The 243,793-nt window shown below is 40.6% G+C and overlaps 1 protein-coding gene across 5 annotated transcripts; it reads right to left on the reverse strand.

Moving 5' to 3' along the window:
* Window positions 1-11,085: 11,085 nt before the first annotated feature.
* On the reverse strand, window positions 11,086-243,179 carry RFX3 (regulatory factor X3). 5 transcript variants are annotated; one of them, XM_007065591.4, is made up of 18 exons: window positions 242,825-243,177; window positions 120,908-120,969; window positions 118,619-118,743; window positions 92,538-92,635; window positions 79,017-79,275; window positions 68,921-68,995; window positions 63,601-63,782; window positions 58,060-58,179; window positions 39,849-39,970; window positions 37,822-37,934; window positions 36,847-36,962; window positions 36,193-36,347; window positions 27,393-27,490; window positions 26,916-27,065; window positions 25,710-25,918; window positions 24,101-24,254; window positions 20,952-20,994; window positions 11,086-18,399 (listed from the first exon to the last, which is right to left on the reverse strand). In XM_007065591.4, exons 2-18 carry the CDS (start codon window positions 120,912-120,914, stop codon window positions 18,161-18,163), a joined length of 2,265 nt encoding a protein of 754 aa, XP_007065653.2. In that variant the 5' UTR covers window positions 120,915-120,969; window positions 242,825-243,177; the 3' UTR covers window positions 11,086-18,160. The 5 variants fall into 5 exon arrangements, with proteins under 5 accessions (XP_007065653.2, XP_043402718.1, XP_037757805.1 ...); XM_043546783.1 differs by lacking the exon at window positions 58,060-58,179 and having other exon boundaries at window positions 242,825-243,179; XM_037901877.2 differs by lacking the exon at window positions 120,908-120,969.
* Between the last annotated feature and the right edge of the window lie 614 nt (window positions 243,180-243,793).

Below are 243,793 nucleotides of genomic sequence, written 5' to 3' on the forward strand. Positions count from 1 at the left end.
ACTATTGTAGGGTTTCCAGGATCTATTGTATTTTTCTTCTTCCTGGTTTACTGGCTTTTGCAGGTATCACAATTCCTACGGTTCTAAATGTTAATTCTTTCTACAATGCTAATTAAATGAACATACTACATGGACAATCAGGTTGCTAATTAATATAGGCAAGGGTAGCTCATTTTGCAAAAGATGGATGTTCTGGTAACAGCTGCATTCATAGTGGCAACAACTTAGGTTTAAGGGAATGGAACATAGTGGGTAAATTCCCCCTGTTGTGCAGAAGCCAGCATGAGGCCTATGCACAACCCAAGTTCCACTTATGCATATTTTCTCTTGATATAGTTCCCAATTTGTCTCGCTCAGATGTCTTTGCTTTTGTAGTTCTTTACTCTGAGGTTGCTACTAAAATTTCAAGGTGAATATCTCAGACCTGGAGGGACTTTTTTCATGGCATTACCTCCAACTGGTAGGGAATTACTCTGCAAACAGTTGCCCATTGCAGAATCCATTTTAGGGGCTTCAGACCTGAGCTTAACTTAATCAGCAGGAAATTTATGTAATTTGCCAAAATTTAGGGCTGCATAGATTACCGTATTTAATTTTTGGAGTGCTGGGTAGAGAGGTAAAACATCATCAGGCCTATTCTGCTCACAGTTAATAAGAAACACTACAGGACCGCCTGAAGGAGAAGGTGGGATAAAACTTTAGAACCGTGGTAACTTTCCTGCATAGAATCAGCAGGTCCCCCAAGGAAAAATAGCAGGGCTGATCTGGGACTTCAACTGTGGAGACAGTTGTTATCCAAGAAATCTGAATCCTTCAAATCCATTTTATTGGCGGTTACCGGAGAGAGAGAGAGAGTTAACAGACAACTTAGAGTCTAATGTTTTAATGCCCTTCTAGATTAGGTCCTTCAAGTGAGGCCCATACATGTAAGGGAACAGTGTTACTGGAAATTTCAGCAACAGTAGGTAATTTGACCTTGACTAGTAGGACACTGGAAGATTTGACTAACCCTTTTCCCCTTTACTACAATTGGAGGTAGGGCTGTAGTCTCTACAAATGCTTTGGCTAACAGGTCTGAGAGAAAGGAGGAAAGAAGGACAATAGAGAAACCCAGTAGTAACTGTCCTTATTAATAGCTTTTTCCAACTGGTCAACTGATTGTAAACCCACTGAAGATTGTCCTTCACCAGAAGATTAAGAGGCTGGTGGTTTTTTTACTATTTCAGAGACCACCACAGATGGCAAAGTTCTGGAAAGTTAGGCTACAAAATCTGGAGAGCCTGAATTAAATTGCCTGGTCATAAGAGTTACCTTGATTTATTTTTCTTTTGGCCTTTGCAGTTTAGTCAGATAGGTTGTCACCCAAGGGGGTTATTAGGAGAATTACTGGGAGAGTCTAAGAAGGAGAATGTTCCAGAATGAGACAAGGGACCTCAGAACGAGGTACAATAGGACTGGGGCATTTGGAAAACAGATAAAGGTGCTTGGATTAACCGTAAAAAAATTCAGCCATATCATAGGTAGTATGCCTGTCTGCCTTGAATGTGTGAAGGAAGTGAAAACTCATTGAGTTGTGGACTAAACTTGCAAACCCAGAGAATATAATGATGCTCCTGCATATCATACATTCTGAAACCATTTCACTGAGCCATACCTGTTTATTATTTCTATATTTGTCTGGAAGAGGAGAAATAATAACTTAGCATCTGTGGGATGTGAAATCAATCTCATTCAAGGATAAACATCTTCATCATGTGCATTTGGCTTCTTCGTCATGAATTGTGCAGTTATTACCTCCCTAGTGGGATGAATTCCATAACTAGTGATGCTCATAATTCTTTTTCCACTGATAGTAGGTAAAGAACTTTAGGGTCCCATGTCTGTTAAAGACTTTATTTTACTAAATTGGTATTTACCCCAAGTACAATAAAACTAGCTGCAGTAATTATGGGGCCATGTTCGTTTGATGAAGATGAACATATTTCTAAGGCTACTTTTGCCCTGACAAGTCCTCCCTATTACAAAATTGGTTCAAAGTATCAAACACTTTTTGTGGAAAACCAAGAAAGCTAGGACTAGCATTATCAAATACAAATGTCCACAGAAGTAGGGGGCATCATCTTTCTGAACTGGAAACTACAACTATGCAGCATCACTAAGTGTGATACAGGAATGGCTACACTTAAGTTCTAGCCGATAACAGGTACTACCATGGCAGATGGTTGAACAAGCTATCATTTCTCTTGTAAGACTGAATTCTTCAGGCTTCTGTGTAAAGCATTATCTTTTGACTACCACATCTGTTGTTGTACTGGCTAAATCTGCAAACGAAAATCAAAACCCTAGGTTGGTCCAAGGATTATAACCCTAAATGAGTGCTTCCTCAGTAAGATTCTTATGTCCCTGAATCAACTGTGGCCACAACACAATACAGAAACAAAATAATTTTACATATTCTGCAATTAAGAGAGTTTATAACAAAGGCCAGATCTAGCTCTCTATTGTCAGTGCATATAAAATACACAGGGAAACACCCACAATATGAAAACCCTCTGACATTTTATTTACACATTTTACACAATCTTATAGAATACTATAGATGAAAGACCATCAGTCCCTGTAAATTGAGCACGTGTAAGTTTTGGCAGGACTAAAGCCTTATTGTGTGACTATCACCACAGCAACTAGATGTTATTACAAAAGTTTAAAACCATGTAAATATCATTAAATTCCAGGAAATGCACTATCAAGTTAATAGGCTTCTTCATAAACTTCCTAAACAGAGATAAAGACAGAGAGTAATCTACCGCCCCTGCTATAACCAGAAATTAAAATTTTAAATAAATTAGTTAGGGCTTTTCATATGCACACATTCTACCTCACTGCAAGTAGGGAACAATGCCTTTTGCAAGGTACTGAAATTATTTTAGCACTAATATTATACAAAACTCTTTTTCATACCTGATATATTAGCTGACTAACTTCAAAGCTATTAAATATTTCCCTGCTATGAGAGGGATAGGGACTTTAAAAGCTTTGAGGGTAAATCACCAATAGCTTTGGTATATTAGAGTGTTGCAGATACACATCACAGAGCTAGCTGGTGAATATGGATAGCCACAGCATTCACTTATCGTTGAGGCGTCTGACAGCGGGGATAAGTCTGGCTATTTGGTCCCAGGCTGAGCCTTGAGGGCTGTGGGTGAACATATCTGTTCTGCATGTTCCTGAAGTTTGTCTCAAGAGCTGTGGTTGAGAGAATGGGGAGTGGGCTATGCCACACTAGTCTTTCATTGATGGAGTGTGGGCCTGCTGACTGGGGATGAAAATAGCATATTATCTTGTTAGATGCACTCATGGGTTTGGCTTTCTTGGGTGAAGCTTCAGGAAGGGAGGGGTTCAGTGAATAGTCACAGAGGAAAAAATACTTTCCTGAACTTCAGAAACAATGCTGAAAGGGAGAGAATGGTGATCACTGGTTGCTACTGACCTGCAAATATATGGTAAAATTATCATATTAGGGTGGAATTCACTTTGCCCACATAAAGCCCAAGTAACGAGAGCAGATGGGAAAGTAGAATGCGTCTCCCCATACTACAGCCAATAAGGATTCTGCAATGTATCCCCATTTCTGACCGTTACTCCAGCCCGTGGGCTGGAATAGCAGTTGCTACTGCAACCTCTCAACATCCGTGCAAGATACCAGGACTTCAGGTTGAAGCTCTTGGGGCCCTTCCCTGCACTTTGGCCTCCATGGGACCAGCTCAGGGACTTCCTCTGCAGTGTGCAAGCTGTGCAGAGATCCCTCTACACAGCTGCTCTGCTGGCAGCTCCTCCAACCCCACTCATCCCTAAATGGAAAAGGGGACCTTTCTCCAGCCCTCTGGACCAGACTGAATTTCACACTGCAGGAAAGAAGCAGGAAAGTCTGAACTCCCACACTTGTCCTGCTGCTGAAGACAACTTCCTTTGGGAAGCTAAGTGGGCTCTGGCTTGGAGTCCCAGGTACCCTATTAACTAGCTTGAACTTTCTAGGAGTCTGCCCAGATTAAGGAATCCCAACAGAACTGGAGTGCCTGGAACAGTTATGATAGCAAAAATGTCTCCAGGTTATGAATGCATAGCAATTCCACAGGAAAATGTGTTATCCAGAAGGGTTCTTACTAAAAATGGTTCTGCTCAGAAAATTGCTCAGAACAAGCTGGCAACAGCAACACTGTTGTAGTACTATTGTCAAGAAGGGTTTTATAAAAATGCCCTGCTGTTAAACTAATCCAGCCACTGGGAAAGAATGCACATGATAGGATTTAGCAAAATCTGGAATGAGATCAGCCACATCAACTTCAAGTCAGCGCACCAACTCTATCTGGCATCCCTCTGACTGTGCCAGAAATGGATCAAGGTTTCTCAATGGCCAATGTCAGGTCCGTGTGTGCACTGATGGTTGGCTTCATATATGTAATGGCAATTGGCACAGACATTGATGTGCAACGAAATGATTGCTACAATTTAGTGTGCTGTGAGCCATGTGGCATTTTACACTATAGATGTAAACTGCTGAGAGGAGGCAAGTTAAATAGAATTTTAAACATGATACAGTACATAGCTTATTTAATTGAGAGTATCAATAGTGTACAGAATATTACCCTGTAAAATAGAAGCAATAAAAATAGGACAGTTCTTGCTCATAAACTGTATTATTTTGAATGGTGTCTTCCAGAAATAACCAATTTCTCTGGATTTCTGCCATGTTTTGTGCTGTGGGATCCATATTATAGCAGAGTCAGGAAGAGCTGGAGTAAATAGCCTTGAAATATGAAGCTAATTTAAATTATTTTTCTTAATACTGATAATGGGTCAGATCTTGTAGCTTCTCTCAGATAAAACTCCCAATGAAGTTGGTGGGTATTTTACCTGAGTCAGGGCTGAATAATACGGCCTAATGACATTTATCAGGGTGGGGGAATTTATTTTACAGATTCTTTGTGAGTAGTTGTGTGTTGGAAGAAAAACACCTCAGCATCACTGCTGCATCAGTTTAGCCAGGTCATCTCAATCTCCAATTAATAAACCAACTGAGAGGATCTGTAAATGGACCCTGACTGGTCAGTGGGGTAGAAAGACTGATAGCCTTATCCGATAGGCTTCTGTGCAGGATTCAGGATTGCATCGTATCATGCCTTCAGACCTCATCTGAAATAAGCTGATGGAGGTAATTAGTAGTGACTCTGGACGATCGTGCAGTTAGCCAAAGTCACCAAACTTCAAGAGGCAACTTTTCTTTCTTTTCCTGAACCCAGTATAAAATGTGTGTTCTGCTGTGTTGATCCTGGCCTTTCAAGATCTCTTTGACAGGCTGGGGTTTTATTACTTAATGGGACTTCCCCAATTAAAAATAGCATTCCAAGTCCTGCATCTGGAATACAGTGTCCAAAACTGTGGGCAGTGGACCATTAGCAGTCCATGAAGCACTTATTGGGAGCCTTTGGAGAGATGGCTGCTGGTGTGATGCCACCTTTCCTCCTTATTTCCAGGTTAGTACAGTGCATTAAAATAAGTTGGACAACATTGAACGCTTTCCTAATATTGATAAGCAAAACTTCCAGTGGGAGGAAAGGTGCTCTGCATTATTGTGCCTGGGAGAGAGAGTCCGTGAGAAAAATTCTCTACTAAGATGTGGTCCACACTGTAAAAGAGTTTGAATACTCCTGGCTTGCAAATACAATAATCATAAATCTCTTTTTTTCTCTGCAAAATTGTATGTGTAAAAATTTGGGTGGCAGAGGGATTTCTTTTTTTACTTTTGGGCCTGGCTCTCCACTGCCTTGATCCTTGTGTAGTCATTTACACCTTTGCAAAGCAAGTATAAACCAGTACCATTTTGATTTGGTAGCATTTTTACACTCATTTTGCACAGGTGTTAATTCTTGCATTAGGGATAAAGAAGTGGAAAATCAGGGCCTCTACCTGTGGTGGTCCAAGCCTAAATATTTTCTGTATATACATTTTGCAGAATTGCATGTGCTCTCTTCAGTCCTGTAATAACTTCAACTACCTTTGCTTTTGCATTCTTGATTGGCTGTATTCTTTCTGAGAAGACCCAAGAGTAGCATTGGGCAATTGCTCATATATGCTGAGGGGGCTCATGTGGGTTATTCTATTGTCCAACTTGTCCAGCGTGTATGTGAGGCCATCAGAAAAGATAGTGTGCAGTGCCAGATGACTTTCAGCTATATATCCCTGTATTATCAGGTCAGGCTGCTGGAATCTCATTGGCTTACTCAAGTGTTTTGCCAGAATGAGCGCTGAGAGGCAAGAGAACTAGCTGCATCTCAGCTCAGACAGGATTGGAGTTATTTTGGTTCGGTGGGAAATAACTGAAATAAATGGCAGAATTGAAACTGTATCCCTCAATTTGGTGGGTTAATGTTTTCTTTTTGTGACTCATGTTCTCTTCCTCTGGGATCCCCAGCTAATTCTGGATGCATAGGCAGTGGCCAAGAAAGGTTTTTATTATTTGCAGCCAGAAGGCTGTGCCCTTCTCTTTAGGTGTAGACCTCACTACAATAATCCATGCTTTTGTCACCTTGGGACTTATAGTAATGTGCTCTACATGGAGTTAATTTTGAAAATTATTAGTAAGATTTAGCTGATGCAGAATGTAGTAGCCCAATTGTAGAAGAGTGTTTCTTGCAGGAAATACATTCACATGTGCTCTAAAGGCTGCACTGAATTTCAGCTTATTGCTGGATACCATTAGAAGTGTTGGTTTTAATACATAAATCCATAAATGAGTTGGATGCTGGTTCCCAAGAGACTGTCTCTTTGATATCCTGGCATTTGAGAACATCTTTCATATAAATCCAACAAACTTGATTTATAAAACTTGCCAGTTGAAAATTTCACTTTATTATTTGCCTCAAATGAAGGACTCTAACCTCAGGTTACATAGTGTTGAAATGGGCTGATATGTCTCCTGATAGGGTTCCAGGCTAGCAAGGCAACTTCATTGAAAGAGAGGTTTTGAATATCCAGTTGGATTTCACAAAGAAAAAATTGGAGGCACTGTGCTAAGCAGAGTAAAATAAAGCAAGTATAACAAGTTCAGTCTGAAGATGCTCTCTTTCTACGGCAGGTCACCCTAACGAAAAATAAAGCCCTAGTGCAGGGGTAGGCAACCTGCGGCACGCGAGCTGATTTTCAGTGGCACTCACACTGCCCGGGTCCTGGCCACCGGTCTGGGGGGCTCTGCATTTTAATTTAATTTTAAATGAAGCTTCTTAAACATTTTAAAAACCTTATTTACTTTACATACAACAGTTTAGTTATATATTAGAGACTTATAGAAAGAGACCTTCCAAAAATGTTAAAATGTATTACTGGCATGTGAAACCTTAAATTAGAGTGAATAAATGAAGACTTGGCACACCACTTCTGAAAGGTTGCCGACCTCTGCCCTAGTGTTACCGACTCTTGCAAATTTTATCATGAGTCTCACAATATTTAGTGTTATTCTTAAAGCCTCAGCTCTTGGAGTCATATCATTATGTGAGAAGCTCCGCTTTAATAAAAACAAAACAAGTTTCTAACCTTTTCTGTTGTGGTGAAAAGCTTGAAAATATGACCCAAGTGCACCATAAAGGCTCAGGAACCAGAAGGCAAATAAAAAGAACTCAAAATGCATAATTAAAAAACCCAGAATTCTAAAGCAAATCTCATGGGTTTTAGGGCCTGGCTAATGATTTATGAATGTGTGGTTTTGGCAGTGTTGAAGCCACTACTTTTTTGTGTTTAAGATGCAATGAAATATTTGGAGAAGACATCTGCAGAAGATTAAAATTCACACCAAGATACTCTCCACTGTGCTTCTTCTCACAACAATCCCATATTTCCACCATGTGGAAGAAAAATGTTTTTGACTGATGTAATGAATAGGAGTTTGGAAAACCAATTAAGCCCCACTAATTTCCTTTGATTAACTTTAAAAAATCATAACTTGCAAGAGTGTCTTTTCTGCCTTGCAAGTTAAGATGAGACACTTAGTATATGTGTCTAAAGAATACAGTAGTAGATAGCTACATAAAATTGAAAACATTCTTGAAGGGAGCTGAGGTGGAAAAAGGTTCACATCTGGTATTTACTCTCTCCTACCAAACCAGAACCACCTTCAACCCTCAGCACAGATAAATGTATGAGAATAATTCTTAGCTATTAACAACCTAGAAAAGTTCTCAATGAAATTTTGGATGAACAATAGTAAGACATTTATATCCACTTTACTTTTCATTATGCAATATTTGCTATTATATACAGTAGATTCTATGTATCTTAACTGAAATTAAATAAAGCAGAGGGACTGGATTATGTTGGAAAGGATTTAACACATGTGCAGACTTTAAACGTGTATGATGGGATTGCTCAAGAATGCAGATATCAGGCAGATTCATCAAAAGATTTGGTTTCAGAGTAGCAGCCGTGTTAGTCTGCATCCGCAAAAAGAAAAGACGTACTTGTGGCATCTTAGAGACTAATAAATTTATTTGAGCATAAGCTTTCATGAGCTACAGCTCACTTCATATTTTCCACTGAATGCATCCGATGAAGTGAGCTGTAGCTCACGAAAGCTTATGCTCAAATAAATTTGTTAGTCTCTAAGGTGCCACAAGTACTCCTTTTCTTTTTTCAAAAGATTTGGATAACTCATCAAATCTCTAAAGTACATTTAATGCCTGGGGCTAATAGCACGAATGAGGATGGTGAGAGTGATGTCACAGAATAATACATTCTAAGCCATCTTTAGCAAACTTTGACATTTCAATGAATTACTCAGAGTAAAAGACTTACAGAGGACTAATTAAACCTGATATCTCTGCTGAATAACCCTGCAATCAGGTTAGTGGGCACAATCAGCACAGATTTGTGGACTTAACTCAATTTTCATTTTATTCTTGCAGTTTACCTTTAAAAATGAACTGAACCAACATCTCCAAAGCGTACACAGCCAGGTGGCAGACACATTGCACAATACCAACTCCATGAGTCAACTATTCAGCAAGAATAAAAAATATGAATTTAAAATGAAGCCTCAGATGACACTGTAAATGAAATGAGTTAAAATACAAGCATTCCTGTCTCTTTCTCACTCATGTCTCTGCCTTCCCCAATGCTTGGAACCTTTGACTTGACCTGATCCACCCTTTTCTTCTTCAAGTCCTTTTTTAAAATGCATTTCTTATAAAAGGCCTAAAAATCCTACTCTTCCTCTCTGAGACAGAAGGGTTAATAAAACAGACAACAGAAAGTCTATTAAACAAATAAAAATTGAGGAACAAATAAGTCTGCTAAACTTCACTATTCAATCTTTCTGTTAGTTTTTTCCTGTGTTTTCCATGATGTATCTAAATTGTAAGCACTTTGTCTTCAATCCTGTCTGTAAGATGCAAAACATGCTGTTGGAAGTATACAAATAAATAAGTAAAAATTACAATTAATCAGTGGTCTCTGAGTATAGGTTAGCACGTAGGTAAATAGAATTGTCTTTGGATTTCCAGAGATGCTGAGCATCTATAACTGGCACTGAAGGTAGCGAAGGTGAGGGTGCTCAGCATCTCTGGAAACAGGGCTTTAATTCCATGCATCTTTCTAGACTTATGTAAGGGGTTGCACATCAAAATACTCTGAATGCATTTTCACATGCAAATCCATGCAGAAAACGTAGGTTAAATCAACACAGGGCGAACTTTCATGTTTAACCAACTTCCTTAGGTTTTAGCAGCGTAGATCACTATGGTTATGTCTACACTGCAGCTAGGAGTGAGCCTTGCACCCCGGGGTAGACAGACTTACATGAATGGGGTTCAAGCTAACACACTAAATACAGCAGTGTGGACATTGTGGCTTGGGCTGGAGCTCATGCTCTGAAGCCTAGGGGGTCAGGTGGGCTTGACAGCCCAAGGTCCAGTCCAACCTGCAATGTCCGTACCTGCTATTTTTAGTGTGGTAGCTCGAGCCCTGCTCACATGAGTCTACCCAGGCTGGGAAGCTTGCTCCAAGTTGCCGTGTAGACATACCTTATGAGGGCTACAGTGCATTTTTTCAACCCGGTTAAAATGTAGTTAGACCCACCCATGCTGGCAAGCCAAGCTGTTGTATAGTCTGGTTCAGCCTCAACCATTTTTATACCAAGTTTAAACAGTTGTCAAACACTGTTATTTGCCTTATGCAAAATTTTCCTTTCTGATCTTTCAAATCTCCACCAATAAATAGAGTTAATTCTACTTCATTCCTCCATCCTTTTGTCAGTCTTGCTTATTTAGATTGTAAAAACTCTTAAAGACAGCAACAGTAGCTATATGTTTGTACCATACCTGTTACAATGGGATCCAAATCCCAGTTGGAGGCACCAGATTCTACTGTAATAAAAGTAAATATTAATAACAACGATGTATACTGGACTTCTTATTTGCAGTGAAGATCTTCACTGTGTACTCTGGGTATGTTCCAGACAGGAAACTTTCTATTGATAGCATGGGATTCTGAGCACAGAACTAGCATAGAGATCTGCAATGCAAATTAAAGTGCAAAATTTTTCTCTTTGAGGAGAACTCAGCCGTATATATTAAACTGGGGAGCAGGAATAAAAAGGGTCAAAATAATTTTTTAAAAAAAAATCTAGGCTACATTATTATGAGCTGAGGTCCTAAATTATAAGATATTTGTATTCTAAATTTAAATAATAATTTGTAAAAGAAAATTTTAATCTGGGTTGAGAAATGGTAAGCGATATCAGTGTGAAATGAATCAAACCAGAGGAGTAATAAACCCGTTATAACCTGTTAATACTGGGATCATGGACAGCTCATTAGCAGAAGAAGCACTTGATCACTCAATTATATTTTTCTTCTATGGTCTGAGGCACACTACACAGTAGTTTTTAGATTTTATTTTCAGTATTTCTAAATATAAATATTTCTTGATTTATTATGAAGCCAGAAAGGTGATGTTATTTAATTTTTCTCCCAAATCAACAGTACTGTGAAATATTTAGCTATACAAGAAAATTAATAAAAACAGAAGCATTTAAAATTTGTTTGTAACAAGAAAACAAATTTATTGATTTTTAAAAGACAAGACACAATTTTGTTTTGAAAAACACAAGAAAGCTAGCCTGAGTTCAAGTCTGAAATATTCAGAAAAATCCTACTATCTTTAGTATGTTCCAGTCATTTGTTTAAACAACACACTAAAAGTTAATATATATTTTTATAATTATAAAAGTTCCCCAGTTATTGTACAGTACACAATACAAATTGCCCACAAACTATTATTTAGCTCCTGCCAATTTTGAGAGGACATGATATACTAAAAGATTTAGCATTTCTCACAAAAATCACATCAGGAAATACATATTTACAAAATCAAATACATTATACAAAAAACTCATCACGTTATTCTGTAAAGATGTTTTCTTTAAATAATTAAAAAGTATATTTAACTGTAATCCAAAAACTGGAAAAGAACATTACATTATCTCACACATACAATCTACAAAAAAGTTGCTTACCTCATTTACATAACATATTCAGTCAATTGGAAAATAAAAGTTCAAATATCTCCTAGTGTTACAATGTTTCTGTGCTTGTGGGACTGAATAATGTAATCTGCCACTTACTAAGTGAAATTTAAATGATGGCACTTTAAAAAAAAATAAAAATAAACACAACAAAGGAAGTTACCTAGAAGGTAAGAAAGCCCTGAGTGATAGTAGAATTTACTGATTGGTAAGCACTACAATTAACCTAATTAAAAGTTTACCATCTCAGGCACAAATTTCCAAGTTTTCTAAAGGCACTCACTTAAAGTTTCTGTAACAGTCTCGCTGGTTACTACTGTAAATCCAAATTTTTGATGGCAACAAGTGGGGATGGGACAGGGATAGGGAACTTGCTTTGGTACAAAATGATACCTTTTTTGACCAACAAATATTTAAAATCTATATACTGGGTTATTTTAATTTTATATGTAATGTATAAAAATAAGCCAAATCACCGTAATATTTTATTCAAGGAAAATTTACTTGGGCTCCTCAGCCACTTAAAAACTCACCAATGAACCCCTTGGCAGACATCATCCTCGCATTGAGGGACAGCCAAAGAAAATGGGATCCCTTTAGCACTCCTTATGAAAAAAAATCTCCTGCCAACTTCAGTAGTTAATTTTCTTGAGCCTGGAGTACTGAATCGGGTCCCTGATAATCATGAGTCAAAGGAGGTTATTCCTCCCAATTCCTATATTCTTCTGAAAATGTCTTTTATTGTTTTAGAGTGAAATTCAGCCCAGTACAACAGCCCCGGCAAGATCATCTGCACCACCTGAGCCCCATGTTAAACAAGGCCCTGATTCAGGAAAGCAATCAAGCACATGCCCAATTGTGACTTAAATGAGGCTCACCATCTTGTGCTGGGCCTTCTTCTCTGGGATGAATTTCACCCTTAACAATCGATGTAAATTAACAATTCTTACCAAATATTTCATTACTCAGGGCTTCCAATCCCATCATCATAATTTTTTTAAAAAAATTCAAACAAAACAAAAGAGTTAAAACAAATGTTTGAAAATAAGGCATATCTGACTTCAAACAAAAAATAGGCAGTCACTTTGTAAGTGGCTTTTACTATTTTTTAAGTAAAATTGGTAAATTAAACTCAGGTCTACTGGCACATAAAATCACTAGCAGCAATGATCAAGGCATGCAAACTGAGAAGCATTTACAGTAAATTATGAATAAAAAATTGTTAAATTAAAACCCTTTGAGTATTGCATTTGTTTTAATTAATTATGCATGAATTTGCATTGTTTATCTGACTAAAAAAAAGTTTACAACATATCTGCACTACACTACTGATGTAATTCCACTAAACATCTTAATATGAGACTTTTTTGCACTCAGCTAGACTAAAGCAAGCACAGCTGCAGATAATGGTGATCACTGGTTGATACTGCAGGGAACCAGTACAATATCTACAATATTCTCATATAGTAAGGTGACATTTAGAACTATTTTTTTCAGAGTCTCCACCCACTTCTAAATTTGTGCCCTTATTTTTGTATGCACAATTTATTTGTGAGAAAAAAGGTGTTTTTTCAGATGCCAAAATGCAGATGCAAATTTATAGGTTTTTTTTTTTTTTTTTTTTTAATTCTGACACTCAGTAAGGGCCATCCAAAAGTGCTTTCACAGATGAACTTGAACCAAGTGCCTCTATCTTCTTTGTTATCCATATGCCATTTCACAGTGACAAAATGTTGAAGTGGTATAAATAAAATTATGTTCTTTTTGCAATTGTTTATGCAAAAGATTGTGCAGAAAATTTAACTGCAAACACCTCAAATGTCCTGCAAAATTCATCCTTACTTATTATGACAGTTTTGTTCTGTTTTTATTCCTAAAGATTTCCATTTACAGTACTGGTGCTTTCCAATGCTACCCTAATGAGATTTTCAAAATAGTCTAAAAATAACCCTTTTTGCTAAATTCCCACCTTTTAAAGGCATTTTAAGTACTTCACAACTTGTATCTATAGGACCATATATTTGACTCCTTCATTAAATATTTATGGAATTATGAAACTAAAGGAGCTGAAGAACTGTTTTGCTGTAGACAGTACACATAGATGGCAGTATATATTTTAGCCTAAATCAATCAAGCCTTCTACAACAAATTGAAAAGTCTACATAGTATGCAAGCATTTACTTTAGAAAAAAACATTTGTTGCAACATAACCAGACACTTAGATGTATACAATATCTTCAGTAGACTAATAATTAAATTACCTGAAAAGATTTTCCCCTTATCATGTGACTTACAATGCTCAAAGGGTTAATGCAAGGCATTACATCAAATTAATTTTCTAATACTAGAAATAAGCACTGTGTTTATGCTTCTATTCCAGTTTTTTAAAATCACCAAATAAAGTATCAGAGATACTATAATTCCATTCATTGACTTATCTTAACCATGTACACAGAGGTTGTCCTGTTCCACAGAGACAAGGGCCCAATTTTCAGGAATTAGTACTGCTCTCCCAAATTAATATTTCAAATTCTAAAATTACTGTCAAAAATGAGTTCTAATATTACAGAGTTTATTGATTTCTTTTTATGGCTATAAATGATTTTTTTGTTCTGTGAAACCACTTCTCTAAATGAAACAACTGCAATCCATTTTAAACTAATATACATGTTTTCCTAAACAGTGCAGATGACATCTGGTAAGAACCACAAAGATATCAGATACGGTCTTCAAATGAAAATAATTTGAACATAGCAGTGTTTCAGACATTTAAAAATACCTCGTTTTAAATTAAACAAATTTGTATATAGACCTATACATTCCTGAATGACAATACACCAGCATTTTATTGATTTTACCCATTTGTGAAACTCAAGGCAGTAATGTTGCACATCGCTTATTTTGTAGGTAAACAATTTTAAAACTATTCTCCAGATGTTGTGTAAGGAATATTATCTAAACAAAGATGCATTAAACATGCTACAGTACAAGAGTAAGCACAAAAAGAATAGCAAGTTGGAGAGACAAAAAGTAATTTTAAATCTAGTGTACAATGAGAGACATGAAAAAGTACCAACAATTTTGCATAAATATAAGAACTTGTGAAAATTGGGCCCCATGTTTTGAGAAAGTGGATCAACAATACCCCCCACATTGCTCACTGCATTATTTGTGCTAAAGGGGGAGGGGGATATTTTTAAAATAATTATTCTGAAATCAGTGTCTGGATCAGATAAAATCCACAAATCACATAGGCACTGACCCTGCAATTTGTAGCATGTGGGCAAACTGCTGCAGCCCCACAGAGCACCAATGAAATTAGTGGGCTTAAGGGTTGGCACTTAAGTCTAGCCACATACTACATGATGCAGAACTGGGAACACGGTTTTAAATCTCTGTTTTTACCAAAAATCATTAACCCTTCCCATATATTAATAAATAGCAAAAGTGTGCAAATTGATTGATTATATATATAGTGTTTGATTTATTACAACTCCATTAAATGTAAAAAACCAAAACCAAACCCACAAACACCACCCAAACGAGTAAATATACACAGTATTTTACTTCATTAAAGGAGAGATCTTGTAAGAAAGTGATGGAAATGTTATTTAAAATTGACACTATAATCGAATTATAAACATGGGAATACAAACTATTTCATTCAATTAACTGAACATGCCATGATTCCAATTTATTTTGATAAAAAACACTCTTTTTCAGAAAGAAAAGGAGTAGATCACCTCTAGTTAATTAAGATTTCTGGCATGTTAGATTCTCAGATTCATCTAACGTTCTAGTTTTCATCTAAGGCATAAAATTATTGTTGGTTCAAACTGTGAAATACATTCCATTTTTGTATTTACTCTTATTTTTTGCACTGTGGGAACAGTGAACAACTGGGGGGAGAAGTTGAATCATGGAGGGCTTACAGGCTCCACCTCTGATAGCAATCCAAATTTGCATGTTACAATCACACTTTTCTCTCAGCATGAGCAAATCCAACATTAAAACAATACAGGACAAGGAAAAGAAAACATTTAAAGTTTGCCAACACAAAACATGAAACCAGTAAATATATCTGGTCCAATTCAGAACGTCAGTATTAAAGCATTAAAAGAAACTATGTTGAAAATGGAAAATATTTTGTTATTTTTATATTTAATTTAACCTGTAAACAGTTCATAATGCACAATGAAGGGGAATAAATATTTATCACAGCTTAGGTTTTTTTTAATGAGGGGTGCAGACATGCTCTTTTGGATGGAAAAAAAATCAGGACACGCAAATAATATCTGGGTGAACAAAATCTATGAAACTTAGAGCTTGCATAAATTTCAAATACTGTAAATGACATAAACCCTATCTTGCACTCTCTACTCAGGGAAAACACCCATTGACTGGTGCGAGCTGTAGAGCATGTAAAATCGGGCCCCAAATTCTGAAAAGTACAACTCTAAACAATTTATACTTATTTTATACATTAAAAATGTTTACTAGTGTATTAAGAAAATTTACTTGATCTGTATCAGTTCTTGGAGCATATGAAAACTCTAACAAGAAAGATGTATACTATAAATATACTGTTCATCTCACATGCTGTTCAGCCATTTGGTACAGGTAAAAAAGATCAGTCCAAAGACACACTAAATAAACCAGACTAAATAACTCGTTAGTTTTTTTTCCAACCGGCCCTCTCAATAAAACTGAAATGTTTGTGTGTGTACTTTCCTTCATTTTTGGCTTTTTTGCTTGCTTGCTTATTTCCACTATTAGAACTGAGTAGATTTGTGTGCCTGTTTTAAAAATAATGAAATGTATAAAATAATCACACATGCCTGTGAGATGTTTCATGTCAATTAAAATGGGATGTACACACATTCTCTATGATTTAGCCATTAAACATAATTGCAGACTGACACCCCACCACACATACAAATTGAAAACATGCTCTGCATTAAGTACCTGCTCATTTTGTTTACTTTCTAAAATTAAAAGTAGACAAGGGTTTAGAAAATATATAACCATGCTTGGGGCTGGGGTAACCTACTTTGTTAACATTTGAAGTTGGCATTAAAGCTAGTTTTGCTTTCCAGATCCCCAAGCATATCTCATTTGTAATAAAGTGAAATTCAGCTAGAAACAAGAAAAAATAGGTTTATTGTCACTCTAAGAGGGATATTAACACCATTTAGTAATAAAAAATTTCCTTTATTTCTTTGAAGAATATGTAACCTGCCCTTACTTCTTAGGGAATTTGAAAATGACAGGCACACCTTGCTGAATGAATTTAAGAGTTATTAATAACAAAAAGTACTAAATCTTAGCTTCAGTTCTGTTTAAGGCACCATGTAATAGCCGAGGTACAATGATCCCTGATGTACATTCTTAAATGGCAATGGTCCATCTAGCCACCTATTCAAATTCTACACAATTGGGAATAAGTACAAATGAGGTGTGCCAGTTACACTGCCTTATTTAATTTTTGTAAAAATTTAAATCCACTTACTTTAAGAACTAGGAAATATTTTTGAAGTAAATATGATGCAGGTTGCTACATTCCTTGCATTCTATAAGTTATCTTTTATAAGAGCAGCAGATTGAACTACTAGTAGGAAAAAGACCTGGAATAGAAGAAAGTCATCCAGATGGAATGGTTTCCTGTATGTCCAGTTCAGCATAAGTAGCACATACACTTAAAAAAATCAAGTCACTTCTTTTTCAACTTCAGTATCTATCTACTACAGTCCCACTTAACAGCTGAAAGCATCTGTGCAGTGGTCTCAAATATAGAATCAGTAGTCTTCAAACAGAGGAACTGGTATGCAAACAAAATGTAAAACTGATGGTTTCAATGGAAGCTTGCATTGTTTACATGATGGTCTGATAATTATGTACATTTATTATGCACACATTACCATTCTCTCATTTAGTCTGCATTCATGAATGCAGAAAACACAACTCTTCCTTAGATAAAGAAAACAATAGATCTTCTCAACCTTCCAGAATTATAATAAAAATTCCTAAAACTTTCCCACTGAATGCTCAGAAATGTGATCAAAATAGTAGTGTCTTCTAGTTCTGTCCAATGAAAAGCACCTTTTTATGACAAATTTGATGCATCTGCTGTCAAATGAATATGCCTCCAGTGTAAATCAAAGAAAATATTTCTTTTGATATTTCACAGAAGTGCATCTAATTAAAAAACTATGTATATTAAATCATCACCATAACTAACAATTAACATTAACATATTTTAAAAAACTATGAAAAAATTAAATTACTTTAATTATAAGATGACAAAAACATTAATAGTAAGCTTTGCAAAATCTTTCTTGACATGTGAAACTAAGAAAACTCTTAATATTGAGTGACCAATGTAAAATGATTTTGTTTACAAAAAAATTTTTTTTAAACAGATCTGGCAAAATACATACACCCATTCCATTTCACAACTCCAACAAAGGTAAAGTTCAGCAAAGCTAAAATTTGACAACAGTCGCCTTCAGACTTATTCTCGTTTTTTCATATTAAGCCCAACATCAACAGGGCTAATGTAATCTGGGGGGAAAAAAGCTTTAATATTTCTCAGACTGCAGTATATGTATTTCCAGTAGCACTGCATTGTCTGATAGTCTGAGTACTTGTGACAATGTGCTCATTGTGAAGTGGGGTCAGGAGGTTCTGCTGTACTCCACTCTCTAGTACTGGCTGCATGCAGCCCACCTGAAATGCCTGGGTTAGCTCAGTTTTCTCTCTCTTGGCTTGTGGCTCTCCAGATTCCTCTAGCTCTTCATCTATTTCGCTTTCAACTTCACTGCCCTCATCTGCACAAACAAACAACCATGAAACTAGCACACAGTGAAAAAAAATCTAAATACTGTGAATTACTAAGGCTTTTATTTTGCAAATAACACATAAGATATGAAAAACAGAAATCTAGCTACCTGAGAAGGTATAAACTGAAAATTGAGATTTTACTGGGAAAATGTCAGTGCATAATGTGAGATTCATGTGTTCAATGAACTCTCAGCTTCAAATATTATAGTACACATTCTTAATATTGCAATTGTTTTTGCCACTTCAAGCCTGCTCAAACAAATATAATAGTGTCACTAAAATAACAATAACTTTGTACTTATATAATGTCTTTCATCTGCAGAATTTAACACGAACGGAGATGAAGAGAAGCTAAGTGACTTGCCCAAGATCACAGAGCAAGCCAGTGGGAAAGAAGAGAACAGAGGCCAGATTTGCTGATTCCAAGGCTCTACTTAGAGGACCTAGAAATTTACCTACTCTCTATTATACTTCTCACTATTTAAAAAGCTAGTTATTTGGCAAAGTGCTTGACAAACAATGGACCCAATTTTGCAGTCCTTACTCAGAGAAAACTCTTACAGACTATCTACACACAAATGTGTATAGATTCACACACCAGCATGTAGCCAGTTTTGGGGTGGGATTTTGAATACCTACTAATGTATAAACAATCAGCCCTTTTAAAAGATTTTCTTATTAGAGGCCATATCTACAGCATCCTGTAATCATTCGATACTGAAACATACTGTAGATATTATAGACCACTCATTCAGGAGACTATCAGAATCTAGTTTTAGGTTCTGTGCTACTATATTTTAGGGCTGTCAATTAATTGCAGTTAACTCACGTGATTAACTCAAAAAAATTAATTGTGATTAATCGTACTGTTAAACAATAGAATACCAATTGAAATGTATTAAATATTTTTGGATGTTTTCTACATTTTCAAATATATTGACTTTAATTACAACACAGAATACAAAGTGTACAGTGCTCACTTTATATTTATTTTTTATTACAAATATTTGCACTGTAAAAAAACAAAAGAAATAGTATTTTTCAAATTCACCTAATACAAGTACTGAAGTGCAATCTCTTTATCATGAAAGTCGAACTTACAAATGTAGAATTATGTACAAAAAAATAACTGCATTAAAAATAAATCAGTGTAAAACTTTAGAGCCTACAAGTCCACTCTGTCCTACTTCAGCCAATCGCTCAGACAAACAAGTTTGGTTAAAATTTGCAGGAGATAATGCTGCCTGCTTCTTGTTTTCAATGTCACTTGAAAATGAGAACAAGCGTTCACATGGCACTTTTGTAGTCGGCGTTGCAAGGTATTTACGTGTCAGATATGCTAAACATTTGTATGCCCCTTCATTCTCTGGCCACCATTCCAGAGGACATGCTTCCATGCTGATGATGCTCATTAAAAAATAATGTGTTAATTACACTTATGACTAAACTCCTTGGGGGAGAATTGTATATATCCTGTTCTGTTTTTCCTGCATTCTGCTATATATTTCATGTCATAGCAGTCTCAGATGATGACCCAGCTCATGTTCATTTTAAGAAACACTTTCACAGCAGATTTGACAAAACGCAAAGAAGGTACCAATGTGAGATTTCTAAAAATAGCTACAGCACTCGACCCAAGGTTTAAGAATCTGAAGTGTCGTCCAAAACCTGAGAGGGATGAGGTGTAGAGCATGCTTTCAGAAGTCTTAAAAGAGCAACACTCAGATACGGAAACTACAGAACCTGAACACCAAAAAAGAAAATCAACCTTCTGCTGGTGGCATCTGACTCAGAGGATGAAAATGAACATGCATCATTCCACACTGCTTTGGATCGAGCAGAACCAGTCATCAGCATGGACGCATGTCCTCTGGAATGGTGGTTGAAGCATGAAGGGACATATGAATTTTAGGGCATCTGGCACGTAACTATCTTGCAGTGCTGGCTATAACAATGCCATGTGAATGCCTGTTCTCACTTTCAGGTGACATTGTAAACAAGAAGTGGACAGCAGTATCTCCTGCAAATTGTAACTAAACTTGTTTGTCTGAGTGATTGGCTGAAGTAGTACTGAGTGGACTTGCAGGCTCTAAAATTTTACATTGTTTTATTTCTGAATGCAGTTTTTTGTACATAATTCTACATTTGTAAGTTCAACTTTCATGATAAAGAGATTGCACTATAGTATTTGTATTGGGAGAACTGAAAAATACTATTTCTTTTGTTTTTTTACAGTGCAAATACTTGTAATAAAAAAAATATAAAGTGAGCACTGTACACTTTTTATTCTGTGTTGTAATTGAAATCAATATATCTGAAAATGTAGAAAACATCCAAAAGTATTTAAATAAATGGTACTATTCTATTATTGTTTAAGTGTGATTAATGGTGATTACTTTTTTTAATCGCGTAATTAATGGTGATTAATTTTTTTAATCACGTGACAGCCCTACTATATTTCCATAATATTAAGATTTGTCTTGCTCCAGATAATACTAGTTTTATAAAGAATTATATGTTCAAGAGATTAAGTACTTACCTTTATCCATATTTCCAGGGGAAGCAGCATTTAAGTCGCCAAACTGCAAAATAATAAATATTCTTGGCTAGTCTTAAAATCCATACTGCACATCCTATTTAAATATCAAATAAAATGGTGATGTAGTCCATCCTTTTTATCATGCAGTTAGAAAATTATTTGCAATTTAATTCACCAATTTTTTAAAACAGTTACAGTCAAATACCTGCTTTGCTGCCGTGGTGCAAAAACAGCAAGAAAAACCTTTGTTTTTTGACTGGTCCACCTTAATCTGAACAATTCTGATTCTATATTGCAGCGACCAGGAAACTTTTAAACCAAGTTATCAAAATTAAGATGTGTGACAGCGTATTTTAGAAAAGACACAGTGAGGCTAGACATGTACCAGTTGTGAAAAAAAAAAAAAATAGTTGCCACAATTGGTAGATGAATCACCTTGACATAAGACTGTCTGGTTTTTCTGTTTTGGTGATTTTTAAATACAGTCTTTCTACTGACCAAAAAGGAAGAATATGTAGAGGTGGGGAAGGACAGGGTGCAGAAAATCAGAGAGACTTTCACTGAGTACAGTAGTTCATTTTCCATTCCCACTAAGATGCATTTTACCATGGTTTACAATAAGGAAGTAACATCAAAGCTAAAATAAAAAGCCCCGGCAATGAAAATGGTGAAACTAATTAAAAACTGAAGTTAAAATCCTGATTAAAATAATTATCTGACATCTTTGTCAGGATCCTTGCCTGTTCTGAGTGTAAGCTCTTTGAGTAAGATATTCCTGCATCGTACAGTTTAGAAAATATTTTTGGTGCCTATGATGTGCTGCCAATATTTAAACAAAAAGCTTCCACAAAATTTCCCCTTAAGACCTTGTTTGTAATAGAGAAATTTGCACCCATGTCACTACATCAATGACACTAGTGCACACCTAATGTAAATGCATTGAACCAGTGCAAGTGTGCTCACCACAGCTGTATGTGGTGAATCCTTGTCCATCTGGCTTGAAGAAAAGGGGTTCCCCCTCCTACAGTGGACAGTAGAGGGGGAAAGTTTACACAGATAGAGCAGGGAAGAGCAGAAAGCAGCTATACCAGGTTGGGGGTGGGTGGCACATCAGAACATATACAAGCATAAGAACGGCCATACTGGGTCAGACCAAAGGTCCATCTACCTCAGTATCCTGTCTTCCAACAGTGGCCAATGCCAGGTTCCCCAGAGGGAATGAACAGAACAGGTACCTTACTGGGTACCCAAGTTATTTGGGAAGGATGAGGTACACTATCTAACAGGGGAGCAGACTATTTTTGTCCAGTATTTAGGAAGGAATCAGTAAATATCTGGGAACCCGGAGTGGGATGTGTGGGAGGCAGACAAGCTTAATTGCCTGTGCCTCCTTGTGGCAGATGGCCAGCGCAGGTACTTGTTACAGAGGGGATACAGTTATCAGATGAAATGGACTGGGAAAGGATTTGAAGGAAAGCATTCCTTAAATGAGCTGAGGAAAAGAACTGGGGGCTCCTACATCTGGTACAGGAGGGTGCTGAGTCCCCCTCCTTTTCTAGCCCTTTTTACCTCATGCAAGGGGAGGGTGGCTGGATTTCAGCAACGGGATGGCCAGGACCAGGTTGGAGATTATCTGGCAAATGATGATGACCTGCACTGTACAATTTTATTGCTGGATATTCCCAGATATTTGAGATGACAGAGTTGCAGTCTAAATAATATCAATTGTCTCGTTTTCTTCCAGTGTGGCCAAATAGTCAGGGTTTACATCAGGTGTATCTTATTCTGGTAATTATCTGATTTATGCAAACTAACTAAATGCAATGTTGTCTACCAGCCACCCACACCACCTGGAAAACAATCCTCCAGTTCCATCCCTTTTTTGAATGAGAAACTGCAGAACAAAATCTGACCTATAATTCTCAGGTAAGAACAACATATATTTATTTAATATATTTCTAACATTACTTGGCTTCATTCGGTCAAAAATACAGAAAGAATTAGCCTTCCTTTTGCTATATCATCCAAAACCAGGAATTGCACAGATACATAAATGGCATAAATAAAAAAATAGTTAACCACTTTACCCCCAAAACTCAAAACAGTTTTGGGCTGGTTCTTATTTGAGCTATAGAAGTTTGCCAGTCCTCAATTTATACCAGACCATTATTGAAACCCTCATGCTAAACACCTCACAGTTAGCAAATTCTATTTCAATTAAAAAGACAGAAATATAGCAACTCTACATTTTGACATATTCCTTACTATACATACATTATAATGGGGAAACACTGCAATTTTTAAAAAAAGTCAGTATTGGATATAAATATCTGAATGGTTAGCAGGTGACTACTCAGAATGATTTATTTTTCTAAATTGTGTGATGCCGTATTATGTTGTATTAAGACACCACAAATTAAGCTAACAGTATATGGCACTTCCCCAACCTCTATTAAAGTAAAACATTTATGGATAATATTAAATAAGTCTTGAAGAAAGAATGCTGTATGATGTCAACTTAAGTTGTGAGTTGACTTAACAATGCAATAGACATAATGTGATGATTCCATGGTATAAAAACCACCACATTTCAGTTAGATTAGCCACCTGCTAACTATATGGGTCCCAATCCAGCAACCACCTATGTATGGGCTTTACTTTATGTACATGAATAGTACCAGTGAAGCCAAAAGGACTAGTTGTGTGTAAAATCAAGGAAATGTAAGTGTTTGCACAATGGAATCTGAGACATTTATCTCTAATCCAAATTATTTATTTCAGATTTTCAGTATATTATGCAAATGTTTAAGGAAATTAATTCTTACTTTCTGCGGATAGTTCACTGAAAAGAAGAGTTTCCAACTACAGGTTTCTTCTGCAATTTTTATAGAGTCCTGAGTTATGAGTGCTCAATAACTCTGCAAATCAGGCAACTCTATTTAGTTGCCTAAACGTGAATTAAGATTACCTAACTTTGGGCACCCAAGTTTGAAAATGTTGGTCTATTTCAAACCCAGTCCAAACCTTATGCCTACAGCAGTTATATTAAACTCTTCCCACATTTAATTAGAAATTACAGACACTTTGTAAAGGTATATTCCAAATTCATCTCTAAATCAACCAGTCAAGTCTCTTGCATATTATCTTACCTCTCCCATAACTGCTATAGGTGTTTCTCCTGTTGCCTGAGCAACACGATGTTCTACTAAGTAAAACATGTACTCATCATAAAGCAGGCGGATCAGATGAAAAGAGCCAAAACTAGCAGCACTGCGCAAGGTTAAGTCTCGAATAACCATTGAGCTGTTTAAAAATGAAAAAGATATATACATAAAATAAATATTAAAATTACCCCATATTTACAATTACATGACTTATCCATATGGAGAATTAACTCAGAGAAGAATCTTCTGCAGTTCACATTATCCACAGACACAAAACTCCGGAGTTATGGGCTTTTTGGGGTGCAATGTCAAGGAAACCAATGCAGGAAAGATATTAGAAACGATTATTTGCCTGAATACTCCAGAATCTATATACCATACCTTGCTCTGCAAATATGGATTATTTTGGCACAGACCCATCCCAAACATTTCTCAAAAGTTAAATAGAGTAGGTGAATTTGCATTTTTATATTATACTATTTTCAGAGAAGTCACTTTACAGGTAAACAACCTTCCTCTTTCTCTGAAATTATCATCTTTGAGACCACACTCCTAGAATCTAGGAGCCAGATTTTCAAAAGTGTATTTCTTTATGCATGCACACCTTTCGATGCATTGGTTTTGAATCATCCCAATTTGGGGGCACACATTAAAGGTTACATGCACATCAGTTAGGCACATGCAAAAATCAGTCCTTTGAAAAACTGGCATTAAAATACAAGAAAGAGTCTTCCACTTGAATCTTAAATAAAAAACATTGTATTATAATTATTCTAGTTTAAACAAAGATCTGAAAGTACAAAAGAAAATATGCCTTTCAGCTATACCATCATTGGTGCCAAAACTGCAACACAATGGTACGGATTTCTGATTGATACAATTTTTAAAGCTGGTCACGTAAGTTGTGCCAATAAGTTAGCAGGTATACCTATTGTATGTACAAATGCAGGTTTTGTTTGAAAAACTCCACAATATTAAAGACTCATGAAACAGATACTATAATGGATCATCTTTAAAAAATTAAGAAATGTTCTGTCAATGTACTTTATACAGACAGAAAAAAAGTTACATAATGTTACCATGTATTTATATACAAACATGACACACAAAGAATATACTTTATTTATCAGCTCTTCTTTGGTAACAGAAGTAACACAGAATATGTACTTTTTGCTTGATGTTCTTCCACATATTAAAAAAGACTGTCTTCAAAACGAAATAAAAATAGAAGACATGGTATTTTAATAAATGAATATTAATAAAAATAATTTTACAGTTTTATAGTGTTTCATCCCAAAGATTTCCTGAACATGTTACAAATTTAGGACCGAATTTGGCTCTCATTGCATTTGTACAATGCTTCTGAAAGAGTTCACAAGGATCGCTCCTCAACCACTGAGTTGCATTCTGGCCTTGAATTTGAGGTTAATATAACCCTACCCTTTTGAAAAACGCTATGGGATCTTTAATAGTGAGTGCTCTGTGGTCTGATCTTATTTTTCTTCCATGTTATCAAAATCTCTGTGTGTGCGCACATTTCAACAGCAAAGTATGAAATACACTGAAAACATTTTAAAAGAATTTTAAGTACTACCTGTAGAAAGACCATTTTAGCAGAAATTGCCGTGCTGCTTTAGGAAAGCTGGGTCTTCCTTCATATGGTTTCAATGCTTGCATCATTACATTATCGAGCCAGGCAGCCCACTGCTCCAGAGTGCTCTGCTGCTGAAGAGTCATCTTGAAGTCGGTTTCTAGTCTCTGAACCATGTTGTCATCACACTGGCATACCCAGGAAGCCTGCTCCTATTACAGTACATAACATATCTTCAATGAACATCAGTATGTGAAGCATATGCATAAAAGGAAAATTATTATGAAAGATTAAATAATCAGCTGAATGAAGAGGATGAACTACTCTTTCCAGGCAAACTAATGAAGCCATTTTTATTTTTAAATCCCCCATAATCTCATTCTTACAAAAAGGTAGGCAAAAAATAAACAAAATATGAAAATGGGCTTTAAATAAAATATCTAAACTAAAAATACTGTAGAAAAAACAGAAATGAATAGAGAGCAATACTCAAATATTTTCATATGAAACTTCTTTAACTCTAGTCCTTCCTAACATTTATCATGAAAATTTTGGGAGTTGATGGGTTGTAGGGAGTGTAATGGCAGCATGTTGGGTGAGCAGAGAAGTACTAGTGCAGAGAGTAGTAAGCAGTGGGTGAGATCAAGGCCGTTTTGTTTGCCTGCAGGCAAACAAAATTAATCCAAATTAATTATGCGATTTATACTATATTTACAGAGACACTGGAATCACATTTTAAATAGAATAAATAATTTGAAACACACTGTGACCATAGCAGGTAAGTGTATTACTTTTAAATGTTTAAAAAATGTGAGTAGGACACCCTCGCTAGAAATATTGCAGTATAGTTAGCTACTGTTAGATATGCCCAGAAGACCACACCTATTGCCTTAGACCTCATCACAGGAAAGAAGCATTAGTTCTAAAAATAAGCGGACTCCTCAATTGCATCTCCACTAAATGAAAGTCAGCAGAACACTTTGGGTTAGAACAGAGGAAATAGAGAGGAAAAAGCTCTGATATCTTTCCTTCCTGGGGACAGTTGTGTAAACTGTTAGATTTGGCTAGACACACTCAGCATACACCTCAGCAAAATGTACCTGTTGCATTTTCTGGGTGGAAATATGTGAGTTAATACTAATGTTCAGAGTTATGGGGAAAACAAAAGAGAACACTTGATAAACTCTGTTTTGTAAAGCTACAGTTTACCTGGACATTGGCAAAATCAACACGGTTGAGGTCATTCAGCATCTGGTTGATTTGAGAAGTGTTCTGAAGCACAGCACGAGCTGCCTGAGCCAGGTGATTAAGAGATGTGTATCTTCGCAGAGTCTGGGCAAAGGCACTTACAGCGGCAACCTATGAAGAAATCCATTTTCTCAAATCATATTGTACCTACATTATTTTTGGATCAACTTGTCCCTTCATGATTCTTTTATATTACATTTTAATTATATATTCATTTTGTGTGAGCCATCTTACGTGTGAATCACAGCATTTAAAATTACAGATCAAATAATGTTTCCTCATATGTTTTAAAGATTTTCAGCAAACAAAACATAAACATAACAGCATTTGCTGTAGCTATCAAAATGCAAATATTTTTACTATAGTCATTAATGTCATTCAGGCTCACTGTTGAATAATGCAACTTTCATTCCAAACTAAACAGTTACTTAATTTTACCTTGGTTTGTATCATTCTCTGTGGAATATTGTTCATGGCATTGGAAAGCCAACCTTCAAGGCTTTTTGCAAAATTGCGAATGGCTTGGGTCAAGGCACCTGAACATTAAAGAATAAAAACCAAATGAAAAAGAAGTGCCTGTACTGAAACCTTCATATCCTTTATATTTTAATATTCTATATTGATGAGATCTGCTGTTTTTACATACTCAGAGGCTTATGCAGTCTAGGTTCAAAATTCTTCATTCACATATATAATATGCAAGAATTATTTTATTTTCAGCTTTTCCAAGCAGAACTGACCTCCTTATCTAAGAAGCTTTCAAAGGTCTATGGCCAAAGCAACAAAACACCAGTGGTTAGTACTGTTTCAGGTATTTCTGTAGAGGAACATCAATAACTGTAACAACTGTTTTGTATCTACTGAAACAAGCAGGATTCTCTTTACATCATTAATTTTCAACCTTCCACTGCAACTAAGTGCTTTTTCTTCTCAGGTACAGAGAGGCTGCTGAAAATCGTGATTATTACAAAAGTACAATTTCCTCAAGTTAGCCCAAATTGTGCTGCACCATCACCAACATGATGCTTATTCCAGTTTTAAAGAATAAAACACATGATAGTGCAGTGCTCAAAGGCAGTATCAATCAGCAAAATATAAAAATATACATAAGTGATAAAAAGTAGGGTTATTCTTACCGTGGAGAAGCCTCTGTTTCCCTTTCCCAGTACAGCTCCCTCAGCACTGATGAGTGGTCCACACAGGTGGTTCGAGAGAAATTTTATAGACCTGTCGATGAGCCTGTGACATCATATTCCCTTCTATAAAGGAAGAGATGGACACTAACCTGCATTTCTCAAGTGAGAAAAAGTTCTAGTTCATGAAGGGGGATGGAAGGGAAATATGTGCTGAGGGAGCTACACTTGGAAAAGAAAAAACAGGAACTCCTCCACAGTAAATAAAACCTCACTTTTCCTTACCTCTCACTTGCTCTCTCAAGTATAATACATAGATCTACCAAAACAGTGTCACATAAAAGAGAAAGGAAAACTATAAGTTTCAGTAGACTCATGATGAATAACGCAGTTGTAATAATGGTGTAAAAAAACCTTGAAAGGGGGAAACTCAATTGTCTTTAAAAGATTTTGAATGACATGTAAAAGGAAACAATGAAAATGTCTACAATTGAGTATTGATTGGATCCATTTATAAAATCATCTCTCTCCAGTAGAGTAAGAATTAGTTGTAAAAGAAAAGTTATATTCTTTAAGAAATATCCACTTACAGCTAAAATAATTAATGATTCCCTTTTTTAAAGTGTGTGTTTTTTAAAGGAATCAAAGTTATTTAGATCTATCAAAAAAGATAAAAAAGTTATTTGTCTTCTGAGCATATTATTTTGTTTTCAACTATGCAGTGGGAACTAGTGATGGGTGAACCTGGTAAGGTCTGAGCCTTGTGATGTTGCAAAACTGGGCTGGAAGTCTTATGAGAACAGGCTTTTTCATGAGTCTTCTAGGACAAAAAGAGACTTCTTTTTTCTGGTCTGTCAAATACCTAGCATACTTTTGGTGCTATGCAAATTTATTTCTGTACACTTATTAATTAGCTGTGCATTAATTCATGTGACCAATGGTTTTACAGAATTTCTTCAATACAGTGTTCCTTGAGCTGTAACCACTATGTTAATGATACTAGTTGTCTAAGGCAAAATTAGTCTTTTCATGGACAAACACTGAACAACAGATATAGTAAAACATCTCTTTCATATACTTATCTTTCAGAGCAAAGTATCTCTATTCTACTTTCAAAATAAGTGTGAAAAAAAGAAACGAACAACAACTTGATGAAGTAAATGTTGTCTTTTGTTGTGATGAAAAAGAGGAATAGATGATAGTAAGAGGCATACTAACTTCCACAGCAGGAAGTTTCTTTTATGTATATAAAATAGATTATTTAACATAAAAATTGTATAGAATAACCATGAATTTCTGAAGACCTCAGAGGGAGAAGTGTCATTTTAAACCCAAAACAAATTCTGTGCCCTCTTTGTTTCAATCAAGCGAAAGCATGCTACCTAAATGTGTGCTGGCCTTTACTTCTTTAAGCCCTATTCTAGAGAGGAAATTAAAATCTCTTGTTTTTCTTTGAAGCAGTAATTGTTTATGTGCCTGGTAACTACAAAAGATCTTAAAACGGCATTTCTTTAGACATTCTTGGTACTGATTTGGCTATCACACAAGAAAACTAATTTAGAGAGTGACAAGGTGATCTTGCATGCAGTTAACTATAAAAGTGACCTGAGCTGCTTTTGATTTGTTACAGCCTGTGAAGTGCTGCTGTCAGTAATAAAAGGTTTTGCAGGAAATGGCATTGGGAGTAGTGCTGTTTGTTTCATTAGAGTCATGCCAGCTAATGCTGGCTTCAGAACTAAAAGTGTTCATCTTCTATAAGAGTACCAGAATCGCTGAGGGGACAGCCACCGAGAAGATCATCTTCATGGAGAGGGTGGGCAATAGAGCAGGTTGCGAGGGCTTCGAACGGTCGTTTAGTGAGAACAGAGAGAGAGAGAGAGATATTCAGGTCCCAAGAAGGGGTAGGTTTTTGTACAGGTTGAAAGGCATTGAGGAAGCAAATGGTGGTTGGGTGAGTGAAGATGGAGGAACTGTCTAATGGAGGGAGGAAGGCTCTGAGAGCCACCAGGTGGACTCTGAGGGAGGAGTGGGCGAGGGCCTACAGTTCAAGTTGGAGGAAGTAGCCCAGGAGGATAGGAATGGATATGGAGTCTAGTGGGTAATGGTGGTGGTGTGTCCAAGTGGTGAAATGCTTCCATTTTGTCTGATAGCAGGTTCTAGAAGATGGCCTCCTGCTGTGCGTGAGGATGTCATGCGCTAGGGTGGAGCATGGCTCTGTCTACTTGCGAGCCCGATCCAAATACCACGCTGTGAGGTGCAGCAGGCATGTGTTGGGGTTTCAGAGTCATCCCTGCACCTGTGTGAGGAGACCTGGGTGGGTGTGGAGGCAGATTGGGGGAGGCAAGGGATGAGCAGGGAGATGGAGGAGGTCCATGAACCAGTATCAGCAAGGCCAAAAGGGGACTATCAATATGACCTTCGCTTGATCCCACTGAATCTTGTGCAGGACTTGCGGGAGTAGGGGAATGAGCGGAAAGGCATAGTGGACTTCATTGTCTAGGGCAGGAGAAGGGCATTGCCCTGTGAGTCTGGCCCCAATGCCCATCTGGAGCAGAAGAGGGGGAGTTTGCAGTTCTCACTGGTCACAAAGAGTTCCCAGCACAGGGTGCCCCACCAGCGGAAGACAGAGCATCATGTGGGATCATGTTGTTCCTACTCATGGGTCGCATAGAAAAACCTGCTGAGTGTGTTCGCTAGGGAGTTGCTGGCACCCAGAAGATACAAGGCTTGTAGTATCACTTTGTGCCTGATGCACCCTTTTCAGAGTTGGAGGCCTCTGCACATAGAGAGAGTGACTTGTCACTGCCTTGCTTGTTGATATATACAACTGTTGCCATGTTGTGGGACAGCAGTTGAATGTGATATGATCTTATGAGAGGGAGGAATGCCTGACAGGTAAGACGGGCAACTCTCAATTCCAGAATGTTGACGTGCATCTTGGCCTCTCTCGGTATCCAGAGGCCGTGGGTCATGTGACTAGACAGGTGAACGCCCCAACCAGTGAGGGAGGCCTCTCTGGTGAGAGTGGTGCAGAGAGTGGGAGGTGTAAACAGGGTGCCGACCAAGACTTTGGACAGGTCGGTCCACCACATGAAGGAGTTGAGGACAAACCAGTGGAGCAGGACAGACTTGTTCAAGCAGTCTGTCTGTGGTTTGTAGATCAACCTGAGCCACAGCTGAAGGCAGCATATATGGAGGCAGGCATGGGGTGTTATGGAGATGCAGGCTGCCATGTGGCCAAGGAGGGAAAGACATTGGTGAATACAGGTGTGCGGTCTGCGGCATAATGTTGCGATGAGAGAGGTGAGGATGGCAAACGGGTCTGCCGGGAGGAAAGCTCGGCTCACAAGAGCGTCCAGGAATGCCCCAATAAAGGTGATCCATTGAGTAGGGATGAGGACTGGCTTTTCCCTGCTGATACAAATGCCCAGGTTGGCGAGGAGATTGCAAAGGGTCTGTATACCGGAAGGGAGGTGGTTGCGTGACATCACAATGAGAAACAGTCATCAAGATAGGGAAACACGGAGTGGCCAAGGCGTCGCATGTGGGCTGTGATGATGGCAAAGACTTTTGTGAATACACAAGGAGCAGTGGCAATGCCAAAGGGGAGGACACAAAACTGAGAATGGGAATGAGCAACCCGTAAAATGGAGAAATTTCCAATGAGCCAGGTGAATGTCGATGTGGAAATATGCATTTTTCATATTGAGAGCTGCAAACCAGGCTCCGTGAGGGAGGGAAGGGATAAGGAGGGAAAATGTGACCATCCAGAACTTGAATTTTCGTATGAACCTGTTGAGTAACTGGAGGTCCAGAATGGGGCAGCAGCTGCCTCTTTTTTTCAGAATAAGGAAATACAGGGAATTAAAGCTGCAGCCCTAGTAATGGAGGCGGTTGCGCTCTCTGGCACCCTTTCGGAGAAGGGTGCCTGCTTCCTCTCTCCTGGAGATCCTTCCCACTCAGATCTCCTCTGAGTGCGATGAGGGGGGAATCAGAGGACTTCTATAGAGTATCCCTGGTGAATGATGTCAAGCATCGAGCGGTCTGTGGTGATCTTGTCCCAGTTGTGGGCAAACAGGCAAGACGGCCCCCAAGGGTGACATGGGGCAGCATGAGAGGGATAGGAGGAGGTTCAGATGGGGGAGTCAAAATGGGTGTTTTGACTGATGTTGTGGGAAGGTTGAGGGGGCAGAAGTGGTAGCAGCGGAGTAATGCAGTTGTTGAGAGCGCTGGTGATGTTGGGACGATGCCTGTTGTTGTTGGAAGTAGGGGTAGAAGGAGGTGTTGGGGCAGGGCAAAAGGACGACTTCTGCTGCCTGCAGGTCGGGGCCTAGGTGTATATGGTGAGTGACCACAGAGCGGGGTGGGAATCACTGAGAGCGCGGAGGGATTTATCCGTCTTGTCACTAAAGCTTTTGGTTATCAAAGGAGAGGTCCTCAAAAGTGGATGGTGCTTTGCCTTATGCTCCTTCTGGGGCTTCTTGGGAGCTGGGGCAGCCGGGTCGACGCACAACTCTTCACCTGATCTGGCTCAGGGAGGCAATGCTGTGTTTCAGGGCAGTGCCCATCGGGGAGCTGCCCTTATGCCCATGTCCATGCTTCTTATGTTCATGGTGTGGCTTCTGTGGCAGTACTTATGGCTCTGTTGCATAGGAGCAAGACAGAGGGGCACTTACTAGTGGTGACAGATGCCATTCCGATGGAATTGCCAGTTTCGGATCAGACTGCACACATGGGCGCATAGCCTCCTCCATTAGAAATGTACAGAGGCAAAGTTCTTTAGCTTCTCAATTTTGGAGCGGGAACGATCGGCAGAAGGAACAGCCAGTGACGACGTGGGCTTCGCCAAGGCAGTAAAGGCACAGTTGGTGCTCGTCGCTCACAGCAAAGGAGCGTGGGTTTCAAAGCTGCCTTGCCAGGGCACAATCCCCGGAAGCGCGGGGTGGGAGGGATCTGTCCAACGGGGGAAGAAATCCAACAGGGATCCTAACTAATTATGAGTCTTACAAGCTACTATATACAACTATAAACAACTATATACACTGAAAAAATGGACAAGCAGTTCTCTTAGCAAGGCTAAGAGCACTGAGGAACATGGGTTCTGACTCTAGCCATGTGGCAATAAGGGGGAACTGGAGCAGTGTTGACCTGCATGGCCTCTGATAACCCTGGATGCGAGCTCGCGGACAATGCACAACACACATGCAGGTCAATGGACGCTACTACTGCAAAACTGTTCCAGCTTTGGCGCATGTCACGGATGCGCACCCATGTTTGGAATCCATATAGGGACCACCACTCAAAGAAGAACTTGTACTTGTTGAGACAATCACTACCCCTTTTTGCTCTCACCTTCCACTCTTACTCTTGAATGATGCTTTTTCCAGAAAGCCATTAGCAAGTCAGCTTCACCCATCTCTGTTCTTATGGGGCCAGCCACATAAACCCAAATTTCCCTGAATCCTGTATTTAGCCTACTGTGGTGAGTGGAAGACATTTCCTCAACCTCTGAAGCAGGTAATAAACTACTGCTGCTCCCACTACTGCTGTTTTTGCATTGGCATTTTGTATCTTGTACTGAGACTCATTCCAGAGTGCACTGTGCTAAAGAACTAAATCTGGATTAAATTTAGGGATTTTTATTGAGCTAAATGGACTTTGTGACAGAACGGTACCTTTTAGTTGCTGAATTAAAGGGTCACTGTAAAAGGGCGAGGGGGATTTTAACTCTCACTAATGCAGAATGGCAGGGGTGGAGGATGGGGAATTTGGGGAAGTGGGCCTACTTATGTGCCATCACTCCTGCAAAAGATCAGTATGGGAGAAACAGGCTAGGTAACTACTCCTGAAGATCCAAAAAAGAAAGTGGATCAAACATCTGCCCTCTAAAGATATTTGAAGAGATGAGGGTATGGATGGGAACCCACCAGGATACCATAAAAGATAGGAAGAGGCTTGTTGGTAGGAAGTGGTCCTTGGATTAAAAGATATTTCTATCAAGCATCATCCAAACAACAGGAATCCCACATACAGCATACATAATCATCCAAATCTAACTAATGGTATGTTCATCCATTACTGCATTTCATTCCTAATGGAAATCCTTTGTCAGTAATGACAAACAGAATGAAGAGGACCCAAACATATATGGACTTATCAGCACTGGACATATATGCTTCATCAATGAAGAATTTTTTGAAATCCTGTACAGACACGGCTCCATCTAGCTCATGAAGTAAATTGAGAGTAGGCAGGAAGATGTCATAGCTAATAAGCTAATTTACAAAACTTCTCTGGGGACGACCAGCCAATGCAGAGGAAGCAAGTGAAAGGCAAGGGAAAAAGCAGGATCTGGTACATAAATCAGTAAGCATATATACACACATTAAAATATTCCATGATGACTTCACTTACGCAATACATTTTTTAAAATCAGAAACTACTTTGTGTGGATGGAATGGAAGACTATTTTAATAGCTCATTTCTCCCTCATTCAAACCTCAATTCAATTTGTGAACTTTAATTGAAATTTTTTTGAATATTTGTTTGAGCTGGACTGAATTCACTTGAAAATAAGATTCTACCTATTTACATTAAACAGAAAAATAAACTCCACCATAAACATAGGTCAAAGCCAATTAGTTTAAGTATGTAGACGAAGGTTGCTTATTTAATCTCTGTATTTAAAAAGGATAATCATTCAGCATTTCTTCTTCTCTTTTCTATTTCATTAATAAAAGGGTCAAATACAACTGCAATCCACCAATATCTTAATCTTTGCCTTTTTAACTATAAAATTTAATTAAAAAATTGTCTTAATATATGGTTGGCATTTGGACTTTTAGATTCACAAAGCTAAAATTTCTTGTACCACAAGTACTGTACTGTACTGTGTATAGTGACGTTCCACTCTGTTTCATTAATAAGTGAAGGTCAGTAGCATGTTCTTACAAAGGTGTAGGTGTAATTTTTTTCTGACCTGTCTGTAACTGGAATCATTAGTAGCAGTTATATTGACACCAACAGAAAATAGCTTTGTTAGTTACAAGGCTATCTGAGGCACCATCTCCTTTAAATATTAATCCAATTTAACTATGAAATGACTATTGTTTGGTTCATGAAGCGAACACAATGCATATGTAGTTATATGGATTTTACCTGTACAATATCATTAATTATTATTGTTAATGGAAGATATATTCATAATATTTAGCATGACATACATGACATAATAAATACTTTATAAAGGAATTCAACTTTGCTGGAAACCAAGGTGAATTAGTTTTCTGTCAAAAGCAGTCTTAAAATTCACTGCCTGAGCAATTACGGATTCCAATAATTTTAGCTTTGAAAAGAAAACTGTACTCCTGAGTAAAACAATTTGATAATGGTTGGCTGGCCAAGGTATTATACTACAATCAGTCACTGAGTCTATCAGGTCGGACATAGAACAAAAAATGTGATAGCCTGGAAAAACGAATAAGGCTAAAAATGTTTGACTTTGCACTACACCATTTTAATAGTAAAGTGTAACATTAAAATTCATAACCTACTGACTTTAGTAACCCCCTGATCAACTGTTTAGTTGTCCAGAAACGAAAGCATACAGCATATACATAATTTTTATTAGCTATTTAGAGGCTAACGTAAAGCCTTACCCAAAGCCTACTAAAATAACTGGAAAGACTCTGAATGATATCAGTGGACTTTGGCTCAGACCCATAGTGTGTTGGAGTCTATCATGTAGACTAGAGTCAGAGTACAAAGGAACAACGTTTTTGATACTAAAGTATAATAAAATAAATAATATACAATGACAAAAGCATCCTTTTTTTAGGAAAATATATCCTGAAAACTTCTGGAAGCCTGTTTTTATCCTCTTATAAATGTGGTGAAATCATCAATCCCTTTTTCTTTAAATACAATGCATACACCTATTGCTACCTTTCTACACTATAAAGCTAAGAGTGACCACATATACTGCTCCTGTAGCCTTCAAAATCACTCCCAAAGGTTTCCTGGAAGGTATTGTAGGCATAAGATCACCAGACCAAAAAAAAAAAAAAAAAAAAATCCTTACAAGACGTCATCTGTGTTCAACTTACTAGGAATAGGTCTAAGGACGTCAGGAATGAGAATCTCCACCAAAGCCTGGTACATCACATGGTCACAGTTACACATCCATTTCAGAATAGTCTCATTTTTGCACAGAGTAATCAGCTTTGCTTTCGGAAGTCGACTTTCTATTTCACTCAGATTGCTGGTGTGAACAAATGTATCAGATGAATAAATGAAAATGCAGATACATGCAGATAGGAAAACAATGGACTTTAAAATATTTTATTTAATAAAACATTATACATGTCTGAACCACACCCAACAGCACTGCTGCACCTTGTGTCATATGAGATTGAAAAATGGTCTTCAAATTTCTGCTACAGCACATAACTTATGCAGAGGTATGATAAGAATGGTCCTTTTATCTCAAAAAAGATTGAATACAATGTTATGAAAAGATACCTCTACTGTAGTGATCCAAACCAAATAAAATGGTAAATATACATATACAATCATTTCAAAAAAGCAATTTGTGGTAAACACTAGTTAGAGTGGACAAACATTTTAGACAGCATTAATTTAACCTCATAAATTAATGATAGCAAGTTAGGTTTCCAGTTAGTAGTAAAACTATACTTCTATTTGATTTTACATCTGCAATTAAATGATGATAATAACCAGTAAAAGAGACATTTACTGACCTCGGTTCACTAATAGCAGTGCCATCAGCTTGAGTGGAGGGAGAATAGCGCCAGAAAGTTTGCCACAATTTTTCTATCAGGCTAAACTGAAGGTTCACTACAACATCCAATATTGCCTGGGGGGGAAAAAAAAAAAAAAGACAAGTGCAGGTGGTCTTCTACCTAAATTTTCGTTAGCAGGGTATGTTATGACAACATTTATATACTGGCTATATTTTGCATAATTAGGAGGAATAGTGGTGAAATGTATATTTCTAATTTAACCAGTGATCAGAGTATATATCCGATATGTGCAGAGAGATACACTAATAGAAGTATAAGTGGATGTGAGGCAAAAAAGAGAAGGTCTGCCCTAAACAAACATATCTGATGAATTCACATAAGCAATACTTCTAAAATAGCTAAAAAATCAAGGGAGACAAAGTAAATTTGCCATGACTACTTCTGTACTGAAGGTTCATATATCTTTTCCATTTCACATCATTTGAAATAGTTGTAATAGCCACAGAAATATTCCAGATGAAATGTGGCTTAAAGCTCTCATCTCAGGAAACTTGTTTTTGTAATACTTGAAAAAAAATATTTGTTTCTTAATGTAAAAAATAGAAATGATTAATTGAATTAGATTTATACTCCCACAGCAAAACCAAAATATTGTATGCAAAATCTGAAATCTAATTTCTCAAATCTGACAGAACTATCAAGATCAAGAACAAACTTTTTAAAAACAAACTAATTTTCATTCTCAATATTGTATAAAATATACTAATATTGGCTATTCTTACAAAACGAGAGACTCCAGAAAAATCTTATTGTAAAATTTCCCTTAGAACTGAATAAGCAAACTGCTTTTTAGACAAGTTAGACTCTCTCAGGCTGTAATATGTTTTGTATAGTCATATTGCATTGAGAGTGTTTGACTTCTCATGAAATAATCAAAGGTAAAACAGTGTACATGAAATACATCCTTCTTACCTCACAGTGCTCTCTATAAAGACTCTGCAGTGATTTGATATCCTCAAACGTAGTACCATCTGGCAAAGAAGATATTTCAACTTCTCCAAACTCTGGAAGTACTCGAGATGCATCTGTTTCCATGACAACATAATGGAAGAAAGCTATTGTAAATAGTACCAATTACAGTTTAATTAGGAAAACCTTTAAGAATTATACAAAGAAATAAATTCTAAAAGGTATAGTACCCGAAGAACAAACACGTCCTTATTTTTATAAATAGCAATAAAAAATTATCAACACAAAATTTTAAACGAACTATTTTTTTAAGTACAAGATATACTATACGGCAGGATATATACCATGCTAAAATGAAGTTATGTATATCCTACATGTCTGTACATCAAAGGCAAGCACTAAGGTATTTCAGTCTACAAGATATTTTCAGTAAATCACAGAATAAAGTACAATATGTGAGTTTATAGCATATTCACATTGACTAGGTTTTATTTTGCACTATTGAACAGCTTTAGTACATTCAGTAGTATATTTGTCAGAGTATTCAGCGTTTACATTTGGAATTTAATGGACTTTAATGCATACCTAATGCACACTTTGAGTATGCTGCATAAAAAAAAAAAGCGTGTGACCAGTTATGTGTGTTTCAAAAACACTTACCACTGGCCTAAATATACTCCCACTGAAGTCAATGGGAGCCAAGTTAGGCCAATGGTGAGTGCTTTTAAAATCCCAGTTTATGAACCTAACGCTAAATGTGCAATTATGTAATGGCATGTTCAAATCAGGTGGTTATATATGCAAATAGTTATTAAATTACCACTGCTGTGTGCACATATATGATTTATATGTTCACCTGTGGTAAATGCCTCATGAACTGATGTATGCATAAATTGCACATTTTTGTCATGTAGACCTTGGACCAAAAGTTTTCAAATTTTGGTCCTTTCAGTCTACAGTAGTATAGATTATATCATTTAAAAATATAGCATGCATGGCCATATTTCCAAATGGTAATGGCTACATTGCAATTGCAAAGCTTGAATGTAACCCCATTTTACACACACATTCAGGAGCGAAGCATACAATGGATGTGAGCACAAATATTAAGGCATCAGTTTTAAGTCTGACTGTAAATTTGACACACAATATATACAGTAAATTGTGTTGCAGTATATGTTTACAAGTATAGTGCAAATATAGATTTTGCACAACTTTTCTTCTATACATACATGAGGTATGTGAAATATTGCATAAGCTTCATGATGTAGTGCATATAGTTTCTGTATATAACTTCTGGGCAGTGTTCCCTCTAATTTTTCCCACGCATATGCAGAATGAATTTTTGTTATTTGCAACAATATGGAGGTGATGTGTGACATGTGTGACACATCACCTCCATATTAGTGCACATAACAAAATTCATGTGATGGGGGTGGGGCCGAGGGGTTTGGAGTGTGGGATGGGGGCTCAGTGCTGGGACAGAGGATTGCGGTGCAGGGGGTGAGGGCTCCAGGGTGGGGCTGGGGCTAAGGGGCTCAGGGCTGGGGCAGAGGGTTGGGGTGAGGAGGGGGAAGGTGGGAGGCCTCCGGCTGGGGGTGCGGGCTCTGGGGTGGGGCTAGGGATGAGGGATTTGGGGTGCAGGCTGCCTGGGGGCTGCGGCGGGGAGAGAGGACTCCCCCCAGCTCTGTCTCCCTGCAGCAGCACCTGAGCTGGGGGTGGGAGGGGAGGCACCTCTCCCCCAACCATGGCAGGTCTGTGCCGGGGCTCGGTTGGGGCCAGGGCGCCTCTCCCCCAGCCACGGCAAGTCCGGGGCAGGTCCGTGCTGGGGGAGAGGCACCTCTCCCCACCGCAGCCCTAAGCCCCTGCACGGGGCTTAATAGGCAGCTGCGCAGCTTAGAGGGAATTTAGCTTCTGGGTGCCCCAATATGAATGAAAGCTTTAATGGGACACCCTAAGTCTAGAGAGAATTATGGTGATGCCAGATGTTTATTTTTATTTGTACACCAGTATAATGTGCCCTCACATACCCAAAAACTGTTGATGATGTTGACTTTGGGCAATTACAGTTTGCTCAACAGATGTGCCTGTCTGCTGACCACTTCCTGTGAAACCATCTGCAACGCCATCCACTTTCTGCATAGGCTTGTACCTAAAAAATATTGGACACAAAATTAGACAAAATTATCCTTTTATTCAACTCCTCAAAAGTCCACTGTTACACAGTATGATTCTGTCCACTTCAGTTGCTCTGTCCTTAAATAGGATTTCTCCATCTCGCAAAAATCTCAATATATAAAAGTTCTTTTCAACTAGATTCTGTGGTTGCTCTCTTCCTCTCAGGAATTAATTCAAATTTAAATTTGGCTGGGGACACTGATTCACTAAAATTATGTTCCGATTGGCCAGCTGGTTGGTCTAGCTGAATTGCGTTCACTGATCAAGGAAGTTGTTCAATATTTCTCTTAATACTTATAATTCAATATGTGGCTCTCTTACCTTATTTACTGTACCATATCCAAACCCTGCAATGAATATGGAATTAATACTTGCCTCATAAGCTTTTCTATGGCTCATCACTATACTATTTGGGCCTAACATACATTAAATAATTTATTTCCTCAATACCCCATGTGGTAGTGAGGGCTTTCTCAGACAGAGACCGAGGAAGGGAGATTAAGGCCAAAATGTGCAAAAATATCAAGGTGGGTAAGGTAATCTCTTTTATTGGGCGAGGTAATATCTGCTGGTGAGAGAGACAAGTTTTTGAGCTACACAAAGCTCTTCTTCAGGTATATTCTGAACTGAATTAATATCTTGGGACTGACATGGCTACAATTACACTACATACAAAAATATCAACTAATTCTGGGTACCTTAATGATCGCTGCCTAAACTGAGACACCTTAGGCCTGATTTTTTAGAGTCCTTAGCAATTTTATATTTAAAGGACTGTGCAGATATTAACTAATCAATCATCTGAACACCCCATGAAGTAGCTGGGTAAGCATCTTACAGATAGAGAAACAGAAACACAGTAAATCAAACTCAGGAATTTCCTGATGCCCAACCCTATGCTCAGCTCATTCCTTCTGACCATACAACTTTTCTGCAAAAGAGATTGAGCCTCAAATGCTCTGAGTGAATTCAACTGCAATTGTGAGCACTCAGCTCTTCTGAAAACAGGCTCCAGGTGTCTAAAACTGAGCACCCAGAATACGAGGAACACACAATTAATGGTCACCTGTGAAAAGTATGGTTTAAGTTAGTTGCCCTGCATCACATAGGAAGTCTATGGCAGAGTCTGGGATAGAATCCAATTCTCCAGGATGGCATTTAACTCCTTTAGCTATGATACAATCCTTTTTCTTCCTGCAATCCCCTGTCTCATTCACCACACACCTTCCAACTTCTGCAACAAATAAAGCAGGGATCCTACAAACAACAGCCTCACTCGTTGCACACCCTGGATTCATTCTCTGAACACCAAACATCTTGTGCATTGAATGAGACAGAGAGTCTGTGGAAAAAAAATAGTATGTGATCCTGTAATTAAAGCCTATATAAATAATGTACATAAACAAGGAGGTAGAATTAATATTGCATGGACAATCTTAATTTTTGCATTTCCTAATGTTCAGGCCTTTGCAATCATACCATTCTTTCAATGTAGTTTTTTTGTAGGTAATTTGCTAGGATTTTTTTTAAAAGAAAATTAATTCTGTTATGTGCAAATGTTATGACCTCCCTGTTATCAGCAGGATTTGACTTCTGGATATTCAACACTATGGCACCTATACCACTAAAGTGAAAGGATTAACTATAATAGCTGGCAGCAGAAATAGATTGTTCTCCATTGTGCACCAGCCACTAGATGATGGGTAACAAACTCAAACAGTGGATTACAAATTCATGAGTCGGTCCATTTGAAACACTGTATAGTTGAGTGCTTAGATTTGACTGATTCCTTCTAAAGCAGCCTGGCTAAATGGCTGAGAGTTGGGTTGTATTTCCAGCTTGTACCCCAGCTTCTCACTGGGGTAGAAGACCTTGCTCAAGAATAAGGGTGGCAAAGGACACAGAACTATTAACTACTAGTCAGTAAAAGAAGTGAGACTTCAATTCAGGGTCTCCTGGTTCGCAGAGGGAGGATCTGTGTTGACTGTGTCCTGTCAAGAAGTGCACTATTTGTGGCATAATGAAGTAAGGCAGTGCATACAGTGTTGGGGACGTTCAGGATTTTTACTCCAAGCCAGGAACAAGCTGTTGTGAGAAAAACACAGATGGAAAATGGTGATTTTGAAAAATTCGTAACTCAACCAAATATGTTTGGATTTATATGGACACTTTGTCTTTGTGGAGCTTAGCTGGAAGTTTTGCAACTAGAGGGAAACGGAAACAAGGTAAACCTGAATATCCTCCACGGAAGGGGAAAGGTGTTAATCTCCGCTGAGGTCTGAATTTTTCCTCTGCAGAACAACAGAAACTGTGTAGGTTTCAGAAGAGTGGCAGAATTCCAGCCTGGGTTTGCTTCATTTGAGTTAAAAACGGTTATCCTACCTTTTTGTAACTGTTGTTCTTTGAGATGTGTTGCTTATGTCTATTCCATTGTAGGTGTGCACATGCCCATGTGTGCGGTCGTCGGAGATTTTTGCTGTAGTGGTATCCAGAGGGTCAGCAGTGGCACCCCCTTGAGTGCCGCACCTATGTGTCAGTATATCAGATGCTGCTGACCCTACGCTCTCTCAGTTCCTTCTTGCTGGCAACTCTGACAAAGGGGCAAGAGGGCGGGTAATGGAATGGACATGAGGAAAACATCTCAAAGAACAACAGTTACGAAAAGATAGGTAACCGTTTTTTCTTCTTCGAGTGCTTGCTCATGTCGATTCCATTCTAGGTGTCTCACAAGCAGTGCCAATGGAGATGGGCTTGGAGTTCACAGTCTTGCAGCACTGCTCTGCCGAAGCCAGCATCGTCCTGGGCCTGCTGCGTAAGCGCATAGTGGGACATGAACGTGTGGACAGACGACCAGGTATCAGCTCTACAAATCTCTTGGATCGGCACCTGAGCCATGAGTGCACCTTGACTATCGCCAGTGGAGGCACACTTGCCAGCTTGTAGCAGTATTGGATGCAGGCTGTCATCCAGGATGAAATACTTTGAGCAGACACTACGCAACTTTTCATCCTGTCTGCCACAGCAACGAACAGCTGTGCTGACTTGCGAAACAGCCTTGTCCTGTCAATATAGAAGGCCAGCATCCTCCTGACATCCAGGGTGTGTAACCTGTGTTCTTCGGATTTATGGGGCTTTGGAAAGAAGACCAGTAAGTCTATGTCCTGGCCGGTATGAAACTGGGAAACTACCTTGGGCAGGAACACTGGGTGTGGCCACAACTGCACCTTATCTTTGTAGAATACGGTATAGGGCAGTTCTGAAGAAAGTGCCTTGATCTCAGACACCCTGCGGGCAGACATCACCACCACCAGGAACAAAAGCTTCTAGGGGAGAAGGAGAAGAGAGCAGGAAGCCAGAGGTTTGAAGAGAGGCCTCATGAACCTCAACAGCACAAGATTCAAACTGCAGGGAGGGACAGAGTCCTGGATATGAAGGTACAGACAGGTCTCCAGGTCTTTCAAGAACTGGGCTGTCATGTCATGAGCGAAGACTGACCTGCCTTGGAACAGAGGGTAGAAGGCCAAAATAGCGGACAGGTGGACCCTGACTGATGACAGGAATAAGCCCTGAAGTTTGAGGTGCAGGAGATAATCCAGGATCACCTGCAGCGAGGCCCGCTCAGCCCGGATGCATCGTTCCAAATCCCAGCACGTGAATCTTTTCCACTTGGCCAGGTAAGTCACTCTGGTGGAGGGCTTTCTGCTACCTAGCAAGACCTGTTGCACCCGGACCGAGCATTCCTGCTCTTCTGCATTCAGTCCTGCAGTAGCCATGCCGATAAGTGCAACGCATCCAGGTTCGGGTGCAGAAGCCTGCCATGGTCCTGGGACAGCAGGTCTGGCCAAAGAGGAAGCCACAGCAGGGCGGCTACCGAAAGGTCCATCAGCGTGCCGAACCAGTGCTGATGAGGCTACTCAGGGGCTATCAAGATAACCTTCACCCTGTCCTGTTTGATCTTCACGAGGAATCTGTGGATCAATGGCACTGGCGGGAAGGCATACATCTGGGCCCCCAACCATGGGAGCAGGAAAGCATCTGACAGGGAACCCCTGTCCATCACCCCTGTCCATCACCCCTGTGAACAGAACATGTGGCACTTCCTGTTCTGATGGGACGTAAACAAGTCCACGTGGAGAGTTCCCTACTTTTGGAAGATCATACTGGCCGCCTCCATATGGAGTGACCACTCATGGCGAGACACGAAGGTCTTGCTGAGGCAATCTGCTAGCACATTTCTGGTCTCGGGCAGGTGCGCGGCTACCAGATGAATGACATGCCACATACATAAGTCCCAAAGGCTAAGAGCTTCTTGGCAAAGGGCCGACGACCTGGCGCCGCCCTGCCTGTTGATGTAATACATCGCGGCGGTATTGTCCATGCGGACCTGTAGCACCTTGCCGCTCAGGTGGGGCAAGAAAGCCTGATAGGCCAGGTGAACCACTTTTAGCTCCCTGACATTATATGAAGGGCCATGAAGGGAACTCCCTCCAACTGCAGGCAGGTGTGAGCCATGGTGTGTGGGTGGCTCTTCACATGGCAGATCAGGTCCGACATGGCCTGAAAACGAACCTTTGGAAGGAAGGTTCTGGCTCGTGTGGAGTTGAGAACTGCCCTGATTAACTCTATTTGTTGGACTGGCCTTAAGATGGATTTTTGATAATTTATTAACAGGCTCAGATCGTGGCAGTTGGAACACACCAGATTGAGGCTCCTCTGTACTTGTTCCCGAGACCCGCACTTGATGAGCCAGTCATTGAGATACATGAAGACCTGGACCCCTTGACGTCTCAGGTAAGCAGCCACTGGCGCCATTCATTTTTTGAAAACCCTTGGAGCTGATGAGAGGCCAAAGAGCAGCACCATAAATTGGAAACGGAGGAAACATCTGTGACCTTGGAATATGGAAATAAGCATCCTTTAAGTCGAGGGTGGCATACCAGTCTCCCAGATCCAGGGAAGTGATGATGGAGGCCAGGGAGATCATGGGAAACTTCAACTTCTTGAGAGAGCATCACAGGTCCAAAATGGGTCTGAGGCTCCCTTTTGCTTTTGAGATTAGGAAATAATGGGAGTAGAATCCCTTTCCTGTCATGTCCAGAGGGACCTCCTCTACCACCTCCATGTGCAGGAGGTTCTCGACCTCTTGAATGAGGAGTTGCTCATGAGAAGGGTCCCTGAAGAGGGACAAGAAAGAGAGGTGGTAGGAGTGTGGTGTGGCCGAAAACTGCAGGGTTTAGCCTTGAGACACTATCTCCAGCACACAATGGTCCAAGGTGACCCATGACCAGGCCAAACAGTAGGGACGAAGACAGTTGAGGAAAGAACGGGGTGGATCCTTAGAGATGAGTGGGGCGTTGCTCTCGACCGCACCCTCAAAATGAACACTTCTGGCCCCTGAGGTGCTTTGCCAGGCTGGACTGCGCAGGTGAGCAGAAGGAGGGCGGCGGCTGAAACTAACATCTCTGTCCCTTCTTCTTGTAGACCCAGGACAAGATTGCTAAGGCCTAGGTGGCAGGAGCAGTCGGAACTGCTTTCTTGCAGACTGCAGCGTATGCATGCCCAATGAGCGAAGGGTAGCCCAAGTGTCTTTCAACCCATGCAGCCTCGCATCCGTTTGCTCTGAAAAAAGACCGATCCCATCGAATGGGAGGTCTGCATCTCGGATCAAGGTCTGCATCTCTTGGGAGAGACCAGCAGTCTGAAGCCAAGAGCTGTGCCTCATAACCACTGCCAATTCGACCACCCTACCCGCTGAGTCAGCCACGTCCCATGCCATTTGGAGGGAGCACTGAGCCGCCATGGTGCCCTCTTCCACCAGGGTGCTGAATTCCTGGGCCAAGTTCTGCAGGAGAGACTCCTTGAACTTACAGAGAGCGTCCCATAAGTTAAATTTTTCTCTTCTTAGGAGGGTTGGCAGCTGAATAAGTTTTCGTCCCAAACAGATCCAATCTTTTGGCCTCTTTATTTTTGGGGGTCGAGCTGATATGTTCTTGCTTATCCTTTTCATTGGCTGCAGAGACCACCAGCGAGCCAGGGGCAGGGTGGGTGTAAAGGTACTCAAACCCTTTGACTGGGACAAAGTATTCCTTTTCAGCCCTTTTCGAGGTGGGAGGGATGGATGAGGGAGTTTGCCAGAGGGCTGTGGCAATCTTGAGGACAATGTTATAAACTGGTAGTGCGATACGGGCTGGGGTAGACGCTTACAGGACATTAAACAAGGTGTCCACCTGCTCAGTCATTTCCTCCACCTCTAGGCCCAAATTTTCAGCCACCCTTTGAAGCAGCGCCTAGTGTTCTTTAAAATCATCTGGTGGGCTGGCCCTCAAGGGTCCTGCAACCGCCTCATCTGGGGACGAAGATGGTGACTGTACTGCCGGGGGAGGCATCTTCCCCCTTGGGGGAGGGAGACTTAGGGGTGGGTGCAGTCTCCTCTGGCTTGACCTCCAAGCATGCCTCGTGCACCGAGCCTGGTGCTGTTCGTGCTGCCAGCTGTTGCTCCGAGGCGGTGGCCGATGAGCGGTGTGAAGGGAGCATCGCTATGACTGGCACTCCCCACGTGCTCCAATAAGGCCACTGCGCTGGCCACTGGCCGTGCTGCCAAGGCGTGCCATTGACGTCAACATGGCGTCGGGTGCCCACTCATGCCAATGAAGTCTAGGCGAGGGGCTTAACTGCCCTTCCGTGACAGAGGAATCCCCTTCTGGTGACCACGGTGGAAAGTCAACACTTTAGTCTGTTTGCTGACTGTCGCCATTAGAGACCAGTGCCCAGAGCGAGTGGATCAGTGCCGGTATTGAGGGGACCGGTGCTGGTGCCAGGGAGACTGAAGATATGACAGAGAGCACTCCCACAGGGCAGGCGACTGGGACCTGCACCTACAAGATGAAAAGCGGGAGGGCGAACAGTACCAGTCGTATGGAGACCAGCATCTCCTTCTAGGCAATCTGCATCTAGACAGCAGGAACTGCAATCGCAGTGCCGATGACAAAGGCGATCCCCAGAGGATCTGGGCTGTGACTCCAGTGATCTGCGGCGTGGAGGTGGAGAGCACTTCTTTGTCTCTGGGGACTGGTGGCGCTCCACTGCCCCGAGGGGTCTTAGCAGCTGGCTTGCCCTCATGGGGAGCCTTTGCTGATTCCTACAGCATATACACTTAACAACTACTTAACCCTAACTACTATAAACAAACTATTTACAAGGCCCTAAGGCTCGAAGTCAGTAAAGACAAAAAACCGTTCAACCTTGCTATGCAAGGACAGGCGCTCCTACCAACCACAACAGGTGGTAAGAAGGAACTGAGAGGCCGTATGGTCGGTGGCGCCTGATATACTGATGTATTGGTGTGGGACTCAAGGGGGCACCTCTGCTGATCCTATGGATACCCCTAAGGCAAAAATCTGCGACGACCGCGCGCGTGGGCGTGCACACACCTAGAATGGAATCGACATGAACAAGCACTTGAAGAAGAAGATTTGTTCCACCCCCCTCTGATCCAGGTATAGTAACTCCTCACTTAACCTTGTCCTGGTTAACGGTGTTTTGTTGTTACATCACTGATCTATTAGAGAACATACTTGTTTAAAGTTGCGCAAAGTTCGGTTATAACATAATTTGGCCAGCTCCTGCTAGTACAGTACTTTGACCACTACTTGAGGGATTCTCTGGAAGAGCAACCCGTCAAAACTAATGGGTGGGGGCTTGGAATCAGGGTGGGCCAGCAGTCCCCCATCAGCTCCCCTCCACCACCCCCAGTGCCTTCCACCTGCTGGCAGGCCCCGCAGATCAGCGCCTCCCCTCTCCCTCTTTGTGCCTCCCGCCCACCGCAATCAGCTGTTTCATGGCATTCAGGAGGCTGGGGAGGAGTGAGGACACAGTGTGCTTAGGGGAGCGGGGGGGGGGGCAGAGGCAGGGGGGGTTTTGGGGGAAGGGGTGGACTGGGGGCAGGTCTGGGGCAGAGCCAGGGGTTGAGCACCCATCTGGCACTTTGGAAAGTCGGCGCTTGTGCAGCCGTACATGAGCCATCCGGAGAAGGGAGTGGTGTGCTCCAGCGGGATAGCGTGGGTTCATCATCGTGTTCAGTTTCCCCAGGGAAGTGTTTGCAGTCACTGTGTGCGTCTATTGCTCTCCTCCCTCCTGCCTCCCTCGGTGCTGTCTTGTAGAGTGTGAGGCTACATTAACAACAACGTGTTAACCCTTGAGGGCTCAGCCAAGTGCTAGTTCATCATTTAGCATTCCCTGGGAAATATCCCACCTGATAGCAACGCTTAGGAGAAGCTCAGGGAGCTCATAAGCAGGTCCCCAGACAATCACCTGATTAGAACTTGTTTAAAACTTTTTCTGTATATGTATATAATGTCTTTTGTCTGGCGAAAAATACTTCCCTGGAACCTAACCCCTCCTATTTACATTAATTCTTATGGGGAAATTGGATTCACTTAACATCGTTTCACTTAAAGTCGCATTTTTCAAGAACGTAACTATAACATTAAGTGAGGAGTTACTGCACAATCTGTGAGAGTCTGTTATTAAATGGCTGACTGTAATCATGTTCTCATTCTGATCCAATTAAATGGCAACCTGGAGAGTCTTATTTATTTACTTAGATTTTGTTCTAAAAGAAAACTCCACACCAAAGGGTGCATATACAAAGCTCTGGGGACACTAGAAATACATTTAAATGCACAATTACATAGCATAGGATATACAAAACATAAATTGTCCAAAGCAGCAGCATTTCTGTGTTGCGCAGTTCCACTTTCACAGGAGAAGGTTTCCCTCCATTTTTGTTGATGTAGATCAGAGTGGCCTGATTGTTCACTTAAAGCATGATCACCTTTAGGATATTAGGTCTCTGAAAGTACATAGATGGCCACCCTATCCCAGGACATTTATCTGAAGTTTGGCTTCACACAGAGGCCAAGAGTGAAATTCTGGCCCCATTAAAGTCTATAACAAAACTCTCATTGACTTTAATGGAGCCAGGATTTCACCCTATGTGTCATGGTTACAGAACTTTTCCGCATGGGTTCCTGATTCTAGGGTGGATGCACTTGCAATTGCTACAATTTGGAGTGGAGGCATTTGGAAATTCTTTTCTAATTATAAATGGCCATTATAAATACTGGAGAGCACATCAGGTTTTATCTGAAAATTCCTGTTAACCAAAACGGATACTGCAACACAGCGTAGCTAGTTGCTACAGAATGTGTCATTTCACAAACTTTTCAGCTTTTGGAATACAATCCAAAATGCCTAAAGGGCATAAAAAAAACAATCCTTTAAGAATTTCTAGGATTTAGAAAGAACTTAATTAAAAATATAAAAGCCAATTTAATCCTCTAGTGCTTGAAGTCAGGATTATTTTAGCATTTGCTCCAATGTGCTTTATGTGAAATATGTTGGGGAAAATTCTGACTTTTGGCATGGTGACAGAGTGACTTATCTCATGAGTTGACCAGTGTCAGTAGCACTGAGAAACAACTTGCAGGATCCAGCTGAGAAATGGAAAGAGAGAAGATTTTTTTCCCCAGAGGTTCAGTAAAGCCCGGAGCTGAGTATGGTAGGCAATCTTGGACGTACTGTCTTTTATGAGTAGTAAAAAATAAAGCCTCACCAATATGGGTGATGAGAGGCTTCCCCATTTCCTTCCGAAGTGTCTAGCCTGTCTTGGTTACCTTTTGAGCTTTAATTATGGACATGGAAAATACTTACCAGTCACTAGTGTATACAATCTCCCTTCCGGGTCTAATCATTCTTTTCTAAAATTCGCCTACTGTTTATTTTACTCAGGCTTCTTTCATTTTCCCAGGCCTCTTTATTAGTAGTGAAAGAAGAGCTATAAAGGATACAGACACATTATGGATATTACATATTTCAAAAGATTTGATTCAGAGAAAAGGGTATTCGGATCTCAGAGGAATTTTACATGGTTAACTACAAGTACTGTAAAAGTATGGAAAGTCTTCAGATAACAGTGTCAATTTTCTACATTTGTGAGGAGTTTCTATGACCATCCAGAGGGCAGGGCCAACTAAAATCTTGGCCTGTCTATCAGATATCTCCTTCTGGATGTCTAGCCATCAGTTCAAGCTCATTAACCTCAACATTGTTAGAACAAAGCTCAAGCTCCCGCCCACCCCACAAACCCTCCCTGCTCCTTCCTTTCTTGATTACTGTGGACAACACCATTATCCTATCACTCGGGCCCATAACCTGGGTGTCATCTTTGACTCCGGTCTCTCTCTAGGTCTTCACATCCAGGCTATGTCTAAATCTTGCAGATTTTTTCTGCATAACATCTCTAAGATACAGTACTTCCTATCTATCCAGCAAATTTCCCTTACTGATAGAGAGTGAATGAAAGGGGGCTTTCTTCCACCATCTCTTGGGAATCCTGGCTATAGGACATAGCTATATCATAGCTTCTTCCTTCACTTTGATAGTTTTTTAACTTCCCTCCTGGCATTGGCTACTTTTGGCTCTTTAGCCTAACGTCACTGTTCTTTAGGTACTTCATAATCCTTTGTTTCCAGCAGGGCCGGCTCCAGGCACCAGCGTCCCAAGCAGGTGCTTGGGACGGCAGTTAGAAAGGGGAGGCAGTTCCTCCGGCCGCGGCACCAGTTCTGCGGCAGCTTCTTTGTTCCGCCCGCTGTGGCGGCAATTCGACAGCAGCTTCTCCCCTTTGCTGGCCGCGGTGGCAAATCGGCGGCAACTTCTTCCTTTTGCCGTCCGTGGCAGCAGTTTTCTTCACTGCTTGGGGCAGCAAAAACTGTAGAGCCGGCCCTGGTTACCAGTCCCCACAACCCTATCAACCATAGGCACTATAACAAAGTTCACAGAATTTCCTCTCAGTGGGGTTCCACTCCCCAGGAGGTCAGAAAGAATTGGCTGGTGATTGGGTCATGCTGCCCCTTACACTCTTGGGAGGGGGAGTATGACAAATGCTTGCACAACACTTAAAGGGCACTACTAGAAAAAAAAAAGCCCAATCTTTTATGCAGGGGTGCCAGCTCACCCATGAGTAGAATTCACATGCACAGCAGCTAGAAGAAAAAGCCTGCCTTTTCGTGCATGTATTTAAGGGTAAATTTTGAAGCTGAAATGATCACATAGAAATTGGGGATGGGAGGTTTACCCCCAAAAGACTACAAAATCAGAAGGCAAGCAAAAACATATTTTAAAAAAATCTTATGATTTTATGCCAATCTCATGATTTTGGGGAGTCTGACTCATTACTTCTGAAAACTGGCATCCCAGGAAAATAATCTCTTTTATAACTCTGCCTCCTCTCCTCACATGCATTGCTGCCCAGCCTGTGATTTCTAGCATCCCTTGTGGAACTATATCTCCCAGAACACTCTTGTTCTAGGGCTGAAACTTGGAACTGGCTGTGCTGGGTCTATAACCTCCCAAAAAAGATGAGTAAACTCTGTTATATCTGGACCTTCATAAACTTCTCTCCGGCCTCCCTTTCTCTCATTTCCCCCCAGTCCATCCTACTGAACATATTGCAGGTAAAGTTACAATGGCACTATATAAATAGCCATTGACTCAAATTCTCTGCAACAAACCACATACATTTACTAAGGGAATGGAGCAGAAACTAAAGAATAGAAATGCATGGCAAGATGCCTCTTTGATGTTACATGGACACACACAAGCAAACTGGTAAGAAAGAAAACTGAATTGAAAACTGTCGTACGACTCTGAAGGAACAGAAGTCACAGTGGACTGACTAAGTGATAAAAAGTTATATAAACAGGCAACACCCCTTCTGGATAAGTTCTTAAGGCTTAAAGATTTTGCTGTGGCAATGTTGCCAACATTCATGATTTTATTGTGCGTCTCACACTATTTGGTGTTTTTCTGAAAGATCCAGGACCTGGAGTCATACTATTAAGTGAGATTCTGAGCTTTCATTGAAGAAGAAGAAAAAAAAGTTTGTATCCCTCATGGGTTTGCTGACAAAAGCTGGAAAATGTGAACCCTGAAGGCTCAACAAACAAAAAGCAAATTGAAAGACTTCAGAATGCATTATTTAAAAAAACCCTTTAAGCCAATCTCATGACTTGCAGTTCTGACTCATGATTTTTTAATAGAGGAATGTGGCATACTGATCCAGTATGTGAGAGCTGCGTGTAACATACCAAGCTATGTAATCTTATTTTAGTGTTTTTTTCCATAGAAGACCTTGCTCTTGATGCTAATGGAAAAAAAGCAGCCCCTGGTTTTAAAATTAGCAAAAAGCAAACGGTAATTTTAACAGCTTGCAGCGCCACAAGCAACCAAAAGCTAAAGCTGTTAATGATTAGGAAATCAAAGAAACCCAAATGCTTTAATAACTTACTGTATACACAAAAATCTGTAGATAATGTACAGATATCTGAAAAATATTTAGATATTTTTAGTACTCTTTGGTGTGTGGATTGGTTCAGAGGTTATGCTAGCTGTTAAATAGTATCTGAAGAGCCAGAACTGTTCTACAAGTGCACTGTTGCACATCTACAATGAACCTCGAACAAGTGACCCGGTGACCTTATTAGAAATGCATCTATTTGCAACCAAAGGCAAGAAAACATTAGACAGTCTAAAGAATGTGAACTTTCTTTGATGAAAAACAACTTTTAAAATCTCTCATCAGTTCAATGCCAAGAATGGAAAAGTTAATTATAGCTAAGATGAAAATGAGAATCAGAAGACAACAATGAACACATGAGGGTTCCAACATCTAGCAAAGCAACAACCAGTGTTGAGCCATATCTATCTGGCTGGAAGCCAAAGCAGAATTAAATCATTTTTAGATCATGATGTTACATCAGCTCTACAACTGCACAGTCCAAACACCTTGGCTGTTCAAAAAGAAACTGAAGGCTCTTTTCTTAAACACTAAATTGGGAAGCTGATTAGTATTATAATACCAGAATTTCTTTAACATTGCTCTAGATGTTGTATTATAACCAAACTATAACATAGTTCTATAGATTGCATTATACTGTTTTTTTGAGAAAAGAATAATGTTACACTTCCATACTTTTTAGTGTAGCTTATAAGGCCAAACTGTTTTAAAAGGGTCCATAAAGTTACAAGAAGAGAAGCTACAGACTGATAAAGTAGTTGTGTTAGCAATTAGGCAGTGTAATAGACTGGATACTATTTGTATAGGAATTAAAAAGAATATGGATAAGACAGAAGAGTCAAGAATGGTCTCTTTACATTTATGTCCCAGAGAATGATATGAATGAATTTCTACAAGTAGCAAACACTTTGAGTTAAGTAATCAGAAAATACAAGGAGAGAGGTGATGGAAAATACGTTATCTTTGGATCAGACAAAAACAAAACAAAAAGAAGTTTTCTCTACACTGAGACAGGGATAGAAAACACAGAGCAGGCATAATTAGTGGATACCTCCAAAAGTTCAAAGAAGTGTTTGAAATTATCCTGGGAAGGTACAGGAGATGGACAACAGCTATTTTACTTGTGGAAATGGAGTCCATACCATATTGAATCAAACTGGAAACGTGCAATGGTTATTGTACTAAGGAAGAATGCCTCCTCACCCCCATCCAGAAAGGACACCTGCTTAAATATTAGTTTTCCCTACAGTGAGACAAACCGATGACTCAAAACAGAATATATTATTGTACATTAAATTAAAAGGTTTCAACAAGCTATATGATAAGCCAAGCAGAGCTAAGGAGGAACTTGACAATAGGGGTATGTCTACACTTCAAGCTGGGAGTGTGATCCCTCACTCAAAGAGACATACTTTTGCTAGATCTCATCAAGCTAGCATATGAAAAACAGAATGTAGCTGTGGCAGTGTGTGGCAGGAGGGACTAGCCACCCTGGGTAGGTGCCTACAGTCTCAGATAAGCACATACTTGGGACAGCTTCGCCATGGCAGTATGAGCTGCAAAACAGGCTATCTTGATGGTTAGCATACTTTTAGTATGTCTCCTCTGATGTATTGACAGAGAGCAATCATATCTACCCTCAGCCTTCATTTGGTTAAGTTAAACAAGCCATGAGTCTCCTCTCCTAAGGTAGGTTTTCCATTCCTCTAATCATCCTACTAGTCTTTCTATGCACCAATTCTGCACCAAATGTGGCCCAGGAGCCCCCCATCCCCTGTCCCCATGTGCCCCTGGAGCCCCCCTACCTGCTGTCCCCAACATGGCCCTGCCCCCCTCTGCCCTCATCCCCTTGTGGTCCTGGAGCACCCCTCCCATTCAGCCCATGGCTCGATGCTGTCAACCCATTAGCTCCTAACCTGCTCCCCAGTCTGTCCCCCGCACTAGCCCTTCTGAACCCCAGTCTGTGACCCTGCAGCAGCTCCGTGTGCCCCATTCTGCCTCCTTGGGCAGGCTGCTGTGATGAGCGCAGCTGGCTGCTAGCTGTTACTGCCAGTCAGCCGGCTGTTCTGGTGCCACAGCAGCCTCTGCTGGGTGAAAGGTGGAACTGCAGCACTTCTTGGGCAGAACGTATTTTCTGCAGAAAAAAAATTCTGCGCTGGACATGAATTCTGCATGTGCGCAGAGGGGCAGAATTCCCCCAGAAGTAGAAGATGCTTCGGATTCAGGCAGGTATTTATTGTGATCTGAGAAAGACGTATTTGATTTCTGAGATGAAAGCAAAACTGGTTTTCAGAACTACTTTATCATGATGGAAAATGAAGTATTTACTCCTGGGGGAATTCTGCACCCTTGCTGATGCGCAGAATTCATGTCCCCTACAGATTTCTTTGCTTCTCCACCAACAAATTACTTTCTGATGGGGAAGCAAGAAGAGCAGTCATGCAACGCTTCCCAGCAGTATGTTTTGGGTGCCCAGGGCAGCTGGCAGAAAGGTAAATCACTGTAGGGCAGGAGGCAGGACTGGGGAAGACCTGGCTCATAGCTCTTACCCTGTGCCATGCTCAGCTGCTAGTCCCGGCTGGGCTGGGGAGGACGGGACTTCCTCTTCCCCTGCACGACATCCGGAGCCGGGTCAGACCCACCCCGAGATTTCACCCCAGGCTGCAGGAAGCTCTGCAAACTCCCCCCTTCCGCTTCCTGCGCTCATCACTCTTCAGCTGCAGGGAGAGGGATCACTGTACTAGGAGCTGCTCCCCCATCCACCTAACCCCTGTGCATCCAGACCCTGCCACCAAGCCTCATCCCCCCCGCACCCAGAATCCCCTTTGCCAAGCCCCACTTCCCCTGCACCTGGACCACCCCAACGAGCCACCTGCACCAGATCCCCACCCCACTGAGCCCCAACCAGCTGTACCTGGATCCCCACCCCACTGAGTCCCACTTCCCTAGCATCTGGGTCCCCCGCACTGGACACCCTAAACCCAGATCCCCCTGAGGAGCTCTATCACCCCCACACCCAGACCCCCCTGGTGAGCCCTAACCACCTTCACCTAGTCCGCCCCCGCAGAGTCCCAGTGTATTGAACCCAGAACCCCCCAACAAGCACTTGTGTATCCAGATTCCCCCTGCACCCAGATCCCCACTGAGCCACCCGCAGCCAGACTGCCCCACACAGAACCCTCTCTACCCACACCTCGATCCCCCCACACTAAGCCCCTCCATTCTTGAATCCTGCCAGGCTGACCCTGCTTGCCCACACCTAGTGCACCTGGCACAGAGGGGCAGGGCCCTGGGGTGTTTCTGGGACAGGCCCTGTCCTTGCGTTGTGTCAGAGTTGGGTGCAGCTTCACCGCTGAATCCATGTCCTGGGGAGAGGGGGAGGGATACAGAGTGATCTCCCACCTCGGTGCAGCCAGTGGCCTGTGCTTCCCAATGCCATGCTAGAGCCTCCACATTTATCTGACAAATAAAATTTGCAGAATTTTGCATAATTTTAAAATAAACGCTGAATTTTTTGGCACAGAATGCCCTCAGGAGTAAGTATTGTAGCTCAATGGGCAATGATCTTGTTTACAATGCTATCTGAACTGACATTATAGCAATTAGAGAAAATACCACAAGAGTGAGCAAAGTAAAGGAATACTGACCTCAGAGATAAAAGGAGAGGTATTGTAAGGGCCTGAAGCACACAATTTAAGCTCCATAGTGGGAATCTGTAAATCACTGGTCAGTTTTCCTGCTCTTAGGAATCTAGTGACATGATAATATATTGCAATCAACCTGGGTCTTTTCTGCAGATGATACTGGAAATTAATGCTTCCATTTCTTTCCTTTTCTTATTCCCTTCCTCCATATCTTTAACCCCCATTAAAAACACCACCACCAACAACAAAAGCAGGCAAACAAACAAAATACAATACATGTAACTTAAAAAAAATGCCAATTCTTCACCATACTCATTTGCTTGTATGTTATAGCTACATCTCTGACTGTTCAGCCTGTGTCTTTAGACTCTAAGCCGTTCAGAATTGGGACTCTCTCTTTTTTGTGTCTGTACAGTGCCTATCACAATGGGGCCCTAAGCAGCTGCATGCTATCATAATATAAATATTTACAACTGCCACTGCTACTACTCATGGAAATGATGAGCTTTGATTTTCAAGTGAACCTATCAAGTGCTTTGAGACTGAAGATGGCTTTTAGGTCCTGATTGTTTTTAAGACAACAAAGAATGCTGAGTACACTGTATGGGATTGCTCCTTCAATAGAACTGTTTCTATGGCCCTCTTTCTGTAGTGCTTGTGAGATGTCTTCGTTGACTTCCTGAGTTTTTCAGGATTCCTTGATTTCAAAGATATCAAATATTTCCTTTTGTGTTATCATGTCAGTCTATCAAATATATATGTATCTGTCTTGAATTGTCCCTAGAACCCACGCGTCTAAGACAGTCTTTTTCAAACATATGCAAATCTCTGCAGTCTCCCTCTGCCATCTTGGTTCCTAGTGGTTACATATGCCAAGGGAAGACAGATGGTTTTACTGCCGCCTCCCTTCCTTGGAATTTTCCAGTGAATGGAGCTGCTTTAAATTACAGCTGGGATTCCACAGAAGCACTACTAGTGGCAGCTGCTGAGAGAAAACATTTAATCAAAGCATATCTAGATGACATTGGTCATATTGGTTCCTGGTCAGGACCTCCCCTCTTTTTGGGTAGGGATGATACACTATGTTTCCTGTTGCAAAAGGGAAGTCAATCCCAGGCTAAATCTGATCCACTGTCTTATAAGGCCACACACAAGATGTAATAGTAAAATATGAACAATGGAGTTTGAAATTCAAAGTATCTTATCAGATTCAATCAATTTGGGAGAAAATAATCCAAAAGATTGTCCAGATGATAAATTTCAAGACAACTATATTATACTTTGCTTTTAGTATCAATATTTGCAACTTTACCATTGTCTTGTGGAACATTTTGGTTAACTGATATCTGGAAACTTCAGAACAAACTTAACAGAATTTCAATTCTGATCTCCTTAGAAGTGGAATTTTAGAGACTAGTAAACAAGAATACAGTGTTTTAAAAAATATATCAGGACCATCTCTTGCAGTCTTTTAAACCTTTTTTCTTTTTTTGAGGAAATTCAAAGTGTAATGAAATTATCTCTGAATCAAGAAACAATCCTAATACTTCTATAATTTTTTTAGCATAGTACTTAACACATTGTGGAAAAGAACTCACACCCAAACCTTTTTCTAACAACGAATGGTGTAAATCTAGCCTGATTTGTCCCCAATGACGGGACAAAAGTCTCCTGATGCCCAGTACACTACATCACACAGCTTCTTCCTTACAATACCTTTTTAAAATACCAATGGGGGAGAAAAAAAACCCATTTGCAACACATATCATCTCCATGCAAGAATAACAGTATCTATTTAGTGGATCAGAATGGAAAATAAGTCTTTAATACTAAGAAGCACAAATAAAAGCATCCCACACTCCTTTAAAAATACAAAAGACAACTTTACTCCCTTTTGCTACAAAATTTATGCATACTAGAGAGGTTTATTAACTACTTCATATAGACGAGTAATTTCCAAAAATGCTGAAAGGAGTTTGGTATCACACTGAAGCAATCCTCCCAGGTTTCAAGTGCTAGAAATATGAAAAAATATTTAATATAGTTACAATTTCCACACTGTACCTCTGTTTCTGCTGCATGGGTTGTTGTCTCATAGCCATATATTGCATGTCCTCTTGTAGCCGATTAAGAGGAGAATCTGGCTTGACACGAATCCCATAGTAATGATATTTGGAGTTCCCCCTTTACGAAAGAATAAGAATTAGGGGAAAAAAAGTTGATAAAACAGAAATAATTTGTCAGACTGTTTTTTTTCCCTTTAAAGTCTTACAATTTACCTCTACTGGAAAATAGAGTACAGAAATGGGACCAAATTCTCCTCTCCAATTTCTCCTCCTGATTCATCAATTTTATACTTCTATAATACCATTGGGTTCATAAGATCAACTCCTCTCCCTTACATCAGTGTAAACCAGGAGCATCAGGCCCAGTAAATGTCCCTTAAATTGACTCATATGCAGAGACAATAATCCATACTATCCAGATCCAAAAGATCCATAATAAATCTGTGGAAAAAAACCCTGACAAACTAAATTTGGTAATCTAAAGTTTCAACTAAACTTCAGTGTCAGTGATCTCAAGAAACTTGTTATAATGGTCTTTGTTTTAATCTATCTATATATATATATATATTGTGACAGGGTCGGACCAGATGGCTATAGGAGAGTAATAGAAGGCAGATATATTAGCCCCAGGCTAAGTAGGTCCCTCTTCCATCGGTAAGGCAACAGGGAAGGTTCCAGAACAATCAGGAACCTTCTGGAGACAATTAAGACAGGCTGATTAGAACACCTGCAGCCAATCAAGAAGCTGCTAGAATCAGTTAAGGCAGGCTAATCAGGGCACCTGGGTTTTAAAAAGGAGCTCACTTCAGTTTGTGGTGTGCGTGTGAGGAGCTGGGAGCAAGAGGCACTAGGAGCTGAGAGTGAGAACGCGGACTGTTGGAGGACTGAGGTGTACAAGCATTATCAGACACCAGGAGGAAGGTCCTATGATGAGGATAAAGAAGGTGTTGGGAGGAGGCCATGGGGAAGTAGCCCAGGGAATTGTAGCTGTCGCACAGCTGTTCCAGGAGGCACTCTAGACAGCTGCATTCCAGAGGGCCCTGGGCTGGAACCCGGAGTAGAGGGCAGGCCCGGGTTCCCCCCAAATCCTCCCAACTCCTGGTCAGACACAGGAGGAGTCGACCTGGACTGTGAATTCAGAAAAATGGCCAAGCTGAGGGCTGCTGTGAAGCTCTCTAAGGCGAGCAAATCCGCCAATAAGCACAAGACCCACCAAGGTAGAGCAGGAACTTTGTCACTATATGTGTGTGTGTGTGTATATATATATATATAAAATATCATGCTACGCTTAAAAGTTATACTATATATATAGTAAAACTTTTAAGCATAGCATGATATTTTTAATATAGAGACTTGAAATCACACAATTTCTGAAACAGAACAAAAATAGGAAAACATATTGTTCATGCGAATAAAACAACAGTGAAATCCTGTCATTACTGATTTTGAAAAATATTTTGTAAGCATTCTTCAACAATATATTTTTCAGATGGTAAGGCTTGAGTTATAAATCAGAACTCTGCAAAAAAACTGCCATCGATGACAGGAAGAGAAAAAAAATGTTGTGGAAATGGGGAATTTCTACCTGAGGCAAATTCACAATTTTGGACAGCAACAGAACAATTATTTAGTTATTATTAGTTTGTAAATACTGAGGAAAATATCAGTTTTTCCATATGCAAACATTAGAGAGAATATCAGTACTTGTACTTTTGCATAGCACTAAATATAATAAGTTCAGTATCAGTGTTCTTTCAGTTTTCTTCCTTCCAGAGACAAAAGCAAGGACTTTTTAAAGTTTTTGTAGACCGTTACTATATAGGGCCATTTGATATGGCTTTGAGTGCAGCCATAACACAAAGAGTGCAAGGCAGCAGATGGTGTGCTAAGATAAGTTAGAACTCCCCTTTGTACTGCCCTGATCTTGGTGTTGCTTTATAGATGGCTGTTTCAGCCTTAGGTGTCTTCTAACTTTTGTTGGCTTTCAATGGCAACTATGGATGAAAAAAATATCTGAGGATAACTGTTGTGTAGGAAATGTCCCAGTCACATCTGCGTTTCTGCAGTCATACCCTCTCATTCCTGCTATGCCAGTAATAAAGAGCTGGTGTGGCATATGCATTCCTTTTCTGGGTTTGCACCACTATAACCAAGTTTCTGTTACCCTGCCATTAGATTAGTTAGGGTTATATGCACTTTTGTTGGCTGAAAACTTTGGACATCTCCTAGGAAAATACTACAAGAATTTAGTGTCCTGAGCAAGACTCCATATACTGGATGACCTCCCTCCACTTGAAGAAGGAAACATAAGTGCTACATTAGAAGCCTTGTTTTAAAGAATTTAAGTAGTAAACTGAAGCTTTTAATGTTTTTAAAGTGATTGCCGGGGGGGTCTTCTTCTCATGGAGGATATGAAATAGCAGCTAATGAAGAGTGGTGGGCAGGATCTATGACCTCACCACCCTTCTGAAGTGATGGCATTGCGTATCTAATACTGCCAGAGCTAAGAAGTATTAGCTCTCTGCTGCTTGGTTTATATGGCTCTTTAGTTTAGTTTTATATAAGATCTATGAAATCACAAAGAGACACTTTGCTGTGCCTACAGTGGCAATTCCTGAAATTTATAAGAATTTACCAACTATTTCAGTGATGGCTTTATAGCAGTATCTATTGAACTATATACAATGGAAAAAAGAGTATGTGTATGGATTCTACAATATCCTAAAGGCTGTGTGCTGTTAAAACTGAACTGGCAGGGCTTACCTGGAGCTACTGAAAGTTACAAGTTTTCTAACAATCCTGATGAAGGCTGCAAGATGCTGTCCCTGTTTCTATGGAAACAGATTATAGACAGGCAAAAAGGGGCTTTAAAATAATCAATAAATCATCATGGACCAGGCTGTGATACCTGTACTTATGACGAATAGTACCTTATACTATGTGTAGTCCAACTGACTTCAATGGGACTATTTGTGAAGTAACGTATTACTCAGGGTGAGTAAGTGTGTCATAATCTCTCCCTGGGCATGTGTAAGCTCAATGTACTTGAATATACCCATGCACACACACACCAGTGCACATGTACACACACATATGTGTTTAAAATTAACTGATATATAGTAGCACAAACAGGAGCAACCCTTAATCAAATGTTGTTAGAATTTTTGCAGCGTTCAGTGGCTTAGGTTGAGCAAGGCCAACAATATTAAAGACACCAATGCTCCTAGAGACTTCAGGCTTTCCAGTCTGTAATAATTTTGGTCCCAGACTTCAAACTTTTTAAGCACACATGGACCCCTGCACCTGTACGGAGCCCTATTGCCTTCAGTGGGGCTGAGCACAGGGGCAGTGGTCTGCCTGTGTATAGTCAAATGCAGGATTGGGGCCTTTGAAGAAAAACATTCTAAGTATAAACAACATTTTAATGTGTTTTTAAACCTATGGAACTAGTTTTTTTCTCCTTATTTAAAAAAAAGGATAACATCTTTTGGCCCATATTGCGGTTTATTAGACTGGACACAAGCTGATGGATGAAGTAAGATTTCAGAATGCTTAAGAAAATAATGATCAACGGCTGGACACTGTCAATATCTTAGCATGACATGATGATAATCTTCTACCATAAATGACCAACACAACTGCCCCTACATATTCCCTTCTTTCACTCTGTCCAACTGCCACCTGTGACCTACAAAACAACAATGGTAGACACTAGAGCACAGAGGTGGAGAGCTCTTTCTGATACAGCTAATAGTAGACATCTCTGTTGTAACTGTGACTAAAGCTAAGAAACTCTCATCAGTTACTGGACCAACATAGATATGACCAGACAAACTGTTCTGTGCAGCAATAATGCAAATGGTCCCTCTCAGGAAACATTTTGAGCATAGCTTGACACAAGGAGTTTGCCACTTGTATTTTACAGACAAAAGTGACAATAGTGCACCAATCGGAGGCATCCACTGGATCAGTAGCAAAATATAAATGAGACAAATGGATGTGCTGGGAAGGTATAGAGTGCAACGGACAAAATGGACCAAGCTCCTCATGCCATCCTTAAATAAGTTGCAGTTATGTCTTTGCTCAAGAAACTGCCACCTGACAACAGTGCCAATTACTACCTTATCTTGAACCCTTTTAATGGTGGAGAAGATTGAAGATTATTAGAAGATTGTAGTGATATATGGATCTTTTTTTAATTTCCCAATTTATTTTCAATTTTCTTTTAGGCCTGGATATGGTGTAGAAAATACTTGATTGACAAATTCCTTTTGGTAATAGGGAAAAAAGGTCAGATGCATGTGTAAGTTTTATTAGTTCTGTCAGCAGCCTTTGATACCACTGACAACATGCTGCTGCTGTCCTGGTATCTGGAAGGACTGGACAAGGAAACAAGAAATGGAAAAAATCTTGAACTATTCAGCTCTGTGGAACTTGCCAGCAACATGTGTAAGTGTGCATCTGTATACACTTAAAAGATTTAAACACATTTTCTATCGGTCTTGCTCTATACACTATTTTCAAATTCTCATTTATTGGTTGAATCAAAATTATTTCTTTTTTCAAAGCAAATAACGGACAAGTTTCAAATTTCAAAACTCACCAATTTTGTTAGCTCCCTGTTTAAAAAAAACCTGTTATTAGAAATCTTTGTTCCCTTACTCTCCTTTAACGCAAACATGGCTAAAGGGCCCCTAAAGGCTCACATTTACAAAACATTAATAATAAATACTTTTCCTTCAGACAGAACAAGCATGGAACATTTCAGTCTAAGAGGTAAGTGTTTGGAAAAGCTGTGAATGAGTGAATGGAATCTGCTATAAGGCTTTAAGCATAGCCCACTACACTGGGTAAACATACAAGAAAAAACTCCTCTATTTTTACACTTAGTGTCCCTCATATTTACTTATCATACCACACTGAAATATCACTGCATGAAATAAAAACAGTAATGACAATTTATAAATAAGGAATTGAAGCTATTTTGTAATTAAGCTGTAGAATCATGGCAGCATTAAATAACAGTCCCTTATAACACAAACAAAAAAATCAGTTGATAAAAATATTGATCTACATTAAGATCATTCATTTATTCTTATATGGAAAGGCAGAACACCCCTATTGTCTTATATGTAATGATCAACCACCACTTTGTGCTCAGCATATACTTAAATTAAGTATTGGATGAAAAATAAAAAACAAATATAATCAGGTTTTTAACTCATAAGAAATATAGTAATTATTCTCCATCTGATGCATAGTTTCCAACCAACAGCCTATATTATATTTGTATTGCTACAAATCTGTTGTGTATGTTTCAAAATTAATAAGTGATTTCAGGACAAGGAGAAATGTAATGGATTTCTGTAACAACTTGACACAGTTTGACATTACATGAGAAATTTATAGACAAACATTTTAACATTTAAGAAATGTTTTCTTTCAGCTTGTTTAGTGTATCATGTACAAGGTTCATGATCACAATGATTCCTACACTCTCTCTATGCTATAATCTAAGATCTGATTGTTTTACACAGACCTGGTTCCTAGTCTCCTGGTCCGTAGCCCCATGAAAATTGACCTTATGAGTTTTCCAAAGGAGGCAGCATTGACTGGGTCCAACTTGTGCTCCTGACAGTGTCGTAAGTAATGATTGTAAAGCGTACTTCTGGGGAGACTGACTCCTTCTGCTGTTTCATAGTTGTCTAAAAGCCACTGGAGCTATTTCAAATAGGAGACAGTGAAGAAAAGTAAATTCAGATAATTTCACAATAAACGTTTTAGGCTATTATTAACATAGCTGTACAATACAAAGCTTCTTAGTACATTTTGAGATTGCTCTTAATGTCTATTCAATGGTGACTTTTTTCTTCAAGTGAAGGCAGTTCTCTTTAGAGGTGTTAGATATACGATGGTGTCTTTGAGTCTTTCAGAAATACATGGAAATAGCAGAACTCATAACACTTGTGACCTCAGACAGTTCCCATTTCTTAAAGTATTCAAGAGTCCAGTACCACACATTAATTTTCTGTACACTGATCTAGGCTTTGGAGACAAATTGTTAGTACTTTAGGGAATTTAACCAATCATAAATGTATTTAAACAGCCACAGAAAGGAAACTGCTTGTTGGACTCATGGAGAGTCATTTAATCCATCTGCATTATTAGACTAATGTATTGCAGAGAGTTGTTTCGCTTCCCCAGGCACTCAGATCAGTTACACTATTTAATTGAACAAGATTTATTCTTTTATTTTTTAACCATAAATAAAGAACCAAAAAACAAACACAAGGCAAGGAGCAATCTAGGTGGTGCTGAAATGAACTAATACAACTATTACAGATTATGGGCCCAATTCTGCTTCCACTGAAGCCAAATGGAATTTTGTCATTAACTTAAGTGGGAACAGGACTGAGTCCTATAAAAACTCTCTCTCCAGGTCATTTAATTTAGAACTTTGGTGGGTAATTTTGGAAGCTGGCAGAAAAACACTTACATGCTGAGTACTTCAGTGGCTCTATAGTAAGAGGCACAAATGGTATCTTTTTGGGAATACTTAAAACATATATAATATAAACTGCCACTAACAGATGAGAAAACAAACTAAGAAAAAGCACTTTAACAAGGTCGACTGCCTGTGTCAGTTTCACTCCGATCTTCCCACCAGCTTTAACTGAGTAGAAAAATGATAGCACAAAATAGGAGTATTTTTATATGATGGTTATACTTAAATTGTGTGAAAGTCTGTGGTTTCAGTTTTCTAGGGTTCTGATAATCTTTCATTTGGCTTACCATACCACAGATTTGTATCCCCCAGAATTTTCCTTTGAGTTTTGGGTTTGAATGAGCCCAAAAATGTACACAGGAAAGCAGCTGAAATTGCCAAGTTTCACCAGTTTTGATGTCAAAGCCAAGAGCATGATTTCAGTGTGAATCTTTAAATCAGTCAGGTTAATGGATTTTACAAAAAATCTGGGATCAGTTTTGAGTTTCCAATGAAACTCCAAACCAGGCATGTTTAAAATGATTTCAACCAATGCAACAAAATTTTGTTCTGATGCATTAGTTCTCAACAGAAATGTGTAACAAATTTTAATGTAAAGTATCAAGGCAAAACATGAGTAAAATATATGTTCTTAACAGCAGCAAAAAGATCAGTTTACTTGATAATACTGTAGTCTGTCGCATTCATTTACTAATAAAGAGTGGTAACACAAACTTTTCAATGATAAGGAAGAGAAAACTTTTGCTAATGTTGAACATAATTACTTAAGACACAGATCTTAAATATTTTAATGTGAAAAAATTTAATTCTGTACTCCTAAAATAGAACATTCTTAGATCCTGCCCCCACTCTACAGTCACTCTTACATTAGTACTCACTAAAATCTAGAGGTATAATTAATGTACTGGACTCTCACCTCCATTTCAATCAGAGTCATGTGCACTTTGCCAAGTGCAACGAGAACAACAATTCACCCAAGACCTTTTAGAGGCTATCTTCATGTTCTCCTTTTCCATGGAGAACAAAATAGAAAACAAAATTGTAATTCTTTAGTTTATGTTCTAAAATATGAGCTGAGATGGCTTCTATTGTTTTAACTTGCTAGCAGGTAATATGAATGACAGGTAGGCAAATACCCACAAGAAGAAATGTCTCTGTGTTTGACGTACTTAAATGGTTCCACGATGTAGAGCTGTTAGCCAGACTTTTAGACAATTTTGCACTTTAAATAGAATCTAATAAAACAGAGCAGTTTATCATCCTTATTTCAGCTGGTAGATCTAAAATCATTATTTAAAAAAATACTGAGTCATAGTGTTCACAAATGTCTTTTAAATTGGTTGTTTACCATTCTGATATAAAGCCTATGAAAAAAAATATCACTGGAAACTTTAACCTTTACCTTGGTTTATTTAAAAAAACACAACTTATTTCACTAATGAACTGACATAAGCATATCTGAGGCTAGAAACCAAGGTAATTACATCTTTCAACCTTTGCATTCAATCTCCGTTAATCAGGATAGATTAAGAAGGGTGAACTATTCTTATTTTTCCCAAAGGGAAATACTGATTGACAAACAAACAAACAAAAAATGCATTTCCCAATTAACTTCTAAATGTAACATTTGGGGGTTTTTTTCCAGATGGATTATAACCTATTAGGATTCATTTTAAGTGCACTTTACTAATGATCTGAATTCTTGACAGATATTATTTCAACTATAACTTGCATTAGCCAATGTTGGCACAGCATAATCCAAGATAAGCATAGAACAAGGATTTTTGCTCTAGGGTGGATGTATTTCAGTGGCAAAAGGCATCAAGTGATTATTTGCTAGATTGCTGGAAAGAAGAGTGCCCAAGGCTGTATGTAATTTTAAAAGGAAAATAATCTACAAACATTATACAGCTATTGTAAACATATTTCTTCAATGCAGAATAAGAATTCTACATCTGAGCTGTTCAGGATTTGAATACTAGCTTGTTGACTAATAGTATTAGTAGCATTTAAGGATGGATAAGTATGAAGTGTTTACACGGTAAAAACTGGCAAATTGACTCCGGCTTCACTAAAACTCCGATGTTTATACAACATTCAATTATAAATTGATTAGTCAAGTCAACCTCATGCACAAAGAAATCAGAAAAAGAAAAAAGTAGAGGAGAAATGAAAAATGAGCAAGCATCAATAAAGGCAACCACACTCCAGGACGGCTAACAATGGAGGTATAGTACCATAGAAAGCCAAGTCAGCAGACTATTATTTTTGAGAGTTTAAATTTTTGTCATGGATGAATAGAACATTTGTAATGTAAAAGGTAATTCTAATGAAATTCACAGCTTTTCAGGCCTGATCTAAAGCCCATTTATATCAGAAGTGTCTCTACTTTGACTTAATGCGCTTTGGCTCAGACCTCTGGAAATCAAAATGAAGGGTAGTTTGAGAAATAGGGAGAAAACAAAAAAACATATTACATTTCTTCCATGTTACACCAATTTGAGTCAGAAGTCAAAATAAATACACTTTTAAAAATAGGCAAACTATAAAATAAATTCAACCATTTTCTGTCAACTTCTTGTATGGGTGATTGGGGCTGTCAAGACTATCATGTCAAAGAAATATGTTTGTGTGTCCTATACAGAATCAAAGACAGAGCCCTATCCTGATTACATACTGATCTTTTATTAAAATTTGAAATAATGCCCAAATTAAAGAAACAAAAGAGAAAAGTTGTGACATAGTATAATGGGTACATGTAAATATTATTAGCAGAAAGGTATTTGTAAATAGTGCATATAACTATATACATGTCTATATGTAAATAATGGAATAAAGTTACCCAAGGTAAACAGCCTATCATCTAGCTCTTCTTAGATATGATGTTAAGGATTGTGTGCTTCCATATGGGATTCAAGACAAAGTAACAGCTCTCTGTATCTCCAGTTTTAACATGCTTTGGCCCTTTGCCAAGGTTATGATCTCTTCAGAATGGTATCTAATTAACCCTGATAATGCAATTTCTAGGCAGCCTTCTATCTTCAAAACAACATTTCTTTTTAACATCCAAGATAGAATTTAAAAGTCTTAATCACATTGATGCTATTCAATCTCTCTTCCCACAATTTTAGCAGTTTCTAAAGTTATTTTCTCTTTCACGTGTTTTAGAATCAATCCCTTATTGTTTCTTGCCATCATGATGGGAAACTTTCACACAAAGTTATTGGTTTTTCAGGTTCCGATTATGGGACATTTTCAGAACAAAATGTATAATTGCTTTGGTTTGATTTCTAAATTATTGTGTCTACTGTCATGAAACCAATTGATAGTACAAAAATAAACTTCTGAAATTGAGATTTAGTTTCCTATTCTCCATTTTTTTGGTAGAAGAATAAAAAAGTGTGATCAGAGAATAAGAATCAGTTTTGATTAGTAGCCTTAATATGTGATAAGGAGGGAACATATACAAATGCCAAATAATATAATTTAAATAAAGCAACTTTTACCAGCTGGAAAGATATTTCTGGAAAAACTTGGGCTGGCAATTCATTTTATAATTTATACAGTAAATTGGAGATTAAGCTTTGGGCCCTTTTCCCTCTCTATACAAAAGTTACATTTAATATCTTTACCACTATATTTTAAAATGCTGTTTTTATACGAACACCCACCTTAGGCAAAAGTTATTCTTACTGAAGATTCTTATTTTTAGGATTTGTAAATTCAGACCAAATAAAGAGGTATAAAGAGCAAAACATATCTCCAGCTTTCAGAGTAATCAATTGTTTTCATTTTTTCAGCCCATGGAGGCAACATCTTGTATAAGTCATTTAACAGAAATACCAACACCACTTTATGGACCTTCAGCATTCTTTTGTCATTTTCAATAAATTCATTATTCAGAATAAAGTAATGCCATTCTCTAAAATAATCCAAAAGATATTACATACTCATGCTGCATGCTCCACCCCCAAAAAATTATTATACAGTGCCCAGATTCTTTTTAGAGGCTAATTTTATCTCAAATACCAACCCCCTAGATAATTAAGAATTTTTCAATGATTATTTTCACAATTACATTATTGTGAAACTCAGACTGTGGTAACACCTGTGGACATAATGCAGAACCTAAGAAACTAACTCAATAATATATATGTATTTAGTGACATTTCACCTGACAAAACATAGCCATGGGAGATGCTGTATAAGATTACAAGTGCCTGAGAAAGGAAGATTAAGAGGCCAAAAAACCAAAATAAAATAAAATAGCAATAAAACCAAACAGGCATTTAGAGATAGATTAAGCATGCAGACAAAGCAGGAGATTAGTTTACATGAAGAAGAGGCAACTTACATGGCTGTTGAGAAGAGAGCTTCTGTGAGTGGACAGACCATCAGACTTTTGCAGTGTCTCAATCGCCATTTCAATCTGATAATAGATGTCATTAAAAAAAGGGCTCAAGACAAGACAGTAATAAAAGGCTGACCAGAGAAACTTTGATAGATTGCTTAAAGTTCAACAGGAATTGCTTAAACTTCAGTCCAGCTTATTGAACAAATTCTATTAACTGCCTGATTCTGGAGTTCCTGTGAAAGCAAAACTCCCAGTAACTTTGGGAGGCATTTTGCTTTTATACACACTGAAGGATCAGGCCCTCAGAAAATTCAATTCACCCTCCTCTCTGCTCAAGAAATAAAACAAGCACAAAATTTATTTCTAAGTCACAATGCAAATATAAAAACCTTCTGAACATTCAGTATCTTTAACCAAACGCAGAGGGTGGGGTGGGGAAATACAACCCACACCCGGGGTCCTGAAGAGTTTTTCCCAAGGATATGAGAAAACCCCTTGCACAGTTTGAAGACAGAGATATGAACTCGAGGCAACATTTTTTCTCTTTGTGCACCCAAACACCTAGAGTGAACTCCTACATGCTCTGAATTCAATGGGAGTTTAGCCATTAGATTCAGTGGTGGCTGGATTTTAGCCTTCTTCCCTGACATAGCATTTTTTACACATCCAAAGATCTCAGGAAAGTTGATGGAAGTTTTGGGTGTGCACATAGTGCAGGTTTCAGCTCTGAGAAAATATTCTAATTTATTCAGAATAATTTTACCTTTTAAGATGAAAATTATTATTATATATCACCCCTTAAACATACAGCAGTATTATTCCTAATGCATATGTGTAAAGACCCCCACCCAGTCTTTTTTTCATAACTTTGGATCTTAATGTCACTTTTGGCGGCTTCCGTAGTAGTGTTATTGAGTAAAATTACAGGGTAATTGTAGTTCTGTATTAAGTGTAACTGTGGCTACGGCAGAGAAAAAACATTGGAAATGACAGAGGCAATGAGATGTAAAATAGAAAAGCTTTCATGGAAACACCTTCCCACACCCACACCCTTTTTTAGAGTTCAGTAAGAGGACAGATAATCATGTTCACTCAGTGTGCAGTAAAAATAGCAAGAAATGAATTAGTCTTGTAAAATGGAAAAAACAAAAACATGGCATATTCAAAACTAACTGTAAGTTTAAAGACACTTATCTTTTTCCCGATAGACAATTTTTATTGAGTCCTCTCCCCCCCGCACATTGCCTTATTACCATACTACCCACAGATTTTCCAGTCTAATTTACAAGCATCAGTAGGGTTCATCAATACACACATGAACTGAAATAAAAAAGATTTCAGATGTCATGTATTACACTTTACTAGCACACATGCAAAATTAACTTCTCCCTTGTTACAGTAATAATTTTATTGCAACATTAATTAAAAAGGTACTTTTCTTAATCTTGAACATTACATTTCTCTTTCGGACAGTTGTTTTTGTTTTAGAAATGCAAGCCCTTTTTATTCAGGTAAAGTGTTGAAAAGAATGTCTGATTACAAAATAAATGACATAATTTTGACAAGGCTAAAGAACAATTTTTTTTTTGCTAAATTATGATAATCTAGTCTGACCTCCTACATAACACAGGTCATAGAGTTTCACCACATAATTCCTGCATCAAGCCTGTGACTTCTGGTTGAGTTAGAGTATTTCATAGATACGTAGATTCCAAGGCCAGAAGGGAACCATTGTAATCATCTAGTCTGACCTACTGTATAACAGAGGCCACAGAGCTTCCCTAAAATAATTCCTAGAGCAGATCTTTTAGAAAAACATCCACTCTTGATTTAAAACTGATCCGTCATGGAGAATCCATCATGACACTTGGTTAAATGATGATTTGCTCTCATTGTTAAACATGTACCTCTTATTTCCAGTCTGAATTTGTCTAGTTTTAACTTCCAGTCATTGGCTCTTGTTAAACTTTTCTCTGATAGACTGAAGAGCCCATTATTAAATATTTATTCCCAATGTAGGTAATCATAGATTGTAATCAAGTCACTCCTTAACCTTCTCCGTGTTAAAATAAACAGATTGAGTTCCTTGAACCTATTATTATAAAGCATATTTTCTAATCTTTTAGTCATTCTTGTAACTCTTCTCTGAACCCTCTCCTTTATCAACATACTTCTTGAATTGTGGACACCAGAACTAGACATAGTTTTCCAGCAGCAGTTGCACCAGTGCCAAATTACAGAGGTAAAATAATCTTGTTACTCCTACTCAAGATGCCCTTTGTTTATTCGGCTAAGGAGCGTATTAGCCCTTTTGGTCACAGCATCGCACTGGGAGCTCATGTTCAGCTCATTTTACAGCATGACCCCTAAATCTTTTTCAGAGTCACTGCTTCCCAGGAATAAGTCCCCCATCCTGTAAGTATGGCCTATATTCTTTGTTCCTAGATGTATACAGGTTTCAGAGTAACAGCCGTGTTAGTCTGTATTCGCAAAAAGAAAAGGAGGACTTGTGGCACCTTAGAGACTAACCAATTTATCTGAGCATGAGCTTTCGTGAGCTACAGCTCACTTCATCGGATGCATACATCCGATGAAGTGAGCTGTAGCTCACGAAAGCTCATGCTCAGATAAATTGGTTAGTCTCTAAGGTGCCACACGTCCTCCTTTTCTTTTTTAGATGTATACATTTACCCATATTAAAATGCACAGTTTGCTTGTGCGCAATGTACCAAGCCATCCAGATTTTTCTGTATCCTCTTAATTATTTATCACTCCCACTATTTTTGTGTAATCTGCAAACTTTATCAATGATGATTTTATGTTTTCTTCCAGGTCATTAATAAAAGTGTAAAACAGCGTAGGGCCAAGAATCGATCCCTGCAAGCTGCCACCAGAAACACACCCATTCGATGATTACATTGTCAGACCTATCAGTTAGCACAGCATTAGCTTTCTTCTAATACTTCCCCGGTGTTCCACGACATATTGAAAATCAATATTAACGATCCAGCAAGCTCTTCAGCTAGCTCTTTTAAAACTCTTGGATGCAAGTTATCTGAATCTGCTGAGTTTAAAATGTCTAACTTCAGTAGCTGCTATTTAACAGCCTCTTGAGATACTAGTGGAATGAATGTGACTACATCATCTGTTGTTTCCCCCAAATACAGAACAAATGTTTATTGAACACTTTTGCCTTTTCTGCATCATTATTGATATTTGGTAATTCTACCATTTCCACTAGACCAATACCATTGTTAGGATTCTTTTTGTTCCTAATATACTTTTTAAAAATTCCTTCTTACTGTCCTTAATGCTGCTGTCCATAAATTCCTCCTTCTGTCCCTTTGCTTCCCTTATCAATTTTCTATAATTCCTAGCTTCTGATTTATATTCATTACTAAGAACTTCCCCTTTCGTCCATTGGTTATATATTAAAAAAAATATATATATATAGCTGTTTTCACACCCCTTCTAAACCAGGCTAGGTTTTTGTAAGTCAATATGGCCTTCTTCCTTGATTCTGGCTTTTGGGGTATGTAGTAAAGTGTTCTTAAAGAATTACCAATCATCATTCACAGTTTCCTGATTACATTATTCCTCCCAGCTAATCTGGCTCAATTTTTTTTATCTTTGTGAAATTGTCTCCTTTAAAGCACGAAATATACATCAACTGTTCTTTGAAAAGGAAGTGGTGCTAGTGAGGTGAGTTAGGCTGACAGGCTGACCTGGGATCAAAGAGGCCTGAAGCAGCAGCGATCATCTCAAGAGAGAACAGCCCAGACTTGAACAGACAGAAAAATTAAACTTGAGAAATTCTGTCAGGATTCTCCACAGCAGTAGTGGAGCCTTTAACAGATTATAATGAATTTTGCTAAGCAGACAAAAAAGAAATGGAAGCTGGAGAGAAGGAATTATTCTAAGCATGGTATACCAAAAGCTTTTTAAATATACCCTCAAAAGAAATACAAATTATAAAAATAAATTAAAAAATCTTCTCTGAAGAAGATTGTCTCTGGAGTCTTCTCTGAGTGTCTACTTTAAAATAAAATATAAATAAGCCTTAAAAACCTATTATTTTTCTTAAAATTGATCAATTCAATTAAAAAAAATAAGCAGGATCAATCACAATCAAAAGTTTATAATTGCTACTGGACAGAAAACCTGGTGCAACTGCACATTCTTAATATGTCTGAAACCACAAAAGAATATACATATTGACCGATTAATATAAACTTTGTTATATTATCATTTTTTATATAAGGCATGTACATACTTAACATATTAAGCATGGGTGAATATCCAGAATGTTTGGGGTTTAGATAAGCATCTAAAAAGTTAAGTTTTTTTTCGAAAACTCATTCAAACTTTTAGCTTCTCCTCTCCAACCAGACAACTTTCCCCAATAGGCCTAAGCTTCCCACCTGACATAATCCAGTCTTCTGGGAAGAGGACTAGTGGCTATCTACTCTCCTTTACTGGCATCTTAAAAGGGTGGCCAGCTCATCACTCCCCCCAAATCCTCCATTAAGCAATCTATTGAGTGTGCCAGTTCTTTCTCTCCCTTCTTCTGCAGAAAGACCCTAAACTCTCCATTGGGTTTCACTGCTGTTGGCTTTTTCACAGTTTGTGGCTAATATATCCAAGAGTACACTACACTCAGAAACACAAATCTTCAAGCTCTCACATAGGGACTTGTAGATCTGGCTTTGTGTATGCCTCAATCCCAAAGGGAAATGTCATTATCTCCCAGAATTTAAGCCCTGCTGGGTTCAGTCCCATAGAGAAATCAGAAGCAAGAAAGGAAAGAAGTTCAGTTCAGGCTATAAAAACACTCCAAAAAGCTGTGACAAAATATTTTATCTGAATCAGTTTGCCTTCCCCTAGTGTGTACAGCGATAAACTGCCAACTTAAAAAAAAAAAAAAAAAGTTATTTCACCTAGGAATGGCTGAATTGTTTGGATACATTAAAACTGATCCCAAACCATCACCCAAAACACAACCATCCCAGAATAAAATAGAACTATGACACTTTATAAGTTTATATATTTTTTTAAATAATTCTAATTGTGCCATTAACATGGTGTATTACTACCATTGGGCCACCTTCTTTGTTTGTTAATACCCTTTCTCCTACCCTCAGATGCCTAGCTGGTGTGGTTTTGTTTTTTAAATAAGGAGCATAAGCTCTTTCAGATATGAACCATGCCTCCTTTTATGTTTGGAGAGTGCCTAGCACACTGTGATTCCAGAAACAATAAATAATAAGTATGGGGATTCAAAATATTTTTAGTTATTTGCTTTGTTTTAATTTTATGTACTTTCTGATTGAACTAAAGGATCTACACTACAAAAAATGTTCCAGCAGTGTGAGTGGAAGACTGCTTGCGCTTGGTGATGCCTTTTATGCATGGCACCACATTACTTGCTGATCAATCCCGAAACTTGTTAGAAGCAGCAGGACTGACAAACGGGAGCCTCTCATTGGCTAACAGGCATTGCAACACACTTACTGTTAAGTAGTTAAATAAATTGTTTTTTAAGTTTTGACATCAGAAAAATATTTGTAAAATAATTCTCTTTTATCACAGGGACAGTGCATATGTATTTGAGTATGGGGAGACTGTCTGGAGATTCAGGTTCTATAATTTAGAGGCTGTTGATATTCCTATTACTTTCTTGTCTTTACTGAACCTCTGCAGCCCTCAGCAACTCCTACCTCATTCATCCACCACCTTGGATGGAACATGCAGCCTTCTTCAATATCATTGTAAATACCAGCATAACAATCAACGAGTAACAGGAAGAGAGTTCTGCAACAATGCAACTGAAGTCTTTTCTTGACCTGTCCAAACACTCAAACCAAATGTACCAATTTTACTATGTTATTAATCTCAACTGAACTTGGCCTACCCTCATATCAGCATCACACACTACTGCTGCATCTCTGGTCTGGCTGCCATAAGTTTTTTAGTACAATAAACTATTCTTAATAACTAGGAAAATGCAAATTATTACAGCTAAACAGAATAGCTAAGTGTTTGATGGAAATAAGCAATGCCAATGGAGGAAATGTAACGAGTAACATGAATTCTAACAAACTTTCCTCATGCATGCCAATGTATCCCTCAAGTATGTTTATGAAAGAGAGATTCTGAAAAGTTCACAACTGGTAATTAACGGAATTCCTGCTGTAACCTGAGAAGGGCACTGTCAAGTATTGTGGACTCAATATTTGTTTTGTAAAAGTTTTACAAAAGCAAATATGAATATATTTTCATGATCCAAAACAAAATATGATTTTATTTTATTTAAACAGTCCTCAAACATTACAGGAGAAAACCAACAAAGTGTGTACCAAGGAATGCCACTAGACAGCTGGTGATCACACCGTTGCCAAAAGCTTTGATGGTGTGATATGATCGCCAATGATGAACATAAACTGAACATCCAGCCAGATCACCTTAATGATTTAGCTAGATCTGCAAGAAGGCTACATCCTTTGGGATTTGCCATGATGGATGATGATTATGATACATCTCAAGATTATGCTGATACATGAGAAGAAGCATAAAGTGAATGTGAAAAAAAATAAAAGAAAAACTGTCAATGATAGTCTATTTTTGTTGAAGAGCGCAATAAGTAAACAGATAGCAAATCTGAAGAAAAATAAACTGGATTTTTTTAGATTTTTCCCCCCACTTTTAATAATCTAAGGTACTGTGAGTAACACAGGTTATTTTTTTTAAAAATTGACTTTTAACTTGACAGCATCTCTTTAATGTCATATTTTGACACCAAAACCAATCTATCTAATCTTTTTTTAAAAATCAAGACTAGCTAAAATTTTATTAATAAAACTAAACTGTTAATTTCTACAGAAGCTTTGTGATTTGATGAATGGGGATGAATGACAGCAAATAAAGTTGCTTAGTGCAAGTGACAAAACAGAATTAGATACAGATATGACAAAAGTGATAGAGGTTATGATGTGCGCACACAAATGGCAGTAAACAAAATTTTAGTTGCTTACATTTCCTTTGTCTCCTTGTGAAAATTATATAAATTCATTCAAAAGGCTTGAAAAACTTTGCTGCATATTTATCACAATGACAAACAGCTTTGATACACGTTATTTAGATCACTCAAAAGAATTCTTTAGACAAGTATAGAAAAGCGTTATGATGATGCAATTAAGATGAGGGTCACAAGTGAAATGAGTTCTAGCTATCTGAGCTTGAGTCGGCAATGCATATAAAAACACTGTACTTTATTGCTAAAGATTGGCTGGTATATTATTAACTTCCAAGTAAAATTAAAACTCAGTAGGTATTTCAGATCAATTAACAGTTTGAGCTGAACCTTTTACATTTCAGTCAAACGCTTGTATGTAATCAGTTGAACCCATATATACCAAGTGCCCAATGTAATAAAAAAAATTCATATACCATTTAGCTTATCCTGCTTAACATTTTAGCAGCAAGAAATGCATCTGCAATTTATTCAGTTTCCTTAACCAGATACTCAAACAAATACAAGGTACCTTCTGAACATGGGGGAAGAGGAGAAATATTATTGTAGTGATAAAAGAGCAATTTTACAAATACAAAGTATTTTTTCTGCACTCCTAAAACAAACCTGCTACGGTAATGTACACAGGAACACACTATATGCTTAAGACAACTTTTTTAAACACAAACAGCAAGAGCAGGGGAATTGAGATAGATATTTACCTTAAAAATATATTTTATTTTGCAAGCCAATTGTTTCTGTTCAAAATGATCATAAAACATAGAAAAAATATTGCTTGTCTTATTGTGTTAAAATTATAATTGCTGGAAAAACCACATTTTAAACTGTCTATGCTCTTAAAAGACGCATTATTTCAAAGGCAATGTGTCTTATGTAAAGCAAAAATTAACCTGGCAAATACAATTGTTGAATTGTAGATTATATTATAAAATCCTTTGTAAATATAGAGACATGCTTCTCCATATTTGGGAAAAAAATCTAATTTGGTTTTCGGTTGCAAAATTTAACATGGGACTTTCAGACTAGTAAAAATTTTCAAGTATATCAGATTTCAATGCAAGTCCAGTATTCTTCACTTTTCTGAAATATTTTTTTCAATTATGTTTGCTGTTTACATTTAATCAACAGTTTGCCCCCGCTGAGCTCATCTTTTCCACTTATTTTATTCTGCTGTCACTTCAGACTGCTGAACTTATGACATATTATTTTATATGGTAACAGAACGACATCAGAATGGCATCATCCTATTAAACACAAGATTATATCTGTACTGGTAGGATCAGGTAGCTTTCTTGCTACTGGGTTATAAAGAGGGGACGTTATTATTCAAACGTAAAGCCATTAATAATAGCTAAGAGAACACAAGAAAATATTTGCCATTTAATATTTTTTTCTAGAAACATCTGTTGTGGAGATGACCCTTCCCTTCACGTTTGCCTACAGGAAACTACTCTAGTTCTGCACCTATTTTGTAATCCTAGGACGCATACTAAACTGGCTGTAAGACCAAAACTGCAGAATTTCTTCAATTTCATTGAACTGGGCTATAGAAGGAACTAATGCAAAATGTTCTATATAAAAGCCATGAAAAGGAAAAATATATCATCAGAGATTTTTTAATTAAATAAATCTGATTTATCAGTGATACTCTTTTAAGAACCACCTTTTAAAATTAAAATACTGTAAATGCTGCAACATATAATCCCTTTCCTTTAGTGATCAAAAAACATGCATATAAAAACTCCTGCTGCAGGCTGAATCTCTGTTCTCTTAATTTTCCAATATAACATGACTTAGGCTATGATTCAGAGTTCTTTACGTTTTTTCTTTTCATTCATAACAGTCCTCAATAAAAGAATTTACAATACCATATAGTGATGGCAGTTTCAATGTTAGCGGGAAATATCACCTTTTACTTTTAATAACCCAGATTGCATTTAGTCCTTGATTATATTAATGCAATTAATTGTTATTTTACAAGATCATTTGCATTATCTGATGCCACAGTAATGGGCTCATCATTTCAAATGCATGCAGCTTCAAATGTTGACATATTATTAGTTGATTTTTACAGATTTCAGCTGTCTCCAAAACTAAAATCCCTTAGTTTTTTAGTAACTTTTTGCACTAATATATAAATACTATTTAGTCATGCTCCATCTTGCTATTCTTCTCCTGAGGACATTTTTCAGTTTGCTCTTTCTACTTCACTTTCCATAATTTCACTTGTCCTTTAATTTCTAATGTCCATAATCGGGGCAGAATCTCCTCAAGGAGTAGGTAAAAAATGTACACTAAAGCTATTCAGCAAGGATACAGTAAATATAAACCAATTTTTCTTAATTAGAATCAGGACTGACTAAGTTCTTAAGGGAAAGGACTATGTTTGCCTTGTTTGTCTCTATAGGTTAAGGTCACCCATCACTGTGGTAACAGAATGCTTCTTGGTATCTATATTTAATACACCTAGTACAATGAGGCTCTGATCCTCAGAAGATTGGGGTCTTTGGGAGTTACCAGAAATATTAAATAATAATTGGGAATGACCAGAAATAATAAATAATAATTAACCACAAGCAGAACAATACTAAAAGTTAATATAGTGGAACTATTCAGAATTAGTGGTGACTATTTTGAGATATGATACAAAATAAATACCAAAACTGGATTTAGAAAATGCAATGAATGCAAAGAAGTTACATATATCTGTAGGGTTAAGATATTAGTTATAAAATTCAATTATATAAACAAAGTGTTCCTTGCAAGGTAATATTTTGTTTCTTTTTCAGAAAGCAGAAAAACATATGTCCAACAATTTAAGGCCCTGATCCTGCAAATACTCAAGCATGCACACAACTTTATCCACATGAACAGCACAATGAACTAAATGGAGTTCTTCATATGCACAAAGTTAAGCACCTTTATAAGTGTTTGCAGGATGGGGATCAAAATTACTTATTTTTTCAAACACATTATTTCGGTTACAGGAAACATATATAGTCATAAAAGAGCACAACAGGGACCAGGAAACTTGCTCTAAAAATTTATGTAGTTGTGAATACTTACTGTCGCTGGGGAGGCCCGCATTGTATGAGTCACTGAATGAGCAGAATTTTCCATTGAATTGCCAATCAGATAGGTCCCTCCAGAGCTGCTAATGAGTTGTCCTCCTGTGACACCCATTTGAATCCCTCCAGAGCCCACCATACTATGAGATGAGACCACTGTTGTCACTTGTGCAGAACCTCCTTGAGTATCAAAGTAATTCCCCCCGGTGTTTTGGCTATACATCTGGGTTTCTGTATAAGGGTAAGTTGTTGTTCGGCTTTAGGAAAAGAAAAAAAAAAAGGTATTTATTTGTCTTCTTTATTGGGTGAGTGCAATGTTAACACTGTGGAAATGAGTATACAATAGTTGCAATCAAATTAAATAAGACTGGTGCACAACCCATGTCCCCACTGACAATAGCATTTTGCAATGTCTAAGCATTGAGTAATTGACTTCCATGACTAAGTATTGAAATAAGTATTTTCCCCCAATATGGATCATCAGGTGGGCTTGAACTCTGACCTTTCAGATCCTCAGCAAAACCAGGGTCCTGTGTATTTGGCAATTTTAATTTTTGTCCATAGAATTTGCTGCAGAATTCACCCCCTTGTTTCAGGATTGCGTCCCAGAATCTGATTGATTTTCAGTTGCGTTTCTAGACATTATTATTGCAGAGAAAATCTAAAAAACGTGAACCGAGTTTAAACCCAATCCAGTGTCATCTGTCTGCATCTGCAGAGAACATGAAGCAATAGCTCTGGGAATTGTAACCTGCCCCAATCATCTTAATCAGAGGCACTTTGAAATTCTGTGGCTGAGCAATTTGGCACTTTCCCAAGTTGCCATGGAATTCAACTTTTTTGTCACAGAATTCACCATATCCCTGCAACTGTGCACCTGATATTTTACTTCCTGTCTGTGTCCCTACTAGGGTTGCCAGGCATCCAGTTTTTGACTGGAATGCCTGGTTGAAAAGGGACCCTGGCGGCTTCGGTTGGCACTGCTGACCAGGCCGTTAAAAGTCCAGTCGGTGGCGCAGTGGGGCCTGGGGTTAATGCAGGCTCCCTACCTGCCCTAGCTCCGCGCGGCTCCCAGAAGCAGCCTCCAGGTTCCTGCAGCACCACGGCGCATGGGCGGCCAGGAGAGCTCCACACGCTGCCCTGACCATCGGCTCCCATTGGTCGGGAACTGCGACCAATGGGAGCTGCGGGGGTGGTGCCTGCAGGGCTGCAGGGGGCTGGCGACCACTTCCTGGGAGCCGAGGTAAGTGCCGCTGGAACCCCGCAGCCCCTCCCCCACCCCAACCCCCTGTCCCAGCCCTGAGCCCCCTCCTGCACCTGAAACCCCTCATCCCTGGCCTGACCTCAGAGCCCACACCCCCAGCCAGAGCCCACATTCCCTTCCACATTCAAAACCCCTCGGCCCCAGCCTGGAGCCCCCTCCTGCACACCAAACACCTCATCACCAACCCCACCCCAGAGCCCGCACCTCTCCCGCACCGCAACCCTTGCCCCAGCCCGAAGCTCTGTCCCGTACCCTTAACCCCTCATTTCAGGCCCCATCCGGAGTCCATACCCCCCAATCCAGAGCCTATGCTCCCCCGCATCCCAACCCCCTGCCCCAGCCCAAAGCCCTCTCCCACACCCCAAACCCCTCATCCCTGCCCCACCCCGAGCCCTCACCCCCCTTTTGCACCCCAAACCCCAACCCCAGGCCAGTGAAAGTGAGTGAGGGTGGGAGAGAGTGAGCAAGGGAGGGAGGGGAGATGGAGCGAGTGGGGGGCGGGGCCCTGGAGAAGGAGCGGGGGAAGGGGGTGGGGCTGTTCTGTTTTGTGCGATTAGAAAGTTGGCAATTCTGGTCCCAGCTGTGCCAGAATCTGGCTGCTGCCTCCTGCCCTCCAGAAGAGTGAGTTAATTGGATGGCAGTGTATGCTGCCTACATTAAACCATGAAACCAGACAGCACAGGGTGAGGGCACCCAAAATTACAATCTTCTGGACAACAAGGCATGGGCAAGACTTTCTGTGCACTTTGTCAACACTACTCTATAATTATTCAGAAGAGTCCATGTGCATAAGGCAGACCACTCCCCTTTCCTCACAAGGGGTTGAGCATTCTGCCTTAACAAAAGAGTCTAAGAGACTGGAACAGGAAATAGATACCAGGTCAGCTGCTGAGCAGTGCCCTACTGGCCATGACAATACATTGTTCTTTTAAAAGAACAAAGACTTACACTTGATTTATTAACAAATCAGCAGAGCAAGGGCTCAGTGGTAATTTATCCTTCTCTAGATTCTGCAATCTATTAGCTTTTAAACAATGGCAGAATCACAGAATACTTGGGGCCATGATAATAGCACAGACCAGAACTTGATAGCTTAAATTACCTTTACACTCTGGCCATCATGAACTCCCTCAGGATTCTCCCTTGTCGTTCAGAGCCACTTTAGAAGCTATGAAGCTTCACTTTAAAAATTTTTAATGCTTTTAAATCCTTGTGCTATACTATTATTGTCATGAGAGGGTGGAGCTTCTAAAGTAGCTTTTAAAGTTTTTTTTTTAAAATGATTCCAACCTCCTTTGTAAAGTCTATTGAGATCTATACATGAGATCTATACATTATTATTATTATTATTATTTCAAAAGTATAAAAACAGCCGTGAGAATTCACCACCAATCTAAGAAGACTGCAGCATCATACAGAATAAAACAAACAAAAAAAACCTGTGAAAAAATATTTGGTGAGGAGGGAGTTCCTGGATGTGCGTTCTACTCTTTAGTAACACCTCTTCCTGAGAACTAGAAGCATTCAATCTTGTGCATCATAATATACCACCAGGCATGCCAGTTACTAAAGTTCTGTGCATGCCCTGTTATATTTTATTGTTTACGTACCATTTTCCTCTAGAAATTTTCCAAAAAAATTAATACTACTAGAAATAAAATTTCAGGGACAAAAAAGTTGTTTTACAGCATGAGTAGTTTGCAGCACATCAGAACAGAAACCAGCTATCCAATTGTGAATTCAGTAAATCTAGGCATTACTGTAATGCTACTACTAAAATAAATTTGAAGTTGCACAGCTGAATTTCTAACAACTGACTATGGGCACCTAAATACTGTTACTATGTTTGTTTGTTTTTTAAATTCTTCAGTTTCTACTGTCATACTTTTTGGGGAAAACGTATATAATAATCATGAATAAATGCACTGATACAGAAAGGATAAATAAGTTTAGACTGTGTGTATGCACGCACACAGAGAGTGATGTATTCCCAGCTGACTCTATTATTAGGTTTTATGTAAACGTCAAGACTCTGATCTGTTCACTTCTATAAATTAGTGCTCCTTCCAGCCATCCCATCATGCCTTAGCCAGTACCTTAACTCTACGTGACCCTGAATTTTCTTTGAACTACTAATTCGCTAGGTGATCACCATCTCTGTATTTATGTTTGTCTGTAGGGGTTGTTTTTAGTTTTAGAACCACTTTTACTTATATTGTTTTCTTCAAAAATATTTTTTCCTCGCAATGAATTTTCTTCCTGTAGTGTCATGTTTTACTTTAAAAAAAAAGCAGCCATCTAATTATACAATTTTGAAGCTGGTTAAGAATCTGAACTCAGGAATGTGCACTCAAGTTGAGCCTATAATTTTTGAGTGTTAATCATCTTTTACTTTATTTTCAGAATCATTATTCTCCAATTGTAAACTGTAAAGATTGAATTATTAATTCACATTGCTAATTATAAGCACTCTCTTCCAAATACAGTTCTTGGAAAATACATGAAATAATCAAAATTATAGATATAATATTATAATTATATATAATATTATAAATTTATATATATATAAAAAACACACACACAGATATCTAACATTAGAAATATTGGCACATATTACAGTGACTGTAAAGGGGTAGTACACAACACTTCTGTGTTTAAAATGAGGGAAATGACTTTCTTTGCAATCCTATTAATTTTTCTGTAGTTCTGGTCCACATAAGAAATAAAGGGGCATAATTATAAAACTCAGAATTACTCATCAGACTTTTTTGTGGACTAGCCAGTCTGAGCTGGTAGAAAAGTTTGTCAGAAGTTATACTTATAGTTTTGAAATGTAGATTAGCCTTACACAGGATATAACCATTTCTGAAGGGACTATTCATTGAGCTATAGAGTATGGTGGATGTAAATAAAAATATGGATAGTTCCATATAATGAATAAGGAGCTGTGGACCTAGGATTGTGCATGGAGCTGGTAACCCCATCACATAAAACAAATATAGTACAGGAATGAATGCCGGCAGCCATATTGGTGTGCCACAGGTTCCAAAAAGACACCAGCTTCATGGGAAGAATATGATAGGCATTAGTCAAACCCAGAAGGAAGCCTATGTCCTGAAAAGTACATTGGTCAAGATCAGATCAGTGATGAAAATCAGATTTTGGAATGTGAGAATAATATATGAAACTACTAAAACTGCTAAAAAAAGAAAGAAAGAAAAAGGACAGCTATCATCTTGATGTCCTTGTTATCAGTGAGTGTAGGTGGACAGGTTCAAATAAACTACATTTCAGAGAAACAAATAAGATCATAATCTACTGTAGGAAAGTAGATGATAGCCATGAAGCTGGCACAGAAATTCTAAAGTTGAAAGAAGCTGAGCAGGCACTAAGCAAGTGGGAATAGTTAAATTAAGGAATTATTGGAACTTGTTTTCAGACTAGATTCTTCAAACTAACAGTCATACAATGCTATGCACCAAACCAGGAAAAGCCTGGAAAAGAAAAAAATTGCTTTTTATGATTTGTTATAGGATGTGTTAACCAAAGTCCTCAAATATGATATCACAATGACTATGCATGATTTTAATGTAAAGGTTGGAAGTAATAATAATAATGTAATAAAGTAATAATGATTGGTTGGATATATTATGGGCAAATGCGGCAGGGATTTGGACATGAATCAAAATGGTGAACAACAAGCAGAAAGTTGAAGTGTGAATGACCTAGTGATAAGTGGAGCAACACTCCCTTCCCGCATAATGAAATCCATAAAGTGACACTGAACTCCCCAGATGGTACTGCAAAGAACCAGATACATTGCTTCTGCATTTCAAGGAAGTTTTGCAGCTTGCTGGCAGATGTATGTGCATACAGGGGAACAGACATGGGAAGTGACCATAATCTTTGTATCACTAAATTGAAGATCAAGTTAAAGAAGAAGAATGTGGTTAAAAAAAGGCCATGAAGCAAGTGTGCAAAATCAGAAGACCCAGACACAAAATGTGCTTTTCAGTTTGAACTGAAGAACAAGTTCAGTGTTCTCATGGAGTCAAAATGAAGGAAACAAAGACACTGATACTATGTGGGAAGATATCAGAGAGTGCTATCTAGAAAGTGCAAAGACAGTCTTAACAGCAATGAAATTTAAAAGGTATGGATGGTCTAGTGATGCACTTGGGAAGCAGTGGAAAAAAGAAGTGTAAAGCAAAAACTTACGAATGCTAAGACAAGAAGAAGAGACAAGCAAGTAGCAAGAAGAATACAGAGCTCTAGACAGAAAGATAAAAAGGAGTGCTAGAAAAGATAAAAAGGCATTTATTGATAGAATCTATGAAGAGGCTGAAGATGCCAGCCAAAGAGGTGAATTTACTACTTTGTGTAAGACAACCAAACAGCTAATAGGAAACTCTAGCAGTATTGGAGGCCCTATTAAAGATGCAAATGGAAAGAGACTAAGTACAGAACAAGAACAAAGGAAAAGATGAGCAGAACATTTTCAGGCTGTTTTAAATAGACCAAGTCCAAGTGAACTATTAGAAATACATGATGAAGACCTACCACCAGAGCTTGATATTAATTTAGAAGACATTACAATGGAATAAGTTAGAAAAGCCATCAGTAAACTTAAAAATGGGAAAGTAGCTGGAGAGAATAACATTACCAACGAGATGCTTAAAGAAAGTTATGAAAGAGCCCTCTATGACTTTCCTTGGGTTTTTGGATAGAATATGGAATGAAGAAAAGAACTCATTCCAATGGAAGAGGGGCCTTATTGTAAAATTGCCAAAGAAATACGACTCTACCAACTACAATAACTGGAGAGAAATTATATTACTCTCAGTGGCTGGGAAAATCACGTGCAACATCATCCTGGAACATTTTAAGAAACGTATAGATCTCCAATTTGGAGAAGAACAAGCTGGTTTTAGATCACTGAGATAACGTGCAGACCATACTGTTGTTCTCAGACATATTACAGAACAAAGTGTAGAATGGAAAGCCCCTCTTGTGATAAATTTTATAAATTTCCAGAAGGCTTCTGACAGTATACACAGAAACAGTCCTTGGAAAATTATGGCATACTAGGGAATACAAGCAAAAATGATTAAATAGCAGATCTATATCATAATGTTGAATGTGCAGTCAAAGATGGTGACAAAAATCAATCAATGCTCTGCAGTGACAACAACTGGAGTAAGGCAAAGCTGTATTATGTCCCCACTATTGTTTGCATTCGTCACTGACTATGTCATGAGGAAAGTAACCACAAAAGATAAGCAGTGAATTTTATGGATAAATTATAAAGCACAATTTGATGACTTTGTTTTTGTCAATGACATTGTCCTGATTAATCAACATATCATTTAATGGAAGAAAAGACCCAGCTTTTGGCAGACACAGCAAAACAAGTTAGCTTGTTCATCAGCAAGAGAACGACAAAAATATATGGCCATCCAACACCCCAAAAGCAACCATCAAAGTAGATGGAGAAAACAACGAAGAAACACCAGAAGAAGTAAGTCATTTTACCTGGGGGTTGAGATGTGAAATGATGGTGACACTATGCTAATATCAAACAACAAATATCAAAAGCAGCACGACTTACATAAATTTGAAAAGATTTGGAAAAGTAGCATGATTGGCACTAACACAAAACTATGAATTTTTAACACTGGCATCATGTCTGTCCTCTTTCATGAACCAGAGTCACGGAAATCTACAACAGAAATTGATAAGAAGAAGATCAACCCATTCCAAAGTTAACAACTACAAAAGATTTTCAGAATTCACTGGAAAGAGTTTCTTGCAACATCAGAAATTCTAAGAAGAGCAGACCAATCTGAAGCATTAAACATGGTATGAAGAGGAAGATGGACATTTTCAGGACACACTTTAAGGATGCCACCAACATGATTTCCAATCAAATGATAATATGGAGACAACATGAACAGAGAAAAACAGGGTGGCCTAGAGAAACATTAGGCATAATAACAGAGCAAGAAGCCAAATCTATTAACATGACACCCAGGGCTTGTCTACACTACTGTGTACTTAAATCTACCGCGGTGTCTTCACTGCAATAAGTCGACAGCTGACGCTCTCCCATCGACTCCGCTTGCGCTCCTCGTTCTGGTGGAGTACCAGAGTCTACGAGAGAGCGCTCAGAGGTCGATTTATCGCATCTATACTAGATACAATAAATCAACCCCCACTGGATTGATTGCTACCCCCCAATCCAGCGAGTAGTGTAGACAAGCCCCCAGAAGCCTGAATAGACCAGCACAAGACCGAAATAAATGGCAGAAACTAGTGGGTGCTCTTTGCACCTGAGGGTATGAGAGTATATAGAGATAAAGAAGACATATATAAATTTACATTTAAGATGTTCTAGCTGTATATTGGGGTACGCTAATTTTCTACAATTAGCGTAGACACTCTCTAATGTGTCTAATATAAATGTTATGTTAATGTGCACAGATGGTAATTCACCTGCAAAAGAGTCAAGAAATTCAAAGTTATGGCTCCCACAGCAACTGTATCATAACTTTCTTTCACATTTTGGCTTGAATCCCATGTCCCAGCATAATGACTGAATAAACAGGTTTTATGCAGGGCGCTCCTTGGGAGCTACACTGAACAGAATCCTTTATTCCCAAGATATGGAAAGGAAATATTGCAGTTTGTGGGCTGCAATAGTCTCCATAGCCCCACCATATGAAAGTATAGCCAGCAGATCCATACAGTCAGAGGTCCCCCATTCTTGCTGGTAGACAGCAACATTCTCAAACACACAAGGGGTGGCGATTTCTCCAGCACAGACTCTCTAAACCATTGGAAGAGAAACAGATCACATGGCTTGAGGCTGGATGGACTAATAGAATGTCATTGCTTCCAACGATCAAATTTCTGTTTAACTAAAGAAAACGCATAAAGTCTAAAGAAAGGTAGAAGGACGGGACGGGTAGGTCTACGTTTCTCAGAGAACAAAAATTACAGGTAAGTAATTTGCTTTTCTCCAGTAGTTACTTATAGTAAATCTACTCTATGTATATTCTATATATAGAATAATTACATAAAATATATCTGCAACAAGAATAACTGTATGGGAGAAAACTTACACTAAAACAGGGTTGCATGATAATACAACATGTAGAAATTCCATTGTGACATTAAATGAATAATGTTGACAAACCATACAGCCTACATATTATTGATTATACAGACACTTCCAAAATGTGTTAAGAAGTGAAAATAAATATGTAAGCATAAACAGCAAGACAGTTTTTGTACAAGGAGACAAACACTGCAGAATCCAGTATTTCTTGCTCATGGAAATAGAAAATGTTTTAAAGTCCACTGGACACATAGCATTTAAGAAAAGTTTGGACTCATGAAAATTGAGGAAATAAAAAAAAGTTCCCCTGTACTTTGAAGCCTATGTTCTCTGAAGACTCTTAAGGAAGGGAAGAAGGATGGGTTGGGGGATCCACACTGACTATAATATCTCAAAGAAACACAGTTTCTAGAGATTAACTAATCATTCTTTCTTTGTGTATGTGTCATCGTGGATTCCACTGTAGATGGCTGGCACAGAGCATCGTCTTCAGGATGGCAGGCATGAAGAGCACCAGATACATTAGTCAAACAATGATGGGAGTACTGCTCTTCTGAACCTGGTATTGGATCTACTAGCCAAGTGCAGTGCACAGTGCTCTACAAATGTGAGCAGACTGCTCCACCTAGCAGAGTTCAGATACTGAAACATTTCTGAAACAGGCCAAGGATGTTGCTTGACCTCTGACAGAGTAAGCCTTGATACTGGGGGAGGTATATTTGACAGCTGGCAGCACAGATCAGACTCAGTCTAAGTTCCATCTTGCTGCCACACTTGGTAAGAGGGAATTATGGGAGGGTTGTGGCTGCTGTGCTCTTTATGTTCTTGTACAGGAGCATAAGGAAGCACAGGACACATGTGCAGCCCCAATGGACATTGCTACTGAAAAAAATTCCAAAGAAGAAGGTGGAGATTGCTGGTGCAGAAGAGCTGGATACTATCTGGAAGGGGAGATTGGAGAAATACAGTGCCAATCTCTCCTAGACTCCAGTGCCCAGGTATCCATTGTACATACCACTGAGACTGAGAGGAATCATCAACCCTATAAATTAGCTGTCAGGGTGGATAACAGAATGATGCTTCAAGTTCTGGGAATGTGGCACACAGTCATCAACCTCCAGGCTTTACAACTAACCTGTGAATTCCTCTTGGTAAAAGATGGCACTCAGTATGCCTGATTGGGACGGACTTCCTGAAGAAATACCATGTTGCTGTGAATTTCACCAACTGTTCTTGTTCTCTGTTGGGAAGGTGATTTCCCCTGTTCACTACAGACGGCCATGTGGAAGTGCATGGAGAGGCGGTAGAAAAAAATCTGATGGAGCCTCTAAAATTGAGATGATTATCCCAGGCAGATCAAAGGTGGGTGCCAAGATGATGAAGGTGGTCTGATTGAGCCCTAACCTTCAAATAGGCTGGAGCTCCTCACTGGACACTCGATTGGTAGGAGCTGATGTGGCAAATCCTGGTATGGATAGCCAACATGTCAACAAAGCCATTGGTCGTGTATCAGCATATGGTGATTGGCACACTTGAAAGGGGTGTGCTGGTCCTGCAGGAAGATCACAAAACCAAGAACCCAGTTGATGTGAGGAAGTTGAAACCAGACCAGGGTCAAGGCAACAAAGGGCTGGGAAGAAAGGCTCAGAGAGATGCAGGACTTGAGTTCAAGTTTAAACAATACAGTCTGAAGCTTGAACAGATGTGAACAGTACAGGAAGTTTTGTTAGAATATGCAAATATATTTAGTCATGGTGACCCATCATCTGGGATGCACTGTGTTAATAAAGTATTGGATCAGTTCTGGGAATGCCAGACATATCAATCAAAGACTTGGAAGGATCCCCATTCATTTTCAGCAGGAGTTCAAGCAATGGCTCGCAAGAAATGGAGGAGAGTGGGCTCATTAGGCCCTCTGTGAGCCTGTAGGCTGCTCCAGTGATTTTGGTGTGGAAGATACATGGACGTGTGTGGGACTGCAGGGATTATCATAGACTGAATTATGCAACTGTTAATAATGCCTATTCCTTGTGCCACACTGACAACACATTAGATGGCCTGGTTAAAGACTGATGGTTCTCCACCCTTGACCTGGCAAGTGGGGATTGGCCAATGTAGGTGTATCCAGAAGATAACGCTAAAACAGCATTGTGCACCAAGCAGGGACTTTTTGAGCTCAACATGCTGCCATGTGGTCTGTGTAATGTGCTAGGTACATTCCAGAGGCTCATGGATATCGTGTCAGCAGACTTGCAGAAAACATCCTACCTAGTCTACCAGGATGAGATCATTGTGATAGGTTGAATTTTGGAAGAACATCTGCAGAAACTGAAATCAGCACTCAAGAAGTTGAAAGGTGTCAATCTGAAAGTTAACTACACTAAGTGTCAGCTTTTTCTTTAGCGATGTGACATACTGGGGCACATGATCTCTATGGAGGGAGCAGGCCCAGATCCAGAGAAGGTGGATATGTCAGAGCATGGCCTGTACCTTGGTATGTAACCAAGGTGCACAGTTTCCTACGTCTGGCCTCCTACTACAAAAGATCCGTAACAGAATTTGCTGTCTTGGCTAGCCCCTTACACAAAAGCCCCACCAGATTTGAAGTTCTCTGGAAATGTGGAAAACAACGGGAGAAGATTTAATTGGCACTATATCTGTGAAAAGGGAATAGCAGGTTGGACATAGCTGGATTCCATTTCGCTGCCACAGATGGTAAGAGGGAACTATGGAAAGGACGCGGCTGGTCCAGCTTTTATGCCCTCACATGGGAGCACAAGGAGGCACAGGCTGCATGAACGGTCCCAAGGGACGCTGCTATTCAAAAGATGACAATCTCATGAGCATGGGATGCATGCACAACTACACTGGGATTTACACTGACATAAAGTAGAATCTTGGGTTCCATTCCAAGCTCCAGAGGAGAATGTGCTGTAACAGGCAGACTCTTCTGTCCATTTCCCCAAGCACGATCCCTTCTGACCCATCCCCTGCAATCTGTCCCTGTCCCAGTCCTGTCTCTTCCCAACCTCTGGCTCCTTATCCAGTCCCACTATCCTTACCTAGCCAGTCCCAGTCTCCACTGCTCAGGCTTCTCATTCCAGTCCCAGTCTTCTTGCCCATCCATTTCCAGTTCCTCCCTACCCCCAACTCCTTGTCCCCAGTCTCTTTGTCCATCCAGGCCCAGACCCGCCTGTCCCCCATGGCTCCTCATCTGAACTGCCTCCATCCTGGTCTCTAGTGGTCCATCCATTCTCCCTGTGCCCACTGGCTCCAAAAGGCTCTCTCTCTCCCCAGGCTGCTAATCTAACTTTGGTGCCTCCCCCCCAAGTCTCTTGTCTCAGTCTTACTGCCCAGTCAATCCCAGTCAGGTTCCCTGGCTCTTCATCCAATCTCTTTCTCCTGGCTGTCTACTGGCTCCCAGACACTCGCTCCTCCAGCTCCAGTAGTCTTGCCCAGCTAGTCCCAGTCTCTGGCTCATTCTGTCCCAGTCTCCCCTGGACCCCAGTCCCAGCCTCCTTGCTCAGCCAGTCCCAGTTTCCCTCTCTCCCACAACCAGCTTGCAGTCCCAGTTTCCACCCCACATGCTCCTTTTCCCAATCTACTCTCACTGCCACCCCTTCTCAGGGCTGGCTTTTCTTCCCTCTGCATTCAAATCAGGCAGCTTCTTCATCCATGCTGCTTGAGCCCAGCAAGACAGTCACTGAGAGCAGAGGAGAAAGAGACTCCTTGCTCTCAGTTCTGGTCCCACACACAGCATACCCTGTAGTAGGCCAGAACAGCAATTGCAGGGGGAGTTCTGTTCAGCCCTGAGTTGCAGCATGCCCACTGTAGACAGAATCTTTGGAAAATGTAGCTACTAAAATCTAAGATGTCTCTACTGAGCATGTCTGAAATGCAATTTTTCAAAGGATTATAACTTGGCCAAATTTTGGCAGATGTTCACTGGAATGGCAAAAGACATATCCCTGAGACAAAGGCTACCTCTGCGAAATTTCAAGTCTGTGCTCCAAAGAATGGGGGCACGAGGGCATTTCGCCAGAAAGATAGCCAGAATTTTTTCAGATGGACAAAACAATGCATAATAACTGAACTGTTCTACTTGAAACTTTTCAGACTAATTTAGCCCAAGGCAGACACCCAACACACAAAATTTCAGCCCAAATGGTTAAAGTTTGGCAAAGTGATAAGAAACTGAAAACAGGGTCTTATAATTGGAAGAGTTGGGCAATCTTAATAAGAGGCAGTGCTACCAGCCTTGCCTAGAATAGGATAGTTGAGTAGTATGTGCAAGAGAGAAGGAAAACAAGCAGCAAGGCAGTATGTGCAGTGGGTCACTGGGAGAAGGCGTAGGAAGAGAGGAAAACCATGTTGTGCTGGAAGTCACTGAAAGAGTTAACTTTGGAAGAGTTGCTACACCTGGAAATAAAGTTGATTCTGCTGTGCCGCTTCTGAATTATCAATAAATAAATCTTTGCTGATACCACACATGCTTCTGTGTGCTCCTTGCTCCTAAATGCACTCACAACACAACACAACACAGATGGAAGAGGAAGATATCTGGAGAAGGGGACCATGTAGCACTAACTGAGACAAGGTTACTCTTATTTCCCTCCTGAAAGGGAAAGAACACATCTCATTAAACACAGTAAAAACACATCACTTCTTTTCCACAAGTAATTGTTGTTGTTGCCACAGGTAGTGCTATTGCAAGTAGGATTATAATTGGAAGGGGACGTGGCCAATAACATGAGTCTTTTTTTATGAAAAAACTTTATTGCAAAGTTAGATAACTCTTTCTATGGCTAGGATTTAAACTTACCCATAAAACTAAAGGTTAAAAAATATGACAGAATACTGTAGATGTAATTGTTATGTAGGTCCAATTAAAACAGTTACAGAAATACACCTGTATTAATTTCAAGGCAAAAGTTCTATCTGAAAATATTTAAACTATGTGAATTCATCTCCTATTTTCCCCCAAGAATTATTTCAAACGACACTACAAGGAACAAGCTTTTAACCACTGACAACTTCTTTCATCCACTTACAAAACTGAAGCCAGTAAGGTGTCATTAGAGATGTGTCTTTAACCACACATCCTGCCAGGTATGGAAATTCCAATTAATAAAACTTACATAGCTCCATTTGTGTAGACCGTGTCACTTCCCTCCACATACTGCACCTGTGCTGGGTAGACATGCTGTACCTGCTGCACGGTCTGCACCTGCTGTACCTGTAAAAACAAACAAAAACAAAAAACCACCAGGCACTTTATGGGACATGGTATTTTGCAAAAAGAATGTCCAGTGCTAACGTGGTTCTAATGGTTACTAAGCAATATGAAATAGTTGGGGCACATGAATGTTCTAACAGTTATTAAACAATAGAGAATGTGACAGCTGTGGGATAAGACTGCAATTACCACATTACAGTACTGACATCTCAGAGCCATACTCTTGGGAGTGCATGTACTCTCAGTGACAAAGTCAGAACCACCTGGAAAACACTCGACTACATATTTACTCCTTCACAACAGAAGCCTCCTGGAACTCACTCCAGTTCCTTTCTATTTAAATCATAATCTACCCTAAAAAGAACTGGGGAAGGTGGATGAGCATTGTGGATCGATGCTGTTCATCTATTCTAAGAATTACATTTTCTAGGTAAGTAAGTTTCCTTTAGCCTTGTCTACCCTGGATTTTTGCTCCAGTGCAGCTATACCGACGTAGCTGAGCTGGTATAAATCCCTAGTATAGATGTGATGCACTGGTGTAAAAACTGGGCTTGCATTAGTGTGATATACCGGAGTTTCTAATTGGGGTAAGCTGCATCACTTTTTAAGTGAATGCTGTGAAACTGGTGTAACTATATCAAAACCCTCAGTATAGATAAAGCCTTTCTCTGAGTATTGAAAGCAGAGTTTCCCCACTTAAACCCACCTTTGCACTCTGCTGCCCCAGGTATCACCTACTTCAGTAGGCACAGAACACAATTCCACCCTATTTCTGGAAGCCAAGTCAAAAAAGTAATGTTGCATAAATTTATGAATTGAACTTCAGATAGCAACCTTCCCTATCTCAGTGACAGAAATATTTCTTAGACATGCTGTTGTCAGGCAGCCTTGGACCTGGTAGAATATGCCTTAAGGCCTCCCAGCACTCCAATACCCCTCTAGCATGGTTCTCATTTCATTCTGTGGCTCATCAGGAATGACTCTTTGAGAACTTCTCAATTAGAACATCTCTATCATCCTGACTACCTCTGCAAAATTCTGACTATAACAGATTTTTTTCTACTCTCTCTTTTCTGGTACTGACTCATTCATTTAGAAAAGAGATTTTGTGACAGATTTATAGAAACTCTTCCCTATATTGACTATAAAGCTTAGATTCTGAGAACAATCCCACACTTTAATACTGCTGCTAAAGTTCGATAGAAAAATGGAGGTTTTTGAAATGATCCTTTTTGAAGGTTAGATTAATTAGTGTTTACCACCAGAAGTTTTGTGAAATATTTCCATTGTGAACTATTTATACAAAGACAATACTGCTCTTGCACAGCCTGTTCTTTTGGAAAGAGTACCTGACCTGTTATTTTTCAAAAAATCTTAATCAAGTGGTAAAGATGATTTCTTAACAGTACGACAGGATACGGCTGCATACGTTTCCTCTCCAACTAATCTTTGGCCTTATAAAAGGGAGACTCAGTAAAGAAGTGAAATCATGAGACCACTATTTAATCCAGAAGCTCTTCTTATTACTTGACTTCAAAGCAGATTTTGTGCATGAAAAGAGGTCATATAAATTATTGCATCACACAAAAATCTTTGTTCAAGAGTAATCAAACCTAGTGATGTTTTCATCCTCCTTGAATTCCTGTGCCCTCTATCTTATCCTAAATTGTAAGCCCAAATCATAATTGCTCTACAAGCACTGGTGGAATCTGATCCAAAGCCCACTGAAGTCTATGAGAGTAATTTCAACAAGCTTTGGGTCAGTCCTGAAAGCACACTTTTCCACCTTCAAATGTGTGTTTTGTTGTGTTTCACACGATAAGTGACAGAAGATTATAATAGTTTTCAAGAATAAAGTCTGTTTTTAAGGATTTTTTTCTCCTGTATCATATAAACAAGCTCTGCAATCTGAGATTTAAGAAGAGAACACAAGTTCCATAGTTTCATCCATATTTTAAATTAAAAAAATGATAGCAGGATAAATAGTCAGGACTTTTTAAAAAAAATTATACATTCTTGAACTCCTACAGCTTGTTTATTAATTCAATATGCTGATGCATAAAAATCCTTGCAGCAGTACAAATAAAAAGCAACTGATAATGCTCCATCCACTCTGCCACCTTGCCAGAGACCATGCTTCAGAGTAAAGGTGGGAGGATGTATGTTGACTTATTTAAAAAAAAAAAACAATGAAACCCTGTTAGGAGTTAAAAATGTTGTAACTAGAAGGTTCCATGGCAGCTGGAAATGACAGTTGAGTGACATCCTGAGTCTGAAAATCAGTTTTTCAGAGTTATAAGCTCACAATGAAGCCTTCAGAAAATAAAAGGTTACTTGCTAGGTCAATATTAGAGACTTGATGCTACTGTAGAAAAACAAACACACACGATCAATATTAGAGACTTGATGCTACTATAGAAACACATACACACACCCCCTGGTAGAACTGCATATATTCTGTATAATTCTTTGAGAAGAAAATTTAAAAGATCAGGTAACTCACAAACAGCTTTTGGTTTTGAAGTTTAAGAAAAACTTCCTTCAAAACTGAATTTAGAGCTGGGTCCAATATATTTTTAGGGAAAAACCACAACTCCCTATAACCCAGATACTAAAATGGTCTCTTTATGGTGACGAGTGAGAAATAATACAGCTAAAAAGCCCTTGTGATGGCCTTTGGTTAGGAAAATTTTGTCTTGAAGAAAACCACTTTAAAGAAGTGTTAAAACTTGTTAAATAACTAAGCTAGATCCTATTTTAAATTATATTTATAAGGAAGTATCTGACTTTTTAAGTTAGAAAAAGTTCATTCACTACCAAAGCCAAATCTGTGTTAAACCTCTTGAGAAAGGGCACATCTTCTTAAGGTTCATTTTCACTGCACGCTTCTTTCAGCTGTGTGTAGAATGCATACCTATCTAGCCCCCTTGTGTGGGTATAAACAGCAGTGTAGCCAGTGAGACACCTATTAGATGGGTGGAGTAAAGACACTCCTGAAGAGTGCGAGTATATATGCAAGTACATATCCTATATACTCACTACTTGCCCAAGCCTGTCTACACAGCTATATTTTGTAGTGTAGTGTCCTGCTGCCTCCCTGCTGCTGGAACCTTGCCCCTCTACAGGAAAAGACTCTCCCAACAGGGAAAGGCTCTGGCAGCTCCCTACTGTTGGAGCCTTCCCCCGCTAAGGAACCTCCCCTCCCCCCCGCAGTCAGAGGCTTTCCTCACCATAGTGAAAGGCTCCAGCAGTAGGGAGCTACTGAAGCTTTTCCCCTCTGCCAGAGCCTTTCACCAACACATGATGTAGTTACAGTGTGGGCACAGTAGGATTTTCATTGTGGCCTGTAGCTATATATATCCTACACACCGCCACCAGTGAGGTGTAGTGCAGACATAGCCTTAGACTGAGTAGGGCATATCTCTCTATTTAGGGATGGGAGGTGAAGGAGAACAGATATCTCCTCAAAGATATAGGGGCCCAATACATTTAGGAGAATTTGGCCTGAGGAAAAACTCATCACCATTTTCAGTGTAAGACTGTAGCACTTTGGAAATTTTTTTTCTGTCCCTTCTTCTGTTTTATATGTCATTTTTGCCTGACAACTTTTATTTAAATGTTTAACAAAAAATTTACAGTGTGGTCTGTTTGCTTGTGAAGTAGAACAGTGATTGGGAGGCTCAGAGAGAGTGTCCACCAGAGGCCCTTTAAATCTCAAACTGTCTGATTGGTCTTCCTGCCTGTGTGACAGCGTAAGAGCAACCAGCTATTAAGGCGTAAGTTACACAAGATACTGAAACATTTATGACATTCTGATGGTGTTCAAGCTCTGAAACTGGTATTATTAGGGATGGGGGAAGCATAGTCAGGGGAACTGTTGGAACTGTCTTGCCAGAAGACAGGAAATAAACTGACTGGCACAGGAAGCAAATGGGGTTAACAAGGACCTACTAGTAGATTTCTTTGACTCTTCTTGTTTGGTTGTTTCCAGCCTGGAGTAACTGGAAGAGGAGAAGGAGTAAGCAATCAGCGTGTCCCCAATAGAATGAGAGGCAGAATGAATGCTTATTTTGATGTAGCTTTTTAGTGATTATTTTTATTATTATTTGCAGAAGAAAACAATACCAAAACAAATTACATGCTTGAGTAAAATATGCTGCCCGAGAGGAACAAATGGAGCACTAATTTATACAGTATGTGGATGCAAATGTTTGTCAACAAAAATAAAGCGAATAAAAATATTCAATTCAAAAACAGAAACCATCTTGAACCACAAAAGTGAAATGTTGCACAACAGGGAACTTTAAATTTCAAATTAAATGTATTTGTATTAAAACCACTAAGAAGGAAACATTAGAAAAATAAATAGGGTAAAATAAACTGGGTGACTGGGCAACAAAATGGCAGATGAAATTCCAGGCTGATAAATGCAAAATAATGCACATTGGGAAACACAATCCATATGAAATGATGGGGTCTAAATTAGCTGTTACCACTCAAGAAAGAGATCTTGCAGCCACTGAGTCTGAAAACATCCACTCAATGTGCAGTGGCAGTCAAAAAAGCTAACAATGTTGGGAATCATTAAGAAAGGGATAGATAATAAGACAGAAAATATATTGCCTCTATATAAATCCATGGTACACCCACATCTTGAATACTGCATGTAGATGTGGTCGTCCCATCTCAGAAAAGATATACTGGAATTGGGAAAGGTTGAGAAAAGGGCAACAAAATTATTAGGGGTATGGAACGGCTGCCGGATGAGGAGAAATTAATAAAACTGGGACTTTTCAGCTTGGAAAAGAGACGACTAAGGGGGGATATGATTGGGATCCATAAAATCATGACTGGTGTGGAGAAAGTAAATAAGGAAGTGTTATTTACTCCTTCTCCTAACTCAAGAACTAGGGGTCACCTAATGAAATTAACAGGCAGCAGGTTTAAAACAAACAAAAGGAAGTATTTTTTCACACAACGTGGAACTCTTTGAGAGAGGAAGTTGTGAAGACCAAGGCTATGACAGGTTTCAAAAAAGAACTAGATAAGTTCATGGAGGATAGATTCATCAGTGGCTATTAGCCAGGAAGGGCAGGGACAGTGCCCCTAGCCTCTGTTTGCCAGAAGCTGGGAATGGGCGACAGGGGATGGATCACTTGATGATTACGTGTTTTGTTCATTCCCTCTGGGGCACCTGGCATTGGCCACTATCGGAAGACAAGGTACTGGGCTATATGGATCTTTGGTCTGACTCGGTATGGCTGCTTTTATGTTCTTATTTATAAACAGTTTAAAAAATATCAACTGCCATGCCTATAAATAATGCTGGATATACATTTTTTCCCCTTCTCAGATTTCAGATTCATTCTTAGTATCTTCATTAGTCTGGATTGCTTTTGGTAGGCATCGCAGAAACAGCACACACTGCGATCAATATTCTTTGTCCATATCAGTTCATGATTACATTTTGCACATGCTAAACATGGTTTTAAGCTAGGTTCCAATTTTGATTAATAGAAGTGTGCATCTCTGTCTCAATGATACATCCTCACAATCCTTTTTGCATGCTATGGCTGTGCTCTGAGATGAATATGAAGATTTGTTCAAATTTTGGTGGATGGATGTTTCTCTCTGGACAGATTACATGATCTATTTTAACTCAGCTCCTCTGATTGCTTGTGCAGTATGAGGCATTAAGCGTAAACTAAGTGGGGGCTAGTGCCAATCCCTTCTATATTTGCTCCCTTATGCTTAACCGTGCACAATAAAATAAAGGGAGGGATATGAGTGGAAAATGGACATGTTTGAGGAAACGTGGACTTAAGCAAATTCCTTAGCATACTTCTGTAGCACTTAGCTACATCCTCTCCTTTTTAGCCTTATTTCTGCTATTAGGCAAGAATAATTTGGTAGCCCACTGCAGCACACATTGTTGCCGGATTGAGTCCAATGTGCTCCCTGTTCTATTCATCATTTTTATCTTGCACTTATATATACACAAAACTTCACATCTCTACTGTGCAGGAACAAGCTCCTTCTCTCTCTCTAAACAGACATTTAATGACTTTTATTCCATGTGGGATCAACTGCATAATTCAATTTTGTGAATCTTTTCAAAGGAGAACCAAATAAATTATTTAAAATTTTTTTTTTAAATTTATTTAAATTATTATTAACCTTCATTTGTAGTGTTTATGTTTACTAGTTCTAAAGGCATCTCTCTGGATCCCTCATTACTATTGAGAGGTGTCCTTCAAAGACCACCTTATACTTTATTTTATCCTTCTCTATAGTACTACTGTTGTTCAAATAAAAAGTTTCCATTACATATTGGAAAACAGAAACTAAAAGTTAAAATTTATTGGAGTCTTAACACTAGGAAAGGGTTATATACAAACAGGAGAAAAATAGAAAAAGAAGATAGAATCCAGACTTGAAAAAAAACCCCATAAATTACTAAGAAAACTCAACATTTACAGGTATGTTAATAAACAAAAACACTAAGTTGTGTATAAGTTAAGGCTGTCCTATATTCAGAGAAACTACCAAACTCAGAGAACTGGTAGATAAGATCCCATGGGAAGCACATTTAAGGGAAAAACGTTCAGGAGAGTTGGCAACTTTTTAGAGAGACATTATTAGGGGCACAAGAGCAAACTATATCAATGCAGAGAAAAGATAGGAAGAATGGTAAGAGACCACCCTGGCTTGCCCAGGTGATCTTCAATGACCTGAAGCTCAAAATAGAGTCATACAAAAAGAGGAAACTAGGTCAAATTAAGAAGGATGAATATAAATGAACAACACAAGCATGTAGGGGCAAAATTAGAAAGGCCAAGGCACATGTCATTAAGCTAGCTAGGGACATGAAGGGTAACAAGAAAACATTTTAAAAATACTTTAGAAGCAAAAGGAAGTCCAAAGACAGAGTAGGACCACTACTCAATGAGGAGGGAAAGAAAATAGCAGAAAACAGAAACAGTTCCTCATGACATTGTCATAAGCAAACTAGGGTCATGTGGTCTAGATGAAATTACTATAAGATGGGTGCACAATTAGTTAAAAGACCGTACTCAAAGAGTAGTTATCAATGGTTTGTTGTCAAATTGGGAGGGCATATCTAGTGGGACCACAAAGGGATCAGTCCTGGGTCCAGTACTATTCAATATTTTCATTAATAACTGAAATAATGGAGTAGAGAGTATGCTAAAAAATCTGCTGATGACACCAAACTGGGAGACCTGCACGCACTTTGGAGGATAGGTTTAAAATTCAAAATGAGCTTGACAAATTAGAGAATTGGTCTGAATTGAACAAGATGGAATTCAATAAAGAAAAACGAAAAGTACTTCACTTAGGAAGGAAAAAATCAAATGCACAACTACAAAATGGGAAAAGAACTGTCTAGGTGGTAGTACTGCTGAAAAGGATCTGGCTCTTGAAGTGGATGACAAATGGAATATGCATCGTCAATGTGATGCAATTGCAAAAAAGGGTAATAAGATTCTGAGGTGTATTAACAGTATTGTATGTAAGACACAGGAAGTAATTGTCCCACTTTACTCAGCATTGGTGAGGCCCCTGCTAGAGTACTATGTCTAATTCTGGGCACCACAATTTAGGAAAGATGTGGACAAATTGGAAAGAGTCCAGAGGAGAGCAACAAAAATGATAAAAGGTTTAGAAAGCCTGACCTATCGGGAAGGTTAAAAAAAACTTTAAGGGCATGTTTAATCTTGAGAAAAGAAGATTGATGTGGGACCTGATAAGAACCTTCAACTATGTTAAGTGTTGTTATAAAGAGGACAGTGATCAGTTGTTCTCCATGTCCACTGAAGGTAGGACAAGAAGTAATGGGCTTAATCTGCAGCAAGGGAGATTTAGGTTAGATATTAGGAAAATCTAACTATAAAGGTAGTTAAACTCTATAATAGGCTTCCAAGGGAGATTGTGGAGTCCCCATCATGGGATGTTTTAGAAACAATTTGGACAAACACTGGTCAGGGATGGTCTAGCTTTACTTGGTCCTCCCACAGTGCAGGGGGCTGGACTTGATGACTTCTCAAGGTCCCTTCCATCCCTACATCTCTTTGATTCTATGAAAAGGCAGCCATGGCCAAAGTGTTAAATGCTTTTTTTGTTTCAGCTTTCACCAAAAAGGTTAGATGACTAACATAGTGAACATCAGTATAAATGGGGTAGGCTCTGAGGCTAAAATAGGTAAAGAACAAGTTGAGAATTACTTAGACAAATTAAATGTCTTCAAGTCAGCAAGGCCTGATGAAATACATCCTAGAATACTTAAGGAACTGGCTGAAAAGAGGTCTGAGTGATTAGCAATTATCTCAGAAAACTGGAGGATGGGAGAGACCGCAGAGGACTGGAAAAGGGAAAATATAGTACCTCTCTACAAAAAGGGGAATAAGAACAACCCAGGGAATTATAGACCAGTCAGCTGAACTTTGATACCCAGAAAGATAATGGAGCAAATAAAAAAATTGATTTGTAAGAAAGATAAGGTGATAAGTAATAATCAACATGGATTTGTCAAGAACAAATCATGTCAAACCAACCTAATATCCTTCTTTGACAGGGTAAGAAGTCTTGTGAATAGGGGAGAAGCAATAGCTGTGATATATCTGTATGTTAGAAAGGCTTTTGACACAGTCAAAAATCGTTGTAAACTCCTCAAATGCAGTTAAAGACCTAGATAGGGCCGACTCGTATCCAAATTTCACAATAAACTGTTTCACTTGTAAATATTAAAAACACGGGATTTTTATATTATTACATATCTCTTGGTAAATGTACTGGGATATACTGGCCCTTTAAGAGTAGATGGGGCCAGAAGACCCCATTTCCAGGAAGCTGAAAGAAAGACCCAGGAAATAGCCTTGAAGAGAAGAAGCAGTCCTGGGGAATTAGTAGATTGATTGGGTGGCAGAGGACAGGACACCATACCTTCAGGAGACTAGGACCAGGAGCACTGTACTGTAGGGTGGGGAAAGGCTCTCTTCTCTTCCAGCCAATTTAGAAAAGCTCTCGAGAGGAGGGAAGCATATAGATAGCCTTCTCACCAGAAGAAGGGAGAAGACAGTAGAAGGAAGCTAGAGCCTGAAGGCTGAGCTCCAGAAAGAAATAGCTTGCAGTGGTAACCCTGTGAAGAACAGATACTGGAAGGAGAAGAGCTCTGTGTGGGTGGCAGAAGAGACAGAAATAACTGTGAACTCTTGGGTTGCATTGCTGAACTTTATTTTTGAGACATTAAGTACCATGTGGAACTGTTTGTGGTCATTAAACCAGCCACAAGTGGAGAATAGTTCTATGCACAAAAGGGGCTGTGTAAAGCTCATAAAGGGCCCAGGAGTGAGAAAGCTGAGGGAGGGCACTGCAGGGGGAGCTCTGGCCATGAGGTAGCACTCAGTAAGTGGAAGCCCTATTACACTATGATTTCAAATTAGGAACAGCTCTCCCAATTGAGTAATCTCAGTTCTTAGCCACAACAAATAGTCACTTTGATCGTTACAAGGGATAAATTCCTGATTATTAATGAAAGTAGCTAAGGGAAAGGGCCTCACCAACAGGAGTTTAGAAAATTTGTTCAAAGCTGTTAAGGTAATCTGGATGAATAGGTGATTTTTTTTATTATTATTTCTGGTGACCTAAATTTCATCTTAAACCAACAATTACTATGAATAGCTATGAACATCTGGGGTTACAGTCTTGTTCAAGTTTTACCTAGTGTTTGGATGGTCTATTGTTAACCCAGTTGATCACATCTTTTAATTGTGACGCATGGTAATAAGCCAATTTTGGGAAAGCTAGTCCACCCCACTTTGTAGGCTTATACAGAACTTTAGAACTCACACTTTGCTTTTATGTATTATATGAATTTTAGCAGCCGTCCGGCCATGTTTTTAACGTCATGATTAAGACCCAGTTGCAGAATCTTATCACTGATAAAGATGTGCAACTCAGAAAAAGTGCAGACTGACTTTTAGAGCCCAGGCTGAACTTGCAGGGCTGGAAGTTAGGAGAAAAAATTGTGTTAAAATGGCAGAAATTTAATATGAAGTTATTGAGAGACAAACATGGGACTCCCACAATGCCATTTTTACAGGTTACTTTTCAGAGAAGAACTGCTCTTCAAGTGCTTTTTGTAGTGAATTGAAATGTTATCTGATTTCAACAACTTTAAATCTTTTTGGAAAATATATTCACAATAACTTTAGTGCAATGAACTTTGTCTTCTTGTCCATCACTAGCCCACTGTTGAAACTATATAAAATAACAACAACAAAGAATTATCAGAAAACAGACCAGTGATTTGGGATTTCTTTTATCACTTATTTTCTATATTAACATTTTAGATAAGGCACATTTATCTAGAATGAAAAGAAATAGCTAAATAATAATGGAATTTCACATTTTAAATTACAATTTTTTAAACCTTTGCTTATTCTTGTTTTTCCTTTGCAAAGTAGAAGGTGCTAAATTGGATTGCTAAGAATTCTAGTGGGAATGTCTGAGAAATATATTAGAAAAGGTCTTGTGCATAAATATCTTACTGGAAGACACATTTTATATTTCAGAGTTTAAATATGCTGTCCTACTAAAAAGAACTGTTACAATAGCTGTGCTGTTTCAGTAAAACTTGAACATTCTCGATGGCACTTGTCTCTAATGAGGTAACTTTTGAAGACTGGGTCCAATCAATTCCATGATTTCCGGGAATATTGTAGGCATCAGTGGGAAGAACCCTATTGATTTTGGTGACAACTGAAAAGGAACAATGGAAAAGTCTAATATGCATACTTAGTGCTGCAGGCAGAGACGCATTCTGACATCAGAGGTAACTCAGCCAAGTTATCACTCCCTCCCCCTCAAGTTTATTTGCATACTTAAGTCAAAACTGTTTTAGTTCATCTAAACAGTGCCAATTTGGTGCACTGGCAAGGGGAGAGATAGAAGTAGGCTTAAGGTTTAAGGTTAGGGTTATTGGAGGAAGTGAATGATGTCAGCACTATGCTGTAAAACTGGTAAAGGTATAGCAACAGAGACTGCATTCCCGCCTCTTCTGCCAGCTCAGCCACAAGCACCAAAATGGGTGACTTTCTAGTATCTATGAAAGCTCAAAATTTAGAATCTACTGTAAATTACCCCTTCAGTTAGGGCAGAGTGCTACCCCAGCTGAAATATATCAGAATTTAACCTATGTGTAAGGGGACTGTTGCCCCCTTACTAACAGTCAGTGGTGGTGTTTTGGTTGGCTAGCTCCCAGTACTAAAAAGGGGAAGGGTCGATGGGAAATCAGGACCCTGAGACTGATAGTCCCCAGGAACAATGGGGAGAGGCCAATGCTCCAGGTGAGCCTGAATGACAGGGTGGGCAGGCTAATCAGGGAGTCAGGAGGCCAGGGAGGTCCCGTCCTCCATGTGAGCTGGAATTGCCTGAGTCAGACAGCATGGGGCCGAGCTAAGGAGAAAGCAAGGGCCCAAGCTGAGCTGGGGAGCAGAGCTGTGCCAGATCCAGAGAGAGCAGACCCTGTCCTGGGAGCAGAGCTACAGCCCCAAAGCCAGAGGCACAGCCCAAAGAGAGCAGACTCGCCCTGGGAAGAAAGCTGCAGCAACCAGAGCCAGAGGGGCCAGAAAAGCAGCCCACAAAGCAGGTCAGTGCTGGGAGCAGAGTTACAGAAGCAGCCTGCAGAGCAGACACCTGTCCTGGGAGCAGAGCTGTAGCAACCAGAGGCAGAAGGGCCAAAGAAGCAGCCCAGGGAGCTGGAGGCAGAGCAGCGGCGCTGAGACAGAGTGGTGGAGCTGGGGCTGGAGCAGTCCGGAGCTGGATGTGGTGAGCAGCTGGAGAGAGCGAGGGGGACCCTGGGCAGCGGGCCCAGCACAGGGAGACACCTCAGCCAAGAGGCTCTGCAGGCCAGGCTTGGATTGTAACCCCAATAGGGCGGGGGCGACACTGGGAAGAAGGTTCCTACCACTTAGAGCCTGAGAGCGTGAGGCCACCACCAGAGCAAGTGTCCAACCCACAGCATCCCTGCAGCACAGCCAGGGCCTGAGAAGAAGGCCTGGGACTTACAAGGAACAGACTGTGAACTGCCCTGAAATTTCCAGAGACACTGTTTGTGATGTTCCCTGCCATAGAGCGGGTTGATGTGTTTCCTTTAACCTTTCTCATTTTCCCTTATTCTTTTTAAAATTAATTGTTGATTAAATAACTTGCATTTGCTTTAACTTGTATGTAATGGTCAGTGGATCAGAGAAGTGCCCAGTGCAGAGAGAGTACCCCAGAGTGGGGACACCCTAGCCCCTGTCCTAGGTGACCACATCAGGGTTGGGGGTCGAGCCCCCCAGGAATCCTGGGCCCAGCCTTGTTGGGGTTACGAGGACTCTGCCAGACAGGAGAGTGGAAGGGGAGTCCTCAAGGGCAGGGAGGCCACTGGGTAAAGGAAGTGGGAGCAAGGACTCAGATCCTTGCACTAGCCCACTTCACCGGGGTAATGCAGAAGCCAGGAAAGTTCCCCACAAGAGCGGGACTATTCCCCCGCTTACATATGCTTCAGAAACCAACTAGTACTTTGGAGCCATCCAATTTTGACTGTGTCTTTGATATTCCTTTAAGAAGGATGATAGAGAACTTGCTGGCTGAACAATACCCCTTGTATCAGGATAGCATGGGATATTTTCAGGGGTGAAAGTAGGCCGGTACGGTGTATTGGTAAGAAGTGGCTGCCGGTACCGGCTCATACATTAAATTAAAGCGCTTTAAGGACCCTCCATGACAGCACTTTAATGTCCCTGCCCCTTTTGCGGCCCTGCTGGTAGGGACCCTACCAGCAGGGCCGCTGATGGGGGGAGGGGAGGGGAGGGGAACGGAGCAGTGATATTAAAGCGCTACTGTGGCCATTCTTCCCCCAATTCCCTGTCAACCTCCCAGTCCTAACTTTTTTGAGAGATGGGGGGCATAAGTGTCTTGGGACAATTCTACCCCACAGCAGACTTAAAAAAAAAAAAAAAAAAAAAAGATAGGTAGAAGTGTTCTGGCTTCTTAGCCTGGCTTTCCAGGAACAGATGTTTATTCTCTCATAGATGAAAAGGGTGGTGGGGTGGAAGGAAAGCTGACAGGAAAGACACTGCTGTTTCCTATCCTGCCTCCTCATTAATGCAGGGTATAGTAGGTGCCTTCCAACTCCCATCTACTATGCTGAATCCTGGGCAGGCTTCCCCCTCCTCCATAATGCATGCAGTTTGGCTGCCTACATCACCTCTCCTGGCTGCCATGAGGGTATCCTATATTTCTGTTGGTGACAACGGGAGTTTTGTCTGACTCAGGAGCCCTGAATAGGACATTTAAAAGAGTCATGTTTATTTTGGCTCCGTGCAAAGAAAGGATATATAATATCTGAGAAAATGACAGATACTAATTTGCTATCTGCTCAATATAAAGGACAGTTTAACACAAATACAGCTCCAGGAAAAGGGCTGTCAGTTTCACCTTTTTATTTAACTATCTCCCTCTCCTTCAGAGAAATAGTATTTCTTCAGCAAAATGTATTCTACGTTTTTCCAAGGACAGCTATCACTACACTATAGAAACAAACACTGAGCAACACAAGCATGAGCTGTCATTTAAGAATGATGTAAATACTAAAGAAATGTAGGAAGAGAATAGTTTGCTAGACAAATGAAATACTGTAATCAGTTTTAATTTAAAAAACCCTAATCTAAAACAGTATCATTCACTACAAAAGAACAATTATTTATATCACCATAAATGTAAATATACAGAAGTTTGTTTACTCAAACATAGCACACGAGATGTATTACTTTATTTTCTAATAAAATTCAAAGATGCATTAGTTTTATTAGAAAATAGCAATTCTCTTTAAAAATCACCATATCATATACATACTTAATGAAGCAAATATAGATTCACTGATGTATCTTTAGCCTAATTGCCACAAAGTGAATATTCTGATTAATTTGTATATATCCAGGATTTCTGAAAATTGTTTCCATTTATCAACACAGAAAAAAAAATCCTTGTATATTTGAATTTATATTTGAAATAAAACTATGTGCAGCAAACTCTCAGTAAAGAGCATCTAGGATAACTCCATAGGGTACATCATCTCCCTGTGTCTGTGCATAGAGGGATATCTGTGTTCATGGATATGCCCATGACAGCCCACACTGTTAATCTCCATCTTTTCCCTCCTGTAGCCAGTACTGCCAACGCCAGACCTTCAAAATTAATGAGACCACCCTGTGAGCTGATGTGCTGGTGCAACAGCACCCTGTTTGGTCAGATGGAGTATTTCACTGAGTTTGCTTGATCTGGCAGGGTGGTCAGTCAGCTCCTCTTGCCTGAGTCTCTATGACATTCCCATTCTGGGCTATGAAGGGTGCTAGTTTCAGTCCCACTGGGGTGTGTGGATTTTCCTCTTATACTTGGCAAAGTCAGCTGGTCCTGGTAGTCAGAAGATCTGGAAACACCTTCAGTTTTTAAGTCTGTGAGTGGCCTGTAGGGGAACTCAAATTTCTGTAGGCTTCTCCAGCCTGTAGATCTGATTATGCCTTCTCTCGGTAATGTCTCTGGTCAGCTACTCAGCAGCTTGCTGGCATGAGTTTCCTTCTCCAGCCTGCTTGCTCCTCTGGCAGCCACCCTGCCCCTCTGCTTCTCAGCTCTTTTATTCTCCCAGCTGTTGTGAGGCTGCCAATCAGTACTGGCCGGTAGTTCCTCCCCTTAACCATTTGTTTGCCAGGCCAACATGGGGCCTATTACACCCCATGACACACACACCTCCAAAAATCACAAGAATAGCTTAAAATCATGAGATATTTAAAATTACATTTCTTTTTGCCTGTCTTCTCATTATTTTCATCTTTAGGAAGAAGATGCCAGCTCCCAAAGTGCGTGAGGTCAAATTTCAACCTTAGCCCCACTCTCGCTCTCTCTCACACACAGGCCTCTTGATTCACTGTTCAGACAGGACTCCACTTACCCTCTCAATTCATAGTATGCGGGAAGTGGCTGTTCTATCCCTCCTATCTATATTGGATATGCAGCTGCCCCACTTAGACTCTTTGTCCATGATCCTTCACAGTCTCCTGTCCACATTTACCTTCACATTTTGACTCCTCCTCCTCTGCTCACGCATCCACATAATTTCTAAATTGTGCCACTTCTTTCTCAACAGCTCCAGAATCTGTTCTTTTCTGTTTCCCAACACTGCAAAATCTCTTATTCGCATTGTCTTTACATCCTGTCTGAATTACTGCAACTTCCCAGGCTCTGGCCTCCCGAACACACACATTGCCTCCCTTCAGTCTACACAAAATGCTGCCACTAAATGCAACTTCCTTGCCAATCAAGTGAATCATGTAACTCCCCTTTTTTAATTCCTCCATTGGCTTCCCATATGATAGCATATCAAATTTAAGCTTCCTGCTATCACCTTCAAAACTCGTCATAACTCTATCTCTCATTGGTTATACTCCCTTGTCAAGGTTTGTATTGCCTATGTCCTGGGGGCTCTGTCACAGCTCCCACCCATGTCTGGTTATTTGTCACATTTCACACAATCACCTCTGTACCTTCTTTCACACAACCCCTATGTTTGGTATGACCTCCCTGGGTTAATATGCAAAGCCCTGTTTGTATGTCCGATGGATTGAAATATGAAAATACACATTCTGAGATCTAGAGCAGTGTACCAGTCTTTCAGGTGTGGGGTCAGGATGATTATTGCTAAATTCCATTCTGAACTTGCCGCTTTTGATGTAAATGGTCAGTGCCCTGAGATCGAGGACAGGCTAAAGTCCTCCCTTTTAGTTGGGGATAAGGAAATACTTCAAGTAAAATCTTTTCCTTTTCAGGTGATGTGGTTCCTCCACTACTGCACTGAGAGCGAGAAGTGATTGTACTCCCTGTTCTAACCTGCTGTTGTGAAAGAGGCTCCTGAATAGGGATGGGGAAGAAGACAGAGGGTGGAACAGGGAGTGATATTGGACTGTATAACCCACTACACAAACTCTTGTTTCTTTGGTCTGTTATTGTAATCCAGAAGTGGTGGAAGTCAGACAGTCCATCCTCAACAGGAGGAGATAGGTTAGAAATATCCGAAGTAATGGGTAAACTGCTTCCATGCATTGAGTCAATTTTGTTGCCTGGAAAATGAGGGAAGCAGAGGCAATAATATGTCAGTTGATGATGGTCTTCTTCCAGAGAATTTTTGCAGCTCCCTGAGAAGCTGTGTGAACCTGGACTGATGACACACAGGCTGCTTTTGGTACATTTGAAGTCCAAAGTGTTTGCATTTTGAGTTGGTGTGTATACTCTCAACGAGCATTGCCCTAGAACAGGGGTCGGCAACATTTGACAAATGGCATGCCAAGTCTTCAGTAATTTAAGGTTTGACGTGCCAATAATACATTTTACATTTACAGGGGCCAGCGGATGGAACCCCAGACAGGCAGCGGGCTGAGTGGGGCCAGCGGTCGGGACCCCAGCTGGCAGAAGCCAGAGGCTGGAACCCCAGACCGGCAGTGGGCTGAGCCTCTCAGCCCACTGCCAGCCTGGGGTCCCAGCTGCTGGCCCCACTCAGCCCACTGCCTGTCTGGGGTTCTGATCATCCAGGCACGCAGCAGGCTGAGTGGGGCCAGCGGACGGGACCCCGGCTGGCAGCAGAGTGCGGCCAAAAATCGGCACGCGTGCCGCAGGTTGCCAACCCCTGCCCTAGGTGGTCATGGAATAAATTACAACCCTCAACGGGCAAGTCCTCAGTAGTCATTTGTAATTCTCTAGGGATATCACAGAAGGAGAACCAAGAGGATCTGTGCATTAGTATAGCTGTTCCCATTGATTTACATGCCGTATCAACTGCTTACAGAGCAGTTTGCAATTATGTTTTCACTTCCAGCTGCCTTTTAAGATGGACCTGAACTCCTCTTTAGAGTTAATAAATAAATTTTTGCATTGTATTACAGTTTATGAAATCATACTTGGCTAATACCTCTCAGTAATTAGAAATCCACATCTGCAGCCTAGAGATGGAATAACATTTTCTGCCAAAAAGGTCTAATCTTTTAGGTTCCTTATGCTTAGAGTAGATCCTAGCTGAGTCTGGCAAGATCTCATTTGCAGCTGTAGCTACAAGAGATCCCAGTACTAAGTATAAGGTTACACAGAGCCAGTGGATAGTACCCGGTAATGTCTGTCTGCACATTTCAAAGTGCAACCCAGTGAAGCTGGTATCTGACACAATATTTTAGCAGAATCTAAAAGAGAGGTACATCCTAGTACCAAGTGTGCAAGATGTCCAATAATCTATGTGGCCTGTCCTGAACTTCAACCATCGGGATTCCGAGTGTCAAGGCTACTCTCCTCATTAACTCCTGAAAAACCCTGTAATCATCAGGAGTAGATGTTTAAGTTTCTGGAACCACTGCTTCATCTCGGGATGAAGACATTGTGCAGGGATGGACAGTTCTGTCTCCTGCAAGTCTCGTCCAGAGGAGAAACCTCCTGAGATGGTTCTGGCTGTTGTGGGGGATATAACTCCATTCTCAGTTGTTCAGGAGACAGAGATCTGAGTCTTGTACAGGTAGTTGAGACAGGTCTTCAATGCTGAGAATATCCCCAAGGCATCCAGAAATTCCAGGTATACTAGAATGTATAAGATGCTAAAGGCCAAGGAAGTGGGTACCAATGGCCAGGGTGCCTTTATGAGCTCCTTCCATAATAATAAATAAATAATAATAATGGGAGCCTCTCTTAGATGCTTTCCAGAAAGCCCAGACAACTAGGATCTTGTAGAAGGCTCTCCACTCTCCCCCAAAGCTTATGAGGTAAATGAATACCTCCCCACTGAATGGCAGTGCTGTTCCCACTGGTGTAGTGGGAATTTGTATGGGATATACTTTAGTTAGTACTAGATAGTACTAGACCTAGAACTAAAGGTGGTGCCAACGGGAATAGTTTTGTGGAAGCAAGAAGCAGAGAGTCTGGTACTGATGAAATGACAAGTTCTCTGGTAGCAAGATATGGTCTTGGTGCCAAAACAGTTTAAGATGGAAGCAATACAAAGGGAACAGGCATGAGAGCAGGTGGGGCCACAATATATAATCTTGACAGCATTAAGATACACCAGTCATCAGTACCAGTGTTGCCAGTACCAGGGTAGTCAGTGCTGGAGGATTGGTCATAGGATCCCAAAATGGCCGATATGGCACTGAGTAAAATACGAGATAAGTCCAAGTCCAAATCAGCCCAAGCAGGAACTTGATGGGTGCGCAAGGCCCTCCCCCCTCCCCCCCCCCGTTTTTTTTTTAAGTTTAGAAGCACTGTTTACATCAAAAAGCCTCAACGTTTTCTGAGGCCTAGATACCACACTTGGAGAGCGTGATCTGTGCCTCTTCTCCTTCCTATTACCTCTGTCTCCTGATAACTTTCTCAAGGCAGAAGACTTGATGGCTAGTTCAATGGTCTTAGAAGATAAAGAGGCAGGAGCAGTCCTGGAAGACCATTCAACCTTTTTAGCCTCCAAAGTTGAAAGGCCAGAGTCCAAATGTGGACATATCAACTGCTCAAAGAAATTCTGTGAGGTGAGATTCTCTAGCTCTGAGGTATCCTTGAGAATGGTCTCTAAATGTCACACCAGTAAAGGAGAAACATTCTGTCTGGCCTTCATTCAGCAGCATGACTGCTTCTCAAGACAGGTGATGTTTGAATCACATGGATTTGTGGTCAGTCATGGTGCACAGACTGCTAGCAAGTACCTCCCATAAAGAAAAAAACAAAAATAAGCTCCTGAATGGAATTTTAAACAGACACTATCAAAAAACCTAAACCAAAGCTCTTACCGCTAACTAAAAACTATCTATTTACACTAATATTACAAGACAATGGGTAGTATGCCAAAAGAAGTGATAAGCTCTGCCTCTTAACCATAGGCAGCAAGAAGTAACTGGAGTTGGTTGGTGCAGCCCACCTTTTATGCCCGTGGCTGCAGGCACAAGGGCGGGCAGGGCACATGTGCCACTCCAACAGGTACCACTGACTAAAAAAGACTCTGGCAACAGTGCAATATGTATATGGACAATTACGCAAAGAAGAAAGGTTACTTACTTGTACAGTAACTAGTGTTTTGTCCCTGTGGGTACTCCATTTTAGATGTGTGCGTATCCATATTGTGCTGGCTCTCAGGATACCCAAGGCTATGAGTCACCTTATTACCCCCCCTGCCTCCAGCATGAGGAAGACTTGTTTGTGTTTAACTGGGCATCAGTTCCCTGATATCACCAGACTGTTAGCTACCCAAGCTCTATCCTCTGAGCTATGTTAGCCCTGCCTTTGCCTGCTAGGTTAACAACAGGTGTACTCCAGTCATTAAGCCCTTTCAAAGCATTCCTCTGTAGTGTCCAGCACCTTCTCCACAGAACACTCTAAAAAATTCCAGGTCTGCTGTCCCCAGGGGAAGAGTGTACACACCAACTTGTATGATTCAGTTTGTACTATCAGGTCCTTGTTTAATACCACTGCACTGAGAGAAAGTAAGTGATAATAATGGAAACAAAAGGGTTATATATAAAACAAAATCATAATATGCTTTCTTGACACTAAACTTAACAGGCTAATCTCATGTCTAAAGAAGTTTATCTCACCCCTAATGTCTTCTTCAGCCTTTTCAAACAAGGCTGGCTGAGATCACATTTTCATGAATGTAAATGCATTCCCATTTACTTCCTAGGTACAGCATGACAGGGTGTTTTCTCTGTTCTACAGATATAGAATAGTAAACCTCTGAAATGTATCTCCAGGTAAGGTTCTCTTCCTCTGCCATGTGCTCTTCCTTGTTGACTTCATAGCTCTCCATTGATTTCATATGTAAATGTGCCTCCATTGTGTTAGCTTACAATGCTAAATCTACATGCTGACAGAGAGGCAAATAAACATCTTTTGTCTGACAAGAAACCTATTTCTCGACTTCTGCTGCGATACAGAATCTAAGATCATATTTTCAGTATACATACACATAATTCCTTATATAGTATCTGTACCTATATTTCAGAATGATATTAATGACGAGTGTGACTCTGGCTTTCATTTAAGACCGCACATGACATTCTTTGATGAGCCAGAATGTACATACCAGAATCAGGATGTTCTTACAACCCCCTTGCCAGTTGACAGAGAGTTTCATGGATCACTACTCCTCTGATCACAGGTTTTTGTTAGCAGGGGAAGGAGGGTAAGTAATAGAGCACTCATAGTGACAAAACATCTTGAAGGCCCAGCTACTGTACAAGTAAGTAACCTCCCCTTCTCCTTCAAGTAAGTGTCCTTATGTGCGCTCCACTTCAGGTGACTCCCAAGCAGTACCCACATTAAGGGGGCAGGTGCTGAGGAATCCTGCCTAATATATATTGGAGAACAGTCATCCAAAAAGCTGCATCAGAGCTGCAAATATACACCATGGGGTACTGCTGGGAAAAGGTATGAACAGATGAGTAGGTGACAGATTTACAGATGTCTTTGATGGGGACATTCTTGCCAAAAGCAACTGAGGTGGACAGTGCTCTAGTGAAATGGGCTGTCACCCTAGAGGGAGGATGCACTCTTGAGAGTTTGCTACAGGCCAAAATGCATCCCAAAGCCCATTTTGATGGTCTTTGGGTAGAAATAAGGTTCCACTAATTTTGTCTGTGAAAGATACAAAGAGCCTAGGAGAAACTCTGAAAGGTCTAGTTCTTTCTAGGTAGAATGCTATTGCCCTCCTGGATTGTCTTTGGGCAGAAACAGGGGTTCTATTCATTAAGTCTGTGAAGGACACAAAAAGCATGTTCTTTCTAGGCAGAAAACTAGTGCCCTCCTAACATCCAGGATGTGTACACTGGTTTCTTTCCTACACTTGTGCAGTTGAGAGTAGAAGATGAGTTACTGAATGTCCTGGTGAGTGTGGAAGTCCAAGGAGATCTTGGGGAGAAAAAGCAGATGAGGACTCAAGGACTTTTTGTAGAATAGATACCAGTTTGTTTAGGTAATATTTGTCAGGCATAGATGGTTCTGAGCCCATCCTGAAGGCATCGGGAATGTAATCTGGTGTAAAGTGTCACGAATATGCAGTCTGCCATGTGATCCAACAGCTGCACACAAGTTCTCACTGTTGTTTGAGGACTTAACTGAAGCTGGGAGATGAGGTTGGACATTGTGACAAATCTGTCTGACAGTACGTGTGTTCTGGTGGTCTAGGAGTTCAGGGTGGCCCCAATGAACTTGATACATTGGGTAGGTATCAAAGTGGACTTTTCTCTGTTGAATGTTAGCCCCAGTGTGTTGAAAAGAGGTAGAGCCTTTCCAGCTGCTGATTGTACCTCGTTGTTCGAGGAATCAGTAATCTAGCAGGCAAAGACGATCACTCCTAACTATTCAGCTGGACAGCCACTAATGACAGAGCCTTCATGAAGACTCTTGGGGCAGTAGAGAGCTTAAAAAGAAGTATCTATTATTGATAATGTTTGTGACTGACTGTGAACCACAGGAAGCAATTGTGAGCTGGATGCATTGCTACATGAAAACACACATCCTGGAGGTTAAGGGCCACAAAGTAATCCCCTGGATCTAGAGGTGGTATAATTGCTGCTACGGTCATCATCCTGAACCTCTGAGTCTGGACAAATATTTTCAATGTTCTGAGATCCAAGATCTGTCTCCATCCCACCTTCTTCTTGGGCACCAGAAAGTATTTGGAGTAGAGTCTTTTTCCCATGTTGGAAGATGGGATTTCACTTCTTATATTAGGAAACCTTCATGAGATGGGTCCCTGAGGAGGGGCAGTGAGGGTGGGTGGAGAGGAGGTGTAGCCTGATGTGACGACTTCTACCACTCACCGATTCAAAGGGATTCACTCCCATGAGTGCATGAAATGGGAAAGATGGTCCCCATAAAGCAGGAAATGGGAAGTAGAAAGGTGGTGGAGTGCAAGATCCAGATAATGAAGTGACTTGTGGCTCTCAACCAATATATCAAAATGGTGGTTTGATGCAGGCTGGTAGCTGGGCAACCACAGAGGTGGAACCTAGATCTTTTCTTGGGTGGTTCTATGGCCCTTTATATATTTGAAACTGCCACAGATGAGAGAGGCTAATGAGGCCTTGGCAACTAGTTGTCCTTCAGTGATGAGTGCCTGGAACTGGTCTCTTTGTTATTGTGGAAGATATTCAATAAAATGAGTGAAATTTATTATAGTTTGTGTAATTATATTGAGCAATTACGTCTTGGTAATTTGCTACCCTAAATTGTAATAAGGCTGAGGAATAATTTTTATGACTGAAAAGGTCCAGCCGCTTATACTCTTTATCATGTGGACCTGGAATCATGCTGTTTGTTTCATAAATAGTATCAACCACCAATCAGTTCAAGATAGTCAAACAGGTATTCTGTGCCACTGGAGTGAATATTTCTTGTCCTTTCTTTTCCAAGTGGGTGGGACAGAAGCAGGTATTTAACATACTGTTCTCGATGGCTCTAGCCAGGCATCATTTATTGACAAGGCCATCCTGCCCTAGGAGGTGGAATGAAGGATTTTCATCAGGCTATGCTGTGACTCCTGCACCTCTTCCAGAGGGGTTTGCAGAGACTCAAATATTCTTTACATGAAGTCTTGGAAAAGTTTGAAGTCGTCTGCATAGGAATGTGGAGGAGGTATTACAGCTTCATCAAGTGAGGAAGAGGACTGATTAGTGGGTGGTGTTGCCTTTCTATCAGCCCACAGTTCTTGGTTTCTCCTGACAAGGGTAGAGATGAGGGGGCTCCTGAAGAACAAGTCCCTCTCACTCCTGGTGGTCATTCCTGAGAGAGTGTGCTCTTATAATACTAGTCTCCATATGCAGCCCAGGAGCTGCAGAAGGGACACTGAGGTAGGGCATAGGGGAAGAGCAATGAACCCCAAAAGAGGTTATAGCAAGGAGGCTGTTGAGGAACTCGCATGTGTCTGGTTCCTGCTGACCCTCTTTTCAAAACAGACTTCTGGGGAGGGGGGTCTGAATGGGAAGATGATAGATTCCTGAATGGACATATCCAAGTCAGCAAAGGTGTCTTCGAAGGGGAGCTCATTTAGTTGGTACCAGAGGAGATCATGGGTCCACAAGGTTTCCTTCAGTACCCATCAGTAGGGGGAAAATAAGGCTCCTTGAATAGTAGGAGGTCGCTTAGAAACAGGAATCTGCTCAGTACCAGGAAGGCAGGACATAGGAGAGCTGAGTCCATCACGGTTGAAGCCATTGGTACCAAAGATGGCACAGGGGCATGAATAGAATGCCTTGTGTATTTGTACCCTAGTCGAGTGGCAGGAAGCAGGGGAGCTGGTGCCAGTACTGATCTCTTTGAGATGATGGAGCCCTTATGCATTACTGGTTCAGTGCCATATATTACCATTAGTACCAGGTGAAGCTGCACGTCAAGAGACTTTTCAGAGCAGGGAGCACTAAAGGTCTTCTTAGTCAGTGCAGGAAGCTCAGTACAGGAGGGTCTTGGAGCCTCAACTATACCCATACCAGGATTCAATGTCTTCTTGCTAACAGATTTCTGAGGCGATTTATCCCTTTTCTTCAAGGCCTCTCTATCAGGAGGCTTAGGTACCATCTTTTTTGAGGGCTCTGAGCTACTCTCTGGAGATACCCCATGGTTCTTGCCCCCTAGAGTGGAGTGATGGAAATTGAAGGGGTGTGCTAGACTAGTCAAAGCTGCTGAACAGGCCCCAAGTTGGAGGAGGGTCTCATAGAATGCTCCATCAGGAGCAGCTTAAGTCTGTCCTCCTTCAGTATCCTGGATTTGCTTCCAAATCCAATGTAGATCTTGCACTTTGATGGGATATTTATCTCCCCCAGATATTGGAGACAGCTAGAATGAATGTTGTTGAGGGGTAAATACCTTCTATGGGTCAGGCAGCATTTAAGACGAACGGTTTGGGGCATAATCAGCAAGGAAAGAGAGACACCTCAAACAAAGGAAAAGGCTCTAAGTGAGGTGGGAGGCCTGACCTCGAAAAAATGAGGGGACCCTCTGAAAAAAAAAAACGCACAAAAAAGTGTGCAGGTAAGTTCAAAAGTAAAATAAATTTAATAAAAAATGTCATAAAAATTAAAGAATTAGGCAAGGACAGCTGGCTAAGACAAGAGGTACACTAGTGCATGGATACTCCAGAGTTCCCTTTCAGGCAGTGGGCAGCTGAGAAAGAACTGGAGTAGCAGCGGGTCTGACCTGCCCTCAGATCAGAGCAGGAGGGTGTACAGAGCACAGCTAGCACAGACCATGTAGATACCACTACCAAGAATCTCTCATCCAAGGTCCACATGCACACCTAAAGTGAAGCACCCATAGGAATAATTACAAAAAGAAGAACTAAGGTTGATAGTGGCCTTACGTATTGCTACATGGCTGCAAAAAATAGACCAATGTGATTTTCAGATGCCTGCATACACTAAGGCATCACACCAGAGCAGGCAGATAAGAGTCCACTGCAACCACATCTAGATTATTGTGTTCTGTTCTGGACACCACATTAATAGAAAAAAAATTGGAATAAGTATAAGAAAGCTACACAATTGATCTACACAACTGATGATAGAGCTAGAGGGATTAATTTATGAGGAAAAATTAAAAGAACCAAATACATACTATAGATTGGCTAAGCAATAACTATGAGGAGGAAGGAGACAGAAAAACATAACTATCCACAAATAATGAAAGATCTAAACACTAAGATCCCAACTCAGCAAAACCACTTTGAGACGTTCTTAACTTTAAAGCACATGCTTAAGACCATCCCTATTTAACAAAGCATGTAAGTACACACTGACATCCTATCAACTTCAATAGGACTTAAGTATGTGCTTATGTGCTTTGCTGAATAGAGATGATTTTAAGCATGTGCCTAAAGTTAATTGTGTGCCTAAGTAGTTTTGCTGAATTAATACCCTAGAACGGAACAGAATTATTCCATGTTACACATAGAAATATAAGCAGAAGTAATAGCATGAAATTAGAAGAGAGAAAGTTTGGTCTTACTATCAAGAAAAATTGATCAACAATGAAAAATACGAGGCAAGTCAACACCTGGGATTTTAAAACTAAATTTGACAAAATACTAGAAACTGTTTACTCCTGGGAACAAAACTGCATTGGCAAGAAATCAGACTGCATGATCTAAAAGGTCCTTTCCATTTCTAATGTCTATGATTCTATAATTATTTAAAGCCAGTTCTCAGTGCAAGATAACATCACTGTCATCCATAATCCCCAAAACGCTCATGACTAAATTCTGATTTATTTACATGTATGAGAAAAAAACCCTTGAACACTATTTTAAATATAAGGCACAACTCTTGCACCCAATTACCTATTCCCCCAAATCAGTTCAATTTACACTGTAGATCTTGCACAGGTTCAGCTGCTGAAATGAATTCTAGGGTGGGGCTTTCAGGTCAATGGTGTCATCAGTGTTTAGCATACAACTTTAGAGGTGCAAAGTAATACTCGTTTTGCATTTATTTTAGACTGATTCAAGGGGGCAAAACAAAAAGGGAAAAGAATCTGGCCATTAATATTAGGAATATTTTCCTTATTAACCTTTCAAATAAATTAATTTGAATATTTAATCATTTTACATTAATGTTAAATTATGATGTTACATTATTATTATTATATTATCTATTATTACTACCACATATATATGTATATATGGTGGTTATACACCTCTGATAAATGTCTTGATGATCTTATTCAAGGAATAAATCCTAGAAGCAGTGTGTCTTTTTATGTAGCTCTTTTGGTTTTAGCAAAATAAAATGGATAAAAACAGGCAGAAGAGTTCATTTAGCAGACCTATACAAAATCAGTCCTTCATTATATTTGAGGAAAGGCACAACTGTGACTTGACTTTTCATGTTTTTTCCAAGACTAACAGCCACCTACCTGCTGCTGTACTGGTACTTGCTGTACTACCTGTGTGGGCACTGCTGCCTGGCCAGCCACAGATGTCTGTAAAGTCACTGTTGAACCTGTGTCCGACACAGTCTCTGATGTCTGCATCGTGGTCTCTGAATAAAATTAAAATGTAAAATCCAGTTTACCACATGAACTTTTTTGCTTGTTGTCACTTATCTTTATGTAAATCTTAAAAGAGTAACATTTGCCCAAATTCTAATCTGGGGATTAGCTAAAAGATTTTCCCCCCTACCATCACATGGCTATGTGCACATTTCTTCCCCCCGCCCTCAGCTGCTATATCCTAAAATATAAGAAAATCTGTATGTAGCATTATACAGGTTATTGCTCTATTTACTTATGGCTGCTGCACAGAAAGAAAACGGAGAACAGAATACTTCAAGCTTTAGATGCTAACAATAAGTAATTTTTCCTAGTTTACCTACCAGCCTGCTTTATAACAGTGTATGTTAGTTCAGTAGCAAGGTGCTTTTGAACCTATTTATTGCTGTGAAGTAAAGAACTTTTAGAGAAATTAACCTGATTCTTCTCCACTTGTCATGGGATAAATTAGCTTCAACTCCATGAAAGTCCTTGGAAGTTACGTCACGGTAAAACTCATTTGAGAGGACAATCAACCCCTATATCTTTGCATCGTAGTTAAATCTGGACACTTGAAGCTATCTGTACTGCGAACAATATAATTAGTCTTAGAAACTGCACTTATAAGTATTTCATTTTTATTGAGCCAGCACTAAACATGCCTTCTTATAAAGTCTCCAATAACCGCTGTATTGAACTGAATACTTCAAAACACAATTCATACTGACTGTCCTTAATTCTAGAGAACTATAAGTCATTTCTACAAAAAGGCATTTTTAAATTATGGTGTATCCCATATACTCAGTTTTCAGAAAGTACTGACACAGAATGAGCAAAGTATATTGAAAAAGTTCAATGAGTAAAATATGTAATACCAGAAAATACTTTTTTCTTTACTTTTTTCTTTCTGAAGAGTCACCATATGGAAGGCATTTTTTCTCCCAAAGAATGCAGGCTCAAACATTCATATATTTAAATATTTAGGGGCATCTTCTGCTCTCACTTAAGCCCCAAATATCTCTATTATTTAATAATCTTAATGAACAGAGATGTATCTGACTTATTTGTAGTCTACGACTAAGGCAGGAAATCAATGATGAAAGAATAAATCTGGAGACTTAGAAATGAGTCTGTCCTTAGTCTGTAGCTGATTCAGGTAATTTCTTAAAGCCAGCTATTTCTTGCTTCAGATAAGTTACAGTATAAACAGTCTATAGGCAAATGCAAAATGATACATCTAGGAACAAGAAATGCAGGACATACCTCCCAAATGGAGGTCCAGGAAAGTATTGACTCCAATAAAGAATTTATGGGTCAGAGTGGACAAGCAACTCAACATGAGCAGTACTGTAGAAAAAAGAGCTAATGTGATCCTTGGATGTGTAAACAGGGGAGTAGTAGGTAGCAATAGGAAGTGATTTTACTTCTGCAGATAGCATCAGTGAGACCAATACTGAAATACTGCATACAGTTCTAGTGTCCACATTTTAAAAAGGATTTTGAAAAATGTGAGAGATTGCAGAAAAAAGCTACAGAAATGATTCAGGGGCTGAAGAAATTGCTTTACAGAGTGAGACTTAAGAGCTCAATCTGTTTAGCTGATCAGAAAGAAGACTGAGAGATGACTTCATTACAGCATATAGGTACCTTCACGGGGAGAAAATACCAGATACTAAAGGGCTCTTTAATCTAGTGGATAAAGTCATAACAAGAACCAATGGCTAAAAGCTGAAGCTAGAAAAATTCAGATTAAAAATAAGGCACTTTTTAAAAAAAAATTTTTTTTAATAGTGAGTGGGATTAACCACTGGAACAAACTACCAAGGGAAGTGGCGGATTCTCCATGTCTTGACATCTTCAAATCCAGACAGGATGTCTCTCTGGAAGACATACTTGAGTCAGAACACAAGTTACTGGGCTCAATATAGGATAACTGGGCGAAATTTAATGACCTGTGATATACCAAAGGTCAGACTAGAACATCTAACAGTCTCCTCTGGCCATAAACTCTAGAAATCTATAACTAAAGTTCTCTGACTGAGAAAAAGAATACTAGCATCATCATCTATTAATAAAATACTTCCTTCACAAATCCAGACTATAGGATCTTCACATATGACTTCAAGCACTGGAACCACTTCAAGCAGTATCATTTAACGGCACACACACACTGACCTGCCATGGCCAAATGTTCTAGAGAAGGTTGCAATGGGCCTGCTTCCTCTGTTTTCTTCTGCCTGCACAAAATCATATGAACATGATGAAGTGGGGAACAAGGGAAGGCAGAAGCAGTACAATTGGAAAAGTCTACAATCTTCTCAATTATCTCCTCCAAAACTGGGATTACTCATGTAAGTATTGCTCAGTCTGAAGAAGGGCTGAAGAATCTGGACATTAGTTGGGTATTGCTACTGCTTACTAATTGCCTACATTGGGTGCTGAAGAGACAACTTTGTGAAGGAGAAAGGAAGGTTACGTAAGTGACTCATTAGATTAAGTGAGCACCACTCAACATGGCTAAGGGCCCAGTGTAGAGACAGACTGCCCTCCTGAAGCAAGGATCTAGCACTTCTCTCAAGACTTAACGTGGGCTCGGGTGGCTCCGCCCCATTGCACCCATGAGAGATGTTAGGATTGGAGGGAGGAGCTTAAGAAGGAGACACTCATGTCAATTGATGGCAGACCAGGGAGCAGAGCTGACCTTCAGTCCTCAGCTCCTGGAAGGAGGGCAAACTGCAAGCAAGAACTTCTCAGAGGACTGCTGCCCAACAGCCCCTGCCTGAAGGAAAGGAGGGCCAGAGGCTGACTCTCCTAGAGAGAGAACTATTCACCTCTACTACATGTGAACTCAGTTTAGGGCCACAGACAGATGAGTGCCCTCTGAAAGAAGAGAGCCTTAACCCAATTAAGGATAATTCATTTGTGTTAATTCCTCTTATTTCTCTTCATTAACTGCCCTTTAACATGACCTGGCCAGAGGGCCACGACACAGGAAGAGGGAGACCACCACAGCCCCAGAGCGACCATCAACAGGAGGTACCGGATAGGGAGAGAGCTACTAAGCAACACCTGACCACAAAGAGGCACTAGTGGTGAGTCAACCTCTTCATACCTACAGAGATCATATGGCTAGCCTTTTATCTCATTTCCTTTATTACACAAGGCGAAAGAGAAACAGCATACAGGAAACCTTTATCCCAACATGACAGAAATGCATTTGATACAGATCCCAATCCCTTCTTGCTTTTCTACAAAACGTCCATCACTTCAAATTTTCTGGGAAGAATGACTGTCTTCAAGTGACAGAAATCTTGTCATGTGACATTCAACTCTTAAAATAGTGGGATTTTTACAGATTTACAATTTTGTATCGCTCACTGAGCAGACAAAGTTCTCAACTGCAAAAATCTGGTAAAAACACTAATACCAAACATAAGAAGTTTTAAGAAATATTATTTAAAAAATGACAAAAAGCATCAAAGACAACGGGAAGACTATTTCTTTAACCCAGTGTTGCTGGCAGAGAGGAACTGAGGACAGAGGAATGTAGAACATTCATAACTGCAAGCTAATGTGTGTACACCACCTAACAATAACCTTATTTCTTTGTTCTCTAGCCAGGAATCACCTCTTTCCTGGCTGGTACAGAGGAATGAGATTACACTTTATATCATTTTCTTCTCCCAAACCAGTTTGGGGCACTTACTTTTCCACCCCACCTCATAAGGACCACATAATGGATTATTTTCCACATGTCTGAATCAAGCAAATTATCTCATTAAATAATTTACATAAAATAGCACACATACAGCTGTTTGGAAGCTGAAACCTTGGAATCTGAAATTTAGAGTGGAATTTAGGTAGGCAGATGTAATGGGAATTTGGAGAGACCATACAAATTAACCCCACTATTGATACAACAAGTTATGCTCAATCATTAATATCCATAAGTGGCCATGTCCTTTATTTTACAATTTGTCTGAAAGCCAATAATTCTACTAGCAAAATGGTCCTTAAAATTATGTTGGGCATTTGTTCCTTAATTACTCAGCAAAGGGTGCCACCTACTGAATTACCTGCTCTACTACCTACAGCACCTAGATTTTTCTGAACGAGAACAGTGAGATCAGACAAAATAACTATTTGAAGTGAGGCTTTAAGCCAGTATAATAAATAATAATAAACAAATAAAAGCTACAGCATTAGGAGGATACGGGATTAAAAGGGAGAATAGGAATGGAAAGAACTTGCAGCCAGAGGGAACAGGGGATAGACTGGAGAATAGCACCGTCACCAGGAAAAGGCAGGTCTATGTGATTGGGGACTCTTTATTGAGAAGAATAGACAGGCTTGTAACCAGAGCTGATCCAGAGAATAGAAGGGTGTGCTGTCTTCCAGGTGCTAAGATACGGGATGTAGACCTGAGGTTGAAAAGGATCCTAAAGGGAGGAGGAAAGAATCCCCTAATTATCCTTCATGTGGGAACAAATGATACGGCTAGATTCTCGCTGTAAAGTATTAAGGGAGACTATGCTAGGCTGGGGAAGACGCTTAAGGAAATCGAGGCTCAGGTGATCTTTAGTGGGATTCTGTCTGTTCCTAGAGAAGGGCAACAAAGGTGTGACAAGATTATGACTATCAACAGATAGCTCAGGCAGTGGTGCTATAAGGAGGGCTTTGGGATGTATGGCCACAGAGAGGCATTCATAGACAGACGACAGTTCTCTCGGGATGGACTTCATCTGAGTAGGGAAGGAAATAGACTTCTAGGATGGAGGATGGCACAACTGATTAAGAGAGCTTTAAACTAGGAATTTGGGGGAGATGGTTGGGGGATGTCCAGGTAATCTCCACGCCGGATTTTAGCATCGTGAGGGAAGAAAACCAAGTAAGAAAGGACACAGCCGTGGGTAGGAGAATGTATATAAGGAGGAAGGGCAGTGTGGATACCAGTCTAATAGGTTATACTGGCTGTAGAATGACCGTGCCTAATCGGCTACAGAATGTGAGCGAGGCCAAAGAGCAAAAATTAAGATGGTTGTACACTAATGCGAGGAGCCTAGGTAACAAAATGGAGGAACTAGAGCTACTGGTGCAGGAACTGAAACCAGATATTATAGGGATAACAGAAACACGGTGACATAGTAGTCATGACTGGACTACAGGTTTTGAAGGGTATGTGCTGTTTAAGAAAGACAGAAATAAAGGTAAAGGTGGTGGAGTAACATTGTATATCAATGATGAGGTAGAATGTAAAGAAATAAGAAGCAATGGAATGGAGACGTCAGAGTCCGTCTGGGTAAAAATTACACTGGGGAAGAAAACTACTAGAGCCTCCCCTGGGATAGTGCTCGGGGTGTGCTATAGACTGCCGGGATCTAATTTGGATATGGATAGAGCCCTCTTTAATGTTTTTAATGAAGTAAATACTAATGGAAACTGCGTGATCATGGGAGACTTTAACTTCCCAGAGATAGACTGGAGGACGAGTGCTAGTAATAAAATAGGGCTCAGATTTTCCTAGATGCGATAGCTGATGGATTCCTTCATCAAGCAGTTGCTGAAGCGACTAGAGGGGATGCCATTTTAGATTTGGTTTTGGTGAGTAGTGAGGACCCCATAGAAGAAATGGTTGTAGGGGACAATCTTGGTTCAAGTGATCATGAGCTAATTCAGTTCAAACTGAATGGAAGGATTAACAAAAATAAATCTGCAACTAGGGTTTTTGATTTCAAAAGGGCTGACTTTCAAAAATTAAGGAAATTAGTTAGGGAAGTGGATTGGACTGAAGAACTTATGGATCTAAAGGCAGAGGAGGCCTGGGATTACTTTAAATAAAAGCTACAGAAGCTATCGGAAACCTGCATCCCAAGAAAGGGGAAAAAATTCATAGACAGGAGTTGTAAACCAAGCTGGATAAGCAAGCATCTCAGAGAGGTGATTAAGAAAAAGCAGAAAGCATACAGGGAGTGGAAGATGGAAGGGATCAGCAAGGAAAGCTACCTTATTGAGGTCAGAACATGTAGGGATAAAGTGAGAAAGGCTAAAAGTCAAGTAGAGTTGGACCTTGAAAAGCGAATTAAAACCAATAGTAAAAGGTCCTATAGCCATATAAATAAGAAGAAAACAAAAAAAGAAGAAGTGGGACCGTTGAACACTGAGGATGGAGTGGAGGTTAAGGATAATCTAGGCATGGCCCAATGTCTAAACAAATACTTTGCATCAGTCTTTAATAAGGCTAAAGAGGATCTTAGGGATAATGGTAGCATGACAAATGGCAACGAGGATATGGAGGTAGATATTACCATATCTGAGGTAGAAGCGAAACTCGAACAGCTTAATGGGACTAAATCGGGGGGCCCAAATAATCTTCATCCAAGAATGTTAAAGGAATTGGCACATGAAATTGCAAGCCCATTAGCAAGAATTTTTAATGAATCTGTAAACTCAGGGGTTGTACTGTATGATTGGAGAATTGCTGACATAGTTCCTATTTTTAAGAAAGGAAAAAAAAAAAGTGATCCGGGTAAATATAGGCCTGTTAGTTTGACATCTGTAGTATGCAACGTCTTGGAAAAAATTTTGAAGGAGAAAGTATTTAAGGACATTGAGGTCAATGGTAAATGGGAAAAAATACAACATGGTTTTACAAAAGGTAGATTGTGCCAAACCAACCTGATCTCCTTCTTTGAGAAAGTAACAGATTTTTTAGACAAAGGAAACGCAGTGGATCTAATTTACCTAGATTTCAGTAAGGCGTTTGATACCGTGCCACAGGGGGAATTATTAGTTAAATTGGAAAAGATGGGGATCAATATGAAAATTGAAAGGTGGATAAGAAATTGGTTAACAGGGAGACTACAGCAGGTCCTACTGAAAGGTGAACTGTCAGGATGGAGGGAGGTTACCAGTGGAGTTCCTCAGGGATCAGTTTTGGGACCAATCTTATTTAATCTTTTTATTACTGACCTCAGCACAAAAAGTGGGTGTGCGCTAATAAAGTTTGCGAATGATACAAAGCTGGGAGGTATTGCCAATTTAGAGAAGGACCAGGAAATCATACAGGAAGATTTGGATGACCTTGTAAACTGGAGTAATAATAATAAGATGAAATTTAATAGTGAGAAGTGTAAGGTTATGCATTTAGGGATTCATAACAAGAATTTTAGTTATAAGCTAGGGACGCATCAATTAGAAGTAATGGAGGAGGAGAAGGACCTTGTAGTACTGGTTGATCACAGGATGACTATGAGCTGCCAATGTGATATGGCCGTGAAAAAAGCTAATGCGGTCTTGGGATGCATCAGGCGAGGTATTTCCAGTAGAGATAAGGAGGTTTTAGTACCGTTATACAAGGCACTGGTGAGACCTCACCTGGAATACTCTGTGCAGTTCTGGTCTCCTATGTTTAAGAAGGATGAATTCAAACTGGAACAGGTACAGAGAAGGGCTACTAGGATGATCCGAGGAATGGAAAACCTGTTTTATGAAAAGAGATTCAAGGAGCTTGACTTGTTTAGCTGAACCAAAAGAAGGTTGAGGGGAGATATGATTGCTCTCTATAAATGTATCAGAGGGATAAATACCGGAGAGGGAGAGGAATTATTTCAGCTCAGTACCAATGTGGACACAAGAACAAACGGATATAAACTGGTCATTGGGAAGTTTAGACTTGAAATTAGACAAAGGTTTCAAACCATCAGAGGAGTGAAGTTTTGGAATAGCCTTCCAAGGGAAGCAGTGGGGGCAAAAGACCTATCTGGCTTTAAGATTAAACTCGATACGTTTATGGAGGAGATGGTATGACGGGGTAACATGATTTTGGTAATTAACTGATCTTTAAATATTCCTGGTAAATAGACCCAATGGCCTGTGATGGGGTGTTAGATGGGGTGGGATCTGAGTTACTACAGAAAAGTCTTTCCTGGGTATCTGGCTGGTGAATCTTGCCCATATGCTCAGGGTTTAGCTGATCGTCATACTTGAGGTCGGGAAGGAATTTTCCTCCAGGGCAGACTGGAAGAGGCCCTGGAGGTTTTTCGCCTTCCTCTATAGCATGGGGCATGGGTCACTTGCTGGAGGATTCTCTGCTCCTTGAAGTCTTTAAACCACGATTTGAGGACTTCAATAGCTCAGACATAGATGAGAGGTTTTTCGCAGGAGTGGGTGGGTGAGATTCTGTGGCCTGCATTGTGCAGGAGGTCAGACTAGATGATCATAATGGTCCCTTCTGACCTTAGTATCTATGAATCTATGAATCAACAATCAGAGCATCAGCATGAGAAAGGCACTGGCAGATGATAATGTTTTAACTTTAATCTTCACATCATGTAGTCATGCTGTGAGCAGGGTTAGATGAAGAAGTTATTCACCTTGTGCAGTAACAATGGTTCTTCAAGATGTGTGTCTCTGTGGCTGCTCCACTTTAGGTTAGCTATATTTCTTTATTTTAAAAAAATTGTTTTTTGTAAGATAGAGATATTTTTCTTTAATTGCCAGATTTTTCCCTTTCACCATTGGGGAAACCTTTATCAGACACAATCCCTGGCTCGCCTGGATTTAAAAAATGTGACTCGTGCCGTGAGGTGATGCTTGTCTCAGACGGTCATTCATTGTGTGTCCGTTGTTGGGGGAGACCCATATCTCCCCAAAATGCTCACATTGCAGTAACCTGAAAGTCAGGGCAAGGCATGACAAAGATCACGGTGGACCCAGCCAGGGTTGCCCATACCATTGCTGTACCTCACTAGGATGGTGAGATTTGGTCTCAGCTGCTTCACATATTGGTCTTCGTCCCATCGGAGAAGAGTGCTGGGAGGAGAAACAGTTCCCATGTACTTCCTCCTCTTCATCACTGGAGAAGGGATGTGGAGCCAGAGAAGTGGGCAATTGTTCGGTTAGTTGGCCCGGAGATCCCCTCGGTACCGAGCAAGGGTGATTGTGGCACTGAGGAGATCGCTATATCCTTGTGTTGTAGAAACTGCTGTGGAGTCTGTGGCAGCGGTGCTGCTGATGTGGATATAGTCGGTGCCTTTCTCGAGATGGTTGGTGGCATGGTTGGCCTGTCTGATGGTGCTGATGACTGAATCCATGCCAGTGGGGGCGGTATTGCCTGTTGAGTCGATTTCGGTGCTGATTCCCTCACCGGGGTGGTCGGTGCCATGGACGAGGAACATCTCAACTACATTCCAGAATGGCGGGGCTTGGTAGAGGTCCGCTGAAGGACGGTGCCGGAGGTGCCTGGAGCCGCCTGGAGCCTCAAAGGTGCTCACTCTACTTGAACTCGGCACCGAAGAAGGCGACCTTGCCGGGGAGCTCTTTTTTCTTTGAGTGTCTCTATTGGGGGAGGTCGCGGCTTGCTTCCTGGACGATTGGGAAGGCTGAGCACTCCCATTAGCAAAGGTATGTTTGGGGAACCATCTGCTGATGTAGATTTTGTTCCTGGAGGAGTAGGCTGAAGGGACTTCTCCATCTAAATGATCTGAGGCAGAGATCTCTGTCACGCCTTGCCCTGGCTTTCAGGTTACTGCAACATGAACATTTTGGGGGGATATGGATCTCCCCCAAACAACGGACACACAATGAATGACCATCTGAGATGGGCATTGCCTCATGGGAAGAGTCACATTTTTTAAATCTGGGTGAACTAAGCATTGTGTCTGATAAAGATTTCCCCAACGGGGAAAAGAGGAAAATCTGGCCATGAAAAAAAAAATCTCTATTTTACTAAAACAAAATTTTTTTATAAAGAAATCTAGCTAGCCTAAAGTGGAGCACCCACAGGGACCCCACTCAAAGAAGAAACAATGATTAACTCACCTGCAGCAGCCTGGAGCCCTATTTACACAAGTGCTCCCACCATTGCTCTCACCAGTGGCTACCAATGGTAGCAACAGTAAGAAAAATGCCTAATGCAGATGCCTTCATGGGGAAGGGCCTTAAGTCTGCAAATTTAAGAATCTAGTAAATGAAAAGAACAAAAACAAAAATAATCTCTCTAGATTTAAGGATGTAACTTGCTGTCTCTCTCTCCCCAGTGGAACTACAATACATTCTAACTAGTATTTTGCCAGAGGCACTTGAATTGATTAGTTCTGTAGGTTGATTTAACAGTAGATCAATTAGAATGCTAAAGCATGTTTGGGGAACATAAATGCGGTTGCCAATTTTCGCTGAACAGATAATTTAAAGGTAACACCTTAATTCCTACCTATTCAGACGTATTTTGGTTTGTCTCCTCTATTTCTACACTGTCCAGGCTCACCCCATGAGGACAATTCTTTAACATGATTTGCTCACACATCACAGGATTTTCCTTAAACGTGAAATATGCTCTGCTTTACATCCAACATGTATAGTGTCCCTGTTCAGTGGCAGTTGTTGCTAATGCCATGTCCTGGAGCAGTTTAGTTAGTAAAATTATTTTACAGGGCTTCTTCAAGTGATGTTTATCAGTTACTCTAATTCATTCTGATAAACTAAATAAACCCCTGCAGTTTTTCAGGGATGCTCCACATATGTAAATGAGCTGTATATTGTTGAAGGAGAGAGATGCCCAATTTCAGTCTAGTCATCTTTGCCTAATGGGACTGTCAGGTGGATCACAAGCAACAGATGCTTGTTTGACAAAGGACCTTTCTATTCTGGCTAATTAAGCAGTAGGACACACCCGCCTGTTAACAGTTCTGCTTTGTACCGGCAGTATTGGCTGAATCATGAGAATCTACAGCTAAATAGGCCACATTTTGAAAGAAGGCTAATTAACCCGTAGGAGAAGGAAAAGAATATTGCACAAACCCAGCTGCTGCACGTGACAAGATTAGCATATCTTCAGCCTAATAGGCAAAACCCAGGCAAAGTAACTGTGTTAAGAATACATGTTTTACTGCAAATTTTGTGTACTCTAATGTTGTTTGTTAAGCTTCCTAAAGATTATTTAATACAACTCAGTTTCACAGTAGGGATCCTTCTGTTTTCAACACTTTACATACCAGACTGAATGGTTTAAGAGCCTGACCTTATCTACTGTCTATCAAATAGTATTGTATAAATGTGTCAGCTTAATAGTAACTATTTATTTTTTTATTGGGCTCCTTCATCCTGAACTAATTTACTTTTCTAAATACTAGTTTGTAAAGTTTTGTTCCACTACATACACGTTATTGTCTACACCAAATAACGTACCAGGTTTTAATTCAACGCTGAAACTAAAAGCCTGTACATTTTACTTTCAAGTGCAGCAGGAAATTTCTTTTTTCTCCTTTAGAAGGGTAAATAAAACATCTTAGAAGCCAAAGTAAACTAAATCTTCTAATCACACGCAATGATGACTGGCTTTTAATGGTCAGAATGAAAACATAATCTTTGATCTTACCTACTCATAGTAGTGAATGACCAACACACTCGTTAAGAATTTCAGGCAACATAATGACTTATACAACAAAGTAAAATTCTTAGAACATCTAAGTATCAACAAATAAATTAATACACTGTGCTTAGTTCTTGAACCATACTACAAATGTGAACAGATCTTAATAAATACTATGGATGCTTTTTATCTTTTGTATAAATTTAAATAAATAAATCAAATAAATAATTATTTCAAATAAGAGTTCTTACGATCATCATTAACGTTTGGTGGGCTGCATACACCTATTTCTATAATCTAGGAATTATTGTGGGGAAGTTCCATGGCTTATGTTATGCAGGAAGTCGAGTAGAAGATCACAATGATCCCTTCTGCCCGTGGAATCTGTTAATCTATTTCTAAGGTAGAAGACAACTTCGATGCACTATTCTGAGTGGGTAAAGAAGAAAGTTTTAAACATTTTTTTTTTTTAATTTTAAGGAAACTAATTTGGAGAAAATTAGTTCTGGACTGTCTGTCCCCTCTGACTCACTTAGGGATAACAAAATAGACAGGAGTAGACAGCTGGATATTTCTGAGATATGGATTGATCTGACATATTTTATTCAGCAAAATAGCTTGTTCACCATCTGGAGAGTTCTAGGGAGGAGAGAAGGAATAGCTGTGAAATTAGGGAAAGTCTGTAAATTTGATTCTGTAGCTCCATATATCACCACTAATGCACACCTAACTACGGTACCTGGACCCAAGAGGAAGAAGCATAGACAGCTACAAATTAGCACGGACCCTTTCTGATAATTCCCAATGGAAGAGTCACAAAAGGCACACTGACTGGAAATTTTGTTTACTGGTTTACTTCTAATTTCCCATACGTGTATTCACTAGTCATCATAATAGGGTTCCCCATCTCCAGTTAAGCACAGATCTTTTGGCCGAAAGGATGTGGCATAGACCTCTTGCTGTGACCTACCAAAAGGTGCTTCCAAAGCTATAGCAACATACTAATAAAACCTGTTAGAGCATCAAAATTATATTTAATCCTGCTAGGTATTACAAATATGTCGTCTTAGGAAAACTAATTCTAAAAAACAATTCTTTAACATTCGCTCATAAGGTCTCCCAAGGCAGGATCAGATTCATAAGTAGGAAAGTTAGAAGAAAGGAAATAAACATTTCAGTCAACTATTACATTTTTCTATTCTCAGATATTATTTTGTTCACTAGAGGTTTTGGTGACAGCCAAGTGGAAGAAAACAAAGGAGGGAGAATCACAGAAAAGAATAAACTATGAATAGAGAAGGTTAAGTAAGAGTGATAAATCAACAAAACACTACTGATGGCAGGATTAGTCAGCCAAAAGTGATATCTGAAAATACCTGCACTTATAGTCTCCAATATCTAGACACTGAACACAGTACAGTAACCATTTTACATACCTTCTTGTATAAAGCTTGTGCTCATTTCATCCATGAACTATCTATCTTTCTCACAGAATAGATTATAGACCTTCTTTAGAATGCCTGGTCACAAACCCGGAAATCCTGGACGCCCCATCATCTCGGGCATTGGCACTGAAGGACTGTCCGGATATGTGGACTCTCTACTCAGACCCTATCTACCAGCATTCCCAGCTATCTCCGTGACACCATTGATTTCCTGAGAAAACTACAATGCATTGGTGATCTTCCAAAAAACACCATCCTAGCCACCATGGATGTAGAGGCTCTCTACACAAACATTCCACACCCAGATGGAATACAAGCTGTCAGGAACAGTATCCCTGATGATGCCACAGCACAACTGGTTGCTGAGCTCTGTGACTTTATCCTCATGCACAATTATTTCAAATTTGGTGACAATATATACCTCCAGACCAGTGGCACCGCTATGGGCACCCACATGGTCCCACAATATGCCAACATTTTTATGGCTGACCTGGAACAACACTTCCTCAGCTCTCGTCCACTCACGCTCCTTCTCTACCTATACTACATTGAGGACATCTTCATCATCTGGACCCATGGGAAGGAAACCCTGGAAGAATTCCACCATGATTTTAATGACTTCCACCCCACCATCAACCTCAGCCTCGACCAATCTACACGGGAGGTCCACTTCCTAGACACCACAGTGCAAATAAGTGACAGTCACGTTAACACCACCCTATACCAAAAACCCACCGACCGCTATGCCTACCTTCATGTCTCCAGCTTCCATCCCAGACAAGTGCTGAGGTACAACCGCATTTGCTCCAACACCTCAGACAGAGACCAACACCTACAAGATCTTCACCAAGCATTCTCAAAATTGCGATACCCACACGTGGAAATAAGGAAACAGATCAACAGAGCCAGACGTGTACCCAGAAGCCTCCTGCTGTGAGAGAAGCCCAAGAAAGAAACCAACAGAATTCCACTGGCCATCACATACAACCCTCAGCTAAAACTTCTTCAACGCATCATCAGTGATCTACAACCCATTCTGGACAACGATCCCTCACTTTCACAGGCCTTGGGAGGCAGGCCAGTCTCGCCCACAGACAACCCGCCAACCTGAAGCATATTCTCACCAGCAACTACACACCGCACCATAATAACTCTAACTCAGGAACCAATCCATGCAACAAACCTCAATGCCAACTCTGCCCACGTATCTACACCAGCGACACCATCACAGGACCTAACCAGATCAGGCACACCATCACCGGTTCATTCACCTGCACATCCACCAGTGTAATATACGCCATCATGTACCAGCAATGCCCCTCTGCTATGTACATCAGCCAAACTGGACAGTCCCTATGTAAAAGGATAAATGGACACGAATCAGATACTAGGAATGGCAATATACAAAAACCTGTAGGAGAACACTTCAACCTCCCTGGACACACAACAGCAGATTTAAAGGTAGCCATCCTGCAGCAAAAAAACTTCAGGACCAGACTTCAAAGAGAAACTGCTGAGCTTCAGTTCATTTGCAAATCTGACACCATCAGCTCAGGATTAACCAAAGACCGTGAATGGCTAGCCAACTACAAAAACAGTTTCTCCTCCCTTGGTGTTCACACCTCAACTGCTAGAAGAGGGCCTCATCATCTCTGATTGAACTAACCTCGTTATCCCTAGCCTGATTCTTGTTTGCATATTTATACCTGCTCCGGAAATTTCCACGACATGCATCCAACGAAGTGGGTATTCACCCACAAAAGCTTATGCTCCAATACGTCTGTTAGTCTATAAGGTGCCACAGGACTCTTTGCTGCTGCAGCTATTTGGTGACAGATCTTTTTGGAGTTTTTATTCCTTTCACTGAATGATAAGTGTCTTTGATTTCTTATAAATTTTTATTTCCCTACTCGTGTCTAGCTTGCTTCAGTTCTTCTCTTTTTCACATCCATGCTTTGGACAAAAGGACTACAGTACAAACCTTAAGATCAGTAGAAGACAGAACTCACTTTTAGCGCTAAGTCAGAGCCTATTCTCAGTAATGCCTCGTCATTATGAAAACGACAGAAAAAAATGGTTACCTACCTTTCGTAACTGTTGTTTTTTGAGATAGGTTGCTCACATCCATTCCATTCTAGGTGTGTGCGCGCCCACGTGCACAGTTGTTGGAGACTTTTGCCTTAGCGGTATCCGGAGGGTGGGCTGTGATGCCCCCTTGAGAGCCATGCTCATGTGTCGGTATATTAGGCGCTGCCAACCCTACGCCCTCTCAGTTCCTTCTTGACGGCAACTCCGACAAAGGGGAAGGAGGGAGGGTAATGGAATGGACATGAGCAACCCATCTCGAAGAACAACAGTTATGAAAGGTAGGTAATTGTTTTCTCTTTGAGTGCTTGTTCATGTCGATTCCATTCTAGGTAACTCATAACGAGTATATATGGAGGTGGGCTCAGAGTTCACAGCCTCCTGGCTTGCAGTACTGCCATGCTAAAGCCGGCATCATCCCAGGCCTGCTGGGTAAGTGCATAGTGGGACGTAACCGTATGGACAGCCGATCAGGTGGCTGCCCTACAGATGTCCTGGATAGGCTCCTGTGCCAGAAAAGCGGCTGAAGAGGCCTGCACCCTGGTCAAGCGGGCAGTGACAATTGCTAGGGGTGGCAACTTCACTTGATCATAGCAGAAGAGAATGCAGGCGGTGATCCAAGAAGAAATTCTTTGAACGGATACAGAGTGACCTTTCATCCTGTCAGCCACTGCGATGAACAATTGAGTCAACTTACAGAATGGTTTGGCCCTCCTGTAAATGTAGAAGGCCAGAGCCCTCCTAACGCGCAAGGCACGCAGTCTACGATCCTCTTCCAATTTATGTGGCTTTGGAAAGAAGACTGGTAAGTAAATGTCGTGGCTTGAATGAAACAGAGAGACCACCTTGGGCAGGAAAGCCAGGTGCGGTCTCAGCTGGATCTTATCCTTGTAGAAGGCCGCATAATGTGGTTCCAAGGCGAGCGCCCAAATCTCAGAGACTTGAGGGGCCGAAGTCACCGGATTGTGACAAGAAACGCAACCTTCCAGGACAGGAGGAGAGAAAAGGAAGCCAAAGGCTCAAAAGGAGGACCCGTGAGCTGCGACAGCACCAGATTCAAGTCCCATGGGGGAACAGGGTCCTTGACATGCAGGTAGAGGAGTTCAAGGCCCTTGGGAAATCCGTCCATCATTTTTTGGGCGGAAACCGATCTGCCTTCGAGCGGCATATGGAAGGCTGAGATGGCTGCAAAGTGGAATTTGGTCAATGAAAGGAACAAGCCCTGGAGCTTGAGATGCAGAAGGTAGTCTAAAATCAGCTGCGACGAGGCTCACTCTGGCCGGAAGCCTTTATCCGAGGTCCAACAGGTGAATCGTTTCCACTTGGCCGCGTAGGTGGCTCTGGTAGCGGGCTTTCTACTTCCCAACAGGATCTGCTGGACATTGGCCGAGCACTGCTGCTCCTGCTCATTCAACTATGCAGCAGCCAAACCGTCAGGTTTGGATGCAGATTAGGTAGAACAAAGGTTTGTGAAGAACCATTAACGCTCTACGGTCGCTAAGGCAGAAGTCTCCGACAACTGTGCACGTGGGCGCACACACACTTCGATTCAAATGATGGTTTTGTCAGTGCTTGAAGGATTAGATTAAGTTTTCCATAGTATTGATCATGGCATTGTAAAAAGAAAAGGAGTACTTGTGGCACCTTAGAGACTAACCAATTTATTTGAGCATAAGCTTTCGTGAGCTACAGCTCACTTCATCGGATGCATACTGTGGGTTTGTGTGTGTGTGGGGGAAACGAGTCTCTTGGGCCAATAAAGTACTATTTATTAACTGCACTACAACTGTGTTTTTATTTTTCTGATGGTTCTTTGGAATGAGCAAAATTGGGAGGAGGATGTTTACATAAGATCAAAGCTCCAATTCTGTGAGGGAGCATCTGTACCTGCCTGCTAGATCCTTTTATTTAAAGCGGGGGGGGGGAGGGGGGGGAGATTTGCAATTCTTTGCTGAGACAAACAGTTCTAAACCACTGCAGTACCCAATATCCTGGTGATCTGTGTGAACACTCCTGGATGTAGAGTCCATCCTCCACGGTCCTCTACTAATGAAATTGGTTAGCTGGCCCAACAATCCGATTTCCCTTATATTCACAGCTATTATAGATCCCCTTTTATTTATATTAGCAATGTAAGAAAGTGGGAAATGTCTAGGTCAAACTGTGAACTCTATTCTGGATTGTAACCTCCATTTTTGGATTGTAACCTCCATTTCGGATTCAGATATCTGTTTTGTGTTAGCTGCTGTACAGGTCTAACCTTGACCATTCCCTTGATAAGCAAGCTCCCAAATTGTTAAACTCATATCTGTGTTAATCTTTGTTCTGTATAGTTCCACAAGTTTGATCATGTATCAGAATTTCCTACTTCCTCAACCTAGTTGATCTACTGCAACTGCCTCTGACTGAGGCAGAGAGAAAAATGAAGGAAGGAAGATAAGGAAAGAAGTAGAAAACTAGCCAGAGCTCCAAAATGTCTAACACATGGCTGGTTCTGCTGCCTGTAAGTAAACTGAAGGTGAAGAGGCATCCATCCTTTCTTCATAAGCTGGTGTCCAAAGATGAAGAATTGGATTTCAGAATTAAAAGGTTTACACACTGTCACATTCTGGGGTGCAATACAGACCAGTGAGGGTCTTTGTCATCACCTGTCCCACCACCTTAGGTAACCTCAAAATGCTTTGCTGTTGTAGCTCGCAACGAGGTCCACTTACAAACAACCTATCAGCATGCTAGTCACACCCTGCGTATCTGAGTATAGCTGTAGCCCTGGTCCAGCAGCTCTGACCCCAGCAGCCTATCAGCAACACTCCAGTCACATTCTAGCTTCCATCAGTCTTGGTTAATACTTGCAGGGTGATACCAACAAACTCCCAGACCCGAATTTTCCCAAAAACGTGTGTTCTGCACTGTCCAGCCATTTCCTGGACAGTTCAGATATTAAAGGTTCATTGCCCCTGTAAAGGTCAATATTCAAGGATTTTCTACTTTAACTGGAGTTACCAAACAGTTCAATTTAAACATAACACTGGATTAGTTCAGACTAAAAATAAAACAAGTTTATTTAACTACAAAGAGATAGGTTTTAAGTGAGTACAAATATAATGTATTAAAGTCAGAAATGATTATAAGAGAAATCAAGATAAAACGCTTCCTAGTAGCTAAAACTTAACAAGCTAGACTTGGCTCAAGGTAAATCCTTACCACATATGCGGTTCCCAGCAACTGCGCTGACCAAAAGTCTCAGGTCAGGATTTCCTCCCCAAAGGGCTGGTTCCTTTGTCTTCTTAGATGAAAGAGAGAGAGAACCAGGAGTGTTTTGCCTCTCACTTTTAGAGCCCAGTCACCCTTTCGAAATGCATTTTCCAGAGGGTTACCCCTTAAATAAAATTCTTTCCAACTATGAGGAAGGAGACATGGAGTCTCATGATGAAAGAGGTTCCATGTTGTTTGTTTGCTAAAATGCAGATTGATCTGTTTCTGCTCCCCTTTGCTGCTAAAGAATGGCCATTTGACAGATGATTGCCAATTAACTTTGTTAACACCTGGCTAGAGGTGTGATGAGAGAACCCCTCACTGGTCTGGACTACACCCCGGAATGTGACACATATAAACAACATACCCATCATTAACTAAGGAAGTATACAGACAGAAAATCCCTTATTGACAATACCTGAGATATATGTAATAAATATAAACTATGTATTCCTACAACAGCATTAAAAATAGTGAAATAAGCGTTCATACAACAAAATAATGAAGAATATTAGGAAGTAATGAATGATCTTCCTTTTGATCATGAACAAAAATCTCAGTTTGAAGTCAAACACTTGTGCTTACTTACAAACAGAAAAAAGTATTACACTAGCTATTTTTTGTCTCTAATACAAGAAAAATGTTTATAATGTCCATTATAAGAAAATAATTTTCTTCTCTATGAATCATTGAAGACTCTTAAATGAAAGGTTTCAAATAACATTTCTATTTTTTTGCCTATTATATTTAGATTTGATGCAATTCCCATGACTGTATTATAAAAAAAAGTTTGCACTAAACTGATTTGAAGAGAAGATGACAATGATACAGTGTAGATCAGCGTTTTTCAAAAGTTTGGGTTGCGAGGCACTGGGTCACTCTGGTCAGCGCCGCCAACCAGGACATTAGAAGTCCTGTAAGCGGTGCTACCCAGCTAAGGTGCCTACCTGTTCTGACACCGCGCTGCACCCTGGAAGTGGCCAGCAGAGAGTCCAGCTTCTAGGCAGGGGGGCCACAGGGCTCCGTGTGCTGCCCCGCCCCGAGCACTGGCTCTGCACTGTGGGGGAGGGAGGGGCAGTGCCTGCGGATGAGAGTCGTGCGCCTCCGCCTAGAAGCCAGACCTGCTCCTGGCTGCTTCCGGGGCGCAGTGCAGTCTGCGGTGCCAGGACAGGTGGGAAGCCTGCCTCTGCATCCCAGCTGCACCGCTGACCAGGAGCCGCCAGAGGTAAGTCTGCGGCCCAATCCCCTGCCCCAGCCCTGAGCCCCCCAAACTCAGAACCCCTTCCTGCACCCCAACCTCCAACCCCAGCCCAGAGCCTCCTCCCACACCCTGAACCCCTCATTCCTGGCCCCACCCCGCAGCCCTCAACCCCACATCCTAACCCTTTGCCCCAGCCCTGAACCCCTCCCACACCCCAAACCCCTCATCCCCAGCTCTGTTGGGTCACGGGCATCAACAATTTTCTTCAATTGGGTCCCCAGAATAAAAGTTTGAAAACCACTTGTGTAGATAACTAATGACAATGATTAATGCTGGCAATGATTTTTCTGTACACAGATGACATACACAAGTTGCTTAAGTACCTTTTTTACTTTTTCAAACAAAAGAGTTGTAACCATTTTTTTTTCCTATTTCAAATCAGATTCAAACTGATGCTTTTTTCATACATCATCTGAATCAAATTATTAATATCTTTCAAGTTGAAGGCCTAATTCAGGGTTTCTCAAACTTCATTGCACCACGACCCCTTCTGACAACAAAAATTACTACATGACCCCAGGAGGGGTGACCAAAGCCTGAGCCCACCTGAGACCCTGCTACCCCGGGCAGGGGGGCCAAAGCCCGAGCCCCACCATCCAGGGTTGGGGAGGCCAAAGCCCGGGGCTTAAGCCCCAAGCAGGGGAGCTGTAACCTGAGCCCCACCACCCAGGGCTGAAGGCCTCGGGTTTCAGCTTTGGCCTTGGGTGATGGGGCTTGGGCTTTGGCCCCGGGCCCCAGCAGGTGTAACGCCAGCACTGATGACCCCATTAAAATGGGATCGCGATCCACTTTGGGGTCCCGAACCAGTTTGAGTACCGCTGGCCTAATTCATAATATGACCCACTTACACATGATTCATGTAGTAATTTATTTAGATAAAGCAGTTTGGGTCCCATTGTATTAGGTTCCATATAACATGTAATAAGTCACACTTCCTGCCCCAAAGCGCTTACAGTCACTGAAACCACAATGTGATAGTTATAATATTACAGTGTCTGATAGCAAAATACGATCTCCCCTAAGCACTACTCCCAACTATTTCCTTTCCAATCACAAATAAATTGGGATAGCACTGGCACTTGGACTATCCTTCCTCAGCACAATGGACAAGTTAAATTATTGATTCCAACACCCATTATCTTAGTACCAGGAAGGAGGAGAAACAGGATAAATAATCTTGTGCAGTGAAGGTGGATCAGGTAGAGAAAAGGGAACTGGAGAGGGTAGAGGGAGATGTGGTCATATCCCACAGCCCAGAGAGGAACATGATGTAAATACACTGGTTCCATTCAGCAAAAATCTCACTACGGTACAGACCCCACTATACTGGACTGGAGATCATCCTCATTAATGAGGATGAGTGAGGTTCTACTGAATAATATTTAGCAGTAAGCTAGGATTGAAAAAGAAAAGATTTAGAAAAGATCAAAAATGCCTTCTGGGCTACAAGTAAGTATTGCTATTACAAGAATTCTAGAGCTCCTAGAAAGTTAGAAGTTGGCCTGATTTTAAGGGAATTTTTTCTAGAGACTACAGAAAGTACAAAAATGACTAACTAGTAAAAGGCACAAATTATAGGAATAAAGAACAAAAGTTATAGAACAAAAGTTTTGGGATACATAAACAAGTGTCTGGTGGGGGAAGAGGAAATGATAACAAGCTCAGGAAGAACCCTCCTATGCCTAACTAATGTCGGATGAGCAGAGATCCACATGGTGTATCAGTCACTTTCCAAAACTAGAATTCTATGGAAGCAATTGTATGAGGGAGAAGCAGTGATTTAAAAACACTGGGACTGGTGTAAGAGGGTCTTAAAAAAAGTCAAATACCCTCCAGGATAAAAAAAAGTATTGATATTACAAGAATTCTCACATTACTAGTGAGTACAAAGTTTAACAACAACTCAACACATTATGCTTCACTGGGTATCTCTATGGGTCACTTATTGTACAGGACCACTTTCAAAATAATGCAGAGTATTACATTCCATGTTGCTCTCTATGCTACTAGAAGTGGGTTAAAGCAATTTGGAAAGTTTAGGTACCCCTTAAAATGAGCTTTTACTATCCATTACCAAACAGTAAGTCAGCAGTTAGAATTATTTTCTGCCGCTAACACAAAACAAAAATCCTATCAAAAGGAGCCATTCCTTTGTGTGAAGAACTGAGATTTGCTATTATTATTATTATTATTATTTATTTTTGTTATTGTAGCGCATAGGAGCCCTAGTCATGGACTAGGACCCCACTATGCTAGACGCTGTACAAACACAGAACAAAAAGGAGCTTTCTACTCACTGTAGCCCCACCACAGTCCTGTTAATTTATTCCTCTCACAGTCTTTTAGGCTAGGTGTACACGGCACACCTTACAGTGGCACAACTGTGCCAGTGTAAGATATGCAGTGTAGCCGCTCTTTGTCAGCAGGAGAGAGTTCTTCTGCCGACAAAATAAAACCACCCCCAATGAGGGGCGATAGCTTTGTTGGCGGGAGAGTGTCTCCTACTGACAAAGCACTGTCCACACCAGCGGTTTTCATCAGTCAAACTTTTGTCAGTCAGGGGTGTCTTCTTTCACACCCCATGACAGACAAAAGTTTTACAGATGAAAGTGCAGTTTCGACATAGCCTTAGTTGTAGATACTCTCCAGGTTAAATACAGCACTATGGGTTGTCAAATGTTGCTGCTCTGTGGGACTGAATTACACCATAGTGCACCTGGAGTCACAAAAATCATACTTTCCATCTTGGATTAATTTCTTTTGAGAAATAAGATAGTGAACATTTTTTAATGCTTCAGTTCATGCTGAAAATTCATTTTGCAGGGACAGGACAGCTCAGGAGGTTGGTATTGGAGATGGAGCCTTTCAGCTCTAGGGAAGTAGTTACTGAAACTATTCCTGTCGCCATATGTTCACCACATTCCAATGGGCTGTCATGCAAAGATAGCCTTGGAGTAAGAATGGCAAATCAAAAACAATTCACAGGACTTTGACTAGGAAGATTTAAGTCCCTTCTGACAGAGCCCCACAAACTAATCTTGTTCACCACCTCAGAAACCCAACATCTCTCCAATGCCCCTGCCATACAATTCTCCTGCACAGAAAAAGGGCAGGTCTACTCTACTGCTTATGTTGATATAACGTACATCGCTCGGGGGTATGAAAAAGCCACCTCCCTGAGCGATGCAAATTACAGCGACCTAAGTGCTGTTCTCGGTGGGAGACGCTCTCCCGCCAATGTAGCTTCCGCCTCTCATGAAGATGGAGTAATTATGCCATCAGGAGAGCTCTCTCCTGTTGGCATAGAGCACCTTCACCAGATGTGCTACAGTGGCGCAGATGCTCTGATGCAGCTGCGCCGATTCATCGCTTCTACTGTAGACTAGCCCTCGCTCAGGGCATCTCCCAGCATTATTCAGTCTATCTGTAATTATCAGAAGGTCTGCAGCCCTCTGCGTCATCCCATTACCTCTCCTAACATACTGGGTGAAATTCAGCAACATTCAGAAGGCCAGCAGACTATTTACATCCTGATAAATAATAGGGTGGGGGGGACGCACAGAGATGAGTAACACCCATTGTGAGGAACCCGCTTAGTCCAGAACTTCTTCACTGCCTCTTATTTCCACTATGTCATTTTCCTGTTCCTGGCTGTACAGTATTGCGCTAAGATCTGATAATCTCAGCACCAAAACTGTGTTGACAAACTGGAGGGTATTTAGAGAAGAGTAACTGAAATGTGTAAACGTCTGGATAAGATAGAATGACAAGGAAAGATCTTGATATTTGGAAAACCTAGCCAGTCAGTCAATGACAGAGGTATATAACTGTTCTTGATGAGTATAAAGCCCAAGGAGGGAGAGGATTTCAGCAGGGTGAAATAATAAGTAGGGCCCTACCAAACTCACTGTCCACTTAGGTCAATTTCACAGTCATAGGATTTTTAAAATTGTACATTTCCTGATTTCAGCTATTTAAATCTGAAATATCACGGTGTTGTAATTGTAGGGATTCTGACCCAAAAAGGAGTTGTGAGGGGTGGAGAGTAGCAAGATTATGGTACAGGGTAAAATCACACAAAAGACCAGATTTCATGGGGGCAGACCAGATTTCACAGTACATGACACGTTTTTCATGGCCGTGAATTTGATAGGGCCCTAATAATAAGATGGAAAACATGTTATACCAATAAAATAAAAAAACAGCAGGATCTTATTAAAGGGGAAAAGGCAAAATGCCACATTTATTGTGAATACAGAAAGAATCATAGTAAGCACTTAGTTATAGCTATAACATTCCATTCAATTTCATATTTATTCACACATTCATTCATACACACACTCACAGGTTCTGCAAGGTTGTTATCACAGTTACCAGCCTTAGAGTTGCTCATGCCAAGCCACTGCCCAGGTGGCGTGGACATGAGGAGGGAGCAAGGCCTTGTCAGACGCTCATCTGATGCTCCTGGAAGTTGGTTTGCAGAATCAGACCCCAAAGTTCTCACTTTCTAGAGTTCATTTTTATAGGAATTTCTTCCTATGCCAGCCTATGGGAATTGCTTCATCATGCTGTTGCTGAATCAATCAGCAGATGGCACATTCCTGATGGCTCCGTGCTGCCAGATGTTATCTTATTCTTTGGTTCTCCCATCCTTGAGGCTGGGAGTCCTCTGGTTATTTCCAATTGACGCCTTCTTCAGTCGATGGACACTGGATTCTTAGGCTGGCACCTCCCTGATCATTCAGTTATTATCCACACCAAACATCCATCCACATACATCCTCTATCTCTATTTTAATCACAATTGTTAACAAAGCGAGATGAATACAACAAAAGGGCGGGGAGTATCTGGGTGCTGTTTCTGTGGTTACAGAGTCTTGCTTTGAGTCTCTCTCTGTGTGAGTAGTTGTTGTTACAAAGAATTGCTTTGAGAACAGACTCTGTCTTAGAATGTACTAACACAATTAGCAGCTTGCAAGTTTCACACAGAGAGAGAGAGAAACAGTACCAAAAACCAAGAGTCCTCTTAATTAGTAATATCCTGGAATTTAAACTATGGGGAATCAAACTCATTTGTGATTTTAATACAGAACTTCTTTAATATGATCCAACAATCAGCAAAGGGAAATATAGGCTGAACACAAGAAACTTTCCCTATTAGACTGTGAAAGAGACTTGCACAGGAAGTGGTGGAAGCCTTATTTTAGGGCAGTGATTCTTAAACTTTTTACTAAGACAACCCACCAACTGCATTTTGTCTTTTCTTGTGACCCATTCAGGGTCCAAACTCCAAGGATGAGAAGGACATGCCTATGATTTTGCCCCTCCCCCAATCTGAACCTTGGGTGGGTCACAAAAAAAACACAAAATGCATTTGGTGGGTCACCTTAGTAAGAACATAAGAACCACTGTGTTAGGGGACACTTAATACCTTACTGGAAATATCTACCAGGAACAATCCATTCGGGATTGATTGGGGGATGTAATCAGTCTCCATCATTCATGTATCCCTTCTCCTGGGTCTTGGTCCCTTGTCAGGCAGGGATGTCACAAGTTGAGAGGGAAGTGTGTATCACACAAATCTGGCTGAAAGTTAGTGGTTACAGAACCTCATTCTCCTGTTGACAGGTAGGTACTGGCTGCATCCGTTACTACAGCTTATTTACTTTCTCTCCTGATGGTGGCAGGGCAAAGGACACCAGCTAAGTCCCAAACCAATGGACTGCACTATGAGCACTTGGGATGCTGGGACTGAATGATGCAACTGTGCTGCAATGTAACTGAAGTCTATTTTACTTAAACCAAGATGTAAACCTAGGCTTATTAAAGTTTCCTCAGGCAGAAACCAGGATCAGCTTGCTGTGTCCAGCCACATCTTTACACTATTCACCTCTCTCTCCAATCTGACTGCATCTGGCAGCTCCCCAGCCAACAAATACAGTGTGCAGCTCCACAGCAAAGAGCTCTAAGAGCAGCAGCAGGACTTAGAAGTATTATTATCACACTTCATCAGCTGCAACAGTGCATTATACAGTTTCTATTGAGCCAGGGAATGTCTGTGTCAGCATTCCAGCCCCCCCGCCAAAAAGAATAATCATAATGCAAATTCAATGGTTAACTTTAGAAGTGAACTCTCTCCTAGCTTGAGTCAAAGTTTTGGGCCCCACACTACAAGAAGGATGTGGAAAAATTGGAAAGAGTCCAGCGGAGGGCAACAAAAATGATTAGGGGGCTGGAACACATGATTTATGAGGAGAGGCTGAGGGAACTGGGATTATTTAGTCTGCGGAAAAGAAGAATGAGGGGGGATTTGATAGCTGCTTCCAAAGAGGATGAATCTAAACTGTTCTCAGTGGTACCAGATGACAGAACAAGGAGTAATGGTCTCAAGTTGCAGTGGGGGAGGTTTAGGTTGGATATTAGGAAAACCTTTTTCACTAGGAGGGTGGAGAAGCACTGGAATGGGTTACCTAGGGAGGTGTGGAATCTTTGAGGTTTTTAAGGTCAGGCTTGACAAAGCCCTGGCTGGGATGATTTAGTTGGGGATTGGTCCTGCTTTGAGCAGGGTGTTGGACTAGATGACCTCCTGAGTCCCTTCCAACCCTGATATTCTTTGAAAGCCTCAGCTCATTGCTTCCTCCAACACAGCGCACCCTACCAATGGGGCTGACCCAGTAAAGGGTGCTCTCCCCTTTAGATCAGTGTTGAGCCTGCTGAGCCAAAGTGTTGCTGGGGGGTGCTATGTTGCAGGGAATGGTGTCAATAACTCAGTGGTTGCTCTTTCCCAGAATCGGCCTTTCAAAATGGCCACCTCTAATTTCTAATGAGCAGCCATCTTTGTTAAGAGCAATCTGTGGCCTCAGCCCCATTGAGAACAAAGGGAGATGACATCCATTTTGGAAGGAGGCCGTTATATATGGAATTCTCTGAATTAGAATATTTTTCATCTGCCTCGGATGAATGGGAACATAATTACAAAGAATAATGGGAAAAATGGCTCCTAAAAGTATCTTCAAATGCAGATATGCACAAGATTCAGGGACTTTTAGCGACCAGGAAATCATGAAACCTGTGTTTTTATTTAGTTTGTTAAGATCATTTGAGACACAGAAAAAAGTCTGGAAGTTAAATTTTTTAAAGATGCATTTTAATTAATTTTGACTAAGTACCAAAATTATCTGTAAGCTCCAAGAAAATCTATCTATCCTCAAAGAGTAAGTGATCTAATTTTGGGAAAGACATGCTGTACCCTTGGTACATGGGAAAGTGGCTGAATCCTCCTTTAAATGCAAAACTAGCTCTCCTTAAGTATGTAACTGAGAGTTGTACTGCCATAATTACATAAGAAAACAATGTTAAAAGAACGTTAGTTGCCAAGTCAAGCACACAAAACTTAGGAAATGCCAGAATGAAAGATGTCCATGCAACTTTAATTCGGTTCCTTTTTGTGTATGCACTAAGATAGTCTTTAATCATATGATCACATACTTTTTCCCTAAAGGATTATTTTCACTTGGCGCACAGGATCCCCGTGGCCTACTCTCTCCTGGTGTTGGCTCCTAATATTCCCTACCTATGTCTGTCACTCCTGTCCTGTCCCCTTTGTTTCAAAACCCCCATCTGTCCCTGGCTCCCCTCTGTTCCTTTCCTTCCCATCCTAACCTTTTGCTCCTCCGCTCCTACTCCCCATCCCAGACTGACCCTGTCATCATCCCTGTCTCCATGCCTCTTTTTCCACTCTGATTCTTAACTCTCTACATTCAAGTTAGGCTGGTTCCTCCTTCTCTTCCATGCTACCTTGGCACCAGCAAAGGAATCACTGAGAGCACAGGCAAGCATTGCAGCTCTCACTTCTAGCACCTGATGCTCAGCAGCTCCTGGAAGCGAGGAGGAACTATTGCAGTGAAAGTGCTGCTCAGCCCTTGGAGCCTTGACTGTAACATATCTGGTGCAAATAGAACCTCTGGAGAATTTGTCTGCCATCCTGCCTCTAACAAATGTCTACTGAGCATATGCTGATGGTGATTTTCAGAGGCTTAGAACTCAGCCAAATCTGGGTGGATTTTCATGGGGAAAACAAAAGCTCTACACCTGACCAACCCACTCCTGTCAAATTTCAAGTGTCTGCACCAAAGCACTGAGGCACTAAGACTTCTTAATAAAATTTGTTTTTTTTTAAATATTGGAACAATATTTATTCCTATGTTGTTAAAACAGTTGAACCATGTTTTCAGAATTAAAAAAAAACAAATCAGCCTGAGGCAGAGACCTGGCATATAAAATTCCAGCACAAATGGTTAGGGTTTGGTACAGTTACAAACAACTGAAAACTGGGTCTTGACAGTGCAGTACCGCTAGCTCCAAAGGTTCAAGAAATCATGAGATTTTTTTAAATAAAAAGTTTTGATTTTTGAACTCCCCCTCTTTACCCCCAGAGTGTATGTGTCAACTAGTGTTGCCAAAACTCCCAAATGTATTGAGTACAGTGATTCAGGCTCCCATTGCAGGAACTCTGACTCCCACCTTCCCCCACTTAGCAATTAATTCTGCCCCCAACTCTAAATCAATTCTTTCCCCCACATCAGTTTTGCCACGCAGCTTGACCTCTGCTCCTCCTACAGCCTGATTGGGTCTTCTGCCCCTTTTAACAGGCCCAGGGGCGAGCAGCTGTAGCAGGTCCCTCTTCTTCTCCTTGCAAGGCCTGGTGCTACAGGTAGGTAGACGGTCCCTCAGAGGGAAGGATCTTCCCCCTTGCTCAGGGAAGAGGGAGGAGGGAGCAAACTGCAAGACTCTACTTCCTGCTCCCCTCCTGTGAGAATGGTGCCAGCTCATGAGGGGATGGGGAGAAAGAGCTCTTTCTGCCTCCTGCAGCATCCCTGTTTGGCTTCTCTTCCCCAAGAGCCAATCAGATAGGGTCATCCCCAAGGTAGGGCTGACATTCACAAAGGGACTGGAGCATCTCATGACATCACAAGACTTGCTCCAGCCCTGGCTGAAATCACTTGACTTGTGAAAAATTTGGAGAGTTGACAACACTGATAATGGAAAGTATTAGGCAACCACAGACAGCCTCAACACCTACATTTAAGATAGACAGACAGATAGCTGGTATTGCATATGTCTTTCTGAAAAAAACATGAGGAAGATAAGAGAACAAGCCTAAATATATAAATCTTTGAAAGATGCGAAGAGTCAAAAGGAAGAGGTTTCCGGGGCTCGGGAGCACTGACTGAAAACAGAAGAAACAACAGAAATAGGGCAGAAATAAACTTAAACAAGCTTCAGCATGAGCAAGAGCTGTGCTGGTTAGAATTGTTGCTCAGTTCCCATGGAAAGCTCCTTTACTGACCCAAGTCAGAAAGGAACTGGTTGGAAGGTTCTGGAGCTCCAAAAGTACTCAAGACTAGAGCACACAGTAGTATGAAGCCCTTGAGGTGGCCTACTTAGGCATCAGAGGGTCAAAAATTTTGTGAGCTAGGGAGCTGGCCACGTGTCTCACACTGGAGGTCTGGACCCCAAAGTGGAAATCCTGCACCAATTGTGTCTTTAAAACCAATTTTATTTTAAATAAAGACTTACATTCTGCAGAAATTGGTGGTTTAGGCACCCTTATAAACCAAGCAAAGTAACTGCAGATTTTTCAAGCCATTGTCTGATGTATGTTAAATATCATTAATGGACAGCTTCCTCCTCCCTTCCACATAAGACATCACTTGCCTTTATTCTTTATAGTGTTTGTCATACTGTAACTTTTGTCTCTGAAGATACTTTAAAGGCTTATTTTGTATTGCAAATGCTTTTTTGCAGGGACTGGATGACTTAGGAGATTGGTAATGGGATGGATATTCAATACATCTGTGAAATCCTGTAAGGAGAAATTTTAAAAGGTTCAAATATAGGCATATTATATGGAGTCTAATCTATTCTAATGGAGATGCTAGAAAAATTCTTATTTCCTGTATTTCTGATGATAGATTTAACACTATGTGACATTAGCTTACTCAAGTGAAATTTATGCACTAGGGAGTCTTCCTGATTCCACTAAACAACTGTATTGTCGCATATATCAAGTTGAAGTCATTTAAGGCTCTTCCCTCCTCAGTTTTATTTTGCTGTTTTTGCGATATAAGCACCAACTCTCAAGGAAATGGAAATTAAAAAGAAATATATTCTTAGCTCTAAAGAACAAAACAAAATTATAAAACACATTTTAATGTAAAAACATTTAAAAATAAAATCACATTAAACAACAACAAAAAAAAATCCTGATCTTTGCTGAAATCTCTCTGTTTTACCAACACACAACTGCCCAGGCCACCTAATGCTAATTCAGATTTTCTCTATGGTACTATTAGAATGGAGATGTTCCAGTATATTAATCCAATCTTCTTAAAGACCATTCAGGCCATCTCAGCTTTTTCTAGACGCTCTTCCACTCACCAAGTTACAGCATACGCCATATGATGCTATCTTTACAGCTTCTAAACAGGGGTGCCAAAACTCTTTTAGTGGAAAGGAGCAATTTTTATTTTAATTTATGGTCTTTAGACTGGGAGTATATACTGAGAATTGTCCTCCCTGCAATCCATAGTGGATCCCCCACTGATGTCAATGGAAGGTCTGCACAAGACCAAGGGTAAAATAGGTCCTTTATGTAGTAATAAAACCTTAAGTTATTTATTCAGTACCATATAGGCACATTCAGTATCGCACAGACAGAAATTATGTTCCCCTTTAGTACAACCACTATTTCTGCCCTTAATTTCCCATGCTTCCTTTCACACATTCTTTTCTCCATTTCCCTCCCTCTTATCTAGCCTTTGTATCTCCTCAGTTCTTCTGTCTGTATGTCCTTCCCTGCAGTAACTCCCAGATCCCACCTCCACCCATAATGTCTCCGTGTCTTCAAATCAAGGCTAGATGCCCTTCTAGATCATAAGCTTGAGTCAAAAGTTATTAAACAACACTCAAATTCTACAGGTCAGCATCTAGCCTAATTAGTCAGTGTGGGTTGATGGCAGATGTATATGAGGGAAGAAAACCTGTCTCCAAGATGCAGAAGCTACTCCAACCCAATGACTGGAGTAGTATGCAGAGCTTTATGTGCTCTTTCTGAATGTGGGGAGCAGGGATGGACAAAAGACAAGAGGATTTGCACAGCAGTGAATCCTCTGTCCCAGCCCCTTTAACCATTCCGTAATTCCACACAGAGCTTCCGATCACGCCAGACTCCACCATACAGATTCACACCCCACTTGCGCAAAAGAATCCCAGAGGATAGAGGCACACCCTCTTCATTTTTTATGTACAACCCACAGGCAATGCCCTTTTACTCAGGTTTTGCTTATGGGACCAAATGTGACTCTAAAAAGCAGAAAGCAAATTAATATATTTTATACACCTTTCACTTCAGCTATTATAAATATTAGCAATTTATTACCAATGTTATAAGACTATAAAAATTGATAATTCAAACAAGTATTAACCATTTTTATTTAAAGGGCAAATGTCTTCTGTCAAGATCCCCGGGTAAATTGCCTCTTCTGAGACTTTTCTAGTCCCACAAGTAAACCCCTTTCAAGTGTCAGGACCATGCCTCCACATCTGTTTGAAGTGAGATCGCACGATCCAATCACACCAACTGGGTCTCGGAGTTACACCTGCTCCATCCCATTTGGCAGCAATGATGCCTAGCAGACCCAGTGAGTTTGGCAATTGCAAGGGTTTCCCATTAGGAATTTATAGACATTAACAGTATGCATGACCCAGATTCAGCTTCTTCAAAACGACGTATGATTTATTTGCCAAAAGGTACAGAGTGCTGAGAGAAATGAATTTAAAACAAAAAGACTAGTATGCAGATTGCCTCACCAACACCTAGAATTCCTCTCAAGCATGCAGGTAGACATGACTTAGCCTTGCTGCCCCCCATTCTCTTAAAAACCAACATATGCTTCAGACCCTGACTCCCAGTCAGTCTATGTCAGCCTGCAGCAGCTGACATCTTTCCCCTCCCTTTCAGCAGGTTAGCATATATAATGTTTTAGTAGCCACTTGAATCTTAGATGTATCCTGGTTTGCCAGACTGAAGGCAGCCAAGTAGGGGCATTCCCCAATTAACAGCTCCCCCAGTTGTTCTCTTAAGAAGCCATGGTATTCTCCAAGATAGTACCTTATCTTTGCCATTGTTTTGCCTTTTCTGCTTGGTCTCTGTAACTCCATAGCCAGGAACCCATCATAAACAAACACACAGAGGTATGCACACTATTTATACAAAATAATAGATATTCCCCATTTTGTCACATCCTCCTGCAGCATATTTTTCATAAATATGCAAGTATAATAAAAACATGTTGTTGAATTATAAGACATTTAGGCCAGATCCTCACTAAAAAGTTAAGTCAACCCAGTTATGTGGCTCAGGAGTGTGAAAAATCCACACTCCTAAGTGACACAGTTAAATTCAGCTAACTTCCAACATAGACAGCGCTAGGTCAATGGAAGAATTCTTCTGTCAACCTAGCTAACACGTCTCAGGTAGGTGGATTAACTACAGTGATGGTAAAACCCCGCCCATGGCTGTAGCGAGTGGCTACACTGAAACACATTTAAGTGTAGATGTAGACTAAAACTAAACAGCACTAGTTATATCCCTTCTAAAACCTTAGACCAGGGGTGGTCAACCTGTGGCTCCGGAGCCACGTGCGGCTCTTCAGAAGTTAATATGCAACTCCTTGTATAGGCACCGACTCCGGGGCTGGAGCTACAGACGCCAACTTTACAATGTGCCGAGGGATGCTCACTGCTCAACCCCTGGCTCTGCCACAAGCCCGGCCCCCACTCCACCCCTTCCCACCCCCTCCCCAGAACCTGCTATGCCTTTGCTCCTCCCCCTCCGAGCCTCCTCCACGCCATGAAACAGCTGATTGGGAGGGAGGAGGAGGTGCTGATTGGCGGGGCTGCCAGTGGGCGGGAAGGGCTGGGAGCTGGGGGGAGGGGGGAGCTGATGGGGGGCTGCTGACATATTACTGTGGCTCTTTGACAATGTACATAGGTAAATTCTGGCTCCTTCTCAGGCTCAAGTTGGCCACCCCTGCCTTAGAGTATATACCTAATGCTAAAAAACAAAAACAAACAAACAAAAACAGATATAATCATTACTCAGTTATTACATAGCAATTATAAATTGTTTCCTATCAGCTATGCTGTAGCAAACATTAAGATAATTCAGGAATTCCAATTGGAACTTTTTATCCATAAAATACGGTATGGTTAAATCCAATTTTTATATGCTCATTACTCTAAACCAAAGGTGACAAATCTATCACTAAAATAAATAAAATAAAATGAAATAAAATAATAATGGATGATGATGATGATATTAAGGTTGCAAAGTCAAGAACTCAAAAATTAGAGGTGCACAGGCAACCTTATTTCTGGCATTTTCTAATTTTGGCCTTTCTGCATGCCATATGCATTATGACAGTCTTTAATTACATGATCACAAACTTTTTTCATAGCAGTAAGCAATATGGTCATTAGTATTTGAGGATCTGGCCCAAAATAGACAACATATCAAGGACGGATGGATGGAAGAAACAAAAAACACAAAGGATTGGTGGCATTAAGCATAAGACTTGTTTGTTCCACTTTTTTTTAAATAGACTTTTTATTTGTTCTTGTCTATGTCACTATTTGTTAACACTTCTCTAAGGAGAGAACTAGGCTTTATAGGCCCCAAGGAGTTTTAAAGACGAACTTTGGCAGAGAGGATGATTACATGGCAAATTAGGTCAAGTAGATACAGATCACAGATGTAGGAAGGTGCATGAGAACTCCATCATGTTTTCTTTAATAAAAATCACACATAAAGCAACCATTATTTCACAGGAAGCAATTTAAAATTTCAACTATAAATATTTAGTTGTTTTGTGACAAATTAACGAAACAGCAATATTGCACTCTGAATTGGTTAAGTACCATTAACCTTTTCCAAGGCTCCCAACTTGCAGATTTGATCCGGCTTAGTTGGCATGCTGCCTTAATTATCCTGGGGACTGGAATACAAGCTTCACTATACTCAAGACATACTACTTTGTTTTTTTCACTATTTGTCAGCCTAACCAAAAATCACAACTAAAGTCCTCATATATTGAAACTCTACTTTGGGGCTAGGGTGCAAATGCATTTCAAGGGAAGTGAAATTTCAAAGGGATGATGCGGCCGTGAACATGGCTGAATATCTTGATAGTCACAGTAATACTCGTGACCTGTTCATAATTGAACAAAAAGTGCCAAAGAATACATGGGAAGAAATTGGCCTAGTTCATAGTAATAAAATAATAACATATTGTAATATGAGAGTCATTTTACTTGATATAACAACTACCCAAGCAGCTAGACTTTTAAAACTCAGTAATAAAAGCATATAATTAATCTTAAGACACTGAACAGACCACCCGTAACAGATCCTTATTCAGTTTTCTCTGTAATATTAATACCAATGTGTAAACTGTCTATAGCTACAATATTACAATAGTATACCTTCCAGGATATATGTTTAGAAAGAGCCTCCTCTCCCCTTTCCTCCCCAATCCAATAAAGGCAAGGCAGAGTCCTCAATGAAAATATGAAACTAACTTCTCCCCTAATCCACACAACACATGGAGACCAAGAAATTTCCTGGTAGATTCTACTGTTGGAAACATGCCAGACCATGCTCTGTCAATAGACACAAGAGTCAACTCACATGGCATTAGAAAAGAAAAAGTGTGCGTTAGGAGCCACTCCTTGCTAATGGAAAACTATTTTTATCACATGAAAAATATTCTAAAGCAAGATTTAATTCTCAATTCCCTTGGTTAACCCTTAATAATTCTCAAGATATTAGTATATCAGTGAACGCAGATCTGGCTTTTTGCATCATGCTGTTGAATGCAAAGTCATCAGCAAAGAAAGCTAATACATCTATGATTTGATCAAGAATGAGGTCTCAGAGTATGACTACAGTGCAAACAATCCAAAAAAACCCCAAACCCCATGGCAGCAAGGCTCAGAGACCAGGTCAACTGACTTAGGCTTGTGGGTCTAAAAATAGTCATGTAGACATTTGGGCTTAGGCTAGAGCCCAGGCTTTAAAAACCAGCAAGGACAGAGGGTCTTGGAGCCCTCATTCCAGCCCAAGCATCTACACTGCTACATTTAGCCCCACAGCAAGAGGCTGATTCAGCTGACCTAGGTTCTGAGACTCACTGTTGCGGAGTTTTCTCTGTTGTGTAGATGTACCCCAGCTTAACATGCATAACCAATACCTGGTTGTAAATACTGCAGGACTGCTGTTGACACTGTGTTTTCCAGATGGATATATGTTCCACATTACATGAGGTAATCCTAGAAGAATTCTGCACCACTGCGTGTGCACAGAATTAATGTCCCGCGCAGATTTCTTTACTTTGTCACAAAAAAAGGGAAAGCAAAGAAATTTGGGACGGACACCCACGCACCCACCCACCCACCCACAATTTAACATTTCCCAAGCAGCCCAGATGAGTCTGTTTGAGCACCTGGAGAAGCTGGTGGAGACATAAATCAGCGAGGGGAGGAGGTCTGGGCATGCGTGTGAGTGAAACTCTGTCTCTCTCGCTGACTATTGTGGTGCACCCAGAGTGCAGGAATAGGGCTTCGGGCTGTTTGGAGGTAGGCATGAGGTAGGCTCTGTCCCCTCAGACAGAGCAGAAAATGTAGTAGCCTGCCTGCATAGTTGTTCCTATTATTGTTAGTTAATCGTTCCCATTCTTAGTGAATTCCCCCATGAGCATAAAACAGGTGTAAAAGTTTTAAGGCTCCTTTATATTGCCACAGTGGTGTGAAGGAGCCTTATTGTAAACGACAGTAAGGGAATCCTCAGCTAGGAAAATGTGTGTGCTTTCTTGCTTTTTTCCTGTGCCAGAGGGTCACAATGGGGTTAGATTACAGCTCAGGATCTATTTTACTTACCCATTAAAAAAATAAATAAATAAAGACCCTGAGGACAAATAAAACATTTATCAAGCACTCAACAAAATGTCAGGAGAGTCAGAACCAAGCATTTCCCAAAGTAGCTAGCAAGGTTATAACTGGAATGCAGGGTATTGGTTACCAAGTATTTGTAACTTAACTTTCATTTCTTTAGGAAATGCTAAATAGTTATTGTGACTTTTTTCTGTATTGTAGTTGAAGTAATTACCAAAATAATTGAAACTGGCATGATTATATTGTGTTATTTTGACAAATAAAATATGCAGCATTTAGCAGAATTTTTATTTTTTTGGTGCAGAATTGTCTCAGGAGTAATGAGGAAGCATAAGGAGATGATGCAGTTGGACCTTTTTCAATCTTACCTCAAATACAGGAAATCTCCCACCTAAAACCTAGATATGACAATGTGTCTGCCTGTGAAAATGTCCTGGGATGGGTACAGGACAAAATTGGTGCACAAGTATAGGTCAACCCTCTCGAACAAAATGGCATTCCTGTTTTATTGTTATGTGACAGATACATGGCATTTGTGCTTAACTTCTCAAAAAATAGTATAATTCTTTGGGTCCCATAATGCATACATTAGTTTCCTCTTCTTTCAAAATAACATTTCAGTTAATGAATAGACATCTAAACAACAAGGCTTTTTTGCTAATTTATTCTCATAAGATGTGTAAAATGTATTATTAAAATTCTATTAAATCCTGGAAATGACACCACTTAAACATATCCAAAACTATCTGTACAGTACATGTATTAGAGTTATAATTTCCAAAGATGAAAATCTAAGCTAAATTAATTTAAAAATCAAATTTTATATTTTCCTAAATCATCCCAAAGGGATAGTGGATTAGTGTTAGTACTTATATGTAGGAGGATACAAGTTAGAGTGACATCTGCATTAGACTGTTGCTCCCCAGGCCAGATGGGAAATTTTTTACAAAAAATTACAGAACACAGTGTAATTTTGTACCTTCTAGGGAAGCTAATCATGGAGAGGAGAATCTATAATGCAAGTTTTGTTTGCTCATATGGCATTATTATATTAATGGATGTAATACCCTGTATTGATAACCCTGTAATTCAATTATTTATTTTTCTCTTTGTGTCTTCATAAAGTATATCTGACAACTAAAACAAGAAATGGGAAATTAAAATGTGATATACCTATTATATTAGAGAATACAGAGACCTATGAAACACATTTGCCTCATACTTGCAAAATGTACAATAAATTACTTTTGAATCAATAAACATTTTGCAGCCTTCAGCCTACCGTATACAGTGATTAGATTGCCCTGGTTGCTCCATGGACTGTGAAAGGCCAACCTGCTTGTCAAAACTTTTCCCCTCAGAATGTCAGTGATAAATGTTAAAACATAAATCTAGAATGTGGCACGTAAAGGATACAAATTATGGCTACACACAATCATACAGTAGTTTGAAATTTTTTATCAAAGGTACAGTTGACTCCATTTTAAAAACAGACATTACCATTCAGAAGTTGGTTCAATGAAAGATATTACCTTATCCTTGTGTCTCTAATGTCCTAGGACCAAGAGAGCTACAACACTGCACACTACTGTTCAGTAATATTTCCTTTACTGAGGTATTCCATATTCTTAGAATAAAAATGGCTGTAAATCTGATTGTTAAATTATTCACTGTAGATATTAAAGTCCAGATTTTAAATGGTACCCTGTCTTTTATAAAACATAAATTTGTATGCTTATATTTATAGATATCTGCACAGATATCTCTACGTAATCAGACAGATAAACAAGCACACAGGCTGTACTGAGCTCTATGACAAAACCCCACAAATAAGACATCACATATCAATAAAACAGCTCAAGCTATCTCCACCTTCTCCCAGCTGATCAATAAAATAACCAACCAACCAAATTTATTTCTATTTTTACGATAAATCAATATTTTTGCTCTTGAAATACCAGGAAAAGTAAATATATACATAAATTCCTAAAAACATATTTTAAAAAAATCTAAATTTAAAATTTTTCTAGTAACAGACATCTGATATATAAATACATAATATGTTAAAATGAAATTTATTCCACCTAAGCAGGGGAAAAGCCTTAAAATTCACTTATTCTCCTGTTTTTAGCTCTGGAATAAACATACACTGCTATAAATCATATTTTTTAAAAAAAATCCCTTTACTGCCTACCAACATACAAGAATGCAGTTTTCAGTATGCCTTCTATACTGTACAACTTGCTACCTTAGATGTATGCATAGCAGCACTTCTAAAGAGTGTGACAGAGGGTGGACAAGAACATACAGAAAGGAAAAGCTAACATACTTTCTATCCTGGTCCCCAATCCATCAATTTATTACTTGAGTGAACCCTTGCACCCATTCAGCAGGGGATTCATGCCTTATTTCAGAGCACACCTTGAAACCAAACATTTTGGCTTCTATGAAAGGGGAATCCAAAAGTAAAATAAACCAACAGTGGAAAAGTTAATTTCTAAAAATTTTACTGATTAGTATTCTTGATTTCAACATTTAAAATAATATATTAATTTTAAAATATGTTTGCACTGATGTAAACTTGTTTACAATAATTTTTCCTAAGTATACCTACCCAGATTTCTACTAGCATAATATTTTTATTAATTTCCCAATTTAGTATCAAAATCATGTGTAGATGTGAGATGTCTGGGATACTGACTCTCTGATTTGTCTTGTACATTGCCAAGTGCATTATAGGTATTTAAATAATAAATATAAATGAATTAAATATTTTGACAATACCAAACCAGAAACTACCTACACAAACAAACCTGGATTAAAATATATTTCCTATCATGCCACTCTACAATACTCTACAACAGAAGGTTCAAAAGGTGGACTGAGGACTCTGAAGGTATGCCTACATAGCAATTAAACACCGGTGGCTGACTCATGTCAGCTGACTCAGGTTTGCAGAACTGTAAAACTTCAATGTAGACATTTGGGCTCAGGCTGGAGACTGGGCTCTGGGACCCTACCTTTCACAGGGTCCCAGAGCTTGGGCTCCATCCCAAGCCCAAACATCTACACTGCAATTTTACAGCCCCATGAACCCATGCCAGCTGACCTGGGCTAACCATGGGTGTTTAATTGCTGTGCAGACATACTCTAACAATGACCCGCCAACGGGCACCAGAAACTTTAACAGGAATCAACAGTAGTAATGACAGGTTTCAGAGTAACAGCCGTGTTAGTCTGTATTCACAAAAAGAAAAGGAGTACTCGTGGCACCTGAGAGACGAACCAATTTATATGAGCATAAGCTTTCGTGAGCTACAGCTCACTTCATCGGATGGGGCTATCCGATGAAGTGAGCTGTAGCTCACGAAAGCTTATGCTCAAATAAATTGGTTAGTCTCTCAGGTGCCACAAGTACTCCTTTTCTTTTTGCAAATAGTAGTAATGTTCTTCACCTTCGCACAATCCCACTTCTCTCATTCTTTCCCTTTTCAGGAAACCTTCTCTTGAGTTAGTTCTCCAGAAAGAGGGAAACTTGACTTCAAGCAATAAATCCATTCCTCATGTTCAGAGATTTTAGTCCTGATAATTCCTTCTCCTTTTCCCTAGGAATCTAGGACACACTATTTACCCTAAGCATGATTTTCTCTTTTTCTGAGCAACAGTCTGAGGTCCAACTTTGCCATATCTTGAGTTCATTACTGCTGAGTATCTTTTTTATTTTAGCTAGAGTAGTTTATTTCAGTTAGACCCACCAATTTTTGGCTCCCTGGGGAGTAGTTCCACAGAGATTCTCTCATATCAAATTTCTCAGTATTACTCCTCTATGTGCAAAGTTCTGTATGTGTGTGTTTTGTTTTGTTGCTTTATACACTAGGTCTGGCATTTTCAAAGGAATGTAGAGTTAGATGCCCAACTCCTACTGAAATTCAGTGGGAGTTGAGTGCTCAATTTCTTTAAGCTCCTTTGAAAATCTCAGCCTAGATGTACAATTAAAGTAAAATTCACCCCAGTGCATCTGGGCCATCCTCAAGGCATTGTATACCATACAAACCCTTTTTAGTTAAGAACTAAAGTGAGGCTTGTGTGATGAACAGGGTTTCATGCAGGACCTTGGCCTGGAGATGAATGTCACCCTAAATGATTGAATCTCTTTAAAACAAAACAATAAATAAAATAAATAAATAAATATGTAAAAGTCTCTTTTTAAAATGAGTTTTCCCTTCTATGAAGTAATGAGTTACCATATGTAAACCAATTCCATAATTCAAAAGGTGTGCAAGTTCCTTTGTCAATTTGTCATAAACCGAAACATAACTAAAATCCAACATACTTTACAGGTAAGGGACAAAAGAGAAAAACTGATGAGAAGCAATGTAAATTTTAAACAGAATGTTCATAGCTAAACATATGACAAGTAAGAGTAGACGTTAACCACAACATGGAGAAAGGCAAATAAAAAATTCTCCCTTTTCATCCTTCATGCAGCTGTAACAACTTGAAATGGTTGCAATTACTACAAATGGCAACTACATAACATTTAAAGATACAAGAATTAATACATTATGCTGAAATCACTGTGTTGTAAACACTGTACCGTTTCTTGTTTTATGAAATAAGTATCTCACACCATGAACGCTGTACAATGTACATGTATTTACTATGTAAAGTGATAACTTCTGTTTTGAATACCTGCATGACAAACACCACAGTATTAAGAATAGAAAAAAAATAGGAGGGACTGGATGGCTTAGGGCACTGGTAATTGGATAAAAAAAATTTTTCATCTCAAGGTTGCTATTCCAAACATCTAGACAAGTCGGTAAGGACCAAAAGTTGTCATCTGCTGGCTGTTCGGTCATCTATGTGACATGAGTTTGGTAGATTCAGTTCAGTTTTACAATATTTAGTGCTACCCTAAAAACTAGAGCTTTAAATGGGGCTGTGATCTGGCAATCTGCTGTTCATACACACATGCCTGAGATAGCACAAAGGCACGCAGCAGTCAATAAGGTTGCATATGTTATGCAAGGATTCATTGGCAGGCATTCCATTTTAGGATCATGGCCATAAACTTAAACTACTGAAGAACACCACATACAAAAAACGTATCTTCCAAAACATAGGCCTGGTCTACACTGGGGGGATCGATCTAATAACTGATTATAACTAATTTGAATAATGTAGCTGAAGTCGACGTACTCAGATCTACTTACCGTGGTATCTTCACTGCAGTAAGTCCATGGCTGACGCTCTCCCGTCGACTCCACCTGCACCTCTCGCCCTGGAGGAGTACCGGAGTCAACGGGAGAGTGCTCAGTGGTCAATTTAGCGCGTCTAGACTAGACGTGATAAATCGACCCCTGCTGGATCAATCGCTACCCGTCGATCCAGCGGGTAATGCAGACAAGCCCATAGGCTCGATCTTGCCAACACCTACTTGCACATGAACAAACTTCACTCATGGGAGTAAAGTTCTTCGTATGTGTTTGTGGAATCAGGCCTTTGGTCTGTTAGTTGAATTTAAAATAAAAAGATTTTGAGAATTTTAACCAAATACAACAACTGAAATATACTAGAAGGAGTTCTAACAAGTCAGTGGCTCACTGCTGTTTCCACTTATAGAAGCTGATGTCAGAGCAACAAAAAAGTAAGTACTTTACAATAATCATGCTTTCAAAACGGAACCAGTGATTATTTTAAAGCACTTACCCCGCTTTTTCCCCAACCCTCTCCAATCTGACATCCATTTCTATGGCAACAGGAGCGGGCAGCTGAGTTGTAAAGAAATCTCACAGATTTCAGCCATGGCTGCAGTTGTCCTCAGCAAGTGACATTTCTGAAACAAAATCTACAGTCTTGAAGATCAAATGAGATTCCCTGAAGTCTAAGGCCCCAATTTTGTAAGTAGCTATGAGCAGGCACTAAGGTAATTACATCAAGCATGATTAAAGTGGGTAAACTATTTCCAAAGCAATATTTTCCCCATTTTCATCACAAAGATTTGATTCACTTCAAGAAAGTAAAATCAGTTAATCTTTGTTAGACCAGACCCCAGCACAATCAGAACCTTTGCAAATCAGATGATTCCTTTCCTACACTTAAAGACCAAATGATGATGATGATGATGATTAGCTCTCAGAGTTTGTCACGTATAAATCTCAAAGCACCTTACAAAGGAAGGTAAGTAATAAAGTATTTGAGCTTTACTAATCTGAAGTGTATTGGGATGGGAGGCAAAATCCATCACCACAGCCCACGGTAGGACATGGTATGGCAGTTACTTCAGGCTCTCAACCAGAGTAGCGGCAGCTCCATTTGCACCACTCCCAGTGAGTGCTGGGGCCACTGGTTCTGTATAACCATGGATACCTTGGCCCTTACCTTAGATGACCCCAGTATCACCCACACTGTCAAGGAGGTGATCTGGAGGCTCCACTAAGTAGCTGCCACACCAGTGTCCCTCTGCAGCTGGTTTTGAGGGCCTTGTGCAGTCCATCCTCATCTTAATGAATTGCACACTTTATAAACAAACATAATTGATCTAATCAGAATACAATACAAATGTAACAAAATCACTCTACAGAACAGTCAGCAGGAAACATCAAGACAATGGCAGAAACATGCACCATCACTTATATGGGGGATGCAGAATATCATCTGATGCATACAGTCATGTATTACACTTCATGAATATTTTCCCAACACATACATTTTTAGATTCCAAGGCTAGAAGGGACTATTGTGATCATTTAATCTGACCTCCTGCATAAGAGAGCTCCCAGAATTTCCTCAAAAATAATTCCCAAAGCATATCGTTTAGAAAAACAACCAATCTTGATTTTAAAATTGTCAATGAAGATTTAAAAATTGTCAAAATCTGCCATGACCCTTGGATAAGTTGTTCCAATGGTTAATTACGCTGTGAAAAATATACACCTTATTTCCAGTCTGAATTTGTCTAGCTTCACCTTCCACCCATTGGATTGTGTTGTACCTTTCTCCATTAGACTGAAGAGCTCATTATTAAATATTTATTCCCTATGTAGGTACTTACAAGCTGTAATTAAGTCACCCGGTAACCCTTCTCTTCGTTAAACTAAATAAATTAAGCTCCTTGAGTCGATCACCTTGAGTCTATCTAAGGAAAGTTTTCTACTCCTTGAATCGTCTCCTGGCTCTTCTCAGAAACCTCTCCAATTTATCAATATCCTTCTTTAATTGTACATGCCAGAACTGGACACAGTATTCCAGCAGAGGTCGCACCAATACCAAAAACGGGGTAAAAAAAAATACATTTCCATTTCTGTTCGAGAGTCCCCTGTTTATGCATCCAAGGATCTCGTTAGCCACAGCATTGCACTGGGAATTCATATTCAGACAATTATCTGTCATGACTCCCAAATCTTTTTCAGAGTCACTGCTTCCCAGGATAGAGTGCCCCATCATAATTTCTCAAAATATAATCAGAATCTTTTTACAACAACTCTCAACATTTTGCATGCTCCTAATAGCAAGGATCAAGGTCTTTCAACACACTTATTTTATTGGGGAGGGGGGGTGGTTTTGCTTTTCAGGTGTCTCAGAATCATAGGTACCCAGCTCTGTTTTGTGGGACGTCTCAACATACACCCCCCAGAACTATACTGGTACACAGAACAAATCAACAGTTGGGCAGTGGTATGGTAAGTGACAGGTTTTTTTAGTATACTGTTTTGATCTGGGAGAAATATCCTTACTTTATACCTCAGAAGGTATATAATCAAAGTTATTTAAAAATATAACACTTTGAAATTCAAAAAATATCCTAAGTCTCCCACCCCCAACACTTGCCACACCCATGATTAGCACCATGCTCCTGTGAAGTTCCATGATGGATGTGAAGTTACCACCATAATGCATGATTAAAAATTACACACAGCAGAAGCCAGCAAGTTGTGTAACCTGAAACACAAACATAAGCTATATTCAATGTAAATAACACATTGATAGCCCTTCTTTTGTGTTCCTTCTTGTAAATCACCCTTCAAAATTTCAGTTAGGTTCAACTAATACTATGTGATCCTTTTACATCAACTAATACTATGTGATCCAGTTCTCCATCAACTACATCAACAAATAAGAAAAAACTAAATAAATCTAAAGTAAATTTTGAGAGACACTTGAAAATTTCTTTTGATTTTAAAAATATATATATATATTTTTTATTTTCTTGCAGTTAGTATACACATTAGGTCCCGGCTTCTGTCAACACTGAAAAATCAACTTCCAGTCTTACATTTGCTTTACAGTGACGGCCATTTTTCCAAAACAATGCAGACCATGCCTCATAAATTTTCCTGTATTTATACTCAGAATACCTCTGCAACAAAGACAAATGAAGGTTACTCACCTGTAATTGAAGTTCTTTGAGATGAACTCTATGCATTCAGAATCTCAGGATGTGCTAGTGGAATGCTTCATAGCACTCTCCAGTAGAGCACTCTCGTACTCTTCCCCTCACAGTTCCTGATCATTCTGAAGGCAAGGCTCTAAAAAGTGGTATGGTACTGCAGCCACCTTAGTTCCTTCCACTGTCTCTTCAGGTCCTAGACTGCAATCAGGACTCAAAAGAAGAGAGTAAGGCGGGCAGGGAGTATGAATGAATATAATCCATCTCAAAGAACTCTGATTCCAAGTGAGTAACAATAAATTTCTTCTTTGAGTGGCCTCTATACATTCCAACTCCTGGGATAGTTTGATAAGCAATACTGTTAACTGAGGAAGATTTTATTAGGACTCAGCATCCCACCTTCTTCAACAGTATTGGGCATCAGATCTACATGCTAAATCAAGAGTAATGTTTAGTACATGTGTAGATGGAGCTCCATGTTGCAGCCCTGCTGATTTTAATAATGGAAATATGGCTAAGGCATAGAGAAGCTGCCTTAGCTGTTGTAGAATTAATCCTAATCTTTATGGAAAGGAGGCCAGAGTCTAGTTTGTAGCTCTCTTCAAGACATAGCCCAACCCATCTGAATGAAAAATGAAGTAAAACAGCCTGACACTATTTTCTTTGAATGTTATAAAGAGATTAGAGGACTTTCTAAAGACTTTAGTCCTATTTAAATAAAAAGCTAATGTCCTTTCAGCAACTAATGTGTAGAGTTTTGACTCAACTGAAGGCGCATGAGGTCTGGGGAAAAATATCAGTAGACGAACTGCCTGATTAAGATGGAAGTTAGCAACCACCTTGTGGAGGAATTTAGGATGAAGATGGAGGACCACTGTCTTTGGGGAAACTGAGGAGTGGATACACCATCAAGACTTGTATTTCACTTGGTCTTCTGGTAGATATAATTCGTATAGTACATGTAAGTCTTGATTGACACGTAAAACATCAGTAAATCATTCAGAGGCTCAAAGGGGGAGGGGGACCTCATAGGTTCAGTGAGAACTAGGTTAAGGTTCCATGATGGTATGGGATCTTTGACTGGCAGATATGCATTCACTATACCCTTCATAAACTGTTTAATTGAGTCATGGATAAACATAGATCTGCTGTCCACTGGTATACGATAAGCTGAATTGGCAGCTAAGCGGATTTAAGCAAGGATAAGGCGAGATCAAATAGTTTCAGCTGTAGCAAGTAATCAAGTTTGGAATGAAATGATGCTGACTGAAGGTGTTACATTGTTGTTTGACGCCTAAAAAAAAAAAGAAGTCTCCATTTGAGGTCACAGAACTTACAAATGGATTGCTTTCTAGAGTTTAACAGGATATGTTGTACCCTTTCTTTAGACCAGCTAGAGACCTACAGCTCATGCTGTCCAGCATAGAGACTGAGGGTCTAGGTGAAAGATCCAGTTGTCCTACTGAGATAACATATCTGTAGTCACAAGGAAACAATGATACACTTCTTTAGAGACGTGAAGGAGATCCGGAAGTCATTACTGTTTTGCCCATGCTGGAGCAATCAGAATTATTCTGGAATTGTCTTGCTTTATCTTCTGTATCACTCTATGGATTAGAGGAAATGGAGAAAAGATGCAGAATAGAAAAATTCCCCAGTCAAGTAGGAACACATCTGAAATGGACAGGCTGTGTGCTCCTGCTCTGAGACATTTGGCATTGTAACTGCAAACAGATCAATATCCAGATGACCCTTAAAGGCAAAGACTTTCTCTGTCAGAGGTACTTTAGCTGGGTAGCTGTTTCTGGCCCTGCTGAGTTGATCCACCAGTGTGTTGTCTTCTGCTACTAGGTGAAGTACTATAAATTAAATGTTATGATTAGGGCCCTAGCAAATTCACATGTGCGAAAAACGTGTCACAGACCATGAAATCTGATCTCCCCCATGAAATCAACCTATTGTAGGAGAGGGGAAGGGCTGGGGATGCCCCAACTGGGGGCTCCTAACATGCTCCAGGTTCCAGCTGCTAGTCCCAGCCCAGGCTGGGGAGGGATGGGACTTCCTCTTCCCCTGCAGGGGCCGCTCCGAGAGCCAGGTTAGACTCACCTCCAGGAACATCTCCCAGCTGCCGGAAGGTCTGTGGCTGCTGGCTGAGAGTCCAGCTCTGAAGGCAGTGTAGAAGTGAGGGGTGGCTGTCAGCCCCCGAACCGGACAGAGAGGCCGCAGCACTAGTTGTCAGCCCACAACTGTGGGAGGAGGCTTCTGGCAACACCTGGACGTATGGAAACCCATCCCACCCATACCCTGCGACCCTCACTTCTGCGCTGCTACTGGCGATGGCAATGGCTTTAGAGTTGGGCGCCCTGCCAGTAACTGCTGTTCTCTGGCTGTGCAGCTCTGAAGGCAGTGACCCGGACAGCAGCAGCACAGAAGTAAGAGTGGCAATCCCACGGCCCCCTACAATAGCCTTGTGACCCCACACCCCATGACTCTTTTGGGTTGGGACCCCCACAGTCAGTACCATGAAATTTCAGATGTAAACATCTGAAACCATGAAATTGACTATTTTAAAAATCCTATGACTATGAAATTGACCAAAATGGACAGCGAACTTGGTAGGGTCCTAGGTATGATGGATGCACCAGTCCCTACACAGGTGTAAGGAATAAGCTCTTCTCTACTTGTTCACATAGTATCTAGATGTCAATTTAGTATCTTTCATCTTTGAGGATGTCATCAGTTTCTAGTATTGAACAACCCATCTCCCTTAAAACAGATCGCAGAACTGAAGAAGACTGTCTCTTCTCCATCACCAAGTTTCTGTCTGACGAATCTGAGGACCACTCAGAGAGGAAGAAGATGGATATCAGCCACTACTATTCATGTTCTCTTCGGATCCAATGACTGTGCCAGAACTGGAGCAGGGGACAGATCTAGCATCACAGGCCTGGAAAATACCAGATCTGGAGAAACACTCAGCCACACAACACTGGGCTTTGAAGTGGAACCCGGAACTGACTTGAATCTCAAAGTTAGAACCATACAGGGTACATCAGTATCAGACAGATCTGGTAAGTCTAATGAATGCCATCTGGCACAGCTAACAGTGGCAGTCTTTTCCCTCAACCACTTCTTCTTCAAAACCAGTATAGCTGGAACTGACATGGCTTTAAGCTCCTTGACAGGCTAACAGTCTTTTCCATCCCTGGTGCCTTTAGAGCCATGGCATCTGTTCCAAGACTCAAACTGGCACCGACAAATATCCCGATGACTGATATTCAGGCAGGTCCTTAAAGATAGCCATCTTCTCCCAGAGATGGAACTGATACTTAGATATCACAGCTTGATTTGAGACTCTGATGCCTACACTGGGTGAGGAGAAGATCTTCCTGCCCAAAGTATCCAGCTTCTTGCCTTTCTTGTCAGATTGGGTACAATGCGTCTTGCCTCCTTTTACCCATTTGACAGCTACAGCTGCCACCACAGAGTTGGAAGTAGGATGTGTGTGAAATAGAAAGAAACTTTTGTAGTACAGCTGGTAAACATGATCAGCCTTCTTAGACACATGATTCAACCAGATCCTTTTTGTAAGAGCCCTTCCAATACTGGTTTTGTTATCTTGGAATTACGGACGCCCAGAATATCAAATACAGGATGAGGTCTCTTCTATCTAGTATCTCCAAAGTAAAAGATGTTATAGAGACAAGCTCATGAAATTGTATGGCACCTTCAGAAAGAGAAGATGGTGCAGCAACCCCTATGTTGTCATTTGGTAACCAGGTTCTAAGTCAATGTCCTGGAATTTTACTTCTCCCATAGGATCTTCTTCTGAAAACATATTTGGCATCACCATAGGGATGCCTATATCCTGGTGTTATAGGCTGATCTATGATTGTTTAACAATTTGTTTCAGCATCTTTCCAGATACCAAAGTTAGGCTGTCTGGTCTATAATTCCCTGGATCCTCTGTGTTCCCCTTTTTAAAGGTAGGTACTATGTTTGCTCTCCCCTGTCCCTCTGTGAGTCTTTGAAGATAACTGCTAACGGTTCCAAGATTGCTTCAGCTATTTCCTTAAAGTTCCCTAGGATGAATTTTACCAGAGCCCGCTGACTTGAACTCAAACTTATCTAAATATTTATTTAATTTGTTATTTTCCTAATTTGGCTTTCCCCCTAATTTCTTCCCCCAAAACACCTAGTATGGGCATCAGAGGAAATATGGCAGGGCAAGAGGCACATCTCTTAAATTCTAGCTATTTTCCCTTCATATCCGCCATGGAATCTGGGAGACTGCACCCAGGGGCAGAACCAAATGGATCTTTACAAATTTAAATAAAAATACTTTGCAGTTAAACAAAACAATTATATTAATCCTAATTAACTATGACTAAAAACTAATTAAAGGCATGGTGTTGTTTGAAGAGGTGGATCTGAGTCACATCTGGAGAGGCTCCAGTCAGTCTGGCACTGCAGTTGGAAGGGAACTAAGGCAGCCATAGCACCACATTCCCTTTTATAGGTTCACTCTCAGAATGTTCAAGAAAAGTGAAGGGACAGGCAGGAGGCGGCAAGAGAGCGCTCCAATGGGCTACAAAGCATTTTATTGTCCAAGCTGCACCTCTGGCACACCCCAAGAGTGAGAACGCATAGAGGCCACTCAAAGAAGTGCTATTATCCCCATTTTATACAACTGAGGTATCAGAGACTTGTCCAAGGTCATATACAGAGAGTCTGTAGCAAAGCAAGGAATTGAATGCTGATCTCCGAAGTTCCAGTCTAACATTCTAACCACTCAATTATCCTTCCTCTCTGAATAAAGTAAGTAAAACTAAAAGCAAGCATACATTTTATACTGGTGACTTATAAAATACATAAATGGACCCGATATCTCTTTCTCAGAAAAGAAACCAAAGGTCTTGCAAGCTTTGTATCAAAATGGTATGGCTTTAACATAAATCAAACTATTATGTCCCTATGCTTTTCATGTGTATGTATTTGCATTGGTTTTGTCATTATTACTTGCTTTCTTTCAAGCAGACAGATTTTCAATCAATTAGGAATGAGAAAAAAAATGTTATTTTAGCAATCTAAAATCCATATTCTTTTCTCTGTAATTTGCAGTGCTGGCATAGAGCTAGAACATCTAACACAACTGAAAAAGATCTTTTAGAATATTTTACCTTTGTTGTTTCCACACTAAGAGAAGTGCAAATGGCAACCCTTTTTCAACATTTATTTCTAAACTCCACAGTGTTAAGAATGATATATTTAGGATTTTAAAAAAATAAATAAATAAAGCACTGAAACATTGCTGTTTCTTATAAAGAAGAACCTAGGTGTCAATCATTCTCCCTCTTGCAGCACAAATATACTTTGCAGCTTTCACTTGTCACTCCCATTATATGTAATGTAGGCAGCTTAGCACTAAATCAATTTAAAGAAATGCAGAAGTTAAATACATACATTATTATTACGATGACAGAAAAGGCAATGAATGTCTTGCGGCTCCATTTGCTTTCTTTGTTAAGGAAGAAAAAGCTAATTATCTGCAGCTGTCAACCATGAAGACCTAGACCTATTTAAGTCAACATTAGCCTTGGACAAACTAAAACATTTTTCATATTTTACCCTGACTGTTTTTTCTTCTTGGAAAACAGAATTTCATTAGAAAATATTAATCATCCTGTAGAACAGTGAAGCAGAAATACTTGAGACATAAAAACTGCAGATTTGTATCCTTTTTAAAAAACAATTAATTGTAATATTTCAAAGACGTTGCTGCCAAAAATACACATAATATTAATTCTGTAATTAGAATAAGCAAAATATAGATAGATGTAAAGCCTTTCAATGCAAAGTAATGTGCAAAAATAATCTAAATTCATATAAACTGTTGGTTGCAAAAATATACTTTATGGATGATTAGAAGAAGCAGCTCTGTTCAATTATTAAATTAAAAAAAGCAAAGGTTGCGATATGCATTGGGAAAAGTAAAACTGAAAATTCAAACTGCAATGATAAAATGAAAGTCTTCTTAAGCTCTGACATGTACGCTGAATACTTTCATTTACTAAACTGCAGAGGCATTGAGTAAAGAAATAACTTTTACTGTACCCTCTTTAAAACATTTTTTCCTGTTCCATGAAATCCAGTAACATCACCTTGTTTGTTAAACCCAAACCAGAATATGCAAAAACTCTGTAACTGCACTTATACTATTCATCCATTTCCCAGCAACAAACAGCCAGAAGATTTCACAGAAGGGGTAAACTTCTAGGCTGAATGTTTTTTTATTGGTTGTTTAATGAGGACATTCAGCATATTTCAGGATGTAATAACGGTTTGTACTTACAGCTCACATTTAAAGTTCAGGTTATTGTGTCATATATTTTCAATAAAAATTAAAGATACATGTTTAGCTTTAAATATGAATTTGCTTTCTAACACAAAACAAATCTAATAGGGGGAAAGCTCCTTCAATGAATCTGTGCCAGGGTGCCCTGACTGAGACCTACTGCGCTTGGTAGAGAGATCACTCATGATGAAAACTTTCTAAATCTATATATTAGAAAAATCAAGGTCATATTGGATTGGTTATTATAAATGCAGCAGAAGCATATATGTATTAGCTGACCTACAAATAGTATTAGGGGAAATAGACACAAAATATCTTTTGGCCATGCTTCCTACAGCTTATTCTCTCCCTTGACTTTGGGTTCCTTGCCCCTTAAAAACAAAAGCTTTATTTTAGTGTTCCGTCCACATCTGCTTTACAGATGAAAACTGTTAGCACTCAGAGTAATAATCCCATTAATATTTCCTATTTTGTGTTGCTCCTATGGCCAATCCTTTTTAAAAATTATTATTTTTAATTGTGGATACCACTTATGTGCATAGATCTGATGGACAGACAACTGCTTTTTGCCTGTATCAACTCTGTTGTAGCAGACTGCCTATTTGAGTCTTTATTATCGCCTTTTGGAAGGCTGAAACTTCTTAGATCGTAGGGTTAGAAGGGACTGCCAAGGTCATCTAGTCTAACCCCCTGCCAAAATGCAGGATTTGTGGTGTCTAAACTGTCCAAGACAGATGGCTATCCAGCCTCCTTCTGAAAACCTCCAGTGAAGGAGCTTCTTATTTTTCTTATTTATGTAGGTAGACTACTGATGTTAAATTTTTGTGCACCTTCATATATAGATTTCTGGAAAACTATCAAAGCCAACATATCCACTCGTAGCTCAAGAAAGCTGATGCTGTTGTGCTTCTCTGACTCTAACCATTTCTCTGGAAATGAGAAATAATTTTACTAGAGGGGAGCAGAGAATCACCTTACCCTTTAACTCTCCCTGCTTCCCAGTTTCCTTCCTGCTCCCCGGATCCCACTTCCAGTGTAAGTGCAGTTGTACAGTGCAGCATACCCAGAGTCTGCTCCCACTCCCTTATTTCTCCCTGTTGTCTGCTTTCTTCTCCCCACTCCCAACAGCTCCCCTTAAACAGTCCACTTCCCTTTCAGATATCTTCCCTCTTCAACTCCCTCTCCCCTTCATTAAGCCAAGAAAGGCTGTGGAAGGCAAAGATGCAATTCTTAACTCAGGACAATTAATCAATTTGTCAATTACTTTGGATTTGAATATGAATCTTCATTCATTTGGCTAATTTAAAATGATACTTCTCATTTTGACAATGCACATTAAGCAGGCTTTGCCAAAAGTTAGCTGAAGGATTTCTGGACCTGGTTCAGTGCATTGGTGTTGTCTTTCTATCATGTGATGCACATAAATGTGTCAAACTTCAAAGCCATTTTCCATCTCACGTGCATAAAAAAAAAATCTACGTATTTTTTGTACTGGTACATGGAATTCCAAAAATGCACAGAAAGGCAATTAAAATCTTAAAGTATAACAGATAAAATGAAAATCCCAAAATTAGCAGCAGGAATTTTTAAAACTTGTATTATATAAGTCCGTATCAATAGCCCAAGTAGTAGGTCCACCAGATGGTGATGGATAATGAAACACAGGGTTAGGGGCATAAATGGAACATAAAAGTTGAGACTGAACTTTGATATGTATGCAAATCATTATCTTGATCTTTGAACCAGCTGAGGATATAAACTGCCCTTAGGCTTCCTTCAATGACCCAAGAAGTAGACTGGGACATAATGCTCTAAAGAAATTTTACCACATTTTGACTCCTATCAAAACACTTTTCCCAGATTACATGTTTCACCAGAATGGACTCAACTCCTGTGGGACTGATTACTTTACATGGGAGTCAGGAGAGGTATTATTATATACCGATAAATTTGATTTCTGGAGGGAAGGGTTGAACGGGTGAACAAAAGCTTTGATTTCTTACTCCAAGCTTTAATGTCTGCAGAATATTTGCTTTGTTCACATTTTGAACTTAATTCTTAAATTATCTTGACAAATGAACTGATGAAACTTGTATACTTGTTCAAAGACTGCTATTGATTCTTTTTATAGGGAGGACCCAAGAGAGTACACAATGGGAGAGTAAAGAAATATGTGCTTACAAAAAGTTCAACTGTAATTAAGATTGTTTCAAATCATCACATGCAGATCAGTAAGAAGCAAAGATCCAATCATCAACAGCCATTCTTGTAATTTTTTATAGCTATCAGCATGACCGATTCAGTAAGTTAGAGCCTAGGTCTATTACAGAAATGCCTGCATACGTTTGACTGATCAGCTTTCTGTTAATGTTACTATAGCATTTAAAATGCTAGCACTAATTTCGTTATACTCCAAAATTGAAAATAAAAATTAACATAAAAGAGCAGCAGAATATATCAAATCAGGATAAAGGATAATGAGAATACAAAGAAAAAGTCATCTTCATTAAAAGCAGCAAGATTTCATTCTGGAATTAAAATAAATCAGCCCACAAGGTGGCAGAGAAGAGACAGCAAAAATAAAACAAAAAAAAGTCACACCTGAGTCTGTCATAGTCACAGGTGAGTCTCTTTCTTTACTATTTCTTCATGCAGCCATGGGGCAGAAAGTGGTCAGATACACTAAATTTCTGATTGGGTAGTGCACTGTTCACTTCTACAATTTGTTGCTTATGTAAAAGTCTAAAAGGCAGAAAGCATTTTCATCCTGTATATTCTGAAGGGTCCTTACCTTTCTGGGGGTGGTCTGAGGCCCCCACTGCCTAATTGCTTCATGTGATCTGGGGAGGGGAGGTCACTGGCCTTCTGGGAGCATCTGAGCCCCCCCATGTGCCCACAAGGATCTACAGGACCCTGCCCGCCCTGCCTCTCTCATGTAAGCCAGGTTCTGGGGGTCTTGCCTTTCTGGGAATGTCTGAGCCCCTCTCCCTCCAGTCTTCCCCCACCATGTGGGACAGGATTGGGGAAGCCTTGCCACTCTGAGGGTATGTCTTCACTAGCAACATTAAAGCACTGCCACAGCAGTGCTTTAACGTGGCTGTGTAGTTGTGGCACCAAAGCTGGGAGAGAGGTATCCCAGCACTATAAAAAAAACCCACCTCCACGAGGGGAGTAGCTCCCAGCACTGGTGCATTGTCTACACTGCTACTTTGCAGCACTCAGGGTGTGGTTTTCCACACCCCTGAGCGAGAAAGTTGCAGCGCCGTAAAATGCCAGTGTAGACACGCCCTGAGTGAGGACCTTAGAACTGGCAAGTTCAGAGCATGGACCAAGGCAAGAACACAATGAGAAGGGGTGAGGAGCTGAGAAGGGGTATGCTTGACATATATCAAAAACTCTCCACCACTGGGGATTTGGGAAGGGAACACCCACTGACATGAATGGAGCAGTTCACGTCTTAGACTATTGTTTCAGGCTGTATTTAAGTCCCAACTCTTTCAGCTGAGACCATCTCATTGAGATGAATGGGTCATTTAACACTTCTCTGAATGTTATGCTGCTGATGGATGTATGGAAACCCTCCCCTCCGTTCTCTCTCTCTTATTTCATTTATTTCTCTTATTATACTCCTGGGGGGATTCTACGTGACTGCGCGCCCGCAGAAAATGCCCCCTCCCCTGAAGATTTCCTGTGTTTCCCTGCAGAAAATCGCAGGGAAGCTGCATGGGGAGGGAGGGAGGGAGGTGATCATGGGCAAACTTTGCGGGGGGGGGGGGCTGCCCCCTACAAACAGAGGCAAGGAATGGGGGGGCACATGGGGTTACATGCCACTGCCCCCCCTCATTTGGCAAGCGCAGAGCTGCCCAGCTGAAGGAGGCTGTGTCTGGGCTCTGCTGACTCTGCAGCTGAACGCCGCTTCCTGGGTCCTAGTGCCAGTCATGCTACCCCCTTCTGTGTGCTGGGAACCTTCCTGTTTTCTATTCCGTGCAACAGTGAGTGCCCGCGGTGGGGCTGGGTAAGGGGGGGGGAGGTGAGGAAAATGAGGGAAGGGGGGGGTGATGAGGTGGGGGGAAGAGGCAGTGAGGAGAAAGGGGAGATGGAATAGGGCATGGGGAGGGGAATGTGGGACTGAGGGGAGTGGGATGGAGAAGAAAAGGGGATCAGGGAATCATGGGGGGAGGCGGGAGCCCAGATTGCAGCATCCCCTCAGCAGCAGCTGGGGTTCCCCATCATTAAGCAGACCCTCACCCTGACAAGCCCTACCCCCCTACACCTGGACCCTTCCAACAAGCCCCCCACACCCAGACTTCCACCACACTGATCCCCAACCACCTGCACCTGGAACCCCACCAGATTAAGCCCCACTCCCCCAGCACCTGGACCCTCCACTGAGACCCGCACACCTAGTTCTCCCCAACCACCTTCATCTGGATCCCCTGCAGAATCCCATTGCCCTCGAACCCCCCCAACGATCCTCTGGGCATCCAGATCTCCCACTGAGCCGCCCTCACCCAGACTGCCCCCCACGGAAACCTCTTCCCTCCACACTTGGATCCTGCTGGGCTGAGCCTGCCTACCCACACCTCGTGCACCTGGAGCAAAGGGGCAGGGCCCCAGGCTGTTTCTGGGGCAAGCCCAGCCCTTGCACTGGGTCAGGCTCAGGTGCAGCCTCACTGCCAAGTCTCTGTACCAGGGAAAGTGGGGGCCTCAGGGTGATCTCCCACCTCAATGCAGCCAGTGGCCTGTGCTCCCCACTACCATGCTGGAGCCACATTTATATATTGACAAATAACATTTGCAGAATTTTAAAATACTGTGCATATAATTTTTAGGTGCAGAATTCCCTCAGGAGTAATATTATAATGCTCTGCTCTAGCTAAGGTTGAGAAGCCTTTAAGTGGTATTTAAAGGACAACTCTTCTAAGTGCTGTAAAATCCAAATGCTTATAGAAATTGTCTTGTCATTTGCCAAACCTCATGGCAGCACAGGATAGGGTTAATTGGCCAAAGGTGGAAGCATTTGAGTCAGGGGTTCCCAAGACAGAGACCCCAGATTACTGAGACAGAGATCCCCCCTCTAGATCCCTCATTGGGGTCTCTGTCTTCACAGATTCTAGTAACTTCAGAAACACACCCTGAGCAGAAATCTGAGAATGAACTGTTAACATTTGCAAAAATCTGTCTCCATCAAGATTTTATTGGGAGGGGGGTTGTTTTGTTTTGTTAAGAAAATAAATTATACATGCAAATACTCACTAGGGGAGAAGGGGTGACTGGAGTACAAAAGTAGGTGGCAAAAGGCAGAGGGGTTTGCGTCTCCAATGAGGGATCTAGAGGGGGGATAAATTATGGTAAGGGAGGGAAGAGGGAGTTGTGAGAGTTCAGGTAAGGCAGAGAGGGAAGGAACTAGGAGAGGAGAAGACAGGAGGGGTTGAAGAATAGAGCGGTAGCAGAAATTAGGGGTTTATGAGTGTCATGGGCTGTCACTAAAATCTCCACTTCCATGTGTGTACATACTAGGACCTGGGGGAGTCCTCACCCTCTGCAGGGGTCTGAGCCCCTCTCCCTGCATGCTGTCTTTTGTAGGATCTGGGAAACACTTGCTCCTCTTTGGGTGTCCTAGCCCATCTCCCTCCAAGCTGAGATCTGGCATGGAGCTAATGAAAGTAACAGAAATTTAAACATCTGAAATCCAGAGAGTAAGTTGTTAACATGCACATCACCCTGGTGTGAGATGATGGGGCTCACAGAGCGTGCGGGGGAAGAGCCTGGATTGGAGGAGGGGTGGACTGGACCTGGGCATGCCTGGCTGAATCAGGGTCAGGAATCACATCTGGAGTGAGAGGCCAGCTCAGTGTTCAGCTTGGGCTATGGTTAATGCAATAGCAAGATAGGGCAGCCGCAGGAGACAGCAAAGAGAAATGTCTTACAGGTTAATGGCTTCTATAACCCTAATTCATGGCTTTATGAGACAGGAAGGAGTAGGGGAGCTGGACATTTTGGAGGGCAGGCTACATATTGTAGGGAATGGTGGGGTAGGGAATGGAGAAGGAGAGAGACACACCAGTCTTCTCTCATATGCTTATAGTTACTGCAACAATCATGTAATAAAACGGACAAGGTTTTTGGACATAGATTTCTCTCACCCTGTTAGGAACTATACATTGCAAAGCATGGCCATTATCCTCATTCCAGTATAATAAAATGTACAGGAAGTGCATGGAGCACAGAGAAAACACATAGTAATTGTGTGGCTTAGAAGTGAAAACGCTTTTGGCCCAGAACTATTCTTAGTTCTGCCACTGGCCTGCTGGGTGACTATGGGCAAATAACTTCAGCTCTCTGCGCCTCAGTTTCCCATCTCTAAAATGCAGATAATAATGTAAAGTTCTTTGAGATCTACTGCTGAAAAAGTTATATAAAAGTTAGCTCATCCGATTATTACCTAGCCACAGTAGCATATCAGCTACAAACCTGGATGAGAATTATAACTTTCTAAATGACCAACAAGCATTTTTCCTTCTGTTTGAAAACCTAGTAAATTAAATGGCAAAAAAGTTCATTAATGCAAAGTTAACATGGCCAGTTATAGTGCATGCTCTTCCAGAACATCCAATTCAGCAAAATTCAAATATCTGAAAACCAAGAAATCCAGAGTTAAGGTTAATGTCCACACAGAATTAACTCTGCCCTCTTTGGGAGCCCACAACACACATACACTTTGTCTTTTCATTATGATGGATAGGTGCTACTTGCCCTTCACTAAAACACTGAGCCTACTCCTCTGACAGAATACCACACTTTTTAATCCAGAGACTACTTTCATATCTCATCTCACTACTGACCATACTCATTGCAAGAAGCCCTAGTGTCCTGCCACTGACACAACCTACACAATTTTGTATTGAAATGATGCAGAGTAGAACCTCAAAGTACACATCCATCTCCTTCTTTTGACAGCACATGAGGAGGGACTCAGGCCCAGATCTCCTCATATCACAGTCAAAGTTCTATGATGCTCCTCAAACTAATCCCCAGATGTTTTTATATCACAATCTCAGCTCTTCCAAGTTGCTCCAAAATATTCCTCCACCATTCAATACAGCTACAACTAACATAGTCAATGCAGCTGAAGTGCAGAAGGGAAAAGCTTTTGAATTTCACAGAGCTCTTCTTCAGTTCTGGAGAAAGTAACCAGAGTGTCTCATCTGAATACAAGAGGGGAGAAATTGGTAAGCATAAGGGATTCATGCATGCTGTAGGAGAATACTTAAAATGACGTAGGTAATTGAGGGTTACCAGGCAGTAGTGTGTGTTTGTAAATTGTTGTAATGAGCCACAAAACCAGTCTCTGTAAATTCCGTGGTTTTTAGTGTCCAGCAGTTATTAATTTGTTTCCAGGCTCATCTTTTAAAGATGTTGTGCATGTTTATTTTGAGGATGAAGACAAAGAGGTTAGATATGGAATGATCGCTTTGTGAAAAGTGTTTGCCCATGAGTGATATGGTGTTTGTGACTCTTATTATTTTTCTGTGTGAGTTCATTAGAGAGTGCAGTGATTGTGTGGTTTCACCCACATAGTTGTTGTTGGGGCATTTGTTACATTGGATGAGGTGCACCATATATTGTAATAAGCATGTCTAGGACACATGGATCTTGAAAGGTATGTTGTGGGGGATATTGATCATTATAGTAGTGGAGATTGTCTGCAGGTTTTATATCTGTTTTTTTGCCAGGCCCTGGGTGCCGCTTTGAGTTGGTGTGTGGGGAGCTTGATTCTGATGTTGAGTTTGGTGAGGCTGGGTGGTTGTTTGAAGTCCAGAAGATGGGGTTCAGGAAATGTTTCTTTCTTGATGTGGTCCCTATCAACTCCGAGTTGTAATTGTTTAATGATACCGTGTATAGGTTCTAGTGTGGGGTGACAAGCAGGGATGTTTAAGCACCTTTCCTGATTAGGGGTGCTTTCCTTGAATCTGGACTTACATTTATTTAAAATAATAGTTCAGTGTCTCAATATTTATTACTGTACTAAGGAGGGACAAATGTGTTATAGTATTGCACTCTCAATGTGGTGAGCCAACAACTACTACAGAAACTGGATGGCTTAAAAGAAAAATTATGGAGCAAAGAAGAGATGGATTTCAAAAATATATTTACAGGGGACTTGAGATAGAGAAAGGAAGGGTTATAATTTAGATAGAGGGATGAAGATGTGAAGATATAATTTTTTTTAAGTGATGGAAAATGTATAAGGAAACGGAATATGAAAATGGGGAAAACTGCAAAGAATAAAATTGTTTGAATTTGTAATTTAGTTAACATTTCTTAAAATAGCTCCTGTAAAGATTTTAAGTAAAATTGTTTGTTAGTGGCAAAGTACAGCATTTGAAATTTTCAAAGCAGTGAAGGGGACTTAGACACATCTTCCATTATAAGATTAATTATAAGAATGTGTCTAAATTACCTAGACTGCTTTCCAAATCTCAACAAGTATGCTATTGTCCAGAATCATCTTAATTATCTTTAATAAACACACTCTTTGTTTTTACCAAGTACCACGATCTCTCGCCACATTTGGTATCAGTATATATTTTTTCATTTTAATAAAAGCTTTTTATATATTTACAAAGAACAGGATGCTGCACAATGTAGTTACTCTTCTATTCTTTCCTTACTGAGACAAACCTGTATAGTTAGGAATGCAGGCATCCAAGCCTGACCACCTGCACTGATGGCTCTATGAACGTGGGGGAAATTGGAACACAGGTAGTGCAGTATGCCAGACATTATAGCAACGGAGGGTAAGTATCACAGCTTTAATCATTTGGATAGTATCATTGGAGAGGAATTCAAATGATTATATCTGAAAGAGCACCTTGCATGTCTTTAAATTATTTATGAATAAATAATTTAAAGAGGAGTAATGGTCTCAAGTTGCAGTGGGGGAGGTTTAGGTTGGATATTAGGAAAAACTTTTTCACTAGGAGGGTGGTGAAACACTGGAATGCATTACCTAGGGAATCTCCTTCCTTAGATGTTTTTAAGGTCGGGCTTGACAAAGCTCTGGGTGGGATGATTTAGTTGGGGATAGGTCCTGCTTTGAGCAGGGGGTTGGACTAGATGACCTCCTGAGGTCCCTTCCAACCCTGATGTTCTATGATTCTATGATTCTAGTGACTATTGCCAGCTCCTGGGGGCAAAGTTAAGGTTGCATGGGTGTTTCCCTCAACTCTGTATTTTCTGGTTTTCAGAAGGCTGAGTTTTCCTGAACTCAATGTCCTGGAATGGAACAAATTATCACCAGGCAACCTTAATGCCACATGAACAAAGTTTTTTGCCATTTAATTATTGTTTTTATTTCACTAGTGTCTAAATGCTACAATCAGGATACCATTGTGCCAGGCACTGCACAAACACAAAATGGTCCCTGACCAGACACAGTTACAATCTAAACAGACAATACAGACCAGCACCAACAGGCAGACACGAAACAAGTACAATTTTAAAACATAAAAACCTTGGTAATTCCCTAATCTTTCCCGTACTCGCTCCATAGTTGTCCTATTATACAGGTGAGTAGACTTTGCATTTCTTCATTTTCAAGTCAAAAATAATCAACCAAAGAGATTAATCTTAACCTTACCCTCTCCTAGAAAAAGCAGCTCTCCTCCAGCTTCCTCCTCCTTAGAAAACTGAGCAAAATTGGATTATGCAGCATGCCCTCATCAACAGATTTGGGCTATTTCAGGGTAAAGAGGTGAGGGAGTGAATTTCAGAGAGTCAGGCCCCAACACGAACAACTCCTTGCCAGCTGCTCCTCCCTTTTAAACTGAGGGAGTTCCTGAGCTAGCACCTCCACTGATTGTAATTTACTTTTTACATTATCTAAACCAGAGGTTCCGCGGATAGTTCCCTCTAAGGTGTGCACCTGGGTGGCCCACACGAGAGAATGAAGGGCCACCCACCTAATTAGTGGAGCCACAGGCGTGGCTCCACTAATTAGGTACCTGGACCCTGGAGAAGATGGACATGTAAGGGGAGGTGGTGTCCTTGGGAGGAATAGGGGACAGGTGGAAGGGGCAATGGGGTGAGAAAGGGGTGGGGGGGGATTTGGGATGTGCAGGGCTGCGGCAGCCAGAGAAAGAGGCGACTTTCCCGAGCTCCAGGGTTGCAGCTGCCAGGGAGAGATGGCTCTCCTTCCCAGCCTCAGCTCTGTGGCTGCAGTGGCGGGGGAGAGACCCTCCTTCCTTCCCAGCCTCAGCTCGGGGGCTGCCACAGTGGGGGAGAGAGGGCACATACATCGCATTAGAAAGGTAAGACTAGTGATATTAAAATATGAGTTGTGTGCTTTTATTTATAGAACAAAAAAAACGTTAAGTATTACGGGTTTTTTTACATAGCGCTTTTATCCAAAGCGCTTTACAATAGTTAGCTAACAGTACAAACATCATTTGGAAAGATCATTAAGTGGTCCGCTGAGACCCTCAGCAATTTTCAAGTGATCTGCGAAAAATAAAGTTTGAGAACCACTGATCTAAAGTGCTAAGCATTGTAGTAGCTAAGTGCTATAACCTGGCAATAGCACATGGAGAGAGTCTTCCAAACAAGCAGGCTTTAATCATGTAGGGCTTACGGGGTCAAAAACCAGAGTTCAAATTCTTAGGAACCCATAGGTAGCAAGTGCAGATCCTGAGAACAGGTGTAATATACTAATAGTGAAATACCCCACTCCTCAAAACTGTGCCCCTTTTAACACAGGACTCTAAAGAAAAGATGCTACATCAAACACCCCTTTCCTTAGTGCCAGCTGATGATCTACTGTATCTTCTGTTAGGAGCACTATTCACATCTAGCAGTTTACAATTTTGAGCGCATACCTCTATGAAATTAGTTGCAAGTCTCATTCCTTGGCCACTTTCTCACAACTATTGATAGAGAGCATTACTTACACAGAATTTCGGGCCATTCAACAAATGCCTCATTTGGATTAGAATCCTGATTTTGTGCTGGTGCTTAGCTCATTGTTGGGTGATGCAATTGTGACATCAGAAATTACTTAGTCAATCATACAGCACAGCTCACATTAGGATTTACACATTACAATCCCCTTGGTTAACATGCCACAGAAATATTAGGGTTTTTTATTATTACAAACAAATCATTGATAAAATGCTTTTTGATAGGTGCACATCAACCAGAAAAAAAGAAGAAATGTTTTGAATTACACCTCACTAATTCAAACCAGATAAGAACAGCAAAAATAGTTTCCTGAATACAGAGACAGCTGGCTAGAGAGCATGTCCTTCTGTGGTTGTCCCTTTGTCCTGGGAAACTTCTTGATTATTAACTAAACTGCCAACTAAATTTTAAATTTATCAGTCAACTCCAACAGTATCTTTGGGGATTAGAAACATAGATCTAGACCTCTACATATTTTTCGGGGAGGTTGGAGAGGGACAAAACACAAGTTACAAAAATGCCATGCAACAAGATCCCAAAAACCACAGCCACCCTCCCAGCCACAAAATGAACATTACTGAAGGAGATATTTATTGGACTTGTAAAGATTCAGACTGCTCAGGCTGACACTACTTTAACCAGTTAATTTAAATTCTGATTGACCTATCAATACACCTGCATTTTTCCATCACTTTATATGAGAGAGATTTAAATATCATATCATACATCTTCTATTAGAAAGGCAAATTGTAAAATTCCAGTAGAATGGACACAGTGGCTTTTTCATGTCTAATGACTATAATTTCATGCTGGACAACTACAGTGAAAATATAAAAGGAGACTAATTTGTAAGAGCAAGAAAATAGTTCACTTAATCTTATCAATTTCAAGAGATGACCATAAAGCAGCAATTAAATTACTCATTGGTAATTATGTATCTTTGAAGATATCATTTGACTGGATTCTTTTTTAGGTCACAGCTGAATAGTGCGAGACAGGCCAGACCCTTAATTTAGAGAGGTGCAGTGGTTAGGGCACTAGTTTAGGCCTGGGAGACCTAGCCAGGTTCAATTCTCTGCTCCATCACAGACGTCGCATGTGACTATGAGTAAAAATCACTTAGGGCATAGCTACACTTGCAGATGTAGAGTGCTTTGAGTTAAACCTGCCTTCAGAGAGCGCAGTAGGGAAAGCACTGCAGTCTGTCCACACTGACAGCTGCAAGTGCACTGTGGCGTGGCCACGTTTGCGGCACTTGTAGAGGTATTGGGAGCGTGCGTTACGGGCAGCTATCCCACAGAGCACCTCTTCCCATTCTGATGATTGTGGGAAGGGGGTGGGCAGCACGGGGCATTCTGGGTCCTGTCCCAACACCCCGTTATGGATCGGTTCACATCCCAGCAATCCCTGTGCTTCTGTCCACAATTGGCGCCATCTTTCAACGTTTTTTGTACTGCGCACTCTGTCTTCCCTTTCAGTCTGCGGGAATAGAGCCTGAACTGCTGAGGAGTATGCTGACGAGTCTCAGCAGCGCGTCATGTTTGGCAGTCGAGTTATTCCTTATGATCCAAAGTGACAGTGAGGGCTCCAACGACGATATCAACTCAAGTAATGCATATGACACAAGTTTGCTTGTGGCATTCACGGACATGCTCACCACAGTGAACTGCCACTTTTGGGCTCGGGAAACAAGCACTGAGTGGTGGGATCACATCGTCATGCAAGTCTGGGATGACGAGCAGTGGCTGCAGAACTTTCAGATGAGAAAAGCCACTTTCATGGGACTGTGTGCTGAGCTCGCCCCCACGCTGCGGCGCAAGGACATGAGATTGAGAGCTGCCCTGCCGGTGGAGAAGCAGATGGCTACGGCAATCTGGACGCTGGCAATTCCAGACAGCTACCGATCGGTCGCTAACCTGTTTGGAGTGGGAAAGTCAACCATTGGAATCGTGTTGATGCAAGTTTGCAGGGCCATTAATCGCATCCTGCTCAGAAGAACCGTGACTCTGCGTACTGTGCATGATATTGTGGATGGCTTTGCACAAATGGGTTTTCCTAACTGCAAAGGGGCGATAGATAGCACACACATTCCAATTCTGGCACCAGCCCTCCTAGTCTCCGAGTATGTTAATCGGAAGGGGTATATCTCTATGATCCTCCAGGCGCTTGTGGTTCACCGTGGGTGTTTCATTGACATTAGCGCAGGCTGGCCCAGAAAGGTGCATGACACACGCATCTTTCGGAACACTGGCCTGTTCAGGAAGCTGCAAGCCGGGACTTTTTTCCCAGACCAGAAGAACACTGTAGTGGAAGTCGAAATGCCCACTGTGATCCTTGGAGACCCCGCTTACCCTTTAATGCCGTGGCTCATGGAAACCCTACACAGGGAGCCCTGACAGCAGCAAGGAGCCAGTGCAGAGTAACAGGCGAAGCCAGTGCAGAATGACTGTGGAGTGTGCTTTTGGCCATTTAAAAGAGCTGCTGGTGCTCTCTGTATGGGAAGCTGGACCTGGCCGATGACAACATCCCCACGGTTATATCCACGTGCTGTACCCTCCATAACATTTGTGAAGGGAAGGATGAATGATTCACTCAGGCCTGGAACTCGGAGGTTCAACACCTGGAGGCTGAATTTGAACAGCCAGAGAGTAGGTCTATTAGAGGGGCCCAGCGCAGGGCTGCAAGGATTGGGCATGCCTTGAGGGAGCAATCTGAGGCTGAAAGTCACCAGTCATGTCTGGTGCCCTGCATGGAAGTGAAGTGCAGTGGTTCCAATGTTAGTAGGAACCTGTGTTTGCTACGCTGATATGCAGTGCCTGTTTCTTTCCTGGGCTAAGGTATCTTTTACTTTATGCAATAATAATGTTTTCAAAGCCAAAAAATCTATTTATTGAAAAGAAAATCCGTTTATTGAAAAGAAACACAACTGCTTGGGAAACGGAAAGGAGGTTGGAGGTGACATGGGGGCACAAGGGAAAGAGTTTTGAGACAAGGGCTGCAGGGGTAGGGGGGGCAGGCGCGGTAGTGCTCCGCCTGCATGGCTACGAGTGCCTGGATAGAGTCCGCTTGGTACTCCATTATGCTTATCAGCGATTCGTGCTTTGCTGCCGGAGCACCGCGCTTTTGTGCTGGCGCTCCTCATTCTGCTGGCAGATCCTCCTTTCACTGTCCCGCCACTCCTGCACTTTTTGATTTTCACTACTTGAATGCTGCATTACTTCATGCAACATGTCTTCCTTGCTTCTACGTGGCCTCTTTCTGATTCTTTGGAGTCTTTCAGCTGGTGATAACACAGATGGCTGAGATCTCAAGGTTGCATCTGTAAATGCAAAATGCAACACTTAACAGAGGCAGCATTGTTCACACCAGACAGAGCAATGATTCCTCCGTACTTCAGGACAAGCACACTCTACTCAATAGCATAATTTGCCCATCCCAAAGCGAGCGCACGTAATGCACGGGAGCCCCAAAATGGTGGGTAAGCACAGGGTCAAGTGTGACTGATTGTTGCACAGCTGTACTGTCCTCTGGGTTTCTGTGCCTTGGGGAGAGCCAACAGTGGCAGGGAGCCCCTATACTGAACACTGTCCCCACATTTTCCACAGGAGTTTGTCCTGGAAGATATCTCGCTGTTGAGTGTGACCTGGGAAGCAAGGGAGGGTCTTCTACTACAATGCGGCTTCCACCCTGGCCCTGGTGCAGCTTGTCTGCGTGCAGCGATGGTCTCCCTGCCTCTCATGGCATAGTGGCGTGGACAAGTTAGCCTTATTGGGACAACGACCACAGTGGCTCTCATGAAAAACCTGCGCAAGCGCATTGCCCAAGTTCTGGATGAGACCTTTGAAGAGATCACTGAAGCCGCAATGTGAGAGAGCACATCAATGCCCTATTCCACATCTAGGCATGCATGCAGCCCTAACCCTCCTCGCCCCAAGAGCCCACACCAAATAACTTCCTTCCCAAAATAAAAGCCGCTTACCGGGAACCTCCTCTGGTGTTTGTACTTTCCCAAACACCGGCCGCCGTGACTGGCTACCTTCCTCCTGGCTTGAGAACAGCTCCTGGCTGCATGCATCTAGGGATTCCGTGGTGTCTTCCTCTGCCTCAGCACCCTCACTCCTGCTTTGCTCCTCCTCCTCCTGCCTTGTTGAACTGGGATCTGAAGTCTCCATGGTGGTACTCGGAGTGGAGGTGGGGTCACCCCCAAGTATTGCATCCAGCTCTTTGTAGAAATGGCAGGTCGCAGGGGCAGCACCGGAGCGGCTGTTTGCTTTGCGGGCTTTGCGGTAGGCATTCCGCAGCTCCTTCACTGTAACCCTGCACTACAATACGTCCCGGTCATGGCCTCTTTCCATCATGTCCCTTGATATCCACCTGAAGGTGTCGTAATTCCTATGGCTGGAGTGCAGCTGGGACTGGACAGCTTCCTCCCCCTACACAATGATTAGGTCCAGCACTTGCCATTGCTCCTTACTGGGGATCACCTGGCGTGTGGCAGCATGGTCACCTGGAAAGATTCGCTGAGAGCACTCCACGCCTGGCTGAGCAAACAGGAAGGGGATTTTGAAAATTCCCAGAGATTTAAAGGGCGGGTCTGGCAGTAGAGTTCAAAGTGCTGACCAGTGGCTAGAATAGGCATTGTGGGACACTTCTGGAGGCTGATCAGAGCGCACTAACAGAACAGGGCGTCCACACTGGTGCCGCGGCGCTCCAGCGGGGGCACACTAAACGTTATTCCACTCGCCGAGGTGGAGTACCAGGAGCGCTCTAGTGGCAGAGTCAGAGCACTCTACGTGCCTTGCCAGTGTGGACAGGTAGTGAGCTAGTGCGCCCGGGGCTCCTTTAATGCACTCTAACTCACAAGTGTAACCAAGCCCTTAGCCTCTGCACCGCAGTTTTCCATCTGTAAAGTGCAGATAATAGCACTTCCCTACCTCACAAGGGGATTGTGAGGATAAACACACTGAAGATTGTGAGGCGCTCAGGTACTACAGTGATGTAGTAAGTATCTAAAATAAATAGAGATTTGATATCAAAGATTTTTGGACCTCCCAATCATTGGCTTTTCAGCCTCATTCTGGAACACACTGAGTCCCAACAGTTTGGACAACATTGTCTTTGGACGACACTTAGGAATGATAACAGCCCATACATGGTTATATAGTCCCACAAAGTACACAAGACAGAGATAACTATGTTACCCATTCTACAGAGGTATTATGCAGTATGCACAATATATACTCATAGGTCAGCTCTGAGTATTTTTTCCAGTCTGATTTTCTATAATTCCACTGGGATAGTGTTTGTTATGGGGATCATCACTCCTGTCCTAGCAAAACACCTCAGTGTCAGTCTCAGTGCTAGTCGCATGGAACGTTGGGAGAAGTTGCATCTGATATAAATATGGCAAGGTCTAGCAGGAAAGCATGGTTACTCATAAGGAAGTATGGAGCAGCACAGAAACCACCACCTATATGTCACTGTAAAATGTCCCTGAACAGCATCACCACACACCTAAGTAAAATAACAAAAGCCAGCAGGGATTGGCAGGAACAAGCCCTTTGAGGAGTCAGTAAAGAGGAAATGGTGCAGATACAGACTGGCCCCACCTCAGAATGAGGAAGACATCTTACAGCCTTTTGCCACTGAGGAAGCAGAGAGAGCACTGAGCCGCAGGAAAAGCAAGTGGCTTTGACAAGATTTCACGAGAAATGCTTCTAGACCTTGGACAGGAAACCAGAGCTGGCTACGACATACATGGAGTAAAGAACTGAATATCATAAGACAAGCACTGGGCAGAAAGCCCAGAGCAAGAGGTAGACCAAGGATAACATGGAAACACACAATAAAGTAGAACTGAAAGCTCACAGTGACATGGGAAGAAGCTAAGACTGCAGCAGGAGGCTGGCAAAGATGGAAGGCAGTAGTGAAGGCCCTATGTTTCACATGGAATAGAGAGGCATAAAAGAGAAAGAGAGAGATGCCTGCTAACTCAACTAGGATCAAAGAATGTCCATACCTAGATGTTAATGTCAGGAAATAACACTCCAATCTCATTCTCAACTCAAGAAAATTTGGCCTTATTATTAAATGTTTCAATAGCTCTTACTTAAGGCTACTTCCATTTTAAAAGTATAAGTTAATTAGAAGTTGATGTTTTTATATAAAACTGAGCCAAAGCAGTTTTGACAAATGCTAATTAAACCAGAAACCACGTGCACAAGAAATCAACCTGCCTTTCTACAGACAGAGCGTCTGCTACACATTTCCTCGGTGTTTTGTTTTAAAAGGTGATGGGGACAATTTTTTTTAAATGATATTTTTAAAGGGTAACAAATCCCTCTTCCTCTTTCCACTGCTCTCCTTTTTAAAGCAATTTTTCTCCTCAAGTATCCACCTTTCTCTTTTGTGCTTTTTGCAAATGCTCTTTAGTGAACTCAGTATGATGGCCTTTGCTTTTAATTCTTGAAAGGTTGGGGGGGAGGGGGAGAGGGGAGCAGGTAAGTGCTTATGTGCCAGAAAGCTGTGGGCTTTTTGAAGCAGTGGGTCATTTGACCAACAACCATATAATATTGTGGATAGCTGTTATTTGTTTCCTTTTATGCATATACTGTAGCCAAGATTAATAACCAAACTCTTTCCTTTAATGATCAAGCCAAACATACAGAAGAGAAGAAAAACAAGGCTTTTCATAATGAAGTAGAAAAGCCATTAGAATCCCCAACACTAAATCTCATATTTGCTCTCAACTTCATACCACTTTTGGCATTAGAAGAGATGTAATTCTAAAATAATCTAAAATAAATAAAAAATTCATAGAAGTGTGCACAACTGAGCTGCAGAGTGGATATCCTCTTGCAAGACACTTGTTTGTAATTTTGTTGGTTATTTCCTCTCTCAGACTTTGATATCACTTTTGATGGAAGATATTCAGTTGTTAATATAATCCACCCAGATAAGAGGTGAAGATTGCAAAAGGAAACAACATCCACCACAAAGAACATTTTTAAACCACAAGTGTCTGAGAAACCACAGACCTCAGTAAAGCTTCTTTTCTTGTTAAATTTTGTAAGTATGGGAGTATAACCAACATCCAGAAGAGGCTTCAATTAAAATAACCAAATGTTTATGCAAGAATCTTTAAAAAAAATTAGTAAGTAGAGAACTGATCTGTCAGGCACCATCAGTCTAAAACCTAGGCCCGTGAGGCTGCCAAGCAGGAGTCTTATACTCACCACCTGCAAGCACTGACAAGGGAACTGCTACTAATATTCAACTACCAGAAGCAACACCTGCTTATTCAGCTGCGTCAGATGACTGACAGCAGATGCTGATTGGACACCACTGGGTATAAAGCTTCCTGTTCCTGTCCCACACCCTGTCTGAGCATCTAATCACTAGGCCTGTTACTGCCTAGACCTCTGAGACCAAGTCCTTGATTCCTCAACTAGTTCTGGCTCCTTGTTCTTGCTATTTCATGTTTTTTGTTCCTACTACCATGCCTCGTCCCTGTCCCTCTCAGCACAACTTTTTCCTGGTTCTTGCTTCCTTGCCCTGACCTCAGTTGCTGACTTTGGCTTTGACCATTGGCGTGACCCCAACCCAACTCTACTCCTGGCGTCAACCACTAGGTCCGACAGCCCCCATTATGGCCCCTGTTGTGATCTGAAAAACTGAAAGCAATGAAAAGGTGACCATAGATCTTGAAAACTGAGCATCAGCACATAATAATGTTTGCTGCCCTGAATAAAGATAAGAAAGCACTTCAGAACCAGGATATTGCCTTAGAAAATAAAGACATGATTTAAAAAATTACAATTTTGGGAGTCCTCAAACATTGGGCTATAGGAATAAAAAAAAATTTTTTTTAACTCTAAGGTTGTGTTCATAACAACACAAAGTTAAACTGTTTTCAAAATATGCTAATATGGCTTAACCTGCACAATCACGTTAAGTTACTCCATTTTTACAACTGTGATAGAACACCCTCACGACCCTTCAGAAACAAGTTTGGATATGCTTTTTAATGCAGGGAATCGTAGGATGCAATAAAGTATCCATTGTCCTGCTTATATTGAAATGCACTCATTATTGGAAGTCTTTTTTTCCTCTGTCTTCACAGAGTAGTAAAACAAAGTATAAACTAAGAATACATTTACACTGTAGCTGTAAGCATGCTTCCCAGAGCGAATAAACAGACACGCATTAGCTCTGCTTGATCTAGAACAATAGTGCAGGTGGTGGCTTAGGTTAGCCACCTGAATATGTACCCGAGGATCCAGGCAGGTTTGTACTAAAGCAGCTAGCCTGAGCTGCCACCCTTTACATCAGAAACGAATCCAATCATTCTGTGTTGCTAATCAAATCACTGTGTAACTCTAGTGTGGTTTTGCTGTGTGGTCGCTCTCACTCAAGCTAAGCTAACTCCAGTGCAGTAACTTGAGTGTACTAACTCTAGCTAACTGTTGCAGTGAAGACAAGCCCTACATGACTGCAGTTCAAATATCATAGGTGAACATACTTGTGGTAACATAAATACAAAACTGTATATATATCTGAATGTATTTGCCTGTGCAAACAAACAGAGCATTTACTTCCTGCTTTGAACCATGTTGCAAGTGCTTATTTTATCAGAATAATGATGTGCATTACAGGAAACTAATACAATTTTTCTGCAAGACCTATTCATAGTACATCTAAACTGTGTACAATAGAATTGTGTTCAAAATTACATTTGTAGGACTTTAACACATCTGTAAAATGTTATTTTTAAGTTGTAACATGAACTATGTTGACCACTTTTAAACTATTATTTTTCTTAATATAGTTGAAAATTTGAAGCATGGATAGTACCTGATTGGCTACTGGACCTATAATGAGTAATGGTTTTTGTAAGATTATTTGAATTTCATTTGCTAGATTACTTCAACTGAAGAAATCTTCAGTTTATACAATCAGTAAGTACAGTTTTAGTAATCATTAAGGATACTAAGCAAACAAAATAGTTAAAAAGGAACACTGACTTAAAATACTACATTTTTGTGAATTTTTTAATCTATCATTATTACAAGAAGCATTTAAGATTATATAACTGAAAGAGATTAGAGGGGAAAAAAGGTGAAATTAGTTTTCCTTATCCATAATTTCACCTTCTCTGAAGTGCGTACCCATTGTTGTCAGTCTCATACTGGTCTTCTACCTTTATTCCTCAAGGACCAGAGGTAATATATGAGATTCCTCTTGTGATTGAGAAAGCTTGAACTAAAAAATAATTGATAGAAGTGTGACTTTTAATTTGACAATCTCTCTTAAATTCCCCTGCTAGCCTGCTTAAAGAAATACAGCCATATTCAGACATTAGGCATCTTACCATAGCTGAGGAAATACAAAGAACTAAGGTCTATTTTAGAAAAATCATTACTCAAACATTACCCAGGCAGAAAGATTTTTATTTGAAACTAAGAGTCCTTCCATTTTTTTCTCTCCCTCACTCTTCAGATCAAATGTTTATACTAGGAAGAATACCCCTATGCATGTCCAATCAATGAAATACAACAGAGAATAAAATGCACAAAGTAGGTTCTGATGAAGCACACTTTGGAAAAGATAAGATTAAAGATAAGGGAAACTTACTTTCCCTTTCTATCCACATGAGTACCTGCTGCTCCAAAGACCTTGAATTGATGGGGAGAAAAAAAAAAGTAGCAAATATCCTCCAACAAAGGGGAGAAGGGGGAAAACTATTCCAAAACCAAATAAAGCTCTCAACCCTTTTTTCTCCTTCAAAAATTAATAAGTGTCTTTGATGAAAGATACCAAGAGAAGACTGGAGGACTTTTCATCCAAAAGTGAATGAAACAAAAACTTCTATTTTGCTAAGCACTACAAAAGATACACCAAGATGATATATCTCATGATGAGATCTGTTGTATCTTTGCTATTCTGCCCAATAGGCAGCCTTCTAGTTTGGTAGAGTGTGTCCTTACTCCTACAGTGAGTTCTTTACTGATCAACTGTAGGCCTAAAAAAGAGTTGACTTGTCAACCTAAAAAGAGTTGACTGAGATGCTTTGCATCCCTTGTTTGGTTCCCATAGGACAGATTTCCTCTGAGGTTTTCTTCATTGCAAAGATTATACTCTGTGTATGTAACTATTTCTCCAAGCTATAGGAATGCTGAGGAAAGAAGGAATGTAAGAAATAGGCTGATTTAAGTGGAAGACTATTTCTCTTTGGAAAACATTCAGGATCCAGCTTGAATAATAGTGTGTAAAAACAACAACAACAACAACAAACCCAAAAAACCCTATAAGATGGCTTTTTAAATTAATAATGGCCCTGGCTCGCTGACTTTTCTACATGAAATGACTGCTAACAGAAAAGCCATTTTTAGAGTAAAAATTCTCCCAGTGATTCAGTGAGAAGTTTCCATTACTAACTTTTTTCCTGTTGTTCTTAAAGATGTGTTGTACATGTCCAGTCCACTGTAGGTGCATGCAGACCCTGTGCACAGTCGGAGATTTTTCCCTCTACAATACCTGTCAGGGCTACTAGAGAGCCTTCTGCTGCCTCACACTACTGTGCCCAGATATAAAGGGTGAAACCACATCCAATCCCTGCTCAGTTCCTTCTTACCAGATTGAAAGGCAAAGGAGGAAGAAGAGTTGTGAAATGGATATGCACAACACATCTCAAAGAACAAGTTACAGAAAAAGGTTAGTAATTGTTTCTTCAAGTGATTGCACATGTCCATTCCACTGTAGGTGACTCACAAGCAGATCGAACTGGAGGTGGGCTCAGAGTCTATTTGAAAAGGGAACTGGTGGACTACTCATCCAAACCTTGCATAGCCTCTGAATTACAGAGAGATTGCATAGTGAGACGCAACCATATGAAACAATGACCAGGTTGCTGCCTTATAAATATTCAAGTTGAACTCATGAGCCAGAAGTTTCTTGAGACCTGGTTGAATAGGCCACCACTCTACTTCAGGACATTATTTTAGCCAATCATGTATGTATGTATAATCAAATACAACTGGATATCCAAGAGGAGATCTTTTAGGAAGACACTGGATAGCCTTTCATTCTCTTTGCAGTCCTGATGAAAAGTGGTGAATAATGGATAATAGCACAGAGTACACTTCTAAAGTTTGAGGATGATACCAAGCTGGAAGGGATTGCATGCACTTTGGAGGGCAGGACTAGAATTCAAAATTATTTTGACAAAACTGGAGAAATGGACTGAAATGAACAGGATAAAATTCAATAAGGACAAATGCAAAAATGATTAAAGAGCTAGAAAACATGATCTATGAGGAAAGACTGAAAAAAACTGGGTTTGTTTAGTCTGGAAAAGAGAAGACTGACGGGGGACATGAAAAGAGTCTTCAAATATCTAAAAGGTTGTTATAAAAAGAGGAGGATGACAAATTGTTCTTCTCCACTGAGAACAGGACAAAAAGTAATGAGATTAAACTGCAGCAAGGGAAATTTAGGTTAAACCTTAGGAAAAACTTCCCAACTGTAAGGGTAGTTAAGCACTGCAACAAATAATCTAGGAAAGTTGTGGAATATATATCATTGGAGGTTAAGAACAGGTTAGACGAACATCTGTCAGGGATGGTCTACATAACACTTAGTCCTCCCTCCGTGCAAGGGACTGGACTAGGTGACCTATCGAGGACCCAGCAAGTCATACGTTTCTGTGATGCTTTGAACAGTTGCATCAAAGACCTACATGGTTTAATCTGATGCTGGTAAAAAGCCAAACCTCTTCTAATGTCTAGAGTACGGAGCGTTTCCTCGTTATGAGTATAACGCTTTGGAAAGTAGGTCAGTAAATAGATTGCTTGGTTAATATGAAAACAGAAAAAACTATTTTAGTAAAACTTCAGGTGAGGGTGGAAGTAAAATTTGTCTCTATATAAGACTGTATACAGGGATTCTGACACTTGAGGTTGCAATTCCCCCACTCTCCTGGCCAAGGTAATAGCAACCATAAAAGCCACTTTCACTGAAAAGTATAGCAGGCAACAGGTTGCCAGTGGCTCAAAGTGGGGAACATATCAACTTTGCTAAAACTAGATTCAAGTTCCATGGAGGGACAGCCTCCTGAACTTATGGTTATAGCCTGTCCAGACCTTTCAAAAATCTGATAAACATAGGATTGGAAAACAGTGAGTGATTACCAACTGGAGGGGGAAAGCCAAAATAGCTGCTATGTGTACTCTGATGGAACTAATGGCTAACTTTTATTATTTCAGGAACAGGAGACAGTCCAATACATACTGGATATGAGCCCAGGCCAGGGAAACATCTTTCTGTCGGGACCAGACAGGGAATCTTTTCCATTTAGTCAGGTAAGTACTCCTAGGTAAAGGACTTTCCACTATTTAGAAGCACTTCCTGTACTTCCTTAAAACAAACCCCCTATCAAACATGTCAGCCATGAAACACCCAGGCTAACAGGTGGATGGCCTGCAGATTGGGATGGAGAAGGCAGCTGCAGTCCTGGGAGATCATGTCTACTTCTAGTGGTAGTGATAGTGGCAGTCTGACCAATAGGGTTCATAAAGCTGTAAACCAATGCTGACAAGGCCACTCTGGGCCTATTAGGATAAGATAAGCCTGGTCTTGTTTGATTTTGGACAAAACTTTGGGCAGGAGCAGAACCAGAGGGAAGGCATGCAGCAGGGCATTTGACAATGTTAGCAGGGAGGCATCTGTCAAAGAACCTGCGCTGTGACCCGCTCAGGAATAAAACTGATGACATTTTCTTTCGTCCCTGTTGCAAACAGGTCCACTTAAGGAGTTTCCCACAAATGGAAAATGGATCTGGCTACATCTGGATGAAGAGACCACTCATGGTGATTGGTGAACAACCTACTTAGGTAGTCTGCCAGAGCATTCTGTATCCCTGGAAGGTAGCCAGATTTCAGGTGGACAGAGTTGGAGATTCAGAAATCCCAAAGCAGAATTGCCTCTTGGCACAGTTGCATCCATCAGGCTACCCCTTGCTTGTTCATGTAAAATATGGCTGCTGTAATGTAATGCTTGTTCATGTAAAACCTGGCTGGTCTGTTAGCACCAACAAATTATTTCCCTAGATATCTACAAGGAATGTCATGCAAGCCAAATACATGGTTCATAATGCTCTTACATTTATATGTAGCTGTAGATCCTGGGCAGACCACAGACCTTGTGTCTGAAGGAGACCTAAGTGATCCCTGTGTTTGCAGGAGACCCAAGCGAGCCCCCCAACATAGATCTGATGCATCTGTGACTAGGGTGAGCATCTGTTGCAGAGGAATAAAGGAAATTCCTGTGCAAATATTCAAGGGTTCTGTCCACCAGTCCAGGGACATGATTTGGTACTTGAACCACCATCTGATGATGGACTGGTAAATACACCAAGGCTAATCAACCGTGTAGCTTTCTGAAGAGCATACTGCATTACATAAGTGTATTGTGCCATATGCCCTAGAAGCTGGACGCAGTTTTGTACTGTAGTGACAGGATGTGCCTTTAAGTCTAAGAGCAATGGCTCACATTGTTTGGAATCTCAACCATGGCAGGAAGGCCTTGGCCTTCATAGAGTCCAGGACCACTCCAATGAATACTGTTTTCTGTATGTGAGTCAAGATCGACATCTCTGTGTTGATTAGCAGTCTCAATGCATCAAAAGTGGAGTGGATAATGGCCACGCTGGACAGTACTTAAGACATGAACTGGCCTCTCACCAGCCAGTTGTCTAGGTAAGGAAACGTGGACACATAACCTCTGCAAGAACACTGCTACCACCACCAGGCACTTCGTGAACACAAGAGGCATTGCTGACAGGACAAAGACTAGCAGTGCAAATTGATAGTAGGATCTGTTGATCATGAAACTTGGCAATTCACCAGAGCCACAGAAAATTCCTACGTGAAAATACACCTTTTAAGTTGAGAGTGGCATACCAGTCCCCAGGATTCAAAGAAGGAATAAATGAATCCAGATTGGCCATCCACAATTTCATTTTCTTCAGGAACTTGTTAAGATCTCTTAGATCTAAAATTGGCCTAAGACCCACTTTTGCTTTTGGAATTAGGAAGTAGCAGGAATAAATCCCCTTTCCCCTGAACAACAGAGAAGAAGAGATTGGACCTTGGGAGAGAGGTCCCTGAAGAGAGATCGGAAAGGAAGGCTAGAGGTGGGGATAGAAATAAACTGAAGGGTGTATCCCAGTTCCACTGTGCTAAAGATCTATCCATGCGTGTTGACATGACACCAAGCAATTAAGAAGTGGGATAGGTGATTAGTAAATGGGGGAGGGGGGTGTGAAAAAAAGATGGCACTCTGGGGACAGGCAGCCTGCCCTTGACCAAAATATCAAAATGTTTGTTTCAAGAATCCAGCTTGCCTAGATGAACTGGCAGCTACAGAAGAAGAGGCAGATGGCGGACTTCTCCTGTAACTTCTGCCCTTTTTCCTAGACAGGTTCTAGGTCTGAAACTCTGATAACATTGGGACTGCTGCGGACAAAAGGGCTTTCTTTTTGATGTCAACACATAAATACCTAGAAACTTAAGGGTCGCTCTTGAATCCTTGAGACTATGCAGCCTCTTATCAGTCTTTCCAGAAAGAGCAAAGGACCCTCAAATGGGAGGTCTTGAATGGTCTGTTGAACCACAGCGGGAGGGAGACAAAATGACTGCAGCCATTAACGCTGCCTCATAGTGATGGTTAAGGACTCTGCTCTGCATCTAGACCAGCCTGCAGAGCCAATCTGGCAACTAATTTGCCCTCATCCACTATCGCAGCAAAATTCCTGTTTCACATCATCTGGAAGCCTGTCCTTAAATTTTAAAATATTATCCTGCAGGCTAAAATCGTAGTAACCCAGTAGAGCTTGCTGGTTCTCAGTTCTAAGCTGCAAACCTCCTGTAGAATAAAGCTTCCTTACAAATAAGACCAGTTTCTTAACCTTTCATTGTTGATGCCTCGTGACCCCATCTCTCTCTTTCATTAGCAGCAGAGACTACCAGGGAGCCCAGAGGGTGATGGTTATAGAAATGTTCAAACCCATGCAAAGAAATATAGTATCTCCTCTCTCTGCTCCTTTTGCATTAGGGGGCAGAGAAGATGGGGTCTGTTATAACAATCTAACAAACGCAAGGATAGCCTCATTAATAGGGAGAGTTAGTTTAGAAGGGTCCCACTGAGACTAAAATGTTCACAGCCTGTGTGACTTTTCCTTGACCTTCTCTGGCTGAATATCCAGAGCTGTATCCATCCTTTTCAACAACTATACAGCCATCAGGTGGGGGAGAAACAGAATCTGCTACCACTGCCTTGTCAAAGGATGAAGAAGGAGGTGGAGCCTCCTCTGATTCCTACAAGGGCAACTCTTGAGAGTGAATCTCTGCATGTATTCATGGAGGATAGGTCCATCAATTACTATTAGCCAGGGTGGCCAAGGATGGTGTCCCTAGCCTCTGTTTACCAGAGTCTGGGAATCAGTGACAGGGGATGGATCACTTGATGATTACCTGTTCCTGTTCATTTCCCCGAAGCACCTGTCAGAATACAGGATACTAGGCTACATGGATCTTTGGTCTGATCCAGTATGGCCGTTCTTATGTACAGTACCAGGCCCTGTACCAAGGGTGGGTAGATGCTCAGTTTGATGCAGTAGCTCACAATGCCCCAATTGAAGAAGTGTGAGGTAAAGAGTGCAGTGAGGCCCTAGACTGAACAGAGAAACCCCAAGGGTTCCAGAAAGGTCACTGATACATCTGGGCCATTAGTCCTTGTGAGATGGGTCATGTTGCGACAGTGGCCGGTACCACAGAGGATAAGCACTCCACAGGTTGCTGTACATGTCCAGGCTATGACACATAAGAAACGACCTCAGAATCCAATGATGAATCTGCTTCCTCCATCCAGAAGAGAGCTGACCCCAGCAGAGATAGGCTTAAAGGCTGGGATGAAGGTACTGGTGAAATCATGGCTGATTTCCCTCCAGTTGGTACTGAGCTGAGAGTCACTTTAACTGTTGGGTCCGACACTACTATACAGCCAGTCAGAGCTGGAGCAGGAACAGTTGACATTGACACCTCAGACGCGGATGCCAGATGAAAGTCCTGACTAGCCAGGAAAACAGGTGTTGACAGGGTTAATAACAACTCACGAGCTGCCACTTAAGCTTTGGGCATAGACAGCACTGGGAAAGACTCTTGATCCTGCAGTATCGATAGCTGTGCTAAAGACATCAAGGCAGATAACTCAGGAGTCTGTCTCAACAGCGCCAACTTAGACTCCAGAGTCAATTACCTCTTACGATTTGAGAACTGCATCAGGGAATGCCTCTTATGTGCATTCAACTACTGTGCTGAGGATCTTGAAGTCTCTGGTACCAAGTTCTTATCAGACTTATGGTGCTTTTTCTTCAGCACTGGCTATGCAGACCTGTCTCATGGCTCAGCCAAACCAGAAGGAGCACTGCTAACTGATATGGATGAATTCGGCACCTACTGAGTGAGAAGGTTCCAACAGTGGATGGGGCATTGACTCCAACATCAAATACTTGAGTTTGGCTGCCCTTTTTTCAGAACAGGGCTTAAACCCCTTGCAAACGTTACATTTGTCACTGACATCGGCCTCCCACAAGCATTTAAGACAGCTGTGGTGGGGTCAGTGACAGGCATTCATTTGCTACAAGAGTGACAGAACATGAAGCCCAGACACAGAGGCATGACTCTGATACCAGCAGTAGTATCCAGGAAGAGGGGACCATCCAATCCAAACTATCAACTACTAACCTAATTCTAATACTAAATCTAAACTATGCTAGAAAAAAAAAAACAGCCTTAAAACCAGACTATAACTAACCAACAGGTACTATATACAAGAAGAAACAAAGGACTTTCAGAATCAAGAACAGCACCTCCAAAAACCAGGGTAGGGAAGAACTGAGTGGGGTCAGGGGCAGCTCCACCCTTTATACCTTTCCATAGTAGCACAAGGCAGCAGGGGGCACTCAAGTCACTTGAGGGGAAACTCTCCAACAACTGTGCAATGGGCACACACATTCCTACAGTGGAACAGACATGTGCAATTGCTCAAAAAAGAACTTGTAAAACCAGATTTTAAGGCTGAATTGTTCAACAGTCCTTCTGACTGGACAATCTTTTCAGGGAAGCTACTTTTAGAAGCAAAATATATAAAACCGTTCCTCCAAAGTTTAATGTAACTATATAAAGTATCAAAATATCAAGAAAAAAAATCATCTCAAAAATGGAATTTCAATTAAGATAAGCAGATATTCCCTTTAATCATTATATTCCTTACCAATCATGATTCTAGTTCTTGGTTAAAATAAATCTGGTCACACCCTATGCATTTCTAAATATGTATCAATGTCCATTCCATTCTACAAAATGTCTGCCTGCATACAACACTATGGGGTTTGAGTCCCAATGCTTTAAGTTCAGTAACCTCAGCAAAAGTTCTCTCTCTCAAAGATATTCACAATATAATCCAAATAGATATGCATTCATATTGAGTTCTAATCCAGAAGACCCTCTTGTTCTAGAATGCTTCAAAATGTGGAGGTTACATAAACGTACGTACCATCACTCAAAATAGTGGACATTGCTTACTGTAACTGGCAGTTCTTCGAGATGTGTGGTCCCTATCTGTACTCCACACATTGGGTACGCATGCATGCGAGTCCGGGAATTCTTCAAAGCAGCATCCGTTGGCTCATGCACACATAATAGCTCTCCTTGTACTCCCAACCGAGAATATAAGAGGCAGTTCTGGTTGACGCTTCTCCGGTTCCTTTTCTTACTGCAAATCCAATAGGATCCAAAGCAGAGGGAATGGAGGGCAGGTAGTAGAATCCAGATAGGGACCACACATCTCAAAGAACCTCCAGTTACAGTAAGCAACGTCCACTACTTAGAGTGATGGTATATATGCATATTCCATACGTAGATGATTGGCAAACAGTGTTCAGACTGGAGGCAGGTGCGAGAAAGCTGGTAGTAAAGATATTTCCAATACTGCCAATACCATTGCTGCATCCTTAGCCTAGGCGTGTACTACAATGTAGCGCATCTTGAACATGTGGATCAAACTTCAGGTGGCCACTCTGCAGATGTGCTGCAGAGGAATATCTGACAGGGATGCCATGGAAGCAGCTTGTGCTCACATGGAGTGAGCTGTGACACCCACAGGGGATGTCTGCTACCTTGTAGTACTCTAAGGCTATGTATACACTGCACTTTTGTCGGTCAGGTGTGAAAAACACACATGCCTGACCAACAAAAATTTTAATGACAAAAAGCACTGGTGTGGACAGTGCTTTGTCCGCGAGAGAGGCTCTCCTGCCAACAAAGCTACCGCCCCTCATTGGGGGTGGTTTTATTTTGTCAGCAAGAGAGCTCTCTCCTGCCGACAAAGAGCAGCAGCAAGGCATTAGTGGCACAGCTGTGTCACTGTAAGCTGCAAAGTGTAGACATAGCATAAGATTCATCACAAGGCCCAATTAGAAACCCTCTCGGAGGATATGGCTTGTCCACATGATCTCTCTGCTATGGTGATAAAGAGTCTCGATGATTTCCTAATGGGCTTTTCAGGTAGAAGGTGAATACATGCCTGACACTGAGGGAGTGAAATCTCTTGTCTTCAGGGGAAGCATGGGGTTTCAGGAAAAATACAGGAAGTATTAATTTGATTGATGTGGAACTCTGAAACAATCTTGGAGAGAAACTTGGGTTGGTGTTGAAGAGAAACCTTTTCCTTTTGAAACACGGTAGAAGGAGAGTCCTCCATGATGGTGCTGAGCTTGCTGACCCTCCTATCTGAGGTGAGAGCTACTAAGAATGCCACTCTGTGGACAGGTGGGCCATGGCACAAGTTGCTGTGGGTTCGAAAGGCAAACTAGTGAGTTTGGACAGGACAAGATTAAGGTCCCGTTGATGGGTAGGTTTAAGCACTGGTGGAAAGGTCCTGATCAGGCCTTTCATGAATCATACTGTAGCTGGCTAACTAAAGACAGCATATCCTTCTACCAGAGGGAAGAAGACGCTAATTGCTGCTTGGTGTACTCTTAGCAAACTAAGAGAGACCTGAAGTCTTCAGGGACTGGAGATAGCCTAGAACAACTGGGATGCCTAAAGTATCTGGAGAATGTTGGTGTAATCGTGCCAGGCTGAAAAGTGTCTCCAGTTGGCAAGATAGCAAGTTCTAGTAGACTCTTCTCTACCTTGGTTAAGGATCACCTGAACAGGGGATGAACATGGACATTCTATCTCTGACGCCCATCCAAAAACCAGGCCCTGACATGGAGAGAGACCAGACTGGGATGCTTGGTCTCTCCCCCCACACCGGGTTAGGAGACCAGGAATGGGAAGATCCTGATTGGTAGGCATGCAGACATTGTTCCAAGTTCATGAACCAGAACTGTTTTGGCTAGTGGGGTGATAGGAGAATGATGCTGGCTTTGTTGTGATGCATCTTCCCTACAATCTGAGGAAGCAGGGAAATGAGAGGAAAGGTATATTGAGGCCATTAATACAGAACATCAGCAGATCATTGCCTTGGGAGTCACAACTATGGCTCCCCTAGAGCAATATAGGGAGAGACTTCTGTTCATTTGGGACACAAAGAGGTCCCATAGTGGTGCACCCCACTGTGTAAATATCTCACTTACGATGTGTTACGAACCTCCCACTCCAAATCTATCAAGAAACTTCTGCTTAATTTCTCTTCCAGGGAGTTGTGAATACCAGGAAGGTACGATGCCTGTATCATGATACTGTTTCTGATACACCAGTTCCAAAGCCAGATGGCTTCATGGCAGAGGGGATGAGATCACACTCCTCCCTGTTTATTTACATAGGCCTCCACGGTGATATTGTCTGACATTATTTGTACATGGACTGAGCATGTAAAAGGAAGGAAGGCCTTTGGCAGACCACCCTCAGTTCCAATAAATTTATATTTCATGGGATCCAGGTTCCCTGAATAGCGTGGTTTTCCAGGTGAGCATCCCACTCCAAAAAGGAGGCATCTGTCACAATGGTGGCCCTGGGGTGGGAGAGCTGAAGGGAACTCCTACCATGACCTTTTCTGGGTTCAACCACCAAGTTAGGGAGGTGAGAACTCTGCTGGGAACGACCACCCTGGAGTTGATGTGGTCCTTGCTTAGTCAATAAATCAAGTTAAGCCAAGCCTGCGGAAACTGCAAGTGAAGTCTAGCATAGGTGCATGTGGCCATGTGGCCTAACAGTGAAAAGTACTTGTGCACTGTGGGTGATGTGTGAAATCAGGTTGCCAACTGCACAAAACATTTCTGAGGGGAGGTATGCTCTCACGGAAACCAAGTCCAACTTTGCCCCTATAAAGTTCATTGATCTTGTAGGTAACAAAACAGACTTTTCTTTATTTACGCAAATGTCTAGGGCTGTTAAAAGTTGTATGAGAAACGCTGTTGCTGATATGACCTCCTGACAAGAGTGGCCTACCAGGAGCCAACTGTCACGGTATGGGAATACCGTATGGTCCTATCATCTCACTGGGGCTGCGACCAGAGATAAAACCTTTGTAAATCTTCTCGGTGCCACAGCCAGCCCAAAGCGGAGGACTCGAAACTGGAAGTGTTCCAGGCCTGCCATAAAACGCAGGAAACTCCTGTGTGATGAGTGAATATCCACATGGAACTACACATCCTTCATGTTGAGAGCCACAAACCACATCCCTTCCTGAAGGGAGGGTTTTACAGATGCCAATGTAATCATTTGAAACTTCAGCTTTCAAATGAAGATGGTGAGTTGCAGAAGATCCACGATGGGCCTCTACCCTCTGTCTCTTTTGAGGATTAGAAAATATGGGGAATAGAACCTCTCCCACAGTAATGAGACAGGGCACACTCTATTGCCTCTCGGTGTAAAAGGGATTCTGCTTTCCCTTAAAGGATAACTTCGTGAGAGTGGTCCCCAAAGGGGTATTGGGAAGGGGGTTTATGAGGTGGGAAAGAGAATCTCCAGAATCTAGCTGTCTGTAGCGCTCTTGTTCCAGTTGTGGGCAAAGAGTGTAAGACAGTCCCCAAAGATGATAGGGGATGGGGCAGTTGGCATCAGTGGCGGTACACAGGTCTCTACCAATATGCCATAAGTGGCTCTTGACTGGAGGTTGAGAGCGCTTAGAGGCTGTAGCAGAAGAGGGAGCCAAGAAGTGAGGCCTCTGAATCTTTTGGTGTTTGTGCAGAGGCTCAGCCATGCGCTGGTAATAAGGTGCATGGGGAGGGGATGGCCTCGATCATGGATTGCCTCCACTGTTTCCGTCTGAGGGTTGGAGTATAAATTCCCAGGGAATGCAGAGTTGATCTCGAGACTTTTAATGAGTGCAGGAGCTCATCCATTTTCTCACTGAAGAGATTCGACTTGTCAAAAGGGATGGCCTGGATGTTTTGGACCTCCCTAGGAAACCTAGATGACTGCAGCTGGGAATCCTTCCTCATGACTAGATCAGTGGGTAAACTTCTGGAAGCCATATCCACCGCATCCACTGCAGCCTGGAGGGCTGCTTTTGCCACTAGCTTCCTCTCATCTAAAAGAGATTGAAATTGGGTCCTGTCTTCTGTAGGAAGCTTGTCTGTGAAGTCTACAAGCGTGGGATAGGTATTAAAATAATACTTTGCTAATGCTTGGTAGTTAGTGACACAAATTTGCAGGCCTGTGAAGAAGACTTTTCTCCCCAGGAGGTCCAATCTCTTAGAGGCTTTATCTGTCAGACAGGCCCATCAATAGTGCGACCGAACCCTTTCAGCAGTCACCTGAACTGCTAGCAAGTTGGAGGAAAGATGGGAGAATAAGAATTCAGCCCCTTTAGCAGGAACAAAATGCTGTCTCTCGGCCCTTTCTGGTGTAGGGGCATAGGATGTTGGAGTGTGCCATACCACTCTAGCCAGTTCTAGTATGGCCTCACTGATGGGTAGGGCTAACTTATTCGGTCCCTGCAGCTACAAGATGTCCAAATGGGAGATGCAGGTCACTGGCAACTCCTTGTAACAGCTCGTGGTATGGCGGCGGTCATGCGGTGGAGAAAGTGAAGAAGGAGCGACCACCTCATCCAGGAATGATAAAGAGATAGCCATCAGAATCATCAGTACCTGTAGATTCAGTTCCACATGTTTCTACACAGACAGAACCCATTGACAAGAGAAAGAAGAGCAGTACGACTCTTGAGGGGGCCTGGACACCTGCCATCGGATCCCACAGAACCCAATCAAGCCAAAAAGAAGGACTGATCAGTTGCAAGGGACCCCAAGAAAATCAGTACCAGCTTTCTTGGGGAGGGGGTCATACCCAGCAGAATGGTGAGCATAATCCCCTTTACTGTCTATCGCAGCTCAACTGTCTCCACGGAGATATTGGTGCAGCCATCTCCTCTGATTCACCTGAGAACTGCTCCACCACTAGGAGCGGTGCCATCAGTACCACGGCACTTCTGCCACATGGCTGGAGATGAGATGCCTCCTGGGACAGTGATGTAGACTCTCCTCAGAGTAAGGACATCCTTCTGGAGAGCTGGGCCAGAAAGAAATGAAGACTGGGGATAAGAGAGGAATATACCCTCCTGTGTTATATAAGTCTCAGTACACCTTGGTCCCTGAGGGGTTTCCCCAGTTAAGTCTGACGCATCCAGTGCTCCTGCAGTGACTGGATGGTCTTCAGAAGGAAAAGGCCCTTCTACCTACCAGCACTCATAGACGAAACTGAGGAACATATATCTTTGCCCTTCGGTGCCAAGGTGACTGACGAAACCAGCAGATCCTTCTTTTTACATTTTGCCCTCCGATCGGGGGGGGAGGGGGTCTTCATTGGAAACAGTTCCTTAGGTTCCATATACAACATCTTGCCCAACCTGGACAAGCTTGGGGAGGAAGTGCGTTTCTTATGGAGAGTCCTCAATGGTGGATCTATCCTTGCACCCATGCGAGTCCCCTTTACTCTCATGTGGAGCCCTGAAAGAAGAGCCCGTGGGCTTAGATGTTGAGGGTTCCACTCCAAGGCACACGTTTGATTGGTCAGCTGAGGCCGATTTACAGGGGAGTTCTCCCTGGCCTGGATTAGAGAAGGACCTCATAGCCTTCCCATGTTGGATCATATTAAAGAAGTTCTGTATTAAAATCACAAATGAGTTTGATTCCCCATAGTTTAAATTCCAGAGTATTACTAATTAAGAGGTCTCTTGGTTTTTGGTACTTTCTCTCTCCCTCTCTGTGTGAAACTTGCAAGCCGCTAATTGTGTTAGTACATTCTAAGACAGAGACTGTTGCAAAGCAATTCTTTGTAACAACAACTACTCACACAGAGAGAGACTCAAAGCAATACTCTAACAACAGAAACAGCACACAGAGACTCCCCGCCCTTTTGTTGTATCCATCTCGCTTTGTTAACAATTGTGATTAAAATAGAGATAGAGGATGTATGTGGATGGATGCTTGGTGTGGATAATAACTGAATGATCAGGGAGGTGCCAGCCTAAGAATCCAGTGTCCATCGGCTGAAGAAGGCGTCAAGTGGACATAACCAGAGGACCCCCGGAGGGCAGACGGGAATCCACCCAACAGCCTCAAGAATGGGAGAACCAAAGAACAAGATAACATCTGGCAGCACGGAACCGTCGGGAATATGCCATCTGCTGATTGATTCAGCAACAGCATGATGAAGCAATTCCCACAGACTGGCATAGGAAGAAATTCCTATAAAAATGGACTCTAGAAAGTGAGAACTTTGGGGTCTGATTCTGCAAACCAACTTCCAGGAGCATCAGATGAGCATCTGACAAGGCCCTGCTCCCTCCTCATGTCCAGGCCACCTGGCCAGTGGCTTGGCATGAGCAACTCTAAGGCTGGTAACTATAACAACAACCTTGCAGAACCTGTGTGTGTGTGTGTATGAATGAATGTGTGAATAAATATGAAATTGAATGGAATGTTATAGCTATGACTAACTGCTTACTATGATTCTTTCTGTATTCACAATAAATGTGGCATTTTGCCCTTTCCCCTTTAATAAGATCCTGCTTGTTTTTATTTTATTGGTATAACACCCTAACGGGTGCATCCATAGGCGAAACTCCTGGACTTCTCGAGTTCTGGGTGGGAAAGACTGACAGATACTGCATTTCGCAAAGATATGCACTTCACCCAGGCAATACAGGCAATGTTGATGTTCATCACTGATGGAGAAGGACTGAGGTCAGGAAACATAATTCTTGAATCCCAGTATTCTATGCATAGTCCTGGAACCGGGGAGGGGTTCCCCAACCTGGGGAAAAGAAATATTCTATACTATACTTTAAAATGTAATTATTAACTACTAATCTAAGACTATAACTATTTATAAATGGTTTCATTACAGGTCATGCAACTAAGTGAAGGAGGACAATTCCAACTCAGGCATGCGGCAGTAAGAAGGAACTGAAGAGGCTTCTACACACACTGCGTCATGGATAGGAGCATGAGGAGAGCTACTGTGCAGGTGCAAGCCAACAGACACTGCTTTGAAGAATTTCCGGATACAGGCGTATGGTGTGAATGGATATCCCACATGAGGAATACACATAGAATACACATCACTTGAAGAAGAACAAGATGTTAAGAGACAGTGATTCACAAACTGCCAGACAAATTTTTGAAAATGGAACTTGTGCTCAAAGTCAGTTGGGCACTTTAAGAAGTTAAAAAATGGAGACATAGGGTAAAATTTTCAATAGTTTATGGGGGAGATTTTCAAAGGCACTAATGGGAGTCAGGTGAAAGTCAGTTGGAGTCAGGCACCTCTCTCTCAGGTGTTTTTGAAAATCTCCTTCTATTTTTGTGTTTGGGTACCAACCTTCTATCTAATTTAGGGTTTTAAATAGTATCAATCCCTGTAGTAGCCTCATAGTGAGATCCCTAGTGGATTTCATGGAGCCTTCTGCTCCTTTTTCTTTCCTGGATAGAGGAGACTCTGCTTGGGTTGAATATTGCTAGTGGATTGGTTTGTTTGTTTGTTTGCTTGGGTTTTATGTTATCTACCTTGTTATGGTGGCAAAGCTCTCCCAAAGAGGAGGATCATACAGCATACCCTAACGGTAGTTAAAATTCAGATTAATCCAAGTTCCTGTGAAAGCTCATTCCACAGCTAGTTCAAAACCCCCCACTTTCTCTGTCTCTCATACATTCTGCCCAAGTGTGAGCTGCACTGTACCAGAGGAGTACAGCTGTCTTGGAATGGAGATCTAATCACGGATGTAGTTGGGTTCTAATCCACTAGCAGCCTTGAAAATCAAAACTAAGGCCTAACACAACACCAGAATCAGCGTGGGAGCCAGTGAAGGGAATAGAAGACAGCGGTCACATGCTCACAGTGGCTTGAACTATGGAGGTGGCAATCAGAGACATTCTAAAATAACTACAATCTCTGCATTACTATAATTGGGGCTGATTGTGGAAGCAAATCACAGTATTCCAGTGTGGTGGTAACAAAAACAAAGGTCACTGTGCTAAAATCCTTATCAGGAAGGAAGCAGCAGAGTTTCATAACAAGCTAAAGGTAGAAGGCTTTTGGGCAGGGGGTCCATCAATGCTACCTATCTTTTAGGATTACGGTTTCTACTTGCACAAAACTAAACACCCTTGCCCCGCCCCTCCTCTGAGGCCTCTCCCCTTCCTCACCCCTCCTCCAAGGCCCTGCCCCAGCTCACTCCATCCCTCCTCCCTCCATCACTCGTTCTCCCCACCCTCACTCGCTCATTTTCACCAGACTGGCCCAGGGGGTGAGGGCTCTGGCTGGGGAGGCGGGTTTAGAGGTTCAGAGTATGGGAGGAGGCTCCGGGCTGAGGCTGCGGGTGGGGCCAGAAATGAGGGGTTCAGGGTGTGGGAGGGGGCTCTGGGCTGGAGCAGGGAGGTTGGGCACAGGGGATTGAGGGCTCCGGCTGGGAGTGCGGGGTCTGGTGTGGGGCTGGGGATGAGGGTTTTGGAGTGCAAGATGGGGCTCTGGACTGGGACTGAGGGGTTCAGAGGGCATGAGGGTATCAGGGCTGGGGCAGGGGATTGGGGTGCGGGACGAGTCTCGGGTGCAGGCTTCGGGCAGTGCTTACCTCAAGCAGCTCTTGGAAGCAGCAGCATGTGCCCCCTCCAGCTCCTACGTGGAGGCATAGCCAGACAGCTCTGCACGCTGCCCTGTTCAACAGTACCGCCCCCGCAGCTCCCATTGGCTGCGGTTCCTGGCCAATGGGACCTGCAGAGCCGGCGCTTGGGGGGGGGCAGCGCATGGAGCCCCCTGGCTGCCCCTATGCCTAGGATCTGGAGATGGGACATGCCACTGCTTCTGGGAGCTGTGCAGAGCCATGATAGGCAGGGAACCTGCCTTAGCCCTGCCGACCAGACTTTTAATGGCCCGTTCAGCAGCGCTGACCAGAGCCACCAGGGTCCCTTTTCAACTGGGCGTTCCAGTTGAAAACTGGACACCTGGCAACCCTAGTTAGGATTAATGAATCATGTAAGATGATCATGCTACTTTTTAACACTTTAATAAATAGGGTGGAGATGCCCTGTATGAAAGGAGAATTCAGTGTCACAGTTAATTCCATCTAACCAGCATCATTTTAGTCTTGCCTAAATGAACTTTGAAGTACTGCTCTTGATTCAGGTGCTGATCCCTTGTACACCTTGTGAAGTCCTTGTGATGGCACTAGTTTGGAAAGTGAGATAAACATGTTGTCATCAGCATACTGTTGAAATCAGAGTATATGCAGTATTATCTCTTCTCCAAATAATACATATCTGACATTCACAATCATTTTTTGCTCTTTCATAATTTTGGTGTGATAATTCATCAATATAAAAGTTTAAAACTTTTTATTTCATGAGATATGGTTCTTCAAGATTATAATCCAATACTAACTACTTGGCTTCAACTGGATTTTTCTAGCATGAAGTCAATTCTCTGCAAAGAACAGGCTGAGGTCTACAAAACAATTAACAATGTTGAGTTCAAATCCACTAGAAGACAAAAACCTTGTGCATCTCTGTAATTAAACAAAAATTATGACTGTGAACAGAAAATGCAACTTGGATTTACAGATTATTATGGATTCACCCACCATCACACAGAACACACTTTCCAAGAGATTGTTTATGATTGTGCTGCACATCTCTTAACTTTGAGGGTTGAGGAAACAGTTTCCCTTAACAATGATTTTATGAAATATCTCATTTTAGAAGTAAACTTCTAACATTTCCTGGTTATCAAGATGAATTTTGAAAGCATGCTGGAATTTGCATCCTCTTCAGATGCTCCCATGAAGGTCTGGATCATATGCAAGTTACCATCATTCCATTTTGCGGTGCCCCTCCCTCTTCCCTCTCTCATCATCTTGGCGGGGGGTTAGACTAGATGACCCTTGCGGCCCCCTTCTAACCCTATGATTCTATGATCACCAATGACTTTGGAACTGACACAGACTAATGTATGGATCTCAATATTGCATCCTCTTCTTAAAAGGGCCATAAAGATTACTTTCCTACTCTCTCATCCAATGGATTTTTAAAAGGATTGAGTCATAGGAATGCTGTGTTTCATCCTCTACATCAGTGCTTTTAGTATTTCCATATAAGCTATTTTAATATTAATCCCCTGTAGGATGTCATGAAAAGAGAAAGACACATTCAACGATATTTTCTATTTACTAGGAAAACATCATTCTGCATTTATTTCTGATTAAATGCAATGGGTGTACATAAATATGATGTAGACCCATTGAATTGGACCCTCAGTATTTAATTAAGCATCAAAATGGCTCATTTATGTTCCTCGTTACATTGGCAGATTGTGCCATAAATACAGTATACGATTCCAGAGTGAATATTGTATATTGAATATTGGGTGAATTCATTCAAGAAGGATATCATATATGCTCTAGCAGGGTATTATATTATAGCAGCTGAGCCACAGGAAAATTAATTCTGTCTTATATTCACTCAGAGGACAACTATGTTGCTCATCATATAGATTTTTACTTGGAACATTTAGTATTTAAAAGTCTTTTCTTAAAATGAGTCAATACAGTAACTTTAAAAACAGCTAATGATTCTACTTTCCATTTAAATGATGTTAGTTAAAAAGTACTAAAATAGTATAATGTTAATTATTTTTTGCCCTGATCTGCAAAAGAATCAAATGGAAAGCATTGCTATGAAAGAACTGGTTTAAGTTAAGCATGGAAGAGTAAGACACATGAGAAGTTTTTTTAGAACAGATGAGTGGAATAGCATTTTCATCTCTACATTTTAAACACATACATTTAAATTAAAAAAAAGTGAATAATGGTCTGGGCTAAGCATCTCCCTGGAAATATTTGTCTGCAAACAGAATTTTAGAAGTAAATTTGACACAGGCCTTACACACCAACATCAGTAATTTAAAAACCCTCAAAGACTGATTTTGACAAACACTCAATATGACCTCATAACACATTATATCGCATGCAGTTTCAGCCACACCTTTCTTATTTGTTACCAATCTTTTTTTCACTGTGTTCTTCTCTTCTACTATCTTCTTTCTTACTTCTTTAGTCTGCTCTCTCTATAGTATTTTTCTATACTTAGAAACACTTTGGAAATTCTCTTAATTTGCTTTAAATAAATCCACAATTCTTTTAAGAACATATATTACTTATGTTCTATTTTCTTTTTAACTTATTTACCTTTTCCTCGCTCAACATTTTTCTTTTATTAGGATATGACATTTCTTTACAAAGAGTTTTGTTCTATCATTCTGGTTTCTATTCATTCTTTTATACCACTACCCTGTCCCCTCTCTATTCTCCTCTTTATAAAAACAAATCATAGAATCAGTCATAGAATCATAGAACATCAGGGTTGGAAGGGACCTCAGGAGGTCATCTAGTCCAACCCCCTGCTCAAAGCAGGACCTATCCCCAACTAAATCATCCCACCCAGAGCTTTGTCAAGCCCGACCTTAAAAACATCTAAGGAAGGAGATTCCCTAGGTAATGCATTCCAGTGTTTCACCACCCTCCTAGTGAAAAAGTTTTTCCTAATATCCAACCTAAACCTCCCCCACTGCAACTTGAGACCATTACTCCTCTTTAAATTATTTATTCATAAATAATTTAAAGACATGCAAGGTGCTCTTTCAGATATAATCATTTGAATTCCTCTCCAATGATACTATCCAAATGATTAAAGCTGTGATACTTACCCTCCGTTGCTATAATGTCTGGCATACTGCACTACCTGTGTTCCAATTTCCCCCACGTTCATAGAGCCATCAGTGCAGGTGGTCAGGCTTGGATGCCTGCATTCCTAACTATACAGGTTTGTCTCAGTAAGGAAAGAATAGAAGAGTAACTACATTGTGCAGCATCCTGTTCTTTGTAAATATATAAAAAGCTTTTATTAAAATGAAAAAATATATACTGATACCAAATGTGGCGAGAGATCGTGGTACTTGGTAAAAACAAAGAGTGTGTTTATTAAAGATAATTAAGATGATTCTGGACAATAGCATACTTGTTGAGATTTGGAAAGCAGTCTAGGTAATTTAGACACATTCTTATAATTAATCTTATAATGGAAGATGTGTCTAAGTCCCCTTCACTGCTTTGAAAATTTCAAATGCTGTACTTTGCCACTAACAAACAATTTTACTTAAAATCTTTACAGGAGCTATTTTAAGAAATGTTAACTAAATTACAAATTCAAACAATTTTATTCTTTGCAGTTTTCCCCATTTTCATATTCCGTTTCCTTATACATTTTCCATCACTTAAAAAAAATTATATCTTCACATCTTCATCCCTCTATCTAAATTATAACCCTTCCTTTCTCTATCTCAAGTCCCCTGTAAATATATTTTTGAAATCCATCTCTTCTTTGCTCCATAATTTTTCTTTTAAGCCATCCAGTTTCTGTAGTAGTTGTTGGCTCACCACATTGAGAGTGCAATACTATAACACATTTGTCCCTCCTTAGTACAGTAATAAATATTGAGACACTGAACTATTATTTTAAATAAATGTAAGTCCAGATTCAAGGAAAGCACCCCTAATCAGGAAAGGTGCTTAAACATCCCTGCTTGTCACCCCACACTAGAACCTATACACGGTATCATTAAACAATTACAACTCGGAGTTGATAGGGACCACATCAAGAAAGAAACATTTCCTGAACCCCATCTTCTGGACTTCAAACAACCACCCAGCCTCACCAAACTCAACATCAGAATCAAGCTCCCCACACACCAACTCAAAGCGGCACCCAGGGCCTGGCAAAAAAACAGATATAAAACCTGCAGACAATCTCCACTACTATAATGATCAATATCCCCCACAACATACCTTTCAAGATCCATGTGTCCTAGACATGCTTATTACAATATATGGTGCACCTCATCCAATGTAACAAATGCCCCAACAACAACTATGTGGGTGAAACCACACAATCACTGCACTCTCTAATGAACTCACACAGAAAAATAATAAGAGTCACAAACACCATATCACTCATGGGCAAACACTTTTCACAAAGCGATCATTCCATATCTAACCTCTTTGTCTTCATCCTCAAAATAAACATGCACAACATCTTTAAAAGATGAGCCTGGAAACAAATTAATAACTGCTGGACACTAAAAACCACGGAATTTACAGAGACTGGTTTTGTGGCTCATTACAACAATTTACAAACACACACTACTGCCTGGTAACCCTCAATTACCTACGTCATTTTAAGTATTCTCCTACAGCATGCATGAATCCCTTATGCTTACCAATTTCTCCCCTCTTGTATTCAGATGAGACACTCTGGTTACTTTCTCCAGAACTGAAGAAGAGCTCTGTGAAATTCAAAAGCTTTTCCCTTCCACCAACAGAAATTGGTCAAATAAAACATATTACCTCACCTACCTTCTCTCTCAGATCGTGGAACAATACCACAAAATCACTTAAGTCAAAGTTACTGTATCAGTATAAAACAAGTGTTATGTGAGATCAGCTTCAGACCCTCTATTTGAATGTCCCTTTGTTTTATTTTTGTTCTAGTTTACGGTTAAAAACGTTAAGGTAAATTAACATAATATTATGGCTTTATCTAAAGCACTGCATTATTTTTTAAAAATAAACCTATTTAAGATTAAATTTGAAATTGACAACCCATGTTAAGGAATAAAAACTTACTATAATCTATTAAAAACATTGAAGTTAAATACAAAAATGATAATGAACAGTACATGTTTGCTGTCAAGTTTTCTAAAATGTCAAACCACTGAATTGGTGGAAGTCCCTGGTTAAGTGCTTTGCACCAGAGTTTGTTGAAGTGCTAAACCAGCTTTTGACAGCAATACCTTCTTTTGCAAGTGCAGAGAGAATGACTTTCTTCATTTCAGTTTATTCCACTAGTGCAGTTCAATGGCTAGTTCATTCAAAGTTAAGAAACCAGATGGTAGCTGAAAAAGTAGAAAAGCATGTTTTCCTCTTCCAATATATGAATAAAAATTAGGTGTGAGAATGAGATCTTCTAGTTCTAAAATCTTTAAACACATGTTGAACAGAAGCAATCAGTTCAATTCATTAACTTCCTTTGTTTAACAAGGTAGTTTTAAATGCAAAACATTTTGATGAGGAAAAGAAATTTATGTATCCAGCTTCAAGGTAGTTTATTTACTAAAAAAATTAAAATGCCATTTTTGTGCATTTTAAATTGAATCTGAATTTCCACCAAATAGAGATTGATACATGTTGCAAGTAAAAAATTAATCTAGTAAATAAAATGGTAAATGATGAATTTCTTAACATAATACAAATGTAAAAATTAAGACTAAATAAATGTTAGTTAAGCTACATAATTGCTTAAATAAATGAATACAGATATATGTATCCTCCTAGTTATCAAAAAGAAGCAACAAATTGAGTGTGAAGGATGTATTTACTTGCAAATCATCATGGTTTAATTATTACCAACCAATGAGAATAAATGTTTCTTTAGGAAAATAATTGAAAAGTACAAATGTAAAACACTTAAAATTGATGATTTAAGTCAAGGTTTCCTGCTTGCCGATTTAAATTATGACTAAAATCAGTGATTTAAAGATCAATCCACCCTGACATTTACATCTTACTGCTGTCAAAAGCTGCAGTTCAAATCTCAACTTAATTAGCCAGGTCAGAATTTGTAACTACAGTATGGACAGGTGCATCCAGATTTCTGTATTTTAGTTTTGTAGAAGGATTCCTCTCTCTTACCCTACTTACCACCCGCCTGCCTGCCCACACATACTCACCTTTCACACATATAAGACTTGACAAGAGAAAATTCTGACAGACTATTATGACACTGAAATAAATTTGTCCAGCAGCTACTGGCAATTTTATTTATTGTCACTGCCTACAAATGTCTTTACAACAGTTAGCTCACAAACTTTAAAAAAAAAAAAAAAAAAGACTTCTAGGGAATCAAATGATCCAGTTTTCTTATGCTTTTTCGAAGAAATAAACCTTTTTAATATGGTCTGATTTTTACATGAACATACACGTGTCTCCAAAAAGAAAAAAATAAATTAGAATGAACTGGCCCAGGATTCATGCTAGCTGAACCAAGAGGAGATAACTGAACAAATAAAGGCAACAAAACACTGATCATGCATAAGAACATAAGAATTGTCAGAATAGATCACACCAGTATCCTGTCTCTAACACCATCTGTCTCATAGGAAGGTGCAACAAGTCCTACAGTAGGCAGTTATGGGATAATTCACAGAAAAAGTCTGTTCCTAACCTGTATTAGTTAAAGGGTGCCTTATGCCCTGAAACATGACTATTTCTATCCCTTCCAAAATTCTTGTTTTACTTGTTCAATACCACGTTTAATAAAGTCCTAGTATGGATCAACTTATAGAACAAGTTATGAATGACAAACCTTTTTATGTAGGTATTAAGTGTCCTCCTTACTTGATAATCCATGTAATGTTTCTTTGTTTTCTGTATGTCTAATACTACTTCACTTTTTAAAAACATGAGAGTCACTCTTTCTAAGCAGAATTGTTTTGGTACCAGAACTATTCTTAAATATCCTTAGTTTTACAAGGAGTTGACCATTTTTGAAAGACTAAAGCTCCCTAAATGAAGACTAGTTTATTGTGAAAAGAAAACCATGACAACTGTTTGTACTCTTGCTTTATTATTACATCCGGCATGGTCACTCTTGGAAATTCAATCTATTATCGTTGCTAGGAGTCTGTTGCTGTGCAACCTGAAAAGGTATGCTGTGCTTTCAGAATAAGAAGCGTTAATAAACCTGTAGGCCTCCTTCTACAGTTCCAACCTGCTTGGTTAAAGAGCTTAAAACTCTTAAATAGTCAGCACACAATTTAGGACATATCTTATTATAAAGAAGTAACAATGACAGATTCTAACAATGCAAATAAATTTAAAAACAGGAAAACTATTCAAAACCTGTCCATATTAACCCCACAGCATTCTAACTGAATGCAAACTCCTATACCTCAATCCAACATTAAAGTTGTCTAGTTAAAAACTCTCAAAAAGGCAGGAAATGCCAAAGTTAAAGTTTCAACAGCAAAGTTAATACAATTGCACAGAAAGCACGTTTCATTCTATGCATTTACCAACATAGAGCAATTTATTAAGCTATGTGTTTAAGAAGAAAAAAAGAAGAATAGAAAATCCTATATATATGTAAGGCAATTGAATGAATATTGCTCTTGGAACCTTAAGGCAATAAGTCAATTCTGAAAAAATGACTTAAGAGGCACATGTTTCAAGTTTACTGTCTCCCAATGATTTCTATGCCAAATTTGTCTAACAGCCCTGTGAACTCAATCTAAGATGTGTGTGTCAAACTGAGTTCTTTCCTCATTGTGTATCATCACCAGTAATGAAGGTTCTATTGCCAAATTAGACCTAGTGACAATTATGCAATCCCAGTGCCTTCACGTTATGTCTTCAGTTATACCGTTGCAAATTGATTAGAGAAGAACTCAAACGTGGCAAGGAGTAGAACTGGGTAGTATAGCCATTCTCCACTATCTCTAATACTAACAGCCCCCAATGTAATCAATCCCACCAACAGAAAAAGAGAAAGACAATCCCAAAAAGGGATGGGAAAGTTTAAGGTAGGTATGTCATAGCGTAGTCTAGGATAACCAAAACAACCATTGCCTAGAAATGGATTCTAAAAATTGGCAAAAGGATTGGAAGAAAAGAGTTTGTGTCTCTGCTAACATACTCTGTGCTGATTGCTTGGTTGAGATTTTCCACAAGGACCTCTAGAAATAGTGAGGTTTGTAAAGGTTTCAGAGTAGCAGGTTTATAAAGATTTGTGGAGGTAAAAAGCTCTGAAATCTGAAAGAACAAATCTTCTTCTTGTGGAGATGCTGGTAGGGCCCCAAGGAAAGGGGACTCTTTTGCAGTAGATCCTTTTTTCCTCTCCTGAATTTAAAGCCTTGGAGTGTTTTTATGTTAAAGTAAAGGAGAACTTGTGGCACCTTAGAGACTAACCAATTTATTTGAGCATAAGCTTTCGTGAGCTACAGCTCACTTCATCGGATAGCTCACGAAAGCTTATGCTCAAATAAATTGGTTAGTCTCTAAGGTGCCACAAGTACTCCTTTTCTTTTTGCGAATACAGACTAACACGGCTGTTACTCTGAAATATGTTAAAGTAGTGAATGCAAAACTGACTTTTTTTTACCTTCAGCAAAAGAGCACGCTTTTAAAATACAAAACCATAGGCCTAGAGCCCAATCCTAATGAGCTATGTGTCTCCTGCAAGCTGCTGAACACCCTTAACTCATACTGACTTCAGTGAGAGTTGATGGCCTCACCTGGTTTTCACTATAAAGTTAGATCAATCTAAGTTGACTGGTTTCAACCTAGTTCTGTGTGTATCTACACCTGAATTTGTCACCTTATGACTTAAGCGACACAATTACGCCACCTCCCTGAACGACGCAAAGGTACAGTCAACCTTCTTGTGTCAATGCAGCCTGAATGTAGACACTGCATTACTTCTATCAACCCTAACAATCCTCCAGTAGCTGTCCCATAATGTCCTTGGGTCCCTGTGACAGTGGTCCTCCTATCACAATTCTGAACTCCATTACCCAAGGGTCACAACCACCAGAAGCACCCTCCACCCCCTTATAGATCTCCAGCATCTTTTTGAAACGCTTTTTCCTAACTGCTCACCTTGGCAAGCACACCTATTGACCCACCTTTGTTGTGAGTATCCGATCATGCCCATTCCATGCATACAGAGAGCTACTTGACGTATTCCTGCCTGGAGCAGGAAAGTCATGTATCTCCTCAGCCTGTGGGAAGAAGAGACTGGGCGAGCACAGTGAAGGAACAGCCGAAGTAATATAGACATTTATGTGCAGAGTGCACAGGGGATGTTGAAACTGGGGCACAACATGGATGAGCAGCAGTGCTATGTGAAAGTGAAGGAACTTTCAGTGGGCATATCAGAAGGCGAGGGAGAGCAACAACAAATCTGGGGCAACCTGGCAGACCTGCCACTTCTACAACGAACTGCAAGCCACACTTGGCATGGACCCAACTAGCACCCCGCATACAACTGTGGACACTCTGCGGAAGCCTCATGTAGACATTGCTGCAGTGTAAGTGAGGAAGTGGGCAGGAGACAGTGACCAGGAGGGGAATGCAGACCATGCAATGACCTAGGCGCTGTTTGAAACTCCACTGGAGTCAAGACAATCCTGCCACTTGCGTGCAGATGAGCCTATTGATGAAGGGAAACTGAGATCAGCTAAGCATGTACACATATTATTCCTTGTAAGAATTTTTTACCTTTTTGTTACCGAAACTTCCTCTCCCTCTCTTCCCCATTAAAATGGCACCCACCACGTCTGTGCATTTACAGAACAAAAGCATTGATGTCTGATTGCTCACTTTACTTGTAATATGTTAGAAAATAAATTTTAAAAAATTAGTATGGCAGTCTGATTTACATAGTCCACATCATATCAATGTCCTGTGCTCAGAGATTAAAAAAAAAAAAAAAGAAGAAGCTGCAGCAAAGGCAGTGCCCACTATTCCATTGTTTGCCTAGTTGGGCCAGGCAGCAGGGACAACAATACATCTGATGTGGAGTACTTGTTTTTCTGAACAGGGATGACCTTTTTATCCTCTTGAACAATATCAATAAACCTTTCATGGAGATATACTCTGCCATCCTCTCCCAAGTATTTCTAGGAATGGCAGCCTTGTTTCTTCCTTTGTAACAGAAGAGACTTTTCCACGTTAGTCTGCAACCACTTCTGTTGGCATCATTTCAGTAAATCGGCTAGCACCTGGGCAGCTTTGGGATGCCATTAGCAGCTCTGCCTTTATCGCCCTTAGGAGTGAGATACCAGCCAAACTCACTACTGCCTGTTAAAACAGAAGCAATATTCAATGTACTTTCCCTATACTCATACCCAAGGGCACCCAATGTATAAATCTTCCATTTAACCAACACAGACTCACCCCACTGGGTAGTACTCACCATAGCTTGAGCTGCATAGTGGTGCGGTAATAAGGTGCTACAATAGGCATTTCTTATTAAAGGTATTTATGGAAATAATGTAAGGGAGTTTTGAGACTTAATCTTTCTGTTTCCTTTGAAACTGTAAATCTAATGGTGTATCTGTTTTAATCAGCAGCCTCTGGCATGGTACACTTGAAATGTTCCATTCTATGACTGCTGAATACCTGACTCTGACCCAGGAAAGAAAGAAGTGATCCAGGGAGGATATGTTCTGCGAGATCCTCCAATCCTCCACCAATGCTGACCATAAACACAGGACTTGGAAGGGCTACATGTCCAAGACCAGGAATAGCGAAAGTGGTTGCTACAAGAGTGACAAAGGGATTGCCAGGACATCACAGGTTTACTCAGGCAACAAACACAGATGTTGAAGAGCATTTTCGAGATACATGCCCAAAGATTCTGGACACAGCACAATTTCCAATCCATGGAAAACTCCATAGTCACTGCTCCCTATACCTCCCCCCCCCAGTGTAACAGGTGGCAGCATAATATGAACTCTTACCCCTTTAACTCCACACCAGGGGAAAATACGGAGAACCACAACTACATATATACTGACCTGTGAAAACTATAGGACCAGCCACAATGCACGACACATTTTGTAACAAGACTGAAATATTGTAATATTTTATTAATACATAAATATAAATATTTATTGTTTTAAAGTACAGCCTTTCACAGGGCTAATGCAATGTTTGAACCTTGCGTACTTGCACTTTAATTTTGCTTTCTGTTTCTTGGCACGCAATAAAGTTCTGTTTTTGAAAACTCAAGTGTATTACAAAATTCATAAGGGGAGCCAATAGTATTTCATAAAAACACCACATAACACTACTGTGGCTGACTGTTAAAATACTAAAGGCCTCCCACAACAGTATAGCTCTGCGGTTGGCTCTCCTCATAGCCCTGGTGTCTGGCTGCTAAAATTCAGCAGATAGATGGTGTACCTTGCCCCTCCACCCTGGCGGTAGCCTTTTCCCCCTTCGTCTCACAGATATTATGCAGCTATAATAATGGGGATATTTGTCTTGCTGAGATCCAATCAGTAAACGGTGCCAGTGACCCTTTAATTTACCAAACGCACATTCAAAAGTTATCCTGCACCTTCTGAACTGACAGCTGAATCTCCCTTCAGTGGTGTGAAGGTAGCCAGCATACAGCTCCATGATCGAGGTGAGCAAGGGGTAGGCTGGGTCCCCCAAAATCACAATTGGTATTTCAATATCACCAGTAGGAATGTGCCATTTGGGAAAGAGTATCCCTGCTACAGCTTTTGGAAAAGGCCTGTATTCTTAAAGATGCAAACGCCATATACTTTCCCTGACCTGGGCCCACATTGATATCAGTGAAGTGTTCCCAGTGATCTACCAGCACTTGTGAATCCATGGTGAAGCATCCCTTTCTGTTTATGTACTCATAGGCAAGGTGGGATGACGCCAGAATAAGGATATGAGTGATGTCTATTGTCCCACAGCAGTTCAGGTACCCCATTGCTGCAAATCCATCCACTATTTCCTTCATGTTGCCAAGAGTCACAGTCCTGTGCAGCAAGATACGCTTCAAGGCCTTGCATAGTTGGAAGACAGTGGTCCCCCACAGTGGATTTTCCAATTCCAAACTGATTAGCCACGGACCACTAGCAAGCTTGAATGTAAAGATCAGCATTATACATGAACAGAGCATGAGCAAAGCATGCTATATAGGGATTTGTTCCTACAAAGTAAACAAGCTTATCCCAAAACGTGTGACGCAATGTATAGTAAATGCAATGTAATGTGTAAATGTATACAAAGGAAGAGGTTTTCTGTGTAATTTTGGATATAGGATATGCCCTATACCCATCCCCTGAGCCTGACTCTGATCAAATCAGCATAGTTTTTCTGTATGTCAAATAAAGATAACTAAGTGAAGAAATCTGGAGTTGAACTGAGTTTTTGAGAAGCCAAGTGGAAAGAGGTCTCAGAGGGAATCCCAACACTATTTTCTGTTGCTTATAACTTTACCAAATGTAAACCATTTAGGCTGAAATTTTTCATGCCAAGTGTATGCCTCAGGCTGAATTTTTTTGAAAATTTAGCTAAAATGGTTCAGCCATTCCCAAGAATGGGGTTAGAGAAAAATATGTTCATTGCCCATGTTAAAAAAAACAAAAAAACAAAAAAAAACCAACCTTACGATTTTTTTGTTGAGAAGCTCTAAAACCTCCATGCTTTGAAGCAGGGACTTGAAATTTGGCAGAAGGAGATCCATCTTCGTGTCAGGGATGTGCCTTTTGTCAGCGCAATGAAAATCTGCCCAAATTTAGCCAAATTATAAACCCTGAAAAATCTCATTTTACACATCCCTTGTAGAGACTTGTTAAACTGGCTAAAATCTCTGAAGATTGTCTGCACTGAATATGCACCATCCCCTCATAGCTTCTACAGACTGACCAGATGGCACACGGCCCAAACCATAGAACAAGTAAGCATACAACAAGCCAGGGCTGAGCAAGACTTTTCCTACAATTGCTCCTCCTGGGAGCCACAGAGGTGTAGAGTACAAGAACAGAGAGCTGGGAAACTGTCTCTCCTGTGCTCTCAATGGTCCCTGCTAGTGTCCAGGCAGCAGAGGAAAAGAAGAAAGTGGCCTAATTTGAATACAGATTAATGAGGAATGAGAAAGGGAACAGGGTATGAGCCAGTGAAGCCAGTGAGAGCGGCACAGAAAAAGCGGGGAGGAGCAGGTGGAAGAGTGGCTTATGCAGAGTGACAGGAGCCAGGGATGAGTGAAGATAGAAGTAGAGGGGTGGGAGGGACACAGCAGACAGATAATATACCCTGCTTAACTGAGGATACATAGAGCAGTGGTAGACGGAGGAGTGGTTCTTGCCTTTCTAAAAGATTCCCTTTTCCATGTTTTTGTTTTAAAATCATTGACCTGTATATTTCTTCACAATTCTGTGTAAATGCACTAACTTTACAGAAACAAAATAGGCACTTTGTGGGTCTCATTGGTGTAACTCTTATGCAGAGAATATGACATACATGCAGAACTAAGATCGTATTTAATCCTAGACGCTAATTCATATGTTCAAACTGTATATATAAACATATATGTTCAAACTGTACTCCACTCAAAATGAAGGACTTGGTAACATTGGATAAATTGCTGCTGATTTACTATTCTTATTGAAATGTGGTACCTTCCCAATACCTAATAAAATTTTAATAGGTGAAGAAATGCATTAATGTGTCCAACTGTGGCATTTATATCTGCAGTAAGTATTACATTTTCAAGATAAAAACTACAATTTTAATATTCAGAAATAAGAGTTTTTAGGTGGACACGAGGCAAAGTGCTGTGAAACACTTACCAAAGCGAATTGAATTATATAAAAAGATTTTGTATCTCTTTCACATGTTCCAATACAGTAGAACAGTCTCAAATAACATCAGTTTATAATGGATGACTGGCAAAGAAAGCTGACTGTTTGACACTGTAGTGAAATGGGAAATATGATTTTGACATTAGAACAGTGAAAGTCCCATTCTAAAAATATCAGCATGACAATCTATTTGTCAAAATAGCAGAATGAGGCAATTTACCTCCATAAATATGACTTTTATTTATCTAAATAAGCCTTTCACATATCTTCTCTGTATTTGTGGATGATATATTAAAATAAAAAATACACCTTCATATAATATTACAGATAGGAATTTAAATGCTCAGAATTCAGAAAATCAAAAATATTAAGTTCTTATACTAACTCATTCTGTCACAATACACTTCCAGTGTATCTATTGTATACAATTAATATCAAGATTAAGGGCCTGAACCAGCACAGCCACGCTCATATACAAAACTGGCCTTTAATACACTTACAACTAATTTATTTTTCCGATTATAAAAGGGCCTAATATTAACTGGGGACTAGTCAATCTGAAAATTTCAAAATATAAAGTTCAGTCTTTCCTGAGGTAGGGGAAAGCATAAGAACATAAAAGCGGCCATACTGGGTCAGACCAATGGTCCATCTAGCTTAGTACCTGTCTTCCGAAAGGACCATGCCAGATGCTTCAGAGGGAATGAACAGAACAGGGCAATTTTGAGCGATCCATCCCTGTCGTCCAGTTGCAGCTTCTGGCAGCTGGAGGTTTAGAGACATCTGGAGAATGGGATTGCATCTCTGACCACCTTAGCTAATAACCACTGATGGACCTATCCTCCATGAATTTATCTAATTGTTTTTTGAACCCAGTTATAGTTTTGGCCTTCACATCTACTGACAATGAGTTCCACAGATTATTTCTTTACACAATGCACAATCACTTTGTTATGTTTGTTTAAACCTGCTGCCTATTCATTTCCTAATGGTTCCTAAAATTCTGTTAGCTTTTTTGACTGCTGCTGCACATTGAGCAGATGTTTCCAAAGATCTCTTTCTTGAGTGGTAACAGCTTATTTTGTATGTATAGTTGGGATGTTTTCCAGTGTGCATTACTTTGCACTTAACACTGAATTTCATCTGACATTTTCTTGACAGTCATCCAGTTTAGTGGGGCCCCTTTGAACTTAACTATCTTGAGAAAACTAGCATATTAAAATTAAACTACTATTCAAAAAAAAAAAACCTTTACATAACAACTGAAAAACTTCTGAAAGAATATTGCTCAAACTTTAAACAAAAAGTCACATCATGGCTGAAGTCAAACATGAAAACTTGCAACTGGAAAGAATTTATTTTAGCAAGTGAGAAGCATATGATAATGGGGTTGTATGAAAGTGCTGATGCCTATATCATTATCACCAGACACTTACCATATTACATACAGCATTAACAAGTTAATATTAATATAAGAACTTTAACTTTTGCCTTCATAACCACCGACTTTATATTTAAGACCTGATCCTGCAAACGTTTAAGTATGTGCTTAACTTTAAGCAGGTGAGTTGTCCTGGGACAATTCACTTAGGGCTTGGCCACACTTGCAAGCTGGAGAGTATTAGAGCAGCTCCGGGCGCCCTAACTCATGATGCGTCCACAGTGGTACAGCATGTAGAGCGCTCGGACTCCACAGCTGGAGCGCTCCTGGTAATCCACCTCGACGAGAAGCATAACGCTTGATGTGCCCCTGCTGGAGTGCTGCAGCACCAGTGTGGATACCCTGGTCTACTAATGCACTCTGATTGGCCTCCAGAAGTGTCCCACAACTCCTGTTCTAGTCACTCTGGTCATCACTTTGCTCAGCAAGGCGTGGAGTGCTCTCAGCGAATCTTTCCAAGTGACCATGCCTCCATGTGCCAGGCGATACTCAGTATGGAGCAATGGCGAGGTGCTGGACCTCATCAGTATTTGGGGAGAGGAAGCTGTCCAGTCCCAGCTGCGCTCCAGCAGTCGGAATTACAATACCTTCGGGCAGATATCAAGGGACATGATGGAAATGGGCCATGACCGGGATGCACTGCAGTACAGGGTTAAAGTGAAGGAGCTGCGGAACACCTACCACAAAGCCCGCGAGGCAAACAGCTGCTCCAGTGCTGCCCCCGCCACCTGCCGTTTCTATGAAGAGCTGGATGCAATACTTGGGGGCGACCCCACATCCACTCCGAAGACCACCATGGACACTTCAGAGCTCAGTTCAACAAGGCAGGAGGAGGAGGAGGAGGAAAGTGGGAGCGAGGGTGCTGAGGAGGAGGGGGACAGCCCAGCATCCCTAGATCCATGCAACCAGGAGCTGTTCTCAAGCCAGGAAGAAGGTAGCCAGTCGCGGCGGCTGGTGCTTGGGGAAGAACAAACACCAGAGAAGGTGCCTGGTAAGCAGCTTTTATTTTGGGAAGGAAGTTGTTCAGTGTGGGCTCTTGGGGCGAGGAGGGTTAGAGCTGCATGCATGCCTAGATGTGGAACAGGGCGTTGATGTGCTCTCTCACATTGCAGTAGTTGGCCTCAGTGATCTTTTCCTTAGCAAAGCTACTGTGCTCCTTGTCCCAGTAAGGCTAACATGTCTGCGCCACTGTGCCGTGAGGGGCGGGGGAACACAGGCAAGCTGCACATGGGCCAGGGCGGAAGCCGCATTGTAGTAGAAGACCCTCCCTTGCTTCCCAGGTCACACTCAACAGCGAGATATCTTCCAGGACAAACTCCTGTGGAAAATGTGGGGACAGTGTTCAGTATAGGGGCCCCCTGCAGCTGTTGGCTCTCCCCAAGGCACAGAACCCCAGAAGACAGTACGGCCCCCCCTTGCCCCTGTGCTTACTCACCATTTTGGGGCTCCTGTGGGTTATGTGTGCTCACTTTTGGACGGGCAATTTCTGCTATTGTGTAGACTGTGCTTGTCTACTTTAAGTATGGCCGAATCATTGCTCTGTCTGGTGTGAACAATGCTGCCTCTGTTAAGTGTTGCATTTTGACTTTACAGATGCAACCTTGAGATCTCAGTCATCCTTGTTATTATCAGCGGAAAACGCCAAAGAATTAGGAAGCGGCCACGTAGAAGCAAAGAGGACATGCTACATGAAATAATGCAGCAGTCCCTTAATGAAAATCAAAAAGTGCAGGAGTGGCGGGACAGTGAAAGGAGGGTCCGCCAGCAGAATGAGGATTGCCAGCACCAAAGCACAGAGCAGCTGCTAAGCATTATGGAGCGCCAAGCGGACTCAATACAGGCGCTTGTAGCAATGCAGGCGGAGCACTTCCACGCCCGCCCTGCCCCCCCCGCCCCCCCCGCCCCCCCCCACAGCCCTTGTCCCAAAACTCTTTCCCTTGTGCCCCCATGTCACCTCCAACCCACTCCCCAACATCCGGGTTCTTATCGTCACCAGCTGCCTCCAACACCTGTAGCTTCACCCTCCAGCCCTGAAAGCTACGACCCTTACCCACTGCACTCAACCCCCATCACCATGCAGTATAGCCAGCCAGAAGTGCAGCACTCATTGTGCAGCACTCCAGACAGGACGGCTGAGTATGATAACAGGACATACGCAAATTTGTGATTGTACAGTTCTCCACCCCACACCCTTGCCCTTTCCGTTTCCCAAGCAGTTGTGTTTCTTTTCAATAAATGGATTTTTTGGCGGTGAAAACATTCTTTATTATTGCATAAAGTAAAAGATACTTTAGCCCAGGAAAGAAACAGGCACAGCATATCAGTGTAGCAAACACAGATTCCTACTAACAGTGGAACCACTGCACTTCACTCCCGTGCAGGGCAGCAAACATGACTGATGGCTTTCAGCCTCAAATTGCTCCCTCAAAGCATCCCTAATCCTTGCAGCCCCGCGCTGGGCCCCTCTAATAGACCTACTCTCTGGCTGTTCAAATTCAGCCTCCAGGTGTTGAACCGCCGAGTTCCAGGCCTGAGTGAATCATTCACCCTTCCCTTCACAAATGTCATGGAGGGTACAGCACGCGGATATAACCGTGGGGATGTTGCCATTGGCCAGGTCCAGCTTCCCATACAGAGAGCGCCAGCGGCTCTTTAAGCAGCCAAAAGCACACTCCACAGTCATTCTGCACTGACTCTGCCGGTTATTGAACCGCTCCTTGCTGCTGTCAAGGCTCCCCGTGTAGGGGTTCATGAGCCACGGCATTAAAGGGTAAGCGGGGTCTCCAAGGATCACAATGGGCATTTTGACTTCCCCTACAGTGATCTTCTGGTCTGGGAAGAAAGTCCCGGCTTGCACCTTCCTGAACAGGCCTGTGTTCTGAAAGATGGGTGCGTCGTGCACCTTTCCGGACCAGCCTGCGTTAATGTCAGTGAAATGCCCACGGTGATCCACAAGTGCCTGGAGAACCACAGAGAAATACCCATTCCGATTAACATACCTGGAGGCTAGGTGGGCTGGTGCCAGAATTGGAATATGCGTCCCATCTATCGCCCCTCTGCAGTTAGGAAAACCCATTTGTGCAAAGCCATCCACAATGTCATGCACGTTACCCAGAGTCACAGTTTTTCTGAGCCTGATGCGATTAATGGCCCTACAAACTTGCATCAGCATGATTCCAACGGTCGACTTTCCCACTTCAAACTGGTTAGCGACTGATCAGTAACTGTCTGGAATTGCCAGCGTCCAGATTGCCATAGCCACCTGCTTCTCCACCGGCAGGGCAGCTCTCAATCTCGTGTCCTTGCGCCACAAGGTGGGGGCGAGCTCAGCACACAGTCCCATGAAAGTGGCTTTTCTCATCTGAAAGTTCTGCAGCCACTGCTCGTCATCCCAGATTTGCATGATCAGCACATTCCTCATCAGTTCAGGCTCCATTCCCGCAGACCGAAAGGGAAGACGCAGTACAAAAAACGTTGAAAGATGGCACCAATTGTGGACAGAAGCAGAGGAATTGCTGGGATGCGAACCGATGCATCACGGGCGTTGGGACAGGACCCAGAATGCCCCAACCCCTCGCCCCCTTTCCACAAGCCACAGCACCAGAATGGGAAGAGGTGCTCTGTGGGATAGCTGCCCACAATGCACCGCTCCCAATGCCGCTGCAAGTGCCGCAAATGTGGACACACCAGTGCGCTTGCAGCTGTCAGTATGGACAGACTGCAGCACTTTCCCTACTGCGCTCTACGAAGGCTGGTTTAATGCAAAGCGCTCTATATTTGCAAGTGTAGCCATGCCTTAAGATTTAGGTGTAAACCAGGCCTAAGGCTATCTCTACGTAGAAACCTTACAGCGACACAGCTGTAACGAGGTAGCTGCACTGCTGTAAGGTCTCCCATGTAGCTGCTCTACGCCGAGAGGAGAGGGCTCTCCCGTCAGTATAATTAAACCATTCCCAACGAGTGGCGGTAGCTATGTCAGCAGGAGAGCATCTCCAGCTGACATAGCAGTGTCCACACCAGCGCTTCTGTCAGTGTAACTTATGTCGGCCATGGGTGTGTTTTTTCACACCCGATACTGTAGACATACTCTGAGTGTCTCTTTGCTCCATCTTGCACTAATTTAAAATTGATGGAGGAAAATTTCCTCAAATATTTAAACAAAAAAACCAACAACCAATCATTTGGAGGGTTGAGAAAAAACAGAAAAGGTTTCCCCCTCAGAAGAAAGCTGAGGAGCAGCAAACGAAGGCAAAGTGACTGCATGGCTGCCTGCAACAACATGCCATTGCAGACCCTGTAGTCTGGCAAAAATAGTTGCAGGCTATCCTGGCAGCGAAGCTGGATGTGTGTCAGGACGGCCAGATGTGTGACATTTAGAAACCCTGCCACATCCGATCTTCTCAGATAAACTGTGAACTACTAAAACACATGGAATTCAGGCAGCAGAGAAATATGTATGAATGGGGAAGAGGTGGTAAAAATAAATGAGAAAAAGTAGGCCCCAAAATAGAGGCCGACAAGAATCAGGTTTCAGCAAATATCAGAAACAGAACAATAATCACAAAAAGTGTACGAAAATACATTGCTGCCAGTGGTGATAACATAATCGGAAACCAGAGCAACACTAAAATATTAACTGGGTAAGTACAGAAGATGTTAAAATAAAAAAAGTTTAAGAACAGATGTTCAATTTTAATCCTTGTTTAGTAACAATTAAAATAAAATTAGTAATTAGATATTTAAGACCACATTCCATTAGATTTTTCCTTTTTATAGCCTACAAAATTAGTAATCTGCTATCTGGTTACTTTGGCAAAAGCATCTTGAAAGAGTTACCGTATGCTCACTTAAAGTCTTGAAGGTGTCATTAATACTTTGTCCTTTCAGCTGACTGCCAAATCTCCTTTAAAAAATTTAGCACTTCCTCTTCCATTTCATGGATTAGAAGCCACACAAGTTCAAAAGTATAATAATTCTAAAAGTAAATAATCATGGACTATTTTCAGTTATCTCAGAATGAAATCAATTAATATAATTTCTAGTTGAAAAACTGCTTTAATTCAAATGGAACAGCACTAATAAAGCAGAGAAAATTAGAACCACTGAAGGATTAAGATTGATAACACCGGACAAGGAACTTCTTAGCAAAGGTGCAAGGGATAACTAACGTTTCATCATGCCATTGTTTATCATACTGTTTTTTTTAATATTCAAGTTAAGGCCAAATCCAATGGGAGTAGTTTTCAAGAAAGATTTATCCATAGGGGATTTATCTGGTTAAGAACAAGTGACAAAAGCATACTCCCATAGGAAAATTATTACAAATGTCATTTCATATTCACTAACACAACCTAGACTACCATAACATCAAGATACCTTTGAGCTTCCAATCTTTTATATCTTTTTTTAAAGAAATGATTGCTTTAATTAATTAAGGTTCTTTTTAGACACATTTGTGCTCAGAATTCCCTTATTCCCAGTTAGGTTGAAGAAAACAAAAATCAACACTGGCCTCACAGCATTTTCTAAAATAATTTAAATTAAAAATATACAGAAAATGATTATACACAAAAAGAAACATAACTTTAGTCACATCTTGACTCTTTCACCCTACTCAAACCTCCCCCCACCACTACCACCACTTTAAGATAAATACTAAACATATTAGTGAGTAACTGCCTACATTGCTTTTAGTTGCTATGCTGTGAAGTGTATTCAGTTCATAGAGGATGCATTCTCCTGGTTGACTTTTTTCAGTTAACTGTGCTGCAACAACTTAAAAGATACTGGCCTGGGCAAGCCTCAGCTTGTACAGATGTCAATATTGTGTTTTTGTTCCACAAGCGTGACCTACAGGAACAACAGTTTCCATTTGTATTTCTTAATGACATACGATTTATAAAGTCTTCTATGTTATTAAATCTTCTGTATCTAACCATACCCTTCCCCAGAAAAGCAGAGGCTTGTGGATACATACAGAAGCCTGTGGACTCTTTTCACTCACCTTACTGACTATGACATACATCAGCTCCACTAAAAGCATACGAAAATATAAAATCAAGAAAAAAAATAAATGCAACTTCTATAACTGAAACATCAGAATATGCATTCTATTTAGACCGCACACACCATAGTTTGCATAAAATCGGTTAGCCCACTTAATCCTGGAGATCCTCTGCTACGATTTTTATACTAATGTAATATCACAAAGGTGATTCAGATCAAACATAAACACAAATAAAGTAATGAATACACAATAAGACACCATGATGTAAACTTAAAGGGCACCATGGATGGAACGTCCATTGTCTTAAAACAGAAGAGCCACATAAAAATGAACAGAATTTGCAGGATTCAACTAAAACTGAATGAGATTGAAATTTATGTTATATGTGATTCTATTATTATAGTAGTAGTACTGGGTATTAATTACGACAGAGATTGAATGTCAAGAAATGTATCATCTCAATTATGTCACAGATATGATTCTGTATCTTTTAAATCAGTTAAAAAGTGGCATGTGGAAGGTATGTAAGCCTATTAATATCAACGAATGTGGAACATTTTTAACTGAATTTTTCACATAATCTGACAAATCTTGAAATTATTGTTAAATGGACACTGCCAGGTAATTTAGACAATTTTTTTAAATGAGGGCTTAACAAAACGTAATATTAGCTCAAGTCCTCTTATTTAGTGAAAACTGTATTTGAGATTCCCCTACAATCTCTTCAACTTGTAATTGTAAAAGTACCAGAAAACAAAACTGAATGTAAACTGACCAGTCTAATTATATTCTCCAATAAGATATATAAAGAGTAAACCACCGAAAAAGTAAACTAGATTTTTAAAACTGGAAACTAGTAAAATAAGATATTTTACATTTTAACTATCTAAGAAGTTATTAGTAACAAAGATAACTTTTTAAAATAGGAAACAGGTCACCTCATTCAAATAACTGGTCTACTTTAAAAGTGATGTTATTACACTGCCCATGATTTTTTTAACCTGACAGTGTCCCCCTAAATTACAGTAAATATACATCTACCTTAAATATTATGAATATTGCTATATACTTTCACACAGTGATATTTTACTTGTCTTTCAGTTATTTTGTTCAAATGTCTTGTCTGGTTCAATAAGCTTTATAACATTCCAATTCTGACATACATTTTAATCGGTTTCTAACATGTATAAACCCTAATGTGCATTAAAAGAAAAAAAAAAAAATCAGACATACAGCATCACTGGGCTAAGATGTTCCTAAAGCTAGAAACAGAGAATAATGGGACTTTGAGAAAAGAGACAGTCATGTTGTTACAGTACTCGATCATTTAGGACAAGTTTTACTGTGCTTTTCGTTGTTCAGTCTGATTGGTAAAACTGTATAAAAGGCATTACTGCAAAGCACCTTAGTAAGTCATATGTGCCTTTCTACTGAACTACCAGGATTTGATGGAGGCAAGTTGAAGTCAGTTTTGAATGTAACTAAAATGTAGGTTCTGTATAATGTATTTACTTGTTCATGCCTTGATCATTTAATTAGATTCAAGCAACAAAGAAACATCTGCCTTTGAATACAATAGATTAGCTCCTAATATAGTCTTGATTATTAAAACACTATTTATCACAATTGGTGATATGTACAACATGAGTCTGTGCATCCCTCGAGCAGTTCTGATTATGAGTAAAAGAGCAACATTAATTTTGCTGAGGACTTCAGGCTTCTGAGAATGGGCTTCCCCTACATTGATTTGACCCAGCCAAAGGAATAGGCCATGAAAATGTCTTCAATCCCTGGAGGCAATTAATCGCATAATATGAAGCTGGTCTCAGCGATGATGTAGAGTCACCACACAAACACTTCCTCAGAGGCTATTTTTTTCCCTTGATAAAATTCCACATCATTCCCCCTTTGCCTTGTATTTGCAACTGTATAAAGTGCAGTACAATGCACAACCCTACAGCCTATAGCCCACAGAGTTTTTCTAAAGTTAGGGTGACCATATTTCCCTGTGCTGAATATGGGACACCAGGTAAAATTACTCATATTCAAGCAAGTTCAATGGCAATCAATCAGAACTATGCAGTATAAATGTTCACAACCCTACAGCCTATAGCCCACACAATTTTTCTAAAGTTGGAAACTCCACTTTAAAGCAGCTATTTGCATGTCCTCAAGAAATATGTCATTTACACCGTTCTCCCTTTTGCCACACAATCCAACTCTTAGTGAAGTCTAACCCACACAAGGAAAAATATTTTCACAATTATCCCCATGACAAAAAAGTCACAAATCTTCAAGTTCTCAGTTAGGCACCTTCTCATAGAATCATAGAATATCAGGGTTGGAAGGGACCTCATGAGGTCATCTAGTCCAATCCCCTGCTCAAAGCAGGACCAATCCTCAATTTTTGCCCCATATCCCTAAATGGTCCCTTCAGGGATTGAACTCACAACCCTGGGTTTAGCAGGCCAAAGCTCAAACCACTGAGCTATCCCTCCCCCCTACTTGTTAAGATTTTACTGTTCTCTACTTGTTAAGATTTTATTTACAAGTCATGGGGCAACTAGCTAAATATGGAATTTTGCTCAGCTTCAGTCAACCTCTCCCAAACAAGATTCTACATACAAGGGGATCTCTGTCCCTGAGATGTTAATTTTAAATGCCGAGAAGAAAAAAGTGAAACTTGCGTTGGCTATGTTTTTCATTAAAGGGACACTATCTTGTTCAAAATTGTATTGTAAAAACTAAAATTTCTTTATCTGTTATTTGGAAAGCCTTTGGTTTAGAATTTTCAAACCAGCTTCTAAATGACTTAGGAGCATACATTCCACTGGAAGTCAATGGGATTTATGCTGCTAAAGCACTTTTGAAAATCCAACCCATTATCATTAAAGTTGAAGAAGTTATAAAAACACAAAAAAGTACTTTGCATTTACTGCTTTTCATCCTAAAATTCTTTGTTACAAAAGCAAGTATTACTCTCGCTGTTTTACAAATGAGGAAAATTGAGGCACAATGAAGTATTGGCAGTCAAAGTTACCTAACTTTCATACCCTAATCACTAAGCCAACACTACAGGTTAGCTTCACTCTGGTTTAGAGTAAGCTTCTAGTCAATTTCACATTCAGTTTCTGGGTTGCTGTTTCTTTTAGTATTTTAAGAAGTTTAATGGAAAATCTTATGTTGACCTTAGGTTTGTCTTGGCTGTGTCCCTTCAGCTATTGCAGTGAAAATGTAGTACTCTGAATTACGGATCTGGAAAGCAAGACTACCTAGAATACCGCATCATTGGGACGCTAAGTTTTTCTTTCCCAGGATATTCAGACCAAGCATTTTTTTCCTCCTACTTATACCCCCCCTTGAAGAGCCCTAAAGAATCCTCTCTCTCTCCCTAGTGTATGCTTTTTCATATTGCTGCTATTTTTGTCATCTCTGGACTCCACTGAAAATAAAATCCCATACCTCGAGGGGTCTCCTAGTAAAATATTTTACAAATAAACACACATACAGTTTCCAGTCTGTGGTCAAAGGATTACAAAGTTCAAAGTATAAAATGTCTGAATAAAAATAACTAGTAATACACTGCATGGGGGGGGGGGGAGACATTTAAACAGTATTTTTCTATACTCATGGAGAGATTATGTATTGCACAGCCATCCCGCTTCTTTGTAACACAAAACACCTGTTCTGTGTGGCAAACTCCAGCTGCTGTCCCCTCTCTTATTCACTTACACTGATAGGTCAAGTTTTAAATGTAGTAATAAGCAATTAAAACAGAAGCCTTGGCCAGCAACAGGAAAAAACTTGCTGTAAAACTGAGCACTGGTGGTCAACAGATTACTGTCTGAGGGTCCATGGAGACCTGGTTAGTCACATGACACTACTTCTACTTCTTCTTCTTTCTAGCTGCTAAATTTCATTAAAACAAGTTAAAAACATAGTAAATCTGTTTCTAATGCAGAACCCCATTGTACAAACTAATTAGGAATTGAGGGGTTCATAAAATTCAACACCTCAAAATTACAGTAGGTACAATGCGTAAATTGCGGTACGATGCACTGCATCCCTTCCTTCTTGTCCCTCAAACCACTGCACAGATTTCTAATGCACTGAAGGCATGCGAATGTGAAGGGACATTTACTTGTTGTTCATCAACATAATTTTCGTTACATGGGTTTTTCCCCCTCACTTTAAGAAAAATGGTTCATATAACTGGTTGTTTATAAGACTGGTGTTCATAAAATTGAGGTTCTATTGTAATTAGTGCAATTGTGTATGTGAAAACTATGTGCCACAGTGATGTTATATGATCATAAATGGGAGGGAAGGTGTTCTTTACACTTGTTAATAGGGGATGAGGCAGTCCACAACATAACGTTTGTATTAAACTATGGTTTCCAATATGAAAAAGTTTGAGAAACCCTGGGGAATCCATCTGATTTAGAAGTTGACAGTCAATTACATGGAAGCAACTAATACAATATTTTTATTATTTAATAATCAAGTGCTGTTTGTACCCTGATAGATGGTTGTTAGCCCCATGGAAATATTTGTTATATGTTTCTTATATTCTTCAGGAAATTTATGCACCTTGGTGATCTTTACAACTCGATACACAGTCCTATGTACTCTCAAACTGAACAGTTACTTTGGGTTTGTTGCAGGTCTATTACTTACTATTCTATCAGGTTAAATCTTACAAATGCAGTATAGTAGGAGAATGTAGGCAGCTTTTGTATCAGCGCATAAGAAATATATGATACAATGACTAATCCATGTAGAGCAAATGTACAAATAAAAATGAAAATATTAGTTTACAAAGAGTGGGAAGTGGAAAGCAAAGTTATACATAAAATTAAGTCACATCTGGTCCAGATTGTTCACTCTATAGAGTTGACATAGCTGATTAAACTGAAGGTTTTACATATAATCAACTAGCCCCTCAACCTTTTCCATTCTTCCTACAATTGTCCAATGTGCCTTCAAGTCTACATTAAAGGAATTCTGTTCCCAGCTGCTAATGTCCTTGGCCAGCTTATATAACCTGCTGGCCTCCTTACTGATGTACAAGGTACTTATGTCATGCACATAGACACTGCAAATCCTGCAGCTCCTCAGATCACAACTGGCTTTTGGGTATCCTTCGCTCTATGATAGACAACCACAAAGCAATTGCCTAGCTGTCAAAACCCTCTTGTGCTTATCCCCCTCCCTGTGACAATATTATAAAACCAGATTTTTAAAATCATAATATGAACACCATAAAACAAATATTATTTATGACTTGATCTGGCTAGACTAAACTAACTCTCTGCATTCAAGCGATGACCCAATGTTACATTCGTCCCAGGAGATGTGAAGTTTACACTCTTCCAGAAACTAAAAAGGTTCTAATTTGCTACACCATTTTTTATGAGAAGTAACAAATATGTGGGGTACGGAGAGTAGGGGGAAGCGGATTGAGGTTGCAGTCCTAAAACCTGTGGGTTGCCCTATACTAACTACGCTGAGGCCTAATGCCTCCCAGCTCTCACCTCCATATTAACATGGCTCTAACACAGCAAAGCTACCATGAGTTTGCCAGGTGGTTTTGACTCCTAGAACCTTCCTGTTGGGGAAAGAGGGTTCAGAACATTTAGAGAGAAACAACAGCATATGTTATTCTGATATAGTCTGTATTCACTCCAGTAGGGAACAACCAAGAGGTTGAGAGGAGACAATGCCATGGAGAATGTCTGCCTCAACCCCTTCACACCTCACTGATCCTGAAACCACAAAGCACGCACAGCAGGATTTCTACAGAATCAGGAATTGACATTGTGAAGGAGACATTCCTCAGTTGCATGCCCCCTCTGCTATTTTTAATCCAACAAGATTTTAACCCCTCCATCCAAAAAGCAGAAGGGATGTTTTGGGTCAAGGGATAAGATCCATTCCCTTGACCCAAAGAACATATAAACAGAAAGTTTTTAAAGAATCATCCTTAAGCAGAAGGAAAAGTTACCACATTATTAATTTTACTTATAAACCAAGTCTAAAATTTAACTGTCAGATGATTTTGCATTTTCTTCATATAACTGAACTTAGTATATTGCAATAAAGTGAATCTATAAAATTATTTAACTAGTTAGCACACAACTTGTAGCTCAACTGAAATGGTTTGATGTAAAGTGAACTAGTTCAGGTTGGACTGAAACAAGTTACTCAATAAAAACCAAAAGCATTCCCTTTCAGTAATGGTTGAATTGGTAGTGTGACCTTAAAGTGCCTAGTGCCTGGTTAGCTAATGTATGCCAACTTGATCTTCTATATAACATTTAATATGGTAAACCAGCTATTACGTAGGTGGTCAAATTGACCCTCATTAACCATCACTAAAACAAACCTGAATACAATCATGACTTCTGACAGGAATAATCTGAACACATGAAAGTGTTCATTTAATTTTGTAAACAGGTGTAATATGCTTTCCGGGACTATGGAGATTTGATTGAAGGATGACACAAACTTTTCCCTTTTGATCTATATGTCACTAATGTGCATGGCTCATATTACAAGAGATGCATAATAGAATTCTTTTGGTTTCAGAGTAGCAGCCGTGTTAGTCTGTATTCGCAAAAAGAAAAGGAGTACTTGTGGCACCTTAGAGACTAACAAATTGATTTGAGCATAAGCTTTCGTGAGCTACAGCTCACTTCATCGGATGCATTCAGTGGAAAATACAGAGGGGAGATTTATGTACACAGAGAACATGAAACAATGGGTGTTACCATACGCACTGTAACAAGAGAGTGATCACTTAAGGTGAGCTATTACCAGCAGGAGAGCGGGGGGGGGGGGTTGGGAGGGGGAGAGGAGAACCTTTTGTAGTGATAATCAAGGTGGGCCATTTCCAGCAGTTGACAAGAACGTCTGAGGAACAGTGGGGGGTGGAGGGGGGGGAATAAACATGGGGAAATAGTTTTACTTTGTGTAATGACCCATCCACTCCCAGTCTCTATTCAAGCCTAAGTTAATTGTATCCAGTTTGCAAATTAATTCTAATTCAACAGTCTCTCATTGGAGTCTATTTTTGAAATTTTTTTGCTGAAGAATTGCAACTTTTAGATCTGTAATCGAGTGACCAAAGAGATTGAAGTGTTCTCCAACTGGTTTTTGAATGTTATAATTCTTGACGTCTGATTTGTGTCCATTTATTCTTTTACGTAGAAAAGAATTTTGACCAGTTGGTCCAGTTTGACCAATGTACATGGCAGAAGGGCATTGCTGGCACATGATGGCATATATCACATTGGTAGATGTGCAGGTGAACATAAAAGAATAAATCTCCCATTGACTTCAATGGGGGCAGAATTTCACTTCTTAAGTTTCATCCAAAACAAAAGGAAATGTACCTACTGTGTTCTCTTTGCTTCATTTTACCAATATATTCATCAATTCCTCTGGTGACAGGAAGACACTCAACAAAACACAAAACAAATGTAAATGGCCTTAACCCTGGAAACTGCACACCTTGTTTACGAGCCAGGAGAAGAAAGTGGTCTGTTAACCATTATCTAATACCATATGTGAGGTATTAGCTAACCCCAGATGACACTCCTCCAACCTGCGTTTCCCCACTCACCCCCCACATCTTGCTTGCATTGTTATTGTTGGATGCTTTCAAGTGTTTTTAACTGGGCTCTGACAGTCACTGGTCAAATGTATGAACTGACCCAATCTCTGTGACCTTACATGATGTTTCGATGAATTTCATATGTGGCATTATATTCTGTCTAAGAGGGCTTGAAATATACACTTGCCAGAGGGAAGTGGGAAACTTTCACTTAGGAGCATGGTGGTAGTGGTAGTTGGAATGGGGGGCTGGAAGGCTTTATATCATCGATTTCTGCAGAATTTAAACGTTCATGAAGTTTCTGGCCCTTGCAAATGTGAACCTAGTGTAAATCAATGTACTGCTCCCTTTCTACAATATCTCTGCTTCTGCCCATACCACAGGTTTGCAAAGCAGCAACAGAGGGAAATTAACAGGACTGGTCAGATTTACATCTGTCATTCAGAATTTTGCAGAGACCCTACTATGACAAATCAGCCAGAGGCTCAAGAAGAGGGAGAAAACACAAAAAGCTCCTTTATCATTCCAGTTGTTAAAGGAGAGGTGGAGCTTTAAGTTTATATGACACCTCCTTGTCAGAGGCTGATATGAAAGCACACCCAGGTAGCAATCCCAGCATCTACCCCCTTCCCAGCAGATGAATTTCGTGCTAGGGTATTGCCCAAGGATCTTGCTAATCTTGTCTCACCCTCATTTACCTCTAGCTAGTAGATTTAGTCCTTTGGTTAGCAGGTGACTGATAAAATTTTCAAGACCTGTTCATCTAAGACTTGCACTTTCATCTTGTATTATTTTGGTCTTCAACTCTTAGTGATGCAGAATGTGAACTGAGCAGGAAGTAACCCAGATAATATTGTAAATTATGACAAATAAAATTAAACCCAACATTTCTAACTGTGCTCATGTGGCCATCCTCCATTTTACCTAGGGTGTTTGCTAATGATATGTCACTGACCATGCTGAAGGCCAGTATATCAAATTTTCAATGCTGGTTATCAACCCACTTGTAAGCAAAATATCTTCAATTGGCCACTGAGCATTCAACACAATCACAACAAAGAAAAATAAAATCTCAGGTAAATATTCTTAAAAAATCAGTACTGACTTAACTGAAGGAACATTCCAGAACACGAACTGAAGATTCAGCTTATGAAGTGAATTAACTTGTTCAAACTAAAAACATATTTTAAAAAATTTACCTCCACTGAAATTTCTACATATTAATTTTAAATTCTAAAAGTTAAAAAAGCCAATCCCCCAGCCTGGCCCGAATTATTGCATTATTCACTATTTATAAAAAATACAACTCAGAAATCAGATAAACGAACAGTAGGGCTTTAGCTGAAGTACAGTGAATTGGGCAAATGGCACCTTTTAGAGAAGTGCTAATTTGTACCCTATATTTTGCACTTCTACACTATTGTCTTGAATAGTGTGTGTTTCATTGTTTAGAAATTGCCTTTGACATGATAAATAAGGAGAAATGCAGCTAACTTTGTTACATTGAGGTAACAAAGCAGAAGAGGGAAGCCACGTGCTTCGGGGGTACAAAGCAAGCAAGACCCACTGTTGTTATTTATTTGTATTGGGGTAGTGCCCAAAAGCCCAATCAGGCACTATAAACACAGGAAGACATGGCCTACCCTGAAGAGTTTACAATCTAATTTGAGACAAGGCACAAGTGACAGTAACACTAAGAGGGTACAAGAGAATGATATTAGATTACATAGTTACACATGGTAGCGTTGTGTACAATGTGATGATTGTCTTACATGTACATTCAAAGACAGTGGAACTAAGGAAGCACCCACCCTCCAATGTATTGGGTTTATTAATAATAGGAAGCAAGCTTTAAAAATACTGCTAAACAGGTTTTTCCCAATCATTAACAAGTGAGGCAGAAGTTACCAAAATATAAGCGAATATAGTGGGTCAAGTTCAGAGATTAGTGTATAATGTTCAGCACTGGCTTAGAACAGTGATGGATACCATATAAGAATCTAGCTAGATAAAGATTATATGTAAACTACTGTAAGTTTAAGAATGTCTAAATTGGTATAACGTACACTTTTCTGGCTCCCTCACATCCACGTTGCACAAGTTTAGACCCCCTCACCAACATGCAACTTACAAACACATCTAATACTTCATTTCAGAATTTGACTCACTGATTCTTAGCATGGTGTAATTCACACAGAGTGGCCAGAAGACAGGAGAAGAGCAAAAAAAAGCAATCAACAGAAAGGAGTAAGAACATGTAAGTTAAAGCAGAATACATCTTTTTGTGGCTCCTCAGCATGGCAATTCCACTGAATTAGACACCCTTACTTTCACCCATCTACTGGTGTGTGTGAGTGTAAGTTTAGCAGAGTTAAAGTTTCACCACTTTACACATCTCCTCAAGAAGGCTCAATATGTGCTGCAAACAGTACATTATTAGATCATATATCCAAAAAAAATTCTGAAGACTTTATTAAGCTACACAAGTGGTAAAAAAACTGCATTCCACAATTTTGCTATTGGTATGAAAAGCAAAGATACTGTAAAAAAATTTTAAAAGGTATTTTGCTGTTTTTACCGTAACTGTATACTTAATTTTAGTCATGCAAAAACTCTGTGTTTTGCTATGAAACTGGTAAAAAAAGAAATCCTAATTTGTCAGTCACACATACCCACAATAGTGTATTTATAAAAGAACCTGGCTGTTATCTTTAATATGAAGAGGCTACTGCCTCTCTATTACCCCATCAGTCCCAGTAATTAGGGGGATAAAATACATACAAGCGTTCCAGTCCACTAGATTCTTGTACTCTCTTTGCTACTTATGAGAGAATAATTAGTTCTATCTGCTTTGACCCCAGTTTCTTCCAGCAAGACTTGCAGCAAGGAATAAAACAACCGACCAACAAAAATGCAAAGTAATATATGTTACAAAACAAAACTCAGCTGTAAAATAATTAACAACCCAAATAAAATATGAGTAATAGTTAAAACTGAAATGGCAGTACATTAAAGCACACTAAAAATGTGAGAATTTCCTAAGCCAAATCATTAATTCAGCTATTGAGATTAGCAGTGATATACCTAAATAAGAGTAAATGTAAAGATATAAAGCAAATACATAAAAGTGGAAACTACATCTGTTATACAAGCACCGCTAATAAATATATACTTATGTTTTAAATTTTAAGTAAACTGTGACTGTATACTGTGTAAATACATATTTGTTATGGAACAGTCTATTATTTTAAAATCTTTACTATAAGTATTCAGAGAAAAAACATCTTGCTATACGGAGACGCATAGAATAAAGACAGAAAAATCTTGATCTTACAATAAGAATTGAAAAATATAAATGTTATAGTTAATCTATATATTTGAATAAATCGGTGCTTTTTAGCTTTTTTTCTTATTGTGTTTGAAATAGCATAGCACCCTCTGGTGCATCTGATAGAGGAAATGTAACAGATTAAGAATGGGCACCAGTCATTGTTCTCAACACTGGTGCAGAAAGTAAAAAACTAAAAAGCTCTAGTTCTCATACCCCAATTCTTTCTTTTTCCAAATGTTTAAAGTTAAGAATATTTTAACTTGTAACAGTTAATATTAAATACAATGAAAAGAATAAAGATGTCCCACAGATCAAGAGAAACTGTAAATAAAAGATGGAAGCTTAAAATGTATTTAATGTTCCTACTTATAGTTCACTGGTATAAAAATTAAGTCATAACAATTCAGATTTTAAAAAGCTACAGGTCAGTTATCTAGCAAAACAAGTTTTTACTTCAAGCTGCAATTTGCTACTTGTCTTGCAAGCCAGCTATTAGGATTATTCCACCTACTTGTATTCAAAAGCTGCTAACTTATATTGCTTAATAATGCTTTCCTTTCCCCCCTTTAAAAGTTTGATAAGCGGATTATCCAAAAATGTAATATATGAATGTGTTATGAGGAGCCATTTAAGACTCTGATAAACTATACCACATATTATAATGTACCCAGTCACTGGGAAAATAATTACCTATAAAAGAGTAGATTTTGCTAATGACAAAAGCAAAAGATGCCACCTGCTTTAGACAGGACTTTGTGAGCCACTGGAAGTCCCAGCACAATGCACTAGAAATGAAAGTGACACCTGTTTAAAGCAGCCATCTGTCCCTAACAAGCTAAATTTAGTCAAATCAGTCCATCCACTTAATCTTACATTTCCAAAATGTGTGTGTACACTGAACTTGCAAGCAAAGAAAAACTACAACCACTGTTAACACCACCTTTATTAAAGACATATAAATAATGCCAAACTTAGAATTGGTGGGAAAAATATGCCCTTTTAAACATGCAGATTTTTGAAAGTCTATTTACTAAGAAGAGGCTGAAAAATTAATAGTTTAATTCATTATTTAAAAACACACTTCTTGGCATTCTAATTAGAGTCTATATTCATCTGACATGGAACTTGATTTAAAACAAGCTCTCTAGCTCTATAATAACTTTGAAAGTTTGCTTTTATTTTCTGTATATTTGTGTTGCATTCATAACTTGTAATCTCAATTCAAAACAAACTTTAAAAAAATAAACAGAATATATTTTATATGTTGAAAAAGCCTGTTCCCTTGTTAATATCATACATGTCAATGTTTGCTGCTGGTCGGCCTCCTTTGTGGTTTGCATAAGAAACACTCAATTTTGACTATGAAAAGGCATTCAGTAATTTAATGACAGAAGAGGTGGGAAAAAAACCTGAAAATCAGTAACACTCACTAGGCCACAAAGCAACCACTATGATTAAACTGTACAACATTTTAGATTCCTTAACCATATTAAGCATACCTGGTTCTGTTCCAGGTAAGGACAAAGAAAAATGTGTCATCCTTCCCTTTCAGTGTGAAGTTTATTAAGTTAAAAGAAATAGTAACATTTTTATTTCTGAGAACTGTATTGTTATACTAACAAACTGCTAAATTTAGGAAGAGAAAAAAATATACAGTAGTAACTAAACAAGGCCCAGTTATCCTAGGAGATGAAGAAAACAAATGATTTTAAATTACATAAAAATGGCAGGTCATGGATTCCCATTTTATTTCTTTTGAATATATCGCCAAAAAAAATCTGTTTTCTCCAGCCCAATGCAAGTTAGCTAACACACCAGAGCACAGAACTCACAAAGACTCAATGAAGCCATGTGCAAGTGCATTAAAATGCATTTTTAATCACACTTGTTCAGCTATGTACTCTAAACCACAAACACGTGAATAAAAATCACAAACCATTTTATTATCAAAAGGCTGTCTGACATCACAAACATCTGGTATTCTGATAGTTGAGGGCACTGGGGAATCAAAATGCATAATGAAGATCCCATCTATGAAACATTAAAACGTTAAGGTGGGAACAAATTGTTAATGCTGCTTTTCTTTGTAAAAGTCTATGATGCTAGCTGATGTGACATGGCACTATTTTTAATTACCTCATACAACAGCTCCTTTAAAGTAAATGTGGTGAGTAATACTAAAAACTTTTTGTGGTACAACACAACACACTTCTTAAAATACAGTCTTTTAAAAAAGAACCTACTGTACCCTTTTCCCCGCCATTAAAAAATAAAGCTTTCTGCTTCCACAGCCAGCTCACTTTTCTTTGCTAATTTAGGCTTTGATCCTGAAAGCTGCTCTACCCATGCAGATCTCTAGACCCATCCAGAACTCCACCATCAGTGGGGCACTTTGCTGGTGTAGGGAGTCCAACCCACACTGTGCAGCTTGCAGAATTGGGGCATTACCTTACAAGCAACATTAGACATGTGGAATGAATTAACAAATAATGAATCACTAAGTAAACTCCCTAACAAAAACTAATAATTGTTATATTCTAGAAATTAATTCACTAAGATTTACATGTAACAACTCTACTAGATAACATACTGAACACACAGTGATGAACTGACTTCTTTGATATCAGTAATTTTTAATGTATTTGGAACTCATCTGATCACAGTACCTATGCTAGGAGAAAGGAAAATAAGTCATTCTTCCTTTTCAATATAAAGTATATTAAGTTAAAAGAAAATAACATTTGTATTACTGTTGATTGTTTTATTGTTCAGGATGAAAACTTTGACAAGACCACAAATGAGAATTTTGAGACCTTTGGTGGTTCATTGAAATGTATCATTTCAGTTACACGGACTGCATACGAAAACATACTTAGAAAGTAAAACTGCAAGAGACATAATAAGCCTTAGTTCAAAAAATAATATAAGTATCACTAATGCATTAATTATCTAACCTCCTCTGCACTTGACAATCCCCAGAATAATTGACACTGTCACATTCTTCAGAGGTTGCTCTGTCAAATAAATCAATATCTTTCTGTTGGCGTTGTTACGAGGAACAAGATTGTAGTCAATGCAGGGCTTAAATGTAAAGGTGGAAAAAAGTATCTTCAAAATTAAAATCAACAAAAATATCTTGTTGTAAAACACTACCATTTTCCTATGAATTACATTAAATACAGGAATGAGGAAATAACACTTTTAAAATCATCTGTATTTTAAAAAAACTTGTAAATTCTAGAGACCATTTTATTAACTGAGAGTTGATTTGACATCATGGGGTGGTTGGGAGGGGGGAAGAGAACTGGATATAAAGATGTTAAAGAAATTCCCCATGATACCCCACGGAGGTATCTAATACACACCTTATGTCCAGAAAAACAAGTGAATACATTGATGGTATATGCTGAGAAGGCAAATCCCTAGATCTTAACAACCAAAAAGAAGATGAAATAGACATGCATTTCAAGTTCAGAAGATTCATACATTCTTTATGAACAACTTGACTTAAATTTCAGCTCTCTGCAGAAAAAGACCTACCAAGAAAAATCCTCTAAAACTACAGTAGCTTTGACAAATACAATTGCAAAGCAAGTTTTCTTAATGTTTTCCTCTCTCTTTCATTTATCTGATGTACACAAAGTCTCACATTCATAATGAAAATAACTAAGATTCCCTTCACTGTGGGAAACTTAAGGAAACTGAAATGGATCCTCTATCCCAAACATCACTACATGGAAGATAACACACTGTGGATAAACTACAAACCCAACTAGCACACAGGCACTGTATCCAGATTAAATCACAAGTACAAAAACAGCATTTATATATATATATATATATATATATATATATATATATATATACACATACATACATACACACATATTTCCCAGCAGCTGGACAGCAAAGCAAAACTGCTACTGTCTGTGGTGGTGGTTGGAGGGACTACTGGGTGAATAGAAAAAAAACTTACAGTACAAAGAAAATACAGTTTTCCCAAAAACAAACAATTAAACTAATGATGATTAAAGGAGGAAATAATCTGGCCACAGAATTAGGGCTGCACAGAAGAGGGCGAGGGAATGTGTGAGTATCACCAGAGGAGATAAAAAGTTCACAAACATCTAAATCTGAACAGTCTCACAACCCCAGAACAAGGCCCCTAAGAGGGAAGAGGAGAAACATTCCGTGGTTGTTGGTATGCTGCAGAATCCATGCCTGGGTGTTCGCTAAAGCAGGTACCCTCAGACAGGGCTCATCAACACCTCATCTCCTCTCCTCTAACAATTCCCCTCTATTGTACACGGAGGCCAAGGAGATACCTGTCCACCCCCTCCACAACCGTCCCGCAGACCAGAAGCGTGACTCTTCTCCCCCCCCCGCGCGCTTCCTTCCTCCTTCCCTCAGCCAACACCACATTCCCCATCCACCATCAAAGTACAACCAAGGGGGGTGGGACAACCAGCCAGCAGGGAGACACGCGTTACAGCCTCACCCTCTGGCTACATCTCAATCAATGGGGCAGCGCAGCCCGAGGACCCGGAATGCACGGAACAATCATAGTCACCTGGGCTGTGCAGGGCTGTGGTGTTGCTGTTGTTGTTGCTCTTGCTGGTGGCTGTTGTTGTTGTGGGTGATGATGAGGAAGGGGGTGAGGATGGGGGTGAGGAGCAGCAGCAGGAGGAGGAGGAGGAGAGGAGCGGTTGTTGTTGATGGGTAACAGTCGCCAGGACTACGGTGACTATGGCGCTTGATTCACAAGGCAACGGTTGCTATAACTCACAAAAGGGAGAGAGCGAGCGAGAGAGGAGGAGGCGGCGGCCCAGCCTGAGAGGCCCGGAAGAGGCGGGGCCACCGCATGACTGACACCCCGTCCCGGCGCCGGTGGGAGGAGACTCGGTTCCCTCACAGGAAGGAGGGGAGCGCACCTGTCTCTCACTGAACGCGGGGTGGGGTCGGGCTGAGCGCTCCTCCCCTTGGGGCGCGCGCGAGTGGCGTCCCTCCCTTCCCGCAAAGGCGGGTGTTGCCGAGCACAATGTGGTGTCCGCGAGGGGGCGGTTAGCGAGGACAGTTACTCCGCTCAACAGGCGCAACTACCGAGCGCCGATTCCCGCCGTGCGTGACTAGGGGGCGTGGTCACACCTGGCGCCCGCGTGCACCAACAACGCGGCGACCGGCTCTGCCGTCACTTCCGGCCGTGGGAGAGAGGCGGGGGAGAAGGAAAGTCCCGGATGTGGGCCGGCGAGAGACGTTCTCTGCCAGTCGCTCAGGGCCGCCTAGCCAGGCGCGCCCCGAGGAAGCAGTTGGAGTTGCGGGGCACGGAGGAAGTCCCGCCTCGCGCCCGATTTCCCCCAGCGCCATGAAAACGGCGGCTTGGAGGCGCCATCTTAGAGGGGGGACAGAGGACGGCAGTTTCTCCGCACTCAGCGTCTTGTAACCGCCGCCGCGCGCGCAAAGCCTGTGACTAGCCAATCCCCGGGTGCACGGCCCGTCGCTCTCCTTACCCCGCATACACCGACCCTGCTACCTGCCGGCA

Source organism: Chelonia mydas, chromosome 5 (genome assembly GCF_015237465.2).
Source record: "Chelonia mydas isolate rCheMyd1 chromosome 5, rCheMyd1.pri.v2, whole genome shotgun sequence".
Taxonomy (NCBI): domain Eukaryota; kingdom Metazoa; phylum Chordata; order Testudines; family Cheloniidae; genus Chelonia; species Chelonia mydas.

Excerpts from the sequence above, each read along its gene's own strand:
- RFX3 (XM_007065591.4), bottom strand. Across the intron at positions 63,783-68,920 it reads GCTCTCTTCTCAACAGCCAT|CTCCAGTGGCTTTTAGACAA; the intron begins GTAAGTTGCCTC and ends TATTTGAAATAG. Across the intron at positions 25,919-26,915 it reads TTGATTTTGCCAATGTCCAG|GAGCAGGCTTCCTGGGTATG; the intron begins GTAAACTGTAGC and ends GTACTGTAATAG.